At 39.5% G+C, this 263,959-nt stretch overlaps 3 protein-coding genes, 1 long non-coding RNA gene and 2 pseudogenes across 8 annotated transcripts; 3 read left to right on the top strand and 3 right to left on the bottom strand.

Annotated features, from left to right (window-relative positions):
• Positions 1–22,118: 22,118 nt before the first annotated feature.
• Positions 22,119–57,365, bottom strand: Hacl1 (2-hydroxyacyl-CoA lyase 1). The gene is made up of 17 exons (XM_087906223.1): positions 57,174–57,365; positions 56,863–56,967; positions 52,177–52,217; positions 50,182–50,262; positions 48,031–48,103; positions 44,256–44,333; positions 43,166–43,260; positions 39,391–39,503; positions 35,938–36,073; positions 34,593–34,698; positions 33,500–33,583; positions 32,715–32,816; positions 30,457–30,611; positions 29,622–29,780; positions 27,415–27,522; positions 23,870–24,056; positions 22,119–22,267 (listed from the first exon to the last, which is right to left on the bottom strand). Exons 1-17 carry the CDS (start codon positions 57,261–57,263, stop codon positions 22,235–22,237), a joined length of 1,746 nt encoding a protein of 581 aa, XP_087762349.1. The 5' UTR covers positions 57,264–57,365; the 3' UTR covers positions 22,119–22,234.
• Positions 36,082–39,384, bottom strand: LOC148122058 (large ribosomal subunit protein eL43 pseudogene; annotated as a pseudogene).
• A 14-nt stretch (positions 57,366–57,379) lies between the features above and the next one.
• Positions 57,380–92,415, top strand: Btd (biotinidase). Of its 4 annotated transcripts, XM_087906224.1 has the most exons (5): positions 76,265–76,426; positions 82,645–82,790; positions 85,472–85,727; positions 89,955–90,104; positions 90,964–92,415. In XM_087906224.1, the coding sequence occupies exons 3-5, from the start codon at positions 85,476–85,478 to the stop codon at positions 92,134–92,136; spliced, it is 1,575 nt and encodes a 524-aa protein (XP_087762350.1). In that variant the 5' UTR covers positions 76,265–76,426; positions 82,645–82,790; positions 85,472–85,475; the 3' UTR covers positions 92,137–92,415. The 4 variants fall into 4 exon arrangements, with proteins under 4 accessions (XP_048277245.3, XP_048277248.3, XP_087762350.1 ...); XM_048421288.3 differs by lacking the exons at positions 76,265–76,426; positions 82,645–82,790 and adding an exon at positions 57,380–57,525; XM_048421289.3 differs by lacking the exon at positions 82,645–82,790 and having other exon boundaries at positions 76,266–76,426.
• A 17,007-nt stretch (positions 92,416–109,422) lies between these two features.
• On the bottom strand, positions 109,423–255,825 carry Ankrd28 (ankyrin repeat domain 28). 2 transcript variants are annotated; one of them, XM_085687823.2, is made up of 28 exons: positions 255,578–255,825; positions 199,019–199,102; positions 184,953–185,031; positions 174,304–174,374; positions 166,978–167,178; positions 164,824–164,911; positions 162,998–163,140; positions 161,030–161,242; positions 146,865–146,943; positions 144,930–145,044; positions 143,512–143,594; positions 141,640–141,703; positions 140,072–140,140; positions 137,764–137,904; positions 132,552–132,663; positions 130,471–130,497; positions 130,044–130,118; positions 127,522–127,723; positions 125,847–125,934; positions 125,368–125,485; positions 125,070–125,289; positions 122,891–122,978; positions 122,724–122,807; positions 121,956–122,101; positions 120,157–120,239; positions 119,727–119,809; positions 118,167–118,258; positions 109,423–112,925 (listed from the first exon to the last, which is right to left on the bottom strand). In XM_085687823.2, exons 1-28 carry the CDS (start codon positions 255,602–255,604, stop codon positions 112,639–112,641), a joined length of 3,162 nt encoding a protein of 1,053 aa, XP_085543949.1. In that variant the 5' UTR covers positions 255,605–255,825; the 3' UTR covers positions 109,423–112,638. The 2 variants fall into 2 exon arrangements, with proteins under 2 accessions (XP_085543949.1, XP_048276744.1); XM_048420787.3 differs by lacking the exon at positions 255,578–255,825 and adding an exon at positions 200,260–201,755.
• LOC125391919 (small ribosomal subunit protein eS10-like) lies at positions 219,295–219,805 on the top strand (annotated as a pseudogene).
• Positions 255,826–256,161: 336 nt separating the features above from the next.
• Positions 256,162–256,782, top strand: LOC146894870 (uncharacterized). The gene is made up of 2 exons (XR_015001291.2): positions 256,162–256,225; positions 256,507–256,782. It is a non-coding gene; the product is annotated as an uncharacterized LOC146894870 (long non-coding RNA).
• Positions 256,783–263,959: the final 7,177 nt, after the last annotated feature.

Raw genomic sequence — 263,959 nt, 5'->3', positions numbered from 1 at the left:
ACTCCCCACTCATCTGCACATGCCCCCATACAATCTCATGTGCATATACCCACACAGACACATGCAATACCCCCTACACATGTCCACATACCCCCACACATGAGTGCTCCTACCCCACACACATGTAATTTTAAAAATAGATAAAAGAAACAAAGCAAAAAAAAGTCCTTAAAAGAGTTTATAAAAAACTATTACAATGATTCTTAGATTTAAAAAAACAATTAAGGCACCCCTTCCCCTTGGCTCCACACTAGGGCCCACAGCCCCCCACAGCTGTATTGGAGGCCAGAGCGGTCCTAGAGATTTCAGGGAAGACACCACCCACCTCCCACTAAACCCCTTTAAGCCTGTCCAACAATCTCAGACTGCACCCCAACTCCTGGTCCCCATATCCTAGCCTATTACTTTGGAAGAAGTCTTTGGCTTTACCAGAGGCCAAGTAAGATCAAGGAACCCCTGATAAGACACTGCCTACCACCAGCTAATACTCCTTAAAACCTGTCTAATAACCCCAGACTTCACACATGCCCACTCCCTCCCAAGCCCCCACCCCCAGCTCCATACCCTGGTCTACAACTTCAGAAAAAGACTTCAGCTTTACCAGAGGCCAGGTGGAATCTAGAGATGCCAGGCCTACAACTTAAGAATTCAGCTTTACTGGAGCAAGGGTCAGATCTAGGGACCACAGCACTGGCAGCTGTACTGGAGACAAGGATGGTTCTAGGGACCCCAGAGGCCAGACCAGATCTAGGAACCCATAACCCCTCAAAACCCAGAGGGGACATCCTACTGAACCTGAAGACATTCTAGTCACCAGAACTCTTGGCCATTTAGGCCAGGATATCAAAGAGAAAAGAGAAACCAAGGAACAAAATATCCATCTAACAAAGACAAACACAAGAATCAACACCTAGACCTAAAATTATCCCAAATCTGGATGCCTAAACACCAGGGTAAGAACATGATTAATAACAGAAAAGGCAATCTGGCACCACCAGAACCCAGCTATCTCACAACAGCACGACCTGAACAATCCAACAGAGCTGAAGCACAAGAAAATGACCTTAAAATTTACTTATGAAGATGATAGAGGTCTTTAAAGAGGATATGAACAAATCCATTAAAGAAATTGAGGAAAAGACAAACAAAAAATTGGAAGAAATCAATAAATCCCTAAAGAAAACCAAGAAAAAACAAACAGATAAAGGAAACTGTTCAAGACCTGACAATGGAAGTAGAAGCAATAAAGAAAACACAAATGGAGGGAAAATCTAGGTATGGGAACAAGAACTACAGACACAAGCATCACCAATAGAATACAAGAGATGGAAGAGAGAATCTCGAGTATTGAAGACATGAGAGAGGAAATAGATTCATCAGTCAAAAAAAATGTTAAATCTAAAAAAATTCCCAACACAACACATCCAGGAAATGTGAGACACATGAAAAAAACCAAACCTAAGAATAGTAATATGATAGAAGGAAAGAAACCCAGTCCCAAAATCCAGAGAATATATTTAACAAAATCATAGAAGAAAAATTTCTTGACCTAAAAAGGGACATGCCTATAAAGGTACAAGAAGCTTACAGAACACCAAATAAATTGGATCAGAAGAGAAAATCCCCTCCCCACATAACAACTAAAATACTGAACAAACAAACAGAGCAAAAAAGAATATTAAATATGGCAATGGAAAAAGGCCAAGTAACATATAAAGGCAGTCATATTATAATCACACTGAACTTCTCAATGGAGACGCTAAAATACAAAAGGGCTATTGTGGAATAATCTTTTTGTATACTGTGAAGGATCCAGGTGATGGTGACATTCCTTTAATCCCAGTACTCGGAGGCAGAGACAGGCAGATCTCTGTGAGTTTGAGACCAGCCTGGTCTACAGAGTGAGTTCCAGGATAGGCTCCAAAGCCTACACACACACACACAAAAACCCTGTCTCAAGAAAACCAAAATAAATAAATAAACAAATAATAAATAAAAGCTGAACAATCAATAGCTGGCAGGATTTTCAGGGCAAAGAGGATACTGGGAAGAAGAAGGTAGAGATGCCAAGAAAGACAGAGAAGGAGGAGAGGTAGCAGCCAGAAGCCACATCGCAGCACACAGATTGATAGAAATGGGTTAATTTAAGTTATAAGAGCTAGCTAGAGGCAAGCCTAAGCTATTGGTCAAGTTTTCACAATTAATAATAGGTCTCATAATTAATAATAAGTGTCATTATTGGGGAGTCGATGGCACTGACGTTTCACCCAAACACAAAAGAATAGCCTTCTTCTCAGCACCTCACAGAACTTTCTCCAAAATTTACCACATACTCAGTCACAAAGCAAGTCTCAACAGATTTAAAAAAAAAACCAACTTGAAATAGCACCCTGTATCTTATCAAACTATCGTGGATTAAAGCAACAACAAAAACAACAGAAAGCCTACAAACTCATGGAAACTGATTGGCTCTCTACTGAGTTATCACTGGGTCAAGGAAAAAAATAAAGAAGTTAACGACTTCCCAGAATTCAATGAAAATAAATGCACAACATATTCAAACTTATGGGACACTATGAAAGTGGTGCTAAGAGGAAAGTTCAAAGCACTAAGTGCTTTCATGAAGAATTTGGGGAGACCTCATACTAGCGACTTAACAGCACACCTGAAAGCTCTAGAACAAAAGGAAGCAGACACCCCTAAGAGGAGTAGATGACAGGAAATAATAAAACTGAGGGCAGAAATCCATAGAATAGAAACCAAGAGAACAATACAAAGAATCAATGAAACAAAGAATTGGTTCCTTGAGAAATTCAACAATGTAGACAAACCCTTACCCAAACTAACTAAAATGCAGAAAGATCAACAAAATCAGAAGCAAAAGGGGAACAGAACAACAGACTCCAAGGAAATACAGAGAATTATTAGGTTATAGTTCCAAAACCTATACTCCACAAAATTGGAAAATCTAAGAGAGATGGACAAATTTCTTGATAGATACCACTTACCTTAAGTTAAATCAAGACCAGATAAACAATTTAAACAGACTGATAACCCTAAGGATATAGAAACAGTCATTAAAAGTTTCCCAACCAAAAAATCCCAGGGCCATATAGTTTTAGAGCAGAATTCTATCCGACTTTCAAAGAAGATCTAACACCAATACTCTTTAAATTATTTCACAAAATAGAAACAGAAGGAACATGGCCAAATTCTTTCTATGAAGCCATAGTGCCCTGATACCCAAACCACACAAAGGCCCAACAAAGAAATAGAATTACTGACCAATTTCACTCATAAACATAGATGCAAAAAAATAGTCAATAAAATACTGGCAAGCTGAATCCAAGAACATATCAAAAAAGATCATCTGCCATGACCAAGTAACCTTCATCCCAGAGATGCATGCAGGGATGGTCAACATACAAAAATCTGCCAATGTAATCTACCATATAAACAAGCTGAAAGAAAACACACACACACACACACACACAAACACACACACACACACACACACACACACATGACCATCTCATTAGATGCTGAAAATGCCTTTGACAAAATCTAACACCCTTCATGATAAAAGTCTTGAAGAGATACAAGGAACATGTCTAAACATAATAAAAACAATAAAAGCAAACTGATTGTCAACATCAAATTAAAAGGAGAGAAACTCAAAGCAATTCCACTAAATCAGGTACAAGACAAGTTTGGCTACTCTCTCCATATCTACTCAATACAGTACTTGAAGTTCTAGATAGAGCAATAAGACAACTAAAGGGTGCCACCTGACTGAGAAGCTTTATTCCATCAGCCGACTGCCCGATGCTGTAGGTGTAAGAATATACATTGTTCCTCAGACTGGAAACACGGAAACAGGGATCCATAGTATGCTGTCATTCAAAGAAAAAAAACAGGATGGGAGCATATCTCAGTGGGAGAGCAGAGCCTAGCATGGGTTTGAGCCCCTAGCACAGAAAAAATCCAAAAGTTTTGATAACAAGTGAGGTTGGCAAAAATGGAACCTCAACATACAAAAGAGAAATGAAGGTTAACCCTTACCTTGTCTCACTTGTAGTTCTGGACCTGGGGAGGTGCTTGCTGTACAAAGATGAGGACTCCAATGTGGATCCCCAGGACCTAGCCAAAAGTTAGGCAGGGAGGCGTACGTTTGTAGCCCTAATGTGAATCCTCAGGGCTTGCTGGCCAGCCATTTTAGCTGAAGCAGTGAGCTCCAGGTTCAGTGAGAGACTGTCTAAAAAATTAAGACGGAAAAGTAATCGAGGAAGACATGTGGTGCCAACCTCTGGCTTCCACATGTGCACACAGCTGTGCACACCCCTCCACCTCACCCCCACCAGACACATGCACACATACACAGATAATATACACAATGAATGAAAGAATAAATATAATAAAGATAATTTGGTGTGGGAGAATTGTCTGTAATCTGTCAATCATATTTTAAATACGTGATTGGCCAGGCAGGAAGTATAGGCAGGAAAACCAGACAGGAAGTAGAGGTGATGCAATGAGAACAGAGTATTCAGGGAAGCAGGAAGCTCCCTCCGCCATTCCTGCCCAGACCACAGAGAAGCAAGATGTAACCTGCCCTGCTGGAAAAGGTACTGAGCCACATGACTAACACAGACAAGAATTATGGGCTACCGTAAAATGTAAGAATTAGTTAATAAGAAGACTGAGCTAATGGGCCAATCAGTTTATAACCTAATGTAGACTTTGTGTGATTTTCTTTGGGACTTGCCGGTTGTGGGGTACCGGGTGGGACAAAAACCCAAACAAGCCTCGCCCCTCATGTTACAATAATTCATTCAAACCGGGCATGCCTATAATCACAGCTCTTGGGAGGCTGGGACAGAAGGATCACAGGCTGTGTTGCAAGACTTATCTTAAATTATCAATTCAAAATAAAGCATAGACCTAAATATAGAAGCTAAAGTTATTAGCAGAAGAAATCTTAGTGCATTATTTCCTTTGTTGCTGTGACAAATGCCCGATAAAGGAAGACTTATTTGGGCTCAAAGTTTGAGGGTACAGTCCAAGGGGGCAGGATCCTGAGTCAGCTGGTCACATGGCATCAGCAGTCAGGAAGCAGAGAGAGAAGCTGATGCTCTGATGCTGACACTCCACTGGCTTTCTGCTTTTAATTCAGTGCAGGGCCCCAGCCCAAGGATGGTGTGGTGCCACCGTCAGCCAATTTTAAGGTGGCACCATCCAAGGTTTTCAGAACTGTGTGAAGATGTCCAAAACTGCCAGTGAACTATCACTGAGTGTAACAGGAATGCACAAGTACATCTTCCTCTTCTCTACATGTTGCAGTTTTTTTCATTCATTCATTCAACTTCTGAGCAATCAGACAGACTTTACTGATCATTTATATATGCAAACAGAAAGATCTAGAATGCTGCACATCCCAAAGAAGACTTTCCTTTTAATCTTATAAATAGTTGTGTTATGTAAAATGTTGATGAAATTTTTAACTTTCATTTTAAACAATGCAAGGAATTGACTTAGGAGTAAAGAACAACGCTATTTTGTCTGTCTGTTCCAAGTCCAAGCCCTTGCCCACATGCCACAGGGGGCAGACAGAGCTATGGACTGCTGCTGGAAGACACACATGTCTCTGAGGCTAGTCTTTCTGGGCCAGAGTTAATAGTGGTTTAGTTGCGCGGAGGTCCCAGCCACCTCTGTCAGTGCACCAGCAGGTGATAGGCAGAACTGGGCAGCTGAGAAGCCACAGGAAGCTTCAGTCTGTCCTCCGGAAACTTCATTAAATCAAGTCCAGAATTATAGGATGGAGTGTCACAGTGCAAAGGGTAGTTTGGTTAGAAAGCCTGAGAGCCAAGGCTGGTTGAATCTGCAGTTACAGCTCTAGCTCATGTGCTTGATTCTCCTTTCAGGGAAGGGACTCGCAGTACCTGGAGCTCTGTCACAACAGTGCTGCATTTTCACACTGTGCTGGGAGAGAAGCTCGCTCTAAAAGATGCTGGTTAAGAGGCAGCGGAGGGCTGGCAAGATGCTTCAGCAGGTTAAAGCACTTGCTAGACAAACCCAATACCCAGGGAATTTGAGGCAGGCCCTTCTCTAGGGATGAGCAGGAGAGATGGCAGAGCCCAGACCTGGGTGGGCAACAGTTATCTCTGTTTGAATGGCAGTCATTTGATTGATCGGCATTTGTAAAGGTGACTTCTGCCCATGAGCAAAATGACCCAGGCAGTGTTCTGATCAATCAAATGGGTGGTTCTATTTATCCTTGCTGGGAAGATTGGCATAGATTTTGATGGGGTGACGCAGGGTAGATTATGAAGAAAATGTCTGTTCACCAGTGGTATAGGTTTGGAGTATTTTACATGAAATGCCTTACCAAATTCCTACTGTGTGCCACAAGCCATTCAGAAACAAGGATAGAAGAGAGAGAGAGAGAGAGAGAGAGAGAGAGAGAGAGAGAGAGAGAGAGAGAGAGAAGATCTCGTTGATGCCTTCGATCTGGTAACGCACTCCTGTCAGTCTGTGTGGCTCACTATAACACAATACCACAGACTTCGCTGTCAGGGACAGTGTTGACTGAGGTTTTCTGTCCTGCCCAGTCCTGCAGCCATTAAGTCCCAAAGAATTAAACAGAGGTCTACATTAGTGATAAACTGACTGTCCCAGTAGCTCAGGCTGCTTATTAATTCTTACTTATATTAGCCCATAATTCTTGTCTGTGTTAGCCACGTGGCTTGGTACCTTTTTCAACAAAGCCATCACATCTTGCTTCCTCTGAGGCTGGGTCACGACTGCAGACTGAGCCTTCCTCTCCCAGAACTCTCCAGTTCTCATTGTCCTGCCTCTACTTCCTGCCTGGTCGCACCACCTAATTTTCCTGCCTGGCTACTGTCCAATCAGCATTTTATTAAACAGGTACAAGAAACAAATCTTTACAAGGTAAAACCACTGTCCCATAGCAGGACAGGACTTTCTCTCTTACAGGTCTGGAAGCCAGAAGTTGAAGACTGAGGCATAGGCAGGTTCAGTTCATTTCCTGGGTCTTCTTGCTATGTTCTCAATGTGTGGAAAGAGTTGGGAGTCTCCTGGGATGTCTGTTATAAACACACTCATCCCATTTGTTTTGGTTCAATCTTCACAGCATAATTGTCAGTCAAAATCCTGTCTCTAAACACTCACACTGGGCATCAGTTTCTATACTGGAACACATCTTCTGTGTAAGCTGTGGTTAGATACACATTTCTTTTTTAAATATTTATTTATTTATTATGTATACAATATTCTGTCTGTGTGTGTGCCTGCAGGCCAGAAGAGGGCATCAGACCTCAATACAGATGGTTGTGAGACACCATGTGGTTGCTGGAAGTTGAACTCAGGACCTTTGGAAGAACAGGCAATGCTCTTAACCACTAAGCCATCTCTCCAGCCCTAGGCACACATTTCTATATCAGAACCACAGGGACACATTTTCAGTATAAGCTGTGATTAAAACACATGTTTCTATATTGGAAACACAGAGGACACATCTTCAGTATAAGCTGTGGTTAGACACACGTTTCTATATCAGAACCACGGGGGACATATCTTCAGTTTTATTCCTCTGAAAGACTGTTCATCAGTGTGGCAAAGGCCCAACAGCAAGAAAAAAAGCACTAAGTTGTGATAGGGAGTCCCACTGACCAGCAGCAAATATTTCAGAGGAATCCTTTCAGAACAGAGGATATAAAAATATACGAAGATAATAAGATGAAACAAAACAAAAACAAACAAAAGAAACAAAGCCCACTAGAATACTGCACCCAGCAAAACTATTTCTAGATCTGAAAGACAAAAATTTCCCCCAAAGAAGCAGAAATTGAGGGACTTTATCATCACCAGACTAACCCTCAGGGAAATACAAGAGACCTACAGTAGAAACAAAAATTCAGGGACTGAGACGTGACTCAAATATTTTTAAAAAGAAATGTGTGTCTAACCACAGCTTATACTGAAGATGTGTTCCAGTATAGAAACTGATGCCCAGTGTGAGTGTTTAGAGACAGGATTTTGACTGACAATTATGCTGTGAAGATTGAACCAAAACATATGGGATGAGCGTGTTTATAACAGACATCCCAGGAGACTCCCAACTCTTTCCACACATTGAGAACATAGCAAGAAGACCCAGGAAATGAACTGAACCTGCCTATGCCTCAGTCTTCAACTTCTGGCTTCCAGACCTGTAAGAGAGAAAGTCCTGTCCTGCTATGGGACAATTCCCAGCACCTACATGGCAGCTCACAATTGTCTATAACTTCAGTTCCAGAGGACTCAACACCCATGGAAAATATCAATGCACATAAAAGGCAAATAATTTTATTTTAAAAGAAAACTATCTCATTCACAATATCCATGTAAAATGTTTGCCAAGGAAATAAAAAATCTCTGCAATGAAAAGTATAAAACATTATGAGGGACATTATAGAGGACACACCCAAACAAATGGGACAACATTCTCTAGTGCAAAAACAGGAAAAACAAATCAGTACTATTGAAATACCTATACTGTAAGTTGGTGTGGGACAATGGTCTATATTCTGTCAATTATATTTTAAATAAATGCTGATTGGCCAGTAGCCAGGCAGGAAGTATAGGCACACAACCAGACAGGAAGTAGAGGCAGGTCAATGAGAACAGAAGAATTCTGGGAAGAAGGAAGTCCTATTCTGCAGTCCTGACCCAGCCACAGAAGAAGCAAGATGTGACTGCCTCATCAAATAAGGTACTGAGCCACATGGCTAACATAGGCAAGAATAATGGGCTAATATAAGTTATAAGAGTTAATAAGAAGCCTGAATTAATGGACCAATCCATTTATAACTAATATAGACCTCTGTGTGATTTCTTTGGGACTTAACAATTGTGGGAATTGGCCAGGACAGAAAAACCTCAGACAACAAATGGCGTCCACATGGACAACTGCATCAACATAAAGCCTGAGAAAGCTTAGGAAGTAATTCTAAACATAAAATAATACAGTTAAGCATGACTTATTGATAGCAGCACTCTCTCGGGTGGGCTCTGTTGCTAGAGGCAAGCACTCTCATTTAAGAGAGGCTTCTGACTCAGCTTTATCTATAAAACCTTGCAGCTTTTTTAAAAGAGGTCCTGCCACAAAACATTTAAACGGTGTTGATGAAAAGCTGACCACATGTTTTTCGGTTTTCAGCCATAGCAGGGAAAAAAAAAAACACACGCTATTTTAAAATGCCGGCTTTCTGGGCTGTCTTGCCAGCTCAAATTCTAACTCTTTCAGGCAGCAGGTCCAGCTACAGAGCATTTGAGTGTGGTTTGTGAGCAGACTGTTGATAGGTTGCTTGGTGGCAGGGACCTTGAAATGCCATAGAGTTGTGGCAATAAACATGGCTCCTGCCATTACCTCTGCCACAAGGCTGGAATCTCAGAAAGCTAAAAAAAAATGGCTGGATCCATTAAAGCCATGGCTTTAATCCTACCCATATTACTTAGTAAATTAGAGACTCATATGGTCAGAAAAAGAAAGAGATATACAGTAAAGACATATTCAAAGACAAAAACAAAAAAAACTCTAAATGGTTTACTGTGTTTAAAAATATATGTAAGCTTGGGAGAAAAAAGGAAAAAAGAGTAGTTGGATGTGGTGGCACATGCCTTTAATCCCAACACTTGGGAGACAGAGGCAGGCAGACCTCTGTGAATTCAAGGTATGGTGGCACACAACTTTAATCCCAGAATTTGGGAGGCAGAGGCAAGTGGATATCTGTGAATTCAAGGATAGCCTGGTCTACAGAGGGAGTTCCAGGACAGCCAAAGATACACAGAAAACCTGTCTCAAAAAGGTCAAAAATTAAAAGTAAAAATAAAAGAAATAGAGGTTAAAAACGTAAAGATGAAAAATACACAGAGAGTCTGGATACTGTATGTTATTATGCTCTCTTTGAATTGTTTGAATGTTGAGGAAGGAACAATAGCTGCTAAAAGATATCTGTTTATAAATGCTGCTGAACTGACCCAAGATAGGTATTTTGAAAATACCTTGACTTCAAAATTGAAGTAAAAAAATGTTACTTTGGAGAAGAGGTTTTGCTTTTGTTTCCACTGAAAATGAGAGACTACAAATTTATTCTGAGTTAAGAAAAATCAGGTTTGATCAAGGAAGACCATCTGAGAAATCTCCGTTAGGAACAGATGGGTCCAGATGTCTGAGTTCTATATCCAGAACAGATTCAAGATGCTGCATGAGACAAATAAGCCTCACAGGACTTGATCATAATTCTAAATTTTCTTTAGGTCCCTTTAAGATTATCAGCACCCCCAACCAGCAGAAAGTATACTGGAAAACTACACCCACATTCCCCTAAAATGGACTATGAGTATTTTCCTTTGTTTAGTATGTTGGTTTTAAGTTGTTATGGCTAATGATCAGGAGGAAAGCTAAACAAAGGATATTAGATTCAGAGTTCTTGTTTTGGTTTTTTTTTTAAAGAGGGGGAAGTGGTGTGGGACAACAACAACAAAAAAAAAACCTCAGACAACAATAAGTCTAGAGTTTCAATGCAATTCTCATCAAAATACCAGCAACAGTTTTCATATAAATCTAAACAATTCCTAGTTAATTGGGAGACATACACACACACACAAAAAAAAAACTGGAATAGACAAACCAATTCTAAGCAGGACCAAAAATAAAGGAAGAGGGGGTGACTGGAGACAGAGAGTTAAGGCAGTAGTTAGTACTTGTTTATCATGCATGAAGTCCTAGGTTCAATCCCCCAACACTGTCAGAAAAGCAAAGAAACAAGAAAAAACACTGGTTTGAGAACCCAGAAGCATTACAATATCTAATTTCAAAACATAATCTAAAGTTATACTTAGCATGACACTAGTACAAGAACAGATGACACAGGACAATGGGACAAAATAGAGGACCAGAAATTAATCCTCATTTATGCAGCTGACTTATTTTTTCCAAAGGCACCAAGAACATATATCTGAGGAAAGACAAGTGATATCATTAAATGGTACTGGCAAAATTGAACCTGCAATATGTAAAAGTTAAAGCTAGATCTCTTTCTCTAGTGACAGTAATAGACATCAACCCCAAGTGGATCACAGACCTACATTTTAAACCTAAAACTGAAATTACTATGAGAAAACACAAAGCAAACACTTATAGGTGTGTTTCCCCCGAGACCTGTGGTCTGCATGCTCCCCAAGATGAACACAAACCAATACAAAAATCATATTTACTTAAAAGATTATGAGATTTCTGTGTGTTTTGTTTTTGTAACTTGATCAGGCAGATCTTGAATATGAACTTGGTAGACGACAATGTCATATTGCAATGTTTAAAGATTGCACAAGGCTGGCTATAGGCAATGATTATTTGGGTAGGACCAGAGGCACAGATAATGGAATTATGTCAGATATTATATAGAAGAAGCTCCTGTTCAGAAAAGGAAATAAAAACAGAACTAAGAGACAAACTACAAGATTGAGAACATATTGGCAAATTATTCATCTTACTGATGGAGGAGGGTCATCTGTGTATGTCTTACTTTCATTGGTTAATAAAGAAATTGCCTTGGCCTTTGATAGGACAGCAACTTAGATATGCAGAGTAGACAGAACAGAATGCTGGGAGAAAGGAGCAGAGTCAGAGAGTCGCCTGCCATGAAGCTGCCAGGTCAGACATGCTGAATCTTTCCTAGTAAGCCACAACTTCGTGGTGATATACAGATTATTAGAAATGGGTTAAATCAATATGTGAAAGTTAGCCAATAAGGGGCTGGAGACAATGGGCCAGGCAGTGTTTAAAAGAATCCAGTTTTTGTGTAATTATTTTGGGGGTAAGCTAGCTGGGATCCAGGCGAGAACGCAGTCCGCTGCTCCTTCTACATATTACAAGAGATAATACCCAGAATTCATAAAGAACACAAAAGATGAATGCCAAAAAAATTAAAATTAGGCTAAATAACTGGGCACTTCTCAAAGAAAACATATGCAAATACTCAGCAACTACATGAAGAAAAACCCAGTTTCACTAATCATGAGAGGAACGCAAATCAGAACCACAGTGAGATGTGCTGGAAGACTCTGTTCTCTGAGCAACCCTGCTGCCATCTTCATGAGATCAGCAATGCCCACTTGGAACAAATGGACATGGGGGCTTCTTTAGAGAAGGAAGTGGTGGGAAACAACCCTGGCTTCTCCCTTGATACTCCAGCCACTCCTCTCAACCATATGTGTGCATGGAACTCGAGGAAGGGTTGGAGTGTGCATACTCAGGAAGACATGGGGATGCTGGGTTAGAACTCTGTACTCCAGCTGTTTTGGGGTCACTCATGCTCCTCTTAGTATCCCCTCATCCATGTTCTATAAGTAAGTCCAGTAAATTGGTTCTCCATTAAGGACTGTGGTAGGATCTTAAGACTTTAGGGGAAAGGGTAGGCGTTGGTCATATCTCTAGGGAAAGAATTTTAACCACAGATATTATCAGATATCCCATAATAATATATATAATATAATGCTAATATACAATACATATTTTATGATAATATATAACTGAATGATCATTACTTGGGAGCTATCTTAGTTGAGAAAGTGCTTGCAGCACAAGCAGGATTCAAGTTTAATCTCCAACAGTCCCATAAAAACCCAGGCATCGTGGTATGTATTTGCAATCACAGCCCTGGAGAAGGAAAACATTGGATACTGATCTGGCTGACCAGCCTCGCCTAATCAGCCAGCCCCAGTCCCAGTGAGAGACCCATCTCTCAAAGCATAGTGCTGGGAAATGGTTTAGTGAGCCAAGTGGTCACTTAGCAATCATTAAGACATGAGTGGGATCCCCAAAACTTACATAAGAGATTGGCAGTACAGTCTGTAACAGCCGTGTTTACTTATGACTACTGGGTAGGAGTCAGCGGAGAACAGAAGACTTCTGGAGTTTGTTTACCAGTAGATCTAGCCAAATAACGAGCTCCAGTTCAGTGATGAGTCCCTGTCTCAAAAACTACAGTGGAGGGAGCTAGAGAGATGGCTTAGCGGTTAAGAGCATTGCCTGCTCTTCCAAAGGTCATGAGTTCAATCTCCAGCAACCACGTGGTGGCTCACAACCATCTGTAATGAGGTCTGGTGCCCTCTTCTGGCCTTCAGGCATACACATAGACAGAATATTGTATACATAATCAGTCAATCAATAAATCAATCAATCAATCAATCAATAAATAAACTATGGTGGATATGCCCTAATAGTGACACAGTTCACATTGTAATGACCAAAGAGTGTACTGTGAAATTACGATGGAGCATTCTGATGTCCATGGCCAAATAAGGCACTGTGATGTCACAAGATAACACTGATTGAATACTGAAGCATTATGATGGCTCAATAGATTATCACAGTATCACAATGAGGCATTAGGTAGTCACAGTGGAACATTGTCCCATCAGAAAGGCGCACTGTGGCATCCTTGCAGGGCATTGTGATGGCACAAATGATCATTATGAAGACATAATGCAGCATTGAGATGAGACAGCGGGACATTCTGATGGAGAGAGGAGAGCTATGATGGGATGCCACAGCTCAGTTCTGAGGACACGGTGAATTCTGACATCGTGATTCAATATGGTGATGCCACAGTGGAGCACTGGATCATCACAGTCTACATTTGACATCACAATAGTAGTGTGATGTCATAATCGAGCATCTCAATGTTACAAAAGGATACTGATGACACAGTGGAGCATTCTGGTGTCGCAACGAGGCATGGCACAATGGAGAATTTGATGTGACATTCACATTGTGATAGAAAAATACTGCAGCAGGTGTCTCCCCTGGTGTCAGGGTGATATGTGCCACTGCCTTACCCCTGCATGAGATCAGCCCCAGAGAAGAAGGAAACAGGGAGAGGTTAAGTCTCTTAAATATTTATTGCTGTGACAAAAACACTCGAGAAAACCAACTTAAGAAAGAAAAATGTATTTCAGGTGCCAACCCTTAGTTGGTAGGATCCGTGCCTTAGGTGGGAGGTGAAGCAAAATACTGTAGCAATGGCACTGTAGTGGGTTATTAGTTTATGACGACAAGGAAGAAGCAGAAAGAGAAGGGAAAGGAGGGGATGTGGAGGAGATGGGAAGAAATAAGGAGAAGAGGTAGGAAGGAAGAACAGAGGGGAAATGCCCTTCAAGACCACATTCTCCATGGCCTACTTTTTCCTAGTCCCTATCACTACCCAATAAACTATCAAATTATGAATCCATCAATGGCTTTACCCACTAAGACAGAGCCCTCGTGATCTGGTCACTTCCCTAAAGCCTCATATCTGAACACGGCATTGGAAATCAAGTCCTAGACATATGGGTCTTTCTGGAACACACCTCAGTCAGTCATAAAACTAAAACAGACTGAGCACTAAAGGAGACTTGAGTTTTGGGGGCCGGAGAGATGGCTCCGCTGTTAGTACTGACTGCTCTTCCAGAGAACCCAGGTTCCCAGGATCTACATGGCGGCTTACAACCATCTGTAATTTCAGTTCCAGGGTTCAAATGCCCTTGTATTAGTCAGGGTTCTCTAAATGGACAGAACTGAGAGAATGAACATACACGCACGCATGCACGCACGACGCGCACACACACAGGTGTGTATGATTTATTAGAAGGGTATTTATTAGAAGGATACTTCCCCTCTCTGTTCATATATACGATGTATTCGATGTCTGTGGTCTGAGCAGTTGCGCAGTGAGTATCTCTAAACAGAAAGGCCAAGCACGTGGAAGTTGTTGAGTCCACAGGACGAGATGTCTCAGCAGGCCCAACCTAGTGCTGGATTCCCAGGGAGTCCTCGAGAGCTGCTGGTCTTCAGCCTGTTGGATCCCAAGGAAGAAGGTTCTAACACCAGAGAAGGACTGTCTCATTCACAGGGTAGATGAACTTTCCAGCAAGAGTGAAGGAAAGCAGGCAAATTAGTTTCTTAGTTACTTTTCTACTGCTTGTTAAAATGCCATGACCAAAGCAATTTTTAAAAGAAAGGATTTAATTTGGCTTATGGTTTCAGAGGGTTGGAGTCCTTGGTGGTGAAGAGAATAGCCAAGAGTTCACATCTTAATCCACAACTCTCAAGAAAGAGAGAGCGAGCAAGCACTTGGAATCACCTGAGTCTTTTGAAACTTTAAAAGTCTGTCCCCAGTGACACACCTCCTCCAACAAGGCCACATCTCCAATCCTTTCCCATAGTTCCACTGACTGGTACCATGTATTCAAATATATGAGCCAATGTGGGCTATTCTCATACATGTAACCACAGCCTGCTTCTGGCCTCCCTGAGTATACCAGACATGCATATGGCCCACAAAATTATGAGGACAAAACTTGCATATACATATTATAAAGTAATTTTTTAAAAAGGAAATAAACCATGCTTTCTTCAAGGCCATTCTGTCCCCATGATTAGAAGTGGAAGCTTTGCAACAACCTTTCACTTAAACTGTGCTGCACACTGGAAACCTATGTGTGGGGACTTTAAACAGTGTGACTGTGTGGGTCATACCTGAAGATTCCAATGTGCTCGATCAAAATTATCTAAAGCCCCTCAGTTGATTGCAGTGTGATGGGTGGGCGGCAGGCTTGCTCCTCGACATGAAAGGGCAGCCCCACGCTAGCAAATGGCTTGCCAAACATCCATTCATCGACTGCAGCCAATTTTCCCTGATGTGCCCTAATAGGAGGAAGCTGTGGCATGGATAATAGCAACCAACAAATAATTTAAAACTAATTTCTACTTGGTTTGGGAATGCAGCATGTGACTTCCTGGCTGCCGACTGCTGGCTAATTCAGTTTGGCTCAGATGAATAGGTCTTTCTGAGCTAACAACACAGCTCAGCCTTGTACTGAGGTGTGTGTGGAAGGAAGCCTGTCAAGGGAAACGTCGCCTGTGGTCGGCTCCCCAGAATGCCAGGCACACAGTCACTGTATGGCTGTGGGGACTTTGCTTACCAAAGGGTTCCTTGATGGGCCAAAGCTAGACTTCTGCTGACCCCTCACTTTGTGGGCTGGGGCCCAACAAAGGAGAAGAGGTAGGGGAGGAGTGTGCACCTCCAGTGGCTGCTGAGCATGTCCGTGAACGGTATATATGTTACACAACTCTAAGTTATGTTTCCTACTCCCTTCACTGGAGAAGAGGAAGCTGAGGGTCTGAGAAGCTGTACAACTACCTAAACAAAGCCTGCATGGACTCATCGTACTCAAAACCTTTCCCCGCTTAGAGACCCGTCTAAAGTGAACCACTGCAGAGAGGTTTGGGTCATACATATCCTTGGATCTGTCTCACAGAATGAACTCTGCCTTCCCAGGTTTTCATTTCAGTCTAAAAGCAGTAGCAAGGAGACCTTCAGAATATGCTTGAGGCAACTGAGGGACTCTCCTTCCAACTGTGGAGGCCTGAGACAAGAGCCCCAAATGCTAATCTCAAATATGCCACACATGTTTGTACTGTGGCCACATCTTCCAGGTTTGTGCTATCCCCCACCAATGAGTCTAGCCAGGGCAGGAAGGTGGCCCTCTCTGGAAGAAGTTTTGTCCCATTTTCTTTGGCTTCCTGAAGCACTGATACCTCCCCTCTCCCTTTCTGCTGGGGTCTGATCTACACCCTCCTCTGGTGGCTCAACCAGCCTTTTCAAAAGTTCCCATGTGTTATCACTGGCCCTTCAAGAGGCCCCGAGGTGACAGTTCTTTACTTGTTCCTCCACCTAAGTGGGAAAAAGAGAGGTCATACTACCACCCTGGCTGACTCACCAAGGGAAAGCTGGGCCACGGTTTTTTAAAGGTTCAGACTATAAAAAAAACAAACAAACAAAAAAATCCAAAACCCAGCTGTTTCAATGGTTGCCTTTATCACTGGCCTCAATGCCTGGAAGGAAGGCAGTTCAGGTAACAAATAATTGATTAGCACTTCATAAGCAATAGCCAAATTTAAAAGTTACTGTAATTATCTAACCTAGAAATGGTAGGTATTTATTTCTGGGGTCATTATATACCATCAAGAGAGACATCTGACGGTCAGCTTTCCACTGATGAGACAAAACACCTGAGGATATCAACGGAAGGCAGGAAATTTTTATTTTGGTTTATGGTTTCTGAGGGCTCAGTCTATATTAGTGGGCCCCACTGATTTGGGGCTTATTGTTTCTGAGGGCTCAGTCTATATTAGTGGGCCCCACTGATTTGGGGCTTATTGTTTCTGAGGGCTCAGTCTATATTAGTGGGCCCCACTGACTTGGGGCTTGTGGCAAGGTAGGACATCATGTTAGGAAGCATATCATAGAGCAAAGCTTCTGGCCTCATAGCAACTAGCAAGCAAAGAGAGAGGAAGGGTCGGGGTTTCAAAACATCCTTCAAGGGTACACACCCAGTGACCTAACTTCCTTCAACGAGGTCCCACCTTTTAAAGGTTCTTACACCTCTCAACTTTCCAACACCACAGGCTGGCAACCACGTATTTAACATATGGGCTTTTGGAAACCACTTAAAATCTGTTCTGGGGAACATTTTAAAATTGCAGCAATATGCTAACACTGCAGCCCTAGAACCCTGTTTTAACATTTTAAACCTTCTGGACTGCTTCACCTCCACATTTAATATTCAAACCAGTTTTTTTTAAGCTTAAAACTACATGGTCAAATGGTTCCACATTGCCCTCACTTCTCAATAGCAGATTTCTGAATTAAGCAGTCTTTTCTCACTGTGACCAACTGAAGGCAGGAACAGTGTTGGTTCGTGGTTTGAGGCCCAGTGTAAGACAAAAGAAAGCATCATGGAGGGAGGACGTGGTGGGGGAAAGCAGCTTGTTTCATGGCAATCAGGGAGAAGAAGAGAGAACAAACCCACGCTAGAAGGCCTCCATATTACTTGAAAAACTTCTTAAAAGATTTTAAAATTCCATTTACTTCTGTGTACACACATGAGCATGCCCGCTACAGTGCATGTGTGGTTAGAGGGAATCTTGTAGGAGTTGGTTATCCCCTTCCACAATGTGGGTTCCAGGGACCAAACTCAAGTCATGAGGTGTGGTCAAAGTGCCTCCATCAGCTGAACCATGGCTCTTTACTCAGCCTAGGCTCCCAGCCTGATGGCTGGTGCCATCCATCGCTAGTCCCTTCGCACCCTGAAACGGGAGACACTGAATTTCTAGGGGTACCTTTCTTTGTTCCCTAACTGGAAGGTTAACACCCCCATCTGAATTTGTTGTGCATTTGTTGACCAGCTATCCCTTTTCCTGGACAGAAAGACCTTGACGAGGAGGCAGTATGGAAGACTGTCCAATGGAAACCTCAGGCAGAGGCAGTTGTGCCTGTGAGAGCTGAATCCACGGTCTTTTACCGTGACTCTACGGGTAGACCGTGGAAGGCCATCAGTTGCTTTCTTGCACACAACTCAGTTTTAGCTTCGCAGCAGCAAATGATACACCCATAACAGCAGGAGGTTCAGCGTTCACCGCATGCTGTACTCCCCACAGCAGTCGAGGCAGGCTGTTCAGGCTTTCTGACAAACCCTTCGGTGGAATCTCACTAGTTTCCAGCCTTCCTAATACAGCCACATGATGCTCTCCTGTATCCAAGTCTGCGATTATGTCAGGCACTTCCTCACGGTGATGCAGTGTTTTCCAACAGTCCCTCTTCAAAACTACCCCACACTTGGGAGGTGGTGGCAGAAGGATTATGAGTTCAAAGCCAACCTGGGTTCCTATGTAGTTCAGTTAACCTCAAACTTTAGATTCTCCTGTCCTGTCCTGAGTTCTTACAGGTGCAGACAACTAGAGAGAATTTCTCAATATTTTATCCTTTTAAGAGGTAACTCCTATGATAAAACTAACTACAAGGTTGTTGTACAAAATAAGCCAGGGGCAGATGATCAGTTAAAGTGGGTTAATCTGGTCTTATACATCAGGACTGACCTCTGCTGGCCAGACCATTAACCAGCCAACATTTTGTTTTCTTCTACTTGAGATAACATGGTCAGAAAATGGGACATTTACCCTTAATTATATGGATTTATATGGTTTTAACTTAAAAATAGTAAGTCCTCCACATCATCTTGTATCAAAACATTGCATTACACTTGGCTGTCAGGCAGGCACTTGTGGGCAGAGGAGACTGATGAAGTTATGTGGGCTACCCAGGCCAAACTCCTCTGTATGTTCTCTCCTATACAGCTCAGGCTGGAGCAGGGGCCTGTCAGGAGTCATACAATGCTCACTGCAAATATCTCCTGGGTTCTCTCTAAAGCTAGAAATTCCTCACTCTGAGGTGGTCTTTTGAGCTCCAACTTAGCCAAAGCAGACAGATCTGGTTTAAGTATTAAGCTGAATATTGATATAAAGTCTTGCGTTTTGATCCACAAAAAATTGCAAAAATAACAGGTATACCCATCTCTAATATCTTACTTCTATCTATTCATTTTTTAAATTTGATGTGAGTGCCTGCATTTATCTGTGAGTATAACATTCATGCCTGGTTTCTGAGAGGCAAGGGAAAGGTATTGAATCCCCTGGAACTGGAGTTATGGCAGTTGTGAGTCTCCACATGAGTGCTGGGACTAAACCTAGGACCTCTGCAAGAGCAGCAAGCTCTGAGCCACCACCCCCGCCCCCATTTCTAATATGTTAAAACACAGCTTCTGATTTTTAAAAAAGTGCTTACTTTTCAGCTGGAGAAATAGCTGAAGTGGTAGAATGTATTCCTAGCAACTGCAAAACCACTTTCAACATATTCTAAAAGACAAAAATGATATTGTAATGATCTGTGCTGACCTTTTAAGAGACAGGCCCTGTCCACTCCCCCCACCCCACCCCCAGGCAGATCTTCCTTCCTGTTTGCAGCCTGACTCTCTTCCTTTTCCAGCTCCCTAAGAGGCAGCTTCTGTCTCTCCCTTCTCTCTCTGCCTCTCTGCTCTTCTCCCCTTTCCCCTCTATAACCCACTAAATAAATATCCAACCTCACTATGCATGGCATGCCTATCTGGCTGTCTCTTGCCTGCCTCAAGGCTCCCTGTCCGGGACCAGCCACCTTCTGAGACCAACAGTGTGGTCTTGTGCATCGTCCCTGCCTGGGACTGGTTGCTTTGGGGCCTGCCCCTGCTCAGTCTCATGGCCTGCCACTCGGGATCCTGTAGCATTTTACTTTTACCATTACAGATATGAAACTATTTTTATCACTAAGTAGTACTAAAACTGTGAAACACAACCAGGCAGTGGTGTTGCACGCCTTTAATCCCAGCATTTTGGGAGGCACAGGCAGGCAGAACTCTGAGTTCCAGAACAGCTAAGGATACACAGAGAAACTATATCTCAAAAACAAACCAAAACACCAAAACAATAACAAAAAAACCTCTGAGAAACATATGTTAAAATCCTGAAATTCTAAACTATGTTGCTTGTCTTCTTTCCCCTTTTTTGTATAAACACAGGTTTGGAAGTGTTGACTTACTTTGCACAATTCCTTATTTTAAAAATCATTATTATTGTGTGGGTGGATACAAGGCATATACGCAGGTGTGTGTGCCACAGCTAATGTGTAAAGGTCAGAGGAAAACTTTGTAGAATTCAGTCTCTCCTTCGACACTGTCTAGGTTCTAGAGATCACTCTGGTCCTGAGACTTGCAAGGCAAGTGGTTTTACAGTCTGAACCGTTTGCCCCATTTTTTTCTGCTTATTTATCTATTATTTCTTGGCCATGCTGATGGTTAAATTCAGGGCTTTGTATATTCTAAGAAAGTGCTCTACTTGTCACATCTCCAGACCTGGTTTTCTGTGACTGTCTTTCCATATGTAAGTTCAGGCTCGCCTTGAGCTCTCAATGTAACCCAGGCTGATAAGAGGAATTTTTCAGCTCCCTTATAATCTTAAGGCACTGCTATCTGACAACAAGCAAAATGCCCTTAAACAGCACAGAACTATATATCATGGATAATTCTGCTGGTCTCAGTGCAGTGTGAACACACAAGGTAGCTAATATACAGTGGTTAGTTTGGAGGTGGTGTGACTTCTCTGCTTCAATAAGTTCTTTCCAAGAGAAACATTCGACTCACCAACAACAGGACAAGCTCTACTACACCTGAGACAAAAAACAAGTAATCAACAGTAAAATACAAACTAAACACACTGACACACAACAACTTTACGCAAAGTGTCTCTATATACATCACTTTTGAAGCTTTCATTTCTTTCTCCACAACACTTTGGAGTTTTTGTTTGCTTTTGTTTTTCTTTTGTTATTATTGTTTTTTCATGACAGGGTTTATCTATGTAATAGCCCTGGTTATCCTGGAACTCACTCTGTAGACCAGGATGACCTCGAACTCACAGAGATTAGCCTGTCTCTGCCTCCTAGTGCTGGGATTAAAGGCGTGTGCCACCATTGTTTGGTCAGAAGGAGTTTTTAAAAGGTAAAGTTTTAATTTGGGAATGGGTTTACATAAAAGGAAGCCGATGAGTAACTTGGCTGTTAGACACTTAAAATGCTGTTATTTAATTATTTAGTGGTAGAATACTGTTAGTCAATTTCCATTCCTTAATAAAAATACTTGAGAAAATCCATTTTATAAAAAGAAGAAGTATCGATTTTGATTCATAGTTTTTTAAGCTTTATTTTTAACCATGCGTACATGTGGATCCATGTGTGAATGTGTGCATGAGTGTAGGTGCCCACAGAAGCTGAAGTCCCAGGAATAGAAATTACAGGGGAATGTGAGCTGCCCAATGTGGCTGGGAGCCGAACTCACTTCTACTGCAAGAGTGGTTTGTACTCTTAAGTGCTGAGTTGTCCCCAGCTCCTGGCTCAGCTGGAAAGGTTCGGTCTGTGGTCAGTTGGCTCTTTTGCTTTTGGACCTGGGGTCCATCACGACAGGGAAGTCATGAGAGGACTTGCTTACGGTGGCATGACGCCCGAGTCCTAATCTTCAGTGACCTCTTTCCACTCCCCATGTCCTGAAGGCTCGACCATCCTCCAGCAGTGCCACGAGCTGCTCACCAAGTCTTTAGCATATAAGCCTTCGGGACCGCGTAAGATCCAAAATCATAACAAATAATGGAAGCCTTTTCTGTTTTTAATCAATTTCTTTAATAAAACATAATTTTAAATGTTTTTGCTATGGAAAGTAAATTCTACCTTGCTGGAAAGAGAAAGTTCCTCAAAACCATCAACTAGTTTATTCACATATTAGAACGGGTCAGCCAGTGAAAGTCCTAAAGGAAGACAAAAAAGGACAACATTCAGTAAGAAGAAATACCTGTAATTGCTTTACGACGTAGAACTAGACAATCATGGTAAAATAAGGTTTGTATTTGGTCTAGTTAAAAGGAGCTAAAAATTAATTAGTGAAACAAGCTGGCTTACACAAAGCAGTCTAGGAAACTTACTTTTTCTGAATCTTCTTCCACTATCCATGATCAGAACACAGAAAAGCAGAGTTAGAAAGAAACAGACATTTACTTGGCAGAGAAGGGGCAAGACCACGATCTCAGGCCTGAGATGCACAAACAGGAAGAACTATGGAGCGTTTGGCAGTGTCCTCCCCACTTGGCCAAGACACAGGTTACCATAGAGCAGTTAGTTGTCCTTTGGCAAACCTCTTCCTCCAAAAAAATTTACATTATGATACATATCAGTAGCAAAATTACAGTTATGAAGTAGCAATAAAAAAATGCATGGTTGGGGGTCAGCACAATGTGAGAAACTGGATTAAAGGGTCGCAACATTAGGAAGGTCGAGAACCACTGCCACAGAGAGAGATTCCTCAACAAAGCAGGAAGCAGCCAGCCTGCATTGTGAGTCAATGGCAAATGGTGAAAGACAAACATTCAACTAAAAGAGAAGAGCTTGGAAATGAAACTATGTCAGGATTCCACCGGAATGATGGTTAAAACTATATTAAAGCGTTTAATACAAGGATAATCCTACAGAATTACTAATGTGGATGATAATTTATACTTCTTCAGAAATACCCAAATGATGTTCAGAAGAAAATTGCAGAATAGATTTAAAGCAGATCCTTAAAAGAATTAGAAAGATTCCTGCCAATGCCACCTGCCTGCTTCCCCAGCTAACCTAGGTGTGTTCATCTGCCTAGTCAGCAGGCTCTGTTCTTGAAATCCTTTCTCTCAGCTCAAAGGTAAATTCTCAAGTCTCTGATGTCTATTTTCACACAAATAGAATTTCAGCAGAATTCTATATATCTGACAGTTTCCAAGCTAGTTGCTGTGTATTTATTGATTGTTCAGGTATCTGACCATTTGTGCCCCATCTTAAGCAAAGAAGAAAGAGACTGGCAGCAGATCTTTGTCTGAGAACCAAGAGAGGGACACTAGCTATGCGTCACTATGCACCAGAGGTCACATAACTGAGCAGAAGGCAACCGCGCAGATCCATGATTACAGGCTCATCTACGCTGTGCTCACTTTTCTTTCAGATCCTCTATCTGAGCCTGCTCCTCTTGACATAGAGCCTCTGCCTTTCCATCTCCTCTGCTAACTCATTCTGATCTCAGTTTAAGCGCTACCGCCAATGAGCTTTGCCTGTAGCACCAATGTATTTCTTCACTTAGACTTGCTTAGAACAGCAAGTCGATTCCTTCCAGTCATGTCCTTGCTCTGTCATGTTTTGCTTACTTGTTACTCCAACAAGCACACATAACAATATCTCAACAACTACTTGTTGAACAAGCAAATGAAACTTCCAAATTCAGAAAGAAACTTAAAAGGACTTCTAAATCCCTGAGAGTATGCCTCTCAGGGAGGAATCAGGAGAAAGCTTGTGTTTCTTCCTTTCTGCTCAGTAGCTGAACTTGCCTGGGCCTTCCGTGTGCTCTGTGGTTCAATCATGATGTTGATAAGACAGGGCTTGCTTGTGTCTTCCAGTGCCTGCCTCAGGGAGTTTTGGAGTTCTTCTGGTGTTTGTACAAAATACCCTTTGCCTCCAAATGCAGTCATGACCTGCTCATAATGCGAGTTTGGCAAGAGACACATCGGAGGGACGCTGAAAAGCAAGTTGTAAGTCAATAAAATTTAAATCTTTCAGCTTCTAGAAAAAGTAATGTCCCCAAATTATCTGTGAAAAACATAAGCTGACCCACAGGGCATACTTTTTTCCAGAACAGCTCTCGATAACAGCAATATACAGAACACATGTGATCCCTTATCCTTCCTTTATTCCATCTCATATTCCCATGCCCCCTTGGTGAGCTAGCCAAACTCCAGGCCTTCATTGCTAGAAGAACCTGTAGCTTTTTCTACCAGTGGCGGCATCCTTAAAATTTAATGCAACCATAACTGGTAGGCTACTGGCTGGCTGTTGTAGGATTTTGGGTTAGGTTTTGTTTTTTTTTTTTAAATCTCCTTTGTTCATTTGCTTTTGAGACAGAATCTATATAACCTTGATTGGCCTAGAATTTGCCTAAACCAGACTGTCTTGAACTCTCAGAGACCTGACCATTGCTGCCTCCTGAGTACTGGGATTAAAGGTGTGTGTCACCATGCTTGGCTCCTCATCCCTTTTTAATTCTCTGATGGATTTTTTTTAAGCCTAGTTCATTTTCCCTTTAGAGCAAAACAACAACAACAAAAACAACAACCTAAACAAAAACAAAAAGCAATCAGTTAAGCATTGGATCCAAGCCTAAGGACGATACCCAGCAATCCCTCTGACAGCACTTTAAACTGTCCCCTGCACTCTAATTGTTGGGTGGAACATACCCTTCAATCTGATGTCTTCAACTTTGAAGCCATCAACTATCTCAACTTTTTGAAGATTTTCATCCTTGGTTCTTGTTGATACTGAATTCTCAATAGTTCAATGTGATTCAGGTAAATATGCATTTCCCAAAGCATGTACAAAGTCGCCTGGTGCAGGCTGTGATGTGTGTGGTCATGTAGGTATCAGGGTGCTAACTGGCAATGTTACAGAGCAGAGCAGTCTGGCCCATGTTGCTTGTCCTCTGGTACAGCTGTCTGTTCACCGCACAGAACCAGCAGAGGGCATGGTACAGAGGCTGAGATGTCAGTACAGGAAACTGCAACTTCCTCTTTGTTTTTGCTTGTTTTGAGACAGGACCTTGCTGTGCGGTAGAGTCTGGTCTAGAACTCAGTATGTAGCCCATGCTGGTAACCTCACTCTAAATCCTCTTGCGTCAGCCTCCCAAGGGCTTGAATTACAGTTTTCCCTTATTTTCCACTGAGTCTTTTTTGTGGATGACGGAGTCTTGATATGTCTTGGGCTCATCAGCTCAATGATCTCCTCTTCCCGTCTCCAGACTAGTGAACGACAAGTGTGCGTCACTACACCTGGCTCCCTGTACTTTTTATTGTTTATATAGCAATGTCCTGTAGAACTTTCTATAATGATAAAAATGTTTTACATACAGTATGGTGGTCACATCACTGCCTGTTACTATGGGTAATTGAAATGTAACTAAACTGAGAAATTGAATTTTTAAGACTTATTTATTTATTTATTTATTTATTTTTGAGACAGGGTTTCTCTGTGTAGTTCTGGATGCCCCAGAACTCACTTTGCTGACCAGGCAGGCCTGATCTCAAACTCAGTGATCTGCCTGCCGCTGCTTGTCAAATGCTAGGCTTGTTGTGTGTGCCACCATGCCAAGCAACAAAATATTTTTATTTTATATGAATGGGTGTTTTGCTGGCATGTACATCTATGTACCTACCACATGTGTGCAGTGCCCAAGGAAGCCAGAGAGGTTTTACCTACTGTCAACAACTTCTCAGTCAAAGGGGAAAAGGTACTGATTTTTTCTTTTAATGAGACAGGGTTTTATGTAACTCAAACTGGCCTAGACTTGCTATATAGTCAAGGATGTCCTTGAACTGCTGATCTTCTTGTATCTACCTTCTGATTGATAGGTATGCTCCAGCATACCCAACTGGTATGAAATGCTGGGGATCAAACTTAGGGCTTTGTGAATAAGAAGCAAGTATTCTACCAACTGAAGCCTAGAAACTAAACTTTTCACTTTATTTATTTTTAACTAAGTTTACGTAGTAACATGTGATTCAGAGCTTCTTCGCCAGATAGCACAGTCTATATTATCAACTAAAATGAAGCTAAAAGTCAAGGCATGGTGGTTTGAATGAGAATGGCCCCCACAGGTTCCTACATTTGAATATGTGGTCCCCAGTTAGTGGAACTATTTGGGAAGGATTATGAGGTGTGGCCTTATTCGAGGAGGTGTGTCCCTGGGGATAGGCTCTGAGGTTTCAAAAGACTATGTTATTCCCAATGTGTTCTCTGTCTCCTGCTTGTGGATCAAGATGTGAGTTCTCAGCTGCTGCTCCAGGGCCAGGCTTCCACTCCACCATCATTAACTTAACCCTCTAAAACTATAAGCCTAATTAAACTTTTTTAAAAATACTTTTTGCTTAGGTTGTATTTTATCACAGCAAATGAAAAGTAACTAGTACAAATGGCTATGGAAAAACAACAGTGTGCTGAAAACACTGGCACTCTACTCAGAACGTCTCAGAAAGCTTTGTCAATGTCCACGGCAGTTCTGACAGTCTTAGCTTGACTTTGCCATCAGATGGTAAAGGCTTAGCTTTGTGGTAAACGTAAGGAAGATCTTTAAATCACAAATAGTATGCCAACTATTTGTGATGGCTAACCTTGGCTGTCAGCTTGACTACATAGACTAAAACCCAAGCATCTGGGCATGCCTGTGGGATTTTTTCTTGACTGGATCATTTAAGGTCAGAAGACCCACTCTACACCCAAGCCACACCTCATGGCAGTCCAGATGAAAGGACATGGAAGAAGGAAGCTTGCTTTTTGTTCACTTGCCCTCAGCCTTGGTGGCATGTTCCTCTATTCTGCTGCCAGGTGTTCCTTTACTGGTGTTAGAGACTACTTTCTCAGGGTTCCAGTGAATAATACAGATAAGCTAAAACATCAGATTCGTGGACTAAACAGCTACTGGACTCTTGGCCATTCACCGGAAAGCAGCTATGGTTGAGTGGCCAGACCACAGTCTGTGAAGCACTCTAATACATTCCCTTTTCATATATGCAGATTCACATCTACATTCATGAGCTCTGTTCCTTGAGAGAACCTTGACTAATACGGCATTAACAGTTCTCCCTGGCGTAAACACCAGCACTGCTATTACCCTACGGTAGACATCACAAATCTTGACCTGAGTCCTCAGTGTCCCTGATTGTAAACAAAGACAGTTGTACAGAAAAGATCCAAGAAGAAGTAGCTTCTGCCACTTTAAAAAGGCTGACAAACTAACCAAGTTTATAGTATGTAGGCATATTCCAATACAGCAAACTTTTAAAACACATGACACAACCTAACTGTGCATTTGTTGTGAGTTACTCACACTGCAGCAGCTTCTTGAAAATTTGACATTTTTCCCCAAGTGTCTGCATCAACACCTTGGTAGATTCCATTATTGTTTACTACCAAGATTATAATTGGCAAGTTGTACCTAAAAGTGAAAGTAAACTATTAAGAGATCATTCTTTCTAAAGCAATTTCTTTTTCTTAAAACTGAAATTTTTACTTAAAAGTAGACAATTTCAATAAATTCTTTTTCAATAGGGAAAACCAAGCATTAGTTATCCTAATAAAAAAATATAAAACCATTGATAGAAACGTTGCAGCTGTAGGATGTACTCAAGGCTGACAGTCTGCTTAGCTATGGATCTTAAATAACTAAACTTTTCCAGGCAGCTACAAGAAAAACACCTTCTCCATTCCCTTCCTTCCTAGGCATATTTCTACATGGTTCTAGGAACACTGTCTGAAAAGTCCCATTATATTGTTGAAAGTGTCAATGGCAACCGGCTCATGCTGGATGTTGTGAAAGACACACCGGCAACTAACACCCACTCTGCGTTTCTAATGAAAGCCAGCATGGCGAGATCAGTACAGAAGACAGGCGTCCAAATGTCTCAAACAGTGCAGAAAGATGAAAAGCCTAAAAATACTAAAAAAGAATGTGGGTTTGCTTTTATAGATTGCTGTATGATATTTTGATTGTGTTCTGACAAATACAGTTTGCTTGGCACCAGAGGGCAGGGTCAGCCACTATCTGACCAAAATGTACCACAAAGGTTTGGAGGATTGTGGAGAGAGGAGACAGGAAGTCGTAAGGTGGGGCAGAGAGCAGATCTCGGCCCTTTCGGACAGAGGAACTGAAGAGGTAGAAAGCAACCGGCAGTTGCTCCCTGTTCTCTGATTTTTCAGGTTCTTACCCTAATATTTGACTCCCAGTTTTTTATTGATTAAAATTAATTAGATTAATGCTTCATTATATTTTTCCCTGAAGGCTTATGGTAATGACACAACTAAGTAACATGACTGTGGAAGCCACTTGCTCTCTGCGCTGGAAAGGAATTACCACCCTCAAAAGGCTAGATTCTTTTCATACATCACCTTTTTGGCATATGTCAATTTTCAGTATAGACCTCTAATAGGCCAACCTTTCCCCTAAACCGCAATAATTCTGATTATGAAAAACATTTGAGAATTGAACATGTCTAGTGTATAATAACATTTTTCATTAGTGTATTTTAAAATTTTCTTTAGATTTATTTAGTTTATGTGTGTATTTTGCTTACACACACACACACATAGATAGATGGATGGATGGATGGATAGATAGATAGATAGATAGATAGATAGATAGATAGATAGATAGAGATAGATAGAGATATATAGATATATATGTGCCTGCCTGGTGCCCTCAGAGGTCAGAGGTCAGAAGAGGGCTTTTGAGTCCCCTGAAACTGGAGTTACAGACAGTTGTAAGCCTCTGTGTGGGTATTAGGAATCAAATTTAGAACTTCTGTGAGAGCAACAAGTGCTCCTAATCTCTGAGCCATCTCCAGCCCCACAGAAGTATATTCTTTTTTCTTTGTTTTGTTGTTATTTTTAGGTTTTTTTTCTGTTTTTTGTTTTGTTTTGTCTTTTTGAGAAAGGGTTTCTCTGTATAGCCCTAGTTGTCCTGGAACTCACTCTGTAGACCAGGCTGGCCTCAAACTCAAGAGAGATCCACCTGCCTCTGTCTCCTGAGTGCTGGGATTAAAGGCGCGCGCCACCACCGCCTATCTCAAGTGTACTCTTGGGTGAGATTTTATAGCTTATAGAATCAGCAGCGTGAAAGGAAAAGCCAGTCCTGCAGCCCAGGCTGACCCTGAACTAACTATGCAGCGGAGGATAACCTTGACCTCCAGACCCTTCTGCTTACACTGTCACCTCTATTCCCAAATGCTGGGATTAGTGGAGTGCATTGCCAAACCTGGTTTGATCTTGATAGTTTTTTATACCAAAGTACTGAAAGTCCCAAAACATGTTTCACAAAAAAACTACTACCCTAGTAGAACAGTCTTATTATAGTTTGAATACAGCTGGGGTAAGAGGTCGGGAGAGTTCCCATGCTGATGCAATGGAAGTTTCTACATGAAATTTATAACTAGGAACCTCAAAGCACAATGCTGTCCATGACTCCTGTTGTGAAGCAAATGAGTATTGTATGTTTTCATATTATGAGAATGAAATGCTATGATTTAGGGCTCTGTTTACCTGCAGATGGTTTCTACTTCCATGCCAGAAAACCCAAAGGCACTGTCACCTTCCACACAGATGACCCGCTGCCTGGGACTTCTATCTTTAGCCACTAGAGCAGCTGCAATAGCAAATCCCAAACCGACTCCCATTGTTCCAAAGGTGCCAGCATCAAGCCTGTTGAGAACAAAGCTAAAATCAAACTCTCTTGCACATGTCATGTAGGGTGGAGGTGGCACAAACCTTTCAATCTATATTTATATGGTTTATGGAAAAAGTTAAGAAATAGGCATTTTTTCTTTAATATTAAATTTTTGGAATATAAGGAAGCAACTTGTCAAGGATAAGTGGCATGAAAGGAAAATTCCACGCATGATTGCTTGGATGAATGTAAAAAACTGAGTACATGGGCCGGGCGGTGGTGGTGCACGCCTTTAATCCCAGCACTCGGGAGGTAGAGGCAGGCGGATCTCTGTGAGTTCAAGACCAGCCTGATCTACAGAGTGAGTTCCAGGACAGGCTCCAAAGCCACAGAGAAATCCTGTCTCGGAAAAAAAAAAAAAAAAAAGACAAAACAAAACAAAGAAACTGAGTAGACAAACCATCACATTATATCAAGATTTATGAACCACAAAAACAATAAAACTATAAAATCTCACCTGAGAGTACACTTGAGCTGAGCAGTAGAGGCGCACGCCTTTAATCCCAGCACTCAGGAGGCAGAGGCAGGTGGATCTCTCTTGAGTTCAAGGCCAGCCTGGTCCTGGCATGTACAATTCTAAAATATTTTTCTTAATCAGTATTACTGTGGTTTCAGATTAAACACATTGTCATTATTTTCTTGGAGTCTTACCTGTGGCGAGGAAGGTAGTTCTGAAGCACAGTACGGCCAATGTCCATAGTATTAGCTCCCTCACTTACTATAAAACAGTCTCTGGGTAACTGTTCTTGAACATGGTAGAATACTGTGTAATAATTCATAGGGAGGGATCTTTTGGAAGCTAATTCCTAAAAACAGAGTTAGGTATACACTAAATTACATTGGGACATAATGATAACAACAGTGTCAGTAAGCTATTACCAAAGTCATTTTGGAACAGTTCAATACCACCAGTCAGCTACAAGATTCCCAAATGACTGACCACTGGCTATTCTTTGAACTGTGAACAATCCAGAACCATGCTAAGAACAATGTGCCCTACAGTCCCTGTTTGGGACACAATACATAAGCTGGGGAATCCCCACGACCTGGTGAGTGGATGAACCTTACCTATTAAACACCTGGAGAAGTCTTATAGTAAAGATGGCTGAGCAACACTGGGTTAAGCAAACAGAATGGTCATACCTGTGCACTCTTAGAAAAACACTGTCTTAACTATTTTTCAGAACAGTTTTATCTGAAGTATGGTCCTAAATTTAACACTAAAACGTTAGGATTACAGCAGATGATCTGAAAATCTGGTTCTTCTCTCACACAGTGTAGAGAAGCTATTATATCTACTCTTTAAAAAGTCCCTGATTGACAGAGCTGTAGCAAGGTCTTCAAACAGCCTCACGGCCACGAGTGCTGAGAGGAGCCACTGGTATTTCATCAGTTAACAGTCCTGTCCCGGCACTCCAGCATCACCAGTGCTAGCCTGCTCTGCTGGAGGTTACATTCCCCATGCAGGAAAGACGCCCCACACCCCTAGCGCTAACAAAGGAGCAAACCCTAAGGGGCTCCTAGGGAAAGACGCATTACTAACAACAGCGGAGAAACTAGAACTGAGACTGGTTCTTGGCAGTAGAAACAGTCACTGACTAAGATTCCCCTGCACAGTGGACTCAGCCTCATCAGTTCTGCTAGGACGTTTGTTTCAAAGTACAAACTTACTCTATGATGACAGATAAATTAGGAAACACAAGTGCCTAACTCGAATTGCAGATTTGTAAATGTATCATTCTATCAGGAGGAAATCCTAGGGCGGGCTGGAGAGACTGCTCAGTGGTCAAGGGCATTTGTTGCTCTTATGTAGGACCCAGGTTGGGTTCCCTGTACATGCACGGTAGTTCACAACTATCCATAACCAGTTCCATCTCACCTCCAAGGGTTCTAGACACAAATGGCGCACATACATACAAGCTCACACGAAATGAAATCAATAACTTAAAAAGAAGAAACCCTAATGTATACTGAACACTGCACCCAGCTGAACCAAGACACACCCGAATACACAAAACAGTAAAAGAAAACCTACCACCCCATCTGACAATCAAAGAGAAAGTGCTGTATTTACAATCACTTTGAATAGAAAAGAGCAACACTGCTGAAGAGACTCACTGTAGTACTCACTGGGAAGGATTAGTGGTGACCTCAAAATTCAAGAGAATCTCCAAACCCTCACTATGAGGCAAAGCCACAAGGGCAGATGTGAAAGCCACAAGAGTTTCCAGCAGTGACATGAAAGCTAAATGGCAGTGTGTGGAAGGGGTGGACTGAACACTCATGTGCCTTGAAGGAAAAATATCTTAAGGGCAGATAGCCAAGTCCTAACACACCCTTAGGACTTAAGGGACATTCTTGCATCAATCCTTAAATGTCATAGGATTTCATTATGCTATTATGTAATCTAACTGACAGCTTTCCAGGGTCAGATTGCTTTCCTTCCACCAGCTCACAGTGACTCAAGAACCATATCCTTTGGATGCTCAATTATGCAAGGAGCTTAAGGCCCTTTCAAGGTAAAGCAAAAGCAAGCACATGGGCTGCATACGCTTTTTCTTAACTATTTACATGGTTGAAACTTTACTATCCACCACCCCCCACACACACACAGGGTTTCTCTATAGACCAGGCTGGCTATGAACTCTGAGATCAGCCTGCCTCAGCCTCCCCAGTGCTGGGATTAAAGACGTGCGTTGCCATGCCAGGCTTCACTACCATTTTCTATTAGGTTCTTATCTGACTTTCTGGTTTGTGGACCTTTTGAGAGCTGTGCCCCAGCAGCACCATTTTTGATCCCCAAGCTTACACAATGCAGTACTTCCTAGGACTGTCTATGCCCCCTTATGAGAGGCCAAAGCAACTCATCAACCTGAAGGGATCTTGAAACACAACTGGTCCCACATTACCTTGGATGCAGCTTCATTGGTCCTCATTTTTCCCCTCAGAGTCTCCCACCATTTGCTGTCTATGGGGTACTGCCATGGGGTTTTATCAAACTGTTCCAAAAGCTAAAAATAAACAAACAAACAAACAAACACACACATAAACTTCCTTAAAGTAGGCAATGGCAAACTGCTCTGCCCTTCACATTGCTCACACTTGCTTCTCTTCCTGAAGAGCAACTGATGGCAGACCAGTGGTGAGCCACACGCACAGACCAAATGCTGCAGAATGACTGCACATGTGACATGGACTGCATCTGCATCTCAAATGCTGTGTACTCAAGATAACGAATATTGTACAAAATCGAGTGATAAATGTGACCATATTTTACCTCCGGTCACAATGAAATGCATAGATTACATATAAATAGGAAGTCAGACAAGTCCTTGATTATAGTTTAAAGAGTAAAAATTCCTTTACTACCTAAAAATATACTGTTATATTTCCACTGTGTAAGTCAAGTTAAACTAACGCTGTATTGTAATTTTCTCAGAAAGCCGAATTCTACCTACTGAATTCTGGTTTGAATAACCTTAAATTTTCATGACATCAAATTAGTTGTCTAAACGCTTAACTTCCACAAATATGAGCAGTGTACAATGAGTTGACTTTACCAAGTTCCAAACTTACAGTTAAAGCTAGTTTCCCATCATGAACTTGTCACCAAGCCAAACAAGACTAACATTATCAAGAATAACTGTCCACAGAGAACAGTCTACAGGAATTAAAATCCAGAGAAAGGAATTACCTGCTTAGAAACAGCATTTATGTCTCCTAGCAAAGTCACGGAAGGCCTTACATTATTCCCCAATTCTTCTGCACAGATATCAATCTAAAAAAGAGAAAAACCTGAAGAACAAGCCATGTTTGGTCTTTTTTGTTTTGAACAAACTGAGAAATTATTTTTATTTTCTGTGTATGAGTGTTTTGTCTGTATGTCTGTCTGTATCACATGTGTGCCTGGTGCCCAAAGAAGAGACAAGAGAGCATTAAATACTCTTGAACGGAATTACACATGGTTGTGGGCTGCCATGTGAGTGCTGGGAATTGAACCCTGAACCTCTGGAAGAGCACCCAGCTCTTAAAAACCTATTGTGCCAGTGGTGGGGTGCATGCCTTTAATCCCAGCACCCTGAGCTTGAAGCCAGCCTGGTCTACAGAGTGAGTTCCAGGACAGCCAGGACTAAACAGAGAAACTATTGTTTACAAAAAACAAACAAACAAAAAACAAAAAAACCCAGCCAAATAAAAACAACAACAAAAAACTTTAAGAAGAACAGAGAGGTGACTCAGAAGTTAAGACCCCTGGCGGCTCTTCTAGAGGACCTCAGTTTGAGTCCCAGCACTGGCTTCAGTTCCCTGGTATGTGGTGCCCTCTGCTGACCTCAGCGGGCACCAGAAACACATACGTAGAGTTACCAGGAGAGGGTGGAGTACTTTCCAGACATTCAGTTTAGGGGCAGGTGAGTTTAAGGTAGAGTCATCTAGAGGTTTCCAGAGGCAGTTTTGGCATCTAAAAGGACAATTCACCTCCTTACAGGGCCGAGGGGTCCCTCCAGTACCATCCTACTTAAGCCTCTCTGTCTTTAAATGCACTCCAGCTGCAAGGAAGAGGCAAATTATGCTTTTCAAATTGTTTCAGACTCGACTTTGAGAGCTTTTCTCCTTAAAATTAGCACATGATGCTTTGTAGGCTTGAAAAGGCAGCTGACTTTGGTACCTGTAATTACATCAGATAATTTGTAAAATCTATTTCTGTAAGAGAAAAGGTTCTTTACAAAAGAGGGCGAACAAAAAAGCACAGAGCTTATCAGAGTCTTTCCCGCCCCCATGCCCAGTACCTGAATAAACTTCACATCTGCCTGGTATCTTGGAGGCAATCCAAAATGTAATATCCAGTTCAGTCTCGCACCAAATAACACAATCACATCAGCAAACTGCAAAGCCCTGTTTTAAAAAAAAATTAACAACAACAGCAAACAAACTAATGATTTTCCTAAAATATTTTCGAAGTCTAGATAATTTGGAGCTTCTAGAGTAAACTGATCTTTCTAATTGAGTTTTGAAAGACTGGGAGGACGGCTCAGTGGGAAGATACCTGCTGTGCGAGCATGGGAGCCTGGTCTGGACCCTCGGCGCCCACATAAGGGTGACTGCTATGGTGCTGTCCCCACCTGAGCGCTGGGGGTGGGGACAGGTGCAAGCCAGGCGCCTAGTCAAACTGGCAAGTTTCAGGCTCAGTTAGAGACCCTGTCTCAAAACTAAGGGGAAATGTGACTGAGAAGAAACCTAAGAAATCTTTGACATCCACACCTGCATGTATGCACTCTACCCCTCAACACATGGAAAAACATAATCTGTCATTTTGTTTTGTTTTGAAGATGGGATATTGCTTTTTTAAACTAAAGTTGGCCTCAAACGTGTGGTTCTTGTCCCTCAGCCTTCAAATGCTGAGGCTACAGGCATGCACCACTATGCCTGAATAGCTTTTGGTTTGTAGGTGTTTCTGAGGCTGAAACCAGGACCTCAAGCATGCTAGTCAAGCACCTTAGTGAATCACCCCAGCTCCCAGACCCTATGTTTGCAACTCAATGCATTCTTCACACTGATTTCCAGGAGCAGATTCTCCTTGGTGATGGGATTAAAGACATGTGCCACCATGCCCAACTTACACAATGCAGGGCTTCATGCCTGCTAGATAAGTACTCTCCCAACTGAGCTACACCTTCAGTCTGGAATTGCTTTAGAAAATATACTATATGCATTTTCACCTAATGTGCAAATAATCAAGACCAGGTTGTGCTTTCATAAATTTTCAGTAACTTCATCATCTAAATTTGGGTCTTTTGCTTTGTGAAAATTCCAAAGATTCTACCAACGGTACTGTAAACACATCACTCTGCAGGTGGCAGAAGGCAGATATTATACTAGTGCGTTTCCAACTAAAGAATTTTTACAGATATAGAAAAAAAGTGGAAATTGGGTAAGAGTCCAAACAACTACCAGGCAGTGATAGCACACGCCTTTAATCCCAGCACTCAGGAGACAGAGGCAAGAGGGTCTCTCTGAGTTTGAGACCAGCCTGGTCTACAGAGTAAGTTCCAGGACAACCAGGACTACAAAGAGAAAACCTGTCTTAAAAACAAACAATCAAAAAAGAAACAAACAGCCTGGAATGCCACACACCTGGATCTGGCTGCACCTACACAGTTTGGATGATTGTCAGGGACAACACCCTTCCCCATAGGGGTGGGCAAAAATGGCAAATTGCACTGCTCCACCAGCTTCCGGAGACTGTCCTCTGCACGGGAATAAGCGGCACCTACAAGAAATGCAAATCACTGGATGATCAGTCACACTGCACAGTGGGAACCTCCAACGAATCATGTGATCATCTACTGCATAAACATCAGCTTTAAAGCAAAATGAACTGTGATGAATATTCTGAAGAACTGCCTCTAAACAAAAAGTTGTATCTCCTGCTGCCCTCACTTTCCTGCTTTACACAATTCCCTGGGTGTAAATGGGCAGGGAAGACCTTTGCCCTGAAAGACAAAGACTATTTTCACTATATTCCTTTGCCCTCTATTATCTGTAAGCCTCTTCTGCAGTACACTGTATCTGAGTTATGAGGGTTGCTACAATGTTGTGGCTGTAACAGAACCAGCCTAAGTGAGCACATATCTGTTTTACAACTGTGTGTTGCAGAATAAAACATGCCCTCAAGGACACTGAAAACTACTTACTGTTTTGACATATAGGAATAATTTCATTTCTGAAGTCATCATGACTGCTATTATTTTATTTAATTACACACACACAGAGAGAGAGAGAGAGAGAGAGAGAGAGAGAGAGAGAGAGAGAGAGAGAGAGAGTGTTGTTTTTATTTTTCAAGATAGGTTTTTCTGGCTGTTCTGGAACTTGCTTTGTAGAGCAGGATGGCCTCAAACTCACAGAGATCCTCCTGCCTCTGCCTCTTGAGTGCTGAGATTAAAGGCATGTGCTACCACTGCCCTGCTTTAATTTTATATTCTTTAGAGTTAATAGCATATTATCCATTTCTCTATGGAATTCTACTAAATAGTACAGTTACATTCATATTCAGTATCATGTTCTGCACTAAAAGGTCATCTTAGAATTCTTTATTATGAATATGCAAGAAAAATAGTGCTTTTAGTTCAGCCAGAAAGTTTTCCTACTTTTTCTTGTCTGGATGTATTTGTATACTCAGGTCTTGCTTCTTAGATGCCTTTGTCCCCCTTGTCTACTTGGGGAACTACTGTTTCTTTATGGTACAGCTGTGGATGTCATATCCTCTAGATCTTTTTTTCACAACACCCACATAAAATACTCCCCCCTTTTTTTTACGTAAATTAACCTATTTATTTAGCTGTCTGTGCATTACTGAATAACACTTCAAACGGTAGCACTTCTACTGGTCTTTCAGCTCCTTCAGTCTTCTGATGGCAGACTTCACTGCGACGGCAGAAGTCGTGTTGTAGGTCCAGGCCCTGCCAGCCACTGTTTTCATGCAGGAACCACAGTGCCAGATTTCGACGGCTCGTCTCTTCATCTTGGTCTTGCCACAGAAGGAGCACGTGTACTTGGCGTGCTGGCTGATTTCAATTTTCTTCACCATTTTCCGGAGGGAGGCACTATAGCGGGTCCCATATTTCCTGACGATCCCGACCTTCTTGGTGCGTTTAGCCATGTCACCGGAACCTAAGCCAAGCACGGAGAGCAATACTCCCTTTCTTATAACTCCATCTCACCTTCCCAGGGCACACAGCATAAGAGTATTTATATAACAGTGAGGGTGTAGCTCAGTAGATAAGGTGCATGAGGACCTGAATATGGATCCAGATGTGGTGGTGCACATCTGTAACCCTAACCCCAAAGAGTCTGGATCCAGCTGTGGTGGTGCACATCTGTAACCCTAACACTGGAGAGTCTGGATCCAGCTGTGGTGGTGCACATCTGTAACCCTAACACTGGAGAGTCTGGATCCAGACGGGGTGGTGCACATCTGCAATCCTAGCACTGGAGGAGTGCAGACAGGTAGATCGCAGCAATCACTGACCAGATATTCTAGCCAAATCAGTGAGTTTTGGATTCAGTAAAAGACCCTGTGGACAGCTACAGAAAGACTTTTGGTATTCACACATGCACATGCATGAAAATGTACACACATATACCATACATAGAATTAAAAAGAATTGTAAAGTGCACTTGTTTAATCCCAGCACTTGGGAGGCAGAGGCAGGCAGAGCTCTATGAGTTTGAGGCCAGCCTGGTCTACAGAGCAAGTGCCAGGATAGGCTCCAAAGCTACATAGATAAACCCTATCTTGAAAAACCAAACTAACTAGCTAACTAAATAAATAATCAATCTACAAAATAAAATAATAATAATAAATTGCTAACAGGAATATAAATTGTTTCTGTGATACCTAAGGAGTAAGCAATTTATCAGTTCCAAATGTCTTTCAGATACCCATACTTTTTAATTTAGTTAGTTCTCTTTTTGGAGCACTACCATAAATTCTAACTATGGAAAAACTTTTCATACAAATGTTTACCACAGCTACTATAAACAAACAAACATTTGACAACAAGCGTCAATGTATACAATTCAACATTAAAATTGTGTTTAGGAAGTAATTTTAAGAAAAATAGTTATTATAAGTAGCTTATCAAATATAGAACTGTCTATATGGCATCATCACAGTATGTAAACTAGACATAAAAAATAAACTATTGGCTGGGCAGTGGTGGTGTACACCTTTAATCCCAGCACTCGGGGAGGCAAAGGCAGAAGGATGTCTGTGAGTTCGAGGTCAGCCTGATATACAGAACTAGTTCCAGGACAGCTAGGACTGTTACACAGAGAAATCCTGTCTCAAAACACCAAATTAATTAATCAATCAATCAATTAATTAATTTTAAAAATGAAGTAAATAAAGTACTGAAGGCCAAAACTGATTTCCTTGGATGGAGTGATTTCTTTCTTTCTAAAACTTTTCTAGATTTTTCTGAAATATTTGTACTAGAAAAAACTTATTTGTAGGAGGGAGGGATTGCTTGTTGGTTCCCGGCTGCACGGCTAGCTCAGACCCTAAGGAATCCCTCAGAAACCATATTATTTAAATCAGTGTTTGGTCCATTAGCTCTAGCTTCTTATTGTCTAACTCTTACATATTAATTTAACCCATCTCCATTAATCTGTGTATCGCCATGTGGCAGTGGCTTACTAGAAAAATCTCAGCACGTCTGACTCTGGCAGTGGCTCCATGGTATCTCTCTGATTCTGCCCCTTCCTTCTCTCAACATACAGCCTAGTTATTTTCCCCCACCTAATTCTGTTCTTCCCAGACATTAATTTTAAAATTAATGTCTCATTAATCAATAAAAGCAACACACAGACAGAAGACCTCCCACACCACTTATTTACTTCTAAGTTAAGAAATAAAATTATTCTTTGTAAAAGTGAGGTCTCCAGGCCACTAAAGATGAGTTCTGTGATTTGAAAATGGATGAAAAGACCACTTACTCCAATTACAAACACCAGAGCACATAAAAACAAACAATGAAGACAGTGTCAACATTCCCACAGTCTGTGACTTAGGAGTTCTTGTGCTACCTTTCCCGATGATGAGCAGGGGCCGTTTGGCATTTCTAATAACAGATGCTGCCATACACACAGCAGGGGTTTCGGCCATGCTAACTGGAGATGGCATGCAGCACTCCTTGTACCTAGAAATAAAAATGATGCTGTAATAAAGAAAAGAGGCTAGGGGCTGGGAGATAGCTCAGCAAGTAAAGGCACTTGCCACCAAGTCCAAAGACCTGAGAACTCAGTTCAGTCCCTGGACTGGTGGAAGGAAATAGCTGACTCCATCAAACTGTCCTCTGACCACTAAAGCATGCATATGCACACACACAGATAAATGCTTTAGGCTGAGAGTGGTGGTGCATACCTCTAATCCCAGCACTCAGGAGGCAGAGGCAGGTGGATCTCTTGTGAGTTTGAGACCAGCCTGGTCTACAGAGCAAGTTCCATGACTGGCTCTATAGCTATTGGGAAATCCTGTCTCAAAAAATTTTTTTAAAAATTGAGATCTATATTATCCAACTATCTAGACCCACAATAAAATAGGGCATCAACCTCTACACAAGTTTAAAGGAAGGCTGCATTTTCAACTCACCTAAGGCATACTGTTCTTCATTCCTCAGTATTATTTTGATAGTCATACACACACACACACACACATACACACACACACACAGACACACACACTACATGTCATCATGTCTGATTCTAACAAATAGAAACTACCCCAGTATACTGAATATACTGACCACTGTCTGTAGCCACTAGAGAACCATTTCCATAATAGCAAGGTCCACAAACATTGCATTTAAGAAATAACAATGAAACACGCTGGGCAGTGTTGGCACATGCTTTAATCCAGCACTTAGGAGGCAGAGGCAGGCGGATCTCTGAGTTTGAGGCCAGCCTGATCTACAGAGAGTTCCAGCCAAGGCTCTGTAGTGAGACACTGTTTCAACACACATATACACACTTAAAACAATGAATGTTCAGTGTTATGGATGTTCAACAAATAAACTACAGGAGGAATGTAACCTATATAATGTGTATGAAGGCTCAGGACAGTAGTGCACACCAGTAAACCCAGTACTTGGGAAGTGAAGGCAAAAGGATTGGCTTTGAAACCAGGGTGGACTACACAGTGAAATCAGTCTTAAATCTTCTAACTATAAATTCAACATGTTGATTAAATATGCATGACAAAAAGGAAAGGGACTAAATGTTAAAAATGTCAGGTCTTGGATAAAGGGATTTCTTTTGGGCTGGAGAGAAGGCTCAGTGGTCAACAGCTGCTCTTCCCCGACCTGCTGTGTATTTCCAGCACCCACAGCAGGTGGCTTACAATTGCTTGTAACTTCAGCTCCAGGAGATCGGATACCTTCTTCTGACCTCCACAGATACCTGTACACATGGGCAAGCACTCACAGAGATACACACATACATGCCATTGGTCACGCCAGAGGAGTAGCAAGTTGCAGTTGAAGTTCCAGGTGTCGGCCCAGCAGAAGGGAACCCCTTGATGGGCCAATCTCATTCAGGCAAGGCCACGGGACTGCAGACCCTGGGATGTCTTTTGCTTCCTCTGCGCCTTTACATGTTTGCTGCGGCTCCCTTTCTCTGGTATCTAGCATGGTGTGAGTGGACGTGAGGAGATTCCCACTGCCTGTAAGTGTGTTTATCTCTTGGAAACATCCTGTTCTACTGGGCATTTTTACCTGTGGATTGTCAAGATGATGACCTCTCCCTAAGCTGTACTGTCTACTTTGATAATAATAACAATGGCTTATACAGAGTTTTGATGAATAAAAATAAATACAAGGATGTTTCACAGCCAAGGTCTGTGAGTCTCATCTAAGGAGCTGCATGGATTGGACCTCAAGTTTATGACAATTAACAATCAAATCCCAATAGCTAGTTTAAATTCTTTTAACCTAAATGTTGGGAGATGTGTTCATGGGTCTCGGAGTGCATCACAGCTGAAACAAAGCTGTGGAAATAGCAAAGTTAAACTTAAATGTTTTTGTTAAGTAACTTTGAGGTAAAAAATCCAAGAAGACAATCTAAAGTCTTAGAAAGGAACACAGTTGAATGTGAAACTCTTTAAGTTCAGGGAACAAGAACAAAGCAGTCCAATTATAACTGGCTGATGTACTTTTATTGCTAGATTTGGATGATGACCAAAGGTGATGATTACTCCTTTATACCCATTTATGTCCTCAATCTCCTGATGTTAAAAAAAAACAAAACTATTAATGAATGGATATGTACCCTAAAGATTTAAAGGAGAGCTGACCAATTCTTTTTCAAATATCAAAGTTTATGTTTGTGATTTCTTTAAGAGAAGTAATAAAGTAATCGGCCCTCTTTGTAACTGCAGAATGCAGCCTGCCAGTGAAAGACCTGACAAGAACACCTTGCTTGCCACGTGGTTAATCTACAACAAGTTGCTAGGGTATGAATGCATGTGGGATCTTGGGATAATTTATTTTTCACCTGTAATATATAAAATGTTTAATCATATGAGAGAGATAAAAAACATGTTTTTACCAATAATAATTCACTTGAGAAATGGAATGCAACTGTTTTGACTCTTGCGCTGCCTGGAAGATTCTGCTTGGGGATAAAAGCTGTGAAACAGCATGAGAGGAGAGAGAATAAATAAAGAAATCACAAAGAGAGTTTGTGAGTGCCATTCCCCCTAACCCCCGCCGATGGCAAAGATGAGCTTCGCCACTCTGTGGACTCCTGCCAAAGCCCTGTGCTGCTGGAGGCTGCCCCCCCAGACAGTGGTATAACAATTGAATAAATCCTTTTTAAAAAGAATGATTTCTACATTTCTGGATTTCTCTAAAAATGTTGTAATAGAAAAGGCATATTTTATTCCCAAGATTAAAGAAATACCTACCACTTAGGGGGTTGACAGACTACGGTAGCATATTTATCAAGGTAAATGACAATCAAGTGTGACTTTTTTGTACTTCTTTTCACTCAAGGTTTATTTAAGAAATCAAAGTGAAGGACAAATCACAGAAACACACTTCAGAACATTTTAAGTTATAGGAATGTTAGACAAACACTTTTTATACTAAATCCTAATACGTTTTCACCAATCATCTATCTTATCTCTTGGCTTACAGTCAAATGCTTGTCGAAGTGGAATATTCCTCTACACCGTGTGAATATATGTTACTGTAACTGATTTAATAACAAAACTGACTGGCCAATAGCTGAACAGTATAAGGTTAGGGTGTGAACCAAACTAAGGACACTGGGAAAAAGAAGGGTGGAATCAGAGGCTTCTCGAGCAGATGCAGAGAAGCAAGATGAAAGCGCCATATTAAAAGAAGTTACAATGACGTGACAGAGGGTAGATAAGAAACATGGGTTAATTTAAATGTAAGAGTTAGCTAGGACCAGCCTGAGCTATTGGCCTATCATTTAAAATTAATAATAAGTCTCTGAATGGTTATTTGGGAGCAGATGGTGAAACATAGAGAAATTCAACCTACATGTTAATAACGCATACGTTAATGGAGATATATATATCTAAGGTTATTAACTGGGTGAATAACTTTGAATAAGAATCAGGAAGTTGAAAGTATTAGATTAGTAATTAAATCGATAGACAGTTACTAAGTAATACCATTTAAATGAAGAGAACCAAGCCTTTTGGCTAGGATTCAGTTTAATTACAAAATCATCAAAAATATTGAGACTCTTGGAGATTAACAAACTGCTAGATAAATTCTTTTTGAAGAGCAACTATGATAACACAAAATTAAGGAAGAATCTAAATAATTCTTACTTTATAGAATTCACATTCTCCTGGAGGATCACGAGATCTGCAGGAATGTCAACGTAACAAGCACCTGGTCGACCATAGATACTGCTTCTCACTGCCTGTGTTTATGACAAACAAAATGTCTCAATTATCATATTCTTCTTCAAGTTAATCTAAAAGTGTGAAATGAACACTAAGTTTTCTTGAGGTATTCTTAGTTGGATAAAAGTTATAATTAAACTGGGCAGTGGTGGCGCATGCCTTTAATCCCAGCACTTGGGGGCAGAGGTAGGCAGATCTCTGTGAGTTTGAGGCCAGCCTGATCTACAAAAGCTAGTTACAGGACAGGTTCCAAAGCTACAGAGAAACCCTGTGTTGAAAAACAAACAAACAAACAAACAAACAAAAGTTATTATTAAAATTGAAATGTCCTCCATTAACTCTTATTTTTGAAAGATATTTTCATCTAAAGGGGAATAAAGAGTTCCTGTAAGGCCCTGAAATTCATGCTCTATTGCACTTGAAGAGCATCCATTAGTCTCTGCTTGCTGTTTACGCTGAATCATAAACTTTCACCCACTTCTTAACCTTAACCATTTGGCAGCGGTTTCAGAAACTGTGACAATTTACGATGTATCAAATTGATTCTGTAATGCATGGTTTTGAAATAGCTCAATTATAATTTCACATAAAACTCTTGCTAGCTAACATTAATTTACAACATGTTATTTAATTAAGTAAAAAAATATTATATGCAATATTCCCAAAATTTTTTGCAAATGCTTAAGAGATCATTACCCAGGGTCTTAATATATATATTTATCTTTACTTTGGTTCAAATAAAAAGATAATCTAAGGAACTAACATACAGGAGAAACTTTGTTCCAAAAATAGCTTACTTTCCCTCTGTTTCAATAGTTAAATATAATGGCAGTGAACAATAGAATGCAAATAGCTTTTTAACAATGTCATTTTATAGTCTGGGGATATTATCGTTCCATTATGAATAAAAATAGCAGTGCTGAAGGTGTTGCTCTGCAGAGGAGTATGTGCTTGGCACATTACATGAGACACTGGGTCCAATCTCCAGAGAGCTTTTCAGTAAATACTGTACCTTTTCAATAACAGAAGGAATATGTTCTATGCTGACTGGCCGGGCAGAGAACTTGCTATATAATCTGCAAGCTTCAACCTATACAGAAAATGAAAATCATTTAAATTCAGATCACAATCATATTGTTCTCATAAGGGAAGATAAAATGTTCAAGTCATTACTGCTTATTACATTTAGAGGCAAGATAGAAAAAAATGTGGCTTTTATTTATTTTTTTTTGAGGTTATCTCAAAAAAAACATTCAAATCACAATCAAACTCCTTTCTCAGGATGATTCTGGAATCAACACATTATTTTCCTTTCTCAGATTAGCAAAAATGAAGATAATATACACCATGTGCCATAAAACAGGCAAATGGGCACTCTTATAAACTGCTGGGGGAGGTTAACTGACAGGGAAGCTGGCCAGACCTATTAAAGCAAGTGCCCAGCAAGACTATGAAAATTCACCTGATGCATCTTACATCGTCTTCCATTTCTGCTGCTCTTCTTCTCATGTACTTTTTGCTATGCTCTGGGAACATGGGAACTGGAGGTGCTACGTCTACATTGTCTACTGCACTTTTCAGGATGAAATTATGGAGAAGAGGCCAGCCTCAGTCACACAGGCTTGAGGGGCCAAGACATTCGTCAGGTTTTCAGAATCTTATGTTCGTGGCCCTCAGTTTTAAGAACTTCCAATAAGAAAAGGATATTTGAATTTTAAATCAAACTGTGTTTTAATTTACAATCTAATAAACTTACTATTTTAGGAAATATATTTTAATGGTTGACATCAATGCTCTACTCCATGCTTCATATGAATATAATTTTTAAAGGAACTTCAAATTTTTTTTAAATATTTTACACATTTATCTCCTCTCTGTATGTGGTGGTTTGAATGAAAATGGCCCCCACAGGCCCATAGGGAGTGGTACTATTTATTGGGACGTGTGCCCTGTTGGAGGAAGTGTGTCAATGGGAGTAGGCTTTGAGTTTTCAAATGCTCAAGCCAGGCCAGTGTCATTCTCTCTTCCTACTGTCTGCAGACCCAGACATGGACTCTCGGCTCCAACACCGGGACTGTCTGCCGGGGCACTGCCTTGCTTCCTGCCATGATAACAAGGGACTAAACCTCTGAACCTGTAATCGGTTCCAATGAAATGTTTTGCTTTCTACGAGTTGTCATGGTCATTCTGTCTCCTCACAGCAAAAGACACCTAACTAAGACACTACGTGTGTGGACTGTGAAGGTGGGAGCTGAGTATCCTATCATGTCTGTTCTGAGGACTAAACTCAGGTTGTCAGGCTTGAGGGCAAGTACCCTTTCCCACTGTGCTTTCTCACCTGCCCTAAATTTTATTTTCGTTTTTGCTCTAAATCAGGGTCTTGTTAGCCTAAGATAGTCTTAAATGCACAATCTTCCTGCCTCAGCTTCATATCTGTTGGAAATATTGGTGTGTGGCACCATATCCAAGACGATACCTAAATATCCTTTCAATTATTTATCAGTTCTACTGTTCTGGATACATTAGCATCATTTGAAAACTTTTGTTACTGTTAGATTAACAAATAAAACTTTGTATTCAAGAGTATAAGGACTTGGACTGAGGGTAGCATTGTATATTAATGCAGTATAATTCTGTATGCAACTTTGAGCACGGTTCAGTGGTAGAGAACCTATAGCATGTATAGCTCCAGTGCATTCCTGTTACAGTCAACCATTCACCCTCAGCTGTTGCATTCTCTCACTATTTTTCTTTAGATTTAATTCTGTGTGTATGAGTGTTTGCCTGCATATATGTATGTGCACCATATATGTGCAGAGTATATGTGGAGGTCAGATCCCTTGGGACTGAAATTATGGACAGCTGTAGTCCACCATGTGGACCTGGTAGCCTAGGTCCTCAGCAAGAACAAGTGCTCTTAACTGCTGAGCCATCTCTTTAACATTCTGCAAATTATTGTTGAAGCTGTAACATTTTGCTGACAATTTGTTCAACTTTTGAAATACTTTCTTTTCTCCTAAAACAAAAATAAATGTATACCAAGTCTGATAATTTTGATAAGAATTTTTTTCTTTTTAGCTATTTCTGTAGTGTCCATTTTTATTCATATATCTATTTATTTATTTAGGTTCCTCAAGACAGGGTTTCTCTGTGTAGGCCTGGCTGTCCCGGAACTCGCTCTATAGAACAGGATGGTCTAGAACTCAAGAGATCTGCCTGCCTTTGCCTCCTAATGATCAAAGGCAGGCATCACCACCATCCAGTTTTTTTTTCTTACATCTTTAATACTATGTTAAGGACTTAATTTCAGTTTAAAAATTCAGTTTTGGGGGGGCTGGAGAGTTAAAAGCACCTACTGCTCTTCCAGAGGACCTGAGTTTGGGTCCTAACACCCATATCTGGTAGCCCACAACTGTCTGTAATGCCAGCTCTGTAATTAAAGTATTACATCTTTAATACTATGTTAAGGACTTAATTTCAGTTTAAAAAGTCAGTTTTGGGGGGCTGGAGAGTTAAAAGCACCTACTGCTCTTCCTGAGGACCTGAGTTTGGGTCCTAACACCCATATCTGGTAGCCCACAACTATCTGTAATGCCAGCCCCAGGGGTCTGATACCTCTGGTCTCTGTGGGCACCTGCACACACACACACACACACACACACACACACACACACACACACACACACAGATTAGATTCCCATCACCCACATGGTAGACACAGCCATCTGAAACTCCAGTTCTAGGGGATCTGACATCCTCTTCTGGCCTTCACAACCTCTATACACACACTGCACAGATATACATATGGCAAGGCATCCAGACAAATAAATAAAATAATAAAAAAATTAAGTCATGTCAGTTTTGGTATAGATCAGCAGTTTCTCAAACTGTGTGTCATGACCCTTTGGAGATCAAATGACCCTTTCATAGGGGTCACCTAAAGACCATCAGAAAACCCACATATTTACATTTTGGTCCATAATAGCAGCAAAATTACAGTTATGAAGCAGCAATGAAAATATTTGTATGGTTTGGAGTCACCACAACATGAGGAACTGTACTAAGGGGTCACAGAATTAGGAAGATTAAGAATCACTGCTTTAGATCTTTTTAATTCTATATATGCACATATATCTGAGTGCAGTACCCACATGAGCCAGAAGAGGGCATTAGGTTCCCCTAGAGCTGAACAGCCTGTGGTTGTGAACCACCCAAAGTGGGTGCTGGGAACTCTCACCTCTGCAAGAAGTGTGTGTCACCACTGCCTGGCTTCTAGGGCTAACTAATGGCTTGGCTCTTCACTCACTCTTCAGGTGAGCTTTACTTGTTAGATCACAAACAAAATTCCACTACATTTCATATTTTTAACAGACGTTATAAATTGTGTTTGTGAGAGGTTTTTGGTTAATGTGACCCAAACGAGGGTTATCTGGAGAGAAGAATCTTAACTGACAAAATATCCCCATTTGATTGCCTGTAGGCAAGCCTGTAAGGCATTTTCTTGAAGTGGGTGGGCACAGTATACAAGGCCACCCCTGGGCAGGTGCTCCTGAGTTGTATAAGGAAACAGGCTGCTGAGTGAGCCCTGAGGAGCAAGCCTTGCTGACCTGCTGTTCCTCTGTGGCCTCTGCATCAGTCCCTGCCTGACTTCCCAGGACGAGGAAAAAAACTCTCTCATCCTACTTGGTTTTGGCCACAGTGTTTCATCAAGCATCAGAAACCCCAGCCAAGACAGTGTTTTTACTTCAGTAGTATTTAATCATTGCTCAGATGGTAGAGCTGTGTACCTGAGGAAACTCCTGAAAGGCTCCCATTGTTTCTTGATTTCTTTCAGAAGAACCACCAATCACAATCAAGGGCCTGAAATAGCAATTTTTTAAAAAGATAGTTACAAATGAGAATATAGAAAACATTCATCAAGTGTCCAATGCATGACAATTATGAGTGACTAAGACAGAGAACAGACAAACAAAACTACATCTTTCTTGAAAACCTAGAGATTAAAAAAAAAATTAAGATGTAATCTGATGGGCGAGATCCCATTCTCAAAAATCACAAAAATGGAAAACGTACAGTAAATGCTTTTCTTACATCAGCTCCCTCCTTCCATGGTAACATTAAGTTTCCAGGTACAGTGACAAAATCAACTTTATGCCTTACTATTCCTGAGATGGAGAGAAGAAATTTATACGTTCTTGAGTAAACCTATTTGGAAATGGAAAAATGAGCAATAGTTCTCAATTTTCATTTCTCAAGGTTAAAAGAGTTCTCCATGTTTTATTTCTCAAGGTTAAAAAATACATCAAACTTAAAGGGTTTTTTTTTAAGATTTATTATGTAGTGTTCTGCATGCATGTGCGCTTGCATGCCAGAAGAGGGCACCAGATCTCATTCTAGATAGGTATTGGGAATTGAACTCAGGACCTCTGGAAGGGCAGACAGTGCTCTTTTTTTTTTAATTTATTTATTATATACACAGTATTCTGCCTGCATGTATGCCTGCAGGCAAGAAGAGAGCACCGGATCTTAATCCCTGAGGCATCTCTCCAGGCCCCAGACTTAACTATCAATTTCTAAGGTAGATATGGAAGAGGAAGACAAGGAAGGAAGACGGGAAGAAAGAAACACAGTGAAGCTCAGACAGACGACTCTGTGGGTGAGGGCAATTGTTAGCAATCCTAATGAGGTGAGTTCAGTTCCTGGAGCCCATAACACAGGAAACAGCCAACCTCTGTGGGTTGTCTCCACATGCTAGGTTCTGTGTGAGCATGCACAAACACACACACGCACACACTCACAGAAAGTGCAAAGAAGAAAAAGTCCTTCACATTAAAAAAGACTAAGCATGTTCTGAATTGATCAGAACATAATCCCCTTCATCCTGCTATTGCTGATAAAGCAGCTGAGAGAAGGTTAAATAAAGGAAGGATGGAGAATAAGCATTAAACAGCTTATAAAGCAAATTTTAACAAATATAAGAATACAGTTGCTAAAAGCAAGATGGTGGATATACACTTCTATATACTGAATGAAGGTGTTAAAAACTCTCAGCTAGGAGTAGTATTATAGACCTATAATCCTAACTACTCAGAGACCTGAGGCAGGAGGATCACAAGTTTAAGGCCTGTCTGGGACATGTGTGTTCAAAGACTCCTAGGTTAACTTAATAAGATTTTGTTACACACACACACACACACACACACACACACACACACACACACAAAGTTTAGCTGGGTGTAGTGTCAAATGCCTTTAGTCCCAGTACTCAGGTGGCAGGCGGATCTCTGTGAGTTTGAGGCCAGCCTGGTCTACATAGTGAGTTCTAGGACAGTATTATTGTGATTATGATTATTCCAGACTAACCAAGCCTATACAACATAGGGAAGGTCTAGGTTCAATATTTAACACATTTTCAAAGTAGTTCTTTATTTAGAACTACAAGCATGCTCACATCCATAAACATGAATACATACAGAGAATGAAACTCTAAAATGTTCAAGTGCTTCTTTCTTAGTGATGGACTTAATATTTTCTTCCTAGCATTGCATATAATAAAGGCTACAATGTTGTTTTGATACCTATAGTGAACTGATGCTGTAGTCAAGCAAATTAACACTCACAATGTCACAGTTTATATATCACAGAAGTATCCCAATCTGCATTTGTAGTAAATTTCCAGCATTCAGTACAATATTACTGACTCTTGTCCTCATGCTGCACATTGAACCTCAGGCGTGGCAGGCACCTTTGACCTCCATCCTCCCGAGCTCCACTCATTTCCCAGTTCATGACTGTCTACTCTGTTCCCAAGCACAGCAGGGTGGACTTTTGTTTCCCCCAAGTCTTCCCACTGTAGATCAGTAGTATAGATCAGTTCTACTTTGCCAAAACACACAAAGACACATTTAAAAAGTTTTGAGCAAGAATGATTTAATTACCAGCAGTTCATGTTCGCGTTTGCCATGCCACCCAAGGCGTGGATGAGACCTGGGCCAGAAACCACAAGGCACACTCCTGGCCTAGAAGTAAAGCAGAGTTATCAACAGCAGGTCAAACATAACAGCAGAAAAAAAAAGAGGTGTGGATGCCAGTCAGCTATCTCAGCTTCAAACACACCAAGTGCCAATTCGTATTATGTTAGGTTTCCATGGAAACCTCTTGGTGGTCAGAAGATAGACCAATTATTAGAACATCTTAATTAAAAATGAGTACCATCAAGGTTTTTTAAGATATAATGTACATTATTACCATCACATTGTATTTTACTAATCTTTCGTATTTTGCTCCAATCATTTTGGGTTAGAACAAGTTCACTGATTACAGAAGCAAATTTTTGACAGTCACATATATTTTATATGGATTTTTTCATTTTCTAATAAATAAATATAATACACTAAGTCTCTGTGAGGCAGTGATTCTAAATGCATGGTTTTCCTCCCAATCTTTCTGAATGCTTTCTGTTGACACACTTTCTGAGCCTAAGTCTTTACATTTCCAAATCTTTCAGACTTAAAGTAACACTAACAACAGTTCTAAGTATCCAGAGCAGTATCATCCCCAGCATGCTCTACAGACGTAGACGTCCTCCTTCCCTGTGCAATTCGACAGGTCATGGACTCCACACAGTCACTGAACACTTTCAGTGTGGCCGCTCCAAAAAGCAGTTCTACTTAGCATATTGGTTATTTTTAATTAAATGAAATAGCTACACATTGCTAATGCTACAATACTAAACAGTATAACTCTAAAATGTTCAGAATAAGAATTTCAAACTAAATTTTCAGTTTGTAAAAATAATCATCATTCCAGAATCAATTAAAGCATCAAAGACTGTAATTCAAATGCTTTCCAGGGTCAACAAAAATGCAAATAAATCCACAGAATAGTTCAGAGGCTGTTTCAGACAGCCTGGTTTTCCTCAGGCTCAAATTCAGTAGGTTCCCATTAAAGAGAAGGACTGTGAGCTCTTGCTTGTTTATATTTCTAGAATTTAAATACTAACTTCACTTTTAGAATAAAAAAAAATCAAGGGTTGGAGAGATGGCTCAGCGGTTAAGAGCACTGGCTGCTTTTCCAGAGGTTCTGAGTTCAATTCCCAGCAACCACATCTCACAACCATCTGTAATGAGATCTGGCGCCCTCTTCTGGTCTGACATGCAGACAGAACAAAATAAATATTTGTGGATTTCTGTGAGTTCGAGGCCAGTCTGGTCTACAAGAGCTAGTTTCAGGATCGGATCCAAAGCTACAAAGAAACCCTATCTCAAAAAAAACTAAAACAAAACAACAACAAAACCAAAAAAAGTAAAATAAATTCTGCCATAAACTATGCCGGGCAATGGTGGCACATGCCTTTAATCCCAGCACTCTGGAGGCAGAGGCAGGCGGATCTCTGTGAGTTTGAGGCCAGCCTGGTCTACAAGAGCTAGTTCCAGGCCAGGCTCCAAAGCTACAGAGAAACCCTGTCTCGAACCCCCCCCCCCAAAAAATACCTTACTAATGCTTATATATAAGTGCCATAAAAAGTATGGTACAAATTTTATCAAAGGCCCAAAACCCACCTTAAAAAATATGTGAATATAGAAAAAAAGTAAAATATATGAAAAAAAACCTTAGTGGTTGTGGATTACAGTCATTTTAGTTTTTATTCCTTTTATATTTTCTACATTTTCTAAAATGGTTATTTTTACCAAGTATTACTTTTTAGTAAAAAACGAGGGCTGAGTAATTATCTAGCATAAGAAGACAGGAATATGCTCTAGCAAGCTCATCTTGGAACCAAGCCTTTTATATGAAGTAGCCTAAGGAAGTTAAGAGTTACTTCTTACTAATACTATCTTCTACAATCTTTTCAAGCCAACTAAGTTTTGAGTTGACATATATATTTCTACCCCAAACTTTCAGTGTATTCTAATGAAGTGCACTTTAGTTACCTGCCCGTTAGGTATCCAACCGCAGAGGCAGCATAACAAGCCTACAAAGAAAGGGCAACAGGAATACAAGAATAGTAATTAGAAAATCTAATTACTAAAGGATGAGAATTTGTGTAAACAGAGGTATCTCTGTCCCGACCCAGCCCACATCTGCTTTTAAATAATCACTCAGAGGCTAAATATTAACTGCAAAATGTTTGACTGAATAGCTCAGGCTTAATTACTAACTAGTACTTACAATTAAATTAACCCATTTCTATTAATCTATATATTGAAACGTTACTGTGGCTTTTACAGGTATGCTTGCATTTTGTTTCTTGGGCAGCATCTCTCCTGACTCAGCTCTCTCTCCCTATATTCAATTTGGCTTCCCCACCTAGATATATTCTGCCTTGCTATAGGCCAAAATAGCTTTTATTATCAACCAGTGAGAGCAACATATATTCACAGCATACAAAAGAGTTATCACAGAGCAAATTTGAGCTGGTCATGGTGGTGCATGCCTTTAATCCCAGCACTCAGGAGGCAGAGGCTGGCAGATCTCTGAGTTAGAGGCCAGCCTGTTCTACAGAGTGCATTCCAGGACAGTTAGGGCCACACAGAGAAATTGTCTCAAAAACACAATGAAACAAAAATAGATGAAAGTTTACATAGTAAAGGAAAGGAAGAACTGGAACACTACTCATTTTTATGAGACGTGATAACCATAAATTTTAAGAAATGGCTTAAGTACCTAAGTATCTAAATTTTATATTTTCAAGGAACGTTTCACTACTATTTGTCATTCCTATTATCATCTTTAGAATCTTATCAAACATTTATGTCTGTCAGTCCACTTATGAAGGGTTAGTTGATTTGTTCAGAGTCTGGTCTCATTACCTCACGCTAGCTTTGAATTTGTTGTATAGTCCATGGTGATTAGCCTTCCAAGTCCTGGGATTGTTAAGGTTTTAGTTTTTCTGTATTGTTTCCTACTTCACTAATCTCTGCTTATGCATCAATTACTTAACTTCTTTCCTTGACTTAGATCTGATTTTCCTTTCCTAATGTCTTGAGAAATAAGTGGCCACCATTGGCTTTAAACTTTACTGAATTACTAACAGATTCACCTCAACTACTTAGTAAAATATCTTAACTATATATTATGAATTATATTTGATGTTCATCTTTTCAAATTGATTAAAATATTTTCTATTTGCCACTGTGATTTCTTCAACTCGTTTTTAAATTAGGGTTTGTAGCAAGGTCTGTATTTCTATGCCTCACACTGGTGATCTGTGTTTTCCCTTTTATTCCTAATTAGTTCGCTTGAAGTTTAAGTTTTCAGATAGGTATATGTGGCAGTGAGTGTGTTATTTCTTTTTTTCTTTTTAATTTATTTAACTTTATTTTATGTGCATTTGTGTGAAGGTGTCAGATCCCTGGAACTAGAGTTACAAACAGTTGTGAGTTGCCATGTGGATGCTGGGAATTGAACCTGGGTCCTGTGGAAGAGCAGCCAGTGCTCTTAACCATTGAGCCATCTCTCCAGCCCTGTGCTGCTTCATTTTAAAAGTGATTTTTCACTTATCCTTCTGTTACTGAGTTTGCTTCCACATGGTTGTTACATATTATTTACTGTATGTTTCCAATTCTTAGCAAGCAATCTGTTGCAATTTTCTTTAAGGCTAACATGGTTTTCTTCTATCTGTTTTGTTTTGAGACACGGTCCCACTCTGGTCCAGGCTGGCCTTGAATGCAAGGTAAGCCCCACAAACCCATGAGCTCTAGGAGTCAGCTAGGAGTTACCATGCTTGGCCACTTTTCACTCAACTGTGCTTCATCCAGTGTATAAGGAAGATAGGGAATACAAAGTTAAATCAAATACAAGATGCTCAGGAAAAATGCTGAGGGCATTTTAAAATTATTCTTTGTCTAGGGCATTATAGTGTTACTTATCTCTTTTTTTCTTTGGTTCTTCAAGACAGGATTTCTCTGTGTATCCCTGTCTGTCCTGGAACTAGCTCTGTAGATCATGCTGGCCTTGAACTCACAGAGATCCGCCAGTTTCCCCCTCCCAAATGCTTGGATTGCAGGTATGCACCACCACCGCAGGCTAGCAAACATAGTTTTTAGGTCAGCAAAGTCTGGAGTCCAAGTGTTCTTATTCTGACCCCAGTTCCCCTCCATTCTACTGTTGATTTTGACAAGTTTCTCGGCACACTTGCTTCTTCATCTATAAGATGAATGCAATTCACAGAACTGCTAGGAGGATGAATCAGGGCTCTCAGACATGTAAAGCACTGAGAATCAGCTTCCTGACCATCTGTCTGTCTTCTGGCCACATGATCAATGTCTCAACTACTCTAAGGAGCTGATGAATGAATGATACTCAAGCAGTACCCAGGTATACCTTTCTCTTTAGCACAAACATGCTCTTGAATCCTGAGCCCTCTTGCATATTTCCTTTAAACAATTCCATCATTAAACCCACCATCTTCCCTTCTAGATTGTTCCTCCTCTCTCTATTCTCAACCTCAGTCAGTAGAATTATCATTTATAGTCTGAGCCCCTAACCTAGAAATCACTTCCTTCCTAATAGGTAATGCCTACTCTTTCCTCAAGATAGCTCTGGCATTTTTTTTCTGTGGGATGCTTTCTCGGAAGACTGTATTTGTCTGTTTATTTAATTCGTTTGTTGTTGTACTAGGGAAATCCAGAGCACCAGGCATGTTAGGCAAGCATTCTACCACCGAAAGATAAAACAAGTTGTGCAAATCTCAGTTGACCGGGTTGGCTCCAAACCTGTGATTTTCTGTTTCACTCGAGTAGACAGAGATTACAGTTGTGAGCCACAGACTTTCCATAAGCATCCTTTGGCCTGCCTGTCACTCTGATGGCTTGCCATGCCTTTAAGCTGTACTGACGCAGCGTGCAACAAACATTACTTCCATGAGCAATCTTCCTTGCCCTATCAGAGAACCAGCACATACTCTGCAGCTACTATCTCTTCATGGATTCCTTTTGTGAGGACCATTATTCTACATTGCCTTTTGTGTCACGCCCCCACTTTTCCCAGCTGATCACCTGTAGTTGAAAAGTAAACCTAATTTCTTCTTTATATCCCTCTCTGCCACTGCTTATAGTACATACTCTGCCTCTCTTGCCACTACCAAGCATATAGTACATACTCAGCACATGTCTAATGCAAGAAAAAGAAAGCAGTGGCAAACATACTTCCCCTAGAAAAACAGTCCAATGTAGATCAGCAGCTACACTTTCTCACGCAGGTAAAAGAACAGAAAGTTGTCTCAAGTAAGAAAACAGAAAGGTAAGTGTACACAGCTCAGTGGCAGGGTGCTTGTTTAGTATGCACAAGGTCCTAGGCTCAATTCCTAGCACTGAAGAAGGGGGCAGGGGCAAAGGAGCAAGCAACCCAAATTCAGTATCTACCAGTTTTCAGATTAAAAACACTCCCTATAAATTCCAAGCCTCGTTGATAAACATTTTTCAATTAGTAAATAATGTAGTAGTTATCTATATTATACAAACGCCTCAATCAAACCAGCACCATGGAGATATGAAAATAAACCATAAGGTCTGCTGCACTGGAGCTCACATTTGAGGGCAGAGAAAATGAGGCAAGAGGGAGCAAGAAGGTAGATCAAAGGGCAACAGTGGAAGAGAAAACAGGACTCTGCCTCAGCTGGACTGACAATGTTGCAAAATAGATTCTTACTCTTTTCTAACATTTATTTTGTGTGTGTGTGTGTGTGTGTGTGTGTGTGTGTGTGTGTGTGCAGCATGTGTGTACCCATAGAAGCCAGAAGAAACCATCAGATCCTCTAAAACTGGAGTTATAGGTGGTTGTGAGCTACCATGTGGGTGCCAGAAACCAAACCCTGGTCTCTAGAGAAGAAACAAGTGCTGTTAACTTGAGTTATCTCTCTAGCCCCAATTCTTGATCCTTTAAAGTGTGTGTGTGTGTGTGTGTGTGTGTGTGTGTGTGCGCGCGCGTGTGGTCAGAGGACAACGTGAATCAATTATCTCCTTCCTTCTTCCATGTAGGTCCTGGCAACTGAACTCAGGTTATCAGTCTTGGTAGCAAACACCATTCAACCACTCCATTCACACCAGATTCTTGCCAGTATTGCTGAGGGAGGGTAATACTGGGCAGCCAGAGGAAACAATGCAAGTGGGATCACAAAATATCTACTTTGCTTTTCCCGCTTCCAGATTAAACCCGGGTTCCAGTAAGATCTTGACTGTCTCTAAGGTCTTTCACCTTACCCCACGCCTGTTACGCAGCATGAGTCTTAGCCTTCAATCATCCATCCTACAGATGCTCTCTGAGCCCCTGTCATGTACAGAAATCACACCAAATACTGACAATACACATATGCAGTAATGAAACAACATAGCTAGAACTCACAGCCTGATAGTGACGACAGACCATCCCTTCCAGTTCTGATATCTGGGTATGGCAGACAGAATGAACTACGGTAGAACAATACGAGCACAGACCCAAACTCAGAATATCTGAGTTCCAATGCCACTACCAAATGACTCACATTGGGCACGTTTGACTTACTCTCTCTGCATCGCACTTTCCCGTCAAGTAGGAACAGTGTGGTATGTGCAATGCTTTAGAGGTGATAGGATGTCGTGTGCAGCGAATAAATGCCATTCGGCCACGACCACACTCACCGCTTGCTCATTCCTCATCCCGATGTACCTGATGCCCAATTCCTGTGCAGCAAGGGCGATTTCGGTCACCGGGATGCCTACGACTCCGAACATGTACTCCACATTCTGGGGGTGGGGGGAGAGAGACAGAGGAATAAACGCAGATCACCAGGTGACCCAGTCTTCTTGTTCAAAGGAAAGGCCAACAGGACCCCCCACTTGCTCTCCGTCTCCATGACAACGCGTGCCCTCCCTCCCTCCCTCCCTCCCTTTCTCTCTCTCTCTCCTTCCCCCCCGGTCCGCGCCTGCTTCCTGCTGGCGATCCACCGTACTTGCGTTTTCAGAGCCTGGGCGATGACTTTAGCACCAGACACCTGCTCCTCGCTTCTGTCGCTACCCTCTCCCGAGTTACTTCCCGGCATCTTGCACCTAAAGTTACTTCACCGCACTCTCGCGGCCCACAGCCTCATAAGCCAGACAAGCTCCAGGGTCGGCCGCACGCTATTGGTGACACCCGACAGGAGGGCAGCCAACCGCTTTTAGCCAAGAGGAGAATGGGCGGGACTAGGAGGCAGTCCTCCGTGAGGCGATAATCTGAGCACGCCCATTTTCCTTTCTGCCTTTGCCCGGTTCCGCCATCAGCAGAGGCGGGATGAACAGGAGACCGCGGCCTATGCCGAGCAGGTAAGAAAGCACAACCTCCGAGGTGGCCCGCCATGGTTTCCGTCTCCACCGGGGCAGCGACGCGGCTCAGTCCCGCGCAGGCAGGTGGCACAAGCGCACGTCGAGGGTGAAGGCTGAAGCCGACCACGTGAGGAGGGGGCGTGGCTCCGGCGCGCTTTCCCCGCCCCGTCCCCCCCGCTGGGGCTTCTTGCTGCTGGGGGCGAGCCGCGCGGAGGCTGCTGGGACGCGGCTAGCTTGGAGAGAGTGGCTAGTTGAGGAAAATGATCTGTGGGGTCGTGCTGTCATGCTTCGGTACCCTCTTATTTCATAATTTTGTGGTTTTGCACGTCACAGATTGTGCACGTTACTTAAGTCTGTGCTCAGAGGTCTACTTTTTCTCATAGATGACACCCAACTGGTTTGTCGAGAGATAAACTTGTCCAGAACATTCTTCACACCGCAGCTGCCCCTGCCCTCTGCCTGGTTTTTATTTATTTATTTTTGTTCCAGTTGAGTATCACTAAATTAATAATGTTGGTTGCTCTCGACTTACGGATTCAAGGCGAAGCCTGCTGTCTATACAGCAAATGGATTCCTTTCTCAAAACAATCACTACCAGAACTCTGTATGAAGTGCACACTTAACTCTGATTAGAACAAATCACTTTAATTCAGATTAAGTATTTTTTTAATAAAAGAATCAGTCTCCAACTGACCATATTTTGCCATTTAGCCAAGAAAAAAAACATTGAGCTGGTTCTTGTCTTCAGCTGCAGTCCACAGTACAGCATTTCACGCTTCCCTCGTTGCCTGTAGTGATTCAGCAGAAGCGATGTGAACACTGTCTGGAAGGCCAAGAGTCACTCCTGTTGTGTCCCACTGCACCATAATAACCCCGGGATCTGGAATTTACACAAAGCACTCTGCAGGCATTGCACATGTTAATCATACCCCCTGTTGTTTTTGTTGGCAGTATGCTTGAGATTTTGTTGAAATTTGCCGTGGTTGAGTCAGACATGGTGGTGTGTGCCTTTAAAGCCTAGCACTTGGGAAGCAGAGACAGGTGGATTTCTGTGAATGAGAGCCTCGCTACTCTACCTAGTGTGTTCCAGGACATCAGGGCTATGTAGAGAGATCCCTGTCTGAAATGACAAACAAAAACGAAGAAAGAGGAAGGAAGAAATAAAAGAAAGGAAGAAATCTGGCATTTTAAAAATAATTTATTTAACTTTATTTTATGTGCATTGGTGTGAAGGTGTCAGGTCCCCGGGAACTGAGGTCACAGACAGTTGTGAGCTGCCATGTGAGTGCTGGGAATTGAACCCAGGTCCTGTGAAAGAGCAGCCAGTGATCCTAATCACTGAGTCATCTCTCCAGCTCCTTGGCGTTGTTTTTAAATTTACTTGTTGCTCAAAGGAAAAATAATCTTTTTGTTTTGTTTTTATTTTTTCGAGACAGGTTTTTTCCATAGCTTTGACTCTCCTGGAACTTGCTTTGTAGACCAGGCTGGCCTCGAACTCAGAGATCCACCTGTCTCTGCTTCCCAAGTGCTGGGATTAAAGGCACCACTGCCCCGCTGGAAGAATAAATCTTTTAAAAATGTACTAGGAATTGAACTTAGAACCTTGTGCGTATCAGGCAAGCACTCTACCACTGAGCTGTATCACCAGCTCTAAATTTTAACTTTCTTAAAAGCAGAAGGCTAGGGGGTTGGAGAGATGGCTCGGTGGTTAAGAGCAGTGGTGACCCTCCACGTGGCCTGAGTTTGATTTTCAGCACCCACATGGTGTCTCACAACCCTCTATAACTCCAGTTCCAAGGAAACAGATGGCCTCTTCTGGCCTCTGAGGGCACCAAGCACACACATAGAACATGACATGCATGCAGGCAAACCACCCGTACACATGAAATAAAATAATAGTAATAATAATAATAAAAAGAAGAAGAAGAATAAGAAGAAGAAGAAGAAAAAAAAGAAAAGAAGAAAAGGCAGTGTTGGTAACAAACTTTCCAAAGGGCAGAGCCAATTGTCAGAGTCTAAATAGTGATTATTTTAATGATCGAGATTTGAGATTATGAGAAGTGACTTGACAACTTTCCTCCAAGTGGGTGAAGATACTATCTAGGTGCCCGGGAGAAGCAGTGAGACCTGTAGGTGGGATGAGGTGAGGCATGCCTACAATACCTGTACTCAGGAGGCTAAGGCGGGAGGATTCAAGCTGAAGGCCAGCCTGGGCTAGACTGTTCCTGACCCAAAAATAAGTGATTAAAAAGAACCGCAATATTATGCCCAGGAAGATTAACTTTCAGAAGAAGGCAGCTTCTATAGGCAGTAATTCCATGGCCCCAGATTGTGATTTTATCTCTGTCGGTTCATACAAACAGTAGGAATCTTTGTGCTCATTTTAAACACAACCTTAGCTGAGCCTGTGACAAATAGGCCATGCCTTACCAAAAAGTGCTGCTTGGTTACCAAATAAAGAAGGGATTAGGGTTATTTGTTAGTCTAACTTCATTTTGTTATCGTGACAAACACCTGACACAAAGCACATTCAGGGAGGAGAAGGAGTCATAGTCCATCTCTGAGAGAAGGTTGTCGGGTCGGAACTCAAGGCAGGAACCATGGAGAAACCTACTCGCTGGCTCACTCTACTACTCCCTGCCTGGTGCTTAATGAGCTTTTTCATATAGCCACCTGCCCTATGAGCTGGGCCCTCCTGCCTTGATTCATATCTATCTTGATTCGTCGCCCGCAGATGTGCTTGCAGACTGGCAGCTCCTTTATGCAGACCCATTGCTCAGTTGACTTCAGGCTGTTTCAGGTTGACGATCGATGCTAACTAGGAAATTTGTGACATATTGTAGAAGGACTCAAAACTCAAAGTGGCTGACAATCAAAGAAAATGGAAACGGAGTCCATATCTTCTGCTTTTCTGGTATGGGGATTGAACCCAGGGCCTTGTGCTTGCTAGGCAGCTATGATACCTGCTGGGCCTGGGAATCGCGCAGATGTTAAAGAGGAGACCGCCAAAGCTAGAGAGCAGAAGCAGCTTTATTCCATCCCCGCGGGTACCAGAATGTCTAACTAGTTAGGGCCACGAGCAGGGGGATCCGTGTTGTGACCCTGAGCAGGGGGAGTTGGTCCTTTGTGAAGCAAAAGCTGCAAGTTGGGGGCAGGGTCGGAGTGATACAAGAAAAAGAATCTTTACAATTTGAGGTTAAATTCTGGGTGACAGTTTGGGTACATTCTGGGAATTTATAACTTGTGATAGCGTTTTATAATTAGTAGTACAATTTGTGATAACTAGGTGTTTGTACAAACTTAACAGGGTTTGTGGAAACTTGCTTACACAAGTCTGTGGGTGTCTTAACACAACAGAGAGCTTAATTTTTAACCAACTGTTTCCCCGTGACTGAGAATATAGGGCAGCGGTCAAGCAATAGAAGAAGCTGGATAGGTGGGTTAATGGTCAGACTTACTCTGAGGTCTTCGTACCTCTAAGCCCTGTTTTTACTTTTTTTTTTTTTTTTTTTTTGGTTTTTTTCAAGACAAGGTTTTTCTGTAGCTTTGGTGCCTGTCCTGGAACTAGCTCCTGTAGACCAGGCTGGCCTTGAACTCACAGAGGTCCACCTGCCTCTGGAATTAAAGGCTTACACCACCAGCCTGTTTTTACTTTTTTTATGTTAATGCAGGGTTTCACTAAGTTGTCCAGGTAGGCCTTGAACTTTGGTTCTTCTTGGCTCGGCCTTCTGAGTAGCTAAGAGCACACAGCTATGCCACCTGCAAGTAAAAAGCCAGGAACAAAAATGAAAAGGAAATCTATATAGAGCACTATTTTTACAAACAACCCTTAAACTACACTGTAGGAAATGCGCTGTAGAAAACATCAACAGAGACAGAACAGGCATCAAATCATGGATAAAATGGTTGCTTGAGTGAAAAAGGCTCAGTTGATTCTGTTTGCTTCTCTCTCATTGAATTTATCACCTTTATAGTAGCAAAGCTTAGAGACAAGCTTGAAGCAAAACTGCCCATGGGAGATAACTTTAGACGCTGGAGCCGTCAGGGACAGCTCAGTAATAACTCAATAATAAAAGCTCCTGGTCCCTGTGTTGTTGAAAGCACTAAGCAGTTTTCCCTGGTACCCTCTGACCTAGAGAAGATGGGTTCCTGCCTAAAGCCTGAACTTTTGCCTGGCCCCGAAACCAGGAGCACTGTGGAAAGAAAACCGAAAGAATGTGGTTTTCCTGCTTTGTCCGTTCTGGCTTTGCTTTGTTTGTCTTTTCTTTTTAAAGTAAATTTGAAAGAGGTTTAACATTAGCAATAACTACCGCAATGATATGTGTGCTATGAAGGCATAATGGCTCTCAGCAATGTAGTGTTTCTCCTTAGAATAGAGAACTACAAAGTCCCCAGGGTTGAACTAGGGACATTTTTAGAATGGAAGACTTAAGACCATAAACAGGTTTCTTCATCATAACCTTTGAGCTCCTTCTTGGGGCTTATCAGCAACTCAGTGTTTTCTTATAGTTAATATTTATGGCATCTTTTAGAAACATGAAAGGATCAGAAGTTACTACATCTCTCCAAGCTCAGGAAAGCCACACAGTGGGCCAGCCTCCTGTGTCCCGCCCTGACTGCATCTCCTTTCCCATCCCATAGAGGGAGCCATTACTTTGAACTTAATGTTTATAATACCTTCATTATCCATTTTTAGGGTGTCTTAATCCATTTTCTGTTGTTGTAAAAGAGTACATGACGCTAGGCATTACCTATTGTTCTGTGGTGCAGGGGAAGCTATTGTTCCACCTCCATCCCTGACCCTTCCCCTGCTTTTTATTTTGAGATAGGGTCTGTGAGTTGCCTAGCCTGGCCTTGAACTCACTCTGGAAAGCCTTGAACTTGTGAGCCTTTGCTTTAGCTTCCCAAGAAACTGGGGATTATGGAGTCTGCATTATCAACCCTGGTCACTGCTAAGTACTGTGTAAGTACTCATTTCTGTCCACTTTTCTAGCAGCTCAGAAGAGTCCATTACTAGAATCCGTTTTTGGTGAGAACTTCAGAGCAGGAAGGCAAGCAAATGTGTGAGAAAGAGAGAAAAAGAAGGCCAAACTAGAGATGGCTAACTTATTCCTAAACAATTCATGAGGATAAATGACTCAGACTTCCCCCACTAGACCCCACCTTCCAGCATGGCTGTGTTAAGGTAAATATACCATTTAGGGGAACACAATCAAACAGTAGCAGACTTTTAGGTTAGTTTCTCAGGGTATGGAAAGTGTACTCTGAAGATTTTTTTATGTCTCACACCTATGTGAGTTTCTGTGTATAATACTGGTGTGGGGGTATTGCCAGTCTTATCAAAAATTGTTCTCCAAAGTCATTGTAATAACTTGCCTTCATACCATTATTGTGTGAGAACTGCCCTTTTCACCATCAATTGGAACCTTACAGTTTTTGTTTTTGCCAATCTAGTCTGGCGTGGTAGTGCACATTTATAATTCTAACACTTGGGAGACAGAGCAGACAGGTTCATCCTCAGCTACATCGTGAATTCAAGGCCAGTCTTGATTCCTTTTAGGAAGAGGATTAATAGCAGGGAACAAAGAAGGGTAACAAGGAAGAATATGATTGAAATGCATCACGTTGATTGTGAGCCACCATGTGGTTGCTGGGGATTGAACTCAGGACCCTTGGATAATAGTCAGTGCTTTTAGCCTCTGAGCTGTCTCTCTGGCTCTTTAGCCATCTCTCCATGGGATTTTATATCTTAGGGAATATAAGAAATCTCTTAAGACATTTTTGGTTATCACTATTAAGGGACACTATGGGCAACAGTGTCTACGATCTGGGTGTTTTGTTTTGTTTTGTTTTTGTTTTTCGAGACAAGAGTTTCTCTGTAGCTTTGGGGCCTCTCCTGGAACTAGCTCTTATAGACCAGGCTGGCGCTGAACTCACAGACATCTGCCTGCCTCTGCTCCCGAGTGCTGGGATTAAAGGCAGGTGCCACCACTGCTGGCATCTGAGTATTTTGTTTAATAACCTGTATTTGCCCTGACAGCATATAATTATCTAGTCCAGATGGCCTGGTGGCCCTTGCCTTTAATTCCAGCACTAGGAAGGCAGATGTGGTTAGATTTTTATGAGTTCTAAGCAAATATGGATTAGTCCAAAGTATCAATATTGCAGAATTGAAAAATGTTTATTTTATTCTTTTTGTTTTGTTTTGTCAAGACAGACTTTCTCTATGTAGGCCTGGCTGTTCTGGATTTCACTCTGTGGACCAGGCTGGTCTTGAGCTCAGGGATTCTCCTGCCTCTGCCTCCTAAGTGCTGGGATTAAAGATGTGTGTTACGACTGCCTGGCTTCATGTCATTCTTTTGTTGCATGCATACATACATACATACACACACACACACACACACACACACACACACACACAATTCAAGTAACTAGCTGGGCTGTGGTGGTTCATGCCTTTGGTCCCAGCACTTGGGAGACAGAGATGGGTGAGTCTCTGTGGGTTTGGGGCCAGCCTGGTCTACAGAGTGAGTTTAAGGACGGCAAGGGTACACAGAGAAACCCTCTCTCAAAACAAACAAATAAAAAACCACCACTACCACCACCACCAACAACAACAACAAAAATACTGCTGTTGTCAGTGATTATAATGACACTGTGAAACTTTTGGGAAAGACAGTGGCAGATTAATTATGCTTAAATAAATATGAATATTTTCTTATATTTATTTTAAAATATAAATTTAAAATATTTCAAATTTACAATAAACTTAATACTTTAAAAAAAGAAATGCATCACATACATAGGTGAAATCTCATAATAAAACCTATTATGCATATTTAACATGCTAAAAAACATTAAAATAAAATTATAATTTTTTTGCCAACTTGATTGGCATAAGATAACTTCTCATTTCCAAAGATACTGTGATTATGAATGAAGCAAAGTTTTTGCCCTTTTCTTTACTAGATTTTTTTATCTTTTTCTTATTGGTTCATAGATATCTTTTATATGTCCTGAATGCAAATTATTTGTCTTTTAACTTTGTTTATAGTTGCTTTTTTTATTTTTGAGAAAAAATTTCCCTACTTGAGCCACACTAGTCTTAAATTAGAGATCTGCCTGTAGTTCCCTTTGAGATGCTGAATTTTCTAATTATCTGCGATAATTGTTTGCCTTTATGTTTTATTTTTTGTATCTCATTTTATAAGTGGTCTCTAATTTGAAACTTTTAACCCTTTTTCTGTGTCAGAAGTTTGTTTTATTTTTTGTATTTATTTGATTTTCTTTTTTTTAATATTTATTATGTTTACAATATTCTCTCTGTGTGTATGTCTGCAGGCCAGAAGAGGGCACCAGACCTCATTACAGATGGTTGTGAGCCACCATGTGGTTGCTGGAATTGAACTCAGGACCTTTGGAAGATCAGGCAATGCTCTTAACCACTGAGCCATCTCTCCAGCCCTTTATTTGATTTTCTTTGACCTTGTTTGGACTTACTAGATAGTCTAAGCTAGGTTTGAACTTGATATCCTGCTGCCTCAGCTTCCCAAGTGCTGGGATCACCAATGTGTACCACTATGCCAAGTTCATTAAGTCTAGTTTACCTGGTCTAGGTGACCTGGTCCAGCAAGTCATTCTTCAGTGACAGGATCCTGAGGGGGAGACCCAGGGATGAGGGAACAGAAAATAAAAAATAACAACAAAACACCCAGAAACTCTGGGATCAGGAGATCTCAATTAAGCTGATGGTTTATGCCAAGTAAGTATAGCATCTTATATACATTTTACAGGGGAAAAATGGGCAGAGTCAACAGAAAGCTATCATACAATGAAATGGTGTCGGCAGGAAGCTAATCAAGCAATGATGTACAAAGGGCACACGGTATGTCAAGTGTGTAGTCAGAGCACATGGCAGCTTTGGGACTGATAATCCCAGTCTCTTCAGGGGAAAAGCCAGGTTCCCAGGAACCAAAACCTTAACTCCTTCCAAGCCCTCAACCCAGCCCCAGATCAGGTCTTGCCAAGTCTGCCTCTGGGCAAGTCCATAGAACTAGTGTTCTCTTTGTTATTTCATCAGCGCCTCAGAGGAAGCCTTGGATTGGCCTGGCTCCCAACAACCAGGAAATACACATACACAAGGGGCAGGAGTGTGTGGAACCTGCACTTGTTTCTATACAATACTTTTATCAATTAGGCTTGCTTGAATAGCTATCCACCCAAAATTCAGTGGTTAAAAAAACAAACAAACAAACAAAAAAAAAAAAACCCTTCATATCTGTGAGCCCAGGTTCAGGTGGTCTCATGCTCAGCTGGGCTCATTCACGAGTCTGATCATTTACCTGTCACCTAGATTACACTGGCAGTTGACAAATGGGGCTGTCTGTCTGGGCGTCGGGCATATCTGCCCCTGAAACACATCTCACTAGACACCTGCTTTCTTCATAGCTGTAGAATGGAACAAGACCTGTTGTGTAAGCCTTTGCACATTTGGTAATGTCCCATTTGACACAAGTTACTTGGCTAAACTTAGACTCGACTCCGAGTTAAATTACATTATGAGGAAATAGAGAGGGAACTAATTGATTGGCTTTTGTAATAGTCAAGTTGCCATAATAGTCAGTTGTTTGAGCACCAATTTGTAACAGTTCATTCTGATTCCAGTATCATGTTCTGTCGCTTTAGATACATATCAAGCTTCATGTATGCATCACTTTCCTCTTGTTATGGTAAAACACCATGGCCAAAGTAACTTCAGAAAGAAAGAGTGTATTTTGGTTACAGATCCAGAGGGATAGCGCCCATCAAGGCAGGGAAGGCATGGCAGGGTGGCAGAAACGGGAAACAGACTGATCACATTTTCATTCACATAGGAAGGGGGTGGGGTGAGAGAGAGAGATTGATTCCCATGTGCAAGAAGCATAATGAGGCTATAAACCCTTAAAGTGACCCCCTGCCCAGTGACATACTTTATCTGGAAAGACTCCGCCTCCTAATGATACTATAACCTCCCCTAACAGTGCCAACAACAAGGCTCAAGTGGGCAAATGCATGAGTCTATGGGGTACATTCTTAATTCAAGTCATTATATATATGTATGTGTATATATATATATATACATCACATATATACATGTTTGTGTTTGTTCTATTTCCATCATATATATATAGGTATAGATATATATAAATAAAACTTTCTATTCATTTCCTCTTCTGACACCTATATGATACTATTTTGTCTATTTTGACAGTGTCTTCAGAGTTTTAAGTTTGGTTTGGTTTTTCGAGACAGGGTTTCTCTGTGGGACGGTCCTGGTTGTCCTGAAACTCACTTTATAGACCAGGCTGACCCCGAACTCACTGAGATCTGCCTGCCTTTGCCTTCCAAGTGCTGGAATCAAAGGTGTGAGCCGCCGCCACCACCAGGCTCGTTTTGTTAAGACGAGGTTTCTCTATGTACTGAGGTTGACCTGGAACTAGTTATATAGCCCAGTCTGGCCTTGAACTCACAATCCTCCTGCTTCAGGCTCCCAGGTGCTGAAATTACAGATCTGAGCCACCACATCTGGCTTCTGCCTTATTCTCTGTGTGTGTGTGTGTGTGTGTGTGTGTGTGTGTGTGTATTTTGTATGTACATATTTGAGTAGCATGTGCAATTACATGTTGAGGCAGATGCCGGATGTCTTTTTCAATTGCTCTCTAACTTAATTTTAAGACATGGTCTCCCTGAACCTGGAGCTCATCAGTTCAGCTAGACTGGCTGACCACTGAGCTCTAGGGAGTCCACCTTTCCCCCCAGTATTAGATTACAGCCATACACCAGTGTTCCCCACATTCACGTGAGTGCTGAAGATATGAGGTAATGTGCATGGCCAGCAGATTACAAACCAAGGCCCCTCCTGAGGGCATCTTCTCTATGAGTTTTAAGGAAACTAATAAAAAGGAAAGAAGAGCCTACAGAGCCTCCAGACTAAAAGGCACTTAAAAGGTCTGATTTTTTTCAAATGGGCCACAGTAAATTAATGTATAGTGGGTGACAAAGCTGTTTTTTAATAATTTTTTTTTATTTTATGTGTACTGGCATTTTGCCTGCATGTATGTGTGTGAAAGAGTGTCATATTCCTTGTCACTGGGGTTACAGACGGCCATGAGCTGCCATGTGGTTGCTGGGAATTGAACCCAGGACCTCTGGAAGAGCAGCCAGTGCTCTTAACCACTGAGCCATTCTTCCAGTCCCAATAAAACTGTTTTAAAAAAAGGAAAAAGAAAGAAAGGAAGGAAGGAAGGAAGGAAGAAAAAAAGAGAGAGACATAGTGGTTCTAAAAGTGTTTTAATTAGACAAGCATTTATGAGTAAGGTTGTCTGACTTAATAAAACAAAAACAAAACCTAGACACCTAGACACATAGTTAAATTTTAGCTTTAGATTCTCAGTGGAAAAAGTTTTAATATAAAGATACTCTTAACATGCGAAATTATGTGAAATTCAAATCTGACAGGATTTCCCATGTCTGACAAAAGCCATAATTTTTATTTAAGGTGGTAAAGAACTTTGCATTCGCCAGCCTTCCTCGTAACTAGAAGAGGTTGCTAGGCAACCTTTGGGGAAAGTCAGTGGAACTGGCAAGTACCTCCTACTTTTGCACCACGTGGGGCCTAGACTTGGAGCTGCCATCTTGCCACCACAGGGTTATCCTGCAGATGGAAGACACATGCAAAGGCAGAAAGAGAAGAATCCAAGTCTTAGTGAAACCTTGAGTCTGACCTCATGGGGAAAAAATTCTTCTATATCCTATGTAGGTGGAAGTTTCTATCCTACAAGCTGCTCCTAAGTAATCGTGCAGAGGCTTAATATTAATTGTAAATGTTTGGCCAGTGGCTTAGGATTGTTACTAGCTAACTCAAATTTTGAAGTCAAGATGCCTTTAAAATATATTTTGGTTTAGCTTAGCAGCCTGTACAATGAAATGTCTCTCTGTATTTAGCTCATTCACAGTAAAAAAAATTTTAAAGAAAACACAATAATATGCATAATCCAGACTCTCTGTGTATTTTCCATCTTTACATGGCTTGTTTTTTACTCCTTTAATCTATGTCTGTCTGTACTCATTAATATTACTTTTACTGTCTCTTTAAAGACTTTGTTTTATTTTTTAAACTTATTTCTTTTTATAATTGCCTGTACTCTTTTTCTTATCTCTCCAAGCCTACATACATTTCTCCAACACTGTGACCTTTTCAGAGGTTTATTTTTGTCTGAATCTGTCTTTATTGCGTATCTGTATTATTTTCTGATCAGGATCACTTTAAAAAAAATGATAAGCAGGCATGGCTAGGACCAACTCCATGGCCCTGCCTGTTTGCTCTGCCCAGTTCAACATGGTGGAAGTAATGTTCACTGCCTCTGTGAACCATGCTCAGTGTCCCAGCTCCAGGGACACAGCGGGTCTATGTTGCCATTAGCAGATTGTAGCACACTACTCACAAACCCCATTTAAGTGCAGAACCTCCTGAAAGAACCAGAGTTCGTGCTACTAGCAAGAGTTGGGGGGGGTGCCCTTTTTTTTTTTTTTAAAGAAACTGTGAAATTTTTACTGCTAGTTCTGAATCAGGAAGCCTTCTCTTGGAGGAGCCACACTTCTTTGCTTGCTACCAACAAACAGAGCCTATCTGAAAAAAAAAATGTGGCTACCAAGAATCTGTGCTTGGCTCCCATTTTTGTGGGTCTAGAAGCTCTCTCTCTCTTTTTTTTAAACTTTTTTTAGGTCTTATGTGGATCCATGTCCCATTTGGTGGACGCCATTTTGTAGGTAGAGATCGCTTGTTCGTTTCCGGGCCACCCAGACCTTAAATAATCACATTATATTAATTACTACACTTCTTGGTTAATAGCTTAGGCTTCTTATTAACTAACCCTTACATCTTAAATTAACCCATTTCTATTCATCTATGTATTGCCATGAGACTCGTGGTTTGCTGGTAAGGTTCTCAGGCATCTGTCTCCTTTGGCAACTACATGATATCTCTTCGACTCCGCTTACCCTCTCTCTACATCTGTTTGAATTTTCCATCTGGCTTTACTCTGTTAAACCATTGGCTGAAAGCAGCTTCTTTATTAACCAATGACAATAGAACATGTTCACAGCATACAGAGGGGAAGCCCACATCAAGGGAGGAGGGTGGAAGGGGACTGGGGAAAAAATGTATAGCCCATTCTTATCCAAACAGTTAAAATGAAGAACAAGACTGTAGTTCTGTGCAAAGTTGTGCAAGTGGTCGCAGTTCTATGGGAAATGGTATTCTACAGAAGACTCACTAGAACCATAGTTGAGACCTTTTCCATTAACACAGAAATTCAATGCATTTTCAAGATTCAAGTTTCAAGATTTGGAGAGATACTAACATTCTGTCACATAATTAATTAGAAAGTAGTTGAACAGAATTTTAGGAAGACTATATTAAAGAAAGGGAACATGAGTTTTGTTAGTTCTTGCTGAAGGCAACTTGAATTGATTTCTTAGGAAATTAACGAAATCTTAGCCGCTAAAGTATTATTAAGAAGAGCACTCCCATTCTCAACATCTTGGTGAGTAAACTAACAGCTTTATTAATGAAGGCACAGTGGGATGCAACAGTGAATGCCAGCTGCAGGGGTGGTGGTTTCGTCCTAAGGAATGAGCACCTTGGGGGAATGTGATGCTGATGTACTGCTGAGAGTTACACACTTCCACAGGCAAGTGGGATTATGCGTTGAAGCATAGTCCCATGCTTAGCAAACTGAAATAGAAAGGACACCCAGGAACTGCACTATGTCAAATTGCCATTTTGTTTTGAAGAGACTTTGGGAGGTGGTGAAGGTAACAGAACCTCACAGCTATTTCCAGATACTATTTTGGAGTCGAAGACTTAATGGCTAATGAAGACCTCCAGGTTTATATCTCTGTGTGGCAGGTGGGAACCGGGCTTGCCTCTTCCATAACGGTGTAAACACCTAGTATAGTTGACTCAGATCCGGGTGCCAGGAGTGGGACTGATTCTGTGTCTTGCCCTTTGCCCTTTGTTTTTGTTTTGTTTTTTTTTTTTTTTTTCAGAGCGAAATAACAGAACTGTATGTGTGTGCTGTATTGGCCTGTACTGTATTCCGACAGGGTACTTCACTGCCTGCTGTTGCCTTCTTGCCCTAGAGGCTGTCCTTTAGCCTAGCATCTGTGGTTCAGTGACTCCGGAGCTGCCCACACAGAAGGAATGACTGGGTTATACAGTGAAGTTGCTGAAGCTGTGCCCACCACACAAGTTATTTTGTTTCCTCCAATTGCCCCGTCATTAGAGCTCATCCAGCTGTCATCCTTACTGGTCATTTTCTCTCGACTCCCTTTGTTTTCTTCATTTACACCATCGTCAGGTTCCTTTGACTGTTTCCATGTTTGCCATAACTGTGTGTGTGTGTTGGGGGAGAGGGGGTCGGAGCACAGGCTGTTGAGGGCACATGTAGAGGCCAGAGGTAGACATTAGGAATATGAGGTGTCTTCCTCAATTGCTGTCGAGAATCTCTCACTGAACCCGGAACTTGCATATTCAGCTGGACTGACTGGACAGGATGGCCCTGGAATCGGACTGTTCTCCAGAGGACGCACATGGACATCCTTGCCTCTTACGTGGCGCTGGGATTCAAACTCGGGCCCTCACGCTTGCACACAGCCACTTTATCCACAGGGCTGTTGCTCTGGCCGTATTTTCTTCCCTGCCTCTTTTTCATTTCATTTTGTCCTCTTCCTCTCCGTCTTCCTTCCCTCCTTCCTCCTCTTCTTTTAAATGCTTTCTTCTCTTGTCTATTTTGTGCTGGTTTTTAAATACATAATAAGCAATTGTTGCTTTGTTTTCATTCATAACAGAGTGTTTAGTAACAATTTTTACTGCTTGTGGCAATTTTCTGGTGAGTAATCTTCAATTTCTTTTCTTATAGTAGTTTTCAAAATATCTTTGGCTTTTTGTTTACTCGGTTCAGAACGAATGAATCTTTGCAGCGTAGTTTGGGTTTATTTGTGGAGTTTATATGGGGTAGACAAGGCTGTGTGTTGATAATTGCCTTCCCTCTGCGCTTTGAAGAGATTTATTTTTCTGATATTGAAAAGTCTACTATTGTTCAGCTCACCATAAAAAAAAATCACTGACTGTACCAGCTTTTTCAAATTAAAATTATGGTGTGGGTGGTGGAGCGCATGCCAGGTGGTTGGTTCTCTTCCACCTTTATTTGGGATCTGTAGTGTGAACTCAGGCCGCCACAGCTTTCTCCACTGAGACATCAGGATGATCCCAAATAACTGTATCTTTAAAGGTCATGCTTTCCCACATTTGCTTCTGCATTCCCTTCTTAAACGCTTCTGAGACCTACGATTTCATAAGACTGTGTCTTACTATAGGGTTCTCTTTTATCCTGAATTTATTATTTCTGCGTTTCATTATCGGAAATGAGGCTTTCCTGTAATTACTTCATAGGAATATTGTGGGATATCATATGTGGTTTTCCTGTCTCTACCCTACTCTTTGTTTCTGCCATTTTTGTGCTATATATTTTTTTAATCTAAAGATTTTTTTTAATTTGAACCTTATGTATCTAGGTGTTTGCCTAAATATTTGTCCGTGCACCCCATGCGTGCAGTGCCCAAGGAGCTGAGAAGGGGGCATCAGACCCTCTGTAACTGGAATTACAGATGGTTGTTAGCAGCCATGTGAGTGCTGGGTACCAAACCCAGGTCCTATTTAAAAGCAGCAAGTGCTCTTAACCACTGAGCATCTCTCCAGCCCTTCATGCTATGTCTTAAGCATTGTTTCTTGCCAGCTCTAATTCTCATCTCTTACAGACCTCTTCATCTGACTCTATTTAATAATCCGTCACTCTTTGATCTGCTTAAGGGCCCACTGGGCAGTTTCAGTCATCATCAATGCCTTTGGCATTTTTCACTTGGGTTCCAATCATCTGACTTTGCTGGGGGTCTCATTTTGCTGTGTTCTTTTGACTCCCTTGAATAATAATTTCTTTGTGTGTTTTGTAATGTTGAACATTTTGTTGACTCTAATTGGAATGTCCTGTGTAGTCTGGGGCAAGAGTTCCTATAGAGGGGGCGTGGACTGACATTTCCAGACGTCTCAGGAATGTGAACATCTTCAGAATTTTGTACTTCAATACTTTTATCTTGTTGCGTGGGTTGTCAGAATTTGCATTCCCAACTCACTGTAAACAAAAGCTTTGGTTATCACTTCTGTAGAGTGTGGTGTCCACAGCCTAACTTTGCTAAGGCAGATGGGCAAGCTGCCAAGAGACCAAAGACAATACCCAGACGTGGGAGAGTCCAGTGATAATGGAGACCATTAGCACTTATCCCTCCACGGTACTTCCTAGGCACTCTGCTCACTCCAGGTAAAGGGGTTGTAGGCAAGCTGACTAAGCTGTCTGTCTTATTAGCTGCCTTTGTTTCCGTATGTTCAGCATCCCAGGGTTGAGCTGTCTTTAGGGGACATGTAGCCAAACAAGTTCTCTCTGCTTCTCACAGGTAACAGCACTGGCCTGTTGGTTCCCAGTGTCCCCCTCTGTGGTCTTCAGGAAAGCAATTACCAGGGCATTCTGGTCCTGCTCCTCCCTCATTGTCTCTTTTTACTTGAAGGATCCTTGGGGTCAGAAATGGATTCTCAGGGATCATACTGGGGGGATACTCATCCCTTCTCTGGAGATAGTGGTGGTTTTTTTATTTTCCTACTTAGAACAGAGCAGAAGATGAGATACACGGTTCCAGGTCCAGCAGTTACTTTTCCAGGCAGGCAGGTGTGTGTGGTTTTTTCCATCTGTTTTCTTTTTTTAAGATTTATTTCTTTTATGTACATGGTGTTTTATCTGCATGTACACCTGCATGCCAGAAGAGGGCATCAGAATACATTATGTATGGCTGTGAGCCACCATGTGGGTGCTGGGAATTGAACTCAGGACCTCTGGAAGACCTGCCAGTGCTCTTAACTGCTGAGCCATCTCTCCAGCCCTCCGTCTTCAGTGAGGGAATAATTCTTCAAGTCTTCTTCGCTAGATGCACAGATCTCACCACAACCCTAAGATTTTTTTTTTCTTAGACTGTCTCTGACAATTAAAAACTATACGTCTTAGATACCAGGCTTGGGAAATGTTCCAATCCTACCTTACCATTCTGGTTTATAACTTATTTTTTATTTAAAAGACTTTATTTTTAAGAAAATCTTTAGGTTCATAGTAAAATCGAACAGAAATTACAGTTACCCTGTACCCATTGTCCTGATTCTTATGCAGCCTGCATCATTATCAGCATCCTGGACCAGAGGCAGAGGGTGGTACATTTGATACAGGTGATAAACATGCATTGGCCCATCATCATCCGACAAAGCTCGTAGTTTATATTAGGATTTGCTCTGCCCATCGTATTTGCAGACCCTCTTTTGGACACAGACACAGTGGTTATAGATAGTCCTTCACCCTACAGGAAGGAGGAGGCTATCGAAATCCAGCAGTCCTGCAGACCTGGGCTCAGAGCTGAGCTCGCCTGGCTCCAGGCCCACATAACTGTGAATGAGGAGCTCCTTACGCCAAGCAGTTTCCCAGCCATGAGATCGAGATCGGGCCTGCAGTCTCTGCTGATTCATACAGGACAGGGCTCACTTGTCACCAGAAGGCAGGGCCACTGACCACTGCATGGGCTGTCAGCTGTTAGACATTCAACCCTCCTTTTCCAGCTACGCAGTAGTTACTTTTCTGTGCCTGTGATACAAATATAGAAGAGGTGATTTTGGCCTGCAGCTCTAAAGAGCTATAGTGCATACTAGCGGAGACACATGGAGCAGGCATCTGGAGCAGGAAGCTGAGAGAATCTGTCTTCAACCACAAAGGCAAAGCCGAGATGCTCTCAAAGCTCCACCCTTCAGCGACAGTTTCTTCAAGGCCGCACCACCTCCACCAGCAACACCAGCAGAGATCCAAGTTTACTTGAACCACGGGGGTGCATTTCTCCTTCAGACCATTGCATCCTGACTGGGCCCCATTGCCATTTCCCACCCAGACTCTGCAGTGGACGCCTCCAGGCCCCACGCTATGGCTGTTCCCAGCACTGGAACCCCTCAACCTGGTACCTCGCTCCAGTGTTCTGAGTCTCTGAGAAACACTGCCAGGGACTTCTCCAGTGCTGGCCTGTCGTACCAGGCAAATGCTTACCCTAGATTTAAGGCTGGGGAAGAGAGGAATTCTGTGACTAGGATTGCCATCTGGGACACCAGGGCTGCCAGGCTTGCCTTGTGCGCCTTCCTCCCTGGGGTGCCAGGGCTGGAGCTGAGGCTCGCTGCTTTTCACTGCAGCAGCTTTGTGTTTCTCCATCCTTGCGAGATTCCCTCGGTTCCTTCTTGATTGCCAGTGTTCTCCTTCCCACCCCACCCCCCCCCCTTGGCATGTAGTTCTGCCCTAGAATGTACTTACCTTGGCCCTTCTGACCTGCAGAGGAAATGCTAACCTTTGGCTTAGCCTGGAAGCACCTGCTGTGTGTGCCAAGCTGCGCTGACCTGTGGCTTCGGTGTCTGGTAGTCATCTAGGAATTTACAGCCATAGCCTTGAATCCTGCACTCCTCCTTCTTCTCCTTGGGCAGGTTTCCTATTCGCGTGTTCACAGACTTGTAATCGTCCCATAGTGTGTGTGTCCCTGCTTTCTTTTTGAAGTTTTTAGTGGTTGTCGTTCATTCATTTGAAAGACAGTTTTGCTGTATTGTGGTGCTTGCCCCAGACAGACCTCCCTTTCCTGGCTTCCTGAGTCCTTTTATTTGGAGCTTCTATTGCCAGATTAAGGTAAAGAGATTGTCTTCTCAGCCTCTCAGCCATGTCTATTCTACTAAGGGACAACTAAGGGATTCTTTGTTTCTGTTAGTGTTTTTTTTTGTTTTTTTGTTTTTTTTTTTTTTGTTTTTTATTTCAGCACCTTTTTTATACCTTCTTAAAATTTCCTCTTTTGCTTACCTGGAAGAACCCATCTGTTCTTCCACCATGTCATTTTTTTTTTTTTTTTTTTTTTGCCACAACTGAGCCCTTAGCATAGTTGTCATAGTTATTATAAGTGTTATTCTGATACGTGCGTACTGTCTTTTCAAACTTTGGTTTTGACGTTTTAGTATCCTTGCAAATTTTTGTTGAGAAGGTTGGAGAGATGATTCAGAAGTTAAGAGCACAGTGGTCCTGAGTTCAATTCCCAGCAACCACATCGTGGCTCACGACCATTTAGAATGAGATCTGGTGCCCTCTTCTGGCAGGCAGGCATATATGCAGGCAGAACACTGTATGCATAATAAATAAGTAAATAAATAAATAAATCTTTAAAGAAAAATTTGTTGTTGTTGAGAGAATGACATCATGCTCTGGTAAAGCAAGCAGCTGCAGTAACCAGGCATTTAGTAATGAGGTGGTGGTGTGGAGAGCCCACCAGAGAAGACCACTCACCAGGTGAACGTCATTCCAGCTGGCTGGAACTATACTCAGGGATTCAGGACCCAAGTGAGTGCCCAGTGATTAGAGTAAGGGATTTTTAGAGGCTAAAACCACATCCTGATGTCTCTGTCTTGGCAGTTGCAGTGGGTGGTTTTGTGCCTGAGAGAAGTGTAACTGACGATAAGATAAGCGGTCAGCGGCAGCTGGAGGTTTCCCTAAGCAGGCAATTTAACAGAAGCTTACCTAAATTAGCTGGGGCATCTTGACCTTGGGTTCCTAGAACAGAGTTGAGTAATTTTCCACAGAGCTTACCAACAAAGAGATCAAATTCCAGTCCAATCTAAAATGGCCGCAGCAGTAATATAAGATGGAGGAACCTCTGCACTGTCCTGCTGTCACAGTACCAAGAGAGGAGTTTACAGGTATGTCTTGGACTGTCTGTACCCTTGTACCTTTGACTTTGGACTCAGGGCTCTCCCACAAGGTAGGGGGGAAAGGACAGAAGGAGCTAATGGGGAGATTTCCCTCCCACGTGGCAGCAGGAGAGGGCTAGAGTTAGCGGTTCTCTTTCTCCAGGTCTGTTAGTTCAGAGAAACTCTCCCAAGGTTAAGCTTTGATAATTCAGTTTCTTAACAGGGTGGGCCTTCGGAAGAACAGAAACTCTTGTGACTTCCCCTGACCCTCCCAGAAGTGGGACGAGGGCTTTTCTCTAATCTTCATTGTGAAAATCTAGCCTTCTTAGAGGCACGCTCAGACTGGTCCCTGGGCCTGTCCATCTCAGCCTCACCCATGCTGAGCCTTTTGCAATTTTCAATTACCAGTTAGGCTTCCAGGTTCTGGGGGCCAAGGAGCTTTCTGATTGCTCCTAGGCCTCTGTCCTCCAAGTGAGGTTCTCTGTATTTGTGCGTATGCTAATGTACAGTGTGGTCTGCTCCAGGGCCTCAGTTCCCTGCCATATCTGACGAAAGCTCCTGATCCCCAGTTTGTTAGGAGGATAAAGTCTCCGTATCTATGCTTCCTGTGGGCCAAACTAGAAACTTGAACTCTCTGCTATCTATTTATTTATTTATTATGTACACAGTCTCCATGCTTCCATGCATGCCAGAAAAGGGCACCAGATCTCATTATAGATCATTGTAAGCCACAATGAATTGAACTCAGGACCTCTGGAAGAGCAGTCAAGTCCTTTAACCTCTGAACTATCTCTCCAGCCCCTTGCTATTGTTTTTAATAGTTGTCATTTATTAGAAAAACAGTGTAACATTAAAGAAAACGTAACAACAACAACAAAAAAGATAGGGTCTGTCTATGTAGACCAGGCTGGCCTCAAAACCACGGTGATCCACCTGCCTCTGTCTCCCCCAATGCTGAGATCAAAAGTGTGCACCACCACTGCCCAGCAAAGAAAACATTTTAAGCAATTCCAGTACAGGAGGCAGAGGCAGGAGGATCACTGCAAGTTCAAGGCCAGCCCCATCTAGGTAGGAGACCCTGTCTCAAAACAAAGCAGAACCCCAGAACAAGGTGAGTCTCCACGAGATAACGTGTGTGCTCCCACTCCCTGGCCGCCTGCCGCCTTTGCTGGCACGCGTACATACTTTACCCAGCAGCTGGTGCTGGCGCTGGCGCTGTTGCTATGGACAGTTTCCGATTAAAGGACATATTAGGCGTATTTCATTATCAAGGTTCTTCTTAATTATGTTTTAACCTTCTGCCTAATGTTCTGTGTCGCTGATGTGCATTGATTTCCGCGATTTTCTTCCTACTGCTCATCGCTTTCCTGTTAGACCGGACCTCCAGGATCAGCCACGTCAGGGAATGGAACAGTGAGCACTCCACATCAGATGCTTTGTTTTCAACTTACAGGTGAAGGAGTGAAAGCTTCGTTTTCTCGCCTTATTTTATTACAAGGCTCAGAACTGGTCTTTAGGCCCCTGCAGACTGAAGCCTGAATGCCCTTTTCATTTACTTCCATGTTACGCTGTCACTCACCTCCTCCGTTTGAATGACTCCCTGAGATAAAGCCCGTGAAGCAAACTGTGACTCACTCCGAACACCAGTTTTCAGATCTGTTTGGGCCAGTTAGAGATTGCTGTTATCACTTTACTTGCTTGCCTTAATTTTTTTCTAAACTCAAAGTTTGGGAAGGTACCAGTTTGAATTGGTTTTCTAGGGAAGTTCGGAGGCTTTTCCCATGCCTGTGGTTCGCCTGTCTGCCTGATGGGCCTCCTGATGTTCAAATGTTGTGTGTAGATTCTGTCAGTCTGTTCTTTGACCGTTTTAACTGCTCCGTCTCTTAGACAGCTGTCCCAAATATCTGCTGTCCGGTAGTTGTTTCTGTGTCATAAGATATTTGAACTTATTTCCACATCGTTGTTTAGCCGCCCCAGGTGTATTTATTCTACCTTTCCTCCATGTTTTGATTGAGGCATTAAAAGACTGTGTGAACTTTGACATGTGTGGCTTTCGTCCCTTTTGAGGTAAAGGGCCACCTCTCTCCAGCCAAGGAACTGGAATGTCTACCTCAGCTTTGCAGTAAATGCTAAGAAGTGTAGAACCTACAATGTTCATGGAAGGGGCTGAACCCTCCCTTCCCGGCCACAGCCGCAGCACCCTTGGCATGCCCCAGGTCTGGAGGACTTGGCCCCTCAAACTTGGTAAAGCTGCGGGATTTGAGAAAACAGGCCACGGGCCTGTCCAGTTAAGAGACTGGAAAGCATAGGACAGTTGGCCTTGTGTCAGGATCAGGACGCAGCTGAGACTGAGCTGGGATCTTTGCTATAGAAATAGACGTCATTAATCACATAATGCCTGATTTAACCAAATCAGACCAGGCAGAAATGCTGGGTGCCGCTCAGTGAGTCACTCCTGAGCGGACTCCTGAGTCACTCCTGAGCAGTGTGGACTCTGCACTGCTGTTGCTGAGAAAATGTGCTGAGTGGGCAAACAGGCCCGAACAGGGAGCTGTCATTTTTATCATGTCCTGCCCTCTGTCTGAACACCACTGGCCTCTCTTAGTCCCATACGGTCTGTCACATGCTCTTCCTCTTCCTGATCTAGGAACTGATGACATCAAGATCCATGAGTTTTTCTGTTCCTCTCTCGCTGGACATAGTTACCTTTGCCAATTTGTGCCCCTCAGCTCTCCGCGGGGGAAGGCACCTTCACTTGCTACCTGTAGGACTCTTAGCTTTGGCCTTTGTGCACGCTCTCTCTCGCGCTCACTCTTATTCCCTCGCTCTCTCACGCGCTTACTCCCCCCCCCCCCCCGCGCTCTCTCCTCTCTCTCTCTCTCTCTCTCTCTCTCTCTCTCCTCTCCCTCTCTCCCACTTCCTACCATCACTTGTTGCGTTTCTTACAGACTGCCCTGTGAAGGATTATCATTTTGATGTGAGGCGCAGGAGCAGTCTTTGGCCCTCTCACCTAGGGCCTGCCTGTCTTCAGCTCTTCCAGAGGACTGGCATTATAAGAGCACATGGTGACAGGACTGACTGGAACAGACGTCCGGTTCCGTCTGCCACATGTCTAGACATTGTGACCTTCATTCACGTGAGATTAGGTGCCCACCATACATTTAATAGAAAAAGGCAGCCTTCATGCTGTCTTCTGAGATTGTCATCCCTGGCAAGGTTGACAGGTGACTCCAGGCCAGTTGTGTTGCCCCCTTTGAGTCTTTTAAAGGTGGTTCTTATGACTTAAATTTTAATTAATTCAACAGGAAAATGGGGGAGAAATTTCCACAATTCCCTCTTGATGCCTATTGAGGCGCACTTTGAATCATCTATTTTAAGACAAACTCTCACTGTATTACCCAGACTGGTCTTGAACTAAGTAATCCTCTTGCCTCCGTCTCCTGAAAAGTTGGGATTATAGTTTCAAAACACTATCCCTTGGTGATCATGAAAACACTTTGAAATCTACCCAGATCCCATTAGCTGTATGGGAAAAACTCCTGAGAAATAAAGGTGACACTTATGACGCCTGGTTTAGGAAGGCCAAATAAAAAAAAATCAGATATATTAAGTTTTCTTTTTTCATTATGAAGTAGGTGAGGGGAGGAGGGAAACAGAACCCATCTGCTACTGCCTGTCAAATACCCACGGGTGGTAGTGATTCTCAGGTGGACCACCAGGTGGCAGTCACACCTGTAAAATCAGAGCGCTAGGCTTTCCCACATTGGATGGCACACACCAAGACCCCAAGATTTAAATTCCAATGTAAAGAGCAAACAACAACCACCTCCTTACAGAAATCCTTTGGCAGTGCAGGAGGATGCCTGCCACCGTGGGCCAGGACCTAGGGCCTTGCACAAACTGGCCAGGTGCTGGGCTGCAGAGCCAGAGCTTCAGTTCAGGAGGTTTTTACTCAACTGAACCTCATCTCAGAGAAAGAAAGACTGCATTTAGGCTAACATGTCATGATCTCTGGATTTCTCTTTTAGTTTAAGCTGTTTAGTGAGTGAAACAGAACTTGGTCCCTGTCCAAGGCACAGTACCAAGCCATTTCCGCCTCATCTTTAAAGTCACACCTCAGAGGACTTGGCACTTTCCTTATTGCTCTTGTGGGTTCAGCCATGACTTTGCACATCACCGGTTGCGTTGCCACTGTGTGTATTTACAGTTGACCTTTTCAATTGGGTTGCAGGCTATCACCCAGGTAGCCCAGCAATGGCTCCCTCAGGACAGAAAGGCCAAAATCAGTTCACTGTTTAGACTGTGAAGCTGGGGTCCGGGCAGATTCGTGGGGAACTGCTGGTGTTCAGTCTACAGTGGAATCCTGAAGAAATCTGATTTATCACCAGCAGCCACAGTATGGATGAATTGGTCAGGTAGACTGAGGTAGGCAGGCAAAAGGCAAAGTTTCCTCCTGTGTATTCATTTATGTGACCTGCTACCAGAAGGTGAGGCCCAGACATAGATAGATCTTCCTGCTTCAAATAATTTTTAAAAAGAAAGAAAAAAAAAAACTTGATAAAGTGTCTAGTAGCTTAGGTTTTAGTTGATTCCAGATGTAGTCAAGTTGACAACCAAGATTAGTCATAGTATGTTCACCCCTTGTCAACTTGACACACAATGACATCTTTATATGTGCTAAATTTCCAAATGAAAACAATCACCAGGCCATAATTCTGTTTAAGACTGTAGGCCTGTTAGAGAGGTCCACAAGAGCCCAGAAAGGAGTATAACAAAGGTTTATTTTATTGGGGGTTAAAACTGACAGTAAGGGTAGAGATCCACAGTCTTCTGTCGGTGCTGGAAGCTGGGAACCGTATCCAGCAAAGAAAGGAACATGCACACTTTTCATCCATACTTATAGTGTCTCAGACCACGCCCAAATGGGCTGGTATCTAAAAGCCTATTGGCTGAAGGAGTTCCCACAACATAACACCTCTAATGAGATGTGGGAGGGGGACAAGTGATGTGTACAGAGGTCTTCAGTCCAGGGAACAGACACTGCTCTTCCTCTCATTCCACTGACCACCGCTTCCCACCTGCATCCACTGGCCACCCCTTCCCACCTGCATCCTCTGGCCACCCCTTCCCACCTGCATCCACTGGCCACCCCTTCCCACCTGCATCCTCTGGCCACCCCTTCCCACCTGCATCCACTGGCCACCCCTTCCCACCTGCATCCACTGGCCACCCCTTCCCACCTGCATCCTCTGGCCACCCCTTCCCACCTGCATCCACTGGCCACCCTTTCCCACCTGCATTCACTGGCCACCCCTTCCCACCTGCATCCACTGGCCACCCCTTCCCACCTGCATCCTCTGGCCACCCCTTCCCACCTGCATTCACTGGCCACCCCTTCCCACCTGCATCCACTGGCCACCCCTTCCCACCTGCTTCCTGTACTCCAGCCATGCAGCTCATCTGCCATCTCTTGGAGGGCATGCTGCTACCTTGCACCCTCCTCCAGGTCCAGTGTGCCTTCTCACGGCTGCCTCAGGTCAGAGCTTGGCTTAGAATCACCACCCCGATGACCTTCCTGTCCACACTGTCACGAACTGTGCACTCTCACTGTCTGTGTCTCCTTTGCACATATTGTTATCTGACATATAGAAACTGATGTCTTTAAGTCCAGCCTCCTGTGCATCCAGTGATGAGCTCCAAGAGGCCCTGTTTGCTTACTGATGCATTCCAGACATGTGCCTGGGCCTGGCTCAGTTGGCTAATATGTGGGTGTCTGAAGTATCTTCTTAGAAGTAGGGTACCTCAGAGACCAGACCCTGTCACAGAGGGCAGGCACATTGTCTCTACAGCTGTATATTGGTCGAGGCCCTGCCACAGTTCAGTTCCCTGTGTCCTGCAGTAAAAGGACTGTGTTACCACCATGTTGGGCCAGATACTTACTTCTGGCTGTTGTTTGGTTAAGGTCCTGGCCATCTCCAAAGATGGGTCACTGGTTGGGTTTCCGAGAACTCCTTGGTTCCAGAGCCCCTGTTCCAGGAAGCCCTGTATCCCAGTATTGTACATTTGGTCATGAGTCAGCACCTAGCAACTGCCTCATCTACATATATCTAGAAGTGCTGGCCACTCTAGAACATCCCTTCCTCCCTCTCTGCTCCCTCCTTAACACAAGCTGCCCTTGAACTCTGTTTCAAGGTAAGGATGACCTTGACTTTCTTTTTGTTTTGCAGTGTGTGGTATATGTGATGTGTGTGCCCATGTGCCCATGGTAGAGGCCAGCATCAGCAGACTTCCTCTAGCATTCTCTACTATTTTTTTCTTATTTGAGACAGAGCTTCTCATTGATCCGGGGTTCAGTGGCTAGCCTGACTGATTGGTGAGTCTCCACGATCAACCTATGTCCGTCCCTCACAGTGCTGGGGTTACAGGTGTGCCCTCATGCCAGCTTTTATGTGGATGCTGGGGTCTGAATTTAGAGCCACTTTACTCACCAAGCCATCTCCCCTGTTCCAGGACCTTGCACTAATGATTCTTCTGCATCTACCTTTTGGGTGTTGGGATTCCAGGGATACACTCCACAATGGCTGGTTTGTGCAGTGCTAGGATCAAAGCCAAGGCTTTGTGCATGTCAGATGAGCGCTCTGACAGCTGAGCTACCTCCCTAGTCCCCGACTCTGTCACTTTAAAACTGAGCACCCCTTCTGCTGCTGCTGAGCCCTTCGGCGTCCTTGCTCAGCCTCGTTATGTTTTTCCTGAGACTGTGTGATGCCAAGTGCAGAGAGAAAGCCAGCTTCACAGCACTGGTGAGAATGTCTCCTGCTTCGCTGCCATTGGGGAAGGGCAAACTCTTGCAGCTATTTTTATCGTAATTAGTCATTCTCTCCTAACTCATTAAGCCTGAGTCTTTGAAGCGTGAATACCTGGTTAACTGTGCACAGCCTCTAATTATCGATCTACCTTTGTACACACACACACACACACACACACACACACACACACAGTTGCAATTTGGAACTTTCCTACTGTGCTCCTTCTACAAAGAATACAAATTTCATTTTCTGGAAATAGAAAGGAATGTGGTATTTTGCTGGCCCTCCAGTTTCCTTGTTATTTCCTTGGATTGCAGTTAGATGTTCTGGATTAGAGTTAGATATCTGTATCTCAGGGCCTGGGTAAGGCTCAGTGGTAGAGCCCTAGGCAACCATTTGTGAGTTCCATTCCTTCCCTGTGTGCTCACATCTGTTACACAGAAACTGTCAAGGCCCTTCCTAGCCTGGGAGTTCCTGACTTGCCACCAGCAAGGCCTTCCTTGTGTGTCTTTCGACCTCAGCCTGTTTCCACACCTTGTCAAGGGGCCATCAACTTGGACTTTAAAAGTATTGTCACTGTTACTGTGACCTCGCCCAGGCTGCCCGCTTATCATCCTTTCAAAGTGGAATGCAAAGTAGATTTTTTTTTTGAAGCATGTAAAATTATTCCTTGGTGTCTTTGGAGACAAAGTTCCAGTAAGAAAGCTTATCAATTACTCCTTTGTGTCCACTCCAAAACTCGTGACTGCTCACTCAAAGGCCCTTGTTCTTGCCATACAACATTGCTTACAGTGTCCAGATGAGTGGCAGCAAACCCTGGGCTTTGTATGGTCCATTTATTCCCTGGTGGAACAAATGGCAGTTTCAGATGGGATGGGGGTGGGGGTGGGAAGAAGGCATCTCCCCGAGGAGAGTTGGATGTTGAAGGGTTCTGAATGAGGATCCCTATGTCTAGTCTGTGGCTGTAATAAATATGGCTTGTTTCTGGAACTTTTAGCCAAATAATAATAATAAAAAAAACTAATAGCAGCCCAGGCAGTTTGTTTGGGATATAAACATAAGCATCCTGAGTTGAGACTTGGATGTCATTTTTTTTGGGATGGGATGCCATTTTAAAGAACAGCAGTGGGATTCCTTGTTGTCATTGTTACGTTGGCTTTGAACCAGAATTCTTCTTGGGCAGTTGTCAGCCCCTGTCTGTCTTCATAGGGCAGTCGCTTGCCTGTGGTACACCTCCAGGGGAGGAGCTTAGCTAGGAAACCAGGGTGTTTTTTCAAGGCACAATTGGGCCAGTCACTGAAAAACAGTAGTAACACATGCAGTTATGGAGAGTAACCATTTCTATGTCAGGGACAGGACAAGGGAGAATACAGAAGTGTCATTCACTGTGTCTTTGGTAAGTAGCGTCTACTCACAACAAAAGTCCAATTTATTTTCTGGAAAAATTCCATGTTATCACTGTAAGAAGGAATTTTATCCCCCCCCCCTTTTTTTTTGAGCCTATCCCGGAACTAGCTCTTGTAGACCAGGCTTGCCTCTGCCTCCCACGTGCTAGGATTATCGGCTTGCGTCACTGCTGCCCCAAATAGATACATGTTTTAGCGAGTGACTTGGAGTGGCATGGACAAAGGTGTAAAAAGCAGTGGCTGGCAAGACTCACCCAGGTTCGAGCGGAAAGCCTTGCAGGGCTCTGACTGGGAAACTTGTGTATGGCTGCCCTGCGGGTGATACAGCAAATGCTAGGACTACTGATGGCCCCCAAATAGACTGAAGAATGTCAGCTAGGAAGCTGCTCAGCGTTCAGGGGCCTCACGACCATTACAGCTGTCCTAGAGGGCTGACTTGTAGCACTGAGTCAGAAGGCACCGACAGAGCGTCAAATATATCACAGAAATTGTGTCAAAAATTCCTCACAGCTCCTGCAGCGCGCAGTGTAGGCGCCTGGCTCGCAAGGCAGCGGCGCATTGCAGGCGTCCTGCATGCTGTGTAAGGAAACAGAGGCAAACACCGAGTCTGTTTTGCAAATGTTCTGAAACCAGTCTATTAACACAGCGAGCCATTTGAAATGCAGCTCTACGTGTTTGGAGAGAAAAACACGGCTTTTATTGGGGACATGAAACAAACTCTTTGAGCCGCAGCATCGCTGCGGGCGAGTGTAATTGCCAGGATTAATAAATCACATCTGCGAAAGTTCAGTCCTTGGCAGCCCTCCTTATTCAGTTCTTCTCCCCTTGCCGGTTCGTTCCAGATTTATGGTCTGCATTATGTCTGGAGCCAGAACCACGACTGCCCTCTTCCTCCTCGGCTGTTGTGTGCTTGCCCTGGGCCTCGGCTCAGGCTCCCCGGAGAACCGCCAGGCCAAGCACTACATTGCTGCAGTGTATGAGCACCGGTCGTTCCTGAGCCCAAACCCTCTGGAGCTCACCAGCCGCCAACAGGCCCTGGAGCTCATGAAGCAGAACCTCGACATCTATGAACAGCAAGTGATGGCTGCAGCCCAGAAGGCAAGAGCCCTTTTTGGTCCTTAGCAGAGCCAGCTGCTCTGAGCAAGGAGAAACCGCAGCCTCTCAAGGTCCCCCTGAGAAATGCGTCAGCTTTCTGATCTGAGTTGATGGGTCAGCTGACTGGCATCTTGTTACTCAGAAGTTAGTCAGTGGCCCAACCAACCGCACATGGCAGCTTATTAAATCGGGCCCCACTTCTGACCTCCAGAGTCAGAACCAGCAAGCTAAGCAAGGTCATCTCCAGGGAATATTTCCCCCAAGCTGAAGAAGCCCTGCCTAGGTCTTCCTGTGGCTTTGCCTGGGATTTGACGGTGAAATGTAAACAAGAGCTGGAGTTGGGGCTGGCGCTCTAGCCGACTGTTCCAGAATGGGTGCAGTTTGGGCTGTGGGAATGTGCACAGCACATCCCTGGGGGATTAATGATATTCAGAAACAAACAACAACAACAACAAAAAAAACACTTGAACTATTGAACACAGTGAACTCCATGCTCAGAAAGGCGTTCAAAGCTTACAGGAACTTGTAAGTGCCCACGGAACTGCTGCTGGCTGTCTGCCCACTGTCTGTGGTGCACTTCGTGCAGATGGGGAGCCCTTAGTCCAGACAGAATAGGACCCCAGGCCCACACCCTTGTAACGACTTCCTGCTTGGCTGTCTTTCCTCTTCTGCCAGCCAGGAAGGGTGGGGGTGGAGGATAGGCTCCCCTGGGACAGGGAAGGAAGTGCTGCTCTCAGAAGAAGCTGTGGGGTGGGGAAGTCTGGAACCAAGAGAATCTGAGCTTCTTCCCTGTTGGTGGGGCCACCAAGCCCAGTTCTTGAGGAAAGCCTGCTGTGCTGAATGACAGTGAGCCCAAGCCCCATCTTTGCTGCCCGTGTGGACCTGGCCATGCCAACAGACCCCATCACCCCCATGCCACCTCATGACCCGAAAGGACATAGCTACCACTTCTTGGTGCATCTTAAAATCCTGGGCTAGTTAGCGTATATGGTTCAGCGTTCCTCGTGGATGGCACTCCTCTCTTGTCCCCACCTGGCACCTGGCTTCTTGGCCACCCTCGGTAGCTCAGAACGCACTACTTCCCAGGTCCATGTGTTCCACTGTGCTACTTCTGGGAAGGTTTTGACCACAGTCTGACCTTGAAAAGCCGCTGAGTTCCATCTTCTGCACACCTGCCCCAGTCCCCCAGGACTGAGCTTCCAGTCCTCTTCAGACTTCTGCTTAGAACTGTGGGCACAAATCCACTGTTGTGTGACAGAGTGGGCAGCAGGCTTCTCCCTGCCTTCTTGCTCCAGGTGATGTCCCCAGTAGACTCCTGGCAGTCACATCACAGTGTGTTTCCAAGGCACTTAGGACCTCCTGTTCCTTTACACACGAGGCTGTGTGCTGCCCCCCTGCACTCGGGCAGTCAGTTGACAACCTGAGCAGGCCTTCCCATCGGAGCTGTTCCCTGCTCCAGCCTGTTGGGCTATTTAGGGATCTTTACTGACATCTACATAGCGTTCATGCATTTGATACTTATCCCTTTTATGTCTCTGCTGAAGTCAGTGTAAAATAAATCCCAGCTGTACTTTCAGGCCTCCTACCAGCACTAACCTACACAAGGGCAGGCCCTGTGGTGGAGGCATTGAATGGCACGGTGCCTCCTCAGCACCTGCAGGCTCACCTGGCTTCTCCATCTGTCCATGGTGACTACCGAATCTCCAGCTTGGAACTCCCATATATGGTTGTGTGAGTCGTGCCAGGGGCTCACAGGGCTGCTTTGTGTTGTCCAGCGCCTTAGCTCCTATGCTGCGTTTGTGGCATCCACGTCTTACATCAGATTCACTGAAGACAAGAGTTCCCCACAGGACCCCTGGCATAGAGGGACAACAAGTCCTCTTTAAAGATTAGACTGTGCAGTCCCAAGGGTTGGTGACTGTCATTCCTCAGGAGTTCTTGACCTCATTAGGCCTGTCAGGACCCAGCCGAAGCAGTGTAGTCAATGTGTAGACGAAACTGAAATGGTAGGCTCCATAAGACATTTTTGAAGTGTTTTTGTTTTGTTGTTTTGGTTTTTTTCTGAATAAAGGGAAACCTCTCTCCAAGTATAATTTTCAAAACGTTAAAAGAGTGACTCATAGCCAAGTGGTGGTGGCGCATGCCTTTAATCCCGGCAGAGGCAGAGGCAGGCAGATCTCTGTGAGTTCGAGGCCAGCCTGGTCTACAGAGTGAGTTCCAGGACAGCCAAGGCTACACAGAGAAACCCTGCTCAGACTCCCCCCGCCCAAGAAGAGAGTCATGCAAATACGTAATGAACAGTTTTTATTTAACTCATTTGATCATGGTAGGAATTTGAAAAGGGGAATGTTGCCAGTGACCCAGCAGTGACGGGGAGAATTTGTTGCTAGCTAAAATAAGCAACTGTCTAATGTTCCACAAGACACAGGTGCAGTTTTCAGTGTGAGGACTTGTTCCATTTTGATATTGATGAACCGGGCTCAACTGTTAGCTAGGCTGGCCATGAGCTCAGGAGTCTCCAACCTCTGCCTCCTTGGGGTAATCTTTTTTTTATTAATTAATTTATTTGTTTATAAAAATTTCCACTTCCTCCCCTCCTCCCCCTACCCTCCCATTCTCCCCACTCCCTCTCCTCCTCCCCCCCTACTCCCACCCCTCCCTCCTCTCCAGTCCTAAGAGCAGTCAGGGTTTCCTGCTCTGTGGGAAGTTCAAGTTCCTCTTGGGGTAATCTTTTAATTAACAAAAGCCAACAGTGGCATATTCTGTACATAATCAAATCGCCTAACTCTGTAGCAAGCCTGTGAATCTGGAAAGGCAGGCCATCTTCATCCTGAGTTTGTGATCAGTTTGTGTGCGCCATCAAGGCTCACTGTGCAAGGGGAAAGTAATGGCCACTCTGTGCTATGGGGAGCCTCACCAGTTTGTCGATGTGGATTAAGAATGTAAAACTTGCTGGGCAATGGTGGTGCACTGGAAAGCAGAGGCAGGACGATCTCTGTGAGTTTGAAGCTAGCCTGGCCTACAGAGTGAGTTTGAGGATAGCCAGGGCTACACAAAGAAACCCTGTCTTGAAAAACGAAAAAAAAAAAAAAAAGGAATGTAAAACTTCTGCTCTTTAACCCAGCGGTTTCACATGTGAAATTCATTTTATTCTAAGTGGAAGTCAGCTAAAGACCTGAACGCCTCTCAGTTAGGGTAGTGAGCACCACACACAGATAGCGGCCGCAGCTTTGGTTTTATGGCAGAGGTTGGATTCCGATGATCAATGGAGGAGAAATGGTGGCATCTTATGTATGAGGTGGCCATTACAGCTGGCATTTCTCCTTATTCTCTATGAGAGAGACAAATGGTACACAATGTACCATCCCGTCAGTACCCAGATACACAGGGAAAAGGACCAGCAGAATGGCAACAAGCATCTTTGTGTTAGAGATATGCACTGATTTATTTAAGGCTTTTGGTCTTGCAGATTTTTATATGGTTAAAATTTGGAGCTTTTATAACCAGAAGTGGGTAAACAAACCTAAATAAAATTGCAGTTCCCTGAGGAACTAAATGCTGGCGCGCCTGCTATTGTATATGGCATGCCATCACTACCTGACGCCTCCACTCTCTGCACTGGGCCAACATTCTTGGCTTGACATTTTAATCCACAGAACTGGAGAGCCCCCGGGAGAATGAGGTGAGAAGAGGGCTGAGGGCTGCCCTGTTTCTCTCTCCCTAAGTTGCTGTAGCTGCCACAGTGTGGGGAGAGGCCTACAGAGCAGCAAGAGCCTCTAAAGGGACCCTTAAGTCCCTGGCGGGAGCTGCTTTGTATCCAGCACACTTGCTGCTCATCCATGGCCCCCAGAGTCCAACTGTGACTACACAGTGGAATCTTTTAAGTAAACACTGCAGCCAGGGCTCACCCACATTCCAGTCGGCTGTTTTATGGATGGGCCTCCATATCAGAGTTTTCCCCAGAAGTTCCCCAGCTGACTTAGGCATGAGAGGATGGGCAAGAACAGCTGGACTAGAGACGTCCGCTCCCTCCTCCCTCCATCCCCACATGCTGGTCCTTCTTCCAGAACACTGGCACATGTGCGACCACTGTCCAGCACCTGGGCCTTTCCACTGAGCTGAGTTGAGCCATCTCCTTCCCAGCCCGTCAGTCAGCTTGTTGATGTTTGGCAGCCAAGAACGTGGTGCTTCCTTACCTCCCGACACTCTCCTCTGTCCTTCTACTTACAGGGTGTGCAGATTATAGTGTTCCCAGAAGATGGCATCCATGGGTTCAACTTCACAAGAACATCCATTTACCCATTCTTGGACTTTATGCCATCTCCCAGGCTGGTCAGGTGGAACCCCTGTCTGGAGCCCTTTCGGTTCAATGACACGGAGGTAGGTGAGGTCTAGGAGGCTGAGCGGAACCAGGTCCTTGGCCAAAAGCCACAGCATGCTACCTGAGGTCTGAAGGAGGTCTGGGATCCAAACCACCAAACCCAAACGCCCCACGCCCCATGTAAATTAATATAGGACATTACTCAGCTGCGGGGCTTTTCATTGGTGAATTACACAAGAAACACACGCAAATTCAAACTTTAAGCAAGTCAAGTTTGAACAAAATAAAACAGTGCCTGGCCCTCATCCACTGGCTTTCCTGGAGGCTTCCTTCCAACAGTGGTGTGCTGTGCTTTCTTTTCTCCCCCTCCACTGACCTCCGGCCTAGCAGGAGACCAGCTCCCTTCTTTTCCTGCTTGCTGTTTTAAGCACTGCTTCAGTGAGCATCCTGTACGTATGTTTTTGTAGGCATGTTCAAGTTTTCTTGCAAAACTCTTGGAAATGGAATTTAATTAGTTTAATTAGTACTTAATGTATTTTTCAAATACTAAATTTCGGGGTTAAAAGATGTTTGTCTCACTTTACATACCTCCAGTACTAACTTGTGAGCCTGTTTTTCTGCCCTTGGGTCAACATTGGATGCAATACTCCCTTGAGCTTTTGCCATTCTAACAAAGGTGAAGACTTGCTCCTTTAACCCTTCATTTACATTTTGTCGTCACTGTTGAGTTTCGTTGCAGGTGCTTCTTACGTTTGTCCCGTGACTCACCTGTTCATGGCCTTTGTACACTCTCACGGGTCTTTTCATACTGACTTATGATAGCTGTTTATATAGAGCGGACACAATACAGGAACTTCTTTACCGAAATATGATCCAAAAGGCAGTATTTAAACTTATTTAATTTATTATCCACCCCAGGTCCTCCAGCGCCTGAGTTGTATGGCCATCAGGGGACAGATGTTCTTGGTGGCCAATCTTGGAACAAAACAGCCTTGCCTTCGCAGTGACCCCAGGTGCCCACGTGACGGGCGATACCAGTTTAATACAAATGTGGTGTTCAGCCACAACGGCACCCTTGTTGCCCGCTACCGTAAGCACAACCTGTACTTTGAGGCAGCCTTTGATACCCCTGCTAACGTGGACCTCGTCACCTTTGATACCCCCTTTGCGGGCCAGTTTGGCATGTTCACTTGCTTTGACATCCTGTTCTTCGAGCCCGCCATCCAACTCCTCAGAGACTCCGAGGTGAAGCACATTGTGTACCCCACGGCCTGGATGAACCAGCTGCCGCTCTTGGCAGCCATTGAAATCCAGAAAGCATTCGCCACTGCCTTTGGTGTCAGTATTCTGGCAGCTAACATCCACCACCCGACTCTGGGGATGACCGGCAGTGGCATTCACACTCCTCTGAAGTCCTTTTGGTACCATGACATGGACAACCCCAAAGGCCACCTTATAATTGCCCAAGTAGCCACAAACCCCCTGGGACTTGTTGGGACAGAGAATGCAACTAGTGAAACGGACCCGTCCCATAGTAAGTTCTTAAAGATCCTGGCTGGTGACCTGTCCTGTGAGAAGGACGCCCAGGAAGTGCACTGTGAGGAGGCTGCCAAGTGGAACATGAACGCACCACCTACTTTCCACTCCGAGATGATGTATGACAACTTCACCCTGGTGCCCGTCTGGGGAAAGGAAGGCTATGTCCAGGTCTGCTCTAACGGTCTCTGCTGTCACTTACTGTATGAGAGGCCCACCCTGTCGGAAGAGCTGTATGCCCTGGGTGTCTTCGATGGGCTCCACACGGTACACGGCACTTACTACCTTCAAGTCTGTGCCCTGGTCAAGTGTGGGGGCCTTGGCTTTGACACTTGTGGGCAGGAGATCTCAGAGGCACAGGGCCTGTTTGACTTTCACCTGTGGGGGAACTTCAGCACTTCCTATATCTTTCCTTTGTTTCTCACCTCAGGGATGACTCTGGATACCCCTACCCAGCTCGGGTGGGAAAACGACCACTATTTCTTGAGGAAGAGTGGACTGTCCTCTGGTCTGGTGACCGCAGCTCTCTATGGGCGGTTGTATGAGAGGGACTAGAAGAAGTGTGTGGTTAGTGGAGCAGGCTGTGCCAGCATTGCCTTTCCACAGGACCGTCTCTACCCAGAGGGTGGAAAGCCACTTCCGTGGCACTGGGTCCCACCCTGGGAACTGTAAGAAGATGGGAGAGGCAGTTCCTTCTTCCTTTCTACATAATGACAGACATTTTGTGGTATTTTCTATTCACACTCTTTTTCAAGCCACGCCTTCTTCCTACTACGCAAATAGTTTTAAATGCTAAAATAACAAATAGACCTAAGTTGCTATTTTACAATCCCACAGAGCCCTGGTTGTTTTTTTTTTTTTCTATTTTGTTCTTTCATTGTTGATCTAGTGACATAGTGTCCATACTCTCCAAGCCTCAAACACTTTCTGTGGTAAGAAACAGACTCTCGAAGCAAAAGCTGTGTAAAGGGCTGCCATGGTGAATCATCCTATTCCAGTCAACAGGGACTCTGTTCGGATGCGGTGGCAAAGTCAGAGCTACCAACAGTGTCAGAAATGTAGCCCTAGAAACAGCTCTTCCAAACAGCAGGGAGGCGAGGCTTTCTCACATGCGCCTTGCTGTCGTGGACGGCTGTGTAGGCAGGTTTGGAAGAACTGCAGGAATGCGGTGCTGTGGAAGTGGGGAGGGGCTGGAAAATGTTGAGCAAGGCCAGTCTGGGAAAGCATGAGTAATAGAATTATTCCCTCCAAAGCATCTCATCCAGGGATTCCAGAGACCCTAGCCAATCGATTTAGCTGTGCTCAACTGTGTGGGCTACAGTAAGACCGCTCTAACTGAGTTTGCACCCAATAGGCCTCCCTCGTGCGGAGAGGCTGGGGCCCTAGAGAGCTAAGCTGTGGGAGCTGCCTGGCCAGCCTGCTGCAGTCACAAACTTTTGCTCAGCTCCTCACAGCAGGTGTTTTCTAAGGGCCCACGTGAGCACCGAGCAAGGACTGTCCACAGTAACAGCTGCACACCAGCAGCTGAGAAGCTATGGGCAGCACGGCGACGACGTTTCTAGGCCCCTGACACCTTCTCTGCAACCCATGTTTGAAAGCCACTTAGAAAGTACTTTACTTCTACACAGAGCAATTGTTTCTTTTATTTTTATTTATTATTTTATGATTTTTTGAGTACAGAATGGATAGTCTTCTGAAATTTGTCTCTTTTTTTCCCCCAACAGTAGAAAATATTTAATATACCACCTGATACGGAACAAAACGCTTGGAATCAATTTTTCCCCTTTGTCCATATATTCAAAGAATTGTAAAACTATTCAAGAAACAAGAGATGTAGAGGTGTTTCAGATACACTGGAGGAAAATGCTTAAAGCAAAACTTCTTAAACATATGCCACTGTGGGAGCCCAGGGCTATTCCCTGCTAATCCTGTTAAAATCCATTGTGTAGGAAGGCTGTGAGAAAGACATCTATGTACAAACCAAACATAATATTTTTTTCCCACTAGTCACAATAATCATTATTTCCTACAATAACAGATTTGAAAAACAAAACATTTCTTGAAAGCAAAACCTTCATTGAAGTACAATTAAGAACTGAGTATGACCTTAACAATTAAACAAGTAAAACCCTGTTTATTCCATGTCAGACTATCTTAGTTTTGGAGTGGGCAGCAACCATCATTCTGATAGGACTGGTTTTGACTTTAGGATCTTTCTGAGTGAGCTGCTTCTTGGTGTATAATGGGGGCTACTCATGCTTCCATTGAGTACAGGTAATTCATCTCAGCCTTAGGTGAAGACATGGAAGAGGTGTGTTCTGTGTGATGCAGGTCTGACCCTGTCCTTGCTCACACCTCCAATATTCCAGTTACAGTTAGGACAGACCAGAGCCCATTCCAGTCCCAATATGTAAAAATTCACAGGGCATTTACATATTCTCTTTGGTTGTATACCCTGCTCTCAAGAAAGACAAGAAAGCTAAGTTGTCAACCTGGAAGTTTCATCTGATCATCCCAGCCTCAAAGGACCAGAAACCGCTTGCTGTTGTTCCTTTCCTTTCCTGCCTTGCTTTTTATCTTCAGGGATGAAATTTGCCTCTTAAATGTTGCTATTTAACTCCTTTAAAAATCATGAGTGTATACAGAGAAACCCTGTCTTGAAAGACCAAAAGAAAAAAAAAACCATGAATGTGCATGTGAGTGTGTGTGTGTGTGTATACATGCGAGTGTGCCTGTGTATGTGGGCACATGTGCCATGGAGTCACTTGAGAGGCAGATTTCTGTGAGTTCTAGGCCAACTTAGTCTACATAGGAAGTTCCAGGACAATCAGGAATACTTAGTGCAACCCTGTCCCCCAAAACAACAAAATTATAAAACTGTATGAAATGAAAACTGCACTCTTCCCGTTGTCTGGCAGGGAAGTCCCTCTCTGGTCCTTGGCAGGGTAACTGAGGGTATCCTGGGTCCTGGTGGACAGCTCTTGCAAGTGTGAATTCGCTGTAAACCTCCTAGTGCTGTCCCAGCCCTGGGGCAAGCCATTATGCCGAAAGGGAAAGGCATCCGGTGGCCCCAGGCCTGGTTGACTCACAGCTTGCAAAGGCGTGGCATGAGTCAAGTCTTGAGAAAATGAGCAGGGCTGAACAATTCAGAATCCCTCAGGAAGTCCTAGGATTCCTGTGCCCTGGAACGGCCCCCAGGGAGAGTGCAGGACCTCTCCCACCAGATGACAGTCTCTGCCCGCTCTCTCAGTTCAGACATTGCCAGGAGGCGGAAGCTGGCAGGCTGGATTTTGCTCCAGATAAGGCTGTCCATAGTCGATGCTGCTTCCCTGCCCCCAAACTAGAGAGACAGGAATTCTCTTAAAAATGCCTATCACTACTTCATGCCAAGATGACCCAAACCAGCAAGAGAAGCTGTACAGAAAGGCTCGTCCTGAATTCAGACCTGCTACAGCTAGTCCCCTCAGTTAAGTGACAATCCTAGACACCTGTCAGATCTTCATGTGTCGTGCTGCAGCCCAGACCCTCCAAGAGTCACTTTCTAATGACAATTCAGAATGAATTGTCGTGCAGACAGAAGGGCAATAGCAAATAATGGCGGCAGAACAAAAAGACTCTCGCAGTTAAAAGAAGCTGCCAGATGGCAGAACAAAGGGAAGAATGGGAAAATGAATAAAACCAACCATTTCTGGATAAAAATATACCGATGACTCATGGTTGTGGTATGCTTTTGTTAATTATAATACTGAAGTTCAGGAAGCAAATGGCAACCCTGACCACAGCATTCAGGCAGGAAGCCAAGAGTACTTCTGGTGGAGGCAGACTTGGGGGAAGTGGCTGGCTTAGTCTGGGTGGGCGTTCTGGAGTCGCAGCTGTGCCTCACTGGCTTCTCTCACAAAGGAAGGAAGGGCACAAGGAGGTGTATTCACACTGAGCTTCACATCTGGAGCCTAGAGAAGCAAAACCCCCAACAGCCTTCTTGAAGACTGACCCAATTCCAGTGCCTACCACCCATTTATAGGGGCAAAAATGCCCACTGCTGCCACCAAGGAAAACCTGCCTGAGCAACCACGTCATGGGTAAAGCAGAATAGGACTATGTTGGTTAACTATGGCTGTTGTAACAAGTTCACAAACTTATTGGCTTTCAAATAAACACCAAATGGATTCTATAGTTGTGGTACTGTACAAAAGGGCTAGGTTTAGACCAACCATGTTGGCACATGCCTGTAATCCCAGCACTCAGGAGAATGAAGCAGGAGAATTGAAAGACCAAGGCCCACCTAGGCTACATAGTATGATCTTGTCTCAAAAACATACAAAGACAAACCAACAGAAAGTTTGTTTACTGGGATGCATAGCACATCTGTGAGGACTGTGGAGGTTGCATGATTTCTGTGACTACAAACAGCCACTCAGGAAATGCAGGCCATATGTGCAGGCTCACAGGGTGAGAGAATGTGGCCCCCAGCCTCAGCCCTGGCTGGCTTGTAGCCCAGCAAATATTCTGCTGTCCTCTGAGAAAGACGCCATAGCCCCAGAGGAACTAGCGCATCTAAAGGCGAGAGGCATGCCATCTCCACTTTGCCTAGCCCAAACTGCAGACTTACTAGCAAAATGAAGTAATTGTTGTTTGGAGCCACTGAGTTCTGGGATGACTTATTATACAGCAAACAATCAGAGCTGGCATCAGCGAACCACATGGGCTGCTTGACAGTCTTTAAAAAATTTAAAATATAGAAGGCCAGTGAGGAGACATTAGTGGCTACTGTCTGTGCCCTGCTGGCTGTGGAGGACTGTGCAGCAGCACAACAGTGACAGTGTTAAGCTGGGCAGTGATGCCATTTGAAATGATTGTCCTCATTGCCTCTGAGTTTCAGAAGCCCTGCCCCCTACTAAGTCGTGCATACTTCAGGGCTCACCAACTAGTTTAGTGAACTAAAAGTCATTCTAGGAAAGCAAAAACTGCTAGAATTTAGAATAAAAAACTGTACCAGGCTTTCTCTTTTGGGCTACCAACCAGCCCCCAAATCATGACACTGAGTCTTAGTATTAATTTGAATGCTCAGCCCAGCTTAGGCTCATTTCTGGCTAACTCTTTTAACTTAAATTATCCTGTTTCTCTTTACCTACCTTTTGCTTCCAGGCTTTTTCCTTTCTTCCTTCTGTATATCTTACTTTCACTGCCTCTCATGTCGGGCTGGCTGGTGGCTGCCTGGCTGGCCCCAGGTGTCTCCCTCTTTCTTCCACATTCTCTTGTCCTTCTCTCATTCTTCTCGAACCTAAATCTCTCCTTACTGTGTATCCCTCTTCTGCCTAGCTATTGGTCATTCAGCTTATCAGACCAATCGGGTGCCGTAAGCAGGCAAGGTGAAACAGCAACACATCTTTTCATAATTAAGCAAATGCAGCACAACCAAGTGTCACACATCCTTACATCATTAACAAAAGCAGCAGAAACAAATGTAACCCATTGTTCTTGCCCAATTAAACTAATATTCCACAACAAAGAACAATTTAAGGAAGGGAGGAGAGAGAGAGAGAGAGAGAGAGAGAGAGAGAGAGAGAGAGAGAGAAAGGAGAAAGAGTTCTTTGGAGTTACTCTAATTTTAATATTCTCTATATGAGGTAATGTGGTACTACGCCAGGCTGGCTTTGAACTGATTCTCCTGCTTCCAGCTCCCAGATACTGGGACCGCAGGCATGCTTGGCTGTTAGACCCTCTAGCTTAGTCTACCCCCTTCTCAGCTTGCAGCTGAAAGGTTAGTTTATGGTCACATTGTCTGCCTCTGTTCTCTTCAGATGCATGCCACCCTACAGGATCAAATAGAATGAGGATGCCTACCCTCCTGAAGATCTCTAAGTCACAAAACCCTCTGTTCTCGGGATTTGGAGGAAAGGCTCTGCTCTCTCTTCAAGGCCCCATTGTGCTGCCTATGGTATGACAGTTGTGATGGTGTAATACGTCTCTTCTTCACTCAAGGCCCCTACGGCTGCCAAGCTCTCCTAATGAAGCTCATTATGAAGGGTAATTCACTGTCAGCTTCCTTTCCTGAATCTGCCATTTTCCTTTTGCACATCTATCCCGTGTCAGTTAAAAACAACAACCCTACAGTTATTTGTATGGGGTTGCGGGTGGGCACATGTATCATGGTACACTGTGGAAGCCAGAGTCAACCTGCAGGAGCTCATTCCCTCCTCTGTCATGCAGGCTCTGGGGCTTGAACTCAGGTTGTCGGATTTGGAGGCAAGTACCTTTACCCTCTGAGCCCTCTCGCCAGCCCATCAAAACCAAGACCACAAAGGTTCACATTCAGAGACAACAGAAAGACATATTCCAGGAAAAAATTAACACACCTTCAAATAATAGTTGCAATCCAGACTTTTCTGAAAACAGTGAAAGAACAAAAAAGGTTGTGCCCTCTGGGCCATGATGAGCTTCTTTGGGAACTGTTGCACATGGGGCTGAACTGTGTCAAGAGTCTGACATAGACATGAAGCTGTGGGGGCCAGCCATGAAAGCTAAGTCTGGGCAGGTCATCCAAAGGAAGCTCTTTACCTCCAACCATTATCACCTGGGACTCTGGCCATCGATAAATACAGATGGAGTCTGGAATCTCAATAGTTTACCCTGAGACAATGCCTGGCAGGCCGAGATTACCCGACCCCCACCCAAGAGCAGACCTTTCAAAGGAAATTCTTGGCATTCCAAGTACTGAAGATAGAAACACCTGCCAGCACTTCACCAGGACACTCCTGGACAAATGTCAGCCAATCAGGGGTCCTGAACCTCAGAGACCCCTCACCCCCACCTTTACTACTATAAAAACCCAATTCTAATTGAGCTCGGGGCTCTCCGGATATTCCAATATGTTGGACATGTGGAGAGACTGAGTTGGCAAACTTGATTAAAATAAAGGCTCTTTGCTTTTACATATGGGACTCGGTCTCCTTTGTTGGCTTTTGTGGGGACCCACGGATTTGGACATAACAAAAGCAAATGACTGTTCTGATGAACTCTAAACACAAAGATGAACTTATATGTGAACCAATAGTTTGGCATGGTAAATGAACTTAAAATGTGTAAGAACTTTTTTTTTTCCCCAGAAAGTGAACACTCTATCTCACATCGTTCGAAGGAATGGGCGACGTATACTGAACATGCAAAATGGACATATATAAATACAGATGCATTCCTGAGAAGGAATGCCATGAAAAATTAAGAAGTTAAATGATACACCAGGTTTTAAGAGAACCGTTTCAGGAGTCGAGAGGAAGCCTGGTGTCTTAGAAAACTGCCATGTGACTTTGAGCTCACACATGGCTTTCCTGTCGCTGGGAAGGAGGCTAAGCCAGCCAGTGCCTCAGACTCTTTCATTCTTTTCTTATTTTTATTTATTTGTTTGAGGCAGGATTTCTGTATGTATCTCTGGCTGTCCTAGAGCTCGGTCTGTACACCAGGCTGGCCTCAAACTCACAGGTATGTACCACCACCTCCAATTTCTTTTTTAAAATTTATTTTAAAAAATGTGCATTGGCGTTTGGTCTGTACGTGTGTTTCTATAAGGGTGTTAGATCCCCTGGAACTGGAGTTACAGACAGTTGTGAGCTGCCATGTGGGTGCTAGGCATTGAACTCAAGACCTCTGGAAGAGTAGTCCATGCTCTTAACCTCCGAGCCATCTCTCCAGCCCCCCCCCCATTTCTTTTTTAAAAAATTATTCACTGTGTGTACACAGTGTACATATAGAGGTCAAAGGACATTTTGTGGGAGTTGGCTCTTTGCCATTCCATCATTACATCCCAGAGATCAAAATCAGGTGGTCAAACTGGGTGGAAAGTACCTTTCCTGACTGAGTTACACACACATACACACACACACACACACACACACACACACACACACACACACAATGAATGAATATATATTCTTCTATGTATTTTTAATTTCAGTACTAGGAATGGGAGCCAGGCCCTCATATACGCTAGTATTTATTTTCATGTTGTTTGTATATGAATGAAGTCACATGTGTGCCACAAATATGTGGCAGTCAGAGGACAACTTTTTGGGAGCTGGCTCTCTCTGTCCACCATGGGACTTGGAGCTCAAACTCAGGTTGTCCATCACACAAGACGGATGGAGCGATCTTCCTGAGCCTTTGTCTTGAGGGGAGGGACAGGGTTTCATAAAGCCCAAGCTGGGCTCAGATTCCCAGCTTGAATTTCTCAAGGGTGGACCAGAAATAGGTGCAGTGCCACATCTGCCTGTGTGAGCCGTGCTGCTCCAGCTCCCTCCGGCAGTCACATGGAGGAAACCAATGAGCAGTCTCTGCCTACAGGTTCCTGAGTGCTTTGTTACACATTTGTTACACAGAAGGACTTGCTAACTGATGTCACTGAGTTTAGACTGGTTGCTTGTGTTACTGTTTTGCAGTCTCCACAGCTCCATCCCTAGTTCCTTCCACAACAGCCTTTCCTATAGTCAGACTCTTGCAAGGTGAACCTGCATTTGCTCCACAGAGGACCCAGACTAAGACAGCAGATTTTTAGATGACTTCTGAATGACTGGGACTTCTGAATGTCTTCATTAGGAGACAGAATGTCAAAGTAAAGCTTTTTGCAAGCTGCCTTTCAGGAACATCTTCCTGCATCAGACCATATACCAGGTTCTCTGCATGTATCCTTCCTGTTGGTCTTCCATGATACCGTATCAACAAAAACAAGAAGCCCCCCTCACCCCCAGCAACAGCTAGAGAGATAAAGAAGATGTTTTCATTAAAAACAAAAACAAAGTCGGGCAGTGGTGGCACACACCTTCAATCCCAGCACTTGGGAGGCAGAGGCAGATGGACCTCTGTGAGTTCAAGGTCAGCCTAGTCTACAGAGTGAGTTCCAGGACAGGTTTCAAAGCTACAGAAAAACTCTGACTCGAAAAACCAACCCTCCTACCCTCCCCCTCCAAAACAACAACAACAACAACAAAAACAAACAAACAAACAAACAAACAACAAGGGGCTGATGAGATGATTCAGCAGTTAGGTTCTTACAGAGGACCTGGGTATGATTCCCAGCACCCACATGGCAGCTCACAACTGTCAGTTCAAGGATCTGACACTCTCACACAGATAAACATGCAAGCAAAACACCAATACACATACATTAAATAAATAACTTCCAACCCTCCCCCCCCCAAATAAAAACACTTTAAGTACAGAGAAGTTACATTACTAGTCTTAAAGTCACACAGTCAAGTCACTGAGTCCGGAGTCTAGGCTGCCCATTATCTAATTTAATCTTTTCCATAAAACAACAGAGTGTATAAGACAGGTAACATTTGCTTAGTTATTACATACTAGCCTCCTTCCATGAACTCTTAAATCCACCTTCCTTTTTCCTGAACCCCAGGCCAGATTTGGTTCTAGATGACTTGAGACACATAAAATACAATTGTTCATGTACCGAGTCTTTCAATAGAATACCAAGACTCTATTAAGTACCAAATGTATTTACATATAATGTGCTTTGCCTTTCAAAGAGTGTCTGTCTAAATGTCTTTATGATCAATGTTGACATGGAAATTTGCAATGTGTTGAAAGAAAAAGTATGAACATCATAATGTCACTAAAAATGACGTGTATTGGAAAAATACAAAGCCAATTTAGTGCTTTGTGATTTCTTAGCAGTAAGACGGGACAGCTCTCTTCACAGCATCAGAGTAGTTCTGCTGCCTGTCCTGTGCTCTGCTCCTCACCTAGCTCCTGAAACCATGGATCTTGCCATCTCTCTAGAGATGTCCCCGCCTCCCAAGAGAGTGTTGTTGGACTTAGAAAACGCAGTCTTTCTGGCTCTTCACTTGGTAACCTGGATTTGTGTGCTGTGTGTGTAATATGTGTGTATGTATTTGCATGCAAGTGTGTGTGCATTATGTGTGTATTATGTGTGAAGACACCAGTAGTTGACATTGAGTGCAACCTCTCTCACCAAAACTAGAACTTACCAGCAAGCTCTAGGAATCCTATTTCTGCCCCCAACTCCCAGCTCTAGGATTACAGGTTATGTGCCAACGTGCCCAGCTTTATGAAGAGTCCTCGGAATCTGAACTCAGGCTCTCATGTTGCATAGCAAGCACTTCAACAGAGCCATCTCCTGAGCTCCATGATGGGTCATTTCTTCTTAGCTTTGAATAACCATGAATGTACTAGTTCCCTTTGCTTGTTTCCTACTGAAGGTCTTTTTGGTTGCTTCCAAGTTTTGGCAATTGTATATACTATAAACACTCATGGGCAGGCCTTTGTGTGTACGTACATTTTAGCCCCTTTGGGTAAATACTAAAGAGCACAATTGCTGAATCATAGAGTAACTAACATGAGTATGTCTTTGGTTTGTAAGACAGAGTCTCTCTACGTAGCCCTGGAACTTGCTATGTGGACCAGGGCTGGTCTAGAGCTCACAGATATCCACTTGTCTTTGTCTTCCTTTGTGCTGGGGTGGGGTGGAGTCAAAGGTGTACCACCATGCCCAAAATGTTTTAGTCTTGTAACAAACAGCCAAAGTGCTTTTTCAGAGTGACTGAAGCATTCTGAATTCCCACTAGCAATGGCTGGAATTCTGACAGATGCTCAGCAACAGCATTCTGTGGTGTCAGTGTCTTCAGTCTCTACCATTCTGATTGGTGTAGTGCTCCATTTGTTCTTATGGCAATGGTGTGGTGCATCGTTCTAATCTTTTGTCATCTGTACTGTCTGTCTTTTTATCCATAAGGGAAACATTCCAAGGCCTCAGTGGATGCCTGCAACCTCACAGTACCAGGCTTTCCATGTGGTTTTCTATCTGCATATATTTAACCTGCAAATTTTAAAGATTGATAATAATGGAAATTATAAAAGCATACTATAACAAGTTACGTGTGACCTTTCAAACTACCTTACTCTAGCACATAAATAAATCTGAGCACAGATGATTTCCATATAAAGTTATCAGTTTTACCCTTTGCCGCAGGATGTACTGTATGACTTTTCCATGGTATGCCTGCTTTTCAGAGCACTGCTCTTGAGCTTGGGGCCATTATTAGGCACAGTAAGGATTCATTGAACACCAGCACTGAGGTTGTAGCAAACAGACTGATAGGCAGATGTCTAAGTGATCAGCAGACACTAGTGTATTCATCATGGGTATGTAGGGCACATAGATGATTTATGTCCCTGGTGGGACAGAGCAGGATCGGGAGCTGTATTACCACACCAAAGAATGACTTACAACTTCAGGACTTGAGAATTGCTTACTTCTGAATTTTGACACTCAAATTTTCTGGCCTGCAGTGAAGCCACAAATAAGGGGGTAATATTGTTTATCTGTTTGGGTAAGACTTTTGGCAAAGCCTATGGTCTGTTTCCACAAAAAATCATACTTGATTTTTAAGTCATCTCTATGTTTTAAATAACATTCCTTTATCTGCCACATCTTTTGTTAGTACTTTATGAATCTATGGCTTGTCTTTCATTCTCTTACAGTTGACATTTGCAAAGCATAATTTAAAAATATTGAGGTCTAGCTTCTATACTCAGATTGTACCTTTGGTATTATACCTAAAGCCACTGCTAAACCCCAAGGCATTGAGATTTTGCCTATAGCATCTTCTAAGAATTTTATATTTACATCTGCAATCAGTTTCTGAATAAAGTTCCAAGTGTGTACATTCTGAGCCTCAACTGACTTTTAGTAGAGGCTCATGAATTCCAGTAGTCTAAATGATTTTCTTTAGCTCTACTTTATCATCCTAACTCAGCTGTCAGAGATCGGTTGGATGTTGTGACCCCATGCCTGAACTTTATTCTGTTCCGTTTCCCACGTCATACTCTAGCCAGTAGTCTATACTGTTCTGTAGCCTTATGAAGGCTATGAAGTCAGTGCTCTGCTCTCCAGTATTCTGTGAGCGCTCTCCTTTCTTATATACCAACTTCAATAGCAATTTGTTTACAAAGGACTCTATTGACTCTATGAGGGGGACCTACCATCTCCATATTTTGATGTATGAGCATGAAATATTGTTCTAGTTTTTTTGTTTCATAAATCACTTCATTTAGCTCATATACATTTTTCTTTTTGTAGCTTTTCACAAATTGGCTTTCAAGGAATTAGTCTATTTAATCTAGGTTATGAAATCTGTGTGTAGAAAGTTGCTGGTGGCAATCCTTTATAATCCATGTCCATGGGCTCTGTAGTCAAGTTGTTTCACTGTGCCTTTTAAAAAAAGCTTTGATAGAGTTCTATCAATCTTTGCAAAGCACCACTTGTTGGATTTCCTGTCTTTCTAATGAAATTACTTTTATTTCATTATTTCTGATTTCTCTGTGTAGCCCTGGCTCTCCTGGATCTCACTCTGTAGACCAGGCTGGCTTGAACTCACAGAGATCACCTGCCTGTGGCTCCAGAGTGCTGGGATTAAAGGCTTGAGCCTCTGCTTTTATTTTTGCTTTAATACCTTGGATTTACTTTGCTCTGCTTTTTTCAGTCTCTTAAGGTAGAATGCTCACAGGGCTGATCTTTGATTTTTTTTTTCCTCCTAGTATGGACAGTCAATGCCAGAAACTTTACACTTAAAAACTGAGTAGCAACATAGACAATTCTTAATGTTTTACTTAATTCACTGTTTTAAAAATTACAGTATCTTCTTTGACCTGCTTGGTGTATATGTATTATTTAATCTTTGAATATTTTCTATTGTATTGATTTCTAACTTAATGCTATCACTGTCCAAGAGCAGATCCTGTTGACTGAGTTTTCTGTCCTGCCCAGTTCCTGCAGTCGTTAGGTCCCAAAGAAATCACACAGAGGTCTACATTAACTATAAACTGATTGGCCCAATAAGCTCAGTCTTATTAACTCTTATAACTTATATTACCCCACTACTCTTGTCTGTGTTAGCCATGTGGCTTGGTACCTTTTTTGGTGAGGCAGTTACATCTTGCTTGCTCTGTGGCTGGGTCAGGACTGCTGAATAGGGATTCCTTCTTCCCAGAATTCTCCTGTTCTCATTGACCTGCCTCTACTTCCTGTTTGGTTGTCCCGCCTATACTTCTTGTCTGGCTACTGCCCAACCAGTGTTTATTTAAAATATAATTGATAGAATACAGACCATTGTCCCATACCACTTCCTTTTTTTAAAAAAAAAACAAGAATTCTAAATCTAATATCCTTTGTTTAGCTTTTCTCCTGACCATTAGCTATAACAACTTGTAACCAATATCCTAAACAAAGGAAAATCCCCACAGTCCATACTTTCTGTCTGGTTGTCCTGCCTATACTTCTTGTCTGGTGACTGGCCAATCAGTGTTTAAAATAAAATCGCAAGAATACCGACCATTGTCCCACACCAAGATTCCATATATTTTCTGCAGTTTTAAGTCTGCTAAAGGATGCTCTAGTCTCCAGGATTCAGTCTATTTGGTGTGGTTTGGATGAGTGTGTATTTTGCTATTGTAACCTACAAAAGTTGTCTACTTTGTGCAGCAGTTGATGCTGCTGGAGATCAACTATGACTGCTGATTTTACACCTGCTAGTCTCCCATCACTGCTTAACTGGTAGGGATATCTTCAGGTAGAAAAGTGGATGCATCAGCTCCAATCTTTCTATCATTGGTTCTGATACTTTATTGTTAAGTGTCAAAGAGCAAGATTAGGACTTTGAACACAGGGCAAAAATGGGAACATTGCTTTAAAAGAGTATTGGCTTTGTTTTGCTGTCTAGTGGTTGCCAGGTGGCATCAAAAATGTGAACTATGAGTTTCTAAGCTACCACAGAGCTGGAGAGTGAGGGATGTGGCCAGTCAAAGGCTGGGGCACTTCTGTTCTTACAGTCCCTATTTTTTCCTAAACACACACACTGGAGGTTGATAGCAGCCATTCATGTCCACTTTTGAGAAATTAGATTCTGACATATTTTGTCAATACTTCTTTGGAAGCAAATTTCAGAACTGCTTATTCTGCCTTCTTCACTGTCATATGGCAAATGCTTTTCTAGTAACTGTACTGGACATATAATTCTCTATACTGACTATAGGTTTCTGAACTGATGCACACAAACACATTAGTTAGCCCAGATCTTTGTTGAGCCTGGCCACAATGTGCACATTTGGAGTTTCCATGCCTCAGAGTAAATATTTGGAACTGAGTACCTGCAGCATGCAGTCCACTACAGGAATATGCTAGTCTCTGGTCACCACCTCCCTGATGGAAAATGGTTCCTTTTCTTATCACCTTTGTTGGAGTCAGAACACAAGCAACAGTACAGCGCTAAGTCAGCAGTGAGAAAGTCAACTGGTGAGGCATCTGCCATTCAAGGCTCTCAGGTGCCTTACCTGGACACTCCTATGGTCCTGGCCATCTTTCATTCCAGGGCTTGGATGTTTCTAGTGAAGCACAGGCCCCTTCCCTGAACACTCAGCCTCCAGCCAGCTCTGGGCACATAACTCCACAGAAGTCCAACACTGGGGAAGCATGGAGACGAGAGTCCTGAACCCAGGCCCCAATGCCCAACCTTTGACTGCAGCTCTCATGTCCTGTTCCTACATCAGAGTTGCAGGCAACTGCAGGGCCTTCCCCCTTCCCCATGCTCCTAGTGCTGGGATCAAAGGGGTGCACCACCACACTCCCCCACACCCATTACTATTAACATTCACAGCTGCTCAGTGAAAGATCACTCTCCTCCAGATGCAACTTTGCCTTGGATCATCCATTCTCTTGGGTTTTGGCATTTCCTGCTCTGAGGCGTCATCCTTAAGAACTACAAAGAACTTTTCTTTCACATATGTTATGCCTTAGTGACCAGAATGTGGGCTCACGCCAGGTTACCAAAGCAGCAGAAGTGGCAAGTTTTCCTGTCCATATGAAATGTGCATTTGTCTCTGTTAGATCAGAGTCTACTAGTCACAGTGCCTGCTGATGTTTTTGAGGATCAGAAAAGAACCAACTTACCTGATGTTCTTACCCATCCTTTATTTGTATAAGGCTCATGCTTTAGGAAACAGTGCTTCTCCAACTCAAGTGTTGTGCCATCTTTACGGCTATCAGGAGGCAAAGCAAGTTAATACTGTACAGTCAGGGGCATTCAAAGAGGGCTTACACTCAACAAACTAGCTCAAAAGAAAATCGAAGAATGCTCTGGGGTAGAGCATTTGTCTAGTGCATCTGAGGCTGAGTTCAAGCCACAGTACAGCTCAAACAAACAAACAAAAAACCAAAACAAAAAATTCAACAACAAAGCAAAGGATAAAAGGTTCTTGGGTGAATCTGTGATGTGCTGTGGTTGGTATTGATGGGTTAGCCAGCATCTCCATCCTCTACTGCTACCAGGAGTCTGAACATTCATCTACATATTCAGCAGCATCTTTTGTCTCCTTACACCAGAAATATTTGTGTAATCTTTAGTGTATCAACAAGCGACCTTCTCATCCTCAAGGGCTTCTCTCGCACAACAGGATTCCATCAGCATTACTCTCAAATCTTTTTCTGGCAAGTAATTATCTGGACGTTTTACCTGTCTGACCAAGCACATCACTTTGAGGATAAGTACTTCACCTAGTCCCAGTGCACATTCAGGATTTAAGATCATGCTTTTGAATTACTGTGTGCTTTAAAATGTTTGTTGAGTGTGGGAAATAAGCTTTATAACTGAAAACTTATTTTAGGTTTAAAGAAGAGAGGAAGAAATATTTTAAGCTTAAATCACCATTTAAATTTTCTGTTTTAAAATCTAATCAAAACACCAGACAGAAATATAGCAAACCCATCATCTACAATGAATGCTAAAAGGCATTTTTCTTTCTTTAAAAACAACATCAAATCCAGTAGGCAGAATGCAAGAGTGAGTAACCAGAAGGAAATAAAAAACCACTCAGAGAATGAGGCAGGGATGGAGACACAAAAAGTGCTGAAGGATAGAGAACCAGCAGTAGACAACATTGTACATAACCATCTTTTCTTATTTTAAAAAGCAGCTACTAGGCAAACTTTATGATCTTTCTTTAGTCTAGCCTCTGCTTTGGAAAGAATGATCACAGTAAGAACTACAGAGAAGACTAGGCTCTTCTGGAGGTTGAGGCAGGCAGAAGTTGGTTCCCTACCTTTGGAGAAGAGTGGATTTCTCCAAACTTCTCCAGCTCCAGATCCCACCCACACTAGCAGGGAGTTAAGAACTGAGCATAGTGGCAGTATATACTTGTAACTGAAGCACTCCGGCTGAGATGGGGAGATAACAAGGTTGATGTCAATTTAGGATACATAGTAAGACCCTGTGTCCAAGGAAACAAACAGGACAGGGAGCATAAAAACAAAGAAGAAACAGGCATGAAATAGACTTACAAGGGCAACCACCAGCTGGCACAAGCATCTCAGGACTGTGACTGCGGGAGCTGCACCCACCAGCCTCTCCTATCCTGCCATGCCACTTGTTAAGTTCAATGGGACGACAGGAGATGTGATATACAGAGGGCACAAATCATGATGGTGTGGTCAGAATTCCTTCCAGGCTCATGAAAACCCTACATTTAACTTCTTATATTTCAACCCAGGCTCAAGAGTGAATACAGATAAAACGAACAAAGATCAGCTCCTAAAAGGTGGCAAAGTCCTGCATTGGCCCCAGCTTGAAGCAGTCACTCTAAGAAACCTTTATCAACCAACTTGCAAACATGAGGCTTATTCTAAGCAAGTGAGATATAGGGTGCTTAAGAGGTGAACAGGTGGTGGGCTTTCTGGAGCCACTCCATCACAGGGTGAATGACACTACATCCTCCCTTACCTCTCTACATCCAGAGCCTCAGTTCCTTTGCAAGTAGCAGGTGTTCAGTAACGGCTGTGACCAAATTTCTGTCTGTTCTAAAAATAGTGACCTATGAGAATAAAACTAAAACTAAAGGGAACTTAACAATTTTGACGTCAAGATAAAAACCAGAAAATTAGCAAACATGTTAAGAGACATTAAAGGATCATAGCAATGGAGGACTGCCTGAATTTAAATTCAGGTTTTAAAAACTAACACCCTGTTAAATGCTATTAATAGTACCTATCTCAGTTATGGGGATTAAGGGATAATGTATTTACGGCTTTGCCTGCACATGATAAATGCTGTACTGGCCTTTCTATTACTGTTACCTACAGATATGATTACAAAAAAGATTAAAGCCCCCTTTATCTGTTGCTCCAACCAGCTATTAAAATCTCTGTTTTTGTGCTTATTATCTAAGCTCCATATAGTTTCTTATAGTCTCACACTCTGGAACGCTAAGTGTTGAAGAGCACTGCATCCCCACATAACCATCTTCCAAGCACTTTGAGGCCCACTCGCTCTGCTCTGGAACCAAGGAAATCACTTAGCCTTTCTTCACTTGCTTAAATCAGATTTGTTCTTGATGTCCAATCTCTCTGCCACCTCCTCCACAAAGGTCTTTTCAAGGTGTCCTGTTTCTGCTTTCTTCAGCAGTTTATCTCAATCGTATTCTATCACCATCTGTTCTCAGGATCAAACTACCCATTGCTACCCCCAGGTACATAGCAGGTAAGGAATAAATACTTAGTACATTTGAAAGATTCATTTAGATAAATTCAAAAGTCTAATTTTATTTAAAAAGTCACTAAATTTTTAAGGACAAAAGTCAGAAATGGGCATGGAGGCACATACCTGTAATCTCAGCACTTGGAGGTGGAAGAATGACCAGGAATCCATCCTGGACTATTTAAGACCCAGAAACAACATGAAAAAACACTTGTCTGAAATCCTGCCATAATTTATCACTGTACATTTTAAAGGGAAACATTCTTTACATGCAAAAAAGAAAGACACTTGATTTTTTGCATTAAAAATTTTTTATTTCATTGAAAAGATCCAATATATGAAGCCAAATTAACCCCAAATTTATAGCTACATTTAGAGATCTCCTGAACTAAATGGCACTGTTTGAGGTCATCTATCATCACTATTTCCCCAAAGTTGTTTTTGAGCAAAAGCTGGTAGTACTGTAATACATGTATTTCAGATATCACCTTTCACACAGAAGTTAAAGGCTGACAGGCTTTTCCCTTCTGGGCAAGGATAAAAACACAACAGAACCAGGTCCAGGGGTTTTGCACACTAGATGTATGTCAACTATAAAATAACTTAGGGTGCTGTGCTTTGCTCGTGTATTTATTCCAAATACTGGGGTTGGTCAACACTTTCTGGGACAGTACTTCAGAATTTCCCTCTTCTGGTGCATACCAAAGGAAGTGAGTTGCTCAAGCCAGAGACAAAATACCACAAAGCAAAGGAACAGCTTTTCTAGTTGGCCAGCAACAGCACAAGCCACCTCCAGAATGTTTCCAGTTATGGCATCATTTATATAAAGTGAGGCAGAATCTATGGTCTCTACATACATATGATGATAAATTAAAAGATGAATTTGTTACTTTATAGCTACATCTTGGATGTCATTAGATGTGGAGACAGTGTGTCTAACAAGTCCTTCTGGAAATCACATCAGCAAAGGAGTCAACAGCCTGTGAAAGAGAAGACGTGGCAGAGGGTGGAAGATTCAGTCTTCCACACTCTCTTGAGGACAGAGCTGGGCCCAGGACAGGAGTTACCGGGAGGGAGGCTTCAACTCCGTTAAGGAGCCCTCCTAACAGAGCTGCTCAACAATGAACGCACTGCTTGTGAGGTAGAGTCACTGCAAGTGTTCAAGGTGGAAAGACAACCTTGGAGAAGGGACGCCTGCATTTGTTAAGAGGTTAGACTGGATGAACCTCAGGTCTCTTTCAATTCTGAGATTCTAGAAAATTCCCTCAGGGAATTCAGAAGAGAATTCCTAAAAGGAAAGAGAAAGCACACATATGGTATACTTTTAAAATCCTTTTGAGTTTTTTCTTTAAAGGTACAATAGAAAATGTAGTCTAGAGTCTTTAAAATGTGTATTTACCCTCCTACCACTATTAGTTAGGAAGGGTTCATTACAACTTCTTTATATATAAAGAAAAGATGGAGATTATAATTTTGTAAATATTTTAGAAAAAAAATGTTTAAAATCTAGTAGTCAATGCCCTAGAAACTTTATAGATTTTTAAGTAATATGCACAGATACAAATACATTATTCATTAAATACAACTCACATCTGTGTTTTATTATACTCTAAAATATACAGGAATCTTGATGTACTGAAAGAGTGCAGTAAATACAGTATTCAAGCAGTCACTATCTCTATGTACATGCTCATTAATTTTTCAAAAAACCCACAAAATTATCAAAGATCAAAATACTGTTCTGTGTTTTCACACTTTATATTCAGAAAAACCAGCTGATAATTTACAATGTCATAAAGTTCCAGTTTCACAATACAAAAAGGATAAGATGAATTGGGTATCAGTTTGTTGCAATGTATGGAACTTTATCCGGCTCTATTAAGAACCCCCCTCCCATGTGAAATTATTTTTACTGGGAAAGTGACAGCTATAGTAAAACAGAATCACAGAGAAGTGTTACTTAAAAGCCTAATGTCAGCTCAGCCCCTTCTCTATTACCTGAAAGGCAGTCTTCAATTTGGCAGGCAATCTTTCTCCGACAGCAACAAGCTGCAAACATGCTACTCTACTAGATCTGAGTCGAACCCAAAGCCTCAAGTATTTTAAATTCTACCTAATATAGAAATGCCTTCCAGGTGACTTGATTCTGTTTATGTTAGAAATCATCATCTACAGCAAACTTCAGTACTTCTGAAAATGAAGCCAAATGGTTTGTTGAAATTTATAAAGAAAATAAACACCTGAAGCTAAGCATGGTGGCACACCTTTATTCCCAGCACTCAGGAGACAGAAGCAGGTGGATCTCTTAAATTCAATGCCAACCTGATCTACACAGTGAATTTCAGGACAGCCAGAGCAACACAGAGAAATCCTATCTTTAAAAAAAAAAGAAAAGAAAGAAAATATCTGAAAGCCTTCCTGCTATATTAAACCATGAGAAAAGCAGATGTCTTCTGTCACATAAAAACTTTAAAATTCCAGTTTTTATACAATTTAAAACCAGCTTTAGATGATCTCTCATAACAAGAATTTAAAATTTATTATTTTGATTCTTGCTTTGCAAAGTTCAAAGATTAGTAAGTGACAATGAAAGTCCTCCAACCCAAGGTGGAGGTGTGCCACCCCGCAGAGGCTTAACCAGCTCCACTCCCCAGGACCACTGGGCTACAACAGGTGAAATAATCTGATTTTTAATTTCATCAAAAAAATTTCCCCTATGGAATTCCTTAAATAAAAGTAATTCAATTTAAAACCAAACACTCAAAAGTGGGCAGTAGTAGCCTTGACCTAGTCTATATCCACTTACACTGTACCTAGTCAGCTGCTTTTGAATTCTATAAAAACTAGAATCTTAAAATTTTTATGTTAAAAAAACATAAAAAGACATCTGCTTTCTCTCATGGATTAATGCAGCACTGGGAGGCTTTTTAGATGTTTTCTTTACAGAAATCAACACCAAACCAAATCTTAGCTCCATTTTCAGAAGTATTGGTTTGCTTTTAGATGATGTCTCATTTCACCTACTTCTATTTCCACAGAACGGCGTTCTAAGAAAAATCTGTACGTTATTTGGTCCTTTGGCAATTTGGTGTGTACATAATGCCTACTATACCAAACTTTTATTGCATTTAAATTTAGCTGTAAATTTATGGGTAAATTTAACCTAGTGTCTTTATCTCTTCCTTTACAGCAGTGTTGCCTGTATATGCAAAACAGGGAGCAGTGTCGCAATTTCTGGCACTGAAAAGCCAATTAAACAATCCCACAAAGTAATCGACATCAATGTGTTTTCCACTTTTCAAGTCATTATTAAGATTCTAGAAGTTCCTTTTGCAAAACTTGCCTTTCAGATTCTTCTTCCTAATGTCATCACATTTCTTCTATCCATTCACTGCGTGATCTTTCTTCAGGATGAATTTGTGTATGAGTAAGAAAAGTGCTTTTTTCCTGAAAAAGCCCAGTTTGAAGTTTCAGTGTTAAAACTTCCTTCAACCTTTAGCTCAGCCTTTCAGTAGGTCTCAGAATCAGAATCGTTGAGCTCATCCACGTCAGTGTACAAGTACTCTTGTTCCCCACCAATGTTGTTGAAACTGCAATAGGAGCTAGGTTCATTCCTCATGATGGGCAAGGCTTCAAAGCTAACTGTTTTTGAGGTGTTGGTATAACGGTTAATGGCATTGAATGTCAGGGATGACAATGGGCTACTTGACGAGACAGGCATCATGGTGGCCAAAATGAGAGCCAGGCAGTCAGCCACATCCTTATTGGGAGCACAGGCCAAAGCTGGGGTATAGCCTAGGATTCAATTTAAAATATAAAAATTAATATCCTAAGATCCATGAAGCATGAGGTAGTAAGTCTAAAGGTCTTAAACTTTACACATAGATTCTATGAATTACAACAAATTCTTTCAGCAGATTGATTCACAACTTTCTAGCAAGCAGAAAGAGACACGATCATAAAAATGCAGAGTAGGAGAGTGTTCACACTGAGTAATAAAAGAAGAAACTAGGGCCTCATGATGCACACTTTCCCCAACATCTCACAACTCACACATCCAACTCAGAAAAAACTGGGTATTCTTAGAATAAGGAGAAGAAAAAAAACCTCAACAAAACCACAGATTAGTCAATCTTCATTTAAAACAGTGAGCCAAGGCTTACTGTCATTCATATCTGTGTACGTCAACTTTTATATGCTGAGTCTAAATGTGTAGATGAACTAAGCATTAAAGAGCTATTCACTAACTACATACTAAATGAATTATTAAGAGACAACTTTTCCTAATGTGTTTGTCATTCAGCCTCAGATGAAGACTACGGTAGGTAAAGTACCTTGTATGAGAATCTAAGTTCAATCCCAGAATCCATGTAAGCAAACCAGGGTGTTGTAGGAAATAATTCAGCCAATTCCAATAGCCTTTTAGATACCAGTTCATTAGGGTGTGGTCTGAGGTACTTTAAGCACAGACAGGAAGCATGTTTGGTCCCCTTTTTATCCCTTTTGCTTGGTTGGTAGTTAGAGTTCCATTCGCAGTGGCTTTCCATTGTGAGTGTTCCCCAATAAACATTTGTTAACCTTTACTACAGGTTCTCATGGACCTTCATTCATTGAGCTACACCATGTATGGATTCCTGAGGTCTGCTAGGCAGACATATCCATACAAGAAAAATGATAAACTAAAATGGCAAATGTTAAAAGCCCAAAATCTAAGACAAATTATTTCCTTTTATCTTAGCAGAAAAGCTTCCTCAGATATAAAGTATCCCAAAAGCAAGAATCAATGGGCAAGCAACAGAGAAGCATGTGGTACCTTACTTGGCAAAGAACTAGCCTTGTGGATGAAGTGGGAGAAAATGGTGAGACAATGTGTGATGACATTTCAATTATTCCATATGAAGCTTTGTTTTTACTTGTTTTAAGCCATGTGGAGGCAAAAAGTGCTAATGCCACAGATATCTTTTAATTTTAGCCTATAGCTTCATTTATTATTGCATTATTTTTCATGTTATTATGCTTACATTTCAGTACCCACATACATATGGATTATAAAAGGCTTGTTTTTAAAACAGATTTTTCACACACCAAATATTGATACAGTCACCAGTCAGAACAAGAAAGAACATAGAAAGAGAGCATTGCCAGTACACCAAGAATACTACATGTCATTTCTTTCTCCACATTGGTAACCACTATCCTGACCTTTTCCTTCTGTGGTAACTATTTCCTTGTTACTTAGTTTCTTTGAACCTAATATAAATGGAAGCATATAGTATACACATTTTAAAATCAGACTTCTTTTGCTTAATTATGTATGAGACCTAATATTGTAGCAGGCAACTATAGTCACCTAATTTTCACTGTTGTATACTATTCATTAATATGATAATACTGCAATATATACATTTAACTACTGCACATTTGGCTGTTTCCACCTCTTCAATATTTTCATTATGATGATGATGAAGATGATGAAGGATTATTAGCCTTCATGATTAAAATACAATTGTTCCCCTTTCTTTTTTATTTTTAAAAAGGCAATATGAATTCCTGCAAACAAAGTAATACATATCGGCAGTTATCATAATGTGCACAGTGTGGCCCTCATTTTAATTTATATAAGTAGTTGTATTCCTAGAAATATCTAGTTTGCTTTTGTGCTTCAGATCCATACATTTAATTGCTCACTTTCATTCAGGTTTCCCCTATGTCCCCAAATAAATGTAATATAGGGTATTCTTGGCCCAATGCCATTTAAAGTGTCATCCACAGAAGCTTCCCAAGCCATAGTGAGTATAACTTCACCTACAAAATCTCACTCCTTTACCAAATTCCAAAGAACCTATGATCATACACTCTAGAAAATATTATTTTTTCATTCTAAGTACACAACTCAATGCTGGTGGCTATCTATGCCTCTCTTATTTCCCCATTCTAGTCTTGCTGTTCCCCTTTCAGACTAACTGCCATCTTTCTAATGCTTAGGCTCCTAACAAGCTGACTTAATGCTTACACTCACCTCAGGTTCTATCTCTCAACAGGCTTATTACTCTTTCAGCTTAGAAGGTTCTCTTCCAAACTAACACAGAAACTTGCAATTGGATAAAGTGCAGATGAGGGACTTTAAAGTACTTAATCCTAAATGGGATGTCCTCTCCCCTCAAAGGCTCAAGGATCTCTGTGGAAGAGGAGGTGGGAAAGGTTCTAAGAGTCAGAGGAGGCCAGCTTGGTCTACAGAGTTGAGTTCAGGACAGCCAGAGTGTCACACAGAAAAACCCTGTTGTAGACCCCACTCCTCCCCACCCCTCAAAGAGCCATAGAAGATGGATGACTCCATGGAACATATCTTCCAGACACAACAAGACTGATGCATATATGAATTATGAGGTTGTGGGAGCATAAACAAAGCCCAACATTTCAAGCCAGATAGGGTTCAAGCGCTGAGAAAGGAAAGTAGATAGAGCTCCCACCTCTAACTCAGGAGCAATCCGCAATTTAAAACCATTGGCAAAGAAAAAAATTAGTTTTCTTCACTAGCTTCACTGAGTATATTAGCCACACTTCAGGGCAGGCCCCATGACCGTTAGTAGTTGGCCAATAATCAATACTTTTGTATTTTTAAATATTTTTGTATGTATTTTTGTAGACATTCTGTCTCATTTGCTTTGGTTTTTTTCATCCTCTTGGTCTTTTGCTTATAGATTTCCATTTTTCATATTTTGTTTGTGTGTGTTTGTGTGTTTTCTGTTTATTTTTAAGGAGATGGGGAGAGGGGAAGAGAGAGAGAGAACATAAAATGGGTGAGTAGGAAGGTAGGGAAGATCTCGGAGAATTGGGAGGAGAAAACATGATCAAAATATATGAAAAAAAATTACCAATTAAAAAAAGTTTCCTCCCCACTTGCTGCTATTTGGAATGTCTTTTATCTGATCTTATAAGGAATGGTCAAGATTCTTTAATGCTCCTTTATAGGGAGTAGACTACGTCACATTTATTCCACACGGAAGTCTTAGACTTAACAGTTCTGACATAATTAAACATGCAACAAATATCCACTGAACTCCCAAATTCTTTTGACACTTAGAAACATCAATGAATACAGAATACAGATGACAAAGATTCTCTGCTTTTATGGAGTGTGTTTTCATTCTAATAGAGGAGATACACACATCAGTATTGAAAAGTACATCATATTCAGTAAGTTAGACTATATAATAAGCTTTATTGAGAATAAAGACGAATAGGCTAACTGGGACTAAGAATGCCATAATACAATTAATTAGTGAGGTAAAGCTTCATGGAGATGAAATCTGATTTGAAATAGGTTAAGGATTTGGTTAAAGAATACTTGCAGATCAGAGTGTTCCTGCCAGAAAAAACAGCTAAAGCAAAAACTATAACACACACACAAACTTGGGGTAGTTTCGTAGGAGGGACAAAGCGAGGCAGAAAGGTCGTAAGAGTGGACTACTTTGTAGGTCACTGTGAGAACTATGAATAAACTGACAGGAGAAATATGTTATTATATGTTTTAAAGGTATTTGTGTGTGGAGGGTGGGAAAGCAGAGAGAAAGATGGATAAATATGGGATTTACTTTAAATATAATCAGTTGCATTTGCTGATGGAGTGTACAGTAGAACCAAGGACAATTCAAATTCCTGCCTCGAGCTATGAAGAGAAGACCCGTCTTCAACTGAAATCAGGTTTGGAAGCGTAAGTTTAGAGTGGGTAAGGAAAAGGGGTTGACAATTCTAGACATCTGTAAGGTATTATGAATTCAGCAGTTAGATATATGAATGCAGACAGACACAGGGGAAGGTATGGGCTGGCAACATAAATGTAGGAAGTCTCAGCAAATAATGTTCAGAATCAAGGGTTAGAGTAGTCACCTACACAGTAAATGTAGACAGAGAAAATAAGGAACGGGATTATTAGACTTCAGAACTCTACATAAGTGTGGAATCCCTAAAAGCCAAGTAAAGGAAGTTTACCAAGAGAAAAAGAGTAATCATATACTAAAAGCTGACCAGCCAAGTTAAACAAAAACTGACTTAATACTGTGGAGAACCAAGAACCTTGGTGAGAAGAGTTCTACAATGTGGTGGGGACAAAGGCCTGCCTATAGAAAGTCATCCTTGCTGCAGTGGAAGACAGAGATATAGTGGAGCTGGCATCAGCTGTGAGATTAGTGATTGCTACCGTGGAAGAACTAATACCTTAATGTTGATGGGGGAGACTGGGGTGCAGTTGGTGGCAGAGTACTTGCAGAATAAGCACAAGGCCCTGGATTTGATTGCAATGCCACATATAAAGTGGCATACTGACAAGGAGCAGTTGCTAAAGTGATAGTTGACAGATATTTTTGGTACCTTGATAATAGATTTCTCCACCAGAGCAATAAGCCAGATCAAGATAATTTAAAAAGACCAGGTTTAATGAGCTAATCATTCTTGGCTGACATTCCCAGGTATCCAGAGGTGAGGTAAGGAAGGAGGAGAAATCATGTGGTCTAGGGACAGGGACTAAATATCCTGCAGGTACAGTCTTGACCTTCGGGGAGGAGACTGGACAGGGGCGGAGTCTGGAACGGGGAGGAGTGGGACCAAGGTGGAACTACCAACTGAGCATAGTCTCTAGTAGGAAAAGTAACAGAACCTAATTAAGAGTAGAACTACTTACTGGTTTTGCCTAAGAATATGATATTTTAGTAGGGCCTTGGTAAATATTTGTTGAAATAACAAAATCTTTGGCTACCAACTGAGTAATAGTGGTGACCAAATAGTGAACATCAAATTTGGCTTAACAGACGATACATTAATTCAGCAGCTCACCTACAGATGACTTTCTTGTTTTTTATTCTTATTTATCTACGACAAGGAACTCAATATTTATTTCAGCACTCTTCTTTGCCCAATAAAAAAGTATTGAACTTCATTTTACTTAAAAGAATCAAACTTCATTTAACTTCAAAAATACACCATCAAGAGAAAAACTTCTACCAAGAAATTGGTCAACGGAAAGCGCACAGAACTTACCATTTTCATCGACGGCAAGTACACTTGCTCCTTTCCCCAGAAGTTCTTGAACAACCATTGTTAGCCCGTTTCGGGCAGCAACATGCAAAGGCCTGTGGGAGAAAATTGTACGTATATGTGCACTGCATGAATAGACACACAGCTGGCTGCAAAGAGCATTTGATCAAGTTGTGAAGATCTAGAGATAAGACTCCAAGACACCCAGTTCTAAAACAATGAAGTAGGACGGACAGCAACACCTCAAACATCAGTAGTAGTTTCCTGGCCTCATCAAACCCTTTGTACCTTCCAAGACTCCATATTTAAAAAGAGGTAAAATTTCTTATACTTTTGAAGTTTTATTATAATTACATCATTTCCCCTTCCCTTTGCTTCCTCTAAATCCTCCCATATACTCCCATTTTTGTGCTTTTTCAAATTCATTTGCTTTTTTTTTCATTTATTTTTCTCCCATATATATAAGCATATATAGGTATATTACTAAATATAACTTGTTCAGTCTATATAATGCTACTTGCATATACTGTATGTATGTTTTCAGGTCTGACAACTGGTACTGAATTAGTGTAGTCTTCCTTGGAAAAGACCATTTCTCTGCCCTCAGCATTCCTTAGGAACCAATAGTTCTTTGTAAGCGGTTGACACCTCTTGGGTTTCCCTGATCCACTCTGTCAAGGTTATTGTTGTTGCCCTTATTCAGGTCATGTTGAGGCAGTTATGTTGGCAAGACTTTATGAGTGTAGCTTATGACCTTACAAGAAGACACATTCTCACAAGATATTCCATGACCCTTTGGTTCTTACCTTCAGTCCCCTCATCCACAATGTTCCCTAATCTTAGGTTTAAGGAGCTGTCCACTGGGACTAAGTGAACTACAGCCTTAACTTATTAAGCAATGAAGTGAACAAATATATAATAAAAGCTATAAATAGCAATACTACAAATTCTAATAATCTTTAAAAGATGTTTATTGGCCCCCATGACTAAGATTTGGGCCTTTGAGAGATTTGACTGAACCCACAATGTGAACGATTAATAGCATTTTTTTCTTTTTTAAAATCAAAGATGGGAGACATGGGCCTATTTTCTCTGCGAGTCAATTCAAGACTTACTGCTTATTCCAAGAGACTGATTCTTTCTGCGAGTCAAATTCAAGACTTACTGCTTATTCCAAGAGACTGATTCTTTCTGAAACCTCTTTAAATTTACACACACACACACACACACACACACACACACACACACAGAGAGAGAGAGAGAGAGAGAGAGAGATAGTGCTTCTCACCTCATTTACTGCTAGTATGAAATGGTATCTTTCAGATGATTATGATAACGCAGACTAGAACTACCTTCCTTTAGAAAATTATAACGTAAACTAAGAAAAAAAATCCATCAATGTTGTAAAAGTTTCAGTTCAAATATCAAAAATCTTTTTAAGTAATAGAGCTTTTAGTTATATGATTTAAACAGTTTGTAACTGATCTATACTATTGGTCACATTTTATCCTTTTTTAGAATTATAGAGATCACTAAGTTTACCCAGATACTCAAAGTACTTACGTTTGCAAGGCTGCATTGGTTGCATTGATGAGGTTTCTATCTGTTATCTTTTCCAGTATTAACAAGGCACTAGTTTCATGACCCTAAAATTGTGGCAGACAGATCTTAAAAACAGTGAACTATTAAGAATAAACACATCAACTCAACTATCTCTAAACAATATTACACACATATCACAATTTTTCTAAGATAATGTCTGAAGTATTTATTCAAAGGTATCAGAAATGTGAATAAAAAACAGGTTAATAAAAGCTAAGTGTTAAGCTCGTATTTCAAAACCTAGTAAGCCAACACCTCCCACCCCACTCCAGAAACTCAGGGTTAATAATTCTTAGGCTTGTTTCTGACTTCTGTTCATTTTAGTGAGCTGGAAAAACTTAATGCTACTCAATAGTAACCATGAAAATACACCCTTAAACTATGTACAAACCTTGCTGCAAGCCAAGTGAAGGGCGGTGTTTTTACTTTTATCTTGTAAAGTCAGGTCTGCACTAGCACTGCTCACCAGCATCTCTGGGAGGAAAAAAATGCATCAGTTGTTGTTTATGAACATGATTCTTAGACTATCAATAACTTACTGTAGAGAGATGAAGACATACAGAAAAAAAAGCCCTCTTGCAAATAAAACACTATACTACAAAGCATACACATTGTATTACTATTCAATTAAACAGAACTTTTACATTCTTTTTTTAAAAAATATTTTTTATTATGTATACAATATTCTGTCTGTGTATATGCCTGAAGGCCAGAAGAGGGCACCAGACCTCATTACAGATGGTTGTGAGCCACCATGTGGTTGCTGAGAATTGAACTCAGGACCTTTGGAAGAGCAGGCAATGCTCTTAACCGCTGAGCCATCTCTCCAGCCCCCAAATTTTTATTTTCTTATGCAAATCATGTCCTAACAACGATAAACAACATTTTGAAGTGTTAATGTTCAAAGTTTTATAGCCCTGGACTTACAGGTTATCTTTAATCCTCACATCAATCTTTTAAAGTAGATGCTGTCATTTTGCTCATTTTACAAGTGAAAAAAGTGAGGCAGGAGAGGTCACTTAAGATCTAGGACTCACACTCATGCAGTCTGATTCCAGAGCCAGTGTTGTATGAGGTTAAACCACCTTGATTAAAAAAAAAAACTTTTCAGTCAGTAAGGGCAATAAACCAAAATGAAAATGTGGAATGGTGAGATAATTCATGGAAGTCAGAAGGGCTGGGATCTAAGTTACACACAACAGAATTCTTAAAGAGCTTAAAAAAAAAAGCAACATGGGTTGTGTTTTACTACCTAGCCCAGAGTGGGCTTATGCTTGCAATCTTCTGATAGGCTCTTTGGTAGCCGAGTTTATAGGTTCACACTAAGCCAGGTTCTAAACAACTTCTCTTTTCTTTTCTTTTTTTTTGTTTTTTTTTTTTTATTATTTATTTATTTATTTTTCCAGCTGTCTGAAATTTATTAAATTATAAAAGTTTCCATTTCCGCCCCTCTTCCCAACACCCTCCCACTCCCCCCACTCCCTCTCCTCCTCCCTCTCCATCCCTAAGAGCAGTCAGGGTTTCCTGCCCTGTGGGAAGTTCAAGTTCCCCCCGCTCCAGGTCCAAGAAGGTGAGTATCCAAACAGACTGGATCCCAAAAATCCAGTATATGCAGAGGAAACAAGTCCCAGTGTCATTGTCAATGGCTTTTCAGAAAGACTCCGGGCCAGCCACATTCAGAGAATCCGGGACAGAGGAGAGGGTGCCTGAACTGGCCTTGGCCTATAACCATACTGATGAATATTTTGCTTATCACCATAGAACCTTCATCTGGTGATGGATGGAGATAGAGACAGAGACCCACATTGGAACACTGGACTTAACTCCCTAGGTCCAAACGAGAAGCAGAAGGAAAGAGAACGTGAGCAAAGAAGGCAAGACCAGAGGGAACCTTCATCCGACGATGGATGACGATACAGACGGAGACCCACATTGGAGCACTGGACTGAGCCCCCCAAGGTCCAAACGAGGAGCAGAAGGAGGAAGAACATGAAAAAGGAAATCAGGACTGCGAGGGGTGCGATCACCCACTGATACAAGGGGACTGATCTAAGGAGAGTTCACCAAGGCCAGCTGGACTGGGACTGAAGTGTGAACTTCTCTTTTCTTATGGAGAAACTATGCAGCCAAGGCTGACCTCACACTTGAGGCAGTCCTACTGCCTCTCCCTTTTCTAAACAGTTTCTTTACCAACTGTATTGGTTTGTCCATTTTCTGCAGCCATCATGAGGGGTGTTTTCCCAGTGGAGTCCACGGAATTGACTTGAGCATTATGGCTGAGCAGCAGCTGTAAACACTCTACATGGTCTGTGAAGGCAGCGGCATGGAGAGGAGTTCTGGGACACAGAGAAATATACAACAAAAGCTAAACAGCACATACACTGAAAAATTACTCCTTAATTCAGGACAAAAAATTTTCAAGGGTTTACATAGTAGGTTATAAAAACATTGCTAAGATACAAATTGTGGGACCCTCAACACAAATAAGTTCAACGAACCTCAAATTTCTACTTTAGATATGTGTACTTGATAAAAGCTATTTTAAACTACAACTTGCCTTAAAAAAAGGATAAGCTATATAATACTGTTAAAATAACACTGTATTTTTAAAGAAAACTTAAAAGGAAAAATAATTTACTCAGAAATTACTACATATTACAATTGCTAGACTCTTCTTTCAGCCTTTAATCTAGTTTAGAGAACTATGAACAATTTTATTTGGGTTTAAAATCATACTTTTTAAATCAGGAGAGTAACATTTATATTTTAAAATAAATTGATAAAAAATTAAATGCCCTAATAATGCAAAAAACTTAAGACTTTATAATAATTTACAACATCTGAAAAGTCTTGTTTTCAATTAGATATGAGTTCTCTATAAACTCTCAAACATATGGTCAAATTACAATGCTTTCTCTTATGCAAATAAACACCGTGTGCTACTAACTGGAACCCTACCTTCCCTTTGAATCTGTGGCATTCACAATGTTGGCTCCTAAGGTATCAATAAGCATCTCAGCAGCACCTTCATTGTCATTGATCCTGAAAAAGGTACAAGACAAGTCCATGGTAACAGTGTTTCTTAAAACACCGAAAGGAATTTGATTCACTATGACTTTACTTACACAGCACAATGCAATGGACTAAAAGCATTCCCATCTATTTTCTGGAAAACATCCTGTTCTAAAAGTAGTTCCACACATGTCTCATGACCTAATAGGGACATAAGAACCAGATATTAAAATCCAAGAGATACTTGCAACAATCTCAAATATACAGAAGTATCTAGTACATCCCACCTTCATTCACTCTTTTTAGACCATAACCAGTGATCTCAAGAGTGCTATAATGTTTCCAGGCACATACTACTGCCTAAACACACTATTTTTTCTTTTTACAATTCAAATGGTATACTTTGTTCTGCAACTTTCCTTTTCAATTAATAAACTGCATGCATCTTCTATAATAGCATGCATAGGACAATTTCCTAAAACACTGCATTGTGAAAAAGGAAAATATTCTGATTGAGAGAAGTAGGCAGATAGCTTTTTTAAAAAGCAGCTTTAAAAACATAAAACAAAAAATCCAACAAAATAATAAATCCCAATCAAAACTAGTTTTTCTTAGCCTAGGAGTTGGGTCCCAGGAAGCAAATTTAGGTTGTCAAGCTTGGTGGCAAGCACTTTTACTTGCTAAGTCATTTTGCAGGTCCCTTAAAAAGTTGCTCTTGTAAAGATTTTTAAACTTCTCAAGTACCATTAACAATGCAGGCATTATCATAGCTCAAATCCTTAGACCAAGGGCTAGAGATCCACTATCTGAGTTAGTTATAGAGTACTTTATCTGCTATCTCCAGGGATCAGCACTGGGTAGAACCAAGCTAATCTAAATACAATCTCATTATTTCTCTTAGTATTTCAGAAAGTTCTTTCTCTCTCCTTTCTTCCTCCCTTCTTTCTTTCTTTCGTCCTTCCTTCACACCCCCCCCCCCCTTTTTTTGAGACAGGGTTTCTCTGTGTAGCACTGGCTGTCCTGGAACTCTCTCTCTGTAGACCAGGCTGGCCTTGAACTCACAGAGATCCGTCTGTGGCAAGTGCTGGAATTAAAGGCATGTGCCACCACTGCCTGGTTCAGAAAGTTATTTCTGAGGGTGCTTAAGAACATCTAGTTGATTAGTTTTTGAAAGGAACAATAAATTGAAATTCTGAACTTTAAGCTCAGTAACTTTATAGTCAATTCTCTTCTAAAACCTGGTCATTATTCCATTGAGAGAAAAGCTTGTTTTGATTAGAGTACTCCCATTTCTCTGTACAAAAATTAATAATCAGTTAAACCATTTAATGTATTCCACTTATGTAATGTCAAATAATAAAGCAGGCATTTGGCTAAAAATATGGCATTAATTTCAGACTGCATAGCCTCTTACAGCATGAACTAACATATTTCTTCTAGCTCAATTCAAAATCACTACAATTTTGCTTTTCTAAAAAATCAGACCCATCTGTTTTTATTTTTTGTTTTGTTTTGTTTTGAATGGCAACTAGGCATGCTGTTGGTGTAAAATTCTGTTTCTATGAGAGTAAACCTCCAAAAGTCAAGTAAATGCTCTACCTTGGGAAATACATTTCCTGTATGACATGGAATGTCACCCATCACTTTAAGAAAAAGATCATCCAATAAAAAATTCTGCCTTCGACAGGCAGTGGTGGTACACGCCTTTAATCCCAGCACTTGAGAAGCATAGGTAGGCGGATCTCTTTTTGCGGCCGGACTGGCCTACAGAGTTTCAGGACAGCCAAGGCGACACAGAGAAACCATGTCTTGAAACCCATCATCTCCAAAAAATTTTGCTTAAAAAGTTTATCTTGCTGATTTTTACATAAAATTCACATTTGTGGATACTTTCTCAGGTTATTATACTCATAAAATGTTAATTTGTAGTATAAAAACAAATCAAAATTGAATGACAATATACAGCAACTCTTTTGATTCAGGTACAATCTTTAGCTACTATACTATACCCATTAAACATCAATCCAAGAGAGCTGAAAGGAAAAGAACACAAAGGCTTATCTCAAACACTTGAAAACTGGTGACCTGTCTTTTGCATGATAAAGGACAGGAGTAAGATACAACTAGAGAGTAGATTATTTCTAGTCTTTCCACTAATCTTACTTACATTTTAAGCCTGACTTATAAATATGCTACTGTCATCAATACCACAATGTATTTTGAGTTGCTTGTTTTCACTTATTAGTACTTAGTAGGCAGGCACTCAGTGCAAGTTTTTATACGATACTTAACCATTGTAGCAAGCCCAGTGAAGTGCTGTATACCCATGATTGTCTACTACGGCTAGATTTGCATCTACGGATGCTGCTGATTGCAAAAGGGCTCCAAGAACTCCAATGTGTCCACAGGCAGCTGACAAGTGTATAGGTGTCCGACCCCTGCTGTCCCGTAGTAAGCACTTAGCACCATGTTGAAGTAATGCATCTACACATTCTTCATGGCCTGTAACTGCCTGCAAAACAATTTGGGTGTATTAAATACATTATGCGGGCACCATGAACCAAATTTAATTAATTTAATTTTGGCTTACCCCTCTATGCAATGCTGTCCTTCCCCACTTATCTTTGGCATCTACGTTTGCTCCTTTGTTCAGTAGTGAATATACACAGTCTGTGTGTCCATTGAGAACAGACAGCATAAGAGGTGTCCTGAACAATAACAGAATTAGGTTTAGTGTTATCACTTACAAAACTCTAAAACAGCAATGATGCGATGGCTTATTTTCTATAAACGCACTATCGTGACATAACTTTTTATGTGTTTAAAAGGAAAAACTAAATATATGCTTGCCTTTCTCCAGTATACAAACTATTACGAATTTACTAAAAATAGGGGCCAGAGTATTAGAACATCTAGTATTTTAACAACAAAGGCAAGGAATAATGACTCATGCCTGTACCAAGCATTAAAAAGGGTGAGGCGGTAAGGTAGTAAGATTGTAAAATGGAGGAGTGCCGGTTTTATACGAGACATTAAAAAAAAGTTAATCTAAAAATTATTCAAACTTACTGCCCATTTCCATCTTGAATATCTACTGCATTCTGTGGTTCTGCATTTCCTATTAATAACCGTAAGCATTCTGAATGGCCATTTGTTGCTGTAAATCAAAAAATTTAAATAATTTTAATAAATACCATTAAACAAAAATATACTAGAGATAGCACATCTTTTAGAATACAATTTGGGGACATTTTTACTGAATTCAAGAAGCAGAACAACAACTATGTGTATAAAGAAGGTTTTGTACCGTATTTGCTATTAAGGGACTTGTCTGCACACAGCAAGCGGAATACATATACTGTTCCCACCCCTTCATTCTCCCACATGTTAACAGAATCCTCATTTTATTTAGCTTGCCACTAGGAGAATTAAAGACATGTGTTACCATTGCCCAGCTGACTCCATCTTATTTATAATAGAAAATGACTTCTTATTTATACCACTTGATAGTTTCTACAAACATCTTTATTTGAGAGTTTAAATGCTCATTATTTGTCTCTAAACCTTGTCTGAATAACAAATAGTTCTTAAAAGCTGCTCTGGGATCAACAGTTAGTGTGTTCTATATTTCTATAGTCTTCTAAAATGTATCTTCCCCCCCAAAAAAGTACAAATCAAGTCATATATTTGAATGGGTTCTTAATATTCCATAAACACAAAGTGAACTGAATCTGGTCACATAAAGATTGAAACTAAGAAAAACACTTGGCTACTATTTTTCAGTTGTACCAGTCTTGGTTATTGCAAATGAGTACTGTGCCTTGTAGTAATTCTTATAAAGAATTGGGAAACTTGTGTCTTCTATTTCTATGATTGTTCTCTTTCCCCTTGTCAATCTTTTTCCTACATACCAATAACTTGGTTACATATCCCTGCATTTTTTAGTACACTGGCAAAATTATGAAACTACAACTTGGGATAGTTCTGGCAGAAGTTAAAATTTTGTGAATTTTTTCTGAGGGTTTAATGCAGTAACAAGTAAAATAAGTAAAAGACTATTAGGGTTAGAGAGATGGCTCAGTAGTTAAGAGAGTTTCTGCTCCTGCAAAGGACCCAGGTTTGATTCCTAACACTCACATGATGGTTCACAATCATCCACAACTCCAGTTCTGGGGGATTTGACCCTTTCTTCTGGTTTTCTTGAGCACCAGGCATACATGTGGCACACACATATATATGCAGGCAAAACACTCATACACATGAAATTCAAATAAGTCTTAAAAATAAAAAGACTTATTTTTAAAACATTAATGATTGGCATGAAAGCACATGTTAATCTAAAATATTTCCATTAGAAAAAAGAAAAAGATACCTGTTGAGTTCGAGGCTAGCCTGGTCTACAGATTTTGACCAGGGCTACAAAAAGAAACCCTGTCTCAAAGAACAAAACAAGAAAGAAAAAAAAAAAAGAAGGAAAAGAAGGAAGGAAAGAAAGAAGGAAGCAAGCAAGGAAGGAGAGGAAGCAAGGAAGGAAAGAGTACAAAACACTAAACTCTAGTGATAATCTAAATATTTTATTTCATAAATTCAATCCCAAAGGTATATGATTTTATAAAAGTGCTGCTTTTCCTTCAGAATACAATCTCATTTGACTACTTAACATGAAAAGTAAACACAACTACAATATCAGTATGAAAAAGTACATTAGGATTATAAACATTATCAAGTATAATATTTGGCATACCTGCTGCATGGATAGGTGTTCTCTTCAAAGCATAATCTTTTACGAGGATTGAAGCTCCCTGATTAATGAGTACATCCACACATTCAACATGACCCTTAAATGCTGCAAGATCTAAGGGTGTTCTACCACTACTATTTCTTACATCAAGATCTAACAAAGATTGTACCAACACTTCCAGGGCTTGGTGATGACCATGATAGGCCTAGAAATAAAAATATATAAATTAAACAATTTTTAGACCGACTCCCCAATTAGGTTTCTATTTCTCTCTTTCTCTGTTCTGGGAATATAAACTAAGTACTCGTGCATGCCAGGTAAGTAAGCAAGTTTTACCACTGAGTTACATGCCCAGTACACTAATATTCTGGAAAATGTAAACAAATTCATTTTTTTTAAAAAACGATTTATTTATTATGTATATAGAGCTCTTCCTCCATGTATGCCTGCACACCAGAGAAGGGCACTGGATCTCATTATGAATGGTTTTGAGCCACCATGTGGTTGCTAGGAATTGAACTCAGGACCTCTGGAAGAGCAGCCAGTGCTTAATGGCTGAGCTATCTCTCTCCAGCCTGCAAATTCATTTTTACATTGTTACAACTGAGATAATACAAACTTTTATATTGAGAAGTCAGAAAGTTTAAATCATAGATTTTTTTCCATAAGAATCACCAGCACTCTCCCATATTAAGAAACATATATTCTGTAAATAATAAAGCCTCAAATGGCAGGAGGTAACAATGTCTGAATCACGGCAGGCATGGAAGCTCTGGCTGTGACGCTAGTGACAAGAAAGTGTCCCAGACAGTTCACCTTGAACAGTGGCACTGCACTGACACTGCACTGAACACTCTACAGGAAATAAAGCAATAAGCTTCAAAGGACAATAAAGCAGTATTTCTTGAGCAAAATGTCCAAAAATTGGGCCAGTGAAATGGATTAGTGTGTAACAGCACTTGTTCTGCAAGCCTGGTGACTTAAGTTCGATTTCCAGAACTCATGTAATGGTAGGACAGAATCAAAAGTCATTTAGGAGATGGACTGAAAATGGGGTACAGAGGGTTCAGGGTGTCCACTCTAAAAGGAAAGAAAAAGTCAGGAAGTACAAGCAAAGAGAAAGGTTGGCTTTGCTGGAAGTTTATCTACAAGCTTAACTATCTCAAAGATAACACGAGTGTAGACAACAGAATTAATTTTAGGATCACACCCAATTTTATATGGCAGTATTAGGTGGAACTCATGCTACTCTAAGAATGAACTTTGAAGAATTTCACTGGATACACAGAAGATAGTATTTAAAAAAAAAATAAAGAGGAGAGAAAATGAAGACTAGGAATCATGATGCTTTTTTTATAGGGCTCTTCTCCTTATCACTTCTTCTACAAGACTAAAGGAAAAGCCTGTGTGTCTAACACCATTTAAGTTTAATAACATTTTCCTTAAACTTCACTCCAGTGTCTCACTATAAGGTTATCAGAAAACCTGAGTTTAAAAATAATAATAATATTAATTTGAAAAACTACTTTAACTAATTTCTGAAAGCCTCAAGATTAGATATAAAAAGTTAAATGGTAATAAATTGTAATATAATCACATTTCATTGAATTTAATCATTAAATTGCAAAACTGTCCATTTCAGCTTAAAAACCTAACACACCAGCACTTATACATTCAAGAAGTGAAGCAACATTAAGTGTCCACTGATAAGCTGGAATATAAACTGCAGTATGAACATAAGTAAGCTCAAAAGTAAAGGAACCTCACAGGGATGAACTTTGGGGAATGTATATTAAATGAAATAAGACACTCCAAAAAGAATTCAAAAGAGAAATACTGTATTTATTAAGATAAAAAGCTACAGAACATGTACAAAGAAATAGGTTACTGAACTTTTAGTGGTCCTGTTAAATGAAACACTATTCTTAAGACCAGAGGTCACATAAACAGCTAGTGATGTGTCCTGGTCTCTTGATGATCAAAGTCCTCTACAGAAATGGGCTTCAAAATAAATTCTTTCAGTATAGAAAAGCTAAGACAGGTTTTACCTAATACTTCCTAACCTCTTTGTCTTGGTGACTGACACTCAGAGGAATCTGAAAATGGATGGGAATGACAGCGTATATACCCAATCTTGTAGCAATGAACAAGTGAAATAGCACTGACCTTACTATTAGCCAGCATCCATGGCCATGAGCAAGCCAAGAATTGTTGAAATTTACAGAAATTATGTGGTTTTATATAATCTGCTCAACAAACTACAGTCCTTCTACTATGGTAGCACATCTTAAATTTATGTCAAAGTCAGATTCTTTCACTGAAAAGCAGGGCTTGAGGAAGCCAAGGACTAAGACTTAAGAGGAAAGTAAGAAGCAGATAACCAAAAATGCACTAAAAAAGTTTCTGGATTAAAAAAGTTCTTTAAGTTTTAATTCCATGATAATGACTACACTAATCAACACATGTATATACCAGAGATCCATAGTGAAGCAACCATTAAAGTTAGCTATGAAGGCAGTACTTACAGCCAAATGTAAAGGACTTATTGTTGCTCTATTATCTGAATCACTCAACATATCTGTTCCCGAGGTTTCCATTAACTGAAAAAAGGAGAGGCATTTAAAAATGATAGAAATGATACTTTTAAATAAATCAGTAGTAGTTATCCCTCCTATCCCTCACTCCATTTTAAAGTATGTCAATAACTCAGCAAATTCACAAAACAGCATAATCACAAAAGCATAGTAAGAATCACAGACTCTGAGCTTTATCAACCAGGTGTTTGGGGAAACCTTCTTCCATCAGGTAAATACCTTCCTTTCTTGAATATACATTTTTGTCACCACCTCTGTTCTCAGGGGTATGATGTGAAAATATGTCTAACTTTAGTTTTAATGAGAATAAAGAAATACACTATTTTAAATGTTTTGGGGGGAATCAATTAATACTTACAACATCTAAAGGAGTTTCACTTGCAATCTGAAATTAAAAAAATGACATTTTATGAAGTTACTCATATATATTAAGATGTTTAACATTTTTATTGATATAGGGCTTTGTTAGTTTCTGTTTTAAATCCATGATTTCTTTGCATCCAAAAAGAAGTCTTTTACACAGACAACAAATCTACATACAAAGCTTATAATTTTATTCTAAAGATGCATAGTAACCTATGAAATTATGGGTTATTTTTACAGTAGCATAATAATGGCCATATGAAATATGTTGACCTTCTTAGATGCCTTCCTTGAGTTTTATTTCCTACTGAAGGGAAGCAATGCTTATACATGTCTACAAAGGAAGCTTTGACCTAAACAAGGAGTATATACACTGCAGTATATTTTAACTCATTTCTTCTTTTCTAGTTTGACAAAGAAGGGTTCTGAATCATGTGTATATTCCAGGACAAGATCACGGGGGAAATTCAAACTTCCTTCGCAGAAGTAGATTGTCCTTTATTAAGAAGAACTGGGAAACAAAAGGACCTTGCAGAGTTCTCTAAACACATGAGGAAAATGTAACTCCCTCAGGGGATTTATTTTTTTCAAGTAAGACACGGCTACAGCCCCTTTGGATGTCAGTGTGGCGATTTCTTATTAAATTAGGAAACAACTTTCCTCAAGACACAGTAATACCACTTTGGGTATATAGCCAAAGGATGCTCAATCGTGCCATAAGGACATGTGCTCAACTATGTTCATAGCAGCATTGCTTGTCATAGCCAGAACTTGGAAACAACCTAAATGCCCCTTGATTGAAGAATGGATAAGGAAAATGTGGTACATTTACACAACGGAGTACTACACAGCAGAAAAAAAGAATGACACCTTGAATTTTGTAGGAAGATGGATGGAGCTAGAAAACATTTTGAATGAGGTAACCCAGACCCAGAAAGACAATCATCACATGTACATAGGTGGTTTTTAAACATAAAGCAAAGAAAACCAGCCTACAAATCACAATCCTAGAGAACCTAGACAACAATGAGGACCCTAAGAGAGACATACAGAGATTTAATCTACATGGAAAGTAGAAAAAGACAAGCTCTCCTGAGTAAATTGGGAGCATGGGAACTTTGGGAGAGGGTGGAAGGGGAGGGGAGAGACAAGGAGGGGAGCAGAGAAAAATGTAGAGCTCAATAGAAATCAATAAAATTAAAAAGGGGGAATATTTATTTAAAGGGGTAGAAATAAATGCAATAGACCTAGAAGCTGAACGATAGGAAGATTTGAAGGCTCGTATATAGCTCAATTGGTAGTATGCTCACATGAACTAAATCCCCAGACCACATAAAACTAGGTGGGATGGTGCAAGCTAAGGATTCAGAATGTAGAGGTTCAGCAGTTCAAGGTCATCCTCAGTTACACAGCTAGTTTGAGGCCAGTCTTGTGATATGCGACCATCTCAAGAAACACAAAATTTTCATAGTCTTCTTCAAAGATTGATCTGTTTTTTTTTTTAAGTTAGTTTCTCACTATGTTGTCCTGGATTTAAGTCAGTGTCCTTCCTCAGCCTCCCAAGTAGAACTGCAGAGATGCACCATTGTGCCTGACTCCCCTCAAGAGATGAAATGCACCATCATTTAGACAGTATCTCACTGAGACACAAATTTAAAATATTTCTGCCTTAGATTTTTAAGGATTAGGATTATAGGTATGTGCTACCATACTGGATTCAGTGGTTTGTTTTTCCTTTTTGTTATTGTTTGGTTTGGTTTTTTGCGACAGGTTTTCTCTGTGTAACAGCCGTTGCTATCCTAGAACTAGTTCTTATAGACTAGGCTGGCCTATACGGAGATCCTGCCTCTGCTGGGATTAAAAGTGTCTGCCACCATTGCCCTGCTGTTTTTCCTTTTTCAAAAGAAAATTAGAGAATGAGAGGTATCTTACTGAAGCAACTATGAATTTAAGAGGGAAATGGAGTATGAAAATGTTAAAGAACAAAACTAAATGTTTGTTGAACTACTTAAGTCTCAGTTATACTACTAAACTAAAAATCTCACACTAGTTCTCATGAGAATTCATAAATCTTACCAGTTGAAGACACAGACGGTGACCATATGCAGCTGAATAATGAACTGCATTGTATCCTTGCTTATCCCGGATCCCAGGATTTGCATCATTTCTTAGTAAGTATTCCAGGCACCTATATATAATAACAGCAAAAATGAAAATTCCAAATTTTACATTTAAATACTTTATTATAAAAAAATACCACACACCCACAAAAATCACATGCCAAAATTAACCAGGCTTAAAGAAAGACTATAAAATTCAATAAACTTTTCTATACTGTAGAATATTCATTTATGCTGTGTGAACATATGTAACTGTGACTGGTTTAATAAAGAAGCTGACTGACCTATAGCTAGGCAGGATAAGGTTAGGTGAGAGAACCAGATGAAGAGAATGTTGTAAAGAAGAAGGAAGAGGGGAGTCTTAAAGAGACATCATAAGACACAGAGTGAACAGAATGGGAAGTGTACACATTAGATTAACGAGCCTCAAGGCAGCACACACATTAATATAAATGGGTTAATTTAAGTTATAAGAGCTAGTTAATTGGGTGGTGGTGGCACATGCCTTTAATCCCAGCACTCGGGGGGCAAAGGCAGGCGGACCTCTGTGAGTTTGAGGCCAGCATGGTTTGTAAGAGCTAGTTCCAGGACAGGCACCAAAGTGACATAGATAAACACTGTCTGGAAAAAAACCCAAACAAATAAAAAAAAAAAAAAAGAAAGAGCTAGCTAAAAACAAGTTTGAGTTATTAATTATAAATGTCAGGCTTATAAGTCTCTATGTGGTTGTTTGGGAGTGGCTGGTAGGACAAAAATGTCTGCCTATACTATACAGTAAGAATAACCATTTGGAATGAAAGCTGGAGCTTCATAATCTTCTTTTTATACTTTCAGTATTGAATATATTTTTTATATAGTTATCCACCTACATTTTGTTTAATTATACATCTGGGACGAGGTTTCTCTATGTAGATCTGGCTGTCCTAGAACTTTCTATATAGACCAGGCTAGTTCGAACTTAAGAGATCTTCCTGCCTCTGCCTCCTACCATGCCTGACCTTTCCACCTACATTTTAAACAAATGATTAAATACTGGTAATTGTTGCTGTGGGACAAAGGTCTTGTACCCTGTAAAGATTTGTTACGTGTATTTTAATAAAATGCAGATTGGCCAGAAGCCAGGTAGAAAGTATATGTGGGGTGGCCAGGCAGGAAGACAGGGCAATGAGAACAGGAGAATTCTGGGAAGAGGAAATGGTCAGTCTGCAGTTGTGATCCAGACACAGAGAAAGCAAGATGAGAATGCCTTGCTTATAAAAGATACCAAGCCACATGGCTAACAGACAAGAATTATGGGCTAATATAAGTTACAAGAGTTATTAAGAAGCCTGAGCTAATAGGACAACCAGTTTATAACTAATGTAGACCTCTGTGTGTTTCTTTGAGACTGAAAAGCTGCAGGACCAGGCAGGACAGAAACCTGTCAACAAATTGTTCTCTTCCTGTCATTAAAATTTTTATATGCATGGTCACATAATGTAAGTATTATGTCCAAGATATAACTGCTTGTGTTTTTTGGTCAGGCTTTTAACATGAAAGGGCTTGTTTACATAACTATTTGGGAAGAAGTATAAATGACCACTGGTTTCATACAACAGGGCTATTATATATGTCAGATACAACTACACATCAGGCAGTAAGTCTGTTAATTGTTTTTACTATCATTTTTTTAACTTGGTCTAACTCTCTAAACCCAAAAACTTAATTTTGTTTCAAAAGTACAGGCTAAATTAATGCATAAAAATTTTATGTAACTATGATACTACTGCTTTTATGTTTCATTAAATCTTCATGATCTAAGGCAAGCCAAATAACAAGGTGAACCCAAAGAAAAACATATATAGATCCTCCTGGAAATTGGAAGCAAACAAGATTGCTAGGAAAAAGTTGGGAGCATGGGGGTGGGGGTAGAAGTGGAGGTTAGGTTGGAGGAAGGGGAGAGGGGGAGAGGGAAGGGAGAAGGGAAAGACTGGCAAGAGCTTGGGGGAGAGGGAGGGTGGAGATGGAGGAAGGGCAGATATAGGAGCAGGGAAGACGATTAGGGTTGGAAAGAGACTTGGCTCTAGGGGGGATCCCAGGTGTCCATGGGCCCCCAGCTAGGTCCTTGGGCAGCAGAGGAGAGGGTGCCTGAACTGTCCTTGCCCCACTATCACACTGATGATTATCTCGAATATCACAATAAAATCTTTGTCAGGTGACAGAGACCCTATGTCAGAGCAACAGACTGAGCTTCCAAGGTCCAGCTGAAGAGCAGAAGGAGGGAGAAGATGAGCAAGGAAGTCAGGACCACAAGGGGTTGGTCCACCAACTGAGGCAGTGTGCCTGTTCTAATGGAAGCTCACCAAATTCAGCTGGACTGGGACTGAATGAGCATGTGATCAAACAGAACTCTCTGATTGTGGCTGACAATGGGGGCTGACTGAGAAACCATTGATAATGGCATTGGGATTTGTTTTTATGGCATGTTCTGGCTTTTTGGGACCCTAGTCTATATGGAAGCACAGCTTCCTAGGCCTGGATGTAAGGAGGAGAGCCTTGGACTTCCCACAGGGCAAGGTTTCCTGCCCTCTCTCAAGCAGGGAGGGGGAGGGTGGAGGGTGAGTGGAGAAGTGGGAGGGAAGAAAGTATACATTTTTTAATGGAAAAATAAAAATAAATAAATAAATAAAACTCACAAAAGCTTTACCAACCTGATTGTAGGGCCCTGTCTCCCCTTACTCCCTGGGGTGCGTCTCTGAGGACAGTTCTGGTCAGCCAGCTAAGCTTCCTGCTAGTTTCTGTTATCTCTGCCATAGCCTGGTGATTTAGCTGTAGGGCTTTGTTTTATCTTTGGTATGGCAATTTCCCACCTGCCCGGGAGAGTTCCTACAGGCGCCAGTTTGCCAGTTTCTCTTTCCGCTTGGTCCTCTGTCTGTTGCTGCTCTCCACCCCCAGTGCTCTCCACCCCCTGCCTGGGAAGGAATTCCCTACCCAGTTTCCCCTCTGTTTGGGAGGGAATTCCTCTTCTGGGGCAAAGGTATGTTAACCTTGCAGAAAGCTAAATAAAGTGGCATTCGGCACCTCTTGACGAATGACCCAGGATTCTTTTGTGTGTGTCTTTATTTCAATCCCCAGGCCTTTGCCCCAAACTCGTGCGGGAGAGGGTGACACAGAACCGGGTGCTCACACCTGATATTATCCAATCTACAGCTAGTGTAATGTTTTGTAAGCTGTTAGCATACATATCAAATTTGTAAACTACTGTCTAGTAGCAGTATACAAGAGCACGTTTCTGCTAATTCAAATAGTGTTCTATTAAGACTAAAATTGGACTTGCTAAAACTTGGTCCCAAAGTGCCTTTGAGTACTGACTGCCAACCCCACAACCTCATGAGATTGTATCCTATCAAGGTGTCTGTAGGTGTCTACTCATTCATATAACGGTTATTATGCATTCATAAGATAGCCAGATATTTTAGCTTTGTAGTTTTAAAAATTTAATGTGTGTCTATGTGTCGGTATGCACACTGTGATGGTAACCTTATTTCTTTTTTTTCAATTTATGCATATGTACACAAGTTGTGTGTAGGAATGCACACCCATGCATACGCAGAGACCAGAGGAGGACACTTTACTACTCTCTGCTTTATTCCTGAGACAGGATTTCTCATTGAATCTGGAGCTTGCTACTTATCAGCTAGGCTAGTGGCTAGCAAGCTCTAGTGATCCCACCTGTCTCTGCCCTCTACCCCCAGACCTGGTTACAGGTGTGTGTAGCCATGTCTAACTTTTCACATGGGTGATAGGGATCATAACTCAGGTTCTTATGCTTGTATAGCAAGCTGTTCTTACCTACAAACCCATCTCCCCAGCTTCTAACTCTTATTCCCTTAATGTTGAACAGCCTAAAACCACTTAGGCCTCTCAGTAATTACTCTCACAAAATACTATCAATGTTAGAAACAGCATCTTTTCAAGTAAGAATTGCCTAGTAATGTGAGTTCAACTGTTGGGTCCCCAAGTAGAAGGAAACTGGACTCCTGAAAATTATCTTGACTTAAATGTGTGCACTGTGGCATGTATACATACATTATAATACACATTCATAATAATAATAAATAATAAAACTTTTATGTGTGTACACACACGTTTGGGTATGGTTATGTGTGTCATAGGAGGTATGTGGAAGTTAGAAGAAAACCCTGGGTGTCAGCCCTTATTTCTACTATTAGACAGGTTTCTTGTGGTTTGTGGCTATGTATCTCAGTCTAGTTGGCTAGGGAATTTTCAGGGATTCTTTATCTGACTCCCACAGCAAGGTACAAGTGTTAGAATTTCAGATGTCTACTACTAATCTGGATTTACACAGGTTCTGAGGTCCTCAACCTTGAGAGGTCAAGTGCTTTATTTACTGAGTCATTTCCCCAGCCTGAATTATATACATTTTGAAAAGGATTTAAAAAGTGAAAAACAAAAGCTTCTATGTTACCTGTAACTTCCCAGAACTATGTGTTTAGCATTGCTCCCTAGGAATAACTAACTGTTCCTAACATGTTTACTCTTCATTGACTCTGACACACGAGGGATACTAGAAACACTGAAGATATAATTTGCTGTCTTCACTGGATTTCAGTCTAAGAAGAACAATTTTATACTGAGGCACTACAAATGGATCTGGGAATGGGATTTCTTTCGCCAGTTTATATATCACTTATCCTTTTCTTCTCACCCATCACTCTTGACCAACATTTACTTGGTCTGCTATCTAACAATATTCAAGCAATATGTACCTACTATATGTCAATCTCAGCACTCAGGAGGCAGAGGCAAGCAAATCTCTGAGTTTAAGATAGGCCCGTGATCTACAGAGTGAGTTTCACAACAGCCAGGGCTACACAGAGAAACCTTGTAATGCAAAACAAAAAACAAACAAACAACAAATACTATTTTGCAGGAAGAATAAGACCATCCTCTACCAGATTTTTTTAACTAAAGGCCAGATGCTTGGGAGACAGCAACAGCTAGAATTTAATAGTAATTATGAAATGTCTTCATTTTTCAAACTGTGGACTCAGGGAATGGTAATAAAAATAGAAAAAGACAACAAATAATATTTGCAGTAAAACAGTCCCCATATGAAGATGCTAATTTATAGAAATAACAATCTTCTCCTTCCACATGCTACTTACTTGCCATCTGTGTCTGATGTAGCTGCATAGTGCAGGGGTGTGCAGCCTCTTTCATCAAGGTCATTCACACTTGCTCCTGATCCCACAAGAGCAAACAGGCACTGGTAATTGCAGTTGGCAGCAGCGTAGTGCAGTGGAGATCTTTTGTGACCAAATAACACAGGAAATATAGAAGCCAAGAACATATATTTGTAAACATAAGCATAGCTGACCTTTATTCTACACATTTAGTTACAATACAATCCCAAGTCAATTACAACCTCTATATTCTGCTTAGAAACATAAAATCTTTCATTTTTATAAAGTTTGCCTTACACTAACAAAAATGCCCCACAGTCCATGTCTTGAGTAGAAAAAGCAAAGAAGAAAAACACAGACACAAACAAGAGTGTTCATTATCAACTCCACATAGGCCTCAGCAGTAATGCCAGAGCTCTCAAGCATAAACTAGGCGCAGGTTTACAAACTAACTTCCTACTCAGAGAAGCTAATGTGTTCTTTTAATCTCTAAAGACTGAATAATCATAACTAATTTCTCTCAGATTACTAAAAATCACACAGAATACTTTTAAACATAGGAGTAACTATTTCAAGATGATGATACATCTAAGATGATTTTATGATTTCATTAAAAGAAAAAAATTATGGTAATTTCATTTCAGAGTTTTTATAGTGTATTCTTTCCCTCTAATACATTTATAAGGAAATGATACCAAAATATTATTTTGCCTTATTGGATATTATACTATTTTCAATTTATTAGTTTGAGACAGGGTCTCACTATGTAGCCCTGACTGGCCTAAAACTCATACAGATCTATTTCCCAGTGCTGGAATCAAAGGCATGTGCCATGATTCCCAGCTATTATAGAGATTTTTAAAATGGAGTTAACGTTGGAAATACAAAGTTTTCAACCTCATATTAGGATATGCTTCAAAAATTCTCTTTACTATTTGTTGTATGGAATTTAAAAATTACTGCAAATAAAAAATAGCTTTAAATTTAATTCTGTGGGCCATTTGTTCCTTCAATTAGTGCATTTATTCTTCAAAGTATTATGGGGTCAAACAGCACTTAGTTTTCTTCTATTTATTTCTTACTTCCTACCATACACAATTCTTCCTTTTTCTTCTGCATTGGTACTCTTACAAGAAACTAATACACACCTACACATTTCCTTCCCGTCACACATCTTATGCAGTTTTTACCTGCTGACACATATTGCTTATGCTACCACCAACATCTTTCAAACAAATTCAAACTGCATTTAATTCTTTCCTGAATGGTTTTAATGTACTTTGTGTGTCTAATCCTGCTAAACATAGGAGTAGATAATAAAAGCTTCAACTGCTATTACTACAAATGCTAGTAACAACAAAGCTAGAAATGAGACTTTGTCCTTTTATAGCTGTTTTCCTGCAGACTGTATTCAGTGGGTTATATGAATGTGTATAAGAAAAAAAAAAATCACACACATATTTGTAACCTATTTTTTCCTTTTAGTAGTGGTAAGCAGGTATGGGAAGTAGAAACTTTCACAAAAGATGACTTGGAAAAATTCTAGGTACTATGAATTCTTTGAAGGCACTCTGGTACAATGTACTTTTAAGTTTCTATGCCAAAATTATAGGAAGAGGACAATTAATATCAAGAAGGGTAAGGAGCTAGAGAGACAGCTCAGCAGTTAAGAGCACTGGCTGCTTTCCCAGAGGATCTTTGTTCAGTGTTCATAATGATCTGTAACTCTGGTACCAGGGCATTTGATGTTTCCTCTTTTGGCTTCCATGAACACACAAGCAGGTAAAATACCTACACACATAAAATAAATAAAAGGACTGTAAGGGGAACCCAGTTAAAAGACTGGAGCTGCGGGGCAGTGGGATTAATTTTAATCCTAGCGCTCAGCACTCAGGAGCAGAGACAGGCGGATCCCTGTGAGTTTGAGGCTAGCCTGGTATATAAAAGCTAGTTCCGGGATAGGTTTCAAAGCTACAGAGACAAACAAACAAAACAAACAAACAAAAAAGCTGGGGCTGAGAACAAACACTTAGAACCCACTGACTTAGCTGGCTGGTGTACACATGTGTTCTTTTTCTTTTCCTTTTTGCAGTGCTGTGGATCAAATGCAATCCTGTGCACTTGGAAAAATAAATCACAACCCCAGGTTGGTTTCAGATTCTAGTAATCGTAACTACAACCCCAAGGATGCTGTGACACATAAATGTAAATCTTAGGTCAGTTAAAGGCCCAGGAAGCCATTATGTAAGCAAATTTAACCTAGCTTTAAATGAGTCATATAACCGATTACCTCCCAAATTTATCCTTTTTGTTGAAGTCTGCACCAGTATTCAACAGAAGGTTTAGGCACTCCAAATTTCTAATCAGGGAAAAAAAAAGTTTGAAAGTATAATTATCAGTGATTTTATAATAAAAATGGCAGGCTTAAATAAGCATAAATGAATATTTTAAAATGATACTTACTTTACATTTTATGAAGAATAAAACAATAAAATTTATTATATTAGCACTTTAAAAAGTTATGTGCATACATACTGGCACAAAAGAAATAAGTGAACTATATTTCTGTAGAAAAGGAAGATCACTTTGTAAACAATTCTAAGAGATTTGTAGGAAGCCAACACTTATATTTAAATGTCTTAAATTCAAGGAGTTTAAAAATATTCAATTAAAATGAACTAAAAACAAACAACAAAAAATTCTTATACCCTTAAAGCATATAATAGTAAATTAATCTCCCCCACTCTCCTATATTTTCATTGTTTTAGATGAACCTTAGTTAAAATTGTAGAACCTGCTTACATGCTTATTACAACTTAATTTTTATAAACCTGAACAACTTTGTATATTATAATTGGAAACCATGCCTGTTGGCTTTCATAGGCAAGTTATACACAGATTAGGTTTTAAGTGAAATGTCCTTTGGTGACCTTAGAAGAACAAGGGAGTGAGTCACATATGCTCTCAATTCATCTTTATAACTTGGACTTGTATGGTGGCATTCTTGGTTCAGCACACTTGTTCTTTGAAATAACAAGGAAATATTAAGGAATTATCATTAGAAATAAAATGCTCACAAAATGTCCTTTGTGATATTAAATGGCTTAACACAAACCTAACTTATCAGAAGCAGTAAGATAACAGAATGCTTTCAGAGACCAAGACCTCTGGTCATTCAGTGGAACTAACTTTCCCTATAGTGTTTCTTAAAACTTAATCCAAACAAGGAGGGTGTTGTGTGCCTATAATTCCAACACTTCAGAGGCTGAGGTTGGGGACATGGCTACATAGCAAGACTCTGTCTCAAAAATAGGGACACACACACACACACACCCTAAACTAAAATAATATAAATAAAATTTAGTCTAAAATGTTCTAATCACATTTCTTCTTCTGAGCCAAGACGTAACTATATCATCAACATTTTTTTCTCTGAGGATACAATTTTTAAAGTACCATTTACAGTGGAGTACATAGTATTATTTAGAAAACTCACAATACTTTCAATATTTTGGATGTTCTCATCATTTCATGAACACCTTTATTTGTATAGGGATTGTTTTCTCTTATAAAAAGTAATAATTTCTTTTGTAGGTTTGTTCTTTCTGACTTAATACTCATGACTTAGTTGAAAGAAGGTCAAGAGGCTGCCCTGGACTGTCTTCTGTTAAACTCCAGGTATGTTTCAGTTTCTATTATGGGGGGACTCAGAACTAATAAAGAGGAACAAAGAGATAGACAGCCTTCATGACTGGTAACTGTCTCTCGAGATCTCTGAAATGAACCCAGATATTTGGGATACTAAGTGTATAATCTAACACTGACTTCATAAAAGAAATAAAAACACTATTAACATACCCTCCAGCTGCAGCTGCATGCAGACAGGTCCTGCCAAAATCATCTGGGGTATCTATGTCAAATCCTGTAAGAATGAATACATATCTTCTCTCATAAAATATCATAGATGTATTACTTTGCATTAAGATATTATTATCAAAAAAACATCGTATATCACATTGTTCTTTTAAATCTTAAGCAAACTTATATATTCATTCATTCATTTATTTAGCATATATTCTTAACAAGTACAAAAATGTATAAAGAAAAACACTACTAATGCACAATATTACAAAAAATTCCACTAAAAGTTTGGCAATTTTACAAGTGCTATATATTGCTTGTCTGAAAGGCTATGCCAGGAATGATGGCTCACACCTTCAGTCTCATAGTCCCAGTCACACAGAAGACTAAGGCAGGAGAACCACTACTCTGAGTCTTGGCTAGCCTTGGCAACATGGTATAAAACTTGTCACAAGCAAGCAAACCACTCTAATCTCTAAAAGGCTATAGGGAGCAATGGGATAATAGTCAACAAGAAAAAGAAATAACAGACACAAAACAGAACCCTTAAGATCATGAAGTGCAGCCAGGTGGTGGTGCATGCCTTTAATCCCAGCACTCGGGAAGCAGAGGCAGGTGGATCTCTGTGAGTTCGAGGCCAGCCTGGTCTACAAGAGCTAGTTCAGGACAAGCTCCAAAGCCACAGAGAAACCTTGTCTCGAAAAACCAAAAACAAACAAACAAACAAAACCAAAAAACAAAAAAAAAACATGAAGTGCAAAATGTTATTTATAAAAGATTTTGTTGGGTAATTCTATAGAAATTGTATGAGTGATAACTAATATACCACATTATGCTAATGGAATTTCTATTATAGGAATTAAAGATATTCCACAATTGATATAATTTATGGTTATATACCCACATGAACATATTATAAATATTGAACTGTATACATTAAATAAGTGAATTTCGAAGTGTATTGTACACAAATATCTCAATAAAGCATTTTAGTCAGACATGATGGTACACACCTGTCATCTGAACACTTGGGAAGCAGAAACAGGAGAATTGCAAATTCAAGGTCAGCCTGGGCTTTACACACTCTCCACTCATCATCTCTCCCCCCCAAAAGACATGTACTTTGTTCCATGTGGCTATTATTATTACTAATAAGAAGTATTATACTTATTACTTATTAGTATTACTACTAATAAGAAGAGATTTTAATGTTCCTTTTCATGAAAGTGGAATGGGCAGTTTCATATAAATACATGCTGATCCAGACTTAAATAAAACAACCACAATAATGAAGATGTATTGCACATACATCCCAACAAACACAGCCCCCAAACCTCAGAAGAGTATCTGTCTCACTCTAATATTTTCACTGAAACTTCATTAATTTATTTCAGTAAACATGAGTGTTAATATTTAACTTTCTTATATTCTGAGAAATAGAAAGTAATTTAAAAACAAATCCTATACAGTCAGTAATTTATTGCACTTAATAACAATCATAGTTTTCAGTAATACGAAAAAAATCCATGCCGACTAGTTACAGCATTTTAAACTAAGTATTAACAATAAATTAATAATTTCATGAGCCTATAAAATGATGACTTTTAACTCTCAAAATGAAGACCCAAACCAATGAAACATGCCAATTATAAGGTATACTGCTTCTAGAACAAGTTAAATAGGGCAAGTTAAGACACTACCATCACTAGATAGAAGCTGCTCTATAGACTTCATAGTCCATGTCTCCAGCAAACAAAGAGAATCAACTATAAGAATAAAGCATTTCTCAGAGCTGATAACTATGAAGAGTGAGAGAGAACGTGTGAGCAAGCACACACAAACAAACTGGTCTGAGAAGGTTCCACTTACCTGAAGAAAGAAGTTTTCTGCAGCAGTCTGAAAAACCACTTAAGGCTGCCAAATGGAGTGGGAACATTCCATGTATACCACGCCTTAAATTAATAGGACAGAAACTTCATTAAACACATGAAAATACAATAATATAAATATATTTATTATTAAAAAACATTACTTAAGTAAAAATTAGCTGAAAAGAAATCTCTTAATACTTTGGAGAAAAGTCTGGCCAGTCATTGAAAATTGGTATAACTAACTACCCAGCTATATTTTCCCAAAGCTTATCTTTCTAACCTTAGTACTAGCACCAGTATAGACTCACTGTCTATTTTAATTTTTGGTTTTTCAAGACAGGGTTTCTCTGTATAGCCCTGACTGTCCTCGAACTCACAGAGATCCACTTGCCTCTCTCTCCCCCAAGTGCTGGGATTAAAGGTGTGTAACACCACCAATCACCAAGACTCATGGTGTATTTATGAAGTCTATATTCTAATGTCAAATGCTTAGCAGCACCTGTGGGTTATGTTATTGATATTTTTCTCCCCAACCAAAATATTTCTAGGTATTTGCTCAGGAAGCAAAATTTCTTCCCCATCTCACTTCACAATTTAAAATCATTTCTGCAAGGTGCTGTGCTCAAGAATGTTCATCTCAGTCATTTTATAATGGTGAAAATTTGAAAGCAACTTGATTGCAAGTAAGGAGAATATTGTATGTATCCTTATACAATAAAATTAAATCCCGTAAAATAAACCCAAGCTGAATAAACAGATCTGAAAAACCTACAGTCTTTAAATATCAGCAAACATGTATATTTTTAAATCGCAAAAAATGTACACAGCATATTATCTATAATATATAAAAACTTTACAATTTGTTCATTGATACATATAAAGTGACATAAAAATTAGAAATACCAATTTAATTATGGTTTTGACTTTCACAGTATAGAAAACCATGTATATTTTAAAAATATATAGGGCAACTTAAATAGGATGGGGCTAGGGTACAGGGATCCCTTTGTATCAGCAACTAGGGACTCTCTGGGCTCTGCACAGCACAGTCTGAAATCACTGTCTATAGATGGTCCAAGAAAAGCATTTGGTGCGTACAATTTTTATAACTTCTAGACTGAAAAGTAAAGGGATCATAAAAGTTAAGTTTCTTATCAAAACCATGCATTATTTATGCTGGAGAAAAAACGAACAGAAATATAAAAACATGCCACACTGGCTACTCAAAGTTATACATAAAACATAAAAGATATACCAGTGTCAGGATAAAAGGTAAGAAGAAAGCAAACGAAGAAGCCAATGACTACATTGTTGAAGACAAAATGCACGCTCCCACTTGAAATCTCTACGAAACTCAGCACACTTGCTTCTGTGCTTCCCCAGACAGCAATTACCAGCTCTGTAAGTACTGCTTACTTTGCAGTGTCAGCACCACTTGTAATAAGAGTGTTGATTAGCAGCTCATGGCCGTACCGAGCTGCTATATGCAAAGGGGTGTTTCCATTCTTATCTTCACAGTCAATTACAGCTCCTATGATAAAGGACATAGTGTCAGACACTAGATTATATAGAGATTGGTCAACACTGTAAGATGCAATGTAATAAAATGTTGCTTAAGTATAAACTAATGGATATAGCAATTCTAATTAATTTCATTTAAAGCATATTTACTTGGGGTTATCAACTGCAAATTTAAAGCAGTTTTGTGAATTGAGAATAGGACTTAAACATATTTTAAACTAGCAGAAAGAGTTCTAGGGTGCAATGAGTCTAAAGACCACTATGTGAATACACTGCTTTAGAGCAGTACTTAAGAGCTATCCCATGTTTCATAGCGTCGGCTGCTCATACACAGTACTCTACAACTCTCTGGGTCAGGGATCTATTATTACTGTTGCTGTTGATGTCGTCATCATCATCATCATCATCATCATCATCATCATTATTATTATTATTTCCCCTTGCAGAACTCGAGGAACAAAAAACAAAGGGGTTCTTGAGGAGATGGTTCAGTGGGTCAAATTACTGCTACTAAACATGAGTAACAGAATTCATGTAAAGTTGGGTATGGTAGCACCTGTCTGTAAGTCAAATGCCCAAATGATGAGTTAGGAGGTAGGAATAAAAGACAGCCAGTCTGCAGCTAACATCATAAAATTCTATCTTAAACAAGGTAGAAGGAAAGGATTAACATCTGTAGCTGTCCTCTGATCCCTACATGTACACTATAGCATCTGTATGCTTTTCTTTCACTCTCTTTCTCAAACACATTAACCAAATATATACACATAAAAGATTGTGTTGTTTTTCTGTTTTGTTTTTTTTCGTGACAGGGCTTCTCTATGTAGCTTCGGAATGCATCCTGGAACTTGCTCTGTAGTTGGGGCTGGTCTTGAACTCACAGAAATCTGCCTGTCTCTTCTTCCTGAGTGCTGGGATTAAGAGTTTGCATCACCACCACTCAGCAGAACTTTTTTTTTTTTAAATGCTAACAACGGGCTGGAGAAATGGCTAATTGGTTAAGAGTATAAGATACTGTTTCCAGAGAGTTGGGTTCACTTCCCAGCACCAATATCAAAGTTTACAACTGTCTGTAATGAGAGTTCAGGGAACCTGACCCCTTTCTTCTGGTCACCATGTGCTTCACATGCATGTGGTGCAGAGATAGACATCCAGGCAAATATTCATGTACATAAAATAAAAAGAAACAAAATCTTACAGAGAACAATAAAACCTTTAATAAAAATTATATATTAAGGACTACTAACAAACACTCCTTTAGAACATGGTCTAAGAAACACAGATTTACATTAATAGCCATAAAAAATACTAAAAAGTTTAATGTACCTAGATATAATTCAAACACAAGAGAATAAAGTGCAGAGATTAAACTAAAACCTTAAAAAGAGTTCATTTCAAAGCATTCAAACAGGAAAAAATGAAAAAAAAAACCAAATCACATATTAAAAATATACATAAAAAGGTAGTTTTCCAATTAGCAATAATGAAAAGGTCGACACTAATTGCTGTAGAAATAGAATTCATAGATGGACAAGATGGTGTTATGTGGTAAAAGGATTATTAATTCAAGGCCAGCCAAAACTATATGCAGGGAGCCTTCTACCTTCCTATCTACTCAAAAAAGAAATAAAATCAATAATTCAGAAGAATAGAAGTAACTATGAATAATATATTCATGTTATTTTAACCATTTTAAGAGATTTAAAATAAATTTTAACAGTATCTACACTGCTATGGTAATTCCACAGTGCCATTCACTATGTAGATTAAAAATAGAAACCAAAAAACTACATTGAAGAAATAAAAGAAACAAACAGAAATACTTTTTACCACTCTGGATAATGGTTTGTGATCTGGAGAATCTACCGTGGAGAGCAGTCATGTGTAGTGGGGTTTTCCCATCTTTACTCTGAAATAATAACAAAAAATTGTTTACTATGCTGTACCAGGATGTGCATTCTTCAGTTGTAATTTAGATATCTTCTTATATAAATTTGATTAATGTTACTCAAGAATTATGTTTTCCAGAGGTTAAACTACCTTTTCAAAGTATGAATTGGCTTTTTCATTTTAATGTAAATCAAATCAAAAACACACAAAACTCCCCATGATTACTATTTATACAAATCCTGTATGGCACTGTAAAGTATAATCTCAGCATTCCTATTTCTGCAGGTCAGAAAATTAAAACACAGGATATTAAACGATTCAACCAAGTGCACCATAACCTCAAGTGGTAGAGTCAGAATGGGCTTCCCAAGTTTAACATTCAAACGTTCACCCTGCATCAATGCTTTCCTTTAGTCACTATTAGTCATCTAAAAAAACCCAATGTCTTAATTTTTTTATAATTACTTGTAATCAATATTGTTAGCTATTTTCTTGAATTGTTTAAGATAATCAGGCTGGCTGGCTGTACATTTCTATTTTAGAAGGATTTCTAATTTAGAAGAAATTCAAAATGAGAAAAGCAATGCCTGGCTGATGTGATATTTTCTTCCTAGTTAAATGATATCTTTTCATGTCTAAAATCTTGCGAGTTAAACAGTACAAAGGAAAGAAGCTGTTTTGTGCTCTAATCCTTTAGTACCATGCAGTATGCCTTCTATACATATACTGTAACAAATGTTCCAAGTTTATATTAATTCTGTAAAACCTTTCCTGCTATATGGACACAAATAGTTATCAAAGTGTGTGATTGTATAATTTTGCTACCTTGTTTTGGGAGAGGAATCTTATGTTACCTAAAATTCACTACATATCCCAGAATGGTTTGAACTTGTTATCCTCCATCGCAGCCTCCCGAGAGCTTGGATTATACGGATGCACTACAATGCCCAGCTCATTTTGTTAATTTTATGATTTTTTTTGAAGCATAAACCATCTAGTAACCTTAAGGGATTTCTAATAATCTGGAGGCACTGGAAGAAAAGATGAGAAAGTATGTACGCATTGGGACTCCAGAACCACAGCAACATCAATAAATCTTAGCTCTGACTCTCATAACAAGAACTGGGACAAGTTCCCTAACTTTCTTGAGTCTTTATTTCCTCAACTGAAAATGAGGATAATATTATCTATATCTTAGGTACGCCGCACAGTCAAAATATAACAACCTCTGAAAACCACTTGCATATCATACCTATAACTTGCTATTTTTCCCTTAATTAGTAGGACAAAAGGCACAAAGCTATCTAACAGAAGCATTCTGGTTTCATGTTTTCAAAAATATTCACGATGTGGCAAATTTCAACTCAAGTGTTGATATTTAGCCATTTTTCTGGAGACAAAAAGCAAAAAAAAATGTATAATGTAAACAGCATCCATAATACAGTGAAATTAGAAAGATATGACTTCAGATAACATTTTTAAGTATTACAAACATATTTTAGGTAAAATTTTGAAATAGTTCTTATATGCCAGTCATTTACTCCTCACAACCCTATGAGAAAGATACTATTATTTTCAGGCCAGTGAGTTGGACTACTGGGAAAAGGACCTTCCTGCCAAGTCTGATGAGTTGAGTTTGCTCTCTAGACACGCATAATAAAAGGAGAACCCAATCCTGCAAGCTGTCCTTTAACCTCCACATGCATGAACGCACATATACATACATACCTTAAGTGCATACATACAAAATTTATATAAAAATGTAAATTTTTTTAAGTGAGGAAACATACAGTCTAAGATTAAAGAATTTCACTGTCTCCTAGCTAATAAGAGCCGTCCCTCTATAAGCTAATACAAAACATTAATTAGAATACTTTTACTTTCTACATACTGATTATAGAAAGTATTATAAATATACAAGGAAAAAGAGATTAAGATTAGCAGTTGAAAAATACAGCTTAATAACAGTAAGCACATTGATTTCTCTCTAAATTGGAGAAAATATGGCGATTCTTTCAGTGTAGCACGAATAATAAAAACCCAGAGCCATATATTGTGGTTCCACCTGAAGATCAGAAAAGCAAAGCAGTCAATAACTAGAGAGACCTTTAACCTCTACCCAATCTTCAGACCAAAAGGGCAAGATCCTGTTTTCCCAAATCCTCAAACTCTACACTCCAGTGAGTTCCTGTCACTTCCCCTTTATATTTCACCATACTAGTGCTGGGATTAAAAGTGTGTGACTCTCAAACACTGAGATTAATGATGTGAACCACCATCACCTGGATCTGTTTCTGGATCGATCTTGTATAGCTCAGGGTGGTCTTAAATTCACAGATGTCCACCTACCTTTGTCTCCTGAGTCCTGGGATTAAAGGTGTGTGCTACCACTTCCTGACTCGTATGGCTGACTATAGTGGATGCTTTGCCCTCTGATCTTTAGGTAAGGTTTATTTATTAAAACACAAATCATATACCAATGTAGTTCCCCTTTTTTGTCTAAAATAAAAAGTCTCTAATACAAGAAAAACTATACACAATAAGTACAATAAATATATACAATATATAAGGTAATAAATACATCAGCAATGTCTAGTCCATTTGTATTCGACAAATTCAGGGGAAAAATACTCCATTATTTGGGGAAATACTACATTATCTATGCCATCTTGGTGAGTCCAAAGTCTTGTACCTAATTTACTTTCTATCTTAATTTGCTTTCTGCATCTGGTAAACAAGAAAAACTGTAACTATTTAGTCTTTAACTCTCTCAGAGACCAAGAAATAAATATTCTTTACTGAGTAAGCAGATTAATATACAAAACAACTATTTCTACATATTGCAAATCGGTAATTATGTTAGGAAGTTCTTTAAAATCCCTTAGAATCACATGTAATTCTGACTTTTATAAGGGCTTTGATCCATTTACTTAAATTTTCTGACTTATAACCTGCCTTTCCTGATTTATTTGCGTCAGTATAGAATATAGAGACTCTAGTTATTGGTGTGTCCAGTACAATGCGAGTAAGGATCCAGCTAGTTTTCTTTATATGTTGAATTCTCTTGCTTTTTAGGACAGTTGTTAATCTCTCCCCCAAAATTACTACAAGCTCTTTGCCAGGGTTTACTTTCTTCCCACAATTTGTCAATTTCATCATTATTAAAAGGTGCTATTATTTCTGTTGGGTTCATTCCTGCTAATTGACAAAAGTATCAATTTTCGTTTTAGAATTAGCTCAGAGACCTTTTCCTCATAAGTTGTTAATTTTTTATTCAGTTTATGTGGTGAAAAGATCTATTCTAAGAGAGTATTTTCCCTCTGCATTAAAATTCCTGTAGGGGGCTATTTGGAGGGTAATATGACCAAAATGCAGTTAAGATTTGAATCCACAGGATCCACGTGACTTCTGTAATTTTTCTTCAATCAAAGCCATTTTTTTTTCTCAGCTTAAGCTGATAATTCCCTGGACTATTTAAGTCCTTGTCACCATCTAAGTTTTTGTTTAAATTAATCAGTTTATCATGTTTTATTCCAATAGTGCAACGTAGATGGGAAATGTCTCCTAGCAATCTTTGGAAGTCATTAAGAATCTGCAATTGATCTCTCCTAATTTGTACCTTTTGAAGTCTAATTTTGTAATCCTATTTTATAGCCTAAATAAAATCTCTTCTATGTATTTTTTTCAGAAGCAATTTGTATTCACTAAAAAAGCATTTTTGTTTTACTTCTTCAAACATTCCTTCTAAAGTATCTACATTTGACTCATACGGTAAAATGTTATCCATGTAAAGGTAAACTATAAATTCAGAAAATTGCTAACATATCATTTCCAATGGCTGAATTACAAAATACTGGCACAGGGTAGGGCTATTTAAGATTCCCTGTGAGAGAATCTTCCATTGATATTTCTTAGCAAGCTGAGAACTATCTGTCTTTTTCTTGGAAAGATATAGTGAAGAAACAATTTTTAAATCAACAACTCTAAGAGGCCATCCATTAGGCAGCAGAGAAGGAAAAGGAATTCCAGACTGTAGAGAATCCATTGGCTGAATCACCTTATTAACAGTTCTTAGATCTGTTACTATTCTCCATTTTCCAGGTTTCTTTTAAAAAACAAATACAAGAGAATTCCAAAGGCTGGTTGGTTCTTCATTATGTTGAGTGTTTAGTTGCTCCTGTACAAGTTGTTCTACAGCCTGCAGTTTCTGTGTTGTTAAAGGCCACTGCTTAACCCATACAGGTTTGTCTGTCAACTACTTTAAAGGTAGGGCTGTTGGTGCCTTTGAATGGTCATCAGCTGTTGTACCCTGTTCTTGTACAACCTGAATGGTTGGTCACTGATCTTTACAATATCTTGTAGTATTTTCCCCAGAAACATATAGTATGTTTCTAAGATGGGGGAATGGTCATTTGAATATTTCATTGCTGTAATAAATCACATTCCTACAAATTCATTTCTATGTTAGCCATATATGGTTTTAATATTTCTCTCTGTTCTTCTGGTCCTATATAGTCAACCTGTCTTGCGTTCTGCTTTATGTGACATAAAGTTTCAATTCCCAAAAACTGAACATTTACATCCTGAAAAGGCCAATTTAGATGCCAAGATACTGATGAAATTATTGTTACATGTACATTTGTGTTTCCCAGACATTCAACGACAATGTCATTTATTCGTATTTTTATTTTGGTCTTTGTTCGTTTATAGAAGTTTGCCACCAGGCGGTGGTGGCCCATGCCTTTAATCCCAGCACTCAGGAGGCAGAGGCAGGCGAATCTCTGTGAGTTCGAGGCCAGCCTGGTCTACAAGGGCTAGTTCCAGGACAGGCACCAAAGCTACAGAGAAACCTTGTCTCGAACAAACAAACAAACAAACAAAAAAAAAAAAAAAAAAGAAAAAGGAAAAAGAAATTTGCCAAAATACCCGCTTTATGGATTTTCCTGATTTTTAAATTTTCTCTTCTATACCTGTTCTATTATCCAAAGCAGTATGGTTTCTTACAATAGGCATTAGGTTCTTTAATTACTCTGTGAAGGAGCTTCCTCTACAACGACAGGAAACAACTGAACCGGATTTAGTACAGGGACCTGAAAGAGGCCCCTCATGGAGTTTCCCAGTGGCAAAGGGAAGCATATTCCGAATATGCTTGCTGACCCTTGTTGTCAAATCCCTTTTTGTCATTAGTCCAATGCCTGCCTTTGCCACATCATCCCCATAATCCAGAACGGAGAGGCTTTCTAAATGGATCATGCTTAGAAAAAAAAAAACAAAAAAGAAAACAACCACCATTGTTTCTAGGAATGTCCTGTTTTCAATCCCTTTTAAGGTGACTTTGTTTGTCACAATTTAAACACTTGAAATTTCGGTTTTTCTTCAAAACCTCTGGAAATCACCTCTCCGGTATCAACATGGCCATAAGACTAAATATTAAGTGTATCTTGGATTCATACCTCCAAAGGTGCTGACCTTGCCTTTAATGGCATAATTATCCTTTTGCATTGAGAATTAGCATTTTTCAAAAGCCAGAGGTTCAATTACTAATTGTGTAGCTTCTAAATTGGGCATCATTCTATTTACTACTGATATCAGTATTTGTAAGAAATCCATGAAGGTTTCCTTTGGGCCCTGTATGACTTTAGTAAATGATTCATAAACACATCACAGAGATTTAAAAAAAAACAAAACTAGATTTACATGGAGAAACTCTTGTTTCGAAAAGCAAACAAACAAAAACTAGATTTAATCTTTGCCTCTGAGGTCCATTAAGATAAACTGAAAGATTTTATCTTTGGGGAAAAAAACAATTCTCCTTACAACAAAAATTCTGTTATTTTTCTGGGCTTGGTAAGAATTCAAGATAAAATGATCACCTGGGTGTGGTGGTGAACACCTTAAACTCAGTACTCCTAGAGGCAGGGCAGTCTGAAGTGTCAAGGTCAGCCTGGTCTACACAGCAAGCTCTAGGCCAGTCAGGTAAGACACTGAGACCTTTTCTCAAACAAAACAATGAAAACCCGAAAACTGTCATATACATTTTATTTAAACTAATTAAAGAATGTTACTAAGTGACTTGTGCCAGAGGCCATTATCATTTAATACGGCAGATGGCATTTAATATTCAGGTGTTAGTAGTCCACCAGAAGTTCAGTTCTAGCAAGGCTTATGAAAATATAGTCTTTTACTTACGCTATGACTTCTATTGTTGCTGCTACATGCTCTTCTCTGATATCTGATGTATTTATATGTGGGGAGTCCTCACTACCCGTATTGTGGTGTGCTTATCTCATGATTACATCTCTATCTACTGGGCATTTTTATCTGTGGATTGTCAAGAAGGTAACTCCTCCTTAGCTGCATTGTTTAGTTGATATTTATAATGTTAGCTTATACAGAGTTTTGATGAATAAAAGTGAATACAAAGAAATACTACCCAAGTCAGGGGTTATAAATTCCCACTAAGAGCTGTCTTGTATTACAGTTTAGCTTGACATTAAGAAAACAGCTGGGGACATGAATCTGGGACCTCCAAGAGAGTAGGCAAAAACCAGAGACCTCTGCAGATCCAGGGTGCTAATCAGAAACCCTCAAAGGAGTAGGCCTGAGCCAGGACTCTACCAGAGCAGGCCCAAGGCAGCAACCTCAGCAGACAGAGCCCCAAGCAAGCCTTCTCGGTGGGAGCAGGCACTAATGAGCCCCAGTATTACAGAGCAAACCTCAAGACCACTGAGAGACCTCCAGGAACATGGAGTGACTAATGAGGTGACGGGAACCATGGCCCTGACTGTACCACCAGGAGCAACCATCAGAGCCTTGGATCTACTGGCACCTGGAAGATTGATCACCACAGTCACAGACAGCCCCAAATACATCAATCAGAGGAAAAGATGGATAGAAAAGGTAAGAACACATACAATACCACAAAAAGGAACACAACACCAGTAAAAACTAGTGACCCTACAACAGTAAGACTTGAACAGTCAAATATAGATGAAGCAGAAGAAAATGACCTAAAAAATAACTTTAGGAGAATGTTTGAGGCCCCTAAAGAGGAAATGAAAAATTCCCACAAAGAAATAGAGGGTGAGACAAGCAAAAAATGGAAGACATTAACAAACCCTTTAAAGAAGACATCAGCAAACCCCTTAAAGAAAATCAAGAAAAAGCAATCAAACATATGAAAGAAACTATTCAAGACTAGAAAACTGAAATAGTGACAATAAAGAAAACACAAGCAAAGGGAATTATAGAAACAGAAGTCATGAAAAAATGATCAGAAACCACAAATGCAAACATAAACAGCAGAATACAAGAGATGGAAGAGAAAAACTCAAGAGCTGAAGATATAACAGAGGAAATAGACTCATCAAAGGAAACATTAAATCTAACAAAAGCTTAACACAAACTATCCAGGAAATATGGGACACCATGAAAAGACCAAACATAAGAATAATAGGTAGAAGAAGGAGAACAAGTTCAACTCGAAACCACAGAAAATATGCTTAACAAAATCATAGAGAAAAGTTTCCCAAACTAAAGAATCAAAAACCAAAAACAAAGGCCAAGTAGCAGAAAGGCAGACCTATAATAATTATATAAGAATTACACCTGACTTCTCAATGGAAACAATGAAAGCCAGAAGTTCCTGGTCAAGCGTTATGCAGACATTAAGAGACCATGGCTGACAGCCCAGACTACTATACCCAGCAAAACTTTCAATCACCATAGAAGAACAAAACAAGATATTCCATGACAGAACCAGATTTAACCAATACCTAGCCACAAGCCCAGCCCTACACAAAGTATTAGAAGGAAAACTCCAACCCAAGGAGGTTGGCTACACCAACAAAAAAATAGATGATCTCACAGCAGCAAATCCCAAAAAAGGGAAAAACACACAAAATAACATCACCAACAACAAAAACTAAATTAACAGGAGATAGGAATCAATGGTCATTAATATCCCTTAATATAAATGAACTCAAATCACCTACATAAAAAGACACAGACTAATAGACTGCATAAACAGAATCCATCCTTCTGCTGCATACAAGAAACATACTTCAACCTCAAAGACTGATACCACCTCAGAGTAAAGGGATGGGAAAAAAAATTGCCAATCCAATGGACCTAAGAAAAAGCTGGTGTAACTATCCTAATATCTAATCAAACAGACTTCAAACTAAAATCAATCAAAAGAGACAAAGGAGGACATTTCATATGAGTCACAGGAAATATACATCAAGAGTAAATCTCAATACTGAACATCTATGCTCCAAATACAAGGGCACCATCATATGTTAAAAAAAAAAAACACTTGTAAAGTTTAAATCCCACATTAAATCCCACACACTAATAGTGGGAGACTTTAACACTCCCCTCTTACCACTGGACAGGTCTTGTCAGACAGAAAATAAACAGAGAAATGACAGAACTAACAGATGTTATGACTCAAATGGAATTAACAGACATTTACAGAACATTCCTTCCAAACATAAAAGAATATACCTTCTTCTCAGCATCTCATGGAACATTCTCAAAAACTAAACATATACTAGGTAACAAAACAAACCTCAACAGATACAAAAAAAGAATGGGAATAACCCCATGTATCTGATCAGATCACCATGGTTTAAAACTAGAAGTCAACAGCAATACTAATTCCAGAAAGCCCACAAACACATGGAAATTAAACAATGCTCACCTGAATCATCAATGGGTCAAGGAATAAATAAAGAGAGAAAATAAAGACTTCCTAAAATTCAATGAAAATTGACCATACATCATACCCAAATTTATGGGACACAATGAAAGCAGTGTTAAGGAGAGTTCATAGAACTAAATGTCTATATAAAAAAAAGCTGGAAAAATCCCACACTAGTGAATTAACAGAACAGTTGATAACTTTAGAAGAAAAAGAAGCAAACTCACCCAGGAGAACTAGACGGTAGTAAATTAAATTGAGAGGTGAAATCAACAAAATAGAAACGAAGAAAATACAAATAATCAATGAGTCAAAGAGTTGGCTCTTTGAGAAAAATCAAAATAGACAAACCTTTATCCAAACTAACCAAAAGGAAGAGAGAGAATATCCAAATTAACAAAATCAGAAATGAAAAGGGGGACAAAACAACAGGCATGAAGGAAATACAGAGAATCATCAGATCATATTCAAAAACCTATACTCAACAATATTGGAAAACTTAAAAGAAATAGACAACTTTCTGGATAAATATCAATTACCAAAATTAAATCAAGCCCAGATAAGCAAATTAAATAGATCTATAACTGTTAAAGAAATAGAAACAGTTATCAAAAGTCTCTCAAACAAAAAAACCCCAGGACAAACAAAAAAATCTGGTTTCAGCTCAGAATTCTACAAGATTTTCAAAGAACTAATACCAACACTCCTCAAACTGTTCCTCACAATAGAAACAGAAGGAACACTGCCAAACTCTTTTTATGACACTACAATTATCCTGATAACAAAATCACACAAAGATATTACTAAGAAAGAAAATTACAGACCAATCTCACTCATGAACACTGATGCAAAAATAATAAGATACTGGCAAATCCAATCCAAGAAAACATCAGAATCATCATCTACCGTGATCAAGTTGGCTTCATTCCAGAGATGTAGGGATGGTTCAACAACTGAAAATCTGTCAATGTAACCCATCATATAAACAAACTAAAAAATAAAAACCACACGATCATCTCATTAGATGCTGAAAACGCTTTCAACAAAATACAGCATCCCTTCATGATAAAGGTCTTGGAGAGAGAGGAAATACAAGGAACAAACCTAAGCATAATAAAAACAATCTAACAGCCAACATCAAACTAAATGAAGAGAAACTCAAAGTGATCCCCCTGAAATCAGGTACAAGACAAGGTTGTCCACTCTCTCCACATCTATTCAATATAGTTCTTGAGGTCCTAGAGCAGTAAGACAAGAGGAGAATAAAAGGGTACAAATTGGAAAAGAAGTCAAACTCTCACTATTTGCTGATGATATGATAGTCTACATAAGTGACCCCAAAAATTCTACCAAGGAGCTTCCACAACTCATGAACACTTCTAGTAATGTAGCAGGAAACAAGATTAACTCAAAAAACAAAAAAAATCAGCAGCCCTCCTTTATACAGATGAAAAATAGGCTGAAAAAGAAATCAGAGAAACATCACCCTTCACAATAGCCACAAATAGCATAAAATATCTCGGAGTATCTCTAACCAAACAAGTGAAAGACCTGTATGACAAAAAGTTTCAATCTTTGAAGAAAGAAATTGAAGACACCAGAAAATGGGAAGATCTCCCATGCTCTTGGGTAGGCAGAATTAATATAGTAAAAATAGCAATCTTACCAAAAGCAATCTACAGATTCAACGCAATGTCCAGCAAAATTCTTCACAGACCTTGAATGAACAGTACTCAACTTCATATGGAAAAGCAAAAAAACCAGGACAGCCAAAACAATCCTGTACAATAAATGAACTTCTGGATGTGTCACAATCCCTGACGTCAAACTCTACTACAGAGCTACAGTACTGAAAACAGTCTGGTATTGGCATAAAAAAGACAGGAGGACCAATGGAACCGAATAGAAGACCCGAATATTAATCCACACACTTTCAAACACCTGATTTTTGACAAAGAAGCAAAAAATATCAAATGGAAAAAAGAAAGCATATTTAACAAGTGGTGCTGGCATAACTGGATATCAACATGTAGAAGAATGAAAATAGAACCATATCTATCACCATGCACAAAACTCATGTCCAAATGGATCAAACACATCAACATAAAGTCAGTCACACTTAACCTCATAGAAAAGAAAATGGGAAATACACTTGAATGCATTGGCACAGGAGACCAACAGCACTGACACTGAGAGAAACAATAAATGGGACCTCCTTAAACTGAAAAGCTTCTGTAAAGCAAAGGACCAGGTCAACAAGACAAAATGACAGCCTACAGAATGGGAAAAGATCTTCACTAACCCCACATCAAACAGAGGTCTGATCTCCAAAATATACAAAGAAGTCAAGAAATTGGACACCAAAAGATCACATAATCCAATACAAAAAGGGAGTACATACCTAAACAGAGAACTCTCAACAGAGGAATCTAAAATGGCTGAAAGACACTTAAGGAAATGTTCAACATCCTTAGTCATCAGAGAAATGCAAAATCAAAACAATGACCAAGATCAAAAACATTGATGACAACTTATGCTGGAGTGGTTGTGGGGAAAAGGGAACACTTCTGCATTGCTGATGTGAATGCAAGCTGGTACAATCCCTTTGGATGTCAGAGTGGCGATTTCTTAGAAAATTAGGAAACAATTTTCCTCAAGACCCAGTAATACCACTTTCCACTTTTAGGTATATATCCAAAGGATGCTCAATTGTGCCACAAGAACATGTGCTCAATTATGTTCATAGCAGCTTTATTTGTCATACCAGAACCTGGAAATATCCTAAATGCCCCTCAACCGAAGAATGATTAAGGAAAATGTGATACATTTACACAATGGAGTATTACACAGCAGAAAAAAAATAATGACATCTTGAATTTTGCAGGAAAATGGATGGAGCTAGAAAACATTATTTTGGGTGAGGTAACCCAGACACAGAAAGACAATTATTACATGTACTCAACTCAAAGGCGGTTTTTAAACATAAAGCAAAGAAAGCCAGCCTACAAACCACAATCCCAGAGAACTTAGACAACAATGAGGACACTAAGAGAGACTTATAGAGATCTAATCTACATGGGAAGTAGAAAGTAGAAAATGATAAGATCTCCTGAGTAAATTGGGAGCATGGGGACCTTGGGGGAGAGTTGAAGGGGGAAGGAAAAAGGGAGGGAGGCGAGCACAGAAAAATGTAGAGCTCAATAAATATCAATAAACAAAACTGAAAAAAAGAGTAAAGACAGAGCTAAAATGAGAGATAGAATTGAGAAAGCAGAGAATGTAACACTGTAACATCCAGAGAGAAGGCAACGTGAGAGAATAAAGGAATCCAACAGAATAGGTGTGAATGTGTCATTTTTTTAAAAAAAAATCCCTCAGAGAGAAAAAGGTTTTAACTTCATAATGCAGTGAATTTTTCCTTTCAGCCCTACCTGTAGCCCAGAAGCTGGTTCTTCTTAGGCTGCCACAGACTTGAGAATTGAAAACATACATATACATGCATACATGTATGTTTTCTTCTTAACTGAGACAGGGTATTGCTATATACCTCACAGTGGCCTCAAAATCACCATCCCTTAGCTCCCAAGTGTTAGGATGATAGTGTGTGCCATTATACTTAACTTTAAATGTATAAATTTTGCACATGTTTTTGTGAATGTGTATGCATGGAAGCCAAAGAACAACATGTGTTTGTTCCTTAAGAGCCACCCATTTTGTTTTTTAAGAGAGGGTTTAACATTGGCCTAGAGACCCCGCGCCTGCTAGCTGGCTGCTTTCTTGAGTATTTCTACATTCCCTAGAGGTGAATTCTTTAAAAACATAGCCTAGAGGCTTGAGAGATGGCTCAGCAACTAAGTGCTTGATGGTCCCAGTTTGAATCCTAGCAACCACATGGTGACTCACAATTGTAATTCCAGTTCCAGCGGATCTGACTCCTACTCCTGGCCTCCATGGGTACAAGGCGTATATGCAAGTAAAATATCCATATATATATAAAGTAGTAAGATAATTTAAAAGATATTAAAAAGGACAGCTTAGCCTGAAGCGTAATAGAGGCTCTTAGTGATACTTTCTGGTCTTCCTTCCTTGAGTGTGAAGTAAATAAATTTGTCTCAGTTGAAAGAGAAGAGAATGAACTAACCCCCTCTAGACTCAATGGTGCTTCACTTCTCTTGTGTAGGTTAGTATTCTAAAGCTAGGAAAGGCAGTGCTCATGTACACCATGTTCAAAAGGAGCTAAAATTCTCCATAAATATTATTTTTAAGCTTATAAATTTCTACTAATCCTACAAGATTCAAATTTGATTGTGGTTTTCTTCATTAAACAAAGTACTTGATAAACCCTATCTTAAGTGATAAACTGATGAATGAATACAGGAAGAAACAGTGAAAAGACATCTTTAACAATGTAAAACAATTATATACTATGAAATAATAATGCTTGAAATATTGGTTATCGGTGTTTCTCATGGAATTACACAGTGAAAATAAATTTATTTTGACTCCTGAATTTTAACATATTTCTAAAATGCTTACTCCTGAAAACAATTATGGACAAATAGCCAAATGACTATTCTTTATGCGTAAAAAAGATAACGTTTTATCCTAACACTATGAAAAATTTTATAACAAAAATTTCAGAAATGAGAACAATTTCAAAACAGTACACAGCATGAACATTCACATACATATCTGAATTCTATCACATTTAACTCTGTATTTTTCATCACATTATTGATACAATTATTTGATGCTTTAGCATTAGTCACAGCTGTCATCACAATGTGACAATCAGGGTATATCATTCAACATTCAACACCTTCTAACACAAAGTTATTGTTTCCTTCTAACAGGACGCTGGCACATTACGAAGCGCACTAGTCTTAAGAACCCTGGCGATATCCCACAAGTGGGTATCTACATTACACAATGTCTTTCAAGAACAAAGCAGCACTGTTACCCTGTAAGGTCTCCTCATGCCCCTTGCCCAGGCGATCCTTCCTTCCCATGGGCAACAACTGATCTGTTATTTTCCCTCTGACTATAAATTCTGGAACTCCAAATAAGCAGAATTCTGTCTGTTCTAGAATCTTGCACAGATGGAAAATGTATTAAATTCTTTATCTGATTCAGCATAGTATTTTAGAGATTTATCTTTTATTGGAGGGGGTAGTAGAAGAGATAGGGTCTCAACTGTGTAGTTCTGCTGGCCTCAACACAGAGATTTGCCTACCTCTACCTTCAGAAACCTGGATTAAAGGTGTACACCACCATGTCTGGCCTTATTCATGTTCTTAAGTTTACCAGAATGTCTTTTTAATTCTGGATGGTCTTTGTTATGAAAATTGTTTTAGACAGTTAACTTAGTACCAAAAGTGTGGATTCTCATTTTCTTTCATACCTTCATATTGACATCGGCCCCATTGCTAACCAGGAGTTCTAAACACAGTGCTCCATGTGTTGATGCAGCAGCAAAGTGCAAAGGTGTGAAACCTTTTTCATTCTTCTGATTTACATTAGCACCACAGTCTATGAGCTCATTCACAACAACATCTTGTCCATTATAACAAGCTACATGAAGAGGTGTGTTTCCATAGGCATTTGGTTCGTTCATCTATAGGAAAAAAATGTGAATGTTAAATAACTTTTCCATTACTACTATAAGCTATTTTAAATTATTAGTTAAAAAAGGGATAAATACAAAGATGAGGTTTATAATGTTAAGGTTCTTTTACCATAATAAACACAACAGTAAACAATTTAGTGTTCAATGGGTTACACACACTTAGAGAATGTGCTTCACACATACAATGTTAAATTCTTCCACAAGAGTTATTTTAAGAAAATAAAAACAACGTATTTTCAAGTCTTTGAGCTAAGGGAGAATTTATTATAAATGCGAGCAGAAACAAGAATGCTTCCTTCATCTATTTTTCACTCTTTTAAGGCCACTAAGCTAATTGGTTAAAACAAAGCTACAGTACTACTGAACAACAATGAAACTTTTACTCATTTCGTACTTTTCAGGATCCTACTCAACAGTATGTCTGGGTGTTTTGCAACTTCTTCTATTTCCCACATTTCAACATCTTTCTTCCTTGTTTTTCAGCACAGGGTTTCTCACAGTCCTCAGCTAATGCAGCTCCATAGCCCTGTCATGTCTGGTCTAACTAGAATCACACTAACTTTATTGCTTCCCTCTCTTTCCACTGTCCTTTCTCCTTATCCACTACTTTGAAAAGCCAGTTAAGTTTGATCAACATGTCCCTACATACAATAAGAGTAAATGATATTGGGGAAAAGATGGTGGCACAGACCTATAACCCAAGCACTTGGAAGCTGAGACTGGAGGATTCCAAATTTTAGGTCAACTTGGGCTATAAAATGAGACTGTTCCCAAAACAAAATAAGAATAAATAAAATAAGAAGTAAAGGACATGCATTTAAATAATGGCATATAAAAGCTACATGTATTCTTATTCAGGAATCAAATATATACTAAGAAAACAATATTCTCTCCTAATCAGAATGGTATCATTATATAGTGTTTATAGTAGTCAATATGTATATTTGGTTAATAAGTATGTTGTCTTCCTTCCTTTTGTCAGTATCCCATAATGTGATCTGCTACAGTCATTTAAATAAAGGTAGAATTACCACTCAGAAAACTGACAATAACAGAGCTATCTAGTCTGCTGGTTCCTAGAAAACTGGAAGAAACAGAGCTACAGGACCTGAAATGTGATGGAAAAGAAAAGCTTTGGGCAAATTTGGGAATGGGTTTTAACTCTTTATATATTTTGACTAATTACCTATTGTATTGGTTAGTTTTATGTTAACTTGACACATCTGTGTATCTGAGGAGGGAAACTCAATCAAGAAACTGACTCCGTAAGATCAGGTGTAGACAAACCTATAGGGCATTTTTCTTAATTAATGATTGATGCAGAGGGCCCAGCCCACTGTGAGTTGTGCCATTCTTGGGAAGGTGGTCCTTGGTGCTACAGAAAGAGAGTTGAACAAGCTATAAGGAGTAAGCCAGTAAGCAACAATCCTCTAGGTCTCTGAATTAACTCCTGACTTCAGGTTCCTGCCCTGACTTCCTTCAATAATGAACAGTGATGTGGAAGCATAAACCACATAAACCGTTTCCTCCCCAAGTTGCTTTTGGTCACGGTGTTTCAGCATAGACAATAGTAACCCTAACTAAGACACATATGTTGATCATATCAGGATACTAGATAATTAAAGGGTTGGAAAGATTTGGTAAAAAGACAAAGATATTACTGTTGTCTTTCAAACCCAATTTCTGACAATATAGTAAAAACAAAGACTACATTAATTTATACTGCTCAATCTATATACCTACATCAACTCCAAGATCTAGAAGGTACTTGACTACACTGATCATTCCACTAGAGGCTGCTGCATGAAGAGGTGTGTAAGACTTCTTATCCTTGCATGTCACTTCAGCTCCATGAGATACAAGTAATTTCACTACTTCGATGTGACCTGAAAATACATTTACAAAAACAAGCAAACAAACTCAAACAGATCAGTACATAGAAATTATTAAACATATCATGAATACCTTTTAAGAAATGTAAAATAGCATATTAATGCATGATGAGTAATAATTCATGCTGTAATTCAAGAGAATTGAAAAAAATCTAAGAAACTAGAATAATTTTGACAAAAGTTGGTAGAGAGAACAACTAAAAACATTACAATTCACTATTTTATCTAGTGTTACCCTTGACTCGATCTTGTTCTGCTACCCAAAGTTAACTTAACATCTTTCTTTCTCTTTTGTGATGTCTTCCGTCATGTCACGACATGACACAGCAGGAAGGAAGACACTTACCAGATGACAGAACCTTTACCTTGGATTTCTAAAGCACCAAAATTTGAAGGAAATGAAATTCTGCTCAGGATAAATTACCCAATCTCAAGGTATTTTATATATATATATATATATATATATATATATAGTATTATAGTAATACAAGGTAAATCAAAAATGTGCTGCTAACTCCAAAACACAGAATACCTTATAATTAAGTTTATCAAGGACATTTGAACCAAGCTATGCCCAGACCAAGATTCATACACTTAACTATTTTAGAAGCTCAACTTCAAGCAAGTCACAAAATTATTCTGGCTTTCATTTCATAAAAATAACTGTGAAGTCAAATCTAAATTATATTTCATTGTTTCTGCAGACCTTTACAACACAAAATGTTCTCTTTAAAATCGTACTCTGTTTTAAACTGTCCCAATGAATAACTGACAATAAAATATCAAGGAAAGCCTTTAAAACTTAAGTATATAAAACTCCACATAGAACAACAGACTTTAGGATGAAACAGAACTCCCTTCTGGCTATTTTACCTTTAACACACAAAAAAATTTCCTTACATATGAAGAGGGACATATTTTTGGTAGTAAACACTACATTTTTAGGTTTTGGAAACCAAAATAATATATGTGACCAAAATGGTACCCTAAACATGGGAGTGTACTTATAATCCCAGTGCTGGGGAAGTAGAAACAGGCAAGCTCTTAGGCTTCTGGTCAGTCTAATATAACCCTAGGTCCCAGTTAGAGGCCCTGACTTGGAAAATAAGGCAGATAGCTCCTGGGAAATGACACTGGAAGTTGACCTGACACATATGCACAGGTGTCATGTACAAATAAATGAAGACCACACACACACACACACACACACACACACACACACACACACACGTACACACAGTGCTTAGATCATAATAGGTTTAGTTTTCTTGCATGCAAGGCAAACACAGTGTCATTTCAGTTATACCTCCAGTTTAATAAGATGCTTCTCAATCCATCTACACAACTTATTAATAACCCAATAAAAAGAATGGATATTCTTCTTACTAAAAGAATGAGCTTTTAGTAAATACCCATCTTAAGTTAAATATCCCAGGCCATCATCTTAGATGTCTCTTGTTTTATTCAGTTTTTATAGTCTAAATCCAGTGTACTGTTGTAGTAAACCTCTCTTACAGGTTCTCTTACGTGTTCTAAAGTATAACTTACTTTAGATAACTTACTTTAGATAGAACAGGTAAAGTAAGTTATACTTTAGAAAAATTGCATAAATGCCAAAACCAAAATGCATTATTTCCCCCAAATATATTGTTAAAAGTCAATTTAAAAAGTACATACCCATATATGCCGCCCAGTGGATGGCACGTCTATCTTTCTTATCAAAAGCATTAATATTGGCACCTCTGGACAGAAGTAGTTTGACCATCTGGAATAAAATTAAATATTTTCATTGAGATTCACAAGAAGAATTGTTTATAAATGTGCTTTGTTTTAACTTCATTTCTTTGGTACTGAATGGCTGTAGTTGTAGAAAGGAAATAAAATATTAAAGGCCATTTAATGTAATATGATAACATGAGAGGGAGTTCACTGTGTTACTGAAATTAGGCCGCAGCCTCTTTTAAGATGCCACTTTGCAATTCAATATTTTATGAACATCTAAGTAAGTACAAACCGTGAAAGTCTAAAGCTGGAATACTTAAAAAGAAGTTGTATCGCTATTTATAGCCTAAAGTGTTATTACAATGTAAAGAACTGTCTCGTACCAGTAATGTCTGAAATTTAATTTTATTCCTCATGGTAGATCCGCTATGTTTAAATAAAATTATTAGTCTATTTTCAAATGTTATATTTCAAATTCAATATTTATAGTCTATTATAATATAATGAATCAATAGTAATATTATAATATTTTTAACTGTTTCTCCATTTTGTGATCTATGCTACAGTTGATGCAAGGATTTGGCACATTAAAATGAGAAGAACAATGAAGCCACTAGGCTTCCAGTTGCAAGATCTTGGGAATGCTACTCTAAAATTTTGTGGTTTTGTGCCTGCACACTGAAGGACTAGGATCTGGGTACACTCGAGTGCAACTTGTTTCAGCTGCTTGGAAGAGGCTAAGGTAGGAGGATAGCCTAGCGTTAAGGAGTGTGGAACATAGTAATATCTCACCTTTAATTAAGAAAGGGAAGTGAAGACAGTAGAAAAACAGTGCAAAACGAAAGAAAAAACAAGAAAGAAGGAAGGTAGGTGAGGATGGGGGGTATGTGTAAGATTGGACAAAGTTCTAACTCTGGTTCAACTAGGTTTGCCAATGATAGACGAAAGCATAACTACTCTAAGTGTAGTATATACCTGTTTGTGTGTGTGTGCTAGTGTATGCTTGTGCATGCGGAGATCAGAGGCTGATATTGGGTGTTGTCCTCCATCATGGTCCACTTATTATTTATTACTATTATTTTGAGACAGGGTTTCTCTGTGTGGCCTTGGTTGTCTTGTAACTCATTCTGTAGACCAGGTTGGCCTCGAACTCTAGAGATCTGCCTGCTTCTGCTTCCCTGAGTGCTGTAATCAAAGGCAATGCACCACTACTGCCCAGCATGCTAATCATTCTTCTTTTTCTTTCTTCCTTTTTTATCTTTTTTCTTTTGGAGACAGGGTCTCACACCTTCCTTTTTTTTTATCTTTTTTCTTTTGGAGACAGGGTCTCACACTTAAAAGTTTACCAATTTGGGTAGGCAGACTGACCGACAAGTCTGAGAGATCTGACTGGGATCACAGGTGTGCACCACCACAGCCTGCTCTCTGAGTGCTAGGGAGCTGTCCTCACGCTTGCACAGAAAGTGCTTAGGAACTGAGTCAGCTCCTCAGTCCTGCCGTGACTAATTTTCTTTTTTTAAAAGATTTATTATTTATTATGCATACAGTGTTCAGTCTGCATGTATGCCTGCATGACAGAAGCGGGCACGAGATCTCATTATAGATGGATGTGAGCCACCACGTGGTTGCTGGGAACTGCACTCAGGACCTCTGGAAGAAAAACCAGTGTGCTCTTAACTGCTGAGCTATCTCTCCAGCCCAACTAATTTTTTTAATCTGTTTTCTTTTGATGGTTCTGTCACTAAGGAATTATCTTAATAATGAAATAAAAGAAAGCATGGTTTCACCACTGCCTTTCTTTGCTATTATCCTTCCTTCTGAAAGAACAATGAAATTGTTGTCTCCCTGAACTTTCTTGACAATGATAGAACATCTCTTATGTTTATCCTAGAGCTGACAGTGCTGTCATTTTAGGCCATTATGAAATTCTAGTGTATGTGTATTAAGTACTAAATACATTGTTAAATTTGAAAACACTTATATTACTGGAAAAGAAAAGCTAGGATATTTTGTTTGCTTTTCCTATGAAGTGAATGAATTAAAAGGGGGCAAATTCATTAATAATCAAAGGCTGGAAAAAAGACATAAGTTTCTCATTGAATGCCTTACCTCACCATGCCCACTGAAGGCTGCATGATGTAATGCAGTCCTCCCTGCTCGATCTGATACATTGACATTGCTCAGAAGCGGTACCAAAGACTCAGCACACTTTACAGCTTTATTAGCAGCAGCTATATGTAACGGGGTCTGCCAATTCTTATCTCGAGCATTAACATCAGCAGAATGCTTCAAAAGTATCTGTACTGCTTCCTAAAATATAAACAAGAGGCGTGAATACTTTTAGGAATTTATAAAGACGTACACACAGTGAGAAAATAAAAGTTCTGAAAGAATCCACTAGAAGTAATGACAATATAAGAAAGTATTTTTAATTGAATGATAGTACTTAGAGCCATAAAAAGATGCATCCTGGTAACAAATGTTCACATTTCTCACTAAGGCGCAACACTCTATTAAAAGGCACAAGTAAAAAAAAAGAAATGCATGTGTTTCATTAAGTGTTCATCTGGCTTCTTATTAGCAAAATACATTAGCATATACATTGCATAGCTTTAATAATATGTATTATTTTAATACTAAATATAAAAACTTAAAAAGACATTTTTTTATGTCTCAAAAAATTATGCACTACATTTTACCAAGTGGAAAAAAAATCACTAGGCCTGGTTCATTAAATTAGTACAGAAAAGGTTTTTATTCCAATGCTATTTAACAGGAATGTTACTAATGAAGCAACTTAAGAATTACTGTCCCCAAAAATTCATCTCCTTAGAAGTGCATGGGATCCTTACACTATCACTTTTATAAAGCAGATGTTTGCCAGGATTCCTAGGACTTTATCATGTCACTGGCATTAAAAAATATAATCATAATTAAACAGCAAAATTGTGTCCTTACAGTGATAACCCTATCTTTGTAGGTAAGTATAAAATCACATAGGAAATGAAAAGCAGCAGAACTAGAACAGAATCTCAGTACTATGACCTTTTAAAAATAATTAAAACTTTATTGTTGAGAACTTGCAAATAAAAAAAAAATCATACAATGAAGACAGTCAGAGCCAAAAATCATGTGAATTTCTACAATTAGAGTCATTCTGAAGCAGAAGAACTTCAGCTGTGGGTCTTACTTTCAATATCAATTATTACTTTATGCATTTACTCTACCATACCCCCACTCCAAATCCATGAGTTAAAACTAGAAAAACAATGAGCTTTATATTCTTTCATATAAGTGTCTTATACCTATGTCCCACCCTTCCTCATCACCTAATATTTTCCCTTTCTTGTTTTTTTTACATGTTATACTATATATACATATAATTGCTTGCTTATATACATTGTATATGAATACATATAAACTATAGACCAGAGTTCACATGAGAAAAAATATGCAGTATTTTTCCTTTCTGAAATTGTGTGACCTCAATTATTATTCTAAGTTCATCATTTTTCTTCAAATTGTGATTTCATTTTTCTTTAAAGCTGAATAGTATTCCATTTGTACAAGATCTTAATAGTCATTCATTTCTTGATGAGCAACTAGGTTCATTTAGTTTTTTGCTACAGTGACTAAAGCAGCAATAAACATGGGAGTGCAAATATTTCTGTGGATGGTAAGAAATAATAAAGATTAGGGGATAAATTAAAGAACTATCAAAATAACAACATACAAAAACAACCAGGGTTGGTTCTTAGCTGAAAAGAGTGTCATTACAACAGAGCAGCAAAATACAGAACATTACGAGGGACTATTATGAAAAACTATATTCTAAATATAACTCTGGATAATCCAAAAGAAATAGATTTTTTTAAATGTACTAACACCCAAAAAATTAAACTTAGAAGGTATCAATAATGAAAAAAGGCTCATTACAAGTAATGAGACTGAAGTCATAGTCAAAGGCCTCACTCCCATCAAAGAAAGTCCAGAGCTAGATGATTCAATGCTGCACTCCATCAAACTTCCAAGATCTCATCCCAATTCTTCTTAATTTGTTCCACAAAACAGACGAAGGAGCATTATCAAATTCATCCTATGAAGTATTATTCTTATGTCAAAACCACGTAAAAACACAAGAAAAACGATAAGAAAACTACTGACTAGTTTCTTTAATGAACACAGACTCAAAAACTCCCAGTCAAAAAACTTGCAAATAGAATTCAGGAACACATTAAGGACATTATATATTATGACCAAGTGGGCTTTATCCCAGAAAGGCAACGTTGGTTCACATATATACACTAATAAATATAATACATCATATAAATGAATTTATGGACAAAACCCACATAATCATTATCATTTTTGATTAAAAAGGCCGCTCACAAAATACATTATACTTTCATAAGAAAGTCTTGAAGATATTAGGAATAGATGGAATATACTTCAAAATAATAGAGTATATACAACAAAGCTATAACATACATTATAGTAAACAGAGACAAACAGAAAGCATTTCCTCTAAGACATAAAAATGCCCACTCTCCTATGTCTTATTTAATACAGTATCAAAGTCTTAGCTATAGCAAAAGAAAGACACAGAAGATGGATAAAAATAAGAAAGGAAGAAGTCAAATCATTTTTATTTGTAGATGGCATGATCCTTGACTTAAAAGACCCTATGTAATTTACTAGAAAGTCCTGTGATCTAATAAACACAGCAAAGCTGCAGAATACAAAAACCAACATAAAAAATACCCCAGTGGACTTCATATTTTCCAACAAAGTACTCTCATAGAAATAAATTATAAAAATATTTCATTCAAAATAACTCCAAAAAAACGTGAAGTATTTAGGAACATAACCCAATCAAAGAGTGAACAGACCTCTATACAACAAAAACTTCAAGACAATGAAAAAGGAAATCACAGAAGGTACCAGATAATGGAAAAACCTTCCATACTCTTGGATTGTAGAATTAATATTGTGGAAATGGCTGTATTACAAAAAGAATATAGATTTAGTACAATTACCTATAAAAAATCTATCGAATGTTATATTTAACAGATCACACAAATCAGTAAGTGTACTGTCACACTTAATATATTTAGAAAAAGAAAACAATAAATCATATGGAACCACAAAAAACTACAAATACCCAAAGTAACCCTAAGGATTATGAATACTGTTGGGGGTATGATAATACCTGATCCCAAACTATACTATCAGTATAGTAATAAAGACAGTCTAATACTGGCATAAAAACAGGAAGATCAACAGAAAAGAGGACTCAGAAATAAAAGACAAAGCCATGTCCACTTAATTTTGACAATAAGCACATATTTGAAAGAATGATAGCTTATTCAAAAAAATGGTGTTCTCAAAATTGGGTATCTATCTGGTAGAATGAAATCAGATTAATTTTTCACTTTGCCAAAAAAATAAATTTGTAAATGGATCAAATTCCTTAATTTAAAACCTGAAACACTCAAACAAATAAAACAGAAAATACTCAAGATACTAGGCTCAGCAAGAATTTTCTGAATAAACACTATCAGCACAGTAACTAGCCTTAAGTATCAACAAATCAGACTTTATGAAGATTTAACTTACAGCAACAGAAACTATCAACAGAGGAAATAGCACAGGATAGGAGAAAACCTCTTCAGCTACATGTCACGCAAGGAGTCAACATCCAGAATTTACAAATAACTCAAGAAATTAAAAACCATGGAAATAAAACTGCCAATCAACAAATGGATAAGTTAACTGAGCAGTTAAAAGAGACACAAACAGTCAATGACTGATTTAAAAAAGTATTCAATATCTCGAACCATCAGGGAAATACAAATTAAAACTACTGTTACCCTATTCAGAATGGCTTATCATCGAGAAATCTAACAACAGAGGCTGGAGAGGCGGCTCAGAGGTTAGAGTATTTTGCTGCTCTTGGGTTTGGTTCCGAGCACCCACCCATATGGCAGCTTACAATCATCTGGAACTCCAGTTCCAGGGACCAAGGGCTCTTATCTGGACTCTGCAGGTAAAACACTCAAGACACATAAAGCCAAAGTAAATAAATCTAAATAAGTAAATCAGACAGTGCTGGAAACATTACTAGAAAACTATTTTATGTAAAACCATTCTATGTGATTTTGAAAAAAAAAATGTAATGTTAGCAAGCTGTGTTAAGGAGCTAGTCACAAGGGAGCTAACCCAGATAGGAGCCAAGCCTAAGACAGATTCTCTGATAAGTTAATGAATCAGCCCTAAGCTGTGAGCCCTGGAAGTGCAAAGCTACCACCAACTGGATCGGCACAAAACTGGAGGTGGCCACAGATCTTACTGTGCTCTCTGACACAAAGCTCCCTGACATCAAGTCACTGCACTGATCCCCATCAGCAAAAAGACTGAGACTGGCCACTGTGTGACTCTGGCTTCTGAGATCTTCAAATTTCTTGCACAGTTGATGAATTAGAGCTGTCACTGTCAGAGCTAGCCACTGGCCAATGCTCTTAAGGACCTTCTAGAACTCCCAACACCCTCCAGGTGTGACATGGCTGAAGGACCTCCCAGCAGATGCTAGTCAAGCTCACAGCTCACTGGCTCTGCTTGTGACTGTCAACATATACTGAGGAGGATGTAGAGAAAGAAGGATCCACATTCACTGCTGAAGGTGAAAATTAATACTGCCATTATGGATATTAGCTTGAGGATTCTTGAAAAATTTAAAACAGAACTACTATATGACTCAGCTTTCACTCTCAGGCACATATAAAGAACTTAATTCTATCACTTACAAGACACGATTCAAGTTTTGTAAAGCTGCCCTTGGTGCTTCTGTCTAGGATAAAAAGGATACTAACTGAGCACCGCTCTTTTCACAATTGTTATATTACTACCTAGTGCACACAGAGAGCTATAAAATAGAAAGGTTCAAGGATGACTACATAGCATAAGCACAATGTTGGTCTGAAATACAGGAAACACCAGTAGTATTTAATAGGGTTAGCAGAAGAACTGGAGAAATGCTCAGGAATCTACTAACTTGCTGAGGAAGTTAAACAGTGTATCAAAGATACATAGAGGCCTATGGCCCCTACAATTCCATTCCATTTAGAGAAAATAAACAAACCTTTTCAAGAATGCTGTACTAGTTAGTTAGGGTTTCTACTGCTGTGACTAAACAACATGACTCATAAGCAACTTAGTGAGGAAAGGTTTATTTCATCTTAAAGTTTATCATAAAAGGAAGTCAGGGCAGGAATTCAAGGCTGGAACTTGGATGCAGGTAAGCAGAGGCCATGGAGGAGTGCTGCTTACTAGCTTGCTCTTCCCAACTTGTTCAGTGTGCTTTTTTAAATAACCCAGAATGACCTGCCTAGGGATGTTCCACCCACAGTGGATTAAGCCCTCTCACATCAATCATCAATCAAGACAACACCTCACAGACTTGCCTACAGGTCAAACTCTTAATAACACCATTTTCTCAACAAAGATTCCCCTTTCTGGGGCTAGAGAGGTGGCTGAGCAGTTCAGAGTGCTGGTTGCTCTTGAAAAGACCCTGGGTTTAATTCTCAGAACCCATAGCAGCTTACAATCATTTGTAACTTCAGTCCCAGGAAATCTGATACCATCTTACAGTACCCATGGGCACAAATCATGTATGTGGTACATAGATATACATGCCGGCAAAGCACCCTCCACCCCTCACCCCCAGCACACAGCCTAAAAAGCTTGGGTATGGTGATACACATCTATAACCCTGGCACTTGGGAGAATGAGGCAGGAGAATCAGGAGTCTGAAGTCAGTCTACATTACAGAGTAAGAGCCTGTCTCAAAAGTAAAAAAAAAAAAAAAAGAGAGAGAGAGAGAAAAAAAATCTCTTTTCAGATGACATGCTCTGTCAAGCTGCAAAAACAAAACAAACCCAAAAAGGACAACTACTCATATAAGTTTCTTTTGAACAGCCATAAAATCACATATACAAATATCTACCCAATAAGAAATCAGAAAGGCAAACTGCATAACATTATTTACAAATAAAAGGGAACTCATTATTAATATCAGCAGCATCAACAAATCTTAAAAAGGCTATGTTGCAGAAATCAAAACAACAGTACATATTGTTTAATTCAATTTTACAAAATTCTACAATAGGGAAAATGATAGTATGTAAGTAATAACTGTAGCTGCCTCTGGGGATATGGAAAGCTGAATAAAAAGAGACATGACTGGGCAAGTTAAGTATCTCATGCACTTTAATGAAGCAGCAAAATGACAGAAAAAGCAAAAAACAGTTGCCTTCAAACATCTGTTCTCATATAAAGGTGTTATAATGTCTAGAAGATGGGAAACACATTAAGAAACTTTCTAAAAATGTCAGTTATCTTAATGCATAAACAGTATATAGAACTATAAGCAGGAAAGAGTCTTTTATTCATGGGAGAAAACTCACACTCACTAAGACAATACTTTTCAAACTGAAAAGGGAATTAAGAGTTGGAGACACAGTGTAGTGTTGGATGAAGTATGAGTATGTATAGGCCCAGGCTTGGATCCCTAGAACTGTTATAAAATAAAAAGCCAGGTAGGTGAGGCAGCTACCTGTAATCCCAGCACTTTGGAGACAGAAACAAGAAATACCCAGGGCAAGCTAGTTAGCTAGTCCAGCCAGAGTTGTTTCACCAAAAAAAAAAAAAAAAAAAACCCCATTTCAATGAATAAAGTGGATAGTGACCAAGAAAAATGTCTGATGTCAACCTTGGGCCTCCACATGTATGTGCATACCAATGCAAGCACACTCACATACACACACGTGAATATGAATGCAGACACACATACACACGACAGTCACAAAAATGCACTTAAAAGTAATATTTCTAAAAGTAACTTTAATGTTCAAATAAATCCTTCAAATTAGTCATTATATACTGATGACAGTATGTTCAGCAAACCCTTGGGACAAAGTATTATGAACCAGTAAATAAAATACCCAAAGAGGATTATGTGTTAGAAAAATGCTTTTTAGGGCTGGAGAGATGGCTCAGTGGTTAAGAGCACTGGTTGCTCTTCCAGAGGACCCAGGTTCAATTCCCAACATCCACATGGCAACTTACAACTATCTGCAACTCCAGTTCCAGGGGATTAGACACTCTCTCACAGACATGTATACAGGCAAAATACCAATAAAAAAGAAAAAAGAAAAATGCTTTCTCTTGGAGGGACTGAAATAGTAAACTCTTGTTTACTCCAGACTCCAAAGAGACACACAAAAGGAGAAATCCAACAATTAGTTTAGTTTGTACAAATTCTGGAATAAAATGACCAGCCTAGATATTTTAGTAGTTTTTTTTCTTCAGTTAAAGATGGACCCATGCAGGCTTACTTAGTGTTTCTTTATATACAATTGACTAAGAGAAATGGCATACCTCACTACAAGATGCAACTGCTCTGTGTAAAGGTGTCAACCATTTGCTGTCTTTGGCATTAACTCTAGCTCCTGTAACAAGAAGAAAAAATAATTGAAATAATTTACATGAATTATTTTTAATAAATCTCAAGTTAGATGTAGTCCCAATTGGATAACAATAGAAAAATTACTTGTATATTTTCTGCCAATAAGTTACCCTTAAGTTATAAAACAAATTCATTCTTCTAAATTGATGTGATTATCAAAAAAGGAATCAGTTCTTCCTATTAAAAACAAAATAAACATTTTATATCTAGGCTAGAAAAGTCACCTTTATACAGAGCATATTCAAGATAAAAATCAAATTCCACTTTAAAGGATGTGTTAACCCCAAAATACTTAAAAGAAATGAACACAATATTACTCCAAGATGAATTGTATATTAATTTAAAATCTTGGTTGCATTTCCTTACTAATGAATTATGATGTCATAAAGTAATATAAAGATAATTATACAGATCTAACTATAAATATATTGTTACTATAAAGTTATTGGACAAAATAGACCCAAAGATTACAAATGTATGAAAACAAAGAAACAAACCAATTTACATGTCTTTCTTGGTTATACCTAAACTTTAAAGAAGAATTTTTTAAAAATCAAATATGCCTAATTAAAAAAATTTAATGGACAAAAGTACTAACAAAATACCCAACAAGATAAAAAAATATTACATTATAAGGTTTAAAAAAAACTGGCCCAAACAGAAGAGGTTCAAAGTAGTAGCATGCTGTGAATAGAAAGAAAATTGTTCTGACTAGCCAACTGGCCATCAAGTTCTGCCCTATACATCATTCTAGATTTATGCTATAAACCCCAATTCCTAATTTCCTAGATGATTAAAAAAAATGCATGATGAATAACCCTTAATAATTTTCTGCAGGTTCTCTCTCTGTCTTTCTCTCTCTGACTCTTTGTCTCTCTCTGTGTGTCTTTCTCTCTCTCTCTCTATCTTTTTTTCTGGTCTTTCGAGACAGGGTTTCTCTGTAGCTTTGGAGCCTGTCCTGGAACTCGCTCTTGCCAACCAGGCTGGCCTTGAACTAGAGATCCCCCTGTCTCTGCCTTCTGAGTGCTGAGATTAAAGGTGTGTGCCACCACCGCCGGGCTTTAAATTTCTGCAGTTTTATACTTATATACATAAAAGCTAGAAGTCATACTTCCTAATGTTTACATCGCTTCTGTGTTTTTAAGTGTCAGGGTCCAGGGGATGGAAAATCAAGTGCAGTGACTTTATGCTATAGTTGTAGCTGTGTGACCACCTCTGAACATAAGTTCCTTCATCTATAAACAGATTTCCTAATACCATGGAACAAAGATTACCATATAACATATGAATACCCTGAACATATGCTGATGGTAGATTTAGAAAACCTGAACCCAAGAGACTATAAAACATGCAGAACACATGGATTAAAATTTTGAGGGTAGCAGGGCGGTGGTAGTACAGGCCTTTAATCCCAGTATTCGGGAGGCAGAGGCAGGCGGACTCTGTGAGTTGAAGCCAGCCTGGTCTGCAAAAGCTAGTTTCAGGACAGGCTCTAAAGCTATACAAAGAATCCCTGTCTAAAAAACAAACAAACAAAAAAAACAATTAAAAAAAACCCAAAACAAACAAAAAACTTTTAAAAACTATTTTTCATGGTGATCTGTGGACAAAAAAATTAACAACCCACTTAAGTTTCTTTCTGTTTTGTTGGTACGTAGAATAAAACTCTAAAATTCTTAGCTGTCCATAATTATTGTTTCCAAAGCTTTTATACCTCATAGTAGAGGGGGTGGTGGTGGGGGATAAATACTTTAAAAGTTTTAAAGTAGGGTGATCAGAGCACATTATGTAAAATTTCTAAATAATAAAAATATTATGCTAAAAAATAAAAGCACTAACGAAATGTTTTGATTTCTTATAATGTAAAGGCCAATTTAAAAACTCTGCCGGTACCAATGAAAAAGATCTCTCTCTTACACACATGCATTAATTTATATGTGGTTTGCATACTAACAAACAAGATATACTAATGCATATTTCCAAGAACAGTAAGTAATTTGGCTGTGTTTTTAAAAAACAAAAAGGGAATAACAACAGCAACAATAATGATGATATGAGTCACAAGCAAAGCAGCACATTTTTGATGTTTCAGAGTCTTAGAGCCTCTTTTGATATACTCTCTGAAGGCAATAGATCTCTGTTCTTCAAAAAACTCTCCTAAGACTAGCTATACATTTATACTTTGGATAGCAAAGCCAATACAGCAATGCAAAAATATACAGCCAGAGTAAAATTAAGTGGTCCAACACCTAGTCAAGAGTATAGACTACTAGTCAGAAATTTTAACAGGGAAGATGGGAAGAAAGAAAGGAAAATAAAAAGGAATGGGAGGAGAGGGAGAAGAACATTATATCCTCTCAAAACAAACTCTCTTTTTGGAGAAAATTAAAAAAAAAAAAAACCACAAAACTGTAACAGCCTTTAGCAGTATCATCACAAGCTCCACAAATGACAAAAGATAAAAACCCATGAGCCACAAAGATGTAAAGTCACTAAAAAAAATATTAACCTCTTTACTATGTCCTGGTCATTCAAACAAAAGTATACAACTAGCAACCCCACCTCCACTGCTACTGCTAGGTTACTGGTAGAAGTTTTGGCAGAAGAAATCACTGCAAACAATCTGAAGACAAAAAAGAGAACAGTTTAAGCAAGATGGCATTGATGACTATTATAATGGCTGGACCATTTCTCTGCCTCCAAAACATAGTTCTCAAAGAATTAATAATTTTTTTTTAAGAACAAGAAATGTAGACAGACAGATTGAAAATGGAGGGAAAAATGAGCCAAAGGAAGAGGCACATAGCAGAGCTTTTGTTTCTAAGAAGGAGGAAATCATGCTCATGCCTTCATCTCAGGTTTCTGACTAGAACTGTGAAAAAATTAATTTCTGTTGTTTAAGCTGCTTGCTTGATGGAATTTTTCTTTTTTCAAATGACAGTCCTGGCTGATTAATACACTTGAGTTGCAAACTTTCAAGTGGTTCATACTTTACGTCTAACTCTTGAGGAAAGAAACAACAGATTCTTATTCTCTATTTAGAGTTATTTTCCATGAGAGGACAACAAAATGAATTTTTGAGTAATGCTTTCCATATGCTGGGAGGTTAACAATTCATCAGTCAGCTAATATGATTTGAATGGAAGCATTAAACTAATTGCTTCCAAACAAAGTATCTATTCTTAAGTGATGAAAAAACTTTAGTCTTTTGGATATTCAAAAATAAAAATTAATGCGTATGCAAATTTTGCTCAATGTGAAGCAATTGTGGTAATAAAGGGGGGTAAGTATAGGAAAGAAGACGAGATTCAAATTATGGAGAGTTAATGTGAATTGAACAGAATGTGAGGCTGAATTCTGCCTCTAGCTTTTCAGCTACAATAATAGTATAAGCTTCAGTTGTAAGTCATGCATCTAATAAAGGTTAGATGTCTTTGTTTTATTGTTTTGTAATACTTTTATAGAGCTGAGGGCAAAATAGGGTAAAAGAGCTATTTTTAGTATATCATTAAGGAGATATATTAAGTAATCATTGCTTACTGTTATTATTTTACTTCTTCTAAAACAATTATTAATTCCAGTGGATCTCGGCTTAACTCCATATTCTAAGAAAGCTTGACCATACATAGGATGTCAAAAAACACTATTTATTTACAAGCCTTGGAGCTCATCATGCACAAATATTTACTTTGTAATAAATTTGACTACAAGTTTTATAAAATTTAATCTTAAAACAATTCATTAAAAATAACATTATTGATAATATTGATTATGAAATAATATTTTTTGTGAAAAATTTAAAAGAATATGAAGAAACAGCACCTTCAATGAGGAAATGGTTAATACTAGCTGTGATGGCTTGAATGAGATGCTCCCCATAAGCCTTAGGCATTTGAACACTTGGTTCCTAGTTGGTAGTCCTGTAAGACATTTAAATGTTGCCTTGCTGAACCAAGTGTGTCACTGGGGACAAGCTTTGAAGTTTCAAAGGCAACATGCCATTCCCAGTTCACTCTGCTTTCTGTTTTTAGTTTGAAATTTGAGTTCTTAGCTCTCAGCTTCCAGCTGTTACATCTGCTACCTGTTGTCATGTTGTCCCAAAAATTATGAACCCTAACCCTATGGAACTCTAAGCCCAAAATAAACTTTTCTGAAAGTTGTCTTGGCCGTAGTATTTATCACAGAAACAGAAAAGTAACAAATAAAGAAATTGGTACCAAGGAGAGGGCCACTGCTCTGACTGACTTGACCATGCTGGTTTTTAGAGGAATATGGAACTTTAAACTAGAAAAGTAGTGAACACTTGCAAAGCTCGATGGGAGCTTAGTGGACCATGTTAGTATATAGTATAGTTAGTATAGGGCTTTGAGCTATGGGAAAGTAGAGGTCCAGTGCAAGCGATTTCAGATAAACAATTAGCAAGTAGGCTAGAGACCACTCCGGATATTTTGGTAGATAATGTGGCTGCTTTTTTTTTTTTTAAACTTTATCCTAAGAACTTTCCTAAAGCTAAATTTAAAAGTCATGGACTAATTTCTTTGGTAGAGATTTCAATATAGTCTAAAATCAGTGCTGTTGCACGATTATTAGCAATCATTCATATGTAAGTCTACAATGAAAAGGAGCAAATGAGGTAGAAAGAAATGCTAACTTTATAGTTTGGAGAGAAAAAAAAAGATACTGCCAAGCTAAATGTTACAGCTGTGGCTTGAGCTGGGGAGGAGGCTGTAACTGTTAAGAATATTGTCACACCATTAAAAAGAGGTCAAATCTGCGGTGGAATAAAGTGAAGGGTGCCCTTAGGACAAGACACCAGCCAACTAAGTTCCCAACTTGTGAGAAAAAAAAAAAAAATCTGTTCCCATAAAGCAACAAAAACAACAGGTGCTGCTGTGTTTAAAGGCAGCGGGGGCAGAACTCATCCCATGTTTGCAGCTCTCCCTGGCAGTGTCATCCACAAGGTGCTGGTTTTGGAGTCATGAAGGATACCTGGAAGATAAACTTCCTCTGCAGTTTAAGAGAGTCACTTAGGCTAGGTATGGTGGGGGTCGGTCCCTGCATGGAGTCCTGAAGAGGTCATTGTCTAAGGTTGTGGAAACTAAACTCTGGTTTGTGTTGGAGACCCCAAGATGGTGGTGGAGTTAATCTTGCAGACAGTAAAACTGGAGGGACAGTGCCATCTAAGCACTTTAACATCAGACAAGAAGTTACAGAATTTGGAGTTTGCTTTGCTGGGTTTTGGTCTTACTTTGGTCTACTGTTTCCCCACTATGACTATTTCTTCCTTTTGGAATGAATGGTAATGTGTATCTTGTATCAATGTATGTTGGAAGGATGTATTTGCTTTTTTGATTTTACAGGGGGTTATAGCTGAGACAGTCTTGAATCTCAGAAAAAAATTTAGAACAGTCTGCAAAAGATTATGAGAGTTTCAAAGTTAGACTAAATGCATTTACTTGCATTATGAGATGGTCAGAAGTCTATGTGGGCCAACAAGTGGAATGTGGTGGTTCAAATGAGATGTCCTCCACAAGTCTCAAGCATTTGAATCCTTGATCTGCAGTTGTTTGGGAAAGGATTCAGAGATGTGGCCTTGTTGGAGGAAGTGTGTCAATGAGGGTTGGCTCTAAGGTTTTAAAAACCAAGTGTGGTTTCCAGTGCGCGCTCTCTCTCTCTCTCTCTCTCTCTCTCTCTCTCTCTCTCTCTCTCTCTCTGTCCTTCCTGTCTGAGGTTTGAGATGTGAGCCCTCAGACTCCAGCCTCCATGTCTGACTCTTGCTCTCATGCTGTCTCTATCCTTATGGACCTTACTGGAACCATAAGCCCCAACTGAACACTTCTGTCTATAAGTTAATTGGCTATTGGGTTTTATCACAGAACAACAACAACAACAACAATAATAAAACTAACACCACCATAAAACAAAATATTAAAAAAAATCTACATATTATGGGAAAATATGTACCCAATGAGGATGGACACTGACTCAAGTGAAGTTTCTTCAGTTACAGGGACGGCTGCTGTATTCTCTAAAAAGCACATTTTGTACAAGTGTTAATGTGTTCCTTTCTCTTGGCTATGTATATTCTAAAGTCCCAAACACTCTTTCATATGATCTGGAGTTGTCACCTCTCCACAGAAACACTGTGCTAAGAAAGAGATTAAGCAGACAATGTGGTTAATTTACACTAGTGGTGATGAAGGAGGGTAACAGCCAGTCAGCAATAGATCACTTAATGAAAGTCTATGGACTTGAGGGAAAAGAGTTACCTTAAGTTCAATAGTATATTCAATAAAAGAGACCATGCTGATCAAAAGCAAAGTACACATGGTTTGAATAAACTCACTTGAAACTACTTAGTTATTACACATCCTTTTATTTCTTACTGTTTTGTCAGTCATGAATTACAGAATTGTTTGGAATTTGTTCAGTGTCTAGGGACCAGATTCAGAAGGTGTTAGGCTTTAAAGTCTACTTCCTGATTCAGTAATAATGTCAAATGAGAATGCCCCTGGTGCCATTCAAACATGATATGATTTCTTTAAGGGAACAAAGTCCTTACTGGAACTATTCACTTTTAACTAAATGGGGAAGGGAGCCCTCCATAATAGATAATATATAAAATAGTGTGTATATTAAAATAAAAAAGAACACAATTCTTAAAAACAACCTACAAGTTATCAAAGTCTTAGACATTAAAATAAACAGAACTGTGCTGCTTCTTACATAGCTAGTTTCTTATTTTATCTTTTCATGTATGCTGTGTGTGTGTCTAAATGATGTGTGTCTAAGTCAGAAGACAACCTCAGGTGCTGGTACTTTCCTTCCACTGTGTTTGCAACAGGGTTACCTTTGTTAAAGGTAACCCTCCTCTCCTGTCTCTGTCTTCCATCTCACATGGCCACACTGTATTGTTTTAATAAAACGCTGATTGGCCAGTAGCCAGGCAGGTAGTATAAGTGGGGTGACCAGGCAGGAAATAGAGTTGGGGCAACAAGAACAGGAGAATTCTGGGAAGAGGAAAGACTCAGTCTGCAGTTGTCATCCAGGTGCAGAGAAAGCAAGATGAAATCACCTCACTGATAAAGGCACTAAAGCACTAAGCCACATGGCTAACACAGACAAGAATTATAGACTAATTTAAGATGTAAGAAAGAGTTATTAATATGCCTGAGTTTCTAGGCCAACCAGTTTATAATTAATGTAGACCTCTGTTTATAATTAATGTAGACCACAACTGAACGGTTGTGGGACAGAAACATCCGTCAACACACTGGGATTAGGAACATGCCATCACGCCTGCTCTCACATGGGCATACTGGAATTAGGAACGTGCCATCATGTCTGGTCTCACATGGGCACACTGGGATTAGGAACGTGCCATCACGCCTGCTCTCACATGGGCATACTGGAATTAGGAACGTGCCATCATGTCTGGTCTCACATGGGCACACTGGGATTAGGAACATGCCATCACGCCTGCTCTCACATGGGCATACTGGGATTAGGAACATGCCATCACGCCTGCTCTCACATGGGCATACTGGAATTAGGAACGTGCCATCATGTCTGGTCTCACATGGGCACACTGGGATTAGGAACGTGCCATCACGCCTGCTCTCACATGGGCATACTGGGATTAGGAACGTGCCATCATGTCTGGTCTCACATGGGCACACTGGGATTAGGAACGTGCCATCATGTCTGGTCTCACATGGGCACACTGGGATTAGGAACGTGCCATCATGTCTGGTCTCACATGGGCACACTGGGATTAGGAACGTGCCATCATGTCTGGTCTCACATGGGCACACTGGGATTAGGAACGTGCCATCATGTCTGGTCTCACATGGGCACACTGGGATTAGGAACGTGCCATCACGCCCAGTCTCACAGGGGTTCTGAGGATCTGAGTTCAGGTCTCGATGCCTATGTGGCAGCACTTTGCTCACTGAGTCCTTTCTCGAGCCCTAGCACAGCTATTTCTAAACATTTTTAAAAAACGGTTTTTCAACAATTTTGTGACAAAACTTCCCTGTATAAAATTTTGACTCATCAACATATTCTATTAAAACCTGTCTTAGTTAAGATGAAAAGGACATTTTTTCAACTTCTTGTTCTTAACTTCAGTAAGTTTTTAGCTGAAAACTGATGAGTAAACAAAGATAAAATAATTCATAAAGAAATTAACAATATTAGATAGGTCCACACCACACTATATTTAATTCTGTATAACCATAAAATTTATTATAAGAGCCAGATTTAGGGTTGGAGAGATGACTCAGTGGTTAAGAGCACTGGTTGCTCTTCCAGAGGTCCTGAGTTCAATTCCCAGCAATCACATGGTGGCTCACAACCATCTGTAATGAGATCTGGCACCCTTCTCTGGCATGCAGGCACACATGGAGGCAGAATGTTGTATACATAATAAATCAATCAATCTTTAAAAAAAAAGAGCCAGATTTAAAAATTCTAAGTATATGTATAATGGTATTTTTTGAAATTGTGTGTTTTATACTTTATTATTTTTATTTTATGGACATTGGTGTTTTGTGTGCATGTATGCCTGTGTGAGGGTATCAGATCCTCTGGAACTGGAGTTACAGACAATTGTGAGCAGCCATGTAGGTGCTGGGAATTAAACCTGGGCTCTCTGGAAGAGCAGTCAATGCTCATAACTGCTGAGCCATCTCTCCAGCCTTACTGGGGTTTTTGTTTTTGTTTTTTTTGGTTTTTCAAGACATGGTTTCTCTGTAGCTTTGGGGCCTATCCTGGAACTAGCTCTTGCAGACCAGGCTGGCCTAAAACTCACAGAGATCCGCCTGTCTCTGCCTACTGAGTTACTGAGCGATTTTTAAGGAGACTACTCTACAAAATTTCTTTCCTCAGCTCATCCAGACTGAAATAAAATATCAAAAGAATGATACCACTCCATTTCAGTGTTAACTTATATGTTCAATCTAGAAATGCAAGAAAAATTCAGTGTCTCATATCCTTTACAAACAAATATCAAAAAATAATCTGGTTTAGAGGCTGGAGAGAGAGCTCAGTGATTTAGAGCACTTGCTACTCTTGCAGGGTGCCTAGGTTCAATTTTCAGCACCCATGCGATGGCTCCACAACCAGCTGTAACTCTAGTTCCAGGGAATCAGTGGCCCTTTCCTGACCTCTGTAGGTACCAGGCATAGATGTGGTGAATATACATCACATATTCATACACAGAAAAAAATTCTGGCTATAATAAAAATATTTCTACACCATTTGACTGCCTGATTTGAGATCTATAGGCAATCTGATGACCATGAGAGCTATCCAACCAGAGTAAGTTCTAGCGTTATATAATAAAAAACTTGAAAAGTTTAGGAGTTAAAAAAGTAGAAACAAACTAGAATTCTCCCTGCTTCGTATGCTCAACAGAGTATATATCGTAGGCTGGCCTCAAACTTGTTATGCAGCTGAGAATTATCTTGAACCCCTGATTCTCATGCTGTTCTCTCTCAAGAGCTGGAATTACAGTAACTTGTGTGCTTTTACATCTAGTTTAGGCAATGCTGGGGAGCTGGGTATGGAACCCAGAGCTTCCTATATGCCAGACCAATTGAGCTCATAAGCTCAGCACATAAAGCATAATTTCTAAAAAGGCATTTTAAAAATCTTTAAAATTTTTGAAGAAAAAAATTATTTTCTTTTTGATGTGTGTATGTTTTCCTATGTAGGAGCATGTGGTATACATATGTATATGTGGTATATATGTGCATGTGAAAACCAGAAGCCAAAATTGGGTTGTCTTCCTTAATAATTTTCTACCTATTTTTTGAATCAGTTTTCTCACTAAACTTAGAACTCACTGCTTTTGCTAGGCAGTCTGTTTGGCCATTGAATTCCAGATATCCACCTGTCTCTGCCTCCTCTAGTACTGGGATTACAGCTGTGTACTGCTAAACCTGCATTATGATGTGGGTTAGGGATCTAAACTTAAGTTGCATGCCTATACAATAATCACTTTACCAACTGAATCCTATCCTCAGCTCTAAGTAAAAGTCATTTAAAGAAATTCTGATAGTACTGCCTTAAATTTCTGTATACACCAAAACTTGCTTCTTCTCATCTAGCTTCTGGGACACTATTACCACTATTTCTCTCCTTTGGAGAAGTCACCTTTGGAATGATGTAATTGTCTCCTTGTAACTATGTATTCAATGAGATCCATGAAAATTACAATATATAAGGCCTTTTGTAAAAGTTATTTCCTTCTCATTCCTCCTTATTTACGCTTTTCATTTTTCCATAACAGACTTTAAAAAAAAAAAGCAAACTGAACATTACTTGTATTTTTCAGAGTAGAAAGTCTATTAGGACAACAACTTTTGTTCTACTTCTTAAAGTACTTTAAGCACCTACATCAGGTTATATGATCTGAATCTGTAGAATGATCAATTTGGTTTCAACTTATGAAACCAATATTAAAAAACAGGTTATATATTCAGTAGGCAGCCAGGCTTGAGAAATACTAATTATGACAAAACCAAACAAAATGAACTCATCACAGGAGTTGTCGTACCAGATAAAATTAGCAGTTCAATGATTTCTGCATCTCCAAGATAGGCAGCAGCATGTAAAGGAGTTCTCTTCTCATTGTCCTGTGAAAAGATGAAATAGCATTTTTAAGATATAGTTTAAATGAAATGAAGCATTATTAACTACCAAATTATTTCTACAACTCTACTCCACAAGTCTCAATAACAAGATATAGGATGTTTCACCTGCTAAGAAAAGAAAAAGCCTTTACAAATGTAGTTGGCTATAGGTATAAAACCATAGCATGAGTTGAATGGTTCGGTCCTACTTTGAAAATCTGCAATGAACCAAATTCCAATAGATTTTGAGTATTAACGTGAAACCATAAATGGAAAATTTACTTTGAAGAAATTTTGTTTCACATGTAAAATTCTAAAAGATATTATGTACATATCCTCAGCTGATGTGTATAAGGCACCTTGAGACGACAAGTCTCATGATTCAACTTGAATCTCATCCTCAAAACAACCCCATATATATATATATATATATATATATATATATATATATATATATATATATATATATATCCCCAAAATATTTTTAACAATTTGAAATCTCACATACTCTGGTCCTAAGAATTTTAGATAAAGATATTCAACCTGTATAAAGTCCATAAAAGAATAAATAAAACTTAGAAACACAGATGATACGGCTTTTCAAGACAGAGTCTCACTATGTCAAACAGGCTGCCCTCAAACTCAAAGATCGCCTGTTCTGCCCCCAAAGGCTGGGATTAAAGCCACTATATCTGGCTTGAGCAAATACTTTTTTTTTCACTTTTTACTATTTTTCTTTTGCCAAAACAGTTCTACAATTTTAAAAGTTTAGAACTGACAGCTTAACACATTAGATACAAACTTCAAATGGGTGTACTCATAGGGCACAGAAATGTCTTTGTGAGGCTAGAATTATCCATTAACAGTATAAGAAGGTTAATTTTAGGGTTTCTATTGGTTTCTACTTTCATACTCAAAATACATACATGTCTATTTTAATACAGAAAATACATTTTTCCCCCTAAATCTTCCTCCAGAAAGGGAAGCTACATTTAATGTACAGTTTTATAATTCTCTCCCTCCAAAGCAAGTGTATTTCAATTGATCAAGCAATGGTGCAGGAGAAATATCTGTATTCTGTCAATCATGTATTTTAATAAGATTCTGATTGGCCAGGCAGGAAGTATAGGTGGGAAAACCAAACAGGAAGTAGAGGTGATGCAAAGAGAACAGGAGAATTCTGGGAAGCAGGAAGCTCCCTCTGCCATTCCTGCCCAGACCACCGAAGAAGCAACATGTGAGCTGACAGCTGAAAAAGGTACCAAGCCATATGGCTAACATAGATCAGAATAATGGGCTAATATAAGCTGTAAGAATTAGTTAATAAGAAGGCTAAGCTAATAGGCCAATCAGTTTATAATCTTATAGAGATCTCTGTGTGATTGATTTTCTCTGGGACTTGCCGGCTGTGGGGTATCAGGCGGGGACAGATACCCCAACAAGCCGGCCCTCATGTTACAAAGCAAGGTACAAAGTAATGTCACATTAAGAGACTTGTAATTAACAACGCTAATACAAAATTACATTGGAATATAACTGATATAGCTGTATTTTAAAAATCACTCATTTAGAGGTAACTATTTTGAGATTTACATTTAGTATTGTTAATGAGAGCTTTTGTAACAGATTAAGTTTTTTCCCACCATGTTCTATTTGTTGTCTATAGAAAGCAAGTTGTGCCAGGCTGGGGTGGCACATGCCTTTAATCGATGCACTCAAGAGGCAGAGGCAGGCGGATCTCTATAAGTTAGAGGTCAGTCTGGTCTACAGAGTGCGTTCCAGGATAGCCAGGGCTACACAGAGAAACCCTGTGAGATAGTCTGAATGTAACTGCCCCCACCCCGTAAGCTCATAGGGAATGGCACTATTAGGAGGTATGGCCTTGTTGGAGTTTTAAGTCACTGTAGGGTTGGGCTTTGAGGTCTCATATATGCTCAAGCTACACCCAGAGTTCCAGCTCACTTCCTTGCCTTTGGATCAAGATGTAGAATTCTCAGCACCAAGTCTGCCTGCATGCCACCATGTTCCACCATAACATAATGATAATGGACTAAATCTAAACCACCCCAATTAAAGTTTTCGTTTATAATAAGAGTTGCCATGAACATGGTGTTTCTTCAAAGCTATAGAAACCCTATGATACCCTATGGGGGGGGGCAAACTGTAGCTTATTATCTACTGTATGATGAGTTTACATCCCTAGATTACCTAAAGTTATGTTATTTATAATTAGTGTAGACCAAAATAGAGGAGTGAGTAAAATCAACTCACAGAACTTTCAGATCACCTTCATTTTAAAAGATATCTGTCAAGCTGGGTGAGTAAGCAAGCCTAATAGCAGTATTTGGGAGGCTGAGGCAGAAATATCACAATTAAACTCTTCCCTGGCCAACATTATGGAGTTCCAGATCAATTTAAGCTATATAGCAAGATATTGTCTTTAAAAACAAAACAAAACAAATAAAAACAAAACAAAAACTAGCTTACAGTTGGAGTGTTTTATCACTTCCCACAGGCTAACAGGAAGATGTGAAACCAAGTCAGCTTTGAACATGCAGATGTACATCAGTATCACAGCAGATTGTCAAACAAGATTCTAAATGATTTCATAAGAACTGAGCCACCATCTTGGAACACTAACTTCTAGACTACTTGAAAAAATAAGCTTGTATAAAGCAGAATAATCCCCAGTCTTCATAGTTTTTTGGGAGGGTGGTGTATTGTATGTGTGATTACATGGGTGCATGTGGTGGTCAGATGTCAACCTCAGAAGGCATTTCTCAAGAGTTGTTTACTTTGTTCAGACAGGATCAATCACTGGGACTCAGAACTTGCTCCTTAGGCTTGTCTAGTTGGCCAGTGATCTCCAGGACTGTGCCTTACTGGGGCTGATATTATAAGCATGTACCACCACATCCAGCTTTTATGTGGCTGCTTGAACTCTGGACCTCATAACTGTCCAGCATACCCACTGAGCTATCTCCTCAGCCCCAAGATTTTAAAAGAGTGAATTTACTTGATTTTGTAGTAATTTTCCAGTTTGAGAATCTCTAAATTACTTTAAGAAAGAACAACAAATTGGGTGGGGGCAGTTAGCAATAGCATATAAAAACACTATATGGGAAATTAGTGTTATAATGTTAATTTAGTTAGTAAGCTAAGAGTCCTTACCTCTATGACCAGAATTAGAAGCTATTGCATCAGTTTTGTTATTTTAATTTTCATCACAGGAAACGGAATAGACTGAGAGAAATCATGCACCAAACAGTTGTTAAAAAGCTAACACAGAATATCTAACAAATATTGAAAGATAAAGATTTACTGAAAGCTGAATACTAATTTAAGACATTTCGGTGCAACTTATTAACTAAGAAATTCTGCTAATGTAAAGATATGATAGACCTAGTAAAAAAAGAAAAACATCTCTATTGCAATGAATAAACATGACAGAAATCACGATGACACAGAAAGTGAGCCATCTGTGTCTAAGAGATGCTTGGAATTCTATGACTCAACGCTTGGAATACTATGAAGATATGACTCATATGATCATAATATCCCTCTGTGTAAATCAAATAAAAGAAGGGAATTAATAACGAAAGAAAAAACACAGACCTTATTAAATTTGATGTCCCCTAAATAGCTACTTAAATAATGGGACACGAGAGGCTCTTCATCAAGCTTTATTTAACTAACTCACATGACTAACCAATATTCTTGGTTTCCTAGATAAAATGAATAATTATTTTTTGTACACGAGGTACTTTGACTCACACAGTCTTCTACTAACAAATCTACACACAATGGGGTTTATGTTTACCAAGAGTAAAATGTGTTTATAATTTATGTATATGTGCTCTATTTAAATAGCATTTAAATTGACAAATCGGGAACAAAGAATCAAATATGTCTATGATCAACAGGCTAAATATTATTTTTAAAATTTAATAAAGGAGAGCTATAAAACATTCAAAGAGTGCTAGAGAACTGAAGAGGAGGAGACAACTGAAGCACTAGGTTTTGGGCCTTAGTAAATATTAAGATCTCAGGAGTTTTATTCTAAGACTAGCTTTGCCCAAGAGGGTCTCTACTCTGTACCACAGGCTGGCCTAGAACTCTTATGTAATCTATGGAGGCTCATACTCAAGATCATCCTAACTCTGTTTCCAAGGTGATGAGATTATTGGCATATGCCACCAGGCCTGGCTTAAGATGGTCAGTTAAGGGCTTAATTTTTCATACCACTTAAAGAAATTAAAAATGCACTCTGGGTACAGTCCAAGGAAAATATTCCTATTATGAGACACACATTATTAATGAAAAACCACTGAAAAACCTCAAGCTTAATTTAGGAAAATCCCTGGTAAATACATTGTTATACTGAAATGCTTAGCAATAATCATACTTTAAACATACCAGAAAAGAAGATTTTGAATTGGACATCTACACATTGAAATACTGTGCTTAAAATTTAAATTGAGACGGAAAGGGAGAGACAGGTGAGGGTGTGTTATAGGTCACAGGAGAACATTGGATTATGGGAGTTGAAGAAAGAAAAGAAGCAGAGTTGTTGGTGCATGCCTACAGTCCTAGCACTTAGGAAGATACAGAGAAGCAGGAGGATGAGGAAAAGCCATTCTTACTACATGGCAACTCTATATCAAACAACCCACAACAAAATATAGAGGGAAAGACAGAAAATATGCTTAATGAAGTAACATCTAAAACCTTCAAATTAAAGTGTAGCACAAGTAATAAAGACCCAGAGACAGATATTGGGGTTCAAGCTGAAGATCAGAAAAGCAAAGCAGCCAAAAAGAGCTCTTACCTATGAAATCTTCAGAGCGGAAAGAGAGCAAGTTCGTGCCTCATTCTGACTTATATTCCTCTCTAGTGCTGGGATTAAGGGTGTGCACCACCACCACCACCCAGCCTCTATGGCTAACTAGTGTGGCTGCTAAGATTAAAGGTGTGTGCCACCATTGCCTAGTCTGTATGGCTGACAAGGCAAGATTTATTTATTAAAACACACAAAAAAAAATCACTATACTAAGTCCAAAATTTGAGATTTTGAGAAATGGTATTCCACATAAATGTGAGCATGCACATATACACTTACACATAACAACCGTCTCAAAGACAATTATTCTATCTACTGTTATATGCAAATTTTAATCTCGAGTATGTTGCAGAGCTTTTAAATGTAAAGAGCAAAATTTTAAAAGTTCTCATAAATATAGAATATTATCTTTGACTCAAGTTATTAAAGATTTCATGGGTTGGGGATACTGCTCATTTGGCAAAGTGCTTATTATGCATGAGGATCTGAGTTCGATCCCCAGAACACACATAAGAAGTGCAGTGATCATGACTATAATTCAAATCCCAGCAATGGTGAGATGGGAGGCAGACAGGCAGATCCCTAGTTCCTGGACTAGGCAGCCTGGCCTACATGACAAGATTCAGGTCATTCAGGGACCTCATCTCAAACAAAAGGTGGAACGCTCCTGAGGACTGACAGCCTCTGTGTACAGGTAAGCACCTGCACTAAGACACACTCCCATCCACACTCTAAATAAAAAAGAGTGGCATGTGTTTGCAATCTAAGTGCTGAGGGATGCAGGCAAGAGGGTCCCTCGGAATTGCTTAGTCTATCAATCAATGAGAGATCCTGTCTCAAAGAAAAAGTGGGAAGCTCTCAAGGGCTCACACTCAAGGTTGTCCCCAGATTTCCATGTGCCAGGCAAGCAATTTCCATGTGTATACTGTTCTCCTCTCAACACATACACATTTCTAAAAGATAGGGGTACAGCAGCAGTACTTGCAATATCAGCATCTGGGAAGCAAAAACGTAAGATCCCTGGGATTCACTGGCCAGTCACACTAGCCTAATTGGTGAGCTCTAGAATAATGAAATCCTGTTTCAAACAAGTAAGTGGTTTCTGCATTTCAACATACACAGTAGATGGGATGATTTCATTAACAAGACAACAAAGGAATTACAACAAGCATTAACTGTAAGTGAAAACCTGGACTAAGTTAAAATTAATACCTCATGTTCAATGACACCATAAAGAATTAAGGCAACCTGAAATATAAGAATAGAATTTATAACACCTACAGCTCAAAGGGGGCTCATTCAGAATATGAAAAGCTGCTGCAAAAAGAAAACTCAAAAGAAAAATGAGCAAGAGATTTAAGAGGCTGGCTGTGTGTGTGTGTGTACGTCAAACTCATTCAAAGCAACTCAACACCGCCATAAACAAAAATATAACATGACTATATAATGTGACACAGTCCTTTAATCCTAGCTCTCAGAAGGCAGCAGCAAGTGGGTCTCTGTGAGTTTAAGGCCAGTTTGGTCTATTTAGTCTTAGATTCCAAGACATCCAGGGCTACACAGAGAGACCCAGTCTCAAAAAGTAAAACAAAAATAAAGTAACAACAACAAAAGCAACAACAATGGCATTTTAATACTTTACTATAGCCTACTAAGTGTGCAGAAGCTTCATTTTGGAAAAAAAGATACAGTCTTAATTAAAAATACTTTATAGCTTAAGGATGCCAATGATCACTTGGGCTACTAAAAACACTATTGACTGACTTGCTCAATTTAGAATTGCAAAATTACTTTACTGTTTAAAAAGCACTGTATTTGTAAAGAGTTATTATAGTTGAATGTTACCTTTTATTTGCTGGAACTGAAAGTGATTTCCCCAGAAGACATAACAGGACTTGGGACAGATCTCAAAAAGGGCTAGGAACATGTCTCATGTAAACATGTAAAGTGTTTACCTTGTAAGCATGAGTAAGTCTGACTTCAGTATGGTAATATGTATGAGAGTAACCCTAATACTGGGGAGGTGGAGACAAAGGAACCCTGAAGCTTCTTGGCCAGCCAGTCTACAGTTTAGCCTAACTAGTGATCCCCTGGCTAATGAAGGAAGTTGTCGCAAAGGAGGATGACATTCCTAACGATGGTACCCAAAGTTGTTTTTTGTCCTCCATAAATGCATGCATGCATGCATGCAATTTTTAAAAAAGAAATAAAAGCTATAATAGGAAACATACATTAGTTTTAGAGGTGGCCCTTTCTTTTGCACTAATTTCTGGATTAAAAAGTTTGATAACATTTCTTTTTAAAAATGCTTTCTCGAAATGCTCTTTGCAAACATACTGAATACACAATTCAGTGCTACGTGATATTCTCAGTTATATATGTATCTTCACAATCAATCTTACAACACCTTATACCTGAGAAGCTTTTCTCTTAAGCCATTACAAGCTTATGTATATCATGCACACCAGCGTAGGCAGAGGCTGCTTGATTGTCCCGGATGCCCAGAACCAATAATCACACAGACACTATATTATTTAAAACACTGCTTGGCCCATTAGCTCTAGCTTCTTATTGGCTAACTCTTACATCTTAATTTAACCCATCTCCATTAATCAGTCCATTACCATGAGATTGTGGCCTACCAGCAAAGTTTCAGCATGTCTACCTCCAGTGGTGGCAGTGGCTCCATGGCATCTCTCTAACTCTGCCCTCTTTCTCCCAGGATACAGTCTAGCTTTTCCCGCCTAGTTCTGTTCTGCCCTTGCCATAGATGCAAAGTAGTTCTTTATTCATTAACCAATAAAAAAAATGGAGTACAGACCTAAACAGAAAACTCTCAACAGAGGAATCTATAATGGCTAAAAGACACTTAAGGAAGTGTTCAACCTCCTTAGCCATCAGAGAAATGCAAATCAAAACATCTCTGAGATTCCATCTTATACCTGTAAGAATGGCCAAGATCAAAAACACTGATGACAACTTATGCTGGAGAGGTTGTGGGGTAAAGGGAACACTCCTCCACTGCTGGTGGGAATGCAAGCTGGCAGAGCCCCTTTGGATGTCAGTGTGGCGATTTCTCAGAAAATTAGGAAACAACCTTCCTGAAGACCCAGCAATACCAATTTTGGGTATACATCCACAGGATGCTCAATCATGCCAGAAGGACATGTGCTCAACTATGTTCACAGCAGCATTGTTTATCATAGCCAGAACCTGGAAACAACCTAAATGCTCCTCGACCAAAGAATGGATAAGGAAAATGTGGTATATTTATGCAATTAGAGTACTACACAGCAGAAAAAAAAAAGACATCTTGAATTTTTCAGAAAATGGATGGAGGTAGAAATATCATTTTGCGTGAAGTAACCCAGATCCAGAAAGACAAATATCACATGTACTCACTCATAAGTAGTTTTTAAACATAAAACCAGCCCACAAAACATAATTTCAGAAAACTTAGTCAACAATGAGTACACTAAGAGAGACTTACATAGATCTAATCTACATGGGGCGTAGAAAAAGTCAAGGTCTTGTGAGTAAATTGGCAGCATGGGGACCATTGGGGAGGGTTGAAGGGGAGAGAAGAGGCAGCGAGGGGAGCAGAGAAAAATGTAGAGCTCAATAAAAATCAATAAAGAAAAAAAAAGAAGGCTGGAGAAATGTTTCAGTGATTAAGAGCACTTGCTACCCTTCTTGGAGGATCAAGGTTTGGTTTTCAGTACCCATATAGTGTTCCTAACTTTATGTTCAGTTCCAGAGGACCCAACAACTTTTTCTGAGCTTTGCCTGCCATGGCTGACAGACATACATGGAGGGAAAACACAAGCTTAAAATAAAGCAGTAAAAAAAAAATTTTTTTTTTTTTTTCAAATTAAAGGTAGTCAGGTGGTGGTGGCACATGCCTTTAGTCTCAACACTTGGGAAGCAGAGGCAGGCAGATCGCTGTGTTCAAGGCTAGCCTGGCAGAGTGAGTTCCAGAATAGCCTGGATTGGTTCACAGAAAAACCCTGTCTTGAAAAACCAAAAAAAAAAAAAAAGGATGGGTGGGTGGGTGGGTGGGTGGGTGGGTGGGTGGGTGGGTGGATGGATGGATGGATGGATGGATGGATGGATGGATGGATGGATGGATAGATAGATAGATAGATAGATAGATAGATAGATAGATAGATAGATAGATAGATAGATAAAAGGCCTGGGGAAACAGCTCTTGCCTCTCATGTCAGATTCTATCCAAATCCAATCCTTAGCACTGAAATCCCCTTCCAAACAACAAAGCACACCTACTGGCTTGTTTTATTCCTTTGGGAAAGATTATCCTTTTAAGTTCAAAAGGTTACTAGAAAAATAAAAATATTATGCTCACTCTTTATATCTTTAAATATTCATTTAATTCTATATGGACACTAAAGAAATCACTGAAGATTCATATAAAGTAATCTTGGAGAGGCAAAAAAGCAACCTAGTTTCTACATAAATAAAACTACAAACCTTCACTGAATGCTATTTCTTTTCCAAACTAATGTTAAATACTTGCCCTACATTTTGTACCTGATTTTTTTGTGTGTGTGTTTGATTTTCTTTAAAGCATATATGACACATCCTAAAATAGTTCATTTATTATATTTTACTGGTATTGGAGAACATCTTTGAAACAACTTTGGTGAGATATATTCAAATCCTTGATTCTCTATAAAACTAACAAAAGCCGGGGAGATGGTTCACTGTACAAGAGTGGTTGCTACACAAGCAGGAGAACCTAAATTTAAACCTACAACATGTAAAACCAAGAGTGGCTGCTTGTGCCTAGAACTTTGGCGTGAGTGCCAAGACAACAACAGAAAAAATAGTATAGTGCTCTTTTTAAATGTACAAGTCAGATGAAGTTAGTCTACAAGTGGTTATAAGACATGAAAGATTTATTTCAAGGCTTCCTAGCAGTTTTCTAAAACTATATTATTTAATAATTTACAATCATTTATTTCATAGTAGAGAGTCTCAATTATGTAATGAGAGTAAAATATTTTCTTTGTGAATACAGTCTTTGAGTGGGATGAGGCAAGTTTTTCCTTTTGGTCTTGACTCAAAATAAAAGTATTTTGATTTGCACAATTTTGAATATATTAGTTACTTACTACACTGGCTTATAGGTACCAATATTCTGGCAGCAGGATCTGAAATGCAAGCTTTATATTATAAAATGCTACACATTTGGCTCAATTGAGTATTGTACAGAATGATGGTGATTAGCATCCACCCTGTCTCTACTCCTTTGTCCTTGCCCCAGGTTTTCATAACTTAAGTTACTTTTATGATTTTATGCTTGATAATCTTATAATTCTAACTTTCCTCTCTGTAATACAATAATAAAACCTCAGCTTGACAGAATAGCTCTAATGATAAGAACTTTAAGCAAATGGCTTTTCTAGAAATTGAGGTTTCTGATCTGAGCACTGAGGGTAAAATGCTTTGAATGTGTTCTCCAAAGTGTAGATGCTGCCAAGAGGACAGTGAATGGGAGTAGGGAAGGAATTTAAGAGATAATAAGGCATTCTATTATGATTGGGTGATAAAGAGCTCTCATGAGGGTCAGCAAGATGAATCAATGGGTTAAGGTGCTTGCAGCCAAGTCTGACCTGAGCTTGGATCCTTAGCACCTACAGACACAACACATTTATAATTCCATTACTATGGGTAGGAGGCACATAGACAGACAGATCCCTAGAGCTTGCTGGACAGTCAGTTTAGCTTGATCAGTACTTCAGGGTCAGTGAGACCATGTCTCAAAGAATAAGGTAGAGAGTGACAGAAAGGCACTGATGGTTTATCTCCATTTATATACATATAACATATGTGCATACATACATATATACACAAGTATCATAGAGATTAACACTCATCTATAAAAGAATGGCAGCTTTTTCCTCATACTGATCGTCCGCAAAGGTAACTAATATTTTAGTTGCTAGTAGCAACTAAAACAACCAACAACTATCCATAAGTATTACCTTTGTAAATGTCCAAAAAAGCTCTTTAGTATGGTTTAGGGACCCAGGTATTGATTCTTATATATTGATACAAACTTAAATTATGTTGACTATTTTAGGCATGCATGCTTCTACCTCTGTTTAAAACATTTTTATGTATTGACATATATATATATATATTGTATTGATATATGTATATTTTACCATATTGCATTGTACACTTCTACCTCTGATTAAGATACTTATATATTGTTTATGTATTGATATATATATTTACCATATTGCAATGTATACTTGCACATTGTTTATACTTGGAGGTCATATTGTCCCCATTTATTGCACAGTTGTTTACTATTTCAGTCTTTAAGTTAGATAGATATTGAGAATAATATAGATCAATAGTCATCTAAGTTTGTCATTTATAATTAGACTAATCAGGTTCTTTAGATACATAGACATTATATTCAGTATAGATAGATAATCTTCAACCTCTTCAAAGAGCTGTAGAAAATGGCCTTTAATCTAACTCAGAGTTCTGTGGTAGGGAGACACAATCGCTCCTGGCAACACTGATCTATTCCCGAGAGAATGTTGAGCACCATAGACACTCCACCTGGAGCCTTTCTTCTTGGCAGAACTGGCCTTTGGGTAAAGAAATGCCCATACCTCAACTACTGACAGAGTTGCAGAGTATCCGTAAATGGATAAAACAGGACTGTCATATCCTGCCAAGACAGGATAAGATAGTTTTGAAAAGTTCCTTGCCTTTGAAAATGGTATGTCAGTTACGTTAGGCCTTAGCCAAAGTTGGTTGCTTCAACGCTGCAAACGTGATTTTGGGTGTTTGCCCAGGTAGCCAGTTGTCTATGTGATTTGTTACATGTTCTGGAAGTTTGATTGCACTTCCTAATTACTCAGGTAACATTATTTCCCTTCTCAGATCTTTGATGGGATTGAAGATTATATAAACGTAGTTACTTTCTTTTCATGACGTGGCCAAGTTATTTCTTATACAAGACTTAAGCTAGATAGAATAGGATATTTGTATTTATTGTATATAATTGTGTAGGTTTGTACTTACTGTATATAATTTCGTAGTAAGCTTAGAACTCTCTTAATTAAACAAAAGGGGGAGGTGTTGTGGGAGTAACTTCCGCTGCCTCAACCAATAGTCGCTGAAATACGAGCCCACAGTGCAGCGGGGAGCGACTTCCGCTCCGTCAGCCAATAGCTGCTGAAATACCAGCCCACTGGGGCGTGGTATATTTCTCTTTTAAAAAGAGAAGCATATCCGGAATAGGCCCTCTTGGTTCCGGCGCTTGCTCCTGGCTCCTGCTCCCGGCTCCTGCGACTAGGCTCCCTTCCTGACGGTTTATGGTGTATGTAAGTTTTACCCCCCAAAATAAATAACCCCTTAAAACATAACTGGTGTGGGATTGATTCGCCGATATGTACGCACATGCAAATACAGCATAAACATACTTTTATAAAATAACCTTTAAAAACAAGAAATCTGCGTTTCAAGGAGCATAATTCTCCAACACTTAACCTTTGTTATTACTAGGAACCTGCTACAGTCTCCCTCAAAGAAGGGACACTGATTGTACATTTGTTTCCCTTCTACTCATACATCTATATTCCTACAACTATTGTCTGTGCTAGGCAAAGTGGACTTGCTAAGACAGCCTAATTAGGTAAAGTGAACCATGCATTCCACTTAAAATAAATAAATCCTGAATTAGGTGTATGCTTCTCCAACTAAATATAAACCAAGAAGCCATTCACTTGAAAAGTTATGACAGTAGTCTCTAGGTCAATACTCCATGTTCTTAGAAATCGACCATTTGAGTCAATAATGCATATCTATTTAGATAATCTGAACTTAAAAAGATAAACTTTTAAATATCTAACATTAAATGGTACTCTATAAAACTAAAGAGAGAGATAAGAGTTCAAGATATGCTTGTAGTATATTATGTTTGTAGTATATATTTCTTATAATTACAAAAAAATTCTAGAACATCTGTTTTGGTGTTGTTATAGCAACTTTAGGAGTCATGAGACTTTTCATGCCATCCTTACTTAAGAGGAATACTTATTTCCAGAAAATGTTTATAAAATAATGAAATTAATTTGTCTTACTAAATTAGATTATTTAAGCAAGTTTACTAAGTTAAAAAAAAGTCAGTACTGGCTACAAAATAAGACCCTATTTCAGAAGTTATATATAAATATATATATTTAAAAAATAATCTTCATACCATTTTACATTTTTCTTTCTACACTTTCTAGCATGTTAACCTTGAATATTACAGCTACTATATTATTAAGTTCAAAAAGTTTTCAAACAATCCCTCATAATTGAGTCTAGTTAGAAATCAAGAGTCTCTGTGTATGTATCTATGTATATATCTATCTACATAGAATGACATAAATATGACCCATGAAAATGGAAAGATTATTTGAGAAGAGGAAGGGATGGAAAAAGGAAGAGGGTAGGAAAGGATAACAGAGAGTAAATAAAATCAAAGTACATGATTTACTTGAACAAAAATGTCATTAATAAAGCCCATCATTTTGTACAGCAAATATACTTTAACAAAAAGTATTCACAAAGCTCTCACCACAATTATTTACAGAAATCACACCTGATATCATAAACAAATTAGATACATTTTAACTTTATAGAAATCTTTTCTGTCAAGTTTTAAAAAGAACCCTCATATCTAAAAAGAATAAAATGTCATATTTGCATTTTACTTTCAAAACATGGTTCAACAAAAAACGTTTATCTACACACACACAACACACACACACACACACTCTTTGTGAATTAGGATAGCAAAATGTTATTAGTGCTGAACCGAAGGAAGGGTCTTGAGACTATTTTTTTAATATTCCTGAATTTGAAAATTTTCATATAAAAAGTTCAGAGGACAAAATCCTCTCAATTGACTTCTGGGAGCTGTGGGTTTTCTGATAGTACGTTATATATGTCCAGTGTATCTCTTCTGATCATGAGCAGGATTTTCCCTCCCTCACTGAAAACAACTGTTGCAAAATTATGCTTTTAAACAAAAACATGCAAACAAAATCACAATACTAGGACAGAGTTTTTTTTTAAAGTAGGCTAAAAAGGTTGGTGTAAGTGAATTAACTGTTTTACCTGAAAGTTAACATCTTCTTTCTTAAATATTAGTGCTCGAACTTCATCTGGATCACCATTAAATATAGCTTGCACCAGTGACGGCTAAAAAAAGAAAATGAATAAATAAATGAACATTGATCATATAATATATATAACTTTAAAGATATTTCTGCATGATTTCTAAATCTAATGCGTTTTCCCCCCCTGTAGCCATAATCTTTTTTGAGGGGGTAAGGAACATAAATCAGATATTTCATGCAGCCTAATAATATTAAAAGTATGGAGTTCATCCTGGGGAGTGTAATAAAGATTAATTAATAAATCTTTTCAAAAGTAATTTGACCAAAATTAAGTAACAGACTTGACACTCATTTTATTTCTTATGTGAAAGCCCTGTGTTTATATATGATGAAAAGACATACATACAAATAAGTCTGATAATTCAAATCTATTTTTGGAATAGGACCAATCAAATAAGCAATTCCTAATCCACTGAAGACTATGAAAGAAGATTTTGAAAACAGCTATTCGGGGCATGAAAATAACATACATGGGTATTCCTACTATAGAAATATAATATATAATGTTTATATATACATATTGTATATAACATATGATAGAAATCCCAGAAACAAAATTTAGCATCTGATAAAAATAACTACTATTCAAAGACCAAAAGATAATACACATCTGAATAACAAGAAAGACAAACATATTCATGTCATATTTAAATATAAGCTCCTAACCAGCTACATAGCCTCTGCAAAGCATCATAATATACTAGTCAAATAAGGGTTAGTTAACAACAATAGTGTTTACAATAAGGTTAAGGACATACCCTGATCCTTTTTAATATAAAGTTTTATATGAAAATGGGTAAAATTCATTATAGAAAAGGTTATGCCTTGACATTGCTGGCATTAGTCAACCTTTTAAAAAATATGCAGAATCCCTGACTGTCAGATCAGTTCTAAAACCACAAGAAAACAAAGAACATGTTTTCATAACTACTTTGGTTTATTTTCGAGTCTTCATAAGGAGATGAACAGATGTAGTTTAAAGTGAAAACTAAGTATTTGAAAAAGAAAAACTCAGAAATGTACTCATTTTACACACAAATAATACTGCATCATACAGACCCACATACTGCCTGGAGTTTCTAATGAAGCTAGTAAAATCTAACTCAGTGTACTACTACAAATTTAAATTTACATAACTAGCTCTATAAAATATAATCAACAGAAACTCTCATAGCTTACCAATACATTTCCAGAGAATGGAGAATGTAGAGATTTACTTTCTTGGGGCAACTTAGAAATGAATACAGGAGAATCATCTTCTACCTCCTCCAAGACAACAATACACACTCGACTCATTCGCTCTTTTAGAACATTAAACTCCACGCTATATGATAGAAGTCACAGTGGGAAGAGCACAGTTCTTCCTCCTCTTCTGTATATCACTCATGAACATTCTCTGAACAGTGCAGCTGGTTTCATAGTTAGTAATATTAGAGTAACTGAAGTTTAAAATTATGACACATAACTTCCTAAAAATAAAAACCTATTTCTTTCTGCCAGGTTATTGCAATCTATAAAAAGTTTCACATCAATGTGTCAATAATTAAAGCGCAAGTCTAGGGTTAATTCTTTTAAAAATATTTTTCTTCTGCCAAAATAGTTACATTAAGCTCCGAAATTTACTTGTACAAAACAATCCTTGTTTGGGGTGACATGACACCACACCATAAAAAAATGAAATCAGAAATAACTGCTGAGATAGAGGTGGCCAGATAGCCCCACTCTTGTCTACAAGGTCATACAGTTACCAGTAGGCTGGGCGGCTTGTAGCTGAAAATAAAAACAACAGAATCTCACTATTCTGTTTCCACTTCTAATTTGTCTTCATTTTTTCAGCTTCAACGACTTAATACAGATATTATCCAGGAAACAAATAAACAAAAAATATAGAAGTTAGCATAAATCCTGAAAATGAAGTTCAGGGGTTGACAATTCTTTCTGTGTTTAGGAAAGAAAAAAAAAGCCACCACTCCGCATTAACGGCGAAAGAAAAAAAAGCCACCACTCCGCATTAACGGCAAAGCTGCAGCACATTTACACGTGATCACAGGAGACAGCAGGACCTCTGGTACGAGAGAATACAAGTTGATTAATCCAGACTTCACACACAGTAGTCGAAACAGATTTATCCCATCAGTAACAGAAGCAAGGCAAAGCTTTCATTCTTTCTCCATCAAGCAGTTGTTCCTGGCTGCCCAGCAAAAAGACACAGGCACCAGGCAGAAATGGTGTCAGTGGAGAATTCTAACAAGCAGACAGCAAAAGAATCAGAAGACCTTTGAGCTCCAATTACTGCTTCGGAGTTTTCGTTTTGAGTAGTTTATCGCTCTAGTACTTCCTTCATCTCTGCATGAATTCAGCTTCCATTAAACAGTCCCCATTCAGAGGGAAAACAGCAGACTGTACATCTTCTCTGAGCCAACTACTTTATTCAGTCATCTGCCTCTGTGCCAATACAGTTTCCTCCCCTGGTGAAAACCGCTACAGTTATCCTTTTCAGTTGATTTCAGATGCTTTCCTGTTCCTCAGATGATCTTGCAAAATTCCACTGATATCTTCAAATGAATAGGCCCTTGAGAAATACCTACACAACCTCAGAATTAGTCCCGCAGAAGCATTTCGACCGAGCAACAGTCTGAAGACCCGCAGGATGAAATGCCTAGTAATGCTCACGTTACACTTACCAGAGAGCTGAATGACTGCTCAGGATGTAACGGATGTAACTTCCTCTAGTAGGAGAAAAAAACAGTGCATTTGGACAGCCTTCACAATTAGAAGGTTCATGCCAGTTCTGTGACTAATCCAAATCAAACTGAAAATTCTATAACTGAAAAATAAGTGCACTTTTAACATTTTCCACTAAAAGCCACAAGAAAATCTGGTGTACTGCCTCTGCTGAGTAACACTGGCTTTAGCAAGTAAACAATCCCAAACAGCTTAACTGCTTTCGTATGCGACAAGCACAGCCAATGTTTAACTCATGATAGTAAGAATGTCTGTAGTAAGAGAGATCTCAAGAGGAAAGAGACATAATGTATCAGACTAAAGTCCATGAACCTAAGTTAAGGTGCACTACTTTTATTTTTCCAAAACCACCTTCCTCCTCCCTTCTCATTTCTTTCTTCTTCCCCTTTTGGATGTATGTTATTTTCTAGAATGGAAAGAGGTTTTGAAAAAAATCAAATGTTGAGGCTTGCTATGACTTCTAAATTAATGAATTAACTTTTAAGTTAATGAGTCGATCATTTAATGACTCATACTTTTTTAATTAAAGAAAAAATTTTTAAATTTCATAAAGGTAGAAATCCTAATGTTAAGATTTTATGAAACATTTGAATTTTCACTGAAGACATTAAATAATACCTTCATATCTGAATATGCTCTGAAGTCTTAAATACCCACTAAGCAGCTGCATAAAAAAATTGCTTAAAGTTCTTATCCTGAATTACATAGAGTATAGAATCTTAACATAGAAACTAAACAACCAAGCCCTCTTTCCCAATAAAATAATTTCCCCAAAACTACAATTCAGTCTGAAAACCAACCATTTGGGGGCTGAGGTTGTAGCACTTGTCTAGCATACACTAGGCCATGGGTTTACTCCTAAACACTGTAAACAAAACCACCCAAATCACTGTGAAGTTGGCTTTCACTACCTTTCTCACTTTGCCCCAGACTAAGACTATTTCCCAATTTATTACAAAGAAATACTATGCCCCACCTTGATCTGTATTTTCTCCTTTTATCATTTCGTATTCTTATAAGCAACCTCATGCTATTTTCAGCAATTTATGCATGTTGCTATACATCTTCCCTTAATATAATAAATCTACTATAATCACATTTTATATAGGAAAAAAGAACCCAGAAGACTGAAATGCCAAAAATCATATATTTCTACTACCATTAAGATTTTTTTTTTAAAATTTACTTCTAGGAAGAACTGATCATTAAAGAAAACTGATAATGACTGTTGAAAGTTTAGGCAACAAAAGATTATCTATTTGTAAGTAAGTTCCACCCCCCCCCCCCCCCCACCGAGACAGGGTTTCTCTGTAGTTTTGGAGCCTGACCTGGAACTAGCTCTTGTAAACCAGGCTACCAGGCTGGCTCCGAACTCACAGAGATCCTCCTGGCTCTACCTCCTGATTGCTGGGATTAAAGGCGTGCGTCACCGCCACCCGGTGTAAGTTATTTTTTTGTCCCCCCCCCCCCAGTTATTTTTGAATGAGCATTTCAATGTTACTATTTGTTTAAGCCAATTTACTTATTAAATCATAGGAAGGGGGACTTAATATAGGTAAGAATGCCAGAAATTATAGACAAGAATTACTGAAAATTAAGTATCCATGTAGAGAAGAACCAACATTCACATGGGGTTCAATAGTTAATCTTCCATGGGGAAGGATGTGATCTTGCTATGTTGCTCAGGCTAGTCTAGAACTCCAGCACTGAACAGATCTGCCTGCTTTGACTTCCCTAGCAGATGGAACTCTGGGTACATGCCACCATGTCTGCTTCTACTAGTGTAGGGCCATATATTATACAGGCCCATATGTCTACATTGTATGGCGGCCAGACTCTCAGGCCATAGTTTGCACCTGATCACACAGAAGAAGGTCACTTAGTCTTTCCTGACAAACCTAACAAAGGGTCAGCATATGCTAATGTTGTTCTGCTCCTTCTTTGTAATTTGGAGGACACCTGGGATAGAGATATTCAGCTACAGAGCTGTTGTACAGAACAGGAAGATAGAAAACTGTGAGAGAGCAGGTATAGATAGGTGTGGACGTGACCTTAGACATTCACCTGGTTACCTAGGAAACCGAATGCTAATGAATTCCCTCCTCAGTTTATGTATAAAAGTTTTGGTATAAAAGCTGTTTGGAGAATAAATGCGGGTGAGAATTTTCAGGATGTGAACGTAGGATTTCAGGAGGGATCACTGAAAATCTCCCTCCCAATAAAGCGATGTGAGTTGAGTCTTTAATCCCATGCCTCCCCTCTGGTCCAGAGAAATAATTTATAGTCTGGGCTGGCACCTGACCACAACATACTAGTTACTTTAAAATATATAAAATGTTTTATAGGTAAATTTTGTAACATATAAATGTTATCCATCTCTATATAGTTAAATCAAATATATCATCCTAACACTTGAAACATATAAAAATAAAATTATAATAACATCTTATTGCCTATTTTCAGGGTTCTTCTCTAAAATAGTACCTCTTTTTATAGAAATAATTTTTAACTTGCTTCAAAGTATTTGGTGTAAGTTCATCTACTTTGATTAAAGAAGTTGCATCCAATTTCTTGTTTTAGATCAACTTTTACACTGAAGGTTTTCCCAACCATTTGGAGATGAGGGATTTGAAGACGGGGTTTCATTATATAGCTCCAGCTGTCCTGGAACTCACAGAGGTCTGCCTGCCTCTGTCTCCCAAGCGCTGGGATTAAAAACATGTGACACTACCACCTGGCTCCCTAATCATTCTCTACATAAAATTTATCCTACAAAAATTTAAAATTTTATTTAAAGCCTCTATGTCAGCATCTACAGCATGACTGGGAAATGAAGGGCTAAATATCGGTACTACTATAATACTCTAGAAGCACAAATAAAACCACATTGAACAAGAATACCCACTTTAAAGATATTTACTAAAAAATTATATAGCACTGATTGAACAAATATTCAGTCTTATTTCTTCTATGCACAGCACATCAAAAAAACTAGAAAATAGTGTTTGCGTGTGTATAAAATTTTTCATCTGCTAAGACATACAATATAAGCAGGCTGCTATATCATAAATAAGAAAAATAACCAGTATAAGAACACAAGACACTGAAAGGCAACATCATATACCAGAGGCTTACACAGGAAATACAGACCACACATTCATGAGGCAGTGAACAGTATACAAATTCATTAACTGTAACTGGCATGTAAAGAACCTTCCAATTGTTTTTAACAAAGCTATCCACAAACCTCACTGCTAGGTTTCTTGTTTTAACTTACTGATTTTTATTTATTTATTTATTTGTTTCGCCTCTTGAACCAATAATAACTAGCTGGAGCTTTTAGGATCAGAACTCATTCTCACATTTGGGGGAAAAGGTTTCAAAATTTAAAAACACTACTTGTACTGCATGAATAAGCTACTCAATCTTAGACCAATATGATCTAACAGAAATATAAAGATACCTACACAAGTAATTTTTATATAGTCGCATTCTTAAGCAAAAGCTGGCAAATTAAAATTTTAACATATCCAAAATAAGATAGAGAAACCCACAACATTATATTATGTGAAGAAAGAAAGAGAGTCTCAATGGAAGGTCACCAAATTCTTCCCCTCAGACCTCAGAGAATCCTGCAGAGGAGGGGAAAGACTGGAAAAGCCAGAGATGATGGAGAGGGAGAACAAGGCCCCCCTGAATCAACTAAGCAAGGCACATATGGGTCTACACCAGGTCCTCTGTGTATATATTATAGCTATTAGCTTATTTCTTTATGGCACCCTTGACTGTGAGAACTCTGACTCTTGGGACTCTTCCTCCCGCTGGGCTGCTATGTTCAACTCCAACATGACCACTCTTACATACTGTTGATGGCAATGTAAACTAGTTCAGCCACTATCAACATGGAAGTTACTTAGTAGATAGAAGTTATTCAAAAAAATAACAATAGAACTATCATATGACCCATTTATATACCACTCTGCAGTAAACGCCCAAAGGAGTCAAAGATGGTATATAACAGAAACACTGCGTAGCCACCATTATCACAGCACTAGCAATAGTTGAACTACAGAATAAGCCCAGGTGCCCCAATCATCAGGTAAAAGCGGAGAGTTATGATCACAAGGATGCAGAAAGGAGGTTGGTTTTCAGAGGGAAGATAAATAGGAAACATTTGAAGATAAAACTTTCATTGTATATGGTCAAAATTAAAGAGTAATTTTTCCTATTTCAGTCTCACATATATTTTCTTAAAATTGACATTTTTTCTAATGTAAATAGCATTTATACAAGGGTTTCCTTCAGTCTGTTCTAAGAGTCCCTCCCTTTAAAAAAAAAAAAACAAAAAAACCCCTCTAGAATTCTCACAATATTTTCCATTATTAGTGTGTTGTGAATAATTTACAGTAGTGGGAAAATTAACTCTGGAAGACAATGACAAAATTTAACTTTTCTATGTTAATATGTAGTTTGCTACTGGTTGTCTACTTACCAACCTTCCTTCTTACAGCCTACCTTCAGTTCTGTTCTATATCGCACATGGCTTGGAGAAATCTTGAATACAGTAAGGTGATCATGGCAATTCTATTCTATCTACTAAGTAACTCATTTGGTAATTGATATGCAATCTATGCCAGCTTGCTCTGTCACATGCCAGCGAAAGTCAGCTGTAGTGTTTCTAGGAAAGCTTCTCTCTCTCTCTCTCTCTCTCTCTCTCTCTCTCTCTCTCTGATCTAAGGGAGAGAAAAAGAAATGGTCCTCCTACTGAACAATAATATGTTTGATAATAATGCCATGAGGTATGACTGAATGAAGTTATCCTAGAGTCCATGCTAAGTCTAACAGAGGGAAAACCTATGTATGGCCCAGCAGTGAGTAAACTAAACCACTCAACCTAAAGAACAGTGTTTCAATCCCTACTGCTATGGTAAGACCCTTTACTATTTAATTCAGTTTCTATTTTAAATATAAGTTATTTTCAGTTTAAAATAGTCCTAATATTAAAGGACAAACAATATTCTATTACAAATAAAAGTTATTAAAACATAATGATTAACCTTATATAGGCTCAAAAGTTTTCAAGTATGCCTGTGATGCTGGATATTATGAATATAAACGTCAACAAAACAATAAAAATTGCAGCATCACTGTTGGTACGTTTAACAACTAAATTAGCTAAGAATGGACTAGCCACAGATTCTAATAAAGACAGCTCCTTTATTTTTAAGAAGTTTAGAACCAGATACAACTAATGGAATTAACATTGCTTAACAGTTATAATCATGGCATTTTATAAGCTTACTAAAGTAAAAAAAAATATATTTAAAAAAGATCCTGTTTCGGGTTCCTGAAGATTGCTGTTCTCCCAAACACTGGCTACTACAGCAGTGGTTTGTTTTGTTTTTTAAAGAAACTCCATACCACAAAGACAACAGAAAACTACTTTCCTTCTTTTAGCCATAAAAATTGCTATGCTGAAATACATCATTCTTTTTTGTCTGTTTTTTGTTTTGTCAAGACAGGGTTTTTCTGTGTATCCTTGGTGGTCCTGGAACTTGCTCTTTTGACCAGGCTGGCTTCGAACTAATCGAAATCCATCTGTCTCTGCCTCCTGAGTGCTGGGATTAATGGTGTATGCCACCATTCCACGCAAAATGTAACATTCTTTGATAAAGGGAACTAAAGAAAAATGTTCTAAACTATCTGAGTCATTGCTTGAATTTTAAAATAGAATGTTCAGTATGTCTCCACCCTGTTACAGCTCAAAAAGACACGAGTCATTTTCTTTATTATTTTCCAAATGATAGTTACTTTCCAACGTAAGTGATATACAGCTTTAGTTTGTGTGTGGAATAACAAGTGTACACGTAAGTGACTGATTTCTCTGTACTAGTGGAAATTCTTGGGCTGTCTCATGCAATTATTACTTAAAGAAATAAACACTGAGTAACCATAGCAACTCCCTCACCTTAACTTTTAAAGTACAGTAACGTAATACCACATTTACCCAGGTGTTTTCAAAGTATATAAACCAACATGAATCATGTTGTAAATAATCATTTTTTTCTTTTTTGTTTGTTTTGTTTCGTTTTTCGAGACAGAGTTTCTCTGTAGCTTTGGAGCCTGTCCTCGAATTAGCTCTTGTAGACCAGGCTGGCCTCAAACTCACAGAGATCCACCTGCTTCTGCCTCCAGAGTGCTGGGATTAAAGGCGTGCGCCACCACTGCCTGGCTCTTTAATCTTTTTTAAGAATTTAATTTCTGCGTGTGTGTGTGTGTGTGTGTGTGTGTGTGTGTGTGTGTGTGTGTATGAGTCCTTCGCGCATGTGCAAGCGTGTGTGTGTGTGTGTGTGTGTGTGTGCGCTTGCGCTCATCCTGTGAATTTGTGGTACCCACGGAAGCCAGAAAAAGGACATGAGATTTCCCCTAGAAATAAAGTTACAGGCAGTTGTGAGCTGCCGTGGGTGGTAGGAACTTAACTCAGATCATCTGAAAGAGTACCAAGTCTCTTAACTAATGAGCCATCTTTTCAGTGTTTATTAAAGGGCAAGACCTAGTAGTTAGTGTGTTCCAGCTGAGTATGGTGGTACACATTTGAACTAAAGGCCAGACTGTACTAAACAGCATGAGAAAAGGAAAAAAACAAGAAAGAAAGCAAGGAAGGAAGGAGGGAGGGAGAGAGGGAGGAAGGGAGGAAAAAGAGGGAAAAAAACCCACCAAAACCAAATAAAAAACTAATAATACCAGACAAATCAAATGGGAGATTTGAGAACAACAAAACATTAAAGAGGCGGGGCGGGGGGGGGGGCGGGGGGCGGGAAGACCCTCTAATTCATATTGGCTTTCAAATCAGTATGAATGATTAGTAGCTTTGCTTATTTTCAACCTACTTCTTAAGATATGAGGAAATGTAATTTCCAAAATACAGTAATGGGACATAATTATTAGAACAGTTTTCCCTTTTATGTCCTTCACATTTGATATGTTAGGTATATTCTTAAAGTCTTACTTGCTGCTTACCCTATTAAATTTTTTTGTTTATAGTCTTTTGAAAGGAAATAGAGGCAAAATTTTCATTGTGTTCACTTGATATTCTGAATAAGATCATAAATTCTTGTGCATAATTCTTGAATCTAGTCTACCCTAAAAAAAGCCATTTTACCTTGTTTTCCTATGTTCATGCTTTTCTAGAGGCCTTCTCTACTGTTAGCTACTGCTCTGCTCACACACAGGGTTATCCCCAGAGCACCTGTGTTTCTTCTGAGTTGAAAGAAACTTTAGTCAGCAAATGTTATCAATACACTTGCTTACAAAAGCATTGCCCCTTTGAGGCATGTGCCATCTAATTAGGTGATCTTTCTAATTCTTTTTGTTTGTACCTGTCAATCACTACCCAGTTCATCTGGATATTTGTCTCAGGGCCAGTCAGATGGCTCAGGGGGTGAGGACACTTGATGCCAAGCCTGACAACCAAACCTTAATTCCCAGAACCCGCATGACAGGAGAGAATAAATGCATACAAGATATTTTCTGACCTCTGTGAGCTATAACACACACACAAAATCAAAATGACTTCTACTACTACCCGAAGTTTCACATATACCAACTTGTTGCAATTAAAATGTCACAACATTCCATACAGTTCTGCCTTTGTATATACACTGTTCCCTAGTCACCATTTTATCCACAGAATATATAGTAGAGCTGTATAAAATACAGTAGAAAATTAGAGAGCAGCTAAGTCATGAAGAGCCATGAGCGTCATAATACAGCAAATAGATTTTTAAATCTGTACAATGATGGACTGTACCTTTTAAATCAGGTTTATACATTTAAAAAACTCACTGCGGACATAAAATAAAAAGTAACCTAAAAATGAGCTGCCACTATAGCAGAGATAACCACCAGTAAGCTACTGAAAAATTCAATGCCAGGTACCACAAGACAGTGAACTGGAGGGAAAAAACAATCTGCCAACAGCTATCAATAACATCAATACGCCTTTCAAACTTTTTGGCTATCATTTCCACTTGTAAAAAATGTAGACATAAGAAAATAATATGAAGATTATACAGTGTACATAGTAAGATCATTAAACATCATTAAAACATGAAACCACCTTAATGCTGAATAAAAGAATGATTTAAAATACAATATGACATATAATGCACATTTATCTGATATTCAAAATCTCCTTTGCCCTGAAATACTGGAGACTGAAGAACTACAGAGCCTTACAAATGCTAAACAAGTACTCTACCCACTGAGTTACATTCCTGCTTCTCTGTAAGAGATTTCTAAAAACACAAAACAATACTTATGTCACATGGAATAAAACGTGTGTGTGTAAGACAGTCATAATTATGGCAGAAAGTTTGAATGTTGAGGATCGAATTTAGGCCTTACACACCTTATATACCTTAGATATGTGTTTTAACACTGAGCTAGATTATTGTGTGTGTGTGTGTGAACACAGTCATTATGCTTATGTTATGGTTGGTTTTGTTTGTTTGTTTAAACAACAACAGACCAATTAAGTCACAGCAGGATTATGGGTTATTTATTCTCACCTTCATAGGTCACATATTTTTTGTTTGTGTGTGTGTGTGTGTGTGTGTGTGTGTTTTGTTTTATTTTCCAAGACAGGGTTTCTCTGTAACTTTGGCTGTCCTCAAACTGGCTCTGTAGACCAGGCTGGCCTAGAAATCTGCCTGCCTCTGCCTCCCAAGTGCTGGGATTAAAGGCGTGCGCCGCCACCACCCAGCCTTAGAGCCATGACTCTCATTTTCCAGAACTGAAACACTACCCTATAACTAAGAAAAGAAAGGCCCAGGAAGATGAAGTGACAAAAGCTCCCATTGCCAAAACGTAATGACTGTGTTTATTAAGCTAAAAAGTAACCTACAAAGCCAAAGCCTTCCATCTATGCTGTGGGTAGTGACCCCCTTGGGACAGAACAGTCTTTCCCTGGGGTCACAGAGCAGATTGCCTGAATATCAGTTATTTACATTACAACTCATAACAGTAGCAAAATTACAGTTATAAAGTAGCAATGAAAATATTCTATGCTTGGGGAAGGGGTCATCACAACACGAAGAAATGTATTAAAGGGTCACAGCATTAGGGAGGTTGGGAACTATTGCTCTAAATTCACTGGGTAATAAAAACCTCTAAATTTATTCCTCAAAAGCTACAAAATAGGGTCTGGAAAACTGGCTTGGTGGCAAGCTGCTCTTGCAGAAGACCTAAGTTCTGTTCCCAGCAAAAATGACAGATGGTTCACAGCTTTCTGTCTCTGGCTCCAGTAAATCTGAGGCCTCTGGCCTTGGAGAGCACCTACATTTATACGTGAACACAAGATATGATCAGGTAATCTGAGCAAATAACAAGACAGGGCAATTTAAGATGCTTGTTTTTGCTTGTTTTCTCCTCTGAACTAGAACCTTGCTATAACTCCAAATAAAATCTTGACACCTAACTACTCAACTCATTGAAATAAGAGATGTCAATAAAGCATTTGGTAGCTTTAAAAGTAGAATGCAAATATAATAGCTATATTTTTTAAAAAAGGAAAGTTTTTGTCATAAAGGTGTGAATAGCTATGGGACAGGAGAAAAAAGACAAAATGATAATTAAGGATAGCTTTTAAAACCAGAGCTTCCTGTTTTTTAAGCATTATAGAAATTGTGAATTTTTTTTAAAACTTGGATGTCATTTAAACTACAGTATCATCTGTGAGCTCAAGGGTAGACAGCTTGTCTAGCATGTACAAGGTCCCTAGTTTGATGAAATTATCACCTACTATATCAAAACATCTTAACTTTTTTCAGTTTTATTGAGACTGGGTCTCTCTATGTAGTCCTGGAACTCACTATGCAAACCAGGTTGGCCTTAAATTCACAAAAATCCTCTAGCTTCTGTCTCCCAAATTCTGGGATTATATGAGACACTGTCCATACACACACACACACACACACACACACACACACTTTCTCACTCTTTCTCTTTAACTGAATAGTATGTCCCAAGATACTTTTTTGGAACTAGCTTAAACTCGCTCAAATGCATAATAAACTATACCACCACCTTAATTTTATTATGGATTTTTCAAATGATTCCCCTATATAAATTTAAAAAGGGATAGCAGTAACAATGCAAATGCACCACCCAGTGGTAAAAGGTAAGAACTACAACTTTTACAAAAACATTAGCAAAAGCAGGTTGAAAATTTAGTAGACTTCAACACTAACAGAAGAGGGGTGTGTGTGTGTGTCTATGTGTTATTAGCAATCTGCTATTTGTCGTATTTTTCCAATTAAAATCATTTATCACACAAACTCTTAAAGGTTTTTTTGTTTTGTCTTTCTCTTTTGCATAGGACTTTTTTGTTTGCTTTTCTGTTTTGTCCATCCATTTCTCAAACACTGAATTGAGAAAGGAACTAGAATAGGTATGATTTATCCAAAGCCTTTTTATGAGTCAGGAGTTACAAGATGACTTATGAACAGAAAGCAAATGAGGCATAGAATTTTCCAGTGAAAATCTAGCTATCAACATCTCCCAGGTCATTCAAATACATTTTTAAAGTGAGAAGAAAGGCTAGGTGGTGGTGATGCATGCCTTTAATTTCAGCACTTGGGAGGCAGAGGCCAACACACTCTGTGAGTTCAAGGTCAGTCTGGTCTACAGAGGGAGTTCCAAGACAGGCTCCAACCCTTAGAGAGAGAGAGAGAGAGAGAGAGAGAGAGAGAGAGAGAGAGAGAAACTAGTCACAGCTCCTGTCTCAAAGGGGGGTGGTAGTGATAAGGAGTGGGGGAGAGAAAAGACTGGGAATAGGAGTGGTGACCCCTTTGAGAGAGGGCACTCGCTAGCATGTGACTATCAGCACCGTAAAAAAAACAAAATAAAACAGTGGTCATTTGGAATGTCACCTAGACTTTCTTAAAAGGGGGCCAAGTAAAGAGACACCACCAGTCATGTATCTCATACATCAGAATTGTTAAAGGGAACATAGATCTTGAATGTTCAGTCCATTTTAACATATCAAATAGTCTGTTCATCACAGATGGGTAATAAACAGTTTTCCATTTCTAACTTAACAGCTTTCTTCTTTAAAAAGGAGGAAAAGTAAAACAAAACTAAAGACAACTTAAATAAAACTCCAATAAGGGTATTTTTTCTGTTCTGAAGGAATTTTGTATTGAGTAAGATCAAGCAGCATTACTCTTTTGAGAGCATAAAGACATCTAACAAAAAGATAGCAGCTGCAGCCTAGTGACTATGAAGCACAATTACTAAACCACGAATTCTTCCTTTACTGACTACAAAGTCTTTTAATGTTTTCACTTCAAATGTGAAGCCCAACAAATAGCACACACATCAAACTCACATGCCTTTCTAGTGCACCCCAGTCTAATGCTTTTCTTCTGGAGTCTAAGAGATTTTTTAAAACTACTTTCACTAAAACCACAGGAGACATTCACCTAATTGAAGTCTTCTCATGATTACTGTGGCTGATAATTATTAAAGTATGTATTACATTTATTAGTTGAGAGAATGAGAAGAGTAACAGACAGCCGGGAAACAGGATCCAAATGTTTACTGGTTTTACAGGACAAAATAAAACAATCTGCAGCATTGCTCATTATCTTCAGCTATTTACTATTTTCTTCCCCAAGCTATAAAAAGAACATTAAGTAAGATCTATCTAGGAATAGCCACCTATCCACTTCACCAATACAGAGCTCACTACTATACACTAGCTGCCTCCAACTGGGGCTGGCATTAAGTATTAAGTCACATGTAAGTATGTGTACGGTTGTTATATGTGTGGCAAGGTTAAGTTTTAAGGAGGCATAAGTAGCACAAAAAAAAGCCAATGACAATACTACACAGGACTACTAGGACATAACATGAATTTCCACACTATTTTCCTCTGGTGAAAGCAGAGGTCAGTGGAAGCAAATAGACAAATGAAGGGACTATGTGCTTTAAGAAAACACTAAGTTATTAAATAATAGAAAATTTACTTTGATTTTTACTAATTCAGAATTTAGTTTTTATCCTCCTATCAATAAAACTAATTTGTGTAGGATATGTTTTTTATCCCTGTCATTTTTTTGAGACAAAGTTTTTCTATCGAGCCCAGGATGATCTCAAACTCAATCCTCCTGCCTCCAACTTACAACTCTGAGAATTACAGATGTATACATGCCATATTCATATAAAACATATATTATATATATATATGCACTTTTAAAGACTAACTCTATATAAAAGTTAAACCTTATTGAATTCTTGAAGAAACCCAAAGTATGGGGCTTCTTTTCCCCAGAACTGGTGCAATAAATTATCCTCTTAAAATACACACACACAGCAAAAACCCTGTCTAAATATATTTTCTGACAACATATCCAATGACTTAGCCATCATATTTATTTATACAGGGTTTAAGAAGCTGCAGGTGATGCATAAATTATTATTTATACCTTTATATATAAAACATTAGTTTGTCTTTCTCTTTTCTTTTTCTTTTATTGCTTTTATTGTGTCATATGTTTTTCTCTGTTCTCCTTCCTTCCACCCGTCTTCCCTTCTACCCTCTCCCAAGACCCCCATGCTCCCAATTTGCTCAGGAGATCTTGCCTCCACTCCTTCCTATGTAGATCCATATATGTCTCTCTTAGGCTCCTCTTTGCTGTCTAGGTTCTCAACGGTTGTGGACTGTAGGCTGATTTTTCTTCATTTATGTCTAAAAGTCACTTCTGAGTGAGTACATTTATATTTGTCTTTCTGGGTCAATATAGCTTTTCCTAGATCTATACATTTGCCTGAAAATTTCAAGATGCCATATTTTACTGATGAGTAGTACTCCATTCTATAACTGTATCTCATTTTCTTTAGCTATTCTTCAGTTGAGGGTCATCTACGTTGTTTCTAAGTTCTGGCTATTACAAATAATGCTGCTACAAACATAGTTGAGTATATGTCCTTGTAGTATGAAAGAGCTTCCTTTGGGTATATACCCAAAAAAATGGTATTGCTGGGTCTTGAGGTAAATTGTTTCCTAATTTTCTGAGAAATTCCCATATTGATTTCCAAAGCGGCTGTACCAGTTTGCACTCCCAAACAGCAATGGAGGTGTGTTCCCCTTTACCCCACATCCTCTCCAGCATAAGCTGTAAATCAGTGTTTTTGATCTTGGTCATTCTGACAGGTGTAAGATGGAATCGCTGAGTTGTTTTGATTTGCATTTCTCTGATGACTAAAGATGCTGAGCATTTCCTTAAGTGTCTTTCAGCCATTTTAGATTCCTCTGTTGAGAGTTCTCTGTTTAGGTCTGTACTCCATTTTTTTTTTTAAATTGCATTATGTGTTCTTCTGGTGTCCAATTTCTTGAGTTCTTTGTATATTTTGGAGATGAGCCCTCTGTTCAATATGGGGATGGTGAAGATCCTTTCCCATTCTGTAGGCTGTCGTTTTGTCTTGTTGACTGTGTCCTTTGCTTACAGAAACTTCTCAGTTTCAGGAGGTCCCATTTATTAATTGCTTCTCTCAGTGTCTGGGCTACTGGAGTTATATTTAGGAAGTGGTCTCCTGTGCCAATGCATTCAAGTGTACTTCCCATTTTCTCTTCTGAGATGTGCAGTGTGCTTGACTTTTTGTTGGGGTCTTTGATCCATCTGGACTAGAGTTTTGTGCATTGTAATAAATATGGATCTATTTGCATTCTTCTACATGCTGATATCCATCTATACAAGCACCAGTTGTTGAAGATGCTTTCTTTCTACCATTTTATATTTTTAGCTTCTTTGTCAAAAATCAGGTGTTCATAGGTGTGTGAATTGATATCTGGATCTTCGATTCCATACCTGTGGTCCTCCTGTCTGTTTTATGCCAATACCAAGCTTTAATTTCTAATACATAAATTTAAGAATTTGCCCACGATCTATAAAAAAAATTAAACACTGCTAAGTATTTTCTTTAATGTTTCTAAATACTTTCAGTTATGTATTTTGTTAATTTGTTTCTTTCCCACAAAACAAAGTGGGGGCTTATTAAGAGTGGGTTTTAAGCCAAGCGGTGGTGACGCACGCCTTTAATTCCAGCACTCAGAAGGCAGAGGCAGGCCTCAGTAAGTTTGAGGCCACCCTAGTCTACAGAGTGAGTTCCAGGATGGCTAGGACTGTTTCACAGAGAAACCTTGTCTCAAAAATCCAAAAAAAAGAGAGAAAGAATGGGTTTTAGTAAAGATTTAAGCTGGGTGTGAAGGAAGAAACACATGAGAGAATAGGCGTGTACTTCTGGAGACAGTGAATTACCCATGTCTCCAGAGTCTCTATAACATTTTGAAAGATTACATCAAGTTATATACAAAAGTATATCAAGATGTATGCAACCCACTTCCTAATATTAAACATTTAAGTTTCTTTTCTAAGAATGTTACATATTCTTATATGATAGTCTTCCTAGAATAAAAATAAGTTGCCCACTAGTTAATTTCGCAAAATTTCTTCAAAATAAGCAAAATCAGTTCTAAAAGATTAGGAAGATATAATTCTCATATGCAATATCATTAAAAAAACACGTGTAAAGGAGCTGGAGAGATGGCTCAGCAGTTAAGAGCATTGCCTGCTCTTCCAAAGGTCCTGAGTTCAAATCCCAGCAACCACACAGTGGCTCACAACCATCTGGAATGAGGTCTGGTGCCCTCTTTTGACCTTCATGCATACACACAGGCAGAATATTGTATATATAATAAATTTTTAAAAAAGAATATGTGTAAGAATTAAGTTTCTGTAAACTAGTTTGTATCGGTCATATTTCATACTACACTAGAAAAATCTTGCGTTTTTAAAAAAATACTCTTTGTCAACAGTAACTTGTTGCTAATGTCCTAATAGGCCTTTGTAAAATGCAAGAAACACAGAAATGATCTTATCTAGCTCTGGTTCAAGAAAGTAGGCTATGCTTTTAAAGTACTAAAATGTATTACTTATCCTTTGTTAAAAATAGGAACAAATCAAGGTAGCTTAAGTATCAGAGTGGCTGGGCAGGGTGGTACACTCCTGTAAAACCCACCATTCAAGGCTTTGTTGAGTTCAAGGTCAGTCTGAGCTACGTTGTCAAAAACAAAACCAAGTCAAAACAAAAAGACACAAACAGAAGTGGCAATGTCACTAATTTGCCACTTGGTGGCAGCAAATACAAAAGAAAAAAATTTCAGTTCTATTTAGTTTACCAATACAAAAATATTTTCTAAATCTTATTTTCAACAGGAGTTTTAAATGAATGAGGGGCTTTATTACTCTTCTTAAAACAACAACAACAATAGGTCTGATTATGTTGTTCAATCTGGCCTCTTTAACTATTCCACTTCTTAAATCCATACCCTGACCTAAATATTTTAAGTTAGAAACACCTAAAAAATGTATTTAGAAGGCTAGAGAGATGGTTCAACAGTTAAGAACATTAGCTCTTCTTCAAAGGATCCCAGTTCAATTCCCAGAACCTACAAGGTACTTACAATTTTCTGGAACTTCAGTTCCAGGGGACCTGACACCATCCTCTGGCCTCTTTTGGGCATACCTGGCACGCAAGTGAAGATGCACATACATCCATGCAGGCAAAACACCCACACACATAAACTAATAATAACATATATAGAATAGCTTCTTGCACAAAATTATCAGAAAGCAAAGAAAGTTTCACTTCTCAATAATGTGTTCCCAAAATGCTTTATGCATAAAACTAGGATCACAAGTGGATTAGTACACATTAAGAAATGGCTTTAAGCCAGGTGGTGGTGCACGCCTTTAATTCTAGCACTTGGGAGGCAGAGGCAGGTAGATCTCTATTGAGTTTGAGGCCAGCCTGATCTACAGAGTAAATTCCGAAATAGCCAGAGTAACATAGAGACACCCTACCTCCAAAAATTAAAACCCCAAAAAGAAAAACAGAAAGAAAGGCAGGCACACATAAAGAGAGAAAAGAAATGACTATTAATAGCACATGGCAACGAATATTATATTCCTTTCCATTTAGCTTGTTCAAAAAGGTGGTAGTGAAATTAAAAATACGGCATAGTAACACTTTAACTCCATCCCATGGCTCCAATACTGATGGTGTAGGAGAAACCAGGGGCTGTAAACCAGACCAATGTTATGACAATGAACATTTGCAAGTAAAGCTGTTTAGGCAAAAGGGGAGACTGGGTGACACATTGCAGTTTCCATTGTAAAATGTTTTTTTTCTTTAATTTGCATTTTTACTTTTAAATTTTTATTTCATGTTTTTGTTTTCTTTTCAGAGGAGGTATGATAATGAAATTCACAAAGAATCAGTGAAACAAAAACAAACAAGATAACTCTATGCCACCACAAAGCAATGAAGAGCACAGCAAAACAATCAAAATCAATTATTGTCTAAGTAAAAGTTAATTGATATCTTACAAAAATCAGAAAAATGATTAATAAAGAAAGAAGCTATTGTCAGGCATGGAGGCATACGCCTTTAAACCCAGTACTCAGGAGGCAGAGGCAGGTGGATCTCTATGAGTTCAAGACTAGCCTGGTCTAAATAGTGAGACCCTATCTCAAACCACACCCCCTCCAAAAGAGCAAAAATAAAACAGGGAGGGAGGCAGGCAGGCAGGCAGACAGGGAGAGGGAGAAGCTGCTGAGTTTTAGTAAAGCTGTGGTAATTTAACTTACCTATTCACCACCCACAACCTCCTCAAATGACTGCAACCACTATGACAGCAACTCGTACTAGTGTAGTTGTTGGTACTAAATAGATCTGACCCTTGTTTTCAATTACTGGCATGGGGATACCTAAGGTTGGGTTTGGGCCTTGTTTTGGTTTCCAAGACTTGAAGACTCCTAGGGTTGAAGCAGTTTCCCAGATGGTATGCATCAAAATCATTTTGGGGTCAATGCCTACCCACGACAAGAGATAACATTTGCAACAGGCAATAGACAAAACTAAAAGTTTGCAAAGAGACTGAAAAAGGAGATAATTAAATGAATACAAGTTTTAAAATTATGCATGCTGGAAACTCTAGAAGTCTCCATGAATACCCAAAGCTACACAAAAGCTCAGTAAAAACATCTAACAAGAACCTGAACTTTGACCTTAGGTGCACCTTTTAGCTCCTATGCAAGCAGAAATGACCTTAGAAAGGCAGTGTTGTTTGGCTAAACACTGAATGTCCTAAGGCAGAAGGCTCTGCAAAGACTAGAAGAGTTTTTATCTTTTGATGTAGGTTTTTAAGAAAAGTCTGTCAAATTACAGCTGACCACAGAGTCGAGGAGATAGAATTCGGTTATGATACCCAATAAATACAGTCTACAGGGGGGGGGGGATGAATTAAACAAGTCATAAAATGCAGAAATACAATCCCTAGGGGGACACTGTACCACACATGCCCCTTTCTTTCCAGCCTCTTTCTCTGACCCTGTGGCCACCACGATGTTGATGCCTAAGAAAAATCGGATTGCCATCTATGAACTCCTTTTCAAAGTGATGGCTGACAAGAAAGATGTCCATATGCCCAAACACCTCAAGCTAGCAGACAAGAAAGTGCCCAACCTTCATATAATGAAGGCCATACAAGTCTCTAAAGTTTACAGGCTACATGAAGGAACAGTTTGCCTGGAGACGTTTCTATTGGTACCTGATGAACAATGGCATCCAATATCTCCATTATTACCTCCACATACCTCAGACATAGTGTCTGTCACCGTGCACCATAGCCTTCCTGAAACTGGCAGGCATCAGTCCAAAGGTCCAGAGGGTGAGCAACAGGCAAGGTTCACAAGAGGGGAGGCAGACAGAGATGCCTACAGAAGAAGTGCTGTATGACCTGACTCTGACAAGAAAGCTGAGGCTGGGCTGGCTCAGCAACTGAATTCCAGTTTATAAACTGCTTTGGTCATGGACATGGTCAACCATCTCAGTGGAGTTGGAGATTGTATTGTGATGAATAAATTTTAAATGAAACACACACACACACACACACACACACACACACACAAAAGCAAAAAAAAAAAAAAAACCACCCAAAAAACAGAAGCCCTAGGGAGTCCAAAGAACTAAATTTCCAGATACATTATATACTATACCCGTGGTTCTCAAGCTTCCTAATGTTGCAACCCTTTAATACCATCCCTAATTTGTGGTACTCCCAACCATAAAATTATTTTTGCTGCTACTTCATAACTGTAATTTTGATACTATCATGAATCGAAATGTAAATACCTTCGACGTAGGATATCTGATGTGTAACCCCAAAGGGGTTGTACCTCACAGGTTGAGAATCACTGTACTACATAATATGTTCAATAATAACAAAAATTTTGAGCCATGTAAATGAACACAAAAGTATATATTAATTCACAGTAAAAATATAAACTATCTCTAAGAAAAAAACAGTTGCTAAATCTATTAGAAGACTTTTAATCATCTGTCCTTTTAAGTTAAAAAAAAAAACCTAGTAGAAACCTAGAACAAAGAACTAAAAGAGCCAGGCAGTGGTGGCACACGCCTTTAATCCCAGCTCTTGGGAGGCAGATGCAGGCAGACTTTAGTGAATTCGAGGCCAGCCTGCTGTACAAAGTGAGTACCAGAACTATTACACAGGGAAATCCTACCTTGAAAAACAAAAACAAAATAAAACCACTAAAAGAAACAATGGAAATGGAAATTATAAGAGACAGCAGAGAGACAAAGATTCTAGAGTTGAAAAATATAGTAACTACAATAAAAAGGAACTATAGCCCTTTGAAAAGATTATCTAAACTGCCAGGTCTCTTGCTAAATGATTATATGAAAACAGGGGCAAGATTAAGGTTACTAAAAACTAGAAACTAGAAGCAGGCACACTGACCTTACTTGGGGGAAGGGTAAGCACTACTACTATGGTTAGTATGTACATCAACAATTAGATAATGAACTGAAAAAGCTACCCCAAACCAAAATAATAATGATAATGATAATAATAAGTACTCGAACATACATACAAACAACAACAAAATAAGATTAAACTGGTAATCAACAACTTCCCAATAGAGGATGAAAAGATGGCTCAGCAGTTAACACATTTTGCACAGCTCACAAATTTTCTAATGTTTCACACGCTGTCTGTTATTAACTTTAGATGTGAACATTTTGTCTTGTCCACACTGAATGAAACAACCTCACTGGTGGAAACTGCAGGCTAATCTGCAAAAAACTATATAATTGCACAAACCCATAAAGCATTGCAGTTACACTGTATTTTGGTCATTTAAATAGTCTTCAGTCTTCAAGTTCCTGGCACGTTTAGAAATGCCCTCTCTCTCAGAAAAGATACTTCCATATTTAATGGTAATTTCTCAGCTATTCCTAGTGGGATCAAAGATGCGGATAACTATCTGGATAAGTCTGGGGCTTACTCTGCCAACTCTACTGACAGTGAAATGATTAGACCCAGTGATTCTGACACTGATGAAGCTACTGATAATTGCTGCTCTGAAGTTGACACACCATCATACTTACAAACGTTTGAAGGTCATTCTCGGATCATTACATTTCCGTCTCAGAGTGACTCTATACCCTCTGTGACCAATCTCTTTTTGGTGATGAATTGTGCAAATAGCTACCCAACTATTACAATCAAACTGCAATGAAACACAAAACACCATCTAGAAAACTAAAGTAGTCTCCAGTTACACAGAAGGGCATCAAGAAATTCCTTGGTCTTGGGGGCTGGAGAGATGGCTCAGCGGTTAAGAGCACTGACTGCTCTTCCAAAGGTCCTGAGTTCAATTCCCAGCAACCACATGGTGGCTCACAACCATCTGAAATGAGATCTGATGCCCTCTTCTGGCCTGCAGGCAGACACACAGACAGAATATTGTATACATAATAAATAAATAAATATTAAAAAAAAAAAGAAATTCCTTGGTCTAATTATTCTGATAGGTCAAACAAGAAAAGATTGCCTGAAAGACTATTGGTCAACAGATCCTTTGATATTTACCCTATATTTACAGACAATAAGTTGTTATAGATTTTTGAGCAAATATGGACTTCTGGCATTTCTATGATAATGTCAAAATAGACAGTTACTCAAGGACACTTTGCAACATCCAACTATACTGATTTGCTGCATAAATTTCGAACAATATACAAGTCAAAGCAACAGTTGTCTTTGGACGAGGGAATGATTCCATGGACAGGACATTTTAAAACCGGCATATACAACCCAGCAAAAATAACAAAATACTATTTACTTGTTCAGATGGTGTGCAAATGTCTGCAATATGGAGATATGCACTGCTGAAGGAAAGAGATTGCAAGAAACTGTTCTTTCAGTCCTTGGACCCTATCTTGGCACAAGGCACCGTATTCACCAGGATGAGTACTAAAGTGCTACATCTACAGCTGAGTCGCTGCTACAGAGAAAACTAGAGTCTGTTTTAGGGACATGGAAAGTTTGTGCCAAATTTGAAAATGAAAATATCAAGAATGAGGAAAGGTGACATAATATTTTCCAGAAAAGGTGATATTCTTCTCCTATCATGGAAAGACAAGCACACTGTCCAATAATATCAATGATTCATGATACTTCTTCTATCTCGACAACAGGTAAAACAATAGAAAAACAGGAGAGAATGTTGTAAAACCTACCTGCATCAAGGAATACAATGCTCACATGAAATGAAGGAGTTGACAATGAGGACCAATTCCTTTTGTGTTGCTCCATTCTAAGAAAAATGATGAAATGGACAAAAAAAAGTAGTGCTGTGCCTTATAAACTGTGGACTTTTCAATTCATCTGAGTGTACAACATTCTCAGTCCATAAGCAAAAATGAAGCATAAACAGTTTCTGCTTATCAGTGGTGAGAGACTGGGTAACAGATGACAATAATGAAGGCTCTCTGGAACCAGAAACAAATATCCCCAGACCTTCCCCTGGGTGTGCAGGGAGAGCTCCTTGTAAAGATCCACCCAAAAGAGCTGTCAGGTGATGAGAAGCAGCATGAACCTATATGTATTCAGCAAGTAGAAAGAAAAAAAAGAATCCTTCGAGAACCTGCAGAGTTTAGTTTCTGCTGCCCATGGTAAAAGGGGCAAATTTAAATACTTACGTAAATTTTGTTTGGTGCCTCTTCATAGAGGAAAAAGTTTTACACAGTACCAGGCATTAAAAAGTACTAGGAACTTAAATTGTTTAATTAGTTGTTTGTTTTTGTAAATAAAAATGTTATAATTATTGAAAAACAACACCTAAAGTACATTATGATCTGTAATTATGATGACTTAAATAATGTGCAGTTGCCCAAAAAAATGTGAAGTTCCTGGCATATGTCTTAGAGATTTCTATGCAGTAATAAATGTGTTTAAGGACACTTGCTGTTCTTGCAGAGGGTGGAAGTTCAGTTCCCAGAACCCCTGTGGGTAGCTCATAACTACCTGTAGCTCCAGCTTTAGGAGATCTAAAAGCACCCGCACATGCACACACACACAAATAAAATTTAAAAAAAAAACTTTCCAATGAAGAGCAGACTAGGAGAGATTCCTTCACTGATGAGTCTAGCAGAAATTTTAAAAATTAACATCAATTTGTCTCGAAACAGAGGAAGAAACGTGATTGTTTCCCAACAAAAAGAGCTCAGTAAAGTGAGTATCGATGATTCTTGAGGACAGCACCACCCTGTTACCTAGCCAAAAAACAGTATGAGAAAAATAATCCACATGCCAATATCCTTTATGAATATAAACATAAAAATCCTCAGCAAAAGTACTTGTAAACCAAATATTGCAACATATGAAAGATTACAAACCATAACGGAGGACTTTAATCTCAGGAATGTATGGTGGCTTAACATTTTTTAAATGCCACACTACGTTAATTAAATGAGAAAACTGACCATCTTAGTTGATGCAAAGAAAAATGCATTTTATAAAATCTAGTATGCTTTCATGATTAAAACACTCAAAACGATACAGAAGGAAACTTTACCATTAGAAGAAACACTTAGGTGTCCGGTGGTGGTGGTGGTGTACACCTTTAATCCCAGCATTCAGGAGACAGAGGTGGATGGATCTCTGTGAGCGAGACCAGCCTGTTTAAAAAGCTAGTTCTAGAACAGCCAGAGATACATAGTGAAACCCTGTCTCAAACACACACAGAAAGAGAGAGAAAGCAAGCAAGAAACAAACAAAGGAGGAAGGAAGGCAGACAGGCAGGGAAGAGGGGAAGGAGGGAGAGAGGGGAAGAGGGAGGGAGAGGAAGAGGGAAGGAGAGGAAAGAAAAAGAAGAGGGGGGGGAGAGAGAGAGAGAGAGAGAGAAGGAAAGAGGGAGGGAGAGAGAAAGAAAGAGGGAGGGAGAAAAGGACACTTAGGAACATAAGTTAAAATGTTCCTAATAAACATGAGTTCATTCGCTTTATCCAGGACTGTATCATCAGTTTTCCAAATTAAATCCATAGTCTCATTGGGATATCAGTTAAATTCAGAAGGATTTTCATAACACTATAATTTTTTAAATTCACAGAGAAGACAAAAGCATAGAGTCAATGGGGGGGGCTGGATTTCACACAACATATAAGAGGAAAATATAAATTGTAAAAAGATTTTCAGAAGAAATAGAATATTCTGGGGACCTTGGTATGTAGCTTATGTAAGATGGGGGAGCAAAAATAAATCAGAGGGAATGATTATACTACAATTAAAATTTTCTGAACAAAAGACTCCTGAAAAATAGGCAGTTCACTGGAAGACTCCCATATAAAATCAAAGAATTCTATCCACAACTAGTCAGAAGAGGTAAAGAAGGCCACTACAATTCATTAAGAAGACAACAATTGTATGGGGCTAGAGAGATGGCTCAGTGGTTAAGAGCACTCACTGGCTGTTCTTGCAGAGAACCTACATTCAATTCTCACCACCTACATAGTAGCTCACAACCTTATGTAAATCCAGTTCCAGGGGATCTGTCTCTTTTGGCCTCTGTGGGAACCACACGGGCAAGTCAGTGGTGCATACACATACATATGGGCAAACAGACATTCACGCAAAATTAAAGAAAAATTTTTTAAGTAGATAGAATATTTCGAAATGCATATGCACTAAGAGTTGGGATTTCCAATTTCATAAAGCAAGTGCTACTACACATAAGAGAATATATTCATTAATAATAGTCTGTGATGTCAACATCTTGCTCTCATCAATAGTTGCTCCAGCCTTAAAAAAAAAAAATCAATAAGAGAAATTCAGAGTTAATCATACCATAGGCTAAATACACTTAACAGACATTTACAGAAGATTCCACTCAACAGCTGGGGATTATCTTCTCAGGAGCCCATGGAATTTTCTCTGAATCTTCAAATATTTGAAATTAAGGAAAAAAATAATAAACTTCTAGATTAAAACCACCAACCATCAGAATCTTTGAGATACAGCAAAGGCATTTCCTAACAGGAAATGAGTAGCTGTAAGTGCTTACATTTCAAAAACAAAGCAATCCAAAATAAACTGTTCAATGATGTACTTCAAGGTCTTAGGAAAAACAAACCAATTATCAGGAGACAAAAGTAAATAAATCAGGGTAGAAGTTTAGGAAAAACAGAGAATATAAAGAATCAATGAAGTAGGCTCTATGAAAAAACAAATGAGATTGACAAACTCTTAACCAAACAACCTAAAACAAAACAAAACAAAATAACACTCAACAACTTAATGAATGGCTAAAAAAAGGATATTGCAAAAAATACCAAAGAAATCCAGAAGAAGCTTTGAAAACTTATATTAGCCCAAAGTAGACAATCTAAATGGATAAATTCCTACACATACGACCTACTAAAGTTAAATAAAAATGATAAACAACTTAGACCCAGACAAACAATGTGACTGAAGCAGTAACAGTCTCATAACAAAGGCCCTTGCCTAAACAGTCACTGTCAAACTCTACCAAAGCTTTAGAGAAGAGCCAACATCAGCCATCCTCAAACTAGAACTTGGGAGGCAGGAAGATCTCTGTAAGTTTAAGGCCAGCCTGGTCTACATGGTGAGCTCTACTACAGGCAAGTTACAGACCCTGTCTCAAAATCAAAGTCTCAATAAAATACTTGCATATTGAATTAAAGAATACATTAAATTATATACCACTCCTTTAATAATTACTATATCGAATATTAAAACTGAAAAAAAATAATTGAAAACTTAAAACAAAAGTTAAAAATGAGCTGAGTGCACTGCTTTAACTTTTCACAAACTCTCATGTCTGACTGGCTTAACAAAAAGTAGAAGTCTTGGCTGCTGCTGTATCCAATCGGTGGCAGTGAGCCATCCTTGCTCAATTACATAAAGAAAATCTGTATGCATTAATAAACAGAAAACAGCAGCACTTAAGAGTCTTTTTCAGGTAACTGTGAATTTTCTCCTGACCACACCAGAGCTTGACAAGTAATATTTTTAAATTGATACAGTGCTCTCTCTAGCTGCAATGGAACCGTATCAACAAATTTTTCATGCTTCATAAACATCCACTGGCTAGGGTCTAGAGCACTTTGGCAGAACATACACAAAAATCTGAGTTTGATATCTAGCTTTGAAAAGAATATATACAAATATATATTTTTGAATGGATGCTTTACCTGTGTATGATTTAATAGCACCATGCATCAATAATCTGGAAAACACTAGTTTACTAAATCATATAAACTTTCCAATTATTAATACTTTTCATTATATGCAATACCATCCCCCCAAAATATCCAACACATTTGCTCATGCTAATGATCAGAAAGTCCTAAAGTTAAGTGTTAGGTGGCCAATACTGATCTTTCCGATTATAATTTCTGTTTCAAAGTTCTAATTTTCATGATAGTAAAAAATATTGATAGGTACAATTCTTGAAGTGACAAAATTTTCTTTTTCCCTTTCCAATGGAATGTTTGAGTTCGAGTAAATATGATTTGTCAGTTATTCTTTCAAGTAAAAATGTATTATTTATTTTTTTGAGACTTAGTTTAGGTGAGCAACTCACAAGACACATCTGTGTAATCAAAGTAATTTCTACTTGTTTTTTCTTCTTTGTGTTGGAATGGAACATAGGACCTTACATATGCCACCATGTGGTGGTTTGAATGAGAATGGCCTCCATGTATTTGAAAGGTTAGTCACCAGAGAGTGAACTGTTTTAGAAAGATTAGGAGGTGGAGCCTTATTAAGAGGTATGTCACTGGGGGTGTGCTCTGAGACTACAAAGAGCCACACCAAACCCAGCTTTCTCTCTCTGCCTGCTGCCTGTGGATCAGGATGTAAGGTTCTCAGTTACTGCTCCAGTCTGCTTCCTCCCATGATAGTCATGGACTCAACTCACCTTCTAAAACTGTAAGCAAGCCCCCAATTAAATGCTTTCTTTTATAAGAGTTGCCTTGGTTATGGTATCTCTTCACAGCTGTAGACCAGTAACTAAGACACATCATCTTGACACCTAAGAAGATACACAGTAATCACAACTTTTGTACCAGTACAAATTTCAACAAAGTACAAGAAGCATATAACATTTATTATGTGAAAATCTTACCCCAGGGTTATGGGTCCATAAAGTATGCTTTCAAAACCATTGCCTTCAATGGACAAACAAGTTCCCTAAAGAATATATGGGTACAAAGTAACCTTAAATCCATTAACAGATAGATCTTAAATTAGCCTCTGAGAATTACTCAGGTAGCTATAATTATTATTTTAATATTTTACTACTTATTTATGTGCATATGTGTCTTTTCTCATGTGTGTATATGCATGTGTTTGAATGCCCACAGAGGCCAGAAGCGGGTGTCAGATCACCTGGAACTGGAGTTCCATGAAGTTGTAAACTGCTCAGTGTGGGTGCTAAGAACAGAACTCAGGTTTCTCAAGAGCTTTAAGTGGAATTAACTGCTGAACTATCTCTACAGCCCTTTGGTAGCTATTTGTTCCCAAAGAAGAACTAAAACAATGAATCTCACAGTATTCAGTGAAAAATTAACTTTAGTTAAAGAAAGATTTGACCCTTACTAATCTTGAAGATAAATTCTAAGCCCTTGGAATGACCTGCTTTAAACAAACAAACACTATTCCTGACAGACTAAACAGTAAGATTATGTTCAGAACTTTAGACCACACAGCATATGATTTACCCATGAAGAAGATGAAGACTAAGATCAGCCACATAGGTGGCTGACTCTACCTGTGATTGATTACTCAATAAATTCATTGCACACCAAAGCTCAGGTGGGTATTACTGGTTAGTAAACCTCCTAAGTTCGGCCTTACATCACTACTGGGAGAAGAGAGCACCACTGACCACACACATGTGTATACATATATGTACATGTATATATATATATGTGTGTGTGTGTATGGGTATATACACATATATGTATGTGGATATATGTGTGTATGTATATATACATATATGCGTGTATATACATTAATAATAATGAATAAAATTTTAAAACTGCTGGGTGATGGTGGTTCACACCTTTAGTACCAGCACTCAGGAGGCAGAGGCAAGTGGATCTCTGTGAGTTCAAGACTAGTCTGGTCTACAGAGTAAAGGCTAGCCAAGACTGTTACACAGAGAAATGCTGTCTCCAAAAAAACCAAACCCACACAATAAAGTGGACAACTGCTACTTTGTGCCTGAAGTTTCCAAGACCCAGGCCTGTGTACCTTTATCTATTATTGGTGGGTTAAACCTGTATTCCTCTGATGAGTAAACCATATTATTAATTAAACTGCTTTTGCTGAGACTCTTAAGTCCAATCAAATTACTAAATAGTCTTAGGCACTTCTAAAACAATGTTGGTCACAATCAAACTCCTCAGTATATAAAAGCAAATTAATCACCTACAGGCTTGTATACATGAGACATACAATTTTGCTCAGAGTCTAAAACTAGTGTATCTGTATGTATCCATAAATTCACACATCTATATACATATTCACACAAAAGCAAAGATATGGACTGTGTGGTCAAGCAGAATGTTTTAGAGAAAGGTTTCTCTAACTCTGTAGGGATATTTTGTTTGTATTTTAATAAGAAAAGCTTGCCTGAAAATCAGAGTACAGAGCTAAGTCACTAGAGGCCAGGGAGTGATGGTACACACCTTTATTCTCAGCACTAGGGAGGTGGAGATTGGAGTGATATGGCTGGGCAGAGAGAGGAATATAAGGCCAGAGGAGATAGGAACTCACTGCAGTCTGAGGTTTGGTGGAGACAGTTGCAGCAGTGGCTGGCTGCTCTGCTTCTCTGATCTTTAGCATTAACCTCTGTATCTGATTCTGAGTTTTTATTATTAATACCAATTAGAATTTGTGCTACAAAACTCAATACTGAATTTTAAATTAGATTATTCCCTGCCCCACTGCCACTCATGTGTAAGGAAAGGGGGTCAGCCAAAAAACAAAACAAAACAAAACAAAAAAAACTAAAAAACAAAAAACTGACCGTGCCCTGAAACCTGAGCCAGTGAAAGATGTACTTTATCTCTGAACCCAGAACCAAAGAAAAAAACTCTGATTCTGAAACCAGACCCAAAGAAACACACTTTGGCCCTAAGACCAGAGCTAATTAAAGAAATGCACTTTAGTCCTGAAAATATAATAAAAAAAAGCTGGTGCCAGTGAAAGAAATGCAATTTAACCCTGAAATCAGAGCCAACTCAGCCCCTGATCAACTAAACTAACCAACCCTGAGCAGAAAGAAAAACTTCTCCCTGGGAAAACTGCCCCCTTCCCCAAGAAGCCCTCTGCCTGTTCAGTTGTGGCTGTTCTTTCCCACCCTGGCAGAGGCAGCCATTCTCCTGGACTCCTCCTTCCCAAATCAATCTCTTTTTCAAAAAGTCTTGGGTGAAGATCTTCATTTGCCAGAGCAGAATAGAAGAACCTTGTTGAGAGCTCCCTAAGAGGTAGTGAGCAAGGCTCAACAAAAAAGCAACAGTTTTTCCCAAGAGACGGAGGAGATTGCTACATTTGTACAGGAGCTTCCCCTTAAGCAGAATGTAGGAGACAGAAGTAGTAACATCTTGTGCAGAAGAAGAGGATAGCTCTGCTAGGACCTGCTAGGACGCTCTCTTAGGAGAACAAGCAGAGCTCAACTGTAGTGGCTCTCTAGGAGAGGGACTGCTATATCCTGTGTGAAGACCACCACCCACCGCACCCCAGCTCCGGGTGGCCTGGCTTCCGGATCTGTCAGGACACCTTCCCTCCACAGCTGAGCTGTCCTATTGCAGCTCCAGCTTCCAGAGCTGTCCTACTGGGGCTCTATCCCTTCACAGCTGTCCTACTGTGGCTCTAAGTAAAGCCTGGCTTCTGGATAAGTCAGGATATCAATGCTGCTCCAGAGATGTAACACTCACACCTGCTTACATCGTGTGTGTGTTGTGTGTGTGTGTGTGCAGGTGTACTGACCTGTGTGTGGCCAGAGGCTGACATTGTGATATATTTCTTAATCCCTTCTCCACATTTTATTTTTTTAAAAAAGATTTTTACTTGCATTTGTGTACACGTGTATACCATGTTTAGGGAGGGGGCTATGTGCCTGTGGAGGCTACAAGAGGACACCAGATCCCCTGGAGAAGAACTCTCTAGTTCTCCCTCAAGACACCCTGAATAATGTCTATTAGTATCACCAACTGTCCCTAGTATTAGTATCCAACTATGCTTTCATGTACCAACAAATGTAATCTTCCTTTCTGGAGCTTTCTGTGATCATTTCAACAAACACATTCATCCAAGCTGACTTGTATTAATACCAGGTGAATTCCCACGGTATTTTCTATCTGATGCCTTTTCACTAAATAGGGAATAGTGTGTAGAAACCAACCAGGTCACTGAGGCAATTGCTATAAGTAATTTACAATGAAAGCCCACCTTATTGTCTGACAATCAGTTCTAATTAAGCCCCAAGTCTTAGGTGATACTTTCCACCTTTAATTTTGTCAGACCTTCCAAATTATTTAACCAATTCTTCACCTCTGAATAGCAATTCACAATGTGTATTTGTGGGATTGCTGTAGTTGTACTAATATGAAATTTTAGTTGTCACTCTTTAAGATCTTTATTATTTTTGTTTATGTGTATGTATGTACTGTGTGTAAGGGTGCCAATGGAGGCCAGAAGATGGTGTCTGATTCTTTGGAGTTAGAATTTTGAGTTGATGTGAGCTGCCAGATGTAGATACTAGGAACCAACTCTGGTCCTCTGGAAGAGCAGCAACTGCTCTTAATCACTAAGTTAATACTCTAGACAATCCTTCTACCTTACTTTATGAGACAAGGTTTATTATTAAACCTAGCTTAGTATTTTGGCTGGACTTGCTGGTAAGAAAGTCCCAGAGAATTGCCTGTCTTGACCTTTAGCACTGGGTTCTAGACACATACCACCACACCTAGGTTTTCTGTGAATGTTAGGGATCAAACTCATGTGTATATAGTAAACATTTTACCTACTAAGCCATTTCCCCATCCTCAGATGATATTTTTATTAAAAGGAAATATCCCATTCACTGCAAAATTTGAGCAGCATTTCTGGCCTCTACCTAACAGATAACACTAGCACCTCTTCTTCTCTCCATTTTTATCAAAAAAAAAAAAAAAGTCCACAGATATCGCCAAAAATGAGCAAGAAGGGAAAAAAGTGTTCTTGGTGTAAACTATCTATAATATTTATCTTCATCTTTATTTTTTTTAAAAAAGATTCATCTATTTATTTATGTGTATGAGTGCCCTAGCTGCATGTACACCTGTACGCCAGAAGAGAGCCTCAGAGCCCACTATAGATGGCTGTGAGCCACCAAGTGGTTACTACGAAATGACTCAGGACCTCTGGAAGAAGAGCTGTTGCTCTAACACTGAGTCACTTCTCCAGTCCCTGGACTTCAGCTTTTTAACAAAAAGAGGTAAAGTGGGGCTAAGTAGCTCAGAGTTTATGAGCACTTGCTATTCTTGCAGAAGACCCAGGTTTGGTTCCCATCACTTACATGGTGACTCACAACTGTCTGTAAGTATACTTCTAGATCTAACACCCTCTGTATGTACCAGGCACATACACATAATAGAAAAAGCACAAAAAGGAGTTATATAATAAAGCTGTATTAGTGAAAAAGAATGACATTAGGTAGTTAGCTTGAATCTCTAAGAATAAAGAGAATTATATATGGTAACAGTATAGGTTAATAAAAAATACTATAAACCTTGCTTTATTTTTTAACTGGTATACACTGTAGAAAGAAATAATTAAAACTGCCATTAGGTTATTACGCTAATGAACATAATACATATAACAGCACAAAGAAGAGGAGAGGAAATGGAGTTAGCTATACTGAGGCATTAACAGGATTCATATGAAGTACACTGCAATAAACAAGATGCACGTTGTGTGGAACAAAAAGTTGGAAAAATAGAATTTTTTGAAAAACAAAGAAATCAAAAATGATAAAATAGGAAGAGAGAAAACATATATGTATTAAAAATAAAGGGATTAAAACTAGAGAAACAGTTCATTGGTTAAGAAGTCATATTTCTCTTTCAGAGGAACCAAATTTGGTTCCCAGCACACACACAGGTAGCTCACAACCACCCATAATGTCAGCTTCATGGGAGGTGGCACCCTCTAATGGACTTCTTGAACACATCAGCACTCACACATATATCCACACAGAAACACTCACATATATACATATAATTAAAAAATAAAACTAGTATTTTAAAATAAATATATGGATTAAACACTCCATTAAAATGAGTTTGGTCAAATCAGGGTCAGAGTGATGGCTCAGTGGGTAAAAGTACTGTGACCCAAAGTTGATGGCCTGAGTTCCACCTCTAGATCTCAGAATGATAGATGAAATTGCCAATTTAATGCTTACAGGCAGATGCCAATCTCATCATCTATGAAAAAAGTGTAAGCAAGAAATTAGAAAAGATAATGAAGAGTTGAACTTCACTAACTAACTTGACCTAAAAGACACCTGAAAGAATCTAACAGCAAAACGCAAACATATGCTTGTTAAGCCACATTCTCCAAACCACGTCATGAAATAGGTTCAAACTTAAAAGTATTGATACAAAGAACTTTCTCCAATCATAATGTAAGTAAATTAGAAATCAACAACAAAAGAATATTTGAAAGTCCAAAACCACTGGAAATTAAATCAGTTCTAAAAGAAAACCTATGGGTCAAAGATGATATCACAAAGAAACTCAGAACATACTTTAAATTGAATAAAAATAAGACATAGCACAAACAGAATACAATCAACAATGTTTATAGAAGGCAATTTATAGCTGTAAACATCAATACTAAAACTGAAATTTTTCAAGCCAACGTTTACCTGAAGAATTAGAAAAACAAAAGCAAGGTAAACCCAAAGCAAGCAGAAGAAATAGCATTAGTAAGAATCAAACTGAAAAGATGAGCAAAATTAGTAAATCTTTAAAGAAAGAAAACACAAATTACCCAATTCAGCAACGGAAGGAAGGGCATCACAATCTAACTTTAAGAGACACTAAAATGGTTATAAAGAAATATATGAACCGGTATCAACACATACAATCAACTATGATAAAAAATGGACAAACTCCTAGACAAAACTCCTAGATAAAACTGATTCAAGAGAAAACAGAAAATATGACTAAACCCATACCATCTGAAATGGAATTAGTATTCCAAATTCTCCCACAAAGAAAAGCCCTGAGCTCCATTCACTGTACCAAATATCAAACTAATAAAAAAATCAATTTTTCATAAACTCATGAATATAATTCAACAGGTAGACTATTACTCAGATTTATTCTGAAGAAAGCAATACCTCCATATGAAAGTTAAAGTGCCATGGCTTTTAGACATAAAGCAAAGAAAACTAGCCTACACACAACCCCAGAGAACCTAGCCAACAAAGAGAGCCCTAAGAGAGACAGACATACACGGATCTAATCTACATGGGAAGCAGAAAAGACAAAATCTCCTGAGTAAATTGGGAGCATGGGGACCATGGCAGAGGATAGAAGGCGAGGGGAGGGGAAGGGAAGAGAAAAATGTAGAGCTTAATAAAAGCAATCTAAAAAAAAAAGTCCCAGCAAGCCAAATCCAGGACTACACAGCAGGGCTTATACAATTCATCTAGTAGTCTGCAAACATAAACTTACCACAAGGTCTAACAATTTTATTTCTAGAACTACTTTCAGAAAAAGTTAAAACATATCTTTACAAAGACATATTTTAATATTCACAGCAATATTACTCATACTTTCCAAAACTGGGAAACCATTCAAGTGTCCATCAACTGGACTGTATGTATATGGTATATTCAAACACAAAAAAATGCTTACTATTCAGCAGTGAAGAAATAATATGTTCGAGCATAATTGAACCTTAAAAATATTTACACAAAACGACAAGAAGCCACACCCATCTTTGACAGCAAACATAAATCATTTACTTACAATTTTTATTTGACAATGGAAAATGGTTTCATTAATCAGAGAAGTAGTAAGTTTAAAGTTATACTACAGTACACTGCATAATTAAGCATTAGACTGAATTCTGGCTAAGCATGGTAGTAAGTGCCTATAATCTCTGCACTTGTAACAGCTGACGAAGGAGGATTTTAAGTTTAAGGTCAGTCTAGGCTATATAGTGAAAATCCCATCTCGAACAAACAAAATCAATCCAAATAATGGGCATTGTTACCTGGTTTTTGTCCAACCCGAATATTACAATCTTAGTTAAGAGGCATAGTACATCCAGAAACTAATATGGAACAATATGTAAGAAAGGGGAAAATTTTCAAAACAAACAAAACAAGAGATAAACATCTACCCAAATTTCAGTTAATATTAAGAGTACATTTTGGGAAAAAATGGAATATTAATTCCCTTGAGTCAAAATAAAGAAAAGAGGGCTGAGCTTATAATGCTCAAGATCCTGGGTTCAATCCCTACAAGGGAGGGAAGGTGAAAAGAATTGCAAACTATAAAAGTAATACCAGTAAATAAAATTCTATTAAAATTTCAAGAAATCCTTCCAACTTCACCCTTGGGTGCAACCAGCCACTTCTTTAATGTCTCCAATTGGTGGCTAGTATAACTGTCCTTATCTAATTTCATTTTATCTCATAATAGGAAGCAGATACCTTGCTTTATAAACAGATGTATCCCCAGTGTCAAGGATCAACAGATTGTAACATGAATTTTTTTTAATCCAACAATCAGGGTGTTTATTACACCTACTTCTATTAAAAGTATTACAAACAAAACAATATACAAGAACTGGAAGCCAACTGTTGAAGATATGCCTACCATATAAATAAGTTCTTAAACAAAAACAGGACAAGCTGAGGCCAACACTTAGCAAATTTTGATCCTTAGAAAATTCCAAGTTAATGAATGATCACCTGGGAGACTAAGGAAGCTGGAATCTACTTGGGCTAACAAAAGTTCAGGATTTGAACCCATTGTTTCTAAAGCTGTTCTGGCAACAGGTGGGAAATACGAGGAGTGTTCATAACACTCAACAATTGGGCTAAATTTTCTATGGCTATATCTCAAACACACACACACACACACACACACACACACACACACACACACACACACATCTCAAAAACACCCACCCACCACCACCAACAACAACAAATGCATGAAGAGGTAGTAAATATCAGTTAACTGGGACACACTTACTAAGAACAAAACATTCTTTACAACAGGAAGGGTTAAGATTTAGACTCTAGAGCAAGACCCAAGGTGATTTAACTGGACTTCGAACACACATACATCAAGAATTTGTATTCCGATAAAAAACAGTGGCCTTAGCCGGGCGGTGGTGGCGCACGCCTTTAATCCCAGCACTCGGGAGGCAGAGGCGGGCGGATCTTTGTGAGTTCGAGGCCAGCCTGGTCTACAAGAGCTAGTTCCAGGACAGGCACCAAAGCTACAGAGAAACCCTGTCTCGAAAAAACCAAAAAACAGTGGCCTTAAGTAGTAAAGAGCTTGGGGTAAATAGGAAAATCATTTCCACAGAAAACTTTAAAACAATGTTCTGAATTATGATGTGCATTCAATAGTAATTCCCATCTTGGACACTGTAACTATTTGCATAAAATGAAAGCCTAGGAAGGAAAATCATTCTAGTTTCAATCAAAATCATGTTAGATAAAGCCTAAATTAAACAAATCCCAAGAGAATACAGTTGCCAGTTAGCAATCTTTCCTCTTTGGTCTGTGATAAGCGTCTCTTGTAGCTCTTCCTTACCTCTGGTAGTTTCTCAGAATTCCTTTCCTCCACCCATCCTATTTTTTTCCATTATATTCTCCTTGATCACGAGCCTTTCTCATTTCCTAAATAAATTCATTTACTACCTAAAACACTCTTCTATAAAATCACTCTCATATTTAGCAGCTTACTCAAGGACACTTCAATATTTAGAAGTTCCACTAGAACTTCAATATTTCCAAAGTCAAATTTATCTTACTGGCTAAGTTAAATGGATTTAACTTCCTAGTAATTCCTCTACTTTACTACATCCAAAATATTATCAATTTCCCAGAATTCATTCAAAACACAAATCTTGTACTGTCTGCATTGATATTTCAAAATTGGGTTCCAACTCTTTATAATGCAGGTTTTTCATGACTGGACACTCTCCAGCCATAGACTTCACACTCCATGAGCCCCATGCTCCATATAGTCTCACATTTTTGCTGGGAGGACTACGGAGTTATTGTTGAGACCACATCTAGCCATATAGTACTGGGTTGGGCAGAAACTCACTGTCGCTCAGATTACCCTTGAATTTGCAGCAATTCCCTTGTCCCAACCTCCCTCAAATGCTGAGATTACAGGCAGAGGCAACTGTGCTTGGCCACATTTCCTGTCAACATTTCTCCAAACACATTCTTGTATATTTTAGTCTGGTTATAGAATCTGATGCAAAATAAAATCAGTCAATCAAGGGAATAAGTTGTGCTAAATCTGGAGTGGAATGTAGTTGACTGAAATTGTCAAATAAGAAAATGCTGGAGAGATTTGAGCTTGCTTAAAAACTCAAATCCATAATCAAAAGTTTGGGGCTTTGCTATTAAGAAAATGTTTAGAAGTCTTAAGGATGGAAAAGTTGTATCAATAACACAATCTTGTGTAAAATCAAGATTCTTTTTATTTCTAAGTTCTCATTTTACTCAAATAGTTACAATGCCCAAGATGAAACAATTAATATTTGATCAAGTTTAAGAAGTTACCAATAAACAAATTGAGACCAGAAGAGAACTTCATCGGTCTAGTAAAAGATATCTACAAAAACTCACAGCAGAAATCATATTTAATAGTGAATGACAAGAGATTATGAAGACAACAAAGATGTTCGACCCAGGCACGGTGATTCATGTCTGTAATTACAGCAACTGGGAAGCTGAGGCAGGAGCACTGCCATGAGTCTGAGCTAGCCTAGGCTACATAGTGAGTGCCAGGACAGTGTAAGCTACCACTGAGATCCAGCTACCACGTATACTCAAAAGACTGTCTATTTCACCACTTCCATTTAATATTGTACTGGAAATATTGAACAAGAGGTTCCACTTGGTGCAAGCAAGCTAGAAGAAATAGAAAGCATTCAAACCAGAAAGAAAAGGTAAAATTACATCCAGTAAGAAGATACATCTCTACACAGAAAAAACAAACAAAAAAAACCCACCAGGAATCCACTAAAAACCTATTTGTACTAATAAATGAGTTCAAGGGAAATGCAGAGTACAAGAGCAATTTAAAAAATTAATTGTAGCCAGGAAGAAGTGGTGCACACCATTAATCCCTGCACTCGGGAGGCAGAGCAGGTAGATCTCTGTGAATTCAAGGGTTACAAAGACAAAAAAAAAAAAAGTCTTTTCTATACACACTCTGAAAATTAAGGAAATCTCCAATAAATAACATAAAAACAGTAAATTGAACAAATGAAGTCTAAAACTTACAATCTACACAGTAACACTGAATGAAACTTAAAAACCTTATTAAACGGCGAACAACTCAGTCTCAAATTGAAGCTTGCTAATAAGATTCAGTATTTCTCAAATTGACTTGTACATTAAATACAACAGCTATGAAATTACTCCAACTTTCTATTCTGACAGATTTAGAGTCGTTACTAAAACTAAAATAGAAATACAAATGTCCCATAACAACAAACTCTTGAAAAACAAGAATAAAGTTAGGACTCATTTCCCATCTTCAAACTATAGAAATCAAGCCTTTTAGTACTGGTACACAGATACACAGAGATCAGTGGAAGAGAATGAAAAGTCTCATAGTTGTCAAATTTGTGATAAGTATGTTATGATAATCAATAGCACAGGAACAACTATGCATAAAAATGAAATTTTACTCCTACCACATTGCATATACAAACCTACATGTATTAAATCTTTTGTTAGTCCCTTAAAGACTACTGTTAAGGCAAACTTGGTGGCCTTAACTTGATAGAAATTTGGTTTAGAGAAATGGCTCAGCGCTTAAAAATGTACTGCTCTGGTAGAGGAATGAAGTTTGGATCCTGGCACCCGTGTTGGGCAGCTCACAATCACTGATAACTACAGCTAAAGAGGGACCTGATCTTTTCAAGCATCTTCACTCATGTGTACACACACCCACTTTTTCTCTTTAAAAAATTAAAAATAAATTAGCCAAGCGGAGGCAGTACATGCCTTTTATCCATCCCAGCACTTCAGAAGCAGAGGCAGGCTCTGTGAGTTCAAGATCAGCCTGGTTTTTACAAAAAGAGCTCCAGGACAGCCAAGAATGTTACAAAGAGAAACTCTGCCTCTCCCCACCCCCCAAAAAAACAAAATAAATAAATAATTCTTAAAATAAAAACCAACATTTTTTCCTACCAGTCATGGAGGTTAGCAGTCTCAAATTGACAAGCCCTGAATATGATAGGGAAAAATTCTTATCTTCTCTAATGTGATGACTTTGGGCATTCCTTGCATTAGAACTGGTAAGCTTTGCTTCCATCTTCATGGGCCATTCTCACCTACATTCTCAGGAATAGTGAACACAGGAAGGGCAGGTTGCTCTATTTCCACTGACTCCTTCCAACTACAAGGTGGTTTACTGGTTGTAAGTTAAAACTCTGTAGGCACTGTAACTGATGGGATATCTCAGTGTTGGGGAATATTATTTTCAGGTGTGTTACTTTTGTTTATACTGCATTTGATTAACTGTGAAGCTGTGATTCTCTGTCTGTCTAAAACACCTGATGATCCTTATAAAGAGCTGAATGGCCAATAGTGAAGCAGGAGCAACGATAGGCAGGGCTAACAGGCAGAGAATATAAAAGAAACGAGGAGGAGAACAAAGAGCAAGGACAGACCAAGGCGAGAATATCAGGGGCCAGTCACAGAGCATGGGTGAAAGTAAGATGTACAGAAATAGAAAGATAAAAGTTCAGAGGCAAAAGGTAGCCAGGATAATATAAGCTAAGAAAAGTGGGCAAGAAACAAACCAAACTGAGGTCAGGCAATCATAACTAATAAACCTCCATGTGTGATTTATTTGGGAACTGGGTGGTAGGTCCATCCTCCCTCCCCCCAAAAGCCAAAAGAGTAAAACATCTCAGTTCTCTCCAAAGCAGGTCTCAGGACTGTTCCCTCATTCTCATATGAACTTGGATGTTTATCGCCCACAGGCACATTGACTTGGGAACCACCAATGTGAATGGAAATCTCACCCCACAGTAGCCAGCACCAACCCCAGGTACACACAGAAAAATACTATCTAAACTAAATGAGACCTTGTCACTGATGTACCACTGGGGCTGTAGTGCACCAGCCGGAAAGGGTGAGAAGAGTGAAGAAAGGCAACTAACTGTTCTTCCTGTTGTGGAATATTATTATAAGATGTGTTACATTTGTTATGGTGTGGAACATATGTTTAACGGTGCAAAGATGTGTTGCATTATTTTATGTTGCATGTGTTTTTATCTCTGTGAAGCTGTTATACTTTGCCTGTCTAAAACATCTGATGGTCTAATAAAGAGCTGAACAGCCAATAGCAAGGCAAGAGCAAGGATAGGTGGGGCTGGCAGGCAGAAATCTGGAAGGAGAGAGGAAGGAGCAAGAGAACAAGGAGAGGAGGACACCAGAGGCTAGTCACCCAATTTCACACAAGCCACGGAGAAAGAACAAAAGGTATACAGAAATAAAGACAAGAGCTCAGAGGCAAAAGGTAGACGGGATAAGTTAAGAAAAGCTGGCTAGAAACAAGCAAGCCAAGCTAAAGCCAAGCATTTAAAAGTAATAATAGTTTTCTCCATGTGTGATATATTTGAGAGCTGGGTGAAAGGACCACAAAAGACCAAAGAGCAAAGTGTAAAATAATCAACATCATCCTCCTCCAGACGTGCAAGGTTACAATTATTATAGATGCTGGAAAGAACCCTCTAATTTGTTCTTTTACCTTATTTCTTTATATTACTTTTAGTACTTTTTTAATTAAAAAAAATCCTTTTCTGTTTTATTATGTATTGCTACTTTTTTATTGTTGTTTTAAGAGTCCTAGAGATTAAACTCAGAGCCTTGGGCATGTAGGTTGCACTACCATTGCTGTTCTCTCTCTAACCTACCTCTTAGAGTAATATTTTATTTATGCTTTAATAAATAAAGCTTGCCTGAAAACCAGAGGGTAAAACTAAGCCACTAGAGGTCAGTCAGGAAGTGGTGTCAGAAATCTTTGATACCAGAATTTGGGAGGGGGAGGGGGAGAGGGGAGAGGGGGAGAGGGGAAGAGAGGGGAGAGGGGAGGAGAGGGGAGAGGGGGGAAGAGGGGAGGAGAGGGGAGAGGGGAGAAGAGGGGAGAGGGGAGGGGGGAGGGGGGGGAGAAGGGAGAGGGGAGAGGAGAGAGGAGGGGAGAGGGGAGAGGAGAGAGGAGGGGAGAGGGGAGAGGGATAGGGATAGGGAGAGGAAGAGGGAGATCTCTGTGAATTGAGGACACCCTGGGCTACACAGGATCACTGCAGAAACAGATTCAGGTGGTTGTAGCTCGTATCTTTAGCCCCAGTAATAGGAAGTCGCATGCCTTTAATCCCAGCACTAAAGGGGAATTTAAAACGGAAAAAGACAGAAGCTCAGGGCTCAGACTGCTGCAGTTGCCCAGCCTTGGTAGAAATTAAGACTGTTCTAGTGGCTTGGCTGTTTTGCTTTTCTGTTCTCCAGTTTGAACCACAATATCTGTCTCTGTGTTTTTATTATTTGTGCTACAACCTCTTCTCCCTTTGAGCTAATTTTTACTTACTTTTTTAACTTTGTAATCAAACTTTTCTTGTGCTTCATTTTTTCCCTTATTTTTTTCTCCTTACCTGCTCCTCTTTTCCACTCTTTTATTAACTTTACCTTCATAGTTTTAATTTCATAATTTACTAGATAATGCTCTTTTTCTATAGTTAACAGTGATATAGCAGTCTTTTAAGATTTATTGCATTTCTATATTTGACTTACTTGGGTTTTGCTGCTGTTACCAACATTGGCTTTCTCCTCTGAATAGTACTGAGAATTAAGTCCTTAAGGTTACTTACTCACTAAGAAGATCCCATAGAAACCAGAGAGATAGCTATCCCAATAGCTGCACAATTATAGCAGAAAAACAATATGAAAAAGGCAAAATGATCTTACAAAACTGCACACATCTTCCATAACCAAATACAAAAATATGGAAATAGTAAGAAGAATAGATTTAAAAAGTACTAAAAAATTAAATTAAATTTTAAAATGACAAGGACCTCAAAGAGGTTTCAAATAAACAAATGAATAGCAAAATCAATTTAAGACTTGGACAAGAAAGTCAATAACCTGGATAATTCAGCAAAGACATACATAATGGGGAAAGGGGCTCTTGGTAAGGAAAAGCTAAATAAATCAAATAAAATACCCAGTGGAAAGTATCATCAATAAACTAGAGTAGATAGAAGGAAAAAAAGCAAGGATTGATGATATAGTTGAGAATATATTCAGACAGCAACAAAGGGGGTAATGTATCATTATCACAACTTTTAAGATCTCTGGGATATAATTAAGAATCAAGAATACATGTTTTTGATGTAGAAGAGAAAGGTATAAAGATGGATGTGATGGTACATGCCTATATTCCCAGGAGGATGACCATAGTTGAGTTCTAGGCCAGCCTGAGTTACACAGCAAGATCTTATCACCAAAGGAAGGAAGGGAAGAGAAGAGGAGAAATTAAAGCAGAAAACTCCCTAAATCTTAGGAAAGAGACAGATATCCAAACACAAGACACATTAAGACTCCCTAATGGAAGTGACCAGAAATCCTCTCCATATCATTGTACAGTTACAATGCCCAGAGTACAAAACAAATACTAAAGGAACTTCTGGAGGTAAAACCATCCCTGACTTCAAACTCTATTACACAGCTACAGTATTGAAAACAGCTTGGTACTGGCATAAGAACAGAGAAGTCGACCTATGGAATTGAATAGAAGACCCAGATATTAACCCACAAACCTATGAACACTTGATTTTCAACAAGGGGGCTAAAGGTATGCAATGGAAGAAGGAAAGCATCTTTAACAAATGGTGCTGGCATAACTGAATGTCAACCTGTAGAAGAATGAAAGTAGATCCATATCTATCACCATGCACAAAAATCAGGTCCAAATGGATTAAAGACCTCAACATTAATCTGACCACTTTGAACCAGATAGAAGAGAAAGTGGGAAGTAGTCTACAAGACATAGGCACAGGAGACCACTTCCTAGGTAGAACCCCAGTAGCACAGACAATAAGAGAATCAATGAATAAATGGGACCTCCTGAAACTGAGAAGCTTCTGTAAAGCAAAGGACACCGTCAGTAAGACAAAAAGGCTACCTTCTGACTGGGAGAAGATCTTCACCAACCCCTCATCAGATAAAGGCCTGATCTCCAAAATATACAAAGAACTCAAGAAACTAGACACTAAAACTCTAATTAACCCAATTAAAAAATGGGGTGCTGATCTGAACAGAGAATTCTCAACAGAAGAACTTTGAATGGCCTAAAGATACTTAAGGTCATGCTCAACATCCTTAGCGATCAGGGAAATGCAAATCAAAACAACTATGAGATACCATTTTACACCGGTCAGATTAGCTTAAGTCAAAAACACCAATGATAGCCTATGCTGGAGAGGATGTGGAGAGAGGGGAACTCTCATCCATTGTTGGTGGGAATGCAAACTTGTGCAGCCACTGTGGAAATCAGTGTGGCGGTTTCTCAGGAAACTGGGAGTCAACCTCCCTCAAGACCCAGCAATTCCACTCTTGGGAATATACCCAAGAGATGCCCTATCATACCACAAAAGCATTTGTTCAACCATGTTCATAACAGCACTATTTGTAATAGCCAGAACCTGGAAACAACCTAGGTGCCCCTCAGTAGAAGAATGGTTAAAGAAGGTGTGGAACATATATATTAGAGTTTTACTCAGCGGTAAAAAACAATGACATCTTGAATTTTGCATGCAAATGGATGGACATAGAAAACGCTTTACTGAGTGAGGTAAGCCAGACCCAAAAAGAGGAATATGGTATGTATTCACTCATAAGTGGATTCTAGTCATAATTAAAGGTCTTTGAGCCTATTATTCGTGATCCTAGAGAAGCTAAATAAGAAGGTGAACCTGAAGAAAATCATGTAGTTATCCTCCTGGAGGATATAGACAAGAGGGCCAGAACCTTCATCTGGCAATGGATGGAGATAGAGACAAAGACCCACATCGGAACACTGGACTTAACTCCCTAGGTCCAAACGAGAAGCAGAAGGAAAGAGAACGTGAGCAAAGAAGGCAAGACCAGAGGGAACCTTCATCCGACGATGGATGACGATACAGATGGAGACCCACATTAGAGCACTGGACTGTGCCCCGCAAGGTCCAAATGAGGAGCAGAAGGAGGAAGAACATGAAAAAGGAAATCAGGACCGCGAGGGGTGCGATCACCCACTGATACAAGGGGACTGATCTAAGGAGAGTTCACCAAGGCCAGTTGGACTGGGACTGAACAAGCACGTGATCCAGATTCTCTGAATGTGGCCGGATTCTCTGGATGTGGCTGGCCCGGAGTCTTTTTGAAAAGCCATTGACAATGACACTGGGACTTGTTTCCTCTGCATATACTGGATTTTTGGGATCCAGTCTGTTTGGATACTCACCTTCCTGGACCTGGAGGGAGGGGGGAGGAACTTGATCTTCCCACAGGGCAGGAAACCCTGACTGCTCTTAGGGATGGTGAGGGAGGAGGAGAGGGAGTGGGGGGAGTGGGAGGGTGTTGGGAGGAGGGGCGGAAATGGAAACTTTTATAATTTAATAAACTTTGAAAAAAAAGAAAAAAAAACAAATACTAAAGTTTCAAGGCAAAAGTTACGCTCTCATTACAATGAATCTATCAAAACAAAAAGCTCAACAGAAACTCTAAAGGTTAGGAGAGCATGTACTAATATATTTCACACCTTGAAAGTAACTGAAACCAAAATTTCTGTATCTAGCAAAATTACTTTGAAAATTGGAGGAGACTTTGATGGTGGTGATGCATGCCTTTAATTCCAGCACTCGAGAGGCAGAGGCAGAGGCAGAGGCAGAGGCAGAGGCAGGCAGATCTCTTGAATTCAAGCCAAGCACGGTCTACAGAGCGAGTTCCAGGAACCAGGACTACATAGAGAAACAGTCTCAAAAAAAATATTGAAGGAAAAATAAAAAATGCCCACAATAAACATAAGCAGAAGCAAGTCATGAGTATCAAAACAGCAATGTATACTCCCAAAAATACTACACTGAGAGGAAGGCAGACAAACACAATCTCAAAGCTCAAAGGAGAGAGAAAATTTCACTAGGAGATCAAATAAACAAATGAGAATTAGTAAGAATAAAACTCAATAATCCAGGAAACCTCTAAGGTGAATAAGGGGAAATTTTGTACATGCCTTTAATAACCCTAAAGGCAAGGTTTTATCTTTCAATTGAAACACACAATCTGGATATTTGGCTTAGAAAACAAGAGCCAACTACATGCAAGAAAATTACCTCACCAGCGCATTCATCTCAGAAGTAGGAGTAGGTTATACTTTTACATTAAAAAGCAGACCAAAATTAGAAACAAGAAAATCACTGAATATTAATAGACAGTAGTTTGTCAAGCTATGACTGTAAATACATATGTACTCAATTTTACTGAACAAGCACTACTTGTCTACATATTACAAGACATGACTATACTCCTCTCAGATGACAGATTATCTAGATTAAAAAAAAATCAACAAGAAAACTTTAAGATAAACTATACCACAGATCAAATAGATTTAATAACATCTACAGAATATCTCATCCAAGAGTTGCAGAATATATGCTGTTCTTGGCTACCAAGATATTTTCTCCAAAACATTGTATTTTAGGACATAAAACAAGTATTAATGAATACAAAAATATTGAAATAGCTTCTTCTATCTTTCCAAATCAAATTACAGAAAATATACAGAGACTGAAACCATAAATTTTTGAAAAAATTGAGAGAAAATAAAAATTTCCTAAACCAAATAAAAACGAAAACATTACTAAAGTGGATGAGATACAGTGTAAGTGGTGTTAAGGGAGATATTTATAGCCATGGGTGTGCATATCCAAAAAACCAATCATAAAAGGATTATTTAATGATGCATCACATAGTCTGATAAAACCAAAATTAGAAGGAAAGAAAATCAGGGCAGAAATAAACGAAATGGAAACTAAAGCAACAATAAAAAGGGCCAATAAAAACAAAAGGCTGCCTCTAAAAATTAAGCAAAATTAACGAACCCTTATCTAAGCCAACTAAAAAAGAAATGACCCAAATAAACAAAAGTAGAGACTAAAAAAGTAGCTTTAACAAATGCCAGGACATATAAAGGATTATTAAGAGTATTTTGAAATCTTGTGTTCCAATAAATTGAAAATTTTAGAACTTCTAGATATGAATTACCAAAATTGACCCATAATAAATATATATGTGCGTGCATACACACACACACACACACACACACAACCTAAAAGATCAATAGCAAGTAATATTACATCAGGGATTTTAAAAAAATCTCAACAAGGAAAGATCCTCGACCAGATAAATTCTCGACTGCTCAACTGCTGAATTCTACCAGATCTTTAATGTTAATGCTCCTTAGTCTGTTCCATAAAACAGAAAAAGGAACACTATAAACATTCTACTAGTCCAGCACAGATAAGAAAACAGTAAGAACAATATCAAACTACAGACCAATTTCCTTGACTAGTTAAAATAAATAAATAAATAAATAAAATATTTGCAGACTTGTAAGTGGAGGCTGTTCACTCATTTCCCATCTTCCCAGACCCAAAATAATCACACAAAAACTATATTAATTACAACACTGCTTGGCCAATAGGTTAGCCTTCCTATTAACTCTTACATCTTAAATTAGCCCATTCCTATTATTTTGTATTTTACTATGAGGTTTGTGGTTTACCAGTAAGGTTTCAGCCAGTGTCTGTCTCCTTCGGCAGTTACAGGGCATCTCCCTGACTCTGCCTTTTTTCTCCTCTATATCTGCTTCGAATTTCTGCCTTGCTCTATTATGCCCTGCCAGAGGTCCAAAGCAGCTTCTTTATTAACCAATGGTAACAAAGTACATTCATAGCATACAGAGGGGAATCCCACATTGCAGACTAAACTTAAAAATTCACTAAGAGACTAGGATCAAGTCTGCTTCTTCTCAGGGATGTAAGACTATCTCAACATACACAAATCAGTAAATGTAAGGCAACAAATACACAAAACTGGGGGGATCAATTGATCTTAACAGAAATTGAAAAAGCCTATGACAATTTCATGCCCTTTCACAAAAGGCTGTTAGAAACTAGAAATACAAAGATCATGCCTCAAGACAGGAAGGTTATTTACAACAAATCTATAGCCAACTTCACACTGAATAGGGGAAAAACAAAACATCAAGAATGAGACAAGACATCCCTTCTCTTTACATTCTCACTTATTAAATCTCAGCTGGAGCAATGAGGGAAAAAAAAAGATGCTGGGCATGGTGGTATATGCCTTTAACTCTTTTGTTTTTGCACTTTGGGGCTCCTACCACCCAGCTCCCATGTAAATCACTCATGGAGGCTTACTCTTAGTTATAAATGCCCAGCCTTAGCTTGGGTTGTTTCTTGCCAGCTTTTAACTTAAATTATCCTGACAACCTTTTGTCTCTGGGCTTTTATCTTTCTCTATTTCTATAGAGCTTTCTTTGCTTCTCCAGTGGCTTCTATGTAGCTGGGTGGCTAGCTGACATTCTCCTCTCCTTGTTCTCTTACTCCTTCCTCCTTCTATTTATGATCTGTGCTTGCCAATCCCACCTATCCTTGCTACTGCCACGCTATTGGTCATTCATCTCTTTATTAGGACCATTACACAAGCACAGACGCACGGCTTCGCAGAGTTAAACAAACATAGCGTAAACAAAAGTCACACACCTTAAAATAATATTCCCAAACACTCTGGAGACAGAGACTGGTAGATCTTTTCAAGTCCAAGGCCAGTCTGGTCTACATAGAGTTCCAGGCCAGCCAGGGATACACTAAGGCAAGACCTTACTGTTATAGAATATTAATTTAAGATGTGTTACATTTGTTTATGCTATGGAATATTTGTTTAATGATGCAAAGATGTGTTGCATCTTTTATGCTGCGTTTGTTTTAACTCTGTGAAGCTGTGATACTTTGACGATAGAGCAGATAGAGAGTAGCACGGAGGACCCAGCTGTAGCTTAGCAGTTTAAAGTTTGCTCACATGGTCAAAAAAGACTAGAGATACACAGTAAAAGAGGTCCAGATGAAAAAAACTCTCAACAGGTTTCAGAGTGTTTTACAATGTGCACAGGCTTAAGAAAAAAAGAAAAGAAAAAGGGTATGGACAGTCACAGAAAGAAATAGCTTAAAAAAATAAAGTCTTATAAAAAGAGAAGTAATTTTAAAAAGCCAAGAGATGGGAAATACACAGGGAGTCTGGATCCTGTATGTTAATGTGTTGATTTTGAATTTTGTGATTGTTGATAAGTGAACGACAGCTTCTATGAGACATGGGATTGAAAGGACTGTTCAAAAGAAAAAAAAAACAGTCTTCATACTTTAGGAATGCCTTAACTTTAAAAGAGTCAAAAAACATTTGTCAAATGGGGGCTGGATGGTGGTGGTACACACCTTTAATCCCAGCAGTGGGGAGGCAAAGGCAGATCTCTGTGAATTCAAGGTCAACCTGGTCCACAGAGCTCCAGGACAGACAGAGGTATCTAGAGTGGTGGTTCTCAACCTTACTAATGCTTTGACCCTTTAATACAGTTAGTTCCTCATGTTGTGGTGAACCCAACCATAGAAGTTATTTTTGTTGCTCCTCCATAATTGTAATTTTACTGCAATTAATCTTAATGGAAATATCCACGTTTTCCAATGGTCTTAGGTGACCCCTGTGAAAGGGTCACTCGATCTTCAAAAGGGTCATGACCCACAGGTTGAGAAGCACTAACCTAGACAGACCCTGTCTCCAAAAAAAAAAAAAAAAAAATGAGACTGCACTGTTCGGTGGTTTAGAGCACTTGCTGTTTTTGCAGAGGACCCAAGTTGAAATCCCAACAACTTCAAAGTGGCTCACAACCATGTCTAACTCCAGTATCAGATGATCCAATGCAGGCTTCTGAAAGTACCAGGCACACTGGTGGTATACAGATGTACGTACAGGCAAAACACTCACACAAATAAATAAAAAAAAATTAAAAAAAAAAACAAGATTATCAGAAGGGACAGTCTACACAATAGGAAAAAAAAATCTCTTCCAAACAATTTACCTAGCAGGTGATTAATATCCAGAATATAAAATGAAATATACATATATACATACATAGACAAATCATCAATCAAGAACACAAAATTCAATCAATAAATGGGCAAATGAACAGAACAGACAGTTTTCAAAAAAGCACAAATGGCCAATAAATAAATGGCAAAAAAATGTTGAACATATTTGGCCATCTGAGTCAAATCTATACTAAAATTCCATCTTAACCAGTCAGAATGGCTATCATAAAGAAAACAAACGATCCAATGACAACAAAAAGCTGGTCAAGATGTGGAAGAAGGGAAAACAAAACCATTGTTATGAATGTAAATTAATTCAGCTACCATGTAAATCAACATGGAAGTTACTCAAAAATAGAATTTCCATATAATTTAACTATACCCTTCCAAGTACACACTCACAAAGGATTCAAGAGTTAGCATACAGAAGAGATGGATAAATATTCATGTTTATCACAGCGCTATCTGCAATAGCTACATTATGGAATCAGGCTAACTGCTCATCAACAAATGGAGAAAAATCAAGCTATGCAAAATAAGCCAGACTCAGAAAATATCATTTTTCTTATATGTAGAATCTAGATGGGAAATAAAAATTCAAGAAAGATATCATGGAAGGAGCATGGCAATGGAACAGCAGTTGAGAGCTACATCCTGATTCAAAGGTGTGTGTGTGTGTGTGTGTGTGTGAGAGAGAGAGAGAGAGAGAGAGAGAGAGAGAGAGAGAGAGAAAGAGAGAGAGAGAGAGAGAGAAACCTCTCCCACCCTCAGGGACACACTTCCTTCAACAAGGCCACACCTCCTCATCCTTGTAATCTTTTCAAACAGTTCCCCTCCCTGATGATTTAATCAAGCATTCAAATACAGCCCTAGGAGCCATTCTTATTCAAACTACTACACAAATGGTATCTTTTTCTTTTCTCCTACTCATGAAAAACCGAATCATGTTCCACTCTTAGTAGATCCCTCATCAAGTAACTTTTACTATCCAAAATAAAAGTTAGTTTTAAAATCTTTATGTAGATTAATCTTTTATATATATATATACTTTGTAACCATAGGCTAGCCTCATCTACAAATCAACTTCCAGGCTAGCCTGGGAAACACAGAGACCTTATCTCAAACTATCTCTCAAAGCTGCTGGATATGGTGGTGCATACATTTAATTCCATCTCATAGAAGATGTCTGTGAAGGATGAACTCTGAGTTTGAGGCCAGCCTGATCTACACAGCAAGTTCCAGGGCAGCCAGGGCTATGCAACAAAATCTCTAAAACAAACCAAGAAGACCAAGAATAATCATATACAAAGCATTTTGATCATATCCACCCTCTACTCCATACAGTTAATTAGAAGGAATCATTTCTAACATTCTAAAACAGAGTAGGTAAACTATAGTTGACAATAAGTGTATATTTTAATAGCAAGATGAAATATTAAATTGTGTATGTCTACAAACAATATCAGAAAAGTTTTTCAATGTTCCCAGCACAAGGAAATGATACATGTTTAGGGAGAATACCAACCATTCTGACTTAATCATTACATACTGTACAATACAATATTTTCAATTATCATTTTATATCTCAAATATATAAAATTATGATACAAAAAAAGATAAGTGGAAAGTCGGTACTGATCAAAAAAATATAAAATTATAATACAAAAAAAACATAATTGAAGAGTCAGTATTGACCGATGATGCAAAAAAATTATGATTTTGACTTGTTGCTATTGACAACTAAAAAGAGGTTGTGACACGGTGAATGTTGGAAGTTGATACATATGCTGAGAACGTTAGATCTAAGTAATGCTCTGAACCAGCAAAAAAAAAATACAACAACCATTTTCAACTCAGGCGATTCTATTTCTCCTTTAAAATAGGAGACTATAGCCTTTGGGAGCATAATTATTCATAAAGCATTATAATTTATCCTAACAAAAAGGTATGGCTATTGAGACACAGGGCCTAAAAGTATAGTTCTCTCCACTAATCTCTTTTCTTTACAGAGATCAGCAGTCAATAACAGTTTTAAAGCTTCTCCCCAGATGCCTAACACAGGAGCTCTCATACGACAATGCCTGTTCCAAAGACAGAAAAATTTGGGTAAAAGAAGAAGACTTTGCCCAAGCCAGGCGTGATCTATCTGTCCTGTTGCAGAAGCACAGGGGTTATTAAAATTTAATGAGAGAGTGGACTGTGGGTCCATATTTCATACAAAATATTTATAGGCAGGCTCACTGGCCATACTTAATTTCCAAGGCAGCTGAAATCCTGCCAAACAAGATAACCACCTAACAAAGGCCAGGATGTATGGCTCCTTCTCCTTTGTTAAAAGGTAGATCACCTGGGGAAAGGTGTTGTTTCCAAAGCTGGTGACTTAAGTTGCAAGTGTTTCACTAGCCCCGCATCCCCCTGAAATAGAATATTAATGAGTGTCCACCTTGGTTTACCTGGGAGATAAAAGGTGTTTTGGATAATAAACGCGGGTAGATTTTCAGGAATGGAAGAAGCCTAAGATGCCCTTCCGAGATGACTGTGTGAACTGTGTCTTGTTATTTCTCACGCCTCTATGCTGGTTAAGTTAGGGAAAATAGTTTCTATGTTGGGGCATATGGGCCCTGACAATCATGTACCTAACAGAACCCTAAAATTCAAGGTTTTTACATGGGGGAGAACTAGTACTTCAAGAAACTTACATACTGAATATAAGTAGAAATTTTTTTAAAAAAATAAGCCACTACCTTTCAGTATTACTACAAACAAAACTTAACTCTAGTTATAAACAAATTCTGAAAAGCAGAAATACACTATAAATGGTGTAAGTATTTTAAATTTTTTTTAAAAAAACAAACTCTTAAACATAATGTAAAAGTTTATGACTGGAGATGGAGCTCAGTGGCCAAGTGTCTAGTTAGCATAAGACCTCTAGGGTTTGAGCTCAGCACCCCTATACACAGACACACAAACTTATGAACAACAGATTGATGCAATATTGATAAACCTTTACAAAGTATTATGCTAAGTGAATCAAATGAGACATTAAAAGGTACATATAAATGATTCCATTTAAATTAAATATCCAGAACAGGCAAATTCATAAAAAGTAGATTGTGGTTGTCAGGCATAAAAAGCAAGGGAAAGGAAAAAAGACTTCTAATGGCCATGTGTTTTTTCTGGAGTGGTGAGAATGTTCTAGAATTAGTGGTGATGACAATTAGGTGAACACACTAAAAACCACTTATTTTAAGAGGGTGAATTATATGGTATACAAATTCTATCTTAATTTTTAAAAAGGTTTATGGCCAGGCTGGTGATGGGTGTTAACTCAGTAAAAAAAAGCTTACCTATCATGTATGGGGTCCTAGATCCAATCCCTGGCTACCTACCTACACACACACACACACACACACACACACACACACACACACACACACACGGGGGGGGGGGGAGAGAAAGAGAAGGGAGGGGAGGGGAGGGGAGGGGAGGAGGAGAGATGGGTGGGGTGTTTATGACCTCTTTAGCCCCTTCACGTTAAAGAACACTCAGTTTGAGTACCATTCTTGTAGTTTTTCTTCCAACTCATCTAAAAAAGCAGTTATAAACTAGTTTCATACTAGTCCTTTTTTATAACCTGAGTATTCATTGTCTCATTGGTAGGTACCAATTTATCAACATTTATAAATAGATTTTACCTAACAACCTGAACTTCTAGCATCCTAAAGAAAAATGTAACTCCAGAAATATTAGATAGACCTTGCACAACAACAAAGGCTTGGGGCTCAGCTGCACTAACATGACTGATACTAAGGTCAAGATCTCCACATCATCCATACATTGAAGCCAGTGTCAGTTGCCATTTAGCTTCTGAAATGGGGAATCTAAACAAAGACCAACCACCTTTCTTAATAAAACATAAAGCCTATGATTTAAAGTTTAACTATATATATGAACAGCTTTTTATCAGCTAAAGAGATAAACAATGATACTAAAAGGGGTAAAAATCCTGCCATTGTTACAGATGGAAGAAGGGTGTTGGATACCCTGGAACTGGGGCTAAAGACAGTTGTGAGCCATGATATGGGTTCTGGGAATCAAACCTGTGGGTGCTTGGAATTGAAGCTAGGTCCTCTAGAAGAGCAGCTGATGTTCTCTTACCACTGAGCAATCTCTCTATCCCCCATTTTTACTAATAATTTAAAAAATATTTTCATCTACTCATAAACAGAAAGTGATACAGCAATTATTTCTTATCCCCTTAATTACATACTGGCATAAAATGAGAATGCTATCTTATTCTGATTACTGAATGGATGAAAACAATTTCCTTTATTTGTTTACTGATCTTCTGTCTTCTTTGTGAATCTTATATGTATATTGTCGGTTTGTGTACCTGTGGCTGCACATGTGCACATGAGGCCAGATGCCAACCTGCAGTGTCATTCTTCAGGAAAAAGCAAAGTAGTCTACGCTGACTGGTCAGGAATCCCCGAGAATTTATCTGTCTCTGTCTCCCAGGAACTGTGACTACAGGCATGTGTCTTCGACCCCAGGTGGTTTTTTTAACATGAGTTCTGGGGATCAAACTCAGATCCTCATGCTTATGTGGGTGGCAAGCACTTTACTGATTGAGCCATCTCTTCATCTCTAATTTTATATCTGTACCATGTAGAACCCTTCTCATGTAGAAAACCCTAACTTTTCTAGCTTCTATGTCCTATGCTTTGCAAGGTTAGCAAAAAACAAAACCAAAGCAAATTATATTACTTCCTATGACAAATGTATATAAAGCTTTTGAGTTAGAAGCTATGTCAACTACCTTCCAGGTTTAAAAATCCTGTGTACATATCCAGATCTTATCTTTCCTCCAAAAAGTATTTCATTTTCCTGAAGTGCTTTTCCTACACGTGGGAAAGGTTAAACTGTCTGCATTCCATTTTGTTTCTATCAACACTGCTAATGGTTTGTTATAACGAGACATAAACTGATTTCTAAAAAGAACAATTCCCTTTAAGTTAGGCAAAATAACCTCAGTTCGTAAAGTCTTTCAAAAGAACTAGATGAGACAAATAGTATTACGGTAAGTCTTCCCCAGCAATGCCATCATCTCATAAGTTTACAGGTGACAATTTAAAGATCACTACCACCACCAAGTATTAAAGGATATTACATTAAACTGGATCAGTATGACAAATGCTTCAATATTGTAGTTCCTAGATACTCAAATGCAAAGATGCAAATGCATTGTTTTTATTTCATGGTTTTTATAAACTAAGATGTTCTAAAAAGTCTATCAGATTCCTAATGCACACAATGGCCAAATCACAAGATAATCTTTTCAAAAGTGAAGGGTTAGAATCAAATACGTAGGCACGAAGTGCTACTAGAATAATAAAATTAGTGGGAAATCTCAATCTTGCGTTTCATGGTATTGACTATATAAGAATTACATGTCGTAGGCTTTAACTCTGCTTGTTATTACCAGGTTTCTTTTTTCTGACAGAACTTTGTGCAATGAAAGGGTTTGTTGTATTTAACACAGTAACCAAGAGCTGTTTGTAGCTGGTGAGCACTTTTGAAAAGTGACTAGAACAACTAAGAAACTGTTTTTTTTTAATTTAATTAAAGACAATATGTGGCTAATGGTAACATGCTGGACAATAAAGATATTCACATAATTTGAAATATAAACTATCAACTAAAGTTTTCCCAAGAATCATACCTTAATGTTAATATCAATTAAAACTATGCTGATACCAAACGATACATAAAGCCAGTCATCAGTCTAAATAGAATATACCATTTTTAAATAAAAAAAAATGTTATTAGCTGGACTCAGAACTTAAATTTTAACAGGCAGAAAATACATATACATATGAAGTTTTTCCCTATCGTTTTTGTTAAGCCTGTGCTCACTTTCGGAACGCTTTCCCAATGCATGTAAGTAACTTTTCCTTCAAATCTATTCAGTATCTCCTATTCAGGAAAACAATAGCAAAATAAGTACTCAGCGTTAATAGGTTCCCACGACCCCGAAATTTCACACGTTAATTTCCTTTTTCCTTCAGAGAAATATAAATAAACATTGGGGAGAGTCTACATCTCCTGAAGCAGATTATAAAGTTTTACACTCCACCTTCTCACGTTTTTAAAGGTAACAGCATTCAAACATAGTTGCGATTTCATTGGTAGATACTAAGTTATTCTTCCAGGCCCACAGAATGATTCTTTGCAGGATTTCAGGTGTTCTTTGACAAGCTCTTCCTTAGTCAAGAAAACTAACCAAGATGGTGCAGAAAATGTCAAGAGAAAACAAGTCTGGGGATTTGCACGATACAACAAGTCTCTAGCAGAATCAATCAAGAATGGTAGGTTTGCTTTCTTCCGCCACCACCTCTCCGCGAGACAGCGCGCTGGTCCAGGAACCACCCAACGAAGCAACCCGAGAGCAAGGTCGTGACCCCAGGTCACGGCCACCAGCACCGCTGCCGCTCCGCACAGCAAAGCCACCTGTTAGGCCCGAGCCTCACCTGGCAGGAAAGAGGAGGCGCCTACCCGGCAGCGCGCCGGACGCGAGGGCGGCGAGCGCGGAACCCGCCCCTGTGGTGGCGGCCGCGATCCCCCGGCGGCACGTGGGTTTCCCGGAGCCCGGGCTGCACTGACAGGCGGACGGTCCCAGGCTGCAGCCTCGCGCCGTCCCCGGCCCGGGACACCCGCTTCCCTCGCAGCCACCGCGCTGAGCGGGCACCCGGGCGGCCCACGCCGCTGGTCCGCCCTCCTGCGGCTCCTCGGTGGCGCGATTGCGCTCCGCCGTCCCTCACCTACCTGGTCGCGGAGTTTGAGAAACGCCATGGCGGTCGCCGCAGCTCGGCCACTGCCCGGGGCCGGCGGGTAGGTAGGTGGCCGGCTTCGCTGAGAAGAGCGCGGGCAGGGGGCGGCGCCGCCTCCCTGGCCGCCCGCCGCCGTGAAGAGCCCCGCCGGTCCCGCCTCCTCCACCGAGGACTCCCGCCCTCTTTCTTCTTTCCTTTCTCTCTCTCTCGGCCGCCTCCACACGCAGCCGCTGCCTTCGCCGTCGCCTCACACCCCCTCCCCGAAATACCCCGGTAGCCCCCGCCGCCGTGCCGCTCCAGCCCGCGGCAGCGGCGGCATCCAAACTCCACTCCACAATATTACCACCACCGCCCGCCGCGATTGGCGGCCGCGCGGGGGAGAGGCCAGAGTAAGCCGAGCGCCTATTGGCTACGCCGCCGCGCTCGCTAGCGTCCAGACCACGCCTCCCCGGCGAGGGAGGGGCGGGGCACAGGAAGCGGCGACGCGCCGAGCGGGCGGGCCTGGTGGCGGGGCGTCTGGGCGCGCGCCCCGGGCGCGGTGGGCGGAGCCGGGGCGGGAGGTGGGGGAGGAACCGAAGCCGGGGATGGGGTAACGGCCCGGGATGGCACGTGGAGGTGGCGTGCAGAGGTTCAGCTCAACCAGGTGTGAATGAAGCAGCCGGAGCGGGTGCAAGGGGGGGCCTCGGGGCTGGTGCTGGTTCCATGAGAGTAGCGAGGGTACCGGGGAACCGGACTCGCACGTGGAGAGAAGATGAAAATGCCTCGGCGGTTTTGGGGGCGAAGTGATCACGGGGGACTGCTGGCACGCGGGACGGAAGGGCGTGGTCTTCATAGCCAAGGCAGGTTGTGACCGCCAAGCTTTTTTCTCCAAATCTCCCCTTTCAATCTTGCATGTAATTTTCCCCCTTTCTTTATCATCTAAAGGGTTTTGCCTCCCACTCGAGAGGAATCAATTTTTGCAAAAAGATGTGCAAGATTTCCAATAAATAGCATCCTTGGATGAAGAAGAGGAACGACTCCCTCGCCCTGACACACACACCCACGCCAACCCACAGCTCAGAAGAGGCTTTTCTTTTTCTTAGGCAGCTGCACACTGTTACCATTCCAGGCTTGTGTGGGAGAAGATTGTTCGCCTGTGTCTGTCCGCCTGGGCGGCTCCAGCCCCTGGTTAATAAAAGGTACAGATGGTTTGAAGACAAACGTGAGGCTTGCTTTAAAAAAAACAAAAAAACAAACCTCCCTTTTCCCCTGCATCATTGTGTCTCTTGGGACAGACTTTATTTAGAGAATCGATTTGAGCCTAATGGCAGTCTACAGAAATTCGGATCTGTGCCAGGACTGTCGGTTTATTATACCAATACATTTAAAAACAACTCTTTAGCCCCATAAGAACAGAAAATATCAAAATGCAAGATCGAACTCACTAATGCTATGAGCCTTCTGATATCTCAATATAATCATCTGTTGAAAGAATCTTTTTTTCTAAAATTATATCTTTCGCCATGGATGATATATTTCTACTTTAAAATGGAGGAATTCCCATAACTGATGGAAGAGGCTTCCAAGGGAGAGAAATGGTCCTTGCTTTGCATTTTCTACAGTACCCAATTCTCCAGCTCTGGAGAAGAAATAAGGATTCTGCCACTCGTCTCTCTTCATCAGTGCATTGAAGGTGAATGAGCTGGTGGTAGGAAAGCCCCTGAGTCCTCAAGACAAAGGTGTTGTGACAGCTTTTCCTACACCACTTTGTGATTTCGATTTCCCAAGCTTTAGCTTGTTCGAGGATGTAAGATTTTACTTGCCTCTATATGTATGCCTGGTTACCACTGGAGGTGGACCCAGATATTAATACAACTAAACAAACAGCCACACGCAGGAATCTCTTTATTAAAGTTCTGGAATTTAAAAGCACAACAGGAGCTTGGTTAGGAACACGGCACAGACTGTCTTTGGGGAGCATACAAGTGGCTTTGAGGGTATGGGTTGAGAGTGGACCAAAAGTGCCCTTCAGTGTGTTAGGATTGAGCTGATGAAATTTTAACTAAGAGTAACTGATGGAAATGTTTTACAGCGTGCAGTCTCTGCATTATTGTGGGTGTGATCATGCTGCAGAGGTGGCTTCAGTCCTAGGTGGCCTCACCTTTCTCCACTTTGAACACTGTTTAACATCCTGTGTCTCTTGCCCACTCTGTATTCAAAAAGAAGGAAAGAAGAAAGAAAACTAAGCTCAATCTTACCCAGCCTACTCATCTCACACAGTTGAGCAGGATAATGAAAGGCTGGGGAAATTCTGAAGGACCATCCAAATTTAATATTAGTATTTTAACAAGAATATTTCCATAGCTGTTGAGATAGTAACAGATGTTGACTCTGGGGGAAAAAAGAAATAAAACTTCTATGTAACTAAGCAATAAAAAGAAAATATTCATGTTCAAGTTCTGTTAGCATTAAAATATATTATTATTCCTTTATATGTTAAAATTGTAAAGAGCTCAGCCAGGTGTGGTAGAATATGCTTTTATTCCTAGTACTAGGGAGTAGGCAAGTGGAGCTCTGTGAGCTTGAGGTCCTCCTGATCTACATAGTTCCGAGTTGGCCAGGACAGGGAGAATCTGTTTCAAAAAAAAAAAAAAAAGTCCATATTCCTGAAAAGTCCTAACTACATCATTGTAACCAGTGAGGCCAAATACTAAAATGATGCCCATAATCCCCCCCCATCTGTGTGTGTGTGTGTGTGTGTGTGTGTGTGTGGTATGAATGTGCGCTGGTGTGCACCCTTGTGAAAGCTTGACAGGATGTCTTCCTCAATCGCTTTGCACCTTATTTTTTCAAACAAGGTCTCACTGAACATGGAACCGCTGTTTTGGCTGAACTCTCTGGCCAGCCAGATCTGGAATCGAAACCCAGGGCCTCGTGCTCATTCAGCAGGCATTTTACCCACTAAGCCATCTCCCACTTCTTAGGTCTCCTTTTCTGTACACCAGTGACATCCTCCAGCAACCCTGCTCACACAGTAAGTACTTTTCAGTCATAAAATAGTGCTAACAAGACTCAAGTAAAGACTGAGTAGTTGGCTTAAACCCAGGTGTCCATGCCTCAGCCATTCACTCCTGGCAAGTCTGGGAATTGATGACAGTCTCCATCAGAACTTGTGTTCAAAATAAATCACACAGATACAACCACCAGGGAAGTTACTGTAAGCTAAGCAACCACAAAAAAGTTTATTTCCTTATCTACTATATGTTGGACACTTACTAAGTACCTTCCTTATATTCTTTACCTAATGTAATTTTCATTAACATTTTTATATTGCTACCTAAAGAAGCTAATGGTGCCAAGAGTCACCCCACTTACCACTGGCAGGACCTGATATGGAATGCCCTTGACAACCAGAAAAGCAGCCTTTATGGTAGGAAATAGACAATTTCGAGGGTTTTGTTGTTGTTGTTGTTGTTTTTAGCCAGATAATCCCTATTGCATAAAAATGATTTTTTTCTGAAGAATCTGAACTACCAATAAGATGGAAATAATAGACTGCAAAGCAACGAAAGTGAGTGCGGAGCCCTGAGGACCTGATGGTGCCAAGTGTTTATCCCAAGGAGTTTAGCGGGAGGGGAGGAGAATGTGAATGAAAGGTAATATACACAAAGATAACGGCCGCGTGGTTCAGACTTGAAGAAAAGCATGAGTTAAAGGAAGAAACTGAGTCTCCATAAGAATAAACTAAAAATGAAGTGGGTAGTAGTGAAAGTCAAGAAAACTAAGCAGAATGTGGAAATGTTAATTCACACTGAATAAAGTCAGGCTGACCTAAAAGGAACTTGTCAGCAGGTATTTCAGCGACAATGAAGATGGAAAGGTCTCTCAAGTATTGAGAATCCATAATTGGAAAACAAGCTAAATTTTGTTTTTTTTTTGGTTTTGAGATAGAGCTTTTCTGTGTAGCCTCGGCTATCTTGGAATTCACTCTGTAGACCAAGCTGGCCTCAAATTCAGAGATCCACCTGCCTCTACTTCCCGAATACTGGGATTAAAAGCATATGCCACCACCACCAGGCTTAAACTATCTTTCAAGAAAAAAGGTAAACACATTTTAAAATTGAGACTCACAGATGCTCCTTGGAAAACAATCTAAGGACTGTTGATGTAGCTTGGTAGAAGGCTCGCCTGCCATGCACAAGGCTCTGGGTTTAATCCCCTGCATTTTACAAACTGTGTGTACATGTCAAAAGCCCCAGTTCTTGGGATGTAGAGACAGGAGAATTATCTTCAGTGGATCATCTCCAGTTACTTATTGAGTCAGGGCTAGGCTAAGCTATAAACTATCTTAAAAAGAAGGAAGAAAGAAATCCTGAAGGACATAGTATTAGAAGAAAAAAAGAGGTTAAATCCCAAGAAGAAATGAGGTTAGATATGAAAGAATAAATGAATGAATTAGTAAATATTTTGGTCACTCTAAATCTGTAGTTTTTTTAGATTCTGATATTTTAGAACTTGAAAACTAGATGCAATTGAACTACTAACCCTTGAAATACAATAGATTATACTAGGAGCCAGTTCGGAGTTAAGATGTTCTAGACTTACTCAGAATGAGAATATTCACTGACTTTAGACTTTGACAAGTTGTTATATCCATTAAACTCCTTTTTAGGCCTGGCGGGGTGGGTGCTCCATGCCGGGATTTCTTAAAATGAGAACAGTATAGAATCATTGGGAGAGCTAGAAAAAACAAGATTGGTCTTTTGGGGAAAAAAAAATGTCATAACCCACACAACTGAACTGACATGATACACTGCTATTTCCACCAAGCATCAAATACCAGGAGCTCAGCTTTGCTTCATTTTCCTCTGTTTTCAACATCCTGATAGTTCTGTGTCAGAAACCTGATCATTACACCATTTGATGGATGCTGTGCACAGAGCTTGTGCACATCCATCTCTCACATCTCCACTGGTCCTTCTGGTTTGCACAGCCTATGCCTCAGGCTGCCTGATAGCTGCAAGAGAAGCAGAAAATGAGAGTTCTGAATTCCTTTTTTTCCCCAACATAATTTATTGATTCTTCGGGAATTCACATCATGCACCCCAAATTCAGCTCATCTCCCGTCTCTCCGTATCTGCCCTTCATTCACCCTTGCAGCATCCCTTCCCCAAAAAACAAAAAGAAAATTTAAAAAAAAATTAAAACCAAAACAAACAAACAAAACACTTTGCTCCTCCATCCTTTCTGCCTCTCCAACATCTCTTAATTTGTCTTAATGGCATTGGGAGTCAGTGTGTGCCATGCAGTATACCCTTTGGTTCTTTCAACTTTATTTGTAAATGTTCATTGTGTTGGGCCTGGTTCAAGGCCTCTGGTTCTGGTACACCATCATCACTGGATCCTCACCAAAAATCCTCCCAGATATCCAGTGGCCACCCTGAGTCATGGAGATCCTTTGGGTATCTAGTCCCTTCCCATGGTCCAGTAGGTCATAGATGGGGTAGATGTTAGGGTGGGCTACCCCAAGGCCCTGACTGTGGACCAGAGTGGTAGTTGAACTGGTCAGAGCTGACTGCTGGAGCTGCTCTCTTCAGGTGAGGAGTGAAGCCAGCTCTCTTAGGCCCATGCCATCAGGACCAGTTCTCCCAAGCCCATGGTGAGGCTTCGGGCCAGCTCTCTTGCTGTAGTGTCCAGCGAGGGGCAGGGCCAGTGACAGCAGAGCCGACTCAGCCTGGCCCTTGGATTTCATCATATATGGTTCTTATGGCCTCCTGTAGTAACACGGACCACAGAAATCAGTGCATACCCCACCTGCAGCAGGACCCAGACATGGCCCTCAGCAACAGCTTGGGCCCAGACGTCAACCATGGCCCCTGTGGCTGCTCAGGTCACCCAGATCAGTATGACCCTGATGGCAGCATGGTTCTCAGACACCAATGTGGCCTCGAGAGGCAGGCCAGGCCCTGGGCATTGACAAGGCCCTCAGTGGTAACAGGAGCCAAGGACATCAACTCAGACCCTGGCTGAAGTAGGGCCATGGACCCACACATGCCTCTCAGTTGCAGCTTGGTCCTGGACATTACCATGGCACTGGGTGGTAGTGTAGGCCACTCAGAATAATAGTAAGGCCCCTGCAGCAGCATGGCCCTCCAACACCTGCATGGCCATAGGTAGCAGTCCAGACACTGGGCATCCTTGTGGCCTTTGGTGGCAACATAGATAACAGATGTCAATACAGAGCTTGGCTTTGGTAGGACAATGAACCCAGTCATGGCCTTTGGCAGCAGCTCAAGCCTGGACATCACCATGTCCCTGCGTGGCAAACAGGCTACTGTAACAAATCTTTCTCTGCCTACCAGCTATCTCCCAAATAACAACATGGAAACTTGATCTTAGCTTAGGCTTGTCCCACTAGCTCATATAACTTAACCCATTTGTTTTAATCTACGTTGTTATGTGGCTTGTTACCTCATTTTTCTGTACTACCTATGCTGCTTCCTCTGCTTCTGACTGGCAACTCTGCTTTTCTTCTTCCCAGAGTCCTCTCTGTCCCCAGAAGTCCCATCTAACCTCTTCTTGCCTAGTTATTGACCCAGTTCTTTATTAAACCAATCACAACAGTGATGGAGGAGGGTTATCTGTCTATTGTGTTATTTTCATTGGTCAATAAAGAGACTGCCTTGGCCCCTTGATAGGACAGAAAATTAGGTAGGCGGAGTAAACAGAACAAAATGCTGGGAAGAGGGCTATGAGCCAAATGCCATGGAGCCAGCCACCAGGTCAGACATGCTGAATCTTTTCCGGTAAGCCACTACCTCGTGGTGCTACCACGAGATTATTAGAAATGGGTTAATATCAAGATATGAGAGTTAGTCAGTAACTAACTCTCTAGAGATAATGGGCCAGGCAGTATTTAAATGAATATAACTTGTGTGTTATTATTTCTGGGGCTAAGCTAGCCATGCGGGAGCTGGGCAGGATGAAAAGCAGGCCTGCCCGCAGCCCCACACTACACAACAGTCTATCTTCACACAGAATACAAATATTCCATAATAGGCTACCCATATTGTCCTATTCCCCACCACCTTCACTTCTTCCATTCTACTTCTTTCTCTCCTATTTTTTCACCACACATTTGCTCATTATAATGGTACCCTTCTGCCCAGCTCCAGGTGAGCCTGTGAGTGTCTTCAGCCATCCTAGGCTTTGAGTACCCAGGCTGGCCTATGAGTAGCTTCTACCCATCTGAGCTGAGTGGCATCAGGCAGGCCTGTGGTTGTCTTCCTGCTGTCCCAGACCTTGAGGAACCCAGAATGGTCTGTGGGTATCTTCTCACAAGCCCAGGCCTTGAGGACCCAGGCTGGCTTGTGCATTCCTTCCACTCGCTTGAACCAAGTTGAGAGTTCTGAATTCTTCTCTAAGGAGGTGGGAATTTATAACCAGAAGTTATCCTATAATAGGCCTATTTAAATTATATGACAATATAATTAAATTATATGCCTTCAATATAATAAACTGTTACTAACATGTACGTGGAACTTCAGGATGCGGTGGAATAGTCCTTTTGTACACTGAAAATTTGTTACTCGGATTGGTTTAATAAAAAGCTGATTGGTTGTTAGCCAGGAATTATAGACAGGACCCAAGCTAAGAGAATGATGGGAAGAAGAAGGGCAGAGTCAGGAGACACCAGCCAACTGCCAAGGAAGCAGGATGTATAGAAAATGAGGTAACAAGCCATGAGCCACATGGCAAAGCATAGATAAGAAATATGGGCTGATTTAAATGTAAGAGTTAGCTTGTAGCAAACCTGACCTATCAGCCAAGCATTTATAATTTATATTCAATTTCTAAGTTAGTTATTTGGGAAGAACAGGCAGTTGGGACAGGAAAACTCTGATTACATTGGGAGATACCAAAATGAGAAAAATAAAAAGTTTAACTTCCAAACCTATAAAAGAAAAACATGACCTAAAGAAAACTTAGTAAATAAAGGAGAGAGAGAAAAAAAAAACAGAGACAGGGAAACATGGTGGGTCAGGCAAATTAACATATGACAAATATTTAGCTCAAGATGATGGAAAGAAGTTCAAGTATATAATTAGTCATAATAAAAGTTAATAGGTTACACCTGTCTATAAAATGTGACATCATATACATCCATGTTCAGGCTCAATTTAAAAAATAATAGCTATGAGTCAGTCACAAGGTATATGGCTAAAGCACATGGTCAAAAAAGTTTAGGAAAGGAAAAAGAATTACATACCTAGAAAATACCAAACAAAAGATTGCTCATCTAGATATCACTAGCAGATATATTTATCAAAATTTAAGATAAGCATTGATAAGAATAAATAGGTCATATGTTATCCTAGTAAGAGGCACAGTTAATTAG

This window comes from Myodes glareolus, chromosome 5 (assembly GCF_982192425.1).
Source record: "Myodes glareolus chromosome 5, mMyoGla1.1, whole genome shotgun sequence".
Lineage (NCBI taxonomy): Eukaryota > Metazoa > Chordata > Mammalia > Rodentia > Cricetidae > Myodes > Myodes glareolus.
The sequence above is the reverse complement of the archived record's forward strand: the minus strand, read 5'-3'. Positions and strand labels throughout refer to the sequence as shown.

Excerpts from the sequence above, each read along its gene's own strand:
- Btd (XM_048421288.3), top strand. The coding sequence starts at position 57,494 with ATGAACAGGAGACCGCGGCCTATGCCGAGCAG. Across the intron at positions 57,526-85,471 it reads CCGCGGCCTATGCCGAGCAG|ATTTATGGTCTGCATTATGT; the intron begins GTAAGAAAGCAC and ends GGTTCGTTCCAG. Across the intron at positions 85,728-89,954 it reads TGATGGCTGCAGCCCAGAAG|GGTGTGCAGATTATAGTGTT; the intron begins GCAAGAGCCCTT and ends TTCTACTTACAG.
- Hacl1 (XM_087906223.1), bottom strand. The coding sequence starts at position 57,263 with ATGCCGGGAAGTAACTCGGGAGAGGGTAGCGACAGAAGCGAGGAGCAG. Across the intron at positions 36,074-39,390 it reads CCTGCTCATCATCGGGAAAG|GTGCCGCTTATTCCCGTGCA; the intron begins GTAGCACAAGAA and ends CATTTCTTGTAG. Across the intron at positions 24,057-27,414 it reads TTTCAAGAAGCTGCTGCAGT|CGTCCCTCCGATGTGTCTCT; the intron begins GTGAGTAACTCA and ends CTTGCTTTTCAG.
- Ankrd28 (XM_048420787.3), bottom strand. The coding sequence starts at position 200,376 with ATGAGTCGAGTGTGTATTGTTGTCTTGGAGGAGGTAGAAGATGATTCT. Across the intron at positions 199,103-200,259 it reads CATTCTCTGGAAATGTATTG|CCGTCACTGGTGCAAGCTAT; the intron begins GTAAGCTATGAG and ends TTCTTTTTTTAG. Across the intron at positions 174,375-184,952 it reads TGAACTGCTAATTTTATCTG|GAGCTAGAGTTAATGCCAAA; the intron begins GTACGACAACTC and ends TTCTTGTTACAG.